This window comes from Zalophus californianus, chromosome 16 (assembly GCF_009762305.2).
Source record: "Zalophus californianus isolate mZalCal1 chromosome 16, mZalCal1.pri.v2, whole genome shotgun sequence".
Lineage (NCBI taxonomy): Eukaryota > Metazoa > Chordata > Mammalia > Carnivora > Otariidae > Zalophus > Zalophus californianus.
This window is the reverse complement of record NC_045610.1, coordinates 38,083,301-38,356,222: the sequence shown is the minus strand read 5'-3', so window position 1 is coordinate 38,356,222 and position 272,922 is coordinate 38,083,301. Positions and strand designations below refer to the sequence as shown.

The 272,922-nt window shown below is 54.2% G+C and overlaps 4 protein-coding genes and 1 pseudogene across 18 annotated transcripts; 2 read left to right on the top strand and 3 right to left on the bottom strand.

Annotated features, from left to right (window-relative positions):
- The first annotated feature begins 21,445 nt into the window (after positions 1–21,445).
- Positions 21,446–24,715, top strand: LOC113939202 (elongin BC and polycomb repressive complex 2 associated protein). Its single transcript, XM_027624881.2, has one exon. The coding sequence runs from the start codon at positions 21,906–21,908 to the stop codon at positions 23,043–23,045; it is 1,140 nt and encodes a 379-aa protein (XP_027480682.1). The 5' UTR covers positions 21,446–21,905; the 3' UTR covers positions 23,046–24,715.
- A 32,766-nt stretch (positions 24,716–57,481) lies between these two features.
- On the bottom strand, positions 57,482–57,919 carry LOC113907976 (annotated as a pseudogene).
- A 14,772-nt stretch (positions 57,920–72,691) lies between these two features.
- On the top strand, positions 72,692–141,049 carry SRCIN1 (SRC kinase signaling inhibitor 1). 9 transcript variants are annotated; one of them, XM_027567815.2, is made up of 22 exons: positions 73,618–73,978; positions 82,291–82,353; positions 98,092–98,393; positions 101,573–101,671; positions 108,273–108,296; positions 111,929–112,124; positions 112,733–112,931; positions 113,336–113,429; positions 113,938–114,800; positions 115,891–115,983; positions 116,236–116,279; positions 116,574–116,761; positions 117,958–118,133; positions 123,257–123,387; positions 123,553–123,700; positions 124,037–124,283; positions 124,715–124,949; positions 126,587–126,741; positions 127,019–127,168; positions 127,721–127,843; positions 131,622–131,768; positions 137,648–141,049. In XM_027567815.2, the coding sequence occupies exons 1-22, from the start codon at positions 73,855–73,857 to the stop codon at positions 137,780–137,782; spliced, it is 3,936 nt and encodes a 1,311-aa protein (XP_027423616.1). In that variant the 5' UTR covers positions 73,618–73,854; the 3' UTR covers positions 137,783–141,049. The 9 variants fall into 9 exon arrangements, with proteins under 9 accessions (XP_027423621.1, XP_027423616.1, XP_027423615.1 ...); XM_027567814.2 differs by having other exon boundaries at positions 73,619–73,978; positions 108,276–108,296; positions 127,016–127,168; XM_027567813.2 differs by having other exon boundaries at positions 73,619–73,978; positions 127,016–127,168.
- An 8,898-nt stretch (positions 141,050–149,947) lies between these two features.
- ARHGAP23 (Rho GTPase activating protein 23) lies at positions 149,948–228,317 on the bottom strand. Of its 5 annotated transcripts, none has more exons than XM_027625907.1 (24): positions 228,175–228,317; positions 194,928–195,089; positions 192,268–192,298; positions 190,991–191,089; positions 190,710–190,788; positions 190,490–190,544; positions 186,283–187,447; positions 184,419–184,574; positions 184,089–184,200; positions 183,864–183,921; positions 182,524–182,667; positions 176,884–177,201; positions 175,479–175,540; positions 175,093–175,223; positions 174,369–174,490; positions 173,833–173,988; positions 169,865–169,943; positions 167,935–168,008; positions 167,573–167,662; positions 166,460–166,585; positions 159,027–159,068; positions 158,358–158,454; positions 156,225–156,256; positions 149,948–152,444 (listed from the first exon to the last, which is right to left on the bottom strand). In XM_027625907.1, exons 1-24 carry the CDS (start codon positions 228,181–228,183, stop codon positions 151,401–151,403), a joined length of 4,443 nt encoding a protein of 1,480 aa, XP_027481708.1. In that variant the 5' UTR covers positions 228,184–228,317; the 3' UTR covers positions 149,948–151,400. The 5 variants fall into 5 exon arrangements, with proteins under 5 accessions (XP_027481708.1, XP_027481707.1, XP_027481711.1 ...); XM_027625906.1 differs by lacking the exon at positions 228,175–228,317 and adding an exon at positions 219,783–219,870; XM_027625910.1 differs by lacking the exon at positions 228,175–228,317 and adding an exon at positions 219,783–219,870 and having other exon boundaries at positions 176,884–176,952.
- An 8,436-nt stretch (positions 228,318–236,753) lies between these two features.
- Positions 236,754–267,720, bottom strand: SOCS7 (suppressor of cytokine signaling 7). Of its 3 annotated transcripts, XM_027625852.2 has the most exons (10): positions 266,561–267,720; positions 259,941–260,005; positions 256,945–257,049; positions 256,398–256,499; positions 255,400–255,530; positions 254,716–254,884; positions 252,278–252,406; positions 246,246–246,381; positions 245,664–245,814; positions 236,754–242,541 (listed from the first exon to the last, which is right to left on the bottom strand). In XM_027625852.2, the coding sequence occupies exons 1-9, from the start codon at positions 267,529–267,531 to the stop codon at positions 245,694–245,696; spliced, it is 1,929 nt and encodes a 642-aa protein (XP_027481653.1). In that variant the 5' UTR covers positions 267,532–267,720; the 3' UTR covers positions 236,754–242,541; positions 245,664–245,693. The 3 variants fall into 3 exon arrangements, with proteins under 3 accessions (XP_027481653.1, XP_027481654.1, XP_027481655.1); XM_027625853.2 differs by lacking the exon at positions 256,398–256,499 and having other exon boundaries at positions 266,561–267,718; XM_027625854.2 differs by lacking the exons at positions 256,398–256,499; positions 256,945–257,049 and having other exon boundaries at positions 266,561–267,718.
- Positions 267,721–272,922: the final 5,202 nt, after the last annotated feature.

The window sequence follows — 272,922 nt, the reverse complement described above, 5'->3', positions numbered from 1 at the left end:
CCAGCCACACCACCTGACTCTCCCAGAGAGACACAAACCCCAGGTCCGGCCCCGCAGGCACGCTTAGAGAACCACGCCAGTTAGAGACCCAAGATTACGGAAGTGCCCGCAAACAGCACAGTTACACTTGACCTCTAGGCACGCACACAAACACAGAACATAAACTCACACACAGCACCCCCAAAGGACTAAAGACCCTGAAATTGGGTCTGGGAAGAAGTGAGGGGCATCAGCCCGATGGCTTTATCCCAAGACCGGAGTGGGCCAGGGGAACGCAATCTGACCCCCTCTTCCTAAAGGGGGGCGGACGCCCTCAGGGACCAAAGGTCACACTCCCTCAGCAGGAGGTGGGGTGGCGGAGGGGAGAAGGCAGCCCTGAGGGCTTCAGCGACACTTCAAAGACCTCGCGCCCGGGAACGCTTCCTGCGGGGGAGGGGCAGAGGGAGAGGAGAGGGGAAGACCGGCAAGGGGACTATGAGGGTGGGAGGAGGCTGCCCCCCCCCCTCGGCGCACTGCCCCCCTGGCCGACTCTTCCGCCGGGACCGCCTCCTTTTCACCAGCACCTGTTCAACCGGAACATCAAGGGGCCGGGACCCGCCGCCACCCCTCCCTTCGCGTCTATTTAGTACCTTTCATCCGGGAAGGAGGGGGGGGTGAATCCCCGCCCAGCACGGGGCGGGGGGAGTAGGACGGGGGAGAACTTGTCCTTGACCTGGTCTTTGGCGTCAGGGATTTACTCCCTAATCCCAGCGACACTGGCGTTTGGGGAGGTCGGGGAAGCTGAGCTCTGGACTGCAGCCCTCCAGCTCCCCTCGCTCCGGCAAGGGACCAGAGAATCCCGGAGGGCTGCCAGGACGTAGAAGCTCTGTCTAAACGGGCGCGGCGGGGAGGAGGCCTGTCTCTGCGGCTTCCGTGCCTGGGGGAGGGGGCCGAGAGCCCGGGGATTGTCGGTGCCGGCCAGAGGACCGGGATCCCTGCGAGGACTGCCAAGTGCCCGTATCTTGGTCCGCTTTGTGAACTTCGCTCATACGAAAAGTTAAGAAACAGACGAGAAGTCTCAGGAGTTTCGAACGAATTACTTTTCCTGACAAGAATAAAACTTGAAGAAAATTAAATGCAAAAATGTCAGCCCTAGCCATGCACCAGTTTCGGAATATTTGAGTATTTGCTTTTGGGACAGACCGCGGCCGAAGTGGCCGAAGTTTTGGGTTTCGCCGGACGAGGGTCACTCGAAGGCCCATCGGTCCCTACATCCAGGGGTGGGCGACGTGGGACTGGGGCGGCGGAGGCTTTGTCTCCGGTTCTCAGCCGGTGCGGGTGTACTGCCCCAAGATTGTGAGGTGAACGCGCGATGATACTTGTGCGTTTAGTAAGTGTATTAGGAACACTGTTTCGTTTAATCCTTCCCATAACCCTTTGGGATGGGTGTCAATATCCCATTTTATAAATAGATTAGCTGAGGTTCTGGAGGATGAAGTGACTTGCCCAAAGTCACACAGCCTGAAAGCGGCAGAGCGGGGACTTAAACCCAGTCTGTCCTCCGCTAGGGCTGGGGCTCCGCCACCACGTGTTGGTCAAATGCCTGTGTTTAAGTGGGATGTCCGCCCAACGCAAACGCTCCCTTCAGAGGTTTGGGGAAACCCGGTGCCGCGCGGGTTGTGTGGGCTGGGTTCGCGGCGGGTACTCAGAGGGCTGAGCTGTAAAGCTTATTCTTGGTCTTCCAATATTTTCCTGAGAACCTACTATGTGCTATACACACACACACACACACACACACACACAAAAAGCAAGAGCGGGACTCAGCCAACAGGTGGTTCAAGTTCGTCTTGCGCTCCTTGGCGTAACTGAGCACAGATTTGGGGTGTCACGGTGATCTTGGCTGTGCAGTTTTCGGCGAGTGACTTCACCTCTCAGGCTCAGCTTGTCCCTCTTAAATGGGACGTTAACTCCCTCTGGCAAATGCCGTAGTGAAGATCTAACGAAAATCCTTTTGGAAAGCGCTAAGGCACACAGTAGGCGCTCAATCCCTGCTCTCCCCCGCTCCGCCCGCCCCTCTAAGCGTGCCAGGGCAGCGCGTTCCCGCTCCCGCTTCCCGCCTCTGGCATCCTTGTCCGACGCGCGCGTCCCGCGGCTAAGGGACTGGGGCAGAGAGGACCAAACAGAAAATTATTTCCGCCCGCTCGGCCCGCCCCGCCCCGCCCCGCCCCGCCCGTCCCCGGAGCCAGAAGGGGATTGTGGGGCCGCCGCGGCCGCCGCCGGAGCTGAGCGGGGCGGAAGCGCGCGTCGCGCTGCTGCTCGGGCCCGACCGCGCCGGCCCCCGCACCTCCCGGCCCGGGACTGCGGGCTGTGGTCCGGGCGGTCCCGGGTCCCGAGGCGGCTGCTGCCGCGCGCGTTTCCACGAAGTCTGGCTCGCTGGTTCCCAGAACCGAGCGGGGGAGGCTGAAGAGTGTTGAGGTTTCGCTTCTGCTAGCCGGCCGGGCGCTTGGTTTCGCGGGTCCCGGGGGCTGGGGGCGCGCCCTCCGGATTAGAAAGCCCCGGGCTCCTGGAAAGAACTGCGCCGGCGCCCGTGGGTTTGCCATTTGTTTGCGTCTCGCCTTCTCTCCCCAGAACAAAGCTTCTGACCTTGGGGCATTCAGAGAGGTTAAGTTACTTTCTCTAGGTAACCCAGGCTTCAGGTGGTTTCCTGCCGGGTAGGCGAGCCTGGCGTGGCGGAATAGGAAGAGAAACGCCAGAGTCAGAGAGACGTGGGTTCAAGACCCAGCCTAGCCACTTACTGGCTTTGACCATCGGTTAGTAATTCCTACTCTGCGACCCTCAATTCCCCCATCTCGGAATGTGGACGGTACTGCCAACCTTAGGGTTGATGTCAACAGTGACACTGTCAAGTGCCGGGCTCAGGGAAGGGTGATTTCCCCGTCAAAGGTTATGTCCCTGCGGTGGTCTCTCCAGCAGGCCTGCCTTGGGTGCGAGGGCGGGTGTACAGGTTCTTTCCTAAGTCAGACATCCTGTGCAAGAGGGAAAGAAGCTCGATTTAAAGGGGAACTGGTGGGAGTGAGGGGATTCCCCAGGCATTAGGAGGCCAGCCGTCATGATTATTGTAAATAGTGACTCTGCATGGTGGGATTTTTGGCTTTTCAGATCTTTCTGCGGGAACAGCACAGTACTTAGTGTCAAATCCAGCCTCTGCCAATAGCTGGCAGTGTGACGCACAGTCTGGCTACCTCAGTTTGCCAATCTGGAACGTGGGGATAATTGGATGCCCTCTTCGAATCGTCGGGGCTTTGGCAGCTCCAGCCAGCCAAGATCACCACGGGTGCTTTAAGAGCTGTGAGTGAGCCCAGGTAGTCCCTTTGATTACATTAAGGCATAAGGGAACTTCCTGTAGGGAGCTAAGATGAATAGGAAAGGAAGAGGTTCACGGGCTGAAGTAGCCATCTGCCCAGTCTTGTCCCAGAGCTACCTGGAATCTAGTCCCAGCCCTACCCCTAGCCAGCTGCGTGACCTTGGGCACAGCACTTGCCCTCTCTGGCGTTTGGCTGGGTGACCGGATCTTGAAAATCTTGCAGTTAACATTTTGTGGTTGATGACTTTGCTCCTGGGAAGTTTCCAGGCTGAGAGATGACAGATGAATAGCATTTTTGCCCTGCTATGTTCCCCTTTTCCACCAGTTCCTCCTGAAGTCTAATCTCCTCCATTCCTCCTGTTATAGTTGCTGTCACAGCAGAAGTTGAAAACGCTGTATTATTCAGTCTGTTAGCAAACACTTCATTGAATCTTCACGGATGGGCCATAGGAGAGACACAGATAGCACCCAGGATGGTGGGAGTGACATACATATAGAGAAATAACTTCAATTCAAGGATATAAGAGCCATGCTAGTGCTTAGAACAGTGCTAACACAGGCAGGAAGGAAGCAATTATGTTTAGGGAGTCAGAGAAGGTCTCAGCTGGGACCAAGTGGGTACAGGCAGATAAGAGACAGAAGAACATTCCAGGCAGGTGGACAGCATGTTCAAAGGCACAGAGGTAGGAACCAGCAAAGTGTGTACTGAAGTTGTGCCTTGTGGCAGCCACAGGGTCATAGGTGTGGCAAGAGAGCAGGGAGGAGGGTTAGAGTGGTAACCTTAAGGCAAACACTAGATTAAGGGGACCTTGGATATTTTGCTAAGGAGTTTGGACTTAATCCCAAGGGCAGTGGGGAGTCACAAAGGGCTTTTAAGAGGTGCAAACATTGCTTGTCAAGTCTGGGGTTGGTTAGGGTTGGGGGGAGGCTGAAGGTTGGGAGATTAGTTAGGATAGCAATTCTCAACCTTTAAAATGCATGGGAATCCCTGGGGGGTCTTGTTAAAATGCAGATTCTGATTCAGTAGGTCTGAGGTGGGGGTCTGAAATCCATCATTTTTAACAAGCTCCCAGGTGATGCTGTGTTGTTGATCCAAAGAGCACACTTGAATAGCAAGAGGTAGGAGACTTGTAAGGGCCCTGCTGAGAGAAGATGGTCTGACTCCGGCAGAGCAAAGGGGATGAGTGGAGCGCTAGGGATGTCAAGAAGGTCGGATGTTAAGACCAGGACTGGCAGGGCAAGAGCGAGGGGGTGATTCCCAGAGGGGCAGCTTGGGGACTTGGTGGATGGGGCTTATCTGTCTACCCACTGACAGACCCCAGGAGTGAGGGTGGGGTGGAGCTGGTAAGGAACCGCTTTGGACATGCTGACATTGGGTGCTTATGGCACACAGGGTGGCGATGCTCGGTAGGCAGTCGACTGTTTTGTGTCTGGATCAGCAGAGTCTGGGCTGGTGGGACCCAGAGTGAGAGGGCCAGAAGGCTGTCCAGAGAAGCTGGAGAGTTCACATGATGGAAGTCGGAGAGGGACTTTCAAGAAGCAGGAAGGGATGCCAGGGTCACATGCCATGGAGAGGTCCAGAGAGGAAAGGGTTCTGCAAGGAGGAGGTCCCCGGTGACCTCAGCCTGGAAAATTCCAGGCACTGGTGGGTGTGGGTCAAGCATGGATTGGGAGGCGAGAAGGGAGGGGATGGCGGAGAGCGCGCTAGGGGGATGGGAGGGTCAGGAGACACGGATGGACACCCATGGTGATTATGATGATAACAGCGACAACTCACTTTTGATGGAGCCGATGTGCCAGGCACCGTGCCAAACTTCTAATGTGCTCCTTGCAACGCCACTGAGATAGGTTCTATTCTTGTTCCCATTTTACAGGGAAGGGAACGAGCTCAGAGCACAAAAAGCACACAGCCAGGAGGTGCAGAAGCAGGACTTGAACCCTGCTTTTAACCATGGGGTGGGTCCAGTTGGTCAGTAAGAGGGCTGTTCTGGAGCTAGTTCAGAACTTACTCTCCCTTTCTCCCCAAATCTCTTCCTATCTGTGACACTAATTCATTGTCACGTATTTAATCCACCACCATTTGTTGACGGCTACTACGTGGGAGATAATGGGCCAGACTTTGGTGATGCGGGAAGGATCCAAGCACGTTGCAGCCCTGCAGGGGTTCAAGTTGGAGAGGAAGGGCTGGCTGGTGGGCAGGCAAACCACACCATACAGTATGATGTGTTATCATGGGGGCTGGAACTCCCTACAGAGAGCCCTGGAGAAGGAGTGCCAATGTCTGCCTAGGGAAGTCTGGCAAGGCTCTTTGGAAGAGACAGGGTTGGAGCTATGACTTGAAGGTGACCAGGAGTTTGCTGGGTCGCCAGGTGAGGGAAGCACTGAAGGCAGAGGACTAGCAGGTGTACATGCTAGCGCGAGAGCACTGCCGTGTTCAGGGGCGGGCGGGGGGGGACAAGTGTTCAGTGAAGGGGGAGTAGAAGGGGGGCGTGGTGGTGGGAGGAAAGGGGACATGATGGCAGATGGGAGGGGAGGGATCAGGTCACCTCCCACATGGACCAGACCTGACCCCAGGAGCAAGAGATCCTGTGGAAGATGCTGAGCAGATGCACATGTTGCAAAGTCTGGTGGCGTAGCAGAGTTGGAGGTCTGAGGGTGCAGGCAGAAGACGGAGTGACTTCTGAAATGATTGCAAGTGCTAGAATGTAAATTCCACAGAGCAGTGATTTTTATGTGTTGTGTTTGCTGATGTATCCCCAGCACCTGGATCAGCATCTGGCACATAATGGGTGCTCAGTTAATACTTGCTGAATGAATGAATGAATGAATGAATGAGTGAATGGATGGGTGAATGGCTGAATGGCTGAATGGATGAATGTTTGACCATCTCTGGGAGTTAGGAAGAGGACGTGTACTGGAGTGTTGGGAGAGAGAGACAGGATGTGTGGAGGGTGAACTAGAGAGAAGGGGGTGGGGGACAGTTGGTAGTCATGGAGTGGGAGGATGACTCCCGGGTTTCTGTCTTAAACAGCAGGGTTCCTGAAGAAGGGAGGAGGAGGAGCAGGATTGGGAGAGTTGATGAATTCAGATGGGGGCTTGTTGAACTTGAGGTCTAGTGGTCTGTCCCAGAAGAGGGTTGGATGTGTATGTCACTTTAAAAATTGTAAAATGCTTTTGAAGCGTATGTGCTATTCTGTCCACCTCTTCTGCCGTATCCTTGATACTCTGAAAAAGTATCAGAGATGTCTTTGAGCATTGTCAGCAATAGACGGTAACCGAAGCCCTGGTGTGGGTGAGATCGCCCTGGGAGGATGTGCAGGTGCAGAGAGCAGAAGGCCAAGGCCAGAGGTGTTTAAGAAGGGGCAGAGCGAGAGAAGCCAGGCAAAGAGCATGCGAAGTGTCCAGAGATGGAGGAGGACCCCAGAGAAAATGGTGTCATGGAAACCAGGGAAGAGGGAGTGTGGGAGTGGCCAGCAGGTAGGTGTCTCAGAGTGGGGCAACTGGTCCAGTGTGGTGGAGGGGGTGGCAGTGGATTGCATGAAGAGGGGGAGATGCTGTGAGCTTGGACAACCTTCCTAGGGGCTGGACTGTGAGCTGGCGGGAGACACAACAGCAGGGGAGGAGAGTGCAAGGTCTGGGAGGTGTGGCTGGCAGTTTTCCGGGACAGTCTACCGCACAAGGCTTGGGTGGACCAGAGGGCGCTCTGCTTCCCCCCTCTTGGGGGGAGGAAGTGAAGGATGGGACTGATGAATGTCTGTGTAGTACCGTTCTGCTTGTTAGCATGTTTCTTCTCATTTTAAAACATTTTTTAGTTCTCGATTTGTCCCCAGTTTTATTGAGATCTAATTGCTAACTGGGTATTACTTTCAGGTGTACAACATGATTTGACATCTGTATATATTATGAGATGATCACCACAATATGCTTAGTTAACATCCACCATTCTCTATTTCCTGAAATCAAGTTTTTGTGGAGTAATTTACATGTAATAAAATGCACACATCTTAACTGTACAAGTGATGACTTTTGACGAATATATACAGCCATGTAGCCACCACCCTGATAAAGATATAGAACACTTCCATCTCCCCAGAAAGTTCCTTCCTATCCCGTTGCATTCCTCCAGCCCCAGGCAAACGCTGATGTGATCTCTATCACTATGGATCATGGTGGATTCATTTTGCTGGTTCTAGAACTTCCTCAAAGTGGAATCTTACCATACGTACCCTTTTGTGTTTGGCTTCTCTTAGTCTGCGCTGTATTTCTTTTTCCCCCTCTGAAACAGAGAAGCAAGGCCATTGCTAGATAGGGGGCTCAGGTGGGGAACAGGAGAGGGAGCCCCTTGGGGCTGAGGGACATCCAGTGAGCAGTGTTCCTCAAGTGTGGCCCTCGGCAGAAGCAGAGAAAGCAGCCGTGTGGATGTGGGTTCAGGTATGAGTGTGCTTGGGGTGCTAAGCATTTCAGGTGCAGTTTACCTTGGTCATGGCAGGGGTGGGGTGAGGCCCCAGGGCTGACTGGTGTGATGAGGAGGAGGCCCGGACTCAGAAGTGGACACCAAAGGCCTTCAGGCTGGATGGTGGAGTTGGGACTGAAAATCCTGGAGTCACACCTGACTTCCCACTCTCTACCATTGGCCTGGCCACTTCTTCTGTTGAAATGTCTCTGGAAACCTTCTCTTTGTTCCTTGACCCTCAGCGCCTTGAGCTTAAACCTCTGCTTATCTCAGCTAAGCCTCTGCTGGGACCCATCTGTCCTCCCTCTTGGGGCGGGGTCTCTTTATCCTGATCTACCTTCCCCATATCTGCCTCTTTCCTCTCACCCTCCAAATGGGCTCCATCCAAAAGGCCACCTCTCTGCACTTGTCTCTTGGTCTCTCTCTCTCTCCCACCCCTGCTCTGCTTTATACAGCTTTATACAGTCGACTCTGGTCCCCCTCGCCCCTGCTGGAATTGCTCTGTCAGTGGTCACAGTCACCACCTGTCACAGGTGTTTTCTGGAGGTTGTCATCTCTCCAGTGCCCCCCTTCCTGTTTCAGGGGAATGTCCCACCGGGTGGTCTACCCTAGAACTCTCTATCTACCTTAATCTCCCCACCCCCAACTGCTTCACCCATGGCCATCTCCATCTCTAGGATGGCAGCTCCATCTTTCTAGCTGTTCGGGCCCCAAACCTGAATTTCTGATTTTGCTCCCACCTCTGCTCTGTCAGCAGATCCTGCCAGCCCCACCTTCACGATACACACAGAATCTGATGACTTTCCACCGTCTGCCCCATTGTCCTCTCCCCTGGGTTACTGTAGTGGCCTCCTAACTGCTCTCTCCGCCTCCACCCTCCCCGCTGACATCCGTTCCCTACACGGTGCCAGAGTGGTCCAATGAAACTGTAAGATGATCATGTTGCCCCTGGGCTCCAGAGAGTTCCCACTGTTCTCAGGGGGAAGCCCAACTCCTACCAGGGGCCTGTAAGGTCCTGTAGACCTGCCACCCCAGTCCCTCTGGCCTCATGTGCACTGTCCCCTCGTTCCTGTGCTGTGGTCACACCGGCTTCCTTGTTGTTTCCCGTGCACGCGGGCACACCCCTGCCTTCTCAGTTAGGCTCTCGTGGGCCACCTTACTTACAACCGCAACCTGTGCCCTTTCTGCCCGACCCCTAACCTTCCTTACACTTTTCCTTTGTCCTTAACGGCCTCATTATTCATATGTTTCTGTCTGTTGGGGGTGGTCAGTGTTTCCCCTCCAGTGGAAGTGCCATGAAGACAAGGACCTTTTTGGATTTGGTTGCTGTTTTCAAGGGCCTAGAACTGTGCCTGGCACATACTTGGTGCTCAATAAATATTTACTGGAAGAACTGAAGGAAGGAATTCTGACCATCTGTCTTTGTGCCCTGGACACTAGATGCAGGCCCAGGAACCAACCCTCGCTCATCTGATGCCTTCTTGCTCTGCTCTGAGGAGCCAAGTGACCAGAACAGAGGCTTGGGGGGGGGTGGTCACTCTTGATGGCTTTGCCCATGGTGCCTGGGGGTGCTGTGTCCAATGCCTATTCCTGCTGAGAGGTTGCTTCTTGGCCCGCAGGGCTCCAACTCTAGGTGATCCTTTCTATTGCTCTGTTTTTCCTAAGAAGCCAGAGTCAGTTTCCCAGACCTCTGGCTGGTTCATCTCCGAATCACTAAGGCCAGCAGCTCCTTGATCATGGTCCAGCTTAAGCTCTCCATGGCATTGATACCCATGACCACCCTGCATGTCTCTCATATTTCTCAGCCCCCTTTGTCGGGGTCCTTTGTCTCTGCCCATCCCAGAGGGGTCCTCTTCCGGATCCATATGACTTTGCCTGGAAGAGTGTACCCACACCTACAGTTTCTACCTGACCTGGGTGCCCATGGCTCAGTCCCGACACTCTCCACTCCCAGGCCCGGGTGCCCATGACTCAGTCCTGATACTGTCCAGTCCCAGGCCTGGGTGCCCATGATTCAGTCCCGATACTGTCCAGTCCCAGGCCCGGGTGCCCATGACTCACTCAGTCCCGATACTGTCCAGTCCCAGGCCCGGGTGCCCATGACCCACTCAGTCCCGACACTCTCCAGTCCCAGGCCCGGGTGCCCATGACTCAGTCCCGATACTGTCCAGTCCCAGGCCTGGGTGCCCATGACTCACTCAGTCCTGATACTCTCCAGTCCGAGGCCCAGGTGCCCATGACTCAGTCCCGATACTCTCCAGTCCAGGCCTGGGTGCCCATGACTCACTCAGTCCCGATACTGTCCAGTCCCAGGCCCAGGTGCCCATGACTCAGTCCCGATACTGTCCAGTCCGAGGCCCGGGTGCCCATGACTCAGTCCCGATACTGTCCAGTCCCAGGCCCGGGTGCCCATGACTCACTCAGTCCCGACACTCTCCAGTCCCAGGCCCGGGTGCCCATGACTCAGTCCTGATACTGTCCAGTCCCAGGCCTGGGTGCCCATGACTCACTCAGTCCCGACACTCTCCAGTCCCAGGCCCGGGTGCCCATGACTCACTCAGTCCCGATACTGTCCAGTCCCAGGCCCGGGTGCCCATGACTCACTCAGTCCCGATACTGTCCAGTCCCAGGCCCGGGTGCCCATGACTCACTCAGTCCCGATACTGTCCAGTCCCAGGCCCGGGTGCCCATGACTCACTCAGTCCCGATACTGTCCAGTCCCAGGCCCGGGTGCCCATGACTCACTCAGTCCCGACACTCTCCAGTCCCAGGCCCGGGTGCCCATGACTCAGTCCTGATACTGTCCAGTCCCAGGCCTGGGTGCCCATGACTCACTCAGTCCCGACACTCTCCAGTCCCAGGCCCGGGAGCCCATGACTCAGTCCCGATACTGTCCAGTCCCAGGCCTGGGTGCCCATGACTCACTCAGTCCCGATACTGTCCAGTCCCAGGCCTGGGTGCCCATGACTCACTCAGTCCCGACACTCTCCAGTCCCAGGCCCGGGTGCCCATGACTCAGTCCCGATACTGTCCAGTCCCAGGCCTGGGTGCCCATGACTCACTCAGTCCTGATACTCTCCAGTCCTTGACCTGGGTGCCCATGACTCACTCAGTCCCGATACTGTCCAGTCCGAGGCCCAGGTGCCCATGACTCAGTCCCGATACTCTCCAGTCCAGGCCTGGGTGCCCATGACTCACTCAGTCCCGATACTGTCCAGTCCGAGGCCCGGGTGCCCATGACTCAGTCCCGATACTCTCCAGTCCAGGCCTGGGTGCCCATGACTCACTCAGTCCCGATACTCTCCAGTCCAGGCCTGGGTGCCCATGACTCAGTCCCGATACTCTCCAGTCCAGGCCTGGGTGCCCATGACTCACTCAGTCCCGATACTCTCCAGTCCCAGGGCTTCCCCCTGGCTCCTCAGACCACACCCACTTATATTTGGTCTTTGGGAACTGAGACCAAAACTGAACTGACATCTCCTCATCCCTGGACCCGTCCCTCCTCTTTTCCTACCTCAGCTGACAGCCTCCTCTCTCTCCTGAGAAAGAAACCTGAGGGTCCTTCTAAATCTGTCTCTCTCTCCCTCCTCCTCTGAATCAGCCAGCAAGTCTCATAAAACCTATGTTATCAACCCCTCTTAAGTCCAACTTCCCCTAAACACAGCCCTCTTTCGGTCCTAAGCATTCCTGTGGCCAACCTCAGCAGGTGCATCCAGCTGACTTCTCTTAACTGTCTTCCTCCTCACCGCACCCCCCACATGGCCTTGGAACCAATCTCTGGGCTACACTTCTGCTGGGCACTGAATGTGCAGGTTCCAGAATCCTGCCCTCAGGCAGCTCCCTATCCGAGGGGGCGCCCACACCCCTAAGCCCCAGAGACAGACGGACACTAGCTGAGAGAACAGACAGCCCATCCACCAACTTCAGTCCCTGACCCACTTGAGCCGAGAGAGACGGGAGGGCTCTAGGTTCACACTCACCCCTGTACCGCTCACAGAAAACAGGTCTCATTGGAATGAATGGAAGAGTGTCCTTGCTTTGAATGAAATGCCAATGAAGGATAACTTAAGCTAATTATCGAGTCATGCCGGAAGCCAAATTATAGACATTGTCATGTTATAAACACCATTTCTCAAGAAAGCGGCTTGGAGACATCTGGGCAGCTAGAAGCCTGAGCTCATTATCTTCCCCTCCAACCTGCTCTGTCTCCTCCTGCATCCCACCCATGATGTGCGGGAAGCCTCAGCCTCCCCTCCTCTCCACTGCCAGTCGCTTACAAGTACTGCTGATTCTCCCTCAAATACCCATGCTTGTGGTCTCTGACTCCCATCGGGCCTTCACCATCTCTTGCTGCAACCGTGGGTGAAGTGACAGAGAATGATGCCTCCACTTTCCTCATCTGCAAAATAGGATTTTTGTTTTAAACACAGCGAAGGTTTCACTTTGATCACGTAAGCCAAACACGGAGCATAGAGTTGGGTTCAGGCTGAGCATTCAGGAAATTCTAGTTCTCTATTCCCTTCATGCTTCCCCACCCCTTTCCCTTGCCAAGTCTGATCACATGATTTCCTTTGCTTAAAAGTGGTCCTTAATTCCCAGTCCTACAGGATAAAATCCAAATTTCCTTTTTTAAAAAAGATTGTATTTATTTATTTAGAGAGAGAGAGAGAGCGTGAGCGGTGGGGAGAGGGAGAGTGACAATCTTAAGCCAACTCCATGCCTAGTGCAGAGCTCCACACGGGGCTTGATCTCAAGATCCTAAGATCACAACCTGAGCTGAAGTCAAGAGTCAGTCACCCAACCAACTGAGCCACTCAGGTGCCCCTAAAATCCAAATTTCTTATCAAGGCATTCAGCCCTTTGAGTCCCTGCCTATCGTCCTTACCACTGTTTGGCCACACTGACCTACTTTATTCACTGATTGAAAACACAGTCATTCATGGGGAGCCTGGCTGACTCAGTTGGTAGAGCATGCAACTCTTGATCTTGGGGTAATGAATTTGAGCCCCATGTTGGGTACAGAGCTTACTTTAAAAAAATAAATAAAAACATCGTCATTCCAAAATATCATCCCACGGATTACTTGCTAACCCTAAAGGAAGAAAATGCAACTTCTCAATAAAGAAATCGGCTCTCACCAATGGGACCTACTGGTCAGTGGTCCATCACTAAGGCTGGAACTGAGGCATTGAGGACACCAGACGTGGTGCAATATGAGGGAAGCATTACCCATGAGGTGTTTTTGCCAGTCTAGTCAACCTGAATCTAATCAAGCCTGTAGATCTAATTTCCAGTTTGCAGGAAATACAGGATAAACAACACCACGAGGAAGCAATCGGAGAAATCTAGAAGGTGGGACACAATGTCTGTAATTTACTTAAAATACTTCAGCAATTCAACAACTCAGTGGCATGGGGAAAAAAGTTATTCTAGATTCAAATGGGACTTAAGAGACATAACTAATTGCAATGTGTGGACCTGATTTAGATCCTGGTTGGAATAAACCAAATGCAAAAACATTTTGGGGGGACAAGGAAATTTGAATATAGGCTGGATATTGGACGATATTAAGGAATTAATGTTTTTTTAAGATTTTATTTATTTATTTGACAGAGAGACAGAGAGAGAAGGAACACAAGCAGGGGGAGTGTGAGAGGGAGAAGCAGGCTCCCGCTGAGCAGAGAGTCTGATGTGGGGCTCGATCCCAGGACCATGGGATCATGACCTGAGCCTAAGGCAGATGCTTAACTGACTGAGCCACCCAGGCACCCCTTAAGGAGTTATTGTTAATTTTGTAAGGTGTGCTCATAATATTGTATTTTTAAAAAGATTTAATTTATATATTTGAGGGGGGAGGGGCGGGGGGGAGAGGGAGAGAATCTCAAGCAGACTCTAAGCTGAGTGTAGAGCCTGATGCAGGGCTCTGTCTTAGCCCCTGAGATCATGACCTGAGCAGACACCAAGAGTCAGACGCTCAACCAACTGAGCCACAGGTGCCCCAATCATAATGTATATTAAGAAAATTTCCTATTTATGGGTGAACAGTCATGCAAACTCTAAATCACTTGAAAATATTTCAGCAAAAATGATAAATATGCAAAAATATTAATAATTATTAACATAGGGCGCCTGGGTGGCTCAGATGGTTAAGCGTCTGCCTTCGGCTCAGGTCATGATCCCAGGGTCCTGGGATCGAGTCCCGCATCCGGCTCCCTCCTCCTTGGGAGCCTGCTTCTCCCTCTCCTTCTCTCTCTCTCTCTCTCTCTCTCTCTCCCACTCTGTCTCTCATGAATAAATAAATAAAATCTTTTAAAAAAATAATTATTAACATAACTACCCATCTAGGTAATGGGTATGTAGGGGTTTATTTTACTATTCTCTGCCTCTCTCTAGTGTACAGATGTGCATAATAAAGAATTAAAATGTATTTGAGTGCCAACGATGTGCTAATCACTGGGCTAAGGCAAAATCTAATGTGCTTCTTGTCTACATGAACTAGGGTGTGGTAGGGGAGAGGTGAACAATCAGTTCATCTCACTAATGAATAAATAGTGACAAACGGATGAAAATGGTTTGAAGGAAGATACATTTTGAGGGGGGCAGGTAAAGATGGAAGCTGACGTGGTCAGAATCTGAAGGAGTGGGAGAGGTTTTCTCTGAGGAAGGAATGATTCCGTGAAACTGTGAATAGGAGCAGTATTGGACAGGTACAGGCGAAGGGAGGTGGGGGAAAAGTTTGCAGTTGGAAGGAACAGTATGTGCTAAGGGAGGTGGGGGGGGAGCTTGTTGCTTTAGGCACAAGGGGACGCCTGGGGGGCTGCAGGGAGAGACAATGGCACAGGGGACATGGGAGGTGGAAGGTGAGGGAATCCAGCCCCTCTCCCCAGGGGGACCTGGACCTGTGGGTAGGGTTGTCAGACTCAGGTAACCCTGCCTGTGAGCTGAATGAATGATTTCACTCTGCATCCAGAAAGCAGTGGGAAGCCATGGAAAGGTTTGGAGCAAGGGGTAACACAATCTAATTTGTGGCTTAGAAAGAGAACTGGTGGCTATGCAGAGGGCATGGCGGACTGTGGGGGTACTGCCTGGGCGGGCAGAAACAGACACGGCCGCATGACTTGCCTCAGAGGTGCCAGGATGACCCCTGCGTTTTCGGCTGTAAAAGTGGGTGGATAGAAGAGCCATCCCCCGGGACATGATTCCCTGGAAGTAGAATGTGTGGCAGAGGAGGCCGGTTGCTGATGATCTGGGACAGGTTGATTTTGCTGAGCTTTTGGAACATTCGAGCTAGAGGCTGGGTGGGCAGTGAAGTGTCTTGGTCAGAGCTGAGAGGAGAGGTGTCTTCTGACTACCCCCTTCCCCGCCCCGTGGATGGATGCTAATTGTGGAGTGGGAACAGAAGAAGGTCCAGAGGAAAAAAGAGAGGAATTCTGGACAGAGCCTTGAGGACCCCCTGAAGTTTGGGCTGAGGCGGGGAGAATGAGCCTGCGCCCATACCCCGAGGGAGCAACCAGTGAGGCAGGAGGGCACCAGGAAAACGGTGCCCAGGAGGTGAAGGACTGTAGACGGTTCCTAGAAAGAGGAAATGGCCAATCATGGGGGATGCTGTTGAGAGGTCAAGAAGAGAGGACTGACAAGAGCCTGCCAGTTTTGATGAGATGGGTGCCACTGGGACCTCAGCAAGAGCTATTTCGGTGGCGGGTGGGGGTGGAAGCAGATGGAAGTGGGTTGAGGAGCAAGTGGGAAGTGAGAAACGGAAGACAGTGTGTAGACAGCTCTTGGGGGGGGAAGTTTGGCTGTGAAGGGGAGGAGAGAGGGATGGGGACTAGAGACTGTGGGGTCAAGGGAAGATGGGGCTTTTAATGGGAGGGACACACTGACGGAGTTGGCTGTGTGAGAGAGATAAGGGATGACTCAAGAGGGCGGATGTGCCGGGACCAACGCCAGGGCGCCCCCTCTACTTAACAGGAGAAAGAGATGTTGATGGCTGCTGGTTGGCAGCACATGGGGCAGGCACTTGCTTTCCTCTGTTCCTTGCCCATGCTGTTTCCTCAGTTGGAGTTCTTCTCTCATGCTTCCTTTGGTATTCCTGTTCATCCTTTAGAACCTAAGTGGGAGATCACCTTCTCTGAAAAGACTTCCTTTCCGTATGGTTACCCTGACTTTAATGTTCCAAGAACCATGGTCATCCCTCTGTTGCTCCTTCTCAAATTAGCCTAGAATGTCCATCTCCCCCCACCAGCTGTGTCCCCATCATCTCTAAGTATCCAGGGCCTTGTCTGGGGCTTGCCTCAAGGGTAGGGGGTGCCCAGTGACTGTGGGGTGAATAGAGGAATGAACTAACTATAGATATGTGGAGGAAGTAGAGCGGGAGGAGGGCAAGCCTGGAATAATTCCCAGGGGGATGTGGAGCAGGGGTGGGGAAAAGGGAAGAAACAGAAGGGGGAAAGCCTAGACTATTGCCAAGAACACTCACATTTATCAAGGGCTTCTAATGGACCAGGCATTAAACTTAGGGGTTTCTCATTTAATCCTCAGAATCCCCAGGAGGAGTACTGTCTACTCGTATATTCCCTGGCTTCCCCTAGTTTGCTAGAATGCAAGCTCTCTGAGGGCAGGGGGTTGTCTGTCTTGCTCAGTGCTATGCCTTCAGCACCAGACACGCACACTGATAGGGTGGCCAGATGATAGGCACACAGGATGTCCAGTTAAGTTTGAATTGTTGAGAATAATTTTTCTAGTCTTAAGTATGTTCTGTATTTTTTTGTGCTATATTTGGCAATCCCGTACATAGTATACGTGTAGTAAATATTGTTGAATAAACGTTGCTTGATTGAATGACACAATGGGGATGCAATCAGTAAATTCCAGACCATGGGAATTCTAGATGACAGTCTAGGATCTTCAATGAATAAACTGTAAGGAGAAAATAAAAAGAGTTAAAGGACAGGCGGGGATACTCACCACTATGCTAACCAGGACGAGTCTTAGTTAAAGGAGGAATTTCTATATTAAAAGAGAGGTAAGAGACATATTATCCCCTTGAAATCCTTCTTTGGATCCTAATTCAAATAAGCCAAATTATAAAGAAAAAATATTATAAGATAATTAGAAATTTGAACACTGGCTGGTTATTTGATGATGTTAAAGGGAGAACATTAATTCTCTTTAGGTGTGATAATAGCATTGGGGTTACGTTTATTTCTAAAGAGCCCTGGGGCGCCTGGGTGGCTCAGTTGGTTAAGCGTCTGCCTTTGGCTTGAGTCATGATACCAGGGTCCTGGGGTCATGATACCAGGGTCCAGGGATCGAGTCCCACATGGGGCTCCCTGCTCAGTGGGGAGCCTGCTTCTCCCTCTCCCTCTTCCATTCCCCCTGCTTGTGCTCTCTCTCTCTCAAATAAATAAATAAAATCTTAAAAAAATAAAGAGTCCTTATGTTGTAGAAATATGTATTGAAGTATTTAGGAAAGAAATTGTATGATGTCCGGGATTTGCTTCGAGATAATACAGAGTATGTTCTATACTTTAACTGTGGTGGTTACATTCATTCATGAAAACTCTTTGAACTGTGCACTTAAAATGTGCATTTATTGTATGTAAATCATACCTCAGTAGATTTTTTAAAAATGGGAGTAGGGAAGGAAGAGGGTGGGAGTAAGGATGAAACAAGATTCGCTATGGGCTGGTAAGTGTTGAAGCTGGATGTTGGGTACACGGAGGTTTATTGTACTCCTCTATTTATTTTGTATGGGTTTGAAAATTTCCATAATAAAGGCATTTTTTTAAATTGCCTGAGGAAGATGCTATTTCTATTTTACAGATGAAGAAACTAAAGCGGGGGTTAAATAAGTTGCCCCCTGAATTACACAGCTGGTAAAATGATGAGTCAGGAATATGAACGGACCATCTGAGTCCAGAACTTCAGCTATTAATCATGGATACACATTTGCAATGGAGGTAGAGCAAAGTGTGCTTGTGGCTACGGCGGGGTGGGGGTGTGTGTGTGCAGCGCTGCTGGGTGGGAACAGAGTCTGACTTAGGGAATCCTGGAAGTAAGATGGGCATAAATGGTGGTGGCTACATTGCGGTGGGCCAAGAAGTGGGTCCCCCTCATAGATTCGTTATCGTGAGGGTAGACTTGTGGTTAGGAGCGTGGTCTTGGGACCCCCGCTGCCTGGGCTTGAGTTGTGGCTCTGACACCTGCTAGCAGTGTGACCTTGGGAAAGTCACTTAAAATCTCTGTCCCTTACTTTCTTTACTTATAACATGGATATTGATGGCAAAGTAAAATGGTGTGACCAGTTTGGAAAACAGTTTGGCAGTTTCTTAAAAAGTTAACATCAATTTACCATATGATCTGGCAATTCCACTCTTAACATGAAAACCTATGTCCACACAAAGACTTGTATGCCAGTGTCCATAACAGTACTATTCATGAAAACTGAGAAGTGGAAACCCAAATGTGATTTGCTACACAAAATATGGTATGTCCACACCGTGGGATACTACTCAGTGAGAAAAAGGAATGGACGTGCAACAGCATGGATAAACCTCCAAAACATTATGCTTTCGTGAAGAAGTCAGATGCAAAGACCACATATGCTATGATTCCATTTCTATGAAATGTCCAGAAAAGGCAGATCTATATGGACAGAAAGCAGATTAGTCACCCACTGCCGGGGGTGGGAATGGGGAGTTGCTGCAAGTGGAGATGAGGGATTTCTTAGGAAATGTTCTCGAATTGGATTCTGGTGATGGTTGTGTAACCCTGTAAATTTAATAACAATCATTGACTTGGATGCTTAAAATGGGTTATGTATGGAATGTAAAATTAAAAAAAAAATAGTGCCTATCTCCTAGAATTGTTACAGGAATTACATAACATAAAGTTCCTAGACAGAGACTGGAATGCAGTCAGTGCTCTAGAAGTGACCGTACTGGGCCGGAACTCTGGGGCCATTTCTCTGCTGTGCCTCCTTCCAGGGAAAAGGACAACTGAACAGGTGCTGCTCTCAAATCCTTCAACAGGGGCCTTTGGGTGAGACTCAGATGGGCCACGGAGGAGGGGAAGGCTGGTTTCCAGGTCTCTCTAGGCCCTTCCTATCCCTTATTCCGGAGGTGTCAGATGGGACCCGGCATCCAGGCTTGTCCCTCTTTTTCTCCTTATGGGGAAGAGGGGCTCCTGAGAACGGTGTCGCCTCCTCATCTTGCCAGCTGAGGACGGGGTCGAGTGTCCTCTACCGTAGGTAATGGGAATTGCAACAACTGGGCCAGCCGGCTCACATCGTGTTTCCACCCTCCTGACTGTTGTGAAGAAGCTACTGTTGTCCCCTTTTCACTGAGAGGGACACCGAGACGCAGAGTACTTAGGTGACCTGCCCTGGGTTGCAAAGCAAGGAACCTCCAGTCCAAGCCCTCTGAAAATGGAGGTTTGATGACTTCAGGTCCTTTCAGCTGGAGAGTTACTCACACTAACCCCTACCGTTGGTAAAGTGCTTCCATGCCCACAACAGGAGGGTGGTGGTGGGGTTCCCATCTGGGCTGTATTCTAGGGTGCCTGATTAAAGGAAGGGGAAGAAGGGAAAGTGGAGGTGGAGGGAATTCCTTCTCCAGGGCAGGACTCCCAACAGTAATGATCCCCAATAAAGCCCCTAAACTCAGATCTGAAGTGGGAGAAAGAGGAGGCCATTGATCTGCATGGTTAGGTAAAATTCATTCATTTATTCATACTGAAGAATATCTTGAGTGTTCTCTCCTATGTCAACACTGTGCTAGGCACAGGAATGCAAATATGAGTGAGACTGTAGGGGATAGGGGGAGTTTCCCATTTCAGGTTCCTATAGGTGGGGACCAAGCTCCCGCCCCCGGCATCTCAGTGGCAAAGAGGCTGGAGTACAGTGGGTTTGAAGCAAATGCCCTCTGCCCCACAAGCCAAAGAAATCTGTCACTGCTGTCTCAGCGTAAGAGTTCTCAGCATTGTCCCCCAGAAGAGACAGCTGCAAAGATCATCATCCTTCCAGAACTTTCCTCCTGTGTGTGGCAGGGGGAAGGAAGTTGCAGAAGGTGGGGAGGGAGCCGAGGCTCTTGGAGCACTCAGGAACCCTGGAGTGTAGACCTGGCAGGACCCCAGGATCTTCCCTCATGATAACTGCCCTGAAGACTTCTACAGAAGATGCTACGGGGTGAGAGCCTTTGAAGCAATAGAACACCATACTCTCTAGTTCCTCAAACCCTGGCTCCACCCCAGGGCCTTTGTGGCCTCTGCAGAAGGGAGGTGGGGAGGCAGACCTTCCTGATCCCTTTCCTCCCAAATATGATTTCATGACGTGTAGAAAAACAATTCTTCTGTTGTCACTGCCAGGAGGGCAGGGATGCAAGCTACATTATTTGCCCCCTTACAGAAACCCTGTCTTACTCCGGCCCCAGAATGAGATATTCTCTCTGTGACACTCTCCCCAACTTCTACATTCTTACTCCAAGCTATCATACCAATCTCTTTATATCTCTGGGGATAGGAAGCAGCCATAGCCCAATAACCTGATTTTTATCAAGAGAGAAATATTCCAGGGATTCATTCATTCACTCACAAATATTTATTGAGCACCTATTATGTCTGGGTACTGTTTTAGGCCGAAGGGATGCAGTAGTGATTAAGACAAAGTTCTCATAAGCTCCTTTTCAGACTAATCAGAAATAGACAATAAAGAATAAATACATTCACAGACTTTCATATAACAGTAAGCTATACAGAAACTAAAGAAAGTTAAAGGGGACAGTATGTGCTGTGTGTGGGGAGGTGGTCCTTCATTATCAGGATTTTTTAGGGGGGGTTTCACTTTTTCTTTGCTTCACTCTCCTTGGGAGAGAGAAGACGATCTGGTTGTCCCCTCCTCTGGACTCCTCAGCCCATTTTGGCGGCTCAGCTTCAGAGGGCAGCGTCTTGGTATTTAAGGGGACTGAAGAGCCAGCCCCTCGGAATTTGGTCAAGGGGCCATTAGAAACTGCATTAGAAAAATGGAAACAAGTCTACTTATCGTCTTCCATGGGTGTAATAACACTCTCCACCCCCCGGCTCCGAATTTATTTTTTCCTTTGTTCAACTTGCACACACTTAATTCCCAACTACATTTCAACATTTTTTGAATCCCGTATGGGCCAGGTACTGTCCTAGGGCACCAGAACAGAGAGGTAGGAAACATTCTCTGCCCGCAGGAGTCCCTGCCATGCAAAGCTTGTCAACAACCATTGCCTCATGTCATCTTTTCCCTCAACACTGTTTTTGTGATTCATCTGTTTATTCACGCAGCCCCAAGAGAGTGGATAGGTACATTCCCATTTTACAGATGTGAAAACCGTCACTGCTAAGGGAAAAACGACTTGTTTTGCGACAGCCCAATAGCCGGACGCCACCAGGCCACGTGCAGCGGCGCGTTTCGCCCCTCGCGATCCCACCCGCGCACGTTCCCTCTTTTCCTCCCTCCCAGCCGCCGCCGCGCCGGGTCCACGTGTGTGTGTCTGTGTGCGGAATGGGGACGGGGGCGGTGCCGCCGGAGGGGTGGGGTCCGGGCTAACGTCACAGGCCGTGCTGCCCAATCAGCGGCGGGCTCGCGGCCCCGGCGCTGGTATTGGGGCAGCGAGGGGGCAGTTCTCTATAACGCGGTCTCCGGGAGCCAGCGGGGAAGAAAGAAGCCGAGCGGGCGGAAGGCGCCCTCCCCGCCGCCTGGGCCCGGGCACCGGGTGCCGGGCCCGGGGTCCTTCCCGCCTCCCGCGGCCGCCGGCCGCTTTGTTTCCCCAGCCTCTGCGCCCTGGGCTACTCGAGAGGGGCTCCCGCCGGGGCTGCGCAGGGAACGCGGCGGCAGGAAGGGCGGCCGACCGCGCCGGGACTCGCAGGGACCCAGGAGTCCGGCCGCCGGGAGGGCCGCGTGACGAGATCGAGGAGGGAGCCAGAGCTCCGCGGCCCAGGGTTGCGGGCCGGGGGCGCCCGTGAGCAGAGACCTCCCCGTCGAGGGGGGGCGATGTTCCCCTCGCCCGTGGGCTCTTCGGGCAGCCAGGGCACACCGCCGCTGGGACCAGGGCCCCCGCAGTGGGCACCCCCCCGGACGGTTCCATGGAAACTCTGTGCCCCGCTCCCCGCCTCGCAGTGCCGGCGTCCCCGCGAGGGTCGCCCTGCTCCCCGACACCCCGGAAGCCGCGTCGGGGGACCCAGGAGTTCTCTCCGCTGTGCCTGCGTGCCCTTGCCTTCTGCGCCCTTGCCAAACCTCGGGCGTCCTCTCTGGGCCTGGGGCCTGGGGAGCTGGCGCCGCGGGCCCCGGTGCTGCTGGGCCCTCGCGCCCCCCTGTGCACCGGCGGCTGGGCCGCGGATGGCCTGAAGCACCTCGCGGAACCAGCCGGGCGGTCCAGCGATCCGAACGCCCCGGCCGGTCAGGATGCCGACGCCGCAGTGTGCCCGGGCCGTGGCGAGGAGGAAGAGGGCGGAGGCAGTTTCCCGCACTTCGGCTCTCGCTCCGGCTTACCTCCCGGCCGCTGCCCGGCGTCCCTGCGCCCTCGGGAATCTCCGACCAGCTCCGCCTCGGCTCCGCCTCGGCCCGCCTCGGGTCTCGACTCCCAGCCGGGCCCCGCCGCCAGCCCCCATCAGGAGCCCAGTTCCCGGCCTCCGCCTCCACCTGCGGGCCTCTCCACCGAGCCCGCGGGTCCCGGGGCCGCGCCGGAGCCGCCCGCGCCGGGCCAGACGGCCACAGTCGATGGAAACCCCCCGCAGGCCGCCCCCGAGGCACCAGCCGCTAGCCCCTCGACGGCCAGCGGAGCTCCGGCCGCGCCCGCCGATCTCCGCCAGGAACATTTCGATCGTCTGATCCGCCGGTCCAAACTTTGGTGTTATGCGAAGGGCTTTGCTCTCGACACTCCGAGTTTGCGCCGGGGGCCCGAGCGGCCGCCAGCAAAAGGGCCCGCCCGGGGAACAGCCAAGAAACGCCGACGGCCGCCGCCCCCCCATCGCAGCGCACAGCCCCGCCGCCCTGCACCGACGCTCCCCACCACGAGCACCTTCAGCCTCCTCGACGCCTTCCCCTGCCCCCCGGCCCTGGTGGTGGGGGAGGACGGAGACTTAGGGCCGGCATCCTCGCTTCGCCTCCAGGGAGACTCAAAGCCCCCGCCTGCTCACCCGCTGTGGAGGTGGCAGATAGGGGGTCCTGCTGTCCCTGAGCCCCCAGGCCTCAAATTCTGGGGGATCAACTTGGAGGAACTTTGAGCATGACACCACTTCTGCCAAGGGGGAAAAGTTGGGGCCACGGCCAAACTTTGGGCTCGAGGACAGGGCCTCATTTCTCACATTTGCCTGTTCCCTTTACGTTTTACGGGCTGCGGTCAGAGGGACCTCAAATGACAGTGATCTTCAAGCACCTAACTGGTTGGGGTGACACCCCCTCCCCCTCATCCTTTGGAGACGAACCAAGGGCTGGAGTCAGGAGAAGGCTTAACGGAAAAAGGCTTAATGACATAGATTCCAATCCCTCCCCTCTTCCATCTCGGATCTCTGGGGGCAGGGCCTTCACCCCAGGGGGAGCAAAGGAGGCTACCGCTCAAAGACAAGGAAAAAAAAAAAAAAAAAAAAAAAGGAGGGAGAGAGACCTTGGTGATGGACAAACCGGTTGTTTCTGTGGGCGAGCCAGGGGGATGAGGGGGCTGTGGTGGGGGTGGGGAGGTGATTGGCAGCTCCCTGGGGGCATCCCCCACCCCCACCATCCAGGCCTTTAACCCTTCACTCCCCTCAGGCCTTCCCCAGCACTCCACCCCAAGGGAGCCTTCATGGGGGAGGGGGCAGCTTGGGCAAGGGGGGGGAATCACCCCCTCCCTGTTCTTTTCCTAAGCCCCCTTTCCCCCCACCAAGGCAGGTGACCCCTAATTGGCGAGATCTTCAGTCTCAGCCACGAGCCTTTCCTTTTTGTCCAGTTTTGGAGTTTCCAATTTTTCTTGTTTGCTTTCAGTTTATAAGGTCTGACGGGTGAAAGAGGACCTCCCCCTGGATCCATCAACCCCCTCCCCAGTTTGCTTCTGCTATTAGGAGGGGCAGGGCGAAGGGACCTCTTCCTTTCCCAAAGCGCAGACTTTGCCTGGGGGAAAGGGCCAGAGACTGTCCCAGGGAAAGTAATGGAAGGTGGAAGAAATCAATAAAATCAGACCAAACAAGTTGCCTTTCGAGGCCCTCTCCACCGATTTATGGATGGGAGGGGGTGGAGGTAGAGGGCAGGCCTGGGTCCATTCTTTGGACACCCAAACGCACCCCCTCAAAAGCTAGAGAGGAGGCTAGCTGCCCTTATAGAGGGCTTAAATTACAGGGTGCTTGCCCTAACCTCAAGGGTCCCGCGGGGCTTGAAGGGGCAAAGTTTGGGTTTGAATGGGAGCTGGGCTGTGGCATCTTCAGCTTCCTCCCCTAACTAACTTCAGGCATTTCGGGAGTTGTCAGGGACCTGATGGATCCGATGGGGGCAGGGCCAGGGGATTAGTTTTGAGGTCAGAGGTTCTGTTTTCCAGGGGGGAGGGGAGAGGTAGGCCTGGACCACACCCGGCCGCTGAGAGGATCCCCCAGAGTCAGAGAGGGGTGGAATCGCTTTCCCCTTCACGCAGGTGAGATCAGGGGAGCTTAGCTCTTGGGGAGACTCCAAGTTTAGGTGTGAGGGGAAGCTGGGGGTGGTAGATCTGCCCGACAAATGAGGGACCCAGTGACCCTTCTGCCCACACTAGTGAATAGCACCCCCTTCTCCCCCAAAAACGGGGTGAGGGAGAAACAGTTCCCACATATGTTGCTGGGGAAGGACTTGTCTCCTTTTCTGTGAAAATGCTTTGTAAAAAGTTGTTATTGTTTGCATAGAGCAGATTCTTGAGAAAAACTGTTTTGCACCACAAAAGTTTTGTTTGTTTTAAAAACTGTCTCTTTCCATTTTTTTCTCCGATGGGGGTGAGGGTGAGGGTGGGGGTGGGGTGGGTGGGCGTGGGTTGGGCTTTGCTCTCTCTCTCCTTAACATCTGGCCTTTATGAACCCTGCTGACCTCCCCTCCCCCCCTCCAGCTGTGTTGTGGGGAGGAGGGGGGAGGGCAGGGAGAGCACCTCCCACTCCCGTGCTTCAGGGGTATCCCGCTTATTTTGCCCCCCAAGAATGGGGAAGGCAGAGGAAGAAGGCAGATGTGAGGGGTGGGAAGAGACTCGCTGTGAAGCGGGGGGTCTTGTGTGCAAGGAGAAATTCAGAAAGGCAGGCTCCTGTTTTTAAAAAGCTCCCTGCTTTTAGTCATGTGGTTCGGGGCAGCTTTGGCCCTTTCGGCCAGCCTGGGCGGGGTGGTACGCGCTTTGGGAGAAGGAGAAAGGTGGGTGGTAGAATATCCTTTGCCGACTCTACTTCTCTGAGCAGTGGGATGTGATGCAGTCCATTTTGTCTTCCCTCCTTCCTCCTTAAATGAAAGCATTAAGCATTAAACCTGAGCCTGGAAGGAGTCTGGGCGGTGAGTTAAAAAACACACCTTTTGGCCAGACCAGGAACTCCCCTTGCTTGCTGACTGGTTTAATTTGGAGAAACTCGGGACTGGGGGCTTCTCCAGAAGCTTTCTAGTCATTCAGCACCACAGGGGACTGTATTTGTTTTCCTGCGGCTGCCGTAACAATTTACCACAAACTTGGTGCCTTAAAACAACAGAAATCTTTTCTCTCACAGTTCTGGAGGCCAGAAGTCCAAAATTAAGGTGTCAGGAGGGCCATGCTCTCTCTCAAGGCTCTAGGGGAGAATCCCCTCCCTGCCTCTTCCAGCTCCTGGAGGATCTGGGTGCTCCTTGGGTTGTGGCTGCATCACTCCGGTCTGCCTCGGTCTACACGTGGCCCTCCCCTCTTCCGTCTCTTATAAGGACACTTAATGGATTTAGGGCCCACCCACATAATCCAGCATGATTTCATCTTGACAACTTTAATGTAGTTACACCTGCAAAGACCCTTGTTCCAAAGAAGGTCACATTCACAAGTTCCAGAGGGAGGGGAGTTAGGACACAGCCAGATCTTTTTGGGTGCCACCATTCAGCCCACCCCAGAAATGGAGTTCCTTAAAGAAGGAACTACCCAGATTTTCTGGGGAAAGGAAGCATGTGCTGCAGTGTGTCGGGCTGGTCTGGGGTGCTGCCCCTCTGGACGTGGGGTCGCAAGTCTCCCTGAATTGGAGCAGCTCGGTGAAGGGGTAGACTTGGTTTCCTTGCTTTTTCCAGGCTGACCCCAAGGATGCTAGGACTCCACCCCCCACAACACTCACTGAGGGGGCGGGGAGGGCAGCTCAGTCTCCCCAGGAGGGTCCCTGGAGGCTCTCCCTTCCTCCTGTCCTGTTTCCTCGCCCTTCCACCTCTGTGGGTATCTCCAGCCCCTGCTCCCAGATTGTCCCTGTGTGTCCTTCTTTCTACCTCTCCCCACCCAGACGTTGCGTCCTCTGAGGCTCTGCCAGTGGCCACCCTGGGTTTGGTGGGATGTGGAGATCAAGGGTCTTTCTTAGCTTCTACCTGGGTCTCTCTTACTGGGGTTTTTTCTTTTCCTTTAGTCTCAGAGGGTCTCTGTCTGTGGGCCCCTACCACTCAACAGTGCTGGGACTGGTTGTCTGCCCCTCCACATCAGGACCGCCTGCGCAACCCTGAAAGTGAGGGCCTCCTTAAATTCTGTTCCCCAGGCCCCTCGCCTGCCTCACCCTTAGTCCAACCCTGCTCACCATCACCTCCCTCCTCCTGGGAGCTGCCCCCACACCCTCTGCTTCTTGCCTCTTAAATCTTTGCAGCTTGACTTCTGCTCCCTGAAATGGCTCTTTCCGGGGTCACTCACGGCGACCCCCCAACCACAAATCCAATGGTTGCCTCCTGGCCATCCTGACCCCTGTATTTCTCCATGACCTCCCCTGGATGTTCGCCAGGGTCTCCTAGTTCTGTCCTGTAAGAAGTCCCTGCTCTGTCTTCTGTGCCTCCTCTTCTTTCTCTGACCTCAGGAAGCTTTAAAATACAGGGAGCCCCGTGATGTCCGGGTGGTGTCTACCCTCTGCCCCTACGTCTCCACACAGGGTGCCCTGCGGCTCTCCGTCTCGAGCCTTCACACACATAGGTATGTGAGTCGAAATTACTGTCCCAGCCTCCTCTTCCTCCAGCTCAGCCCCTCTCCTGAGCTGATCTCTGAGTGGATGCTGGCAACTCATACTTTCCCTATTGAAAATTCAGCTCGGTATCTCCACCCACGGCCCACATCATCCCCCCTGGTCAAGCCCACATTCTGGATATAGCTCTGCCTTTTTCCCCAAGGCTCAGCTCCTTGAATCCTCACCGGGTCCTCTCATTTGACTCACTGTTGTCTATTTCTGAACCTCTGTCTCCCACTGGCCTCTTCAGGGCCTCTCCTCTCCTCTCCATCAGGGTGCAGGGGGCACAATGCCTGGTCTGGACTGGTGCAGTAGCCACCTAACTAGTTTCTGTATCTCTGGTTTTCCTCTGATCTCCTCACATCCAATTACCTTCTTATTCAGCAGGTCCCCTGATTTAATTAGAGGCAGCCTCCTTGGCCTATCATTTGGGGCCTTCTAGGATTTGACCTTAACTCTCATGGCCCTGTTTCTTCACTTTATATACCATGTAGTCCATCACATTGGATTGCCCTTCCTTCCCCAGCCACCCACCTCTTTCTCTACCTCCCTTCTCCAAAGCCCATTTGAAATGGTGTCTCCTCCACAAAAGCCTTTTTTGACACCCCCCCTCCCCCATTGGATGTCATCCATGCCACCTTTAGACCCTCTTTACTCTTTTATGTCTGGGGCAGGGGTGGTGGAGTGTGGTGGAAGAATAAGGGCTTTGGAGCCAGATACTCCTGTTCCCCCTTTCCACAGAGAGCCTGGGAAGCTAAGTCAGGCCACGGTGGGGAGGGGAGCTGGAAATCACCTTTCTGACCTAAGCTTTCAGTTCCTTGCTTTGGCCTTAACTGAGAGTTATTAACATGAGAAGGACACTTAAAAATCACTCCTCTAATTGTAGAAACTTCCCAAGAAGACACTATCCAGTGTGCCAAATCCTCCTACAGGGTATTTATGCTTTCTTTAATTAAAGATAAAAAATTAAGATTACTGATGATAAGGTTGTAGTTGTGATTTTTTTCTTCATCTTTCTACAGTCATCTTGTACCTTTCTCTTCACTTTCTTTAGGTCTTGGATCTGTGTCCTGTACACCAAGCACCTAATGAGTACTTGTCCAATGCAGAGTGCGTATTTTAAAAGGCTTATTTAAAGGACTGTACAGCAGCGACTGGAGTGGCACTTGGCCAGGATGCAGTTCTAGAGCTGTCCACAAGATGCTGCTGTCTGCTAGCACCAGAGGATGATGCCTGGCTGCGGAAGGAAGTCTTCCACGCAATTGAGCACCTCCTAGTGCTGGGGCCTGGGGAGAGGGATGTGTTGGACATGGTCTCTGAATACAAGAAACTAAGCCAGGTGCTTTGCATACATTATCTTGCTTTCATAACAGTAGATGGGTATTATTATCTCTGTTTAGTAGATGAGGAAATGGAGGCTCAGAGAGGTTAATGAATTTTCCTGAGGTCACACAGCCAGTGGAGGAGCAGTTTAACTCCGGTCTGTCTGATTGGGTTTTCCCCTAATAGCGATTGTTTTAGCAAACATTTGCATGGCACTTGCCATGTGGAGCAGGGAGCCCAATGGGGGACTCAATCCCAGGACCCTGGGATCATGACCTGACCGAAGGCAGATGCTTAACCAACTGAGCCTCCCAGGCTCCCCTGTGCTTTTTTTTTTTTAATTTTTATTTTTTTATATTTTCTTTTTTTTAAGATTTTATTTATTTATTTGACACACAGAGAGAGAGAGAGAGAGAGAGAGAGCACAAGTAGGCAGAGCGGCAGGCAGAGAGAGAGGGAGAAGCAGGCTCTCCGCTGAGCAGGGAGCCCGATGCAGGGCTCGATCCCAGGACCCTGAAATCATGACCCGAGCCGAAGGCAAGACGCTCAACCGAATGAGCCACCAGGGCCCCTCTTTTTTTTTTTTTAAGAGTTTATATTTATTTAGAGAGAGAGGGAGTGTGCGCGTGCTGGGGGGAGGGGCAGAGGGAGAGAGAGAATCTAAAGCAGATTCCATGCTGAGCTTGGAGCCCGATGTGGGACCCGATCCCACTACCCTAAGACCATGACCAGAGCCGAAACCTAGAGTTGGACGCTTAACCGACTGAGCCACCCAGGGGCCCCCGAGTTTGTGCGTTCACTGACCATGCTGCTGCCATGTTTCACCACCTCAGCCGCAACCAGCTATAGACCAGAGGTAGCCTCTCACCAATATTTGGAAGTCACAGAGCTCTGTGCCAGAGACACAAAAACACAGAACCTGACCCTGAGGAGCCTAAAGCTGCATGGAAAAAGGAGGACATGCAGCCTCCTCCTTGGGGTGTGGGCTTTCCACAGACGTGCTGTCTACTCTAGCTGAGTGGTTTACCCTTTCTGGGCTTGGGGAGCGGGATGTGTCATATCACCACCTGAAACCAGGGAACTCTGTAGCAGGAAGTGACTCAGACACAGGAGGTTTGTGATCCATGATGATCGACTGCAAAATTATAGCACTTTAAAAAAAATAGAGGGAAAGTTATCTACTCTAAAATGCATGAAAATCCGGCCTGATGAACGTTTACATGTGTACACACCCGTGTGATTATTACCCGTTTCTAGTCTCGCCCTCTGGGAAGCTCTGTCAGGCTCACTCCCAGCCAGTCCCCTGACCTGGACGTAACCCCCTTGCTGACCTCTATCAGATTCATTTGGAATGGTTTTAACCTTCATCGAAGTGAAAGGTAGTTTTTTGGTTCTGGCTTCTTTTGTATAACATTCAGGATTCATCGTGCTGTTTCGCGTGGCAGTCATTTATTCTTTTCTTTGCCATGTAGTATTTCTATTGTATGAATATTCTACAATTTCCTTTTTTAATAAAGATTTTTATTTATTGAGAGAGAGAGAGAGAGAGAATGGTAGAGAGAGAGCATGAGAGGGAAGAAGGTCAGAGGGAGAAGCAGACTCCCTGCTGAGCAGGGAGCCCGATGCGGGACTCGATCCTGGGACTCCAGGATCATGACCTGAGCCGAAGGCAGTCGCTTAACCAACTGAGCCACCCAGGTACCCTATTCTACAATTTCTATACTCTGTTCATGGATCTTTGGGTCATTTCCCATTTTCAGCTTTGTGTATAAAGCTGTGTGGCCCAATTTTAAAGGAATTGGGAGGGGCAGCAAAGAAGCGAAGGGTACTCACACTGACTCAAGCATTAACTGGACAATGGGCTAAGGGCTGGAGATAAGAAATAGCTAAAACCCTATATTTCTCTCCCCAAAGCTTGCGGCTTAGTAAGGGAGAGAGACAAGTGGGCAAAGGGCCACAGTGCAGCAGAACAAGATGGAGATTAGTGAGGCTGAAGGAACACTGGAGCTTGTAGGAGCCCTGGGGGATCAGGGAGGACTTCCCAGATGAGGAGAAATCTGAGTTGTGTCTCAAAAGTAGATAGGAATTCATGAAGTGAAGAAGGCCAGGGAGGTGCTGAGGACAGAGCACAAAGTGGGCAGCTTGAGTGAATGGGACTCTTAAACAGATCATATTACCTGGAGCACAGGGTACAAATGACAAGAGATGAAGGAGACAGAGGTCAGATCACAAAAGATCTTGTGTATCAGGGTGAGGAGTTTATTCTGAAGGCAAAAAAGAGCCCCTGAAGGATGGTCCAATCAGACTGTGGTGGCCATAAACTCTCCTTTACTTACTTTTTGTTCCACAAATATTAATTGAGCCCTTACTTATGTGCGGGGCATTGTGCCAGGCATTGAGAGACAATGTGAGCAAAACAGGCAGGGTCCTGGCTTTCTGGAGCTTGGCGGGTGGGGGACAGACAGATTGTAGTCAACAATCACACAGCTGAGACAGTTGCTGTGAACGAGATGTGCATGGGGCCACGGGCTGTGCCAGGAGGGGAAGCAGTGCTTGTGATGAGCTTGGAAAGATGACTGGGAAAGATGGCAGGGAGAGGAGAGGGAAGTGTTCCAAGTGGCAGGGACAGCTGGATCAAAGTCTTGGGGCTCGGGGAGCTAGGTGAGCTAAGTGCATCCAAGAATGGAGTATGGCCGGGGCCTGGAGTAGGGGAGAGGCTGCACAGAGGCCTCTCTGTGCAGGGATAGGGCTGGATCTTGCAGGGCCTTGTGGGCTGAGATAAAGAGTTTGGCTTGTTCTCGGAGCACTGGGGAGCCAGAGGTCGGTGTAAGCAGGGCTGTGACAATCAGATTTGCGTTTGGAGAGGATCGCCATGTCCTCAGAGTGGATGATGGGAGCAAAGGTGGATGTGGGGAGGTTGCTGAGGAGACTGTTGTTGAAGTCCAGGCAAGAGGTGAGGGCGGGGATGCAGGCATGGAGCGAAGCAGACGCAGGTACCATTGGCCAGATGTGGGGAGGGTCAGATGGGGATGGGGAGAGGGCAGTGACAACAGCAAGTCTCAGGACTCTGGCTTTAGACACTGGGTTAACAATAAGACAGGGAACACTGTGCTGGAGTGGGACCTGGGGGAACATCCTGAGCTCGGATTTGAACACATAGAGTCCAAGATGCCTTTGAGACATCCAAGTGGGTGTTCGGGTCTGATGCTCAGGGAAGAGGGGTGGGCTAGAGATATACTCATGTGATCACGTGTGTGTCCGTGGGAATGGAGGTTGGGAGGCTGGATGTGGGGCTCAGGGGAAGACGGAAAAGGGAGAAGAGAAGAGGGCTTAGGGCCTTGGCCAATGCCCACGTTTCACTGGAGGATGGTGCGAAGTATTGGGGGGCGGGTAGAGGCAGGGAAACCAGCTTGGAAGCTGTGAGAAAGGAGAGGAGACAGCAGGGAGGAGGAGAGCAGAGTCCTCACTGGAGAGGCCTTTATACAGTAGAATTGCCAGCACTGAGTAGGGGGTGAGGGAGAGGAGGAGTCTGGGAGTCTGGCTTGGATCCCAGATTTTGGCCTTTGGTCCCCAGGTGGGTCTGCTGCCCAAGAGGGAAACCTGAACTGGAGATGGAAATGTTTGGGGTCATCCGCATATGACTGGAAAACAAGAATGACCAGCTAGGAGAAGAGGGCTCCCAGAAGAGAACCCTGAGGGACATTAACAAAGGTGAGAGGGATAGCCTGGAGGTAGGACGGAGGCTCTGGTGATCGTGGTTGGTTGGCCACCAGGATGTGTGCTCAATGACTGCCCCGCTAACTCACCACCTAGCTTACCTCAAGGTCAGGTGTGGCCGTGTGATTTCATTCCCTCCAGTGGGGTGCCAGGGGGAGGTGGTGTGGGCGCTTCTCCACCTGGGCTTTAAGCCCCTAGATACACTTTTCTACACTCCCTTTCCCCTTCCTGCCCCGGAGCCCAGCATGGCGGCCACCCAGCTCCACTCTTGAGTCACCGATAATGCCCTAGGGGGCAGTGCAACAACACCGCAGAAGGAGTCTGGGTTTCGGAATGCCTGCCCAGTGGTTCCCCACTGCCCTGGAATGTTCCCTCTGAATATGAGAAGGAAGAAACTTTACATTTTTAAGCCACTGTCTTTTTTGGATCTTTTTGTTATAGGAGTTTAACTGAACTAATACGACTTAGCCTAACCAAGCTACTACAAATTTAAGCATAACTCAACTAATACCATTAATTAGCCTAATAAAGAATTAGCTAGGCTACTGTTTTATTATATTGCAATTTATTTTATTTTATTTTTTTAAAGACTTGATTTATTTGCCAGAGAGAGAGAGAGAGAGAGCAAGACTACAAGCAGGGGGAGCAGCAGGCAGAGGGAGAGAGAGAAGCAGGCTCCCCGCTGAGCAGGGAGCCCGACGTGGGACTCGATCCCAGGACCTTGGGATCACGACCTGAGCTGAAGGCAGACGCTTAACCAACTGAGCCACCCAGGCGCCCCGTATCACACTGCATTTTAATTTATATTGTGTTAGGCTACTAATAACTATAACTTATCCTAATACAAGAACCAAGGGAGGACAGTGCATCGAGAAGGGGAAAGAGGGGAACAGTGTTGAATGTTGCACAACGATCAGATAAAAAGGACTGAAGAAGGTCCACTGGCTTTGGCAACGAAGAGGTCACTGATGACTCTAGTGAGCCCTTCCAGGGGCATGCTGGGGTGAAATGGGAGGTAAAGAAGTACATACAGCAAGTGCAGTCTTCTCTTTGAGGAACTTGGATGTGAAGGCAAGAGAGGAGAAGGATCTAGAAGGGGACTTGTATCAAGCATGGTTACCGTGGAGCTGGGGGAGATTGGGGGGTTGAAGATGCTGGAAAAAGGATGAGCTCACTCAGGAGTGAGGCCTCTCTGGAGGGGCAGAGGCTGAGACCATGAGCTCGGGTGGACGGGAGGGAAATGTGTGTTCCCAGTCGGGCTCGGACTCATGCACATAGGCACACAGATTCGCACGCACATGCAAGAGACAGAAGAGCAGACGAGTGTGAAGACAGGCAAGTTGACAGCTGTGGGAGCAGGGAGGCAAAAGAACTTTCTAGAGAGCTTCCATTTTCTCTGAGAAGTAGGAGAATAGATTGAGGGGTGCTGTGGGGGAGGGGAGAGACTTGGGCAGAGCTCAGTTGAGAGAAGGAATCTGCTAACAAGGCAGAGACAGTTGGAAACCCAGAGTTGGTGGAGCCACCAGATTTCCTGGGGGTGGGGGCTGTTTCCAGCTGAGCTTAGCCTCTGGGGTCTAGGAGTGCAGCAAGCAGGTGGATAGGCCCAGGGTGGGAATTCTTCCCATTATAGGCACAAGAATGAGCCTCTGAAGTGATGGATCCAGGGGTTGGGCAGGGAAGGAAGTTGAGCCAGGGGTGGGGGGCAGGAATTCAGCAGAAAATGGAGAAGCATGGAGGGAGTTGGGGAGGGCACAGAGCAGCTGCATGGAAAGAGGGAGGCCTGGGGGGCGCCTGGGTGGCTCAGTCATTAAGTGTCTGCCCTCGGCTCAGGTCATGGTCTCAGGGTCCTGGGATCGAGCCCCGTGTCGGGCTCCCTGCTCAGCGGGGAGTCTGCTTCTCACTCTCACTCTCCCTTTGTGCTCTCCGTCTCTCTCTCTCAAATAAATAAATAAAATCTTTAAAAAAAAAAAAAAAAAGGAAAGAGGGAGGCCTGGAACAGGGGGTGGGGTGGGGGCGGAGGTTGGCTAGTGGAGGCTGCTTACCTTTCCAGCTTTGCAGAGAGCCCCAAGGCCACGCTGGATGACAGCAGGACTTGGGTTGGAGAGGCGTTCTGGGAGTTAAGAGCCAGAGTCTTTAAAATATGGGGGTGAGGGTGGGGCAGACAGTGGCAGGAGCCTTCCCTCTGCCCCTAGCCTGGCTTCCCTGGGCCTCAGTCCCCATTTCCTCCTGGGCTGAGTGACTTCCTGTAGCACAGGACAGGGCTGTTGGGAGGCAGATGTGGGAGATCCCCTCTGCCCCCACACAGACACTGACAGGCAGAATAAGCAATGACCTCTTAGATTTATGTGGCAGAGCTTAGCCATTTACAAAGGCTTTCACATCCCCTACCTGTGCAATCAAGTTTTTGTTTTAGCAGAGGAACAACTGAGGGATTAAGATGCTCAAGGACCTGGGGCACCTGGGTGGCTCAGTTGTTAAGCATCTGCCTTTGGCTCAGGCCATGGTCCCGGGGTCCTGGCATCGAGCCCCGCATCGAGCCCCGCTGGGATCGAGCCCCGCATCAAGCCCCGCATCGGGCTCCCTGCTCGTTGGGAAGCCTGCTTCTCCCTCTCCCACTCCCCCTGCTTGTGTTCCCTCTCTCGCTGTGTCTCTCTCTGTCAAATAAATAAATAAATCTTAAAAAAAAAAAAGATGCTCAAGGACCTATCGTTGTTGGGGGTTGCTTTGCCCCACATCACATCATGTGATGTCCATAGACCATGGCCTCTCGACCTTGATTTTGTTGCCATGGAAAAGGAAGGGAAGTGTCCCCAGCCCTTGACCCCTTTCATGGAGGTACAGGTCTTGTCACGGGGAAATAAGGCACCTGCAGTTTCCCAGGGCGGGCACAGTGGAGGGAAGACGGGACACTGGGGATCCATTCCCGGGTTTGGGGGGGATTCCCGATCCCGTGGTTGTGGCCACAAGGCAGCAAGGCCGGTGTGGGGAGCCATGTGCCTCCTTTGGTGTTTTCCTGGCCTGGAGGATGAAGATCTATAAGCCGGAGCTGGAGAGGGAGTGGGGGAGCCCCCGTGGGGAATTGTGTCTATGGCTTATGAGGGCCTGTATGTCTGTTCACTTGTGTCCCTTGGTCCTGTGAACAAGGGAACCTTGTGTACGTGTCCATGAAGTGGTTCCTGACATGTTCCTGAATTGGGCAGGTGTCTCCGGCCATGCACACACATGTGCGTGAGCCTGAGTGTGTCTGGGGATGCACACCTGCATCTCTTGATCCCAAGCGCACTGAGCGTGCATCTGTCTCTTGGCTATGCAGGGCTCTGTGTCTAGGAACTTGTAAGGACATGTCCCCTCTGCACTGAGGCAGAAACTAGGTCAGCGTGTGGGCGGGAGTGAAGTTAGGGATCAATTCTCCAGCAGTAACAGGCAGAATGTGGGAAGATGGCCAGGGTGGAGGAGGGGGAGGGCACAGCGAAAGGTATTCTTGGGATCCTGGGAACCCCCAGCCTTTTCCTGACACCTGTCCTGGGGGGAGGGGGACAAAGAAAGGAGCAGAAGTAGGGGAGAACCTTCCCACACAGGGACTGGGAATGGGGGACGGGGGAGAAAGGCAGAGGCCCAGATGTTGGGGCTTGTGGGGTGGGGGAGCCCGATGTCACAGGAAATGGATGTCTGGGGCTTTGGTCAAGAAAAATGTCTCTTTTTCCCCGTGGAAAAAATGTTGGCGTCCCTCTTGCCTGATACCGCCAGACCTGCCACAGCAAGAATCCATAACGATACCCTTCCCTCCATCCCTTCCTGCTCTCCCTTTGCCTGGAGGCGAAGAGAAGCTGCAAGTAGGCCCCAAATAGCCTCTTGCCTCTTGGGTAGGGAAGAGGATCGAGGGCTTTCTGGTCAGATGGGGGGGGGGGGGGGGTGAGGGCTAGATTTAATTAAGAAAAAGATGGAGAGTGTCTGTGTCCAGATACTGATGGGGGGTCTTTGCCAGGGATCTGGGGAGGGGAAACCTCCATTAATTCTTTTCTTGTCCCTGGGGAAGGATGCAACAGGGTCAGGGCACCCTGCCCAGGAACCTGGCTGCATGGGAAGGGTCTCCTGTCCCAGGGAGTGAGAATCCTGACTCCTCTGGGCCCTAAGTCCCCCAACCAGAGAGACACTTGTTTGTCTCTCCCCCCCGCCCAGTGCTGGACACCCTTCAACCCAGGCCCCTAAGCCCTAACCCCACAACCCTGCATGTCCCTGTGTGAACTGGGAGCAGGGAATCAGATGCCAGGGGCCCCGGGTAGAGCAGGGGGCCCTCCCCAGTGGCTGGGCCTCCCTGGATAGGACATGCTGTCCCCGTGCCAGGGCCCCGTGCCGCCCTGGCCCTGCCTCCACCTTCCTGCTTCCTCCTCCATCTGAGCTGATGGGGCGGCAGCAGCACCTTCTCTCTCAACACCTTCCCCCTGGGGCCCAGCCAAGTACCACTCAGCCCGAGGCCAGCAGGCTCTCGGCAGCACCAGCGCAGGCTCCTCGGCTCCTACCCTTCCTCTCCCCTCTGACGCACCCCTCCCCTCCCTTCCTGGCTTCCGAGGCCCAGCAGTCCACCGAAAGCCCCTGCCCTGTCTGGGGCCCATGCTGCGGGCCTTTAAGTCAGGGGCTCTGTTTCAGGCACCCCATCAGTCCAAACCCTTGTGTGCTTCATGTCATTCGGCACCCATGTGGGTGTCAGGTTAGTCCTTTGTGGGCTCTAAGTCAGCCCAGACCCCGGTAGCCATGGCGGGCTCCACTTCAGTCTCGTTCCTCACAGGCTCCAGGATACTCCGAAGCCACCTTAGATGCCGTGTCACTCTCGGCCCTGTGAGCTCCGGTGGGTCTGGAGCCCTGTGGACTCCTCAGTGTGGGCTGCTGTGGGCTCCCTGACACTCCGGGCTGGGAGTTCCAGGTCAGCTTAGGTCCAGGTCAGCGCTGTATGGTCGTAATTCCTTGCATACCGCTGGACACCGTGGATAGACGCCATCTGCATCAGCACCCTGGACCCCTAGGGACTCCTGTGGGTTCTATGTCCATCTAAGCAAAGTCACCTTCATGTTGTTCTAATTCCTTGCAGACCCTTGCCGCTCAATTGGAATTTGAGGACCAGCAGCACTGGCATCATCTGGGACTTGCTGGAAACGCAGCATCTCAGATCCCACCCAGACCTTCTGAATGGGAGGCTGTGTGGGTCACCGGACCACTATGATTTGTAGAGTGAATAATGAACAGCATCACTGTCAACCTCACGTCAGCTTGGAACAAGGCGGAATCACACTGACCCAATGCCGTGGGAGCTCTGTGACGCCCAGACCAATGTGGGTGCCATATTACAGAGCCCCCAGGGCCCCCTGAGAGTTGAGGTGCTCTCCCTGTGACTCCTGTGTCTCCCGCCTTTCTCTTCTTCCCTCCTGAGGCCTCACCTCTAACCAATTCCCTTCTCCAAAACCAAATGCCCGCTCCCCTGCCCTGCAGCTCTGGTCCCCTCCACTCGGAGTCCAAGCACAAAGGGCTTTTGTCATCCCCACTCTGCGCTCGGCTTTGGGGATCCTCCTGACCCTCCCTCCCCACCAGCCGACCTCAGGCCACCCCAGCTGGAGGCTGCTGTGGTAGTTTTCCACGCCTTCTGTTCTCTGCCTCATACACACGTTGCACAGATAGATCCAAAGTCTATATCTATATATACTTCTCACTCCCCCACCCCCGGACGGCATGCGTCTCGTTTGCCAGGCTGTGGTCGTGCAGTCTGTCGCTCGTTAAGGCACTGTCTCAGATTTGCATGTTTAATATTTTATCCAGGAAGCGTTCCTGGCTGGGGCACTGGGAGGTGGTGTGAAGCCGACAGAATGTCAGGCCCTGGAACGATGGCTCATGGGTGGTGGCGGTGGGACGAGTGTCTGGGGGACTGGAGAATGGTGACGCCAGTTCCTGGCTGCTTGTCTGGCTTCGGCGTGGGGGTGGGGGTGGGGAAAACATCTCAGAGATCAGCACCCCTGGCCTGTGCAGGGAGCCTCCCTTCCTCGGGGCACTCAGCCGCTGGAAGGGTGAACTCCGATGTGAACTTGTTATTTTAGCTTCAACAGCTCCTCCAGGTCATTTCAGGGTCTGGGGATTTTCCAGTGGGAAGCAGCCCTTTGGTTCCATGGAGAAGTGTCGAGTTGCCCCTGAGCCAGGGCAAACCATGGAGGCGGACAGAGTGGGTAGGAGGAGGTAGGTGGGAGGGCAGTGAGTGTGGCCAGTGCTGTGCGACCTTCGGGTGTCATTGAGCTCTCTGGGCTCCTGTGAGTGACAGGGGAGGACCATCAGCATCTTCACTCCCTCCCGGGCATGTTGGAGACCTGAGTTAGTGGAAGGCAGTACAGGGTGTTCAGGGCGATCTTTTCTGTTCCCAGATATTTGTAAAGACCTGAGCGGGCAGGAGGGGGAGAGGCAGGGGAAGATGAGGCTGTACCCCAAGGGCAGATGGAAAAATCTGAAGATGGAAGGCGGGGGGGAGGGGAGCACAGACAGACACAGGCCTTTCATTCTGACCCTTGGGAGGCATGAAATGCCTGATTGTGCCTGTGTCCAGAGGCTCAGTGGGGCCTGGAGGTTGGGAGGAGAAGGGAGAGCCTGCTCCATCCCCCAAGACCCTTGGGAACAAGATCCCCACACATTCTGCTGTAGTCTGGCAAGGCTCCTACAGAAAGGCCTTCTTAGAGAGGGCAGGATGGGGCCTGGCCCCAGACCCTGCTCACCATCCCCCTTCTCTGCCCGGGCTCTGGAGGTTTATCAGTGCAGGGTTTAGCCCTGGTTGGGGGTAGGGGCCAGGAAGGGGTGTGGGGGAGGGTGTGTGTGATTAGCTCTCAGCCTGCCACTGGGACACCCTCCTGCCCCAGAGCTGCCTGCCCCACAGCTGTTTCCGTTGCTCCTCCCCCAGGTACCAAGTTGGGAAGTTCTTCCTGGTGTCTTGCCTCAGTTCTTTCTGCTGCCACTTCAGTGCAAAGACTCTCTGTTCTGCCACCTTCGGGGATTAGGGCCCCTCATGTCCTGGGGTTTGCTGCTTCCGCCACCCAGGAAAAGGCATCGTGGTTTGATATGGAAGCTTGGAAGCCCGGTCTGCTTCTCTGGTCCATTGCTCTGCCCACACACATGAGGGCTTGGCCTCTCTGTCAAGTGATACCCTCCTGTCTGCATCCCCACCATCCACCCGATAAGAAGGAGCTGGAGAGGAGGCTTCCGGGGCCTCCAAACAACTCCAACGGACTCCACCAAGCTGTGCACCAAAGCACAGACATAGCACATGCTGGCGAGTGCTCTGCTCCTCATAGTGCTCCCCTTCTAGGTCAGTGGTTTGCAAAAGCCTTTACACTTGGGACTTTTTGTCCAAAGCATATGATGCAGAAACAGAGAGAAACAAAGCCAGGAGAAGTCCAGCTGCTGTGATGGAACCACTGGTGGAGCTGGTGAGGCCTGCCTGCTCTATACCTCCTGCCTCCTGGAAGCCTCTCTGGCCCCTCCTGCCACCCCCTAGGGGCTCCTGAGAGCCTCCCCCCCCCACCCCCGCAGGAGTCCCAGGGCTTGGCAGGGCACAGCTAGAAAAACACTGATCTGCAAAATCTCGTTTCTTAACTCTTGGAAGCTGCCAATCAAAAGGAATGGGGCGCCTGGGTGGCTCAGTTGTTGGGCGTCTGCCTTCAGCTCAGGTCATGACCCCAGGGTCCTGGGATCGAGCCCCGCATCGGGCTCCTGCTTGGTGGGAAGGCTGCTTCTCCCTCTCCCACTCCCCCTGCTTGTGTTCCCTCTCTCAGTGTGTCTCTCTCTGTCAAATAAAGAAATAAGATCAAAAAAAAAAAAAAAAGAATGGGGGCCGGCAGAAATAGGAGTGTGACAGTCCCACCGGTAAAACTTGATGGCAAGGGAAGAAGAGGCAGAATGATGCTAAAAAGCAGACATGCACCCTGAAGGGCTCAAGGCTGGGTTTGGGGGTGACCTTGAATGCTCCTCAAGAATCCCTGGGGGCTGGACTGAGTAACAGCACCTGCTCAGAGTGGGGGCCCTGGGCTGTGAAGGGAGGGTCATGTTTGGTGGAAAGGAATGAGATGCGAAATTTAAGACTGCCCTCTACAATGGTTCAAGTACAAAAACATGGAACAAGCTGGGTCCTTGAAGGTGAACTCTAAGCTCACTGAATACGTCGACTCACCCAAGGAGCGCAAGACCTCAGCGTTTTGAGCGGTGGTTCTCAGCTGCTGGGATGGTCTTGGTTGCCCCCACCCCCACTCCAGGGGACATTTGGCAATGTCTGGAGACATTTTTGGTTGTCACAACTGGGAGAGGGCTGCTACTGGCATCTAATGGATAGAGAGTGACCAGGGATGCTGTTGAGCATCCTGGGAGGCACAGGAAAATCCCATTCAACAAAGCCCAGCCCCAAATGTCCATATGCTAAGTTGAGAAGCCTTGGTCTAGACACTAGATGATACCGAGGTCTTTGCTGTATCTGTTTATTTCCCCCACTAGAAGATATTCCTGTAAGTTAGAAATAATGAGTCTTCTACTTGTCTACAGCATCTGCCTCTGCACCCAGTAGGCACTTTACAGGTATTTGTCAGATGAATGTATGAACAAACAACTCACCTGGACAGGGTGGGCAGCCCTCTGCTTCAGGTCCAGAGCCCAGTTTGCCTTGGAGGAGGTGCCTACTAATTCTCCAGTTTAGTTCATAGACCCTGCAAGGGATCCTGACCCTGGACAACTCTGGGAGAAAGCTGGGGAGGGCTCACCCAAAAGTGCTTGAGCTGTTGATTCAAAAAGAACAGATGCTCATTCGAAAATTTAATTTACATATCATTTGCATATCACTTTGAATATCATTTGCATGCTGCTCCTTTAAAGTCAAAAGGCACAGATCTCCTGCCCTGTCCTGTCTTTCCTGCTTCTACAGAGGCCTCCGTCCCACCCCTCCTCACTTTCTTTGCACACTCTCTGGGGAACACCCACCTGTAGGGCTCACATTTGCTTAGGTTCCCCGGGGCCCAGCGCAAAAAACTTAGGAAATTTGCAATGTGAGATGCCAAAAAAAAAAAAAAAAAGGCAGGCCCCTTGCATTTTGCCCAAACCTTATGGTCAAGGTTGTGGCCTTTGGTGTCCTACGTGCTTGAGTTTCTATCTGGCCTCTGCCATTTCACAAACTGTGTGATCTTGAGCAAGTTATTCAACCTCTGCCCCTCAGTCCCTTCATCTGTGTAATGGGGGCAATAATATTCACCTCACAGACTTACAGTGTTGATTCAACAGGAAAATCCATCGAAGTACCAGGCATTTGGTAGACACTCCAGAGCCGGCAACTGCTGTGCTTGCTGTTAACCGTCTGGTTTCTTTGAAGTAGCTGTCACCAGGGACGAGCCGCTCTTCTGAACTTCTTGCTCTGCAGCCAGTCCCTTCTCTGATCTCTTTCCTTCTTGCAACTCTCTCTTCTCTTGGCTTTGAGTTGCTGCAGTCTTCCGGATTTCCTCCCACCCTGCTGGCCTCTCCTTCGTCTGATTCCTTCTCCTCTGTCCTACCCCTAAAGTTTGGAGGGCCCCAGGGCTTGGTCCAGGACCCCTCATCTTTTCTCCTTGGGTGTCCCTGGCTTTACCCATGAGCCCCATGCCAGGGGCCCTCAATGATCTCTTCAGCCTGGAGACTAATAGTCAACATCTACCTGGTACCTCTACTCCCGATGTCTAAAAGACATTTCAAGAGCCACATCGTGATTCCTCGTCCTTTTCTTCTTCCAGGCTTCCCTACTTTCAGTCAATGGCACTGTCCTCTGCTCAGTTGCTCAAGCCCCAAACTCAGAATAAGCCTTTGATTTCTCTCTCTCTCACCGCCTGTGTTAGTTAGTTATGTATTGCTGTGTAACAGATGACTTTCCAAAACACAGAGGCTTAAAATAATAAGCATTTATTATCTCACACAACATATGCTTTTTTTGGGTCAGGAATCCGGAAGTGACTTAGCGGGGCTTCCGAGTTTCTCGTGAGGCTGCAGTCAAGATGCCAGTGAGCGTGTAGACACGTAGAAGGCTTGCCTGGGCTGGAGGATCTGCTTCCAGAGGGGCTCATTCACGTGCCTGTTAAGTTAGTGCTGACAGTTGTCAGGAAACCTACGTTCCTTGTCATGTGGATGTTATAGCGCTCTTGAGTGTCCTTATAACATGGCAGCTGGTTTCCTCTGGAGTGAGTGATCTGAGAGAGAGAGAGACAGAGAGAGAGCAAAGAGGAAGCCACAATGTCTTTTCAGATCTTGTGTCCAAAGTCATACACTGTTAATTCTGCTGTAGTCTATTTGTTAGGATGAGTCACTAAGGCCAGCCTGCATTCCCCGGGGAGGAGAATGAAGTTCCATCTTGTAGAGGGAGGCATTGCAAAGAATTTGTGGATGTCTTTTAAAACCACTGTCTAAATATGTCTTGAATTATCTACTTCTCTTCATCTCCACAGCCCCCCATCCCAGGCCTACTTACGCTCATTGCTCACCTCTGCTGTGGCAATGGCCTCCTGACGGACAGACGTTCTTGCTTCCGGTCCATCTACAGTCCCTTCTCTGCGAAGCAGCCAAGAGAGCAGTGGGGCAATGTAAGTCAGATGTGGGGGCCTATTGGGAACAGTGATAAATTGTACCCCCTTTCCCTTTTAAGGGCTCACTCAAATGGTAGTGAAGAAAGAGGGAAGACATAAATCCACAAGGACAGAGAAAACAGTATCTCAGCAGATAGAGGATTTCAGCAAAGTTGTGGATGCTTTGAAGAGGGTTGAGGAAGAGTCACAGATGTAGTGACCAGGACAGAGGGAGACAGAAGATGAGAGGGGAAAGGGGCTCTGGAGGCCCCAGGCTGCACAGAGGGGCAGAGGTGGAAGAACCGTTGACCCCTCTACCGCTGCCCTGCACAGAAAGGCAGAAACAAGTTTCCCACGTTCAGACAGAATACCAGAAGTTTGTTATCTGGAGAAATGGAAGGCTCTAGAGAAAAATTCCCTATACTAACATTTGGAGCATTCCTGGTGAAACGGCTGGCTCTTTGCCCAACCACTAAAAAGCAAAATCACCAGTAAAAAAAAAAACAAAAAACAAAAACCAAAAAAACCTCACTCGTGCCCATGGAACGTCCAGTTTGCTTTTTAGTGCTCTTCCCTTAAATACACATCGCTGAACAAGGATCATTTGACAAATGAAGAAAACTCCTGTGTCAGTTTGGGTCCTTGGGGAAACAGACACCAAATAGAGCTAGAAGTGCACGGGATTTACTGAGATTTACTGAGATTTACCGGGCAAAATATTTGTGGAGAACACAGAGAGGAGGGAGCAGAAAGAAGTCAACGGGGAAAGTTTTTAGACTGCGATGCAGGACTGGCATGCGAGAAAGAGAGGGAAGGAAGGAGGACTGGGGAGAGAGAGAGTTTCAGCCCGTGGTGCAGCTGAGCGAGTCCCAGCCAGAGCTCCAGAGCAAAGACAGCCCGCTAGAGGAGCCCGCTGGGCAGAACCACCTCGGTGCTTGTACCCCCATCGTGCTCAGCAATTGGCTGGAGTTGCCTGAGGGCAGTGTGTCCTCAGTTCCAATGCTGCAGTTCATCCACAAGTTGTCCCAGCCAAAGTTTGTCAGTTGACCCCACTCCTCATGGCAAATGCTCTCTTGGAGTGAGAGCTGGGTGGTGCATTTCCATCCCCGCTCCACTCCCACCATGAAAGAGAAAGACAAAATGAAAAAAAAAAAAGAAAAAGAAAAGCTAAGGAAAGAGAAAAACAAAACCAACCAACCAACCAATTTAGGGGCGCCTGGCTGGCTCAGTGAGAAGTGCATGTGACTCTTGATCTTGGGGTTGTGAGTTCAAGCCCCACGTGGGTGTAGAGATTATTTAAGTAAGTTTAAAAAAATTCTTTAAAAAAAACAAAAACCCAAACAAAAACCAAAACCTTCCCGATAATTAATATCTTCTAGTAGTTATTTAAAAAAAAGAATAGAATGCAGTGAAAAAAGGAGCCATAGAGAATAGAAAAAGGTTCTTGGAAATTAAATATACAGTAGAGGGTTGGAAAGATAAAAGAAAAATAGTCATTCAGAGAGTAGCACAAAAAGAGAAAGAGATGAAATTTGTTGAGCACCTATTATATGTTGTTCTAGTGTCTGATGAAAAGCTGCAGACAAAATTCACAAAGCCTTTGCTTCTAAGGGTCTCCCAAGAAGAGAAATATGTGGGTGGACCAGTCCGGTAGGCACAACATTTGGCTAAAAGGAGTTCCAGAAAGAGAAGACAGCAACGAAGGGACAGGAAATTGATAAAAAATTAATACAAGAAACTTTTACAGGATTGAGGAGCATGCATCTCCAAAAGAAATGATCTGAACTTCTACTTTGGCCCAAGATGGAGTAACAGGGAATGGTTTTCCCCTCCCACCCGAAACAACTGAAAAAAAAACAGACAAAGCAGGAGACAGTGGGGTTCGGACTTTGGAAATCAGGCAGCGGAGGACGGTGATCCCTGAGAGAAGAGAAGCATAGCTGGAAGTTCTACAGTTGTCCCCACCTACTGCCTGGAATGAGTTTCCAGGCTATAGCACAAGGAGCGATAACTGGGGCAGAGCCTGGTGGTCTACTGGAGTTTTAGGAAATTTATACAGTTGTGGCAACCAAGATGGCAGACTTAAACCCAACCACATCAATAATCATGATCGATATACATGGTCTAGACAACCCAATTAAAAGGCAGATAAAAAAGGATGACCCAACTATGTGCTGTCTACAGGAAACCCACTTTATTTTTTATTTATATTTTTTAATTTAAATTCAATTAGCCAACATATAGTACATACTTAGTTTCAGATGTAGTGTTCAATAATTTATCAGTTGCGTATAACACCCAGTGCTCCTTGAATCACGTGCCCTCCTTAATGCCCATCACCCAGTTAGTTACCCCATCCCCTCACCCACCTGGAAACCCACTTCAAAAATGAAGACACAAGTAGGTGAAAAGTAAAAAATACACCATCCTAACACTAATCAAAATGATGCTGGAGTGGCTATATTAATATAGGGTATGCCATATAGACGCTAACTGAAAAGTCTATATTAAGGGGCACCTGGATGGTTCAGTGGGTTAATCGTCTGCCTTTGGCTCAGGTCATGATCTCAGGGTCCTGGGATTGAATTCCCAGCATTGCATCGGGCTCCCAGCTCAGTGGGGAGCCTACTCCTCCCTCTCTCTCTGCCCCTCCCTCCCACTTGGGCTCTCTCTCAAATAAATAAAATCTTTAAAAAACAATGAGAAAAATCTATAATAATATTGGACAAAATCCATGATAGAGCAAAGATTGTAACCAAACGATGAAGAAGGCCATTTCCTAATAAGAGGGTCGTTTCCACAAGAGGACACAATTCTAAAGGTTTATTCATCTAGCAACAAAGCTTCAAAATACATAAACCTGATAGAACTAACTATAAGGAGAAATGGACATTTTCTCAAGTATAGTCAGAAATGTTAATGCCCCCCTCAATAACTGATAAAACAAGTAGAAAATCAATAAGAATATAGAAGATTTCACCAATACTGTTAACTAATTTAGAATTCATATTTGTATCATATATATTTTTCCACATATGCTAGTATATTGTGTGTGAATAACAATGATTATATCTTCCTTTTTAATTCTTGTATAATTTTCTAGCACAGCGTTATAGAGGGGCAGTAGAGACATCCTTGTCTTGTTCCCTATCTCAGAGGAATGCTTCTGATATTTTGGCATTTATCAGATTAAGGAAATTTTCTTCTCACTTCGCTAAGAGTTTTCTTTTTTAAAAAAAATCATGTTGAATTTTTTCAAATTCTTCTGCCTCTATTGAGATAATCATATGGGTTTTGCATGTTTTTTGGTAAGGAGATGAACAACATTGGTTTCTAATATTAAATCAATCTTGCATTCCTAGAATAAACCCAATTGGTAGTTATGTATTATTCTTTTTATATATTACTGTATTAGGTTTGCTAATATTCTGTTTAGATTTTTCCCATTTCTGCTCATGAGAAAGGCTGACCTATAATTTTCTTTTCTTTGTAATATCTTTATGACATTTCAAAGTCAAGGTTACAGTGGCCTCATAAGTGAATCGGGAAGTTCTTCTTTTCTTTCTAATCACGGAAGAGTTTGTTGTAAGTTTTATATTTCTTCCTTAAACATTTAGAAGAATTCGCTGGCAAAGCCATCTGGGCCTGGAGCTTAATTTGTGACTAGGCTTTCAATTAGATTAAATTTTCTTAATGGCTATGGACTAGTCAGATTTTTTATTTATTCTTGTTTCAGTTTTTATAAACTGTGCTTTTTAAAGAATATTCCCACTTCTAAATTTACAAATTTAGTAGCATATAGTAATTAATAACATCTTACTATTACCTTTTTAAAAAAAGATTTTATTTATTTATTTGAGAGAGAGACAGAGACAGCACGAGCAGGGAGAAGGGGCAGAGGGAGAGGGAGAAGCAGGCTCCTTGCTGAGCAGGGAGCCCCATGTGGGGCTCCATCCCAGGACCCCGAGACCATGACCTGAGCCAAAGACAGACACTTAACCAACTGAACCACCTAGGCGCCCCCTTACTACTACCTTTTAAAAACTTTTATTTTAAAAAATTAAAAAAATGTATTTTATTTAGGGGCATCTGGGTGGCTCAGTTGATTAAGGGACTGCCTTAGGCTTGGGTCGTGGTCCCAGGGTCCTAGGGTTGAGTTCCCATCAGGCTCCCTGCTCTTCGGGGAGCCCGCTTCTACCTCTCCCACTCCCCCTGCTTGTGCTCTCTCTCTGTCAAATAAATATTTAAAGATTTTATTTATTTATTTGACAGAGAGAGAGAGCGGGAGCGAGCACAAGCGTGGGGGAGTGGCAGGCAGAGGGGGAAGCAGGGTCCCTGCTGAGCAAGAAGCCTGATGGGGACTCGATCTCAAGATCCTGGGATCATGACCCGATCCGAAGGCAGACGCTTAACCGACTGAGCCACCCAGGTGTCCCTAAAAACTTTTAAATGGAGGTATAACACGCACACAGTAAAGTGGACACATCTTATAGTAATTGAATCAGTAATTGATGTTTTTTTCCATAGGTATGTGGTGCAACCAATCCCATTCCAGATACAGAACATTTCGAATCCCCAGAAGAAGCATCCTCCAGAGGCTCCTCTTCACGTGTAGCCATGTTTCTGATTTTTATTACCATAGATTTGTCTCTTTTTGGGGAGCCTGTTATTGAACTTCATATTAATGGAATTATATGTCCATATTCCTTTTTTTTTTTTTTTTAGTAATCTCTATACCCAACGTGGGGCTTGAACCCACAACCCCGAGATCAAGAGTCACTTGATCTTCCGACTGAGCCAGGCAGGTGCCCTTGGTCCATAATCTTTTGTGTCTGTTTCTTTCACTCAACATTACGTCTGTGAGATGCACCCACACACACTGTTGTACTAGCAGTATTTCAATCATTTTCATGCATAGAATGCCACCGTATGACTCTAACACAATTTAGCTGTTCCACTATTGATGGATATCTGGTTTGTTCCCATTTTGGGCTGTACTGTTTTTTTGTGTTTTTTTTTTGCTGAAAATAAGCATTCATATTTCTTGTCTATGTACCTAGGAGTTGAGTTGCTAGATCATAAGATAGGCTGTCTGTCTTGCATAGAAGCTGTCAAAGAGTTTTCCAGAGTGATTACGCCAATTTATACCCCATCAAAAATTTTCAGTTTTTAAAATGTTAGCCATACTTATAGATGTGCCCTGGTATCTCACTGTGGTTATAATTTGCATTTTCCTGATGCCTAGCAATTCGAGCACTTTTTCATATGTGTATTCATTTGTATTCACCCATTTGTAATTGCTGGATATTTGGATATCCTTTTTTGAGAAGTGGGTTCCAGTGTTTTGTGTATTTTTAAAAACTTGGACTGTGTGATTTTTTTATTAATTAGTAGGCGTATTTTTATTATTCTTTGTTTTGCTTTTTTAACTTTCTTTTTTTTTATTAAGTTTTTAAATTTTAATTCCAGTTAGCACACAGTGTTATATTAGTTTCAGGTGTACGATATTGTGATTCAACACTTTCATACATCACCTGGTGCACATTGTGACAAGTACACTCCTTACTCTCCATCACCCATTTAACCCAAGCCCCCAACCACCTCCCCTCTGGTAACCATCAGTTTGTTCTCTATAGTTAAGAGTCTGTTTCTTGGTTTGCCTCTCTTTTTTCCCCCCATGTTCATTTGTTTCTTAAATTCCACATATGGGGGTGCCTAGGTGGCTCAGTTGTTAAGCGTCTGCCTTTGGCTCAGGTCATGATCCCAGGGTCCTGGGATCGAGCCCCGCATCGGGCTCCCTGCTCAGCGGGAAGCCTGCTCCTCCCTCTCACACTCCCCCTGCTTGTGTTCCCTCTCTCTCTGTCTCTCTGTCAAAATAAATAAATAAAATCTTCAAAAAATTCCACGTATGAGTGACATCATATAGTATTGGTCTTTCTCTGACCCATTTCACTTAGCATAATACTTTTCTTGCTCCATCCACATCATTGCAAATAGCAAGATTTCATTCTTTTTTATGGCTGAATAATATTCCATTGTGTGTGTGTATCACATCTTCTTTAACAACTTTCTTTATAGTGTCTTTTGATGAACAGAGTTTTATAATTTTAATGTCAAATACATTAATCCTTTATGTTTAGCAGTTATTATGTCCTGATTAAGACATCTTTGTCTACTCCAAGGCCATGAAAGTATCCATGATTTTTTTTCTATAAGCTTTATTACTTTCATTTTTCCCACTTAAGTCTGTGATCCATCTCAAATGAATTTTGGGAGTATGTTTGAGACAGGAGCTAAGATTCCCTTTTCTCTATGTGGCTATCCAATTACTCTAGCACCATTTATTGAAAAGCACCATCATTTCTCCACTGAATTGTAGTTCTGTCTTTCTTGTAAATTAGGTGATGATATATGTATAAGTCTGTTTCTTTTTTTTTTAGGATTTTATTTATTTATTTGACAGAGAGAGACAGCAAGAGAGGGAACACAAGCAGGGGGAGTGGAAGAAGCAGGCTTCCCACTGAGCAGGGAGACCAATGTGGGGCTCGATCCTAAGACCCTGGGATCATGACCTGAGCCGAAGGCAGATGCCTAACGACTGAGCCACCCAGGCGCCCCTAAGTCTGTTTCTGTTTAATTACCAAATTGTTTTCCAAAGTGGTTGTACTATTTTACATGTAGGAGTGTTCTTGTTGCCCACATGTTGCCAGTATGTAATATTTTCAAACTTCGATTGTAGTCATTCTGTTGTGCATTCTGTTGTGGTTTTAATTTGAATCTCACTGGTGACTGATGATATTGAACATCTTTTCATTTGCTTATTTCCTTTTTTTTTTTGGTAAAGATTTTTTTTTTAAGTAATCTCTACACCCAATGTTGGGCTCGAACCCACAGCCCTGAGATCAAGAGTCGCATGCTCTACTGACTGAGCCAGCCAGGCGCCCCTCATTTACTTATTTCCATTCCATTCCATTTGCTTATTTCCATTCCAATATCTTTTGTCTCTTCAAGTCTTCTGCCTGTTAAAAAACTGGATTGCTTGTTTTTCTATTATTGGATTATAGAAGTTATTCACTTATTCTTTGTATAGATTCTGTATCAGGTATAGTTTAGTTTTTCATTTTGTAAGGGCATTATTTGATGTGCAGAAATTTTAAATATCAATTAAGTCCACTTTATCACTTTTTTCTTTTTTTAAAGATTTTATTTATTTATTCATGAGAGACAGAGAGAGAGAGAGGCAGAGGCAGAAGGAGGAGCAGGCTCCCCGCCGAGCAGGGAGCCCGATGCGGGACTCGATCCCAGCACCCTGGGATCATGACCTGAGCCGAAGGCAGACGCTCAACCGACTGAGCCTCCCAGGCGTCCCTATCACTTTTTTCTTGTATAACTAGCACTTTTTTGTCCCAATATATTTTTGCCTACCCCAAGGCTGCAAGGATATTTGTGCCTAATATAGGGGGAAAGCACTCGATATTGCAGTATTAAATATGATGTCAACTATAGGTTTTTGTTTTTTAAGAGAGAAAGAGATGGGGGAAGGGGTAGAGGGAGAGTGAAAGAGAGAATCTTAAGCGGGCTCCATGCCCAATATGGAGCCCAGTGTGGGACTTGGTCTCATGACCCTGAAATCATGACCTGAGCTGAAATCAAGAGTCAGACGCTTAACTGACTGAGCTATCCAGGCATCCCAACTGTAAAGTTTTTTTTTTTTGAGAGATCCTTTATCAGATTCCCTTTTATTCTAGTTTTCTCATGAATGGGTATTCAATTTTATCAAAAGCTTTTTCTGTATCTATTAAAATGGTCAGATAGTTTGTCTACTTAATTTTGTTAATGTGGGTAGTTACATTGGTTGATTTTGAAGTTTTTTTTAAAAGATTTTTTATTTATTTATTTGAGAGAGAGAATGAGATAGAGAGAGAGAGATCATGAGAGGGGGGAGAGTCAGAGGGAGAAGCAGATTCCCCGCTGAGCAGGGAGCCCAATGCGGGACTCGATCCTGGGACTCCAGGATCATGACCTGAGCCGAAGGCAGTCGCTTAACCAACTGAGCCACCCAGGCACCCTACATTGGTTGATTTTGGAACATTAAATCAACCTTCATTGCTGGACAAAACTGCATCTGATCTTTACTATGAATTGCCTTTTCAAAAAATTACTAAATTTGATTTGGCATTTTTGTGTTGGATTTTGCATCTATGTTTATGAGAGATATTGGCTGTAATTCTCCTTTCTTGTAATATCCTTGCCAGGTTTTGGTATCAAGGTTAGTCAAGTCTCATAAAATGAGTTGGAAAATGTTCTCTTTTTTTCTCTATTTGCTGAATTTGTGTAAAATGGTATTATTTCTTCCTTAAATGTTTGGAAGAATTCCCCCTAGAAGCCATCTGGGTCTGGAGTTTTCTTTGTGGAAGATTTTAAATTAAAGATTCAATTTCTTTTAACAGATACATAGGCCTATTGTGATCTCAAAAATCAGAATATTTTTATGACATTTTTGGATGTTCCTGTGACATTTTTCGTGAGTTGTGTTTTTAAAGGAATTTCTCACATTATCTAAACATTCAAATGTTGACGTGAAGTTGTTTGTAATACCCTCCTATCATCTTTTTAACATCTATAGGATCTGTAGTAATGCTTCCATTTGTAGTCCTAATAGGAGTTATATGTTCTCTCTCTCTCTCTCATCTTTCTTGCTACATTTAAAAAATCAATTCTTTCCAAAGAACCAGTTTTTGGCTTTGTAGATTTTATTGAACATTTGTTTTCTATTTCTTTGGTCCTCATCTTCTCAGTTGTGTGCTTTTCTCTAGTGATACTCAGAAGCCAAGATGCAGGCACACTGAAAGCAGAATTGGATTAATTAAATTTTTAAAAGATTTTATTTATTTATTTAAGAGGTAGAGAGAAGGAGCATGAGCAGGGGGAGGAGCAGAAGGAGAGGGAGAAGTAGATTCCCCACTGAGCAGGGACCCCGATGCGGGGCTCAATCCCAGGACCCTGAGATCAGGACCTGAGCTGAAGGCAGATGCTTAACTGACTGAGCCACCCAGGCACCCCTGGATTAATTAATTTTTAAGATAATTTAAAAAAGATAATGATGCCTTGGGCACCTGGGTGGCTCAGTCGGTTAAGCGTCTGTCTGCCTTTGGCTCAAGTCATGATCCCAGGGTCATGGGATCGAGCTCCGCATCAGGGTCCCTGCTCAGCAGGGAGTCTACTTCTCCCTCACCCTCTGCTCCTCTCCCTGCTCATGCTCTTTCTCTCTACCTCTCAAATAAATAAAGAAAATCTTAAAAAAATAATGATGCCTCTCCCTACCAGAAAAGCAAGGGTTTTATTTGTTGTATTTAATGCTATGGCCCCAGCCTAGAACAGTGATTGGGCAGAATAGGTACTTAATAATTATTTGTTGATTGAATGATTCAATGCTCTTTGGAAAAATTCAAATCATAAAGCCCATGTGTAGGGTTAAAATTGTATTCCCTTGGCCTCCATTGCCACTCCCTTAGGGATTAAGACTGCTAATAATGTGTGTGTGTGTTTATGTGTCCTTCCAGACTTTTTTATATGCATAGACATATATTTAAAAAAAATTAAAAACAGAATAGGAGCACCTGGCAGGTTCAGTCAGTAGAGCATATGACTCTTGATCTCAGGGTCATGAGTTCAAGCCCCACATTGGGTGTGGAGCCTACTTAAAATCTAAAAAAAAATTAAAAACAGAATAACATTTATATATAGTTTTCTGAAATCTTTTTCACTTCAACAACAGTTGAGTAAATATTTTTAAGGATAGATTAAATATTAGAATTGCTCTGGTTTGCAAGGGACAGAAATAAAATTCAAATTGGCTTTCGTGAAAAAAGAAGGCGGGACGGCTTTATTGGCTCACATAACTAAATTCCTAGGGGCAGCTGACCTTAGGCACAGCTAGGTCCAGGTGCCCAGACTTTGTCTTCATAAATCTTTCAGCAGTACATGGCTTTGATTTCCTTTGTTTTGGTTTTATTCTCAGATAAGCTCTTCCATATGAAGTCAAGATGGTCATAGAAGGGGCGCGTGGGTGGCTCAGTTGTTAAGTGTCTGCCTTCAACTCAGGTCATGGTCCCAGGGTCCAGGGATCGAGCCCCACATCAGGCTCCCTGCTCGGCGGGAAGCCTGCTTCTCCCTCTCCCACTCCCCCTGCTTGTGTTCCCTCTCTGGCTGTGTCTCCCTCTGTCAAAGAAATAAATAAAATCTTAAAAAAAAGATGGCCATAGAAATTCCAGATACACTCCATCTGCTCTTCTTTTCTGAGAGATTAGAAAAGTCACAGTGTGGTCTCTAATTTTTTTTAAATTTTATTGTTATGTTAATCATACATTACATCATTAGTTCTTGATGTAGTGTTCCATGATTCATTGTTTGTGCATAACACCCAGTGCTCCACGCAGAATGTGCCCTCTTTAATACCCATCACCAGGCTAACCCATCCCCCCACCCTCCTCCCCTCTAGAACCCTCAGTTTGTTTTTCAGAGTCCATCGTCTCTCATGGTTTTTCTCCCCCTCCGACTTACTCCCCTTCATTCTTCCCCTCCTGATATCTTCTTCTTTTTCTTTTTTCTTAACATATGTTGCATTATTTGTTTCAGAAGTACAGATCTGTGATTCAACAGTCTTGCACAATTCACAGCACTCACCATAGCACATACCCTCTCCAATGTCTATCTCCCAGCCACCCCATCCCTCCCACCCCCCACCACTCCAGCAACACTCAGTTTATTTCCTGAGATTAAGAATTTCTCATATCAGTGAGGTCATATGATACATGTCTTTCTCTGATTGACTTATTTCACTCAGCATAACACCCTCCAGTTCCATCCACGTCGTTGCAAATGGCAAGATCTCATTCCTTTTGATGGCTGCATAATATTCCATTATATATATATATGGTCTCTAATTTGACCCTCACTTAGATCACACACTCCGCCCTAAACCAATCAATTTGCTTGAGGGAGGATGGAATATACTGACTGGTCAAGCCTAGGTCATATGCCTCATCCAGGAACTGGGAGGCGGGCCAGCCCCATCAAACCACATGCCATAGAGTAGGCGAGGAGTGGTTCTCCAGGGGACATGGGCTGGGGGAGGATGGTTGCTAGAAGAAAGGATAATGGATAATGGATAATGGGGATAGTAATTAACCTCATCTATGTCTTAAATGTTGCAAATACTCCCCATCTAGCATTCAGTTTTTAACTTGGTGGTGCTTCTCACTATAACCAAATCTGTTGCTGTTTTTCTTTGTGGTTTATGACTTCTATGTCTTATAAAAAGTCCTTCCCATCCCTAAATTATAAAGAGCATCCTTGTCTATTTCTTTCAAGTGTTTTCTTTTTTTAAGTAAAATCTACACAAAATATGGGGCTTGAATTCACAACCCTGAGATCAAGAGTCTCATGCTCCACCAACTGAACCAGCCAGGTGGCCCTTTCTTTCATGTGTTTTATAGTTTAACTCTTTATATACTTAGATATTTAATCCATCTGGAATTCATTTTTATATATGGATTTAACTTAGTATTTCTTTTCCATAGATAGCCACTTGTTCCAGCACTGTGTCCTTCCTTGCTGTTTTTATCATGTGCTAAATTCCTCTGTGGTAGGAGGTGGAGACCGATATCTTAGAAAGTAAAACTGAATGAGAGCGTGAGGGGGAGAAAGGGATCCAGGGTGACCACTTTTTCTATTTGAGTGATTTGGCAGAACTGTGAAGTAGGAAGAGGAGCAGGAATAGAGATGGGGAGCTTGGAGAGGGAGGAAATGTGGTTAGGTCAATCTAGGGCATGTTGACTTTGAGGTGCTCATGGATATCAAGGACATATTTAATAGAGATATATGATAAAGGTTTATATTACAATATTCACTATATGAAAAAGGGTTTTGATACTGCTTCTGGACTATTTGTTCTATTGATCTGTTAGCTTATTGATTTACTTGATCATTTTACAAATGTTTGTGAAGTACCTACTATGTGTGAAGACAAATCCTATTCTTACTATAATACCTACTATTTTATGGTACATTTGGATTAGTGGTAATGCAAGCAATTTCCACTCAGCCCATTTTCCTTATTTATCTTTTTTTTTTCTCTTGGTACTCATTTACCCTTCCAGATGAATTTTAGAATTATCTTTTGCAGTTTCAGTTAAAGAATTCTATTGGAATTTCAAACTCAAGTTGCATTGGATTTATAGAGTAATTTTGAGGAAACTGCCAGCCTTACCAAAGTATTCTTTCATTGTGAGAAAATGACATATATCTCTCCATTTACTCAAGTCTTCTAGTTTGTCCCTGGTAAAATTTATTTCTATGTATTTCATAGTTGTAATTGCTGTTATGAATAAAATCATTTTTTTAAACTTTTTAAAATTGGTTTTTGTTGGTAAGAAAGAAAACTATTGATTTTTCTATATTTTTCTTTTAACTGGCCATTTTACTGAACTTGCTGATAAGATTTATAAGGCTTCAGTGGAATCTTTGACTTTTCTAAGTAGATAATAATATAATCTGCATGTAGAGATGATTTTGCTTTTTCCCAATATCTATATCTCATTTCTTTTTTTTTTCGGACTAACTCTTTTGTTTTACCTGATTATTGCTTCTTTTTATTTACCCTTTTATAGCTCTATTGAAGAATAATTGACAATACAATAAGCTACGCATATTTAAAATGTACTGTTTAAGTTTTCACATATGAGTACACCTGTGAAATCATCACTAAGTCAAGATAATGAACATACCCATATCACCCCCAAAAGTTTCCCTGTGTCCCTTTTTAATCTGTTACTCCCATCCCTCTCCACCCCCTCCCCTCATCTCTAGGCAACCACTGATGTGTTTATCTGTCACTATAGATTAGTTAGTTTGCACTTTCTAGATTTGATATCTCTATTGGAATCAAACAGTGTAAATATACTCTTTTTTGTCTGTCTCCTTTGACTTAGCATAATCACTTTGGGATTCATCTATGTTATGTGTATCAGTTGTTCATTGCTTTTTATTGTTGGGTAGTATTCCTTTGTATGAACATCTTTTTTTTAAGATTTTATTTATTCACTTTAGAGATAGATGGAAAGAGAGAGAGAATGAGAAAGAGAGCATGAGCAGGGGGAGGAGCAGCGGGCAAGCAGACTCTGTACTGAGCACGGAGCCCCACATGGGACTCTATCCCAGGACCCTGCGATCATGACCTGAGCTGAAACCAAGAGTCGGACGCTTAACTGACTGAGCCACCCTGGCGCCCCATGTATGAACACGTTCTAATTTGTTTATTCAATCACTTTTATTTATTTTTTTAAAAGATTTTATTTATTTACTTGAGAGAGAGAATGAGAGAGAGAGAGAGCACATGAGAGGGGAGAGGGTCAGAGGGAGAAGCAGACTCCCCGCTGAGCAGGGAGCCAGATGCGGGACTCGATCCCGGGACTCCAGGATCATGACCTGAGCTGAAGGCAGTCGCTTAACCAACTGGGCCACCCAGGCGCCCTATTCATTCACTTTAAAAAAAATAAAGCTCATTTATTTATTTTTTAGTAATCTCTACACCCAACATGGGGCTCCAACTCAGGACCCCGAGATCAAGAGTCACATGTTCTGAGCCAGCCCAGTGCCCTTATTCATTCATTTTTTTGATGGACATTTGGGTTTCCAGCTCTTGGCTATTACAAATAAATCTTGCTACATACAAATCTTTGTATGATTATATGCTTTCATATCTCTTGGGTAAATAGTTTGTGGAGTACAATAGCTGGTCATAAGGTAATGTCTGTTTAACTTTTTAAGATCTTGGCAAACTGATTTCCAAAGTGGTTGTACCATTTTACCTTTCCCCTGGCAGTGTCGGAGAGCTCCACTTGCTCCACAGTCTCACCAACACTTAGTATTGTCATCAAAGAAAAATTTTTTAGCTGTTCTAATAGTGATATCTCATTGTAGTTTTAAGTTGTATTTCCCTAATGACTGATAGAGCATCTTCCTGTATGCTTGTTTACCATGTGTAGATCTCCTTGTTGTAGTGTCTATTCAAACCTTTTGCCCATTTAAAGTATTGGGCTGTGTGTTTTCTTGAGTTTTTTTTTTTTTAAGATTTTTTAAAATTTATTTGACAGAGAGGGACACAGCGAGAGAGGGAACACAAGCAGGGGGAGTGTGAGAGGGAGAAGCAGGCTTCCCGCCGAGCAGGGAGCCCGATGCGGGGCTTGATCCCAGGACCCTGGGATCATGACCTGAGCCGAAGGCAGATGCTTAATGACTGAGCCACCCAGGTGCCCCTCTTATTGAGTTTTGAGTGTTCTTTACATATTCTGGGTAAAAGTCTCTTGTTACCATATATGCTTTGCAAATACTCTCTCCCTGTCTGTAGCTTGTCTTTTTGTTCCTTTAACACAAAAATCCTTAGTTCTGATGAAGTCCAATTTTTCAATGTTTTTTATTTTATGCTGTTCTTATCTAAGAAATTTTTGCCTAACCCAAGATCTCTAAGATTTTCTCCTATATTTTGTTCTAGAAGTTTTATACTTTTAGGCTTATGTTTAGGTCTAGGATCCACTATGTGTTAATTTTTGTATACAGTGTGAGTTATTTTATTTTGAACATAAAAATTCATTTGTTCCAGGATATTTGTTGAAAGGACTATCTTTGTCCCATGAGACTGCCTTTGCATCTTTGTTGAAAATCAATTGCCCATATATGCGTGGGTCTATTTATAGACTTTCTATTCTCTTCCCCTAGGTTTGTCTATCTTGATGCCAACAGGATACTTACTACCTTGATTACTGTAGCTTTCTAATAATCTTGAAATTAAGTAGTGTAAGTTCTTCAACTTGTTTTTTCTTCCACAAACGAAGCAACCCAGCATTTGTTCTAATGCTTCTTGTTGGCAGTCGCCATCTGTCCAGAAATTCTGTCCAGACCTCGCTGTCCCTGAGGTGTCAGTTTGTGGTCCCCATCTTGGTTCTTGTCTGTAACTTTCAGCCTCTCCAGGGCTTGGAGGACCCTGTGGGGCACATTCTTGGAGCCTTGACTGAAGTGGCTAGGCGTGACGGTGTTTCTCCGATGTCTCCCATAGATCTTAGTCATGGAGCCAACCTGGTACAGCCCGAGAGATACAGGCACTGGTCTGTGGAAGTGGCTCATCTGTAGAACCACGTCTCATCACAGAGAACAAGCTCTTTATGCTCGGGCAGCTTGACTGTGTTCACCCATTTAGGAAACTTCAGCTTCCCAAGCTTTTTGAGGAAGACTGCCTGAGCTCTGATGAACCCCTGCTGGTTCACATTTTTTTACAGTAACTCCAGCCATGGGTCGCCTCGGGGCTGCCAGCCAGGGAAAAGCGCCCTTCAACTCCCCCCACCTTCTTTTTCAAAGTTGTTTTGGCTATCCTAAGTCCATTGTATTTCCATAAGAATTTTAGAATCAACTTTTCAATTTCTATAAAAAAAGGCTGCTGGGAATTTGACTGGGATTGTGTTGAATTTATACGTCAGTTTGGGAAGAACTGACATCTTGACAAGTATTGAGTCTTCTGATCCATGAGCATAGTATAGCTCCTCATTTACTGAGGTCTCTGAGCAAAGTTTTGTAGTTTCTAGTGTGTAGGTCTTGAATATTCTTTATCAGTCTTTTCCCTAAGTACTTAATATTTTCTGATGCTACTGTACATGATACTTTTTTTTAAATTTCAATTTCTAGTTGTTCATTGCTACTATATAGAAATACAATTGATTTTGGGGCCTCTGGGTGGCTCAGTTGTTAAGCGTCTGCCTTTGGCTCAGGTCATGATCCCAGGGTCCTGGGATTGAGCCCCACATCGGGCTCCCTGCTCAGCGGGAAGCCTGCTTCTCCCTTTCCCACTCCCCCTGCTTGTGTTCTCTCTCTCTGTCAAATAAATAAATAAAATCTTAAAAAAAAAGAAATACAATTGATTTTATATGTTGATCTTATACTTAAAATCTTGCTAAACACACATATTAGTTCCAACAGCTATGTTTTAGATTCCACTGGATTTCCCACATGGAAATCCGTGCCATCTTGGAAACAGTTTTACTTCTTCCTTTCAATTCTGGATGCCCTTTGACCCTTGCCTTAGAACACTGGCCAGAACCTCAGCACAATGTTGAACAGGGACGATGAGAGTGATATGCTTGCCTTGTTCCTGACATTAGTAGGAAATCTAGGGTTCTTTTATGGAAAATTCACACTTTTAGTGACTTTCTCTATGGGATCATGGATTCCTCTTCTCTGTTGGGTTTTGCTATTTGTATAGTCTAACCTGCTTTAAAACTCTAGTATATTTTTTCTCTGTCATTTTTTAAAAAGATTTCATTTATTTATTTGACAGAGAGAGAGAAAGCATGAGCAGGAACACAAGCAGGGGGAGTGGGAGAGGGAGAAGCAGGCTTCCCGCGGAGCAGGGCTCGATCCCAAGACTCTGGGATCATGACCTGAGCCGAAGGCAGACGCTTAACGACTGAGCCACCCAGGCGCCCCCACTGCTGTTTTTTTTTTTTTTTTTTTTAAGGGAGAGAGAATTTATTTATTTATTTTTTTAAGATTCTACTGATTTATTTGACAGAGACACAGCGAGAGAGGGAACACAAGCAAGGGTAGTGGGGAAGGGAGAAGCAGGCTTCCGCTAAGCAGGGAGCCCGACGCGGGACTCTATCTCAGGACCCTGGGATCATGACCTGAGCCGCAGGCAGACGCTTAAAGACTGAGTCACCCACGCGCCCCTTCTCTGTCATTTTAAAAGGATTTTTGAGTGGCAAACATATGTGCTAAGGTAGCCTTCTTTTTTTTTTAAGATTTTATTTATTTATTTGAGAGAGAGAGAGCAGAGCAAGAGAAAGCACAAGGAAGGGAGGGGCAAAAGGAGAGGGAGTAGCAAGCTTGATTTGGGGGTTCGATGATGTGTAGCTTGATGCAGGGCATGATGTGGGGCTGGATCCCAGGACCCTGAGATCATGACCTGAGCCGAAGGTGGACGCTTAACCAACTGAGCCACCCAGGAGTCCCTTAAGATAGCCTTCTTGCATCAGAGGTCCAGTGTTAGGGTTTTGCCAGGCAAGTGTAACCACAAAAGACAGAGGGTAAGAAGTTAAAACGATCTGATAAAGCAGAGACTCTGGGCTGAAAAGGGGAAGAGAATGAAGACACAAGGGGGCTGACAGATGGGAAAAACATCTCAGGGTCAGTTGACTGGGGATTGAAGAACAGTTGTCTGAGGAACAGTTTAACAAAGGGAGTGGAGGACAAGTTGGGAAAGGATAATGCGAGCCCTTAGGGGTGGTGATGGTGTTCAAGATGGGAACAAGGGTTCCGGCAGAGGAGAATGAGAGTTGACATGTGAAGGTTGTAGAATGGAGGGAGACGCTGGGACTTTCAGGGTTGTCCAGTGTGCACTAGGAATTGGGATGCCAAAAGGCCTCAACAAGTGAGAGGCAGTGCTGGGAGGTCAGTGGACAGCACTTATGAAGGGGGGGAGGGCAGCACAGGTGGATGGAGCAGGGGCTTTTGCAAAAAAGCGGCAGAGTGATGTTCTGGAAGCAGCAATGGGAAGCTAGGAAGGACCTGACCCCATCTCCTAACACACTGGCACTGCCCCAAGAAGGGGTGACAAAAGCAGCAATGACCCAGGAGAGGTGCAAGAAAGAGTCTCTTCCCTCAATTCCTCTGCCTGTGGTTACACTTGGGGATAGTGGTCCAGCCCTGGCTTAACAGCCCAGCGACTGTAGGTAGAGAAGAGGAGGGGCTCTGGATTCCTTGGACAAGTCACTTTGCTTTTCTGAGCCTCAGTTTTATCAACTCTAAAATGGGATTTTATACACACAGAGGATTAAATGAAATAAAATAAGGTCCTCACTGCTTAAGAAAGGCTCCAACTGGGATTATTTTGTATTCGTAGAGTTAGAACCTGATTTTCCTGTCCCTCTGTGAGGAACTCCCTGATTTTGACCAGAAGCCCACCCACTCCTGAGAAGCGAATCTGTCCCTCCTTTTGAAAGTGAAGAGCTGGGGCTTTACCCCTCAGGGCTGCGTCACGGCCTCCAAAGCCTTCTCTGAACCTCAGGCTCTTATGACCCCCGAGATTCTTGCATTAGATTCAGGGCTGTACCGGGACGGGAGGCTGGGCAGCTGTCAGTCGGCAAACAGAACAAGCAGCGTGGGCTGTAGTCCTGGGAAGAGAGGTAACGGAAGCGAAGTGTGCGCCCATCCACATCGGCAGGCGGTAGGGGTGGGGGGGAAGGAGCTGCGCTGCTGTCAGGGGAGAGGGAGCAGGGCTGCTCACCTGCGAGGCGGGCCGCTCTGTGAGGCAGCTCCCCTCTGGGTTCTTCCCGTTTTCTAGATCCAGGGGCAGAGAACACCAGAACCCACGCTCCTACAACCCGTAGGTAGGACTTAAGTGGGTGCGACTGTGAAGCGCTTTCTCTGTGCCTCTAGCCCATTCTCCTCCTGACCCTAGGCTCAGTATCCACGTCGGGAGCAGGGGCTGCTTTCTGTTACCTGTTGCCTCCCAAAGGCTAGAAGAGGGTCCTTTTCCTGGTAGGTGCTCAGCAAATATTTATTGAAGGTTGAACGAGTGTTGGTTCCTGGCCAAGTGGCTTTTATCTGTGCATTCTCTCGCTAATCCTCCTCCCCAGGGCCCGTTTTACAGATGAGGAAACCAGAGAAGAAGAAGCGAAGTGCTCAGGGAGGAAGGAATAAGGCAGAGTGATTAGGTGGGAGGAGGTATCTGGATCTGAATCCCACCTCTGTCACAAATTAGCTTTGTGTCCTTGGCAAGTCACTTAACTTCTCTGAGGCTCCGTTTGCTCGTCTGAGTGTGGCTCTCTCCCGGGGTTGCTGTGGGGTCCCTGAGGCCTGGTCCAGGCTGGAGACTGAGAGAGGGGTGAGGGTTGAGCCTGAGTTATTTCTTTGGGAGGGAGCCTTGGCTCTTATCTGGGAGGTGGTGAGAGAAGAAGGGGATGGGCTTTGGGGACAGACAGACCTGGATTCTTACCCCACTTATAAGCTGTGGGACCTTAGGGAAGGGACTTATACTTCCCTTTGCTTCTTCTCTCCTGAAACCCAAGCTTCAGTTTCCACATTGATAAAAAGGCGGAGAGCATACCTACGCTTGGCTTGTAAGGGTTTAGTGAAGCAGTGTTGCCAAGTGCCCATAGTAGGTGCTTAGTAAACACAGTGTCCAGGTGTCTGCTCTACCAGCCTTTCCAGGAGAATCGCTTGATATGTAATCCCCACCCGGACCTTGGCCCCTTTGAGCTACCAGATCTCTAACTTCTGCAAGGAATTCATTTCTCAGGTTGGTCTCCTCTCTCCCAATCAGGAGCCGTGCCCCTGCCAGCAAACCCAAGAATGACTTGGTCAGAGTGGCTAGTGGCTCAGAGAGAACTCTCACTCGTTCTGTGCACCTCTGCCCCTCCCACCGTGACTCCTCCCTGCCCACAGCTGCATGTTTTTTTCTGAATCCTGTTAACTTAAAAGCCTCCATGGGCACCTGCAGGTGTACCCAGAGCTTCCTCGCTGGGCATTCACCATAACAGCTCCTTCTCCAGGGCCACCCCACCCCTGGCCAGTCTCTCTTGCTGCACCTCCCTGGTCAGTCCTCTCCCCACAAGCTACAGTGGCTGCAGCACACCCCAAGCACACCCCTTGGCCGGGACCACCCTCTGCATCTTCTTCTTCTTCTTCTTCTTTTTTTTTTAAGATTTTATTCATTTATTTGAGATAGAGAGAGAGTGCACAAGCTGGGGGGAGGGGCAGAGGGAAAGGGAGAAGCAGGCTCCCCACTGAGCAAGGAGCCCAATGCAGGCCTTGATCCCAGGACCCTGGGATCATGACCTGACCCGAAGGCAGACGCTTAACCAACTGAGCCACCCAGGCGCCCCAACCCTCCGCATCTTCACCCAGCAAAGTTTTGCTCCCCTTTCAAGGCCCAACTCAAGTATCAGTCACCTCTCCCCTAAAGCTTTCCCAGCCCCCTTTCCCTGCAGGATTCATGGCTCCCTCCTCAGTGCTCCACCCCCAGGCTAGCCAGGCACAAGGCTCACAGGGCAGCCTGATAGTGCCCACATCGCACAGCTGTTCAGCTTCTGCTCCTGTGGGGAGAGCACAGATATAGGTGGCCTTTCGTCCTGCCCTGTCCAGGCTGCTGGACAGGTGCCCGGTGCCCTTCAGGGTCCCCTGTGCGTGTTCGCAGCCCCTGTCTGGGCTCTGAGCCCCAGAGGTAGCAGGTGTACCCCTCATCCAGCACGGAGGTTCTGGCTCCGCCCCACTTGGCTGTAGGCAAAGCTATAGTACAGATGGGGATGTCGAAAATATCTGTGACATATTCCAAACTGGCCTACTTTCCTATCACGAGAGAGTCTGGGACTGAGACGGGCGAGGACACGTGAGATGGGAGTTTGGGACCTGTTCCCACCTCTGTCTGCCTCTCTCAGCTCCGTTGTTAGACAGGAGAGGGATTTGCAGCCTCGTCCAACAGTCCCCACCCTGCCCTGCAGCTGCATGGTTGGGGTGTTGGTGGGGAGGGTGGCATGCAGGAGCGAGGGTGCAAAGGGCCTGGGGAATTTGGTGGAGGAACCAAGGCCGGAGACTAGGGCCTATCTTGGGAAGCTTCCAGCCCCAGGAAGGCAGTGGGAGGCTATGTCATTGGACTTGGGGGCGGAAAGCTTGGGTTCAAGTCCTGGTTCACCTGTGAAGCCTTGGGCAAGTGTCTTAGCCTCTCTGGGCTTTGGTTTTCTCATCAACAAAGTGGGCTTCTCATCAACAAAGTGGGCTCCTCATCACGCGTGCTTGCGCTCCTTGGAGGCTTGATTACAGGATGGTTGTGAAGGGACCCTGCCGTGCTAATCCAGTTCCCACACTGTTCACCTTGGCTAATTCGTGCCCTTGCGCAGCAGCTTAAATGGTCACCTGCTCCAGCCCTCTGCCTCCCAGCAGGCTTGGCCCGGCCACCACCCTTAATCCTGGCGTAATGCTCTCTGAGTAAGGAGTCCCCGCAGTCTTTGCTGGGGCCAGGCCCTTAGCACCCCTCCTGCACTGACAGGAAGTTTACCCTGGGAGCTAATCTCAGTCTCTCCTTGCTGTCATGGAACCCGTTCAGTGTTCCGGCCTAGCTCCTCATTCACACGAAAAGCGATCATTATTTTAGTTTCTCCCTTTTCAGGCTAGACACCTCATCCTTCCCTCTGCTTCTCAAGGTGCACAGGATCCTTGGGACATTTCCTAACTCTGATGAAGCTGGCTTTCTTTCTGTTTTCAGGTCCCTTGCCCAATTTGGGATTCTATGGGAGTGTATATGGGGGGGCGGGGGAAGAGTATCTGCCTCAGTTTCCCCAGCAGGCACAGAGCTAGAGAAATAAGTGGCCAAATTGGAAAAGATTGGTTGCTATGGATCCACACATCAGGGCAAAAACAGGAATAATGGTTTGTATCTAAAACACTTATTATGCGCATACCCTTTATCCAGCTATTCCACTTCTAGGAATTTGTTCTACAGATATGTTGGCATTGTGTGAACTAAAGTAATTACCAGGATATCTCTTGCCCTAGACATGGTCTAAATATCCACCCACGGGGTACCTTTATTTTATTTTTTAAAAGACTTTATTTTTAAATAATCTCTACACCCAATGCAGGGCTCGAACTTACAGCCCCGAAGTCAAGAGAGCATGCTCTACCGACTGAACCAGCCAGGCACCCCAGCAGGGTACCTTTATAGGTGCTGATGCAGAACAATGTCCAGTGTATAACTGTTGAGTGTGTATCCTATGCTGTCGTTTGGGTAAGAGAACACAGAGGAGATGCTCGTGAGCACACAGGCAAGACCCGAAAGGCCAAAGAAACTGGGGATGGTGTTTGCTTCTGGTGCTGGACCCTGGTGGCTGGGGCAGAGACCGTGGTGGGGAAACTGACTTTCCACTGTACTCCCCGTTTGCCCCTTTTGGATTTTGTATCACTTGTAAATAGGATTTCCTATTCAAAACATAGGTCAAATTCACTTTTTTCCAGTCCTGGAAATCTTGGATGTCACTGATTTTTGGCCCCCATCATACACCAGTGGTTATTGTCGCGGGCCGACCCCTGGAGAAGGAGGGTAAAGCCAGGGGTGGGACAGGGAGTGGTATGGAGGCCAGGGGCCTATCTTGGGAAGGACCTCGAGGCTCAGAAGGCCCAGCATGGAACCAGTGGAGAGGGGAGAGCAGCAACAGCAGAGACCCGGGAGGATCAGGGCAGCAGGATTCCCAGAATCCACACAGCATGGACACTCTGGGTGGTGGAGAAGACAGAGGGGGACGAAGGGGACCAAAGCTCTGCCCTGTGAGGAGGAGACAGACAGCCACAAAGAAAGCTGAGTGGGTGTTACAAAAGCCCAGGGGAGAGGGAATTGCAGCTAGAATGTGTTTGCATGTGCGGAGGGCCGGGGTAGAGTTTGGGAAGGCTTTATACTGAGGAAATGGGATTTGAGCCGTGCCTGGAATTGGGAGTCAGGTGTCAACAGGAGCAGAGGAAGGAAAGAATAACCCTCTGGTGGGGGAACAGAATCGGCAAAGGCTGAAGTGTGAAGGGAAGATACAGAGCAAGCATGCACACAAGCAGGCACACGCGTGTGTGTGTGTGTGTGTGTGTGTGTGTGTGTGTGTGTGTGTAGTATGTGGTATTGCCAGGAGGTGGCCAGGGATAAGGCTGGAAAGATTTAGGGGACAGATCTTGGAGGGCCTCTAATGCCAGGCTAAGAAATTTATTGAAATTCTCAGGCATGAGAATGAATGGAAGTGAATGGATGCTTAGGGCAGTGCTTCTCAAACTCTCTGGGGTGAGACACAATTTTATTGTTGTTGTTAAATTTCCCATTGACTGCGAACCCACATTTTTTTTTTAAGATTATTTATTTATTTATTTGACAGAGAGATAGCGAGCAGGAACACAAGCAGGGGGAGTAGGAGAGGGAGAAGCAGGCTTCCCGCCGAGCAGGGAGCCCGATGCGGGGCTCCATCCCACGACCCTGGGACCATGACCTGAGCCAAAGGCAGACGCTTAATGACTGAGCCACCCAGGCACCCCATTTTTACTATATTTTTTAAAATGTGATTCACGGGGCGCCTGGGTGGCTCAGTCGTTAAGCGTCTGCCTTCGGCTCAGGTCATGGTCCCAGGGTCGTGGGATGGAGCCCCACATAGGGCTCCCTGCTCGGCGGGAAGCCTGCTTCTCCCTCTCCTACTCCCCCTGCTTGTGTTCCTGCTCTCACTAGCTCTCTCTCTCTCTCTCTCTGTCAAATAAATAAATAAATAAATAAATAAAATCTTAAAAAAATATATATATATAGTAAAAATGATCATGTGCTCGGACGCTGTGGCAATGGCAAATCCCCTTAAAGGTTGCTTAACGCTTACTCTCCCTGTCTGCGCTCATCTGCGAACCAGTGGCTGCACTGGTCTGTGGTTTGAGTAACCCTGCCCCAGGGGTCCTTGAAGGGGCCGCAGAGGTCGGGAAGGGCCACAGGTTTGTTGTTGTTGTTGTTGTTTTGTGGTGGGCGTGGATGCTCATCTATCTAGAGAGAGGGTGCAGAACTTTTGTCAGGACCTCAAAGGGTGAAAGGTCCTCAAAGGACACAATCCCCTGTGTAGGAAGTTTTCACTGAAGGTCTTTGAGTGGAAGGATCTAGTGGCAGCTTTAGAGCAGTGGGAGCAGCAGATGTGCCTGATTCATCCTGGGACCCCGCCCTGCCTCGCCTGCACCCAGAGCAGCCTGTCCAGGGCCTAGCCGTGAAAAGGGGATTGGGAAGAGTGAGAGCAGGGGGCCCATTTAGAGGGTGATTAAAATCATCTATGGGAAAGAAAACCAGAGGGACTTTAAAGCTAGCTCTGGAGCAAGAAGATCAGGGAGGGATGGGTCTGCCTCTGGGACGGATGGCACAACGTTAGCTGAAGACAGGGGAAGCTAGCTCCTCAGCCCCAACCCAGCCATCCTGCATCTGCTGCATGCTCAGGAATCGAGGTGAAAGGGAGCCTCTCTCGGGGTGCGAAAGAGGCAGGGGGAGGCTTCAGGGCATCAGAAAGGCTGTGACTCATGTGGGCGAGCACTCCTGTTCCCAAAGCAGGTAGGCTCTGCAGATGGATCGATTTCATGATCTCCCTGGAAAACTCCTACTTTCATTGCTACTTTTTCTTTTTTGAGGTGAAATTCATGTAACATAAAATTAAAGTGAACAACTCTCATCCGTGTTGGAGCGAGTATTAATTAGTACCTGGGTCCTTTCTAGGGACAGATAATATTCCATTATATGCGGAGATCACCACTTGTTTATCCATTCACCTGCTGAAGGACATTTAGGCTGTTGGGTCTTGTGGTATTTCTGTGTTTAGCTTTTTGAGGAATTGCCAAACCGTTTTCCATAGTTGCTGAGCCATTTTTCATTCCCACCTGCAAAGTGTGAGAGGGTTCCTCCTGCTTTCCTTATTCAATAGGTAATTGCTGTCACCTGGGAAGGCAAGGCGATGGTTACCACCAGGTGCCAGCATGGGTAAAGTATGTCAGGATGATTTCCTGCTCCATTTGCCCTACCACCCACCACAGGCTTCTAAGGCGACTTGGCAGCCCTGGGAGGCTGCTGGCTGGCGTGGGGGTGTGGGAGGCTGCCTTTCCCTTTTTTACCAAGGCATGTAGGTCAGATGGTGAAATCCACAGCCTCAAAGCCATGCTGGGTGTGGTCCCTCAGGAGTTGGGCTTGTGGTCCACCTGGACCCTGTGGCTCGAAATATGTCCTCTCCAGGATAGATACAGACCCCGTTCCTCCTCCTCCTCCTCCCTGCTCTGGTCTCTCCTCATCTTTCTTCTCTCTCTCCTTTGCCTTTCCTGAGCTTCTCACCTCGCTCACTCTCTCTTCTACCTCCCTTCTCCACTCGCTCCCCTCTTCTGCTTTTGTCTATCATTTTCTCTTCACCCCACTTCCATCTGCCTTGCTCTTCCATCCTTACATTCCTGCTCTAATCTCCTCCTCCTCCCTGCACCCCAACCTGCAATTCTTATGCCTTAGGGACTGAGTGGGAAGAAAGGGGGTGGGGAGCTGCATGCACGTTCATGTCATCAGACTATATGAGCCCTTCTCCCCACTTAGGCCCTGGTGAGTCTCCCCAAAGTGAGATGCGGTGCTGGGAAGCCTCTCTTTCATTTCTATTCCTTCCTCCTCCTCCCGGGAGACCCACTGACATCAGGGGCACAGAGCATGGTGGCCTGCAGCTGGGGATCAAGAGATCCAGTTCTGGTCATCTCTGTCCCTCAGTACCAAAGGTCATGGTCTGGGGAGAAAGGAGTCTCCAGGGGTGCTTATGTGGCAGGAATTGGCCTTGGTTTGAGGGCAGGTGGTTTGGGAGGAGAAGAGCCATCATCCCTGCCACAAAGTTCTCCTGGACACTCCCCAGGGGCCAGGCTATGTGGTGACCTGTGCCAGTCAAGCTGCATCAGCAGGCAAAGCCGTAAGCTGGGAAAACAAGAAGAAAGTCCCCTCTGCCCCCCAACTGGTTCTCAAAGTGGGGCCCAGAGCAGCAGCGGTTAGAACCTTGTTAGAAATGCACATTCCCGGGCCCTTCTTCAAACTTAGAAGCTTCAGGAGAGGGCCCCAGCAACCCCTGTTCTGACAGGCCCTCCAGTGATTCTGATCCTCACTCTTGTGTAAGAACCATTGCATGACCCTGAGAGGGAGCCCTAATTAATGAGGGAAACTCAGCGCTCCCAGTCTGATGGCGGAAGTGGGACCCTTGCCTGCCATCTGACAGGGAAGATGGAGACTTATGCTCAGAAAACTGCCAATCAGAGGGACATCTAGGCTTCTCGCTGAAAGTCCCTCAACCCAGGGTCTCTCACTGCTGGAAGCACCAGGATGTATTTCTTTGGCTGGAGGTGGCTACAGTCAGGACCCCAGAGAACACCCCCTCCCGCATTCTCCCTCCATTCTTCAGAAAGTGGGTTTGATGTGCTAATGAGGGCATCAATTATGAAGCATCATTAGCATTCATTACAATAAGAAGCAGGAGCGGGAGGACCGCAGGGAATGAGGGACGGTCTTTTGAAACTCATGGCTATTCACTCCTCTCCTATAGGGTGGGAGGGGGAATGGGAGGGCCAGGAATGCAGGAGGGGACCGGGGAGGGACTCTGGGGTGCTAGTCTGTGGTCAGAAGGAAGAACCTCCTCCTCCTCACCTCCCCCACCCCTGCCAGTTTCTGTCCCAGATGCCAGGTCAGCACCCCTGCTCACTCTCTCTCCAGAACAGGGCCGAATCACAGCCCCTTCGCTGCCTGTGGGCCACCCTTGTTGGAGTGTGGATGGTCCTAAGGGGGCTCATGAAGTGCGCTGGCTGGACAATAGCCCCGCTGGCAGGGGGCTTTCTCTAGGACCTGGGGGGGTGGTTCCCACCATGGCAGAGTGAGCAGTTCAGCATATCCCATCCATCATTTCCGCGCCATCCTTTTTCCTGTGCCTTTCCCTAGAGGCCCCCGTGCCTCTCTGTGCCCACCCCTGGCCCCACGTCCCTCTTCCTGCCCAGATGTTTGTCCAGGTGCGCTCCCTGTTCTGACTGTACCTTGGGGAAGGAGAGGCTGAGACTTCTCACCTCTAGCGTGCTCCACCATAACCTCCCAACTGCAGGTGCCCAGGAACAGGCGGCGGGGGTGGGGGGGCAGTATGTGAGAAGCTCGGTTAAGCATTGTTGATTCCTCAAACAAGCCAGCTGCCCCCTCCCGACCAAGAGCGCCGCTCCAGAGAGGCCGGGGAGGAGGGCTGGAGGGAAGTTACCTGTTGAGGGATGAGAGTGGGGGTGGGGCGGCACCTGAGGCATTTCAGGGGGAGGCAGCTGGAACACTGGTTGTGCCAGGGCACCAGGCCAGCTTCCAGGAGCAATTCTCTCGCCTCTGAGCTGGAGAATTAATACCTGCGTTGCTCTGCCCCTCATCCGTGGCAATGGCTTCCCAGCCTTTTCCCTACCCCAGGAGACTCCGCTTTGGGCCTGGGACCTATCTTCCCTGGGGGGTGGGCCAGAGGATCTCGTGGGGTCAATGTCACCCGCCCCCTGGCTCACTGTGGGGTCTCAGTGTTTTGTTTCTGTTCCGAAGCTGTATCTCTTCTCACCCCCGGGTTGGGTAGGTGTGGATGAAGTAGTTGAGGGGAATAGGGGGTCAAATGAAATCGCGGCTATGCAGATGATGAGAAATATTAAGAGTTCATCTTCAGGAAGTGAGCTACAGCGGCGCCTGGGTGGCTCAGTGGTTAAGCGTCTGCCTTCGGCTCAGGTCAGGATCCTGGAGCCCTTCTGATGCAGGAGGTCGCCTCAGGGTGGGGAAAGATGGGTGCATTGCCCTGCTGACACCTTTGGAACTGTTCCCAGGTTCTGGGGGCTGGTTCACAGAACCTGTCCCCCCAGTCTCCGAACCAGTGGCTTCTTGGCATTTATCATAAAGGCAGAAATATCTCTATGTGACTGGGCAAGCATCTTTCCTGTCATCATCCAGGGCTAATGCCCAGTTCCTTAACCTTGACATAACCGTATGTCTTAACGCTCAGCCCTGTTCCTGAGCCCAGCTCTCTTCTATCCACAGAGGCTGGCCCTAGCTTCTGGCAGTGCACAGGGTTAAGAGGTGCTGCTGGTGATAGGAAAGAGGCTGGGAGGTCTGCAGTCAGGCAGATCTGGGTTTGAATTTCAGCTGTGCTCCTCTTAGAGTGGGCACATGGCTATTCCTGTCCGAGCCTCAACTCTTTATTTCTGAAATGGGAACAAGGACGCCCATTCTGCAGGATTCTTGAGAGGGTTAAATGAGAGAATATGAGGGCGCCTGGGTGGCTCAGTTGGTTAAGCGACTGCCTTCGGCTCAGGTCATGATCCTGGAGTCCCGGGATCAAGTCCCACATCGGGCTCCCTGCTCGGCGGGGAGTCTGCTTCTCCCTCTGACCCTCTTCCCTCTCATGCTCTCTATCTCTCATTCTCTCTCTCTAATAAATAAATAAAATCTTTAAAAAAAAAATGAGGGAATATGAGTAAAGCACTTGCTGATTCCCTTCTCCTTAGGTGGGCACAAAGTGGGGCAGGAAAGAGACCCCGTCTTAGGGGGACCCTGACAGGGAGAGGAAGGGTCAGAGTCTGTGTAGTTGAGTCAGACTTTTGAATGGAGGAGCAGAAGCTTGAGTCCCCAGCCTGTAGGCTGTGAGAAGCGTGGGAGGTGGTGTCCAAGCAGCTGGGGGGAAGCCACCCCTCCCTGCACCAGCCCCTCCCCTACACAGGGCCTGCTGCCTCCCCATGCCCATCCTGGGCAGACAGCCAGGCAGGGAGCTGGAAGAGTGCCCGCTGTGCGCTCAGAGGCCAAAAGATGGGCACCGTCCAGTTGGCAGAGGGAGAGGAAGCTGGCCCAGGACTGGAGAAGTCAGGGTGCCGACTGCTGGGGTCGTGTGCCCAGACGGTGTGTCCATGACACATCTCTTGGCTGCCCTCCGGAGCTATCCTGCTGGAGCTGGGAAGGGCCACCCCCGCCCTCCTGCCCTGGCCCTACCACCTAAGTTACTGCAAGTGGAGATTAATCTCGAGGGGCATCTGGGACTTGTCGCCAGCTGGGCATGTGGCTGGCTCAGGGGCAGGCCTGAGGGCGGGCAGGAAAATGGGAGAGCCTAGATTAAGGTTGCAACCTGGTACACTAGGAAGTGGGGAAACCGGTTTGTCATTTGGGCACTTGGGGTGGGGTCTTCTCTCCTGCCTCACTGCCTGCCTGCCACTCTGCCTGGTGTCCTTTATTGAAGAGAGGTCCTGTGCCCCTTTCCTGCTCCATCTAAAGTGTCTTTGGGGATGCCAGGAGTAAAGAAAAGCAGCAGGGGACTCAGTCCACCTTCTCCTCCCCAAGAGCATCTTGGGAGAGGAGACACAGGACAGAGAACCGAAGGGAGAGAGGAAGCAAGCAATCAGCACAGGAGGAAGGGTCATGGTCAGTGCTGGTCAGAGCCAGAGAAGTCTGTGGAGCCAACAGGTAGGCCAGGGTGGGACAGGGAGGAGGTGGGAATAAAGCGGGGCGGGGCAGAGCTAGCGCTCTGCATGCTGCCTTGGAGGTGGCCGGGCAGAGCCAGGTGAGGTGTGAGAAGGGGCTGGAGCGTGCCCCTTTGGGGTCCTACTTGACGGCGGAGCTGACTCCCCTCACTCCTAGCGCGGGCCTCTGCAGTTCCAGCAGACGCCTGCAGGAGGGGCCGCAACTGGAGCTGGGGGCAAGGAGACAGCCCAGCAGGGGGCGCCGGGGGACTGGATCTCTGCGGCTGAGCCGAGTCTAAGGAGCGGGGGAGGGGGGCGTCCCGGCAGAGGCTGAGGAGGGTTTAACTCTCCCCGCATAGGGCGGCTGTGGCTTTCGGAGGTCACCTTGGCTGAAAAGTGGCCCCCCGGTCCCGCCGCTCCGCTTGCCTCCCTGCGCGGTTCCTCCCCGAATGCTTCCCCATCCCCTAGTGCGCCAGGGCTTGGAGACCGAGAAGTCCCCCACCCTCGAGGTGCACCCCCCTCCTCCGAGGCCGGTCCCGGGCCTTAGGTATTTGTCTTGGTGGTGGTGGTGCTGCGACGATTGCTCGGGGTGGGAGAAGCAGGTGGAGTGGGGAGAGGAGCGGGAGCGCGCCCCGCACCCCTGGCCCGGCAGCGCACCGCGGGATCCCGCCGTGCAGCTGGAGGGCGCGAGGCGCAGCGCCCCCTCCGCTCCTCCGCTCCCCGCCACCCCGGGCGGCCCTTTGTACGTTCCGGCCACAGGCGGGTGCCCGCGCCGCGCGCGCTCCCGCCCGCAGTGACACACCCGCGCCGGCCCGCGCGCGCGCCCCCCCCACACATACACACACACACACAGACACACACACACACACACAGACACACACACTCGCTCTCGCACACTCGGTGACACGCCCGCGCGCGCGCGCACCCACACGCCCGGCCGCCGGCGCCCTCCCAGCTGGTCCACCCCGGCGGGGCCCGCGCCCCCGGCCCGCCCGCCTGGCACCGCGCCCCGGGGCTGGGGCCGAGCGAGGAGCCCGCGAGGCGGCGAGAGGGCGAGCGCCAGGCAGGCCGGCCCGGGGCCCCCGCCCCCCGCGCCCCCGCCCGATGGGGAACGCTCCGTCCCAAGGCATGTCCCTGTCTCTCTCCTCCCTAATGTGCCTCCATGCTTAAGTGGAAGGTATTTCTGTTTTCTTTGTGTGTTTTCCCCTCGGCCGGGGGCGGGGGCGGCGGCCGGGCCGGGGAGGCGGCGGCCGGTGGGGCGAGGGATGCTCAGGGCGCAGGTGTTGGGGGGTGGGCAGGGGACCGCTGCGTGCAGGCTTGGGAGAAGGACCGGGGCGACAGGAGTCCTGGGACCAGAGGGGGTCAGGAATTGGCGAGGCTGGAGACAGAGCGGGGAGGGCCTCGTGATGCCCGGGGGAAGGGGGCCCGAGGGGTGAAAATTTAAAGGGGTACGTGTGGAGGGAGGAGGGGTGGGGAGAAGAGGAAGGGGGATGGATGGTGAGGGGAGTGGGGGAGGGGAGTGGTCCATCCGTGGTGGAGGAAGAGGAGGATGCGGGGGTGGGGGAGGGAGGCGAGGGGGATGAAGTGTGTGTGTGTGTGGGGGAGCCTCAAAGGCCTCTCTTTCCCCCAGGTCCCAGGATGGGGTGAACGCACTTGGACGGTGGTGGTAGGCGCTTTGCGCCAGCCCCCCAGGGAAGGAAGGGGTTGAGTGCATTCTGGGGTTGGCTGTGTTGCCAGGATACGAGCCTGTATTCACCCCCCCGCCCCCCTCACCTCGAGGCCCTAGCCCTGGAGACCTCAGAGCCTAGGCAGCAGTTGCAGAAACTGGGGACCAGCTCCCCGCTCAGCTGGCGGGTAGGGAGGGGCCATAAGAGGGAGGGGCTGGGGGAGGGGCTATTTGATCTTAAGCCCTCCCCTTGCGGAGGCCGGAGGGCAGGGGAGGGCGCCCCCAGCTGGGGAGAGCATCCAGGGCGAGTGAGGAGGTAGCGACCGCTGGAGGCTGAGGGGCAGAGGGCGGGGCTGGGGAGGGGACGCGCCATAGCCCCCCCCTCCCCTCCCACGCACCCCCCTGCTACGTCAGAAGCTCCGGGGCCAGCTCCGAGTCCTGTCGGTGGGGGCAGCAGGATGCTGGTGGAAGCAGAGGGGGCCGGCCGGGTGCCTCCGCAGCTCGGCTGGCAGGGCCCGGCGGGGCGTGTGCTGCTGCTGGTGCTAACCCCCCCGCCCCACCCCTCCCCATGCAGCCCTGGCAGTGCCTCCGGCGCTTTGCCCTGGCCTGGTGGGAGAGGACAGCGGAGGGCAGCGCCCGATCTCCTAGGGAGGAGGCTGGACCGAGGGACCCCGGGGGCCGAGGGGAGCCAGGTGAGCAGGAACAAGGATTGTGCCAGGAGGAGATCCCGGACTGTTCTTCCCTCTCTCCAAATACTGTGGAAACAGGAGGTCCTGCAGCCCCCAACTTTAGGGGAAGTGTTTTCCCCCCTGGTGGCGCTGGTGGAGGGCTCCTGGATGAAGCCTTCTCAGGAGATGTCGGAGCTACTGTTGTTTTGGGGGAAGGGGAAACAGATGAGGACTGGGAGTGGGGGATAGCTGACCAGACTTCGGACTTGTAGGTCTGAACGTTCCTTGGTGTGGGGTTTGAGCACTTTGTGTGGGGAGGTTGGATACCTTCTTCCTGACTCTGGATATCTTGGTCTGGGTGACCTTGAGCCAACTGCTTTGCTGTCTAACTTCATGCCTCAGTTTCTCTCATTCCCTTCCCTATCCCTCTTGCTGGTTTTAAAGAACTGATGATGCATTTGATGGAGACTGTCACTATGAAAATGTGAAGCTCTGTCATTCTTAGTGGCAGCTGTCATGGTGGTTTCTCTGGTGTGGTTGTGCGTGTGTATGTATGTGGGGGACAGTTTGGGTTTATGCATGAGGGCTTTTGCCAGTTCTGGTTGGTGCTGGGGCCACGGCGAGCAAGTGTCAGGGCCTGGCATTCACACAGGAAGGAGGGCTCCAGGCGAGCTAAGAGTTGTCGGGGCAGAGACTTAGCTGGTGGCCTGCTGTAGAAGCAAGGCTTGGGGGTGAGGGCTCGGGGTGTAAGGGGAGGGGGTTACAAGAATAAGATCCCCCCCACCCTCCGCCCAGATTGCCTGGCACCCAGGCAACATTGGCAGCGAGTGCAGAGGCTTTGCCCTGGCTTCTTGCCACCAAGCCTTGGGGACAAGAGGGTCTTTGTCCAGTGCCCCCCCACCGCCGCCCTGTTCCTTCCGCCCTTACCATGATGGCTGATTCTCTATGATGACCCTCAGGGCTGGGATGGAGATATGGGTCCCCCATGTGCTCTGGGGATCTGGAAGAAGCAACTGTGGTCCTGAGGCAGGGCTGAGTGGAGAGGGGGAACTCTCCTAGGGGAAGGATCCCTGGGAATGAGCCATCAAGAGGCCTGCCCCCCCACCCCAAGCCTTCTGCTTGCCTCCTTGTCTAATGGGAGGGGAGTCTGGGGTCTTTGTGGCCTGATTCCTGCTGAGCTCCAGGTTTTTTAAAGATGTACAGGGTACAGCATTGGGTGCTGGGATGCAGAGCCTCAGACGCTCTCTCTTTCTCTCTGGCCAGGGACCCACCCTGGAAAAAGGGTTTAATTAGAACCATTGATTCCTTCTTTAGCCGCGGGCATCGATCTCAATGGTGTGGTCAGAGCTGGGGGGCGGGGGTGGCATGGCGACTGTCTGCACAGTGCCAACCTTGGCTTTCTCTGACAAAACCCAAGCTTAGGAGGGAGGGCGCTGGGCTCTTTAAAGTACCAGGTCTGTTTGAGCCCCACCCCCACTCCAGGTCAGGTCTTGGGGAAAGAAGGGATTGGGGGTTGAGGATCTGGATGGAGGGAGGGGTGTTTGGGGTTCAGGATCATACTGAATGGTGGGCCTGGGGCTCTGGAATGGAGGGGCAGCTGTGGTTGGGTGGGGTCCTGCGAAGGGGAGTCAGGAGGCAGCAGACGGGGCCTGTGGGTGTGGGGCAGGCCGAGAGTTCAGGGGAAAGACCTAGGGCTTGCCATAAAAGCTTCTCTTTCGAGGAATCCCAAGCACTTTATCTCCTCTAGCCCTGGCAAGGAGATCCAATTTCTTCCTTTGCTTGTGTCCTCAGGGCCCAGAGAGGGACAGAGACTACCTCGGAGGCCCAGCAGGCCTGGGTGTGGCCTTCGAGCCTGGCTGCCTGAGCCAGTGGCCCCTACCTAGGCACAGAGAGCTGAGGGTGAGGCTCCTGGAAGCCTCGATTCTGATTTCTAGGCTTGGTGGGAGGTGGGGGACAGCTTGTGCCCCCCAAGCCCTGACTGCCTGTCGTGGGTGGGCTGGTGCAGGTGTGGGCTTCAATGAGCCACTCAGATGCTCTTTGAAGAATCCCTTGCTGGCTTCCTAGGGCCCATTCGAGCAAAGATAATAAAAATCTGGCCGTCAGCGGGTTTGAGGGCTGCACTCGCTTCCCCTTCTTTCATTTCCAGCTCTGAAAAGCAGAGATGCAGGCTTTGGATTTGGCTGCTGCCCCAAGGGAGAGAGGGAGGGAGGGAGGCAGAGGAGGAGGGACCGATTTCCTGGCAGCCAGAGAATTGCTGGGGAGGTGGGCCGAGGGGCAGGGGCTTGGTCCCCACCTCCTTCCAGACAGTCTCAAGGCCTCTATGGGGCTCCTATGCCTGATACCCAGACTCCAGCTTTCCTTCAGTCCCACAGGCCGGCAGCTCTCTCTCTGCTCCCCTGCTCCTACCGTCCGTCCCCCCATGCCACCATCTCCCCCGCCTTGCTGCCCCCCCACTTCTTCCCCTGGTCTCCCCTCTCTCTGCCCCTCAGTTTCTCCTGCTCTGCACTTCATTCTCTCTCTTTCTTTCTCCCCCCACCTTGTCTCCCCTTTTCTCACTCTGTGTGCCCTCCTCCCATCTGTCTGTCTTCCTCCCCCCAGCATTGGTCCTGCTTTCTAGGACTGTCTGGAAGGTGGAGAAGCCAAGTTGAGGGGTGGAGGGCAGCCGCAGGCACTGAAGGGACGGGTCTGGGTTGACTATTCTGGTCTGTCAGGTGCCATAGTTATCAGAGTCCAAGCGGAAGGGGGCTGCTGAGCACTTGGAGAGGTGTGTGTAGCGAGGGCCCCATCCCCCTCCCCACACCCCACCGGGCACCTTGCCCTGACCTCAGGCTTCCGACACTCCAGTTCTGCTGCCTTCTGCTGCTTGGCTGCTGGAAACCAGCGCCTCTGGCCTCGGCCCGTCCGCCCCTCTGGTCACCCACAGTCCCAGGCGCCGCTGCCACCCTGTCCACTCTCCCCCTCACCCCCACACCGTTTCCAGACTCGGAGCTGGGGAGGGAGGGGCCCCGTCCCCGCCCCTCACCCCCGGTCTCGGTCTCCGGTAGGCCTTCCTGGAGCCCCATCCAGGCCCTGTGCCCTCTTTGCCATCTTGTCCATTTCCCATATAAAAGACAGGACCATTGTGGAAAGAGCACTAGACTCCGAGTAAAGGGACCTCGTTCCCATTCTTCCTCAGCACCCAAATGTCCGAATGACCTTGAGCAAGTCCCTGCCTGATGCAGGCCTCTTTCCTCACCTGTGAAATGAGGGGGCGTGGGCTGGATCATCTCCAAGGTCTCTTCTGACATTCCCTGGATGTTGTGTCTCTCTTCTGGGTGATTTGCATATGCTTTGCATATATTAATGGTGCCTGCTTGAAGGGGGAAGGTGCCACCCACAAGGACCAGAGTCCCACCCACCATTCCGACTTCCCTTGCCCATTGGCCCATGCTTTCACTGCTAGAATCTCCTAGGGGGGGTGGAAGCTGAGGCCGGAGCCGTTTCCTGGGGAGGTGGGTCTGGCCCCTCCGTTCCAGATGTGCTGGAGGCAGGATGCGGGGTAGCCCCAGGAAGCCAAGTGCTGTGTGAATTTACTGAGGTTGGCTGTGGCTACCATGGGGTGTAGGAAACCCTGCCAAGGCTGGCTTGGGGGTTTCCCTCCTCCATTCCCAGGGCCTGAGCACCCTCTAGATGCCAAGGAGCTTAGCCAGGTATAAGAGTCCCTCCTCTGGTGTCAGCTCCCCCCACACAGCCCAGGGCAGGTCACGCTGTCTTATAGCCCTGCCCACTTCTCCTCAGGCCCCTGGGCTCTGGGTATTTGTGAGTTGCAACTCGGACCTGAGAGCTTGTCACAGGACTAGCTCATTGCATCTCTGGGCCCTACCACTGAAGGTGAAGCCCCATGCTCCCTACAAGGGTCAGAGACATCATCAGGGAGAGAGGATCTGCTGCCCCTGGTTCTGTCCCCACCTCCATCAGCCCAGCCAGTCTCGGCGGGACTGCCCCCAGAGCCTCCTCCCGGGCCTCCTGGCCTGAGGTCTGTCTGGCACCGGCCAGTGTCATGGATCCCAGCCCCCAGTCCTGCCTATGTTGCTTTCACCCCTATAATGCCCATCCCTTGGGGCAAGGCTGGGATAAAGGTTGGCAGCCTGGAGAAGATGACGTGGGGCCACTGAGTCATGGCGAGAATATCTGAAGACAGAAGCAGAGATGGCCTCCACTACCAAGGAGGACTGGGCCAGAGGAAGCGGAGCAAGAGGGATCAAGGTTAGATTTAGTCTTAGAAGGGGACCGTCCCGGGGGGCAGATTCATTTCTGACCATGGGATTGCTGTGAAGAGAAATGCAATCATAGATGAAAATGTCCAGCACATCGCTTGATATATATTAAACACTCAATAAATGGTGTGGCGGAGAGAACAGATGTCTCTGAAACCGGAAAAGACCCTCCCCTAACCTCGAGACTTAGGATTTTGCAGGGGATGAGGAGTTGGAGGGACAGTTCCCAGAAGAGCTGTTTCTCCCAGTTTCTCCCACACTCAAACTGCCGCTCCCCCAGCGCACTCCTCATGCCTCCTGCACGCACTGGGCTCAGGGCCCAGCCACCCGGGGACACCCTGCCCTCATCCGCTCTGTTGCAGGTGGGCAGACGGTAGGGTTTGGGGGTGAGAAAATATTCTCCTCCCCTCCCCCCATCTTTGCCCAGGACAGCTTGGAAGGAAACAGGCCCACGCTGCAGTAGGAGGAATAGAGGTTAGATAGGAAAGTAAGCCTCCAGGGTGTGTGTGTGTGTGTGTGTGTGTGTGTGTGTGTGTGTGTGTGTGTGTGTGTGTGTGTAACACTCCAAGGTGGGGAGCTCTAGTGGGCTTTGACCTCAGTGATAGGTGTGTGTGAGCACGAGTAGGCTGGTGTTGTACCTAAGGGCAGGGGACTGGTTGGCATGACCTTTGAGATGACCTTTGGGCCATCCTGAGGAGCTTGATAGATCCACTTTCACTCTTGTGGTTGTTGTGGTTGGCTGAGTACAAGGTACCCGGGTCCATGAGAGAGAGGAGTCGCCCTGCTGGGGAGAAGAAGGGGCCTGGGGAGTCACTTTTCGATTCCCCAGGGCGGAGAGGTGGGAAGAGCAAGCACTGGACCAGGATCAGGTGTCCTGCCTTCCCTCCTGCTGTGTGACCTTGGGCAAGTTAGTTGCCCACTCTGGTCTTCAGTGTTCTTGGTATGAGAAAAGAGGGTGGAACTCGAGAATCTCTAAGGTCTCTTCCGGCTGTCACAAGTTCTACCTCCTTCCTCTCCCCTGAGATAAAACATGCCTCGCCACAGAGGGTGGGAAGAATATTTCCAAGCTCCAGCTAAACCTGGAAAAATGGAGATTTGGCCCAAGAGAATATTGGCACATGTATGCGAGGGCAGGCGCACGTGTGCATGCGTGCACACACACACACACACACACCCCTTACAAACATTCCAAAGGCACGCTTGCCTAAGTCTACCCTCTCAGCCCAGAGGATGGATAAGCGAGTGGCCAGGGGATTCAGCTGTCTGTATCATAAACTCGCTCTTTTCCCCCATCCTGGCAGAGCTGGCTTTGCTACATTCCATTCCATTCAGGGACTAGAATCCAGTCCGTATTTTCTTCCTCAGAGGCACTGCCCGAGGGTGGCTTCCTCTCCCCCACAACCCTTTTCTGGTTCCCGGTAGCCTCTGCCACCTGGCCCAGTTGACTGCATGTCCCGGCGTGGAGTTCCCTAAGACTGGGAAGGAGCTGGGTTTTTCACAAGCCTGCCTTCCCCACCTCGGCAAACGTCCCCATCCCAGCACACTGACTTCTCTTCCACCCCAGGCACAGAGCTTGCCAGAGACGCCAGACCCAGGGGCCCACAGGGAACCCTCAGACCCAGAGATCCCATAGAGCAGCCCAAGCCCAGAGACTGCTCTGGAGAGGCCTAGCTAGAGATGTTTCTGCAGAGCCTGGGAGGTGGTTGTGGGAGGGTATCCAGCCGGCTCCCCACACCCCTCGGGCATGAGGTAATTGCAGACACAGCGGGCATCTGCGGCGTCACCCTAGGCACCAGCATCTGCCTCATTGGGGAAGAATTAACGATTCCATCTCTTTGGGAAGGCATTCCACGGCTCACTGAAACCCTTTCAGAGAAAGACTCGGCCCTTCCGCCCGCTCTCCTGCGCTGCCCCCAGCCCACTCCGCCCCCACCCGGTGGCCGGGCTGGCCCCATGCATCCCCATTCCTGTCCCAGCCGCTTTCTAAGAGAGAAGGCTCTGAGGAAGAGTGAGGGCTGTTAGGATGGACACGGACTCTCACTTTGCTGGCCCCTGACTTTAAGACTCTCCCTAGCCTGGGTGCTCAGGGATTTCTGGAAGTTAAAAGGAGAAGGGGACTTCGAGTGGCTTCCTGGAGGAGGTGGGAGAGCAGGAAAGCAGCCCCCCGGAGGGGCCAGACCTCAAAGATAAAGCTCAGGAGATCCTAGTCCGGCTCCTCCTGAACCCAACGGCTCATCCCCTCCCCTGGCCCCTGGTCCCTCCGCAGCCCAGAGTTAGAATCTTCTGCCTCCCACCCCTAGGATGAGGCAGAAGGAGACAGAAGCAAAGCCTTCTCTTCCACTTACTGTCCTTCAGAAATTACATATCCGGGAGCATGGGCTGAAAAGAGGGGAGACAGCCAAGGCCTGGGGAGGCTAGATGGGAGGCAACTTAGCTCAAGGGTCAAGAGCTTGGGCTCTGGAGTCAAAGGTGTGTGGTTTGGGGCAAGTCACTTCGCCTCTGAAGCTTATTTTCCTCATCTGTAAATTGGGGCCAATAACAGTGTTTTCCTCGAAGGGTCGGGTACCGGGATTAAATGAGGCAATTTAGGTAGAGGTCCTAGCTCACTGGAAACCTTCAAGAAATAGTAACTTCTTTGTCTTTGTCCTACCCACTGTCCAAGGAATGACCGAACGGGGGAAGCTGTTCTGTCTTCCTGGAGGAAGGGGCATACATGAGAAAACCTCTTCAGTTTTTTTTTTTTTTTAAACCCAGATCCTCACCTCAGTTTATCTGGGGCTGGGTCCCTTGAGCTGCCACTCAAGGCTGGTGGTGGGCAGGAAGGTAGGCCTCCTGAGTCTTCACTCCCCTAGACTCTGTGCCCCTGTCCATCTGCCCTTTCTACGCCCCACCCCAAACAGCACTGCCTTGTCCGGGAAGCCCTCTAGGGCTAGATCCGTCAGTGAGCGTTCTTGATTTCTTCCCTCGGTCCATGTCCCCACATCTGGGTACAACAGCTGCTTCTCCCTGGGACGCCTGCATCTTGGGTAATCGGTGGGAAAATTGGAACCATGAGATTGGCAGGGGGCTCTGAGAACTCTTGCAGCCAGACGTGATGTGGGTATGGATGGGTCTGAGCCAGCCAAGTGAAGGAGAGGGGGGTCCGAGAGGGTCCCGGCCACACTGTCTCCGGGCCAGAAGGGGCTTCCTGCGCCTTCCCCAGGATGAAAGGCAGTAGACCGTACTGCAGCAGGAGGGGGAAAGAGTACAGTTAGAAGGACTTCCCTGCAGGGGAGGGAGGGCGGCAGGCAGCCGTGAGGGACAGCTGAGAGGGGCCCTGCCCCGGCACTCAGAGGATGGGGGGGGGTGTGGAGGCAGGAGTTAGGTATAGACCTTCAGGCAATTTGGGGCAGGGGTGCCATTTTCCTGTACAGCGTGAGTGTGGGAGTGCTTGTTGGGTGTGAAATGCCCCTGTTTCCTCCGTTACAGCACGGTGGGGGGGCTTCCTCAGGGTTAGGGGGTGAGTGGAGCAGTTGGGGGTCTCGGGCTGGGAGAGGACTGTTAGCGGAGCAATGAGGGCAGGCAACCTCTGACTCCGACCCCACGAGCCTTCCAATGTGGGGTGACCTTGGTTGGGCCACGCAGATGGGCCCTCCAAGGTGCTATCATTTGGAATCTTATGTGAGCACTCCAGTAAAGGGCCTGCCCCCGTTTCTGGGAGGAGAATCAGGCCTGGCTTGTTGGCTGTCTGTCCTGGGGAACTCATTCTGGGGATCCCATGTTTTCTGTTGTCGTCCTGCTGTCTGTCCTCCTGTCTGTCTCCCACCAGTGTCTCTGTCCCTTCAGCCCCTGCTCTTCCCCCGACACCCAGTCTCTATCCCTCCTGCCCCTGCCGAACCCCCCAGTGACCCCTAAAGGGACGGCTCCTAAGGCTCTGCCTTGCCCTGTCCCTGCCCCCCTCCAGCCCCATGGCCCAAGGCCCCTGCCCGGGGCCCATCCCACTTTGGGATCCCCACCCTGGACCCCTTGCTCTCTCCAACTCCTCTCCTCTGGCTCTGGGCATTCATTCACGACTTTCCTCCTTTCCTGTCCCTCACCCAGGGCTCCAGCGTGCAGCGGGAGGGAAGGCTCCAGGACTCTGTTCCCTCTGTTTAAAGTCTCCAGGTTAGTAAGCCAGGAGGGAGGCCTCCCCCCACTACCCTGCCTCGCACTGCTCTTTAGCCAAATGCCTCTCCCCAGCCTAGAGGGCCAGAAGTGGGGGAGGGGGGCTATCCCTGGTGGGCCCAGGCCTTTGCCAGGGGAGGGGACCGCAGAGACTTGACTCTGGGGAGGGCAACTTGCCTGGCAGAGAACGTGTCTATGTGTGCATGTGAGTTCGTGTGTGTGTGCATGTACATAGGACGGCTGGCTGCAAAGCCTCCATGTAGCTGGGGCTGGGAAGTGGGGGAGGAGGCAGGGGCCCTCTGCTGAGGGGCCTGCGGGCCTGGGGAGAGGGGATCAGGAGCAGGGGGCCCTTCTTACGGGGGGGAAACCCGCGTTCCTGTGGAGGCCAGAGGGTGGGAGATGGGACATGGGACCACATCCCACCTCAGTATAGCTCTGTTTAGTTTATAGGCACTTGCAAACCTGTGATCTTATTTCATTTATTCAATGATTCAATCATTCATTCATTCATTTGTCCATCCGTTCATTCATTCAATAAAGATTTATTGAATACCTTGTCTGTGCCAGGCCCTGGGCTAAGGTCTGAGTCCAACAGTGACCAAGACAGATAAGAGTTCTTCCATTGCTTAAGTGCTGAGCAGATGGAGGGCAAGGAGTTGGCTGAATTCCCCGGCTGTGGAGCCTGGACTTGTGGCTCGGCCAGCTGACTGTGACTCTGTGTCCCTAGCCGCCCTGTCTGCCCCTGCTGCCCTACCGGCCACTGCTCTGTACTTCATGTCCCTGTAGAGTGTCCCTTGACCTGAAGGCGCCCCTCACACAGTGTGCCCCCACCAAGTAAGCGGCGATCGAGGCCTCAAGTCCCTGGGGACTTGGGCAGCATTGTTGGACCAGTGCCGAGGACTCTTCAGAGGCCTTCAGGGAGCCGACCCCCTACTTCTGTGCCCGGGATCAGCAGCCTGGGGCACTGGACTTGAGAGGCAGCCTGACTTGGGTTCAAATCTTCACTTAAGCCATTTCCTAGCTCTGTGGGCCTGGACGAGCCACTTTTCCTCTCTGAGCCTCAGTGTTCCTGCCTGTAAAATGGCAGGGTTGGCAGGCGCCTGGCTGGCTCAGTCAGTAGAGCATGTGCTTCTTGATCTCGGGGTCATGAGTTCAGGCCCCACGTTAGGTGTGGAGCTTACTTAAAAAAAAAAAAAAAGAGGGTAAGTTAAAAAAAAAAACAAACCTGGCAGGGTGGATGAGAAGAGCACAGGAGAAGCAGCAGCTTGTCCGGAGCCTGGCCTACAGCCAGGACGGTCCTACTGCTGGTTCCCTTGCTGCCCGCGCCCCCCCCCCCCCCCCCTGGGCAGCCTGAGCCCCAGTAGTGTCTGCTTGCAGCTCTGTCCCCCCCCCCCCCGACACCCAGGGGAGCGGGCCTGCAGGATCTGGGTCTTGGCTATCTGCAGACTCACGTCCTCTGGTCCTTCATCTCTCTGAAGGATGCTGTGGCCCCAATCTGGGTGGGCAGCTGGGGGAGGCGGCCCTCCTTGCCACTGTGGCTGCTGCCGACGCCTTGATGGCTTTTTAATAACTTTGCTCCGAGACAATCTGCAGAGCGCTCGTTTGTCTGCCTCTTAATTAAAATTACCATTTTCCTAAAAGAGCAACGAGGCTGCTCCCTTCCCTCCCCCACCCATGGCTGCTGCCGGAAGGGAAGGAGGAGGCAGGAGCACTTGAGACTGCAACCCTTCCCCTCCCCCCAATGCCACCCCCCATCCCAGTCCCAGTCCCGGGGGCCACCAAGCCCCTTTCCCCACACCCACAGCAGAGGGGCCGAGGCTCAGCCTCCCCAGTGGGCTTGGGGGGCAGGGAACTAGGAGGAGGGCCTGAGTGCTCTCCTCTCTCACCCACCCTTTTCTGGAATACCTCCAGAAGCAGGGAGCTCAGTACCTTTCAAGACTTCCTACATCTGTAAAGAGAGGAAACAACCCGGAACTGCCTGCCCTCCCGGAGCGGAATAAGATGTGGATGGGTTTTGGAAAAGTGCTGTGAAGGATTATTAGGGGTGGGGAGGGGTGGGAGCTGTCTATGAAGGTGGACACAGTGGGGTCAGGGCCTCACCATTGACTCTGGTTTGGTTACAAGAGACCTCCGAGCTCCCTTTGTGGACTCCGAGTCAGGCCGCCTCAGGACTGGGGTGGGTCTGGCCAGGTGGGGGGCTCATTTAGTCCTTGCTGAGTTTGGGGGCAAAAATCATCCCCAGTAATAATGAAAATACTAGTGACCAATATTTATGGAATGTTTACTTGATAATACATGAGCCATACGCTGGGTTAAGCTCTGTTCGTTTTATCCTCACAACCCACCAGCCTGTGGCCTCAGTGCTGTTCTATGTTGTACGGGAGAGGAGAGAGACCAGAGAGGTTAAGTAACATGCCCAAGGTCACACAGATGATCCATTGTGGCATCCTCAGCCCCACTCCCCTTCTGCCTAAAGCGCCTCTTAGGTCTAGCCTCAGTGTCTCATGCTGTACGCGGAGCCCTTCACCCCTGCCTCTCTCTGCCGTCCTGCGAGCAGGGTTCCTCCAGAGTTCATGCCACTGAGAATTGACTCTGAGGTTCATCTGCACCTTCCTCCCCCTACCCCCTTCCTGGTTCCACCCCTGGGGCACCCCAGTGGCTCTGGACCCTGGAGTGGGGGAAGCTGGAGGAGGGGGACTGGAGGTTAGGGGGTTCCCATTTCCAGACCTTTCGTTTGGGGCAGAGTTCCTCTCCACGTGGGGAAAAGAGCCCGGGGCCAGGGAAGTGACTCGGTGACTTGGTTGTGACGGCAGCTGCTGCTTGGTTGGGAGCCAGGCTTACATCGTGGCTTCATTGCTGAGGCCCGCCTGACAAACCATTCTGGAGGAGGCGGCCATGTCTGGGGCCTCGAGATCCAGCATCAGGGAGGATCCTTAGATGTCTTGTGTCCCCAGCAGCGCCCACTGCGCCTGGCCTGTCTCCACTGTGAACCTTTGTTTCTGTGACTCCTCTTCCAGGAGGCCCCCTCCCCTTCAGGGAGATGACCACCTCCATTTCTGTTCCTCCCTGAAGTGCCCCTTCCCGACCACCTCCAGGCTTGCCCCTCTGAACTCCCGTGGCATTGTCAAATCTCTTACGGTCATTGGTTCTGGATCCAGAGTGGAACCTCCTAGTCCACTTTTGCTCTCGGGGACAGCAAATGCAGTGCCTTCAGGGGCAGGAAATGCGTGAAGCTGAGGACCATAGGAATGGTGGGAACTGTGGTGAGGGACAAGGCACGTGCTCCTTAAAAACAGGAAAATTCAAAGAAACAAAACAGGACACCACCAGCCAGACAAAATACCTATGCCCCAGTGTGGCCCCAGTGTGATCCTTGCCAAGCTGTGATTCATTTATCATGGTTAGGTGTGTACTGTTTGTTGAGTGAATACATGATCGCACATGGGCGAAGCATGGTGCCAGACACTTTACGTGTTTGATTCTTCCCATCTTCCCAAGGCAGGCACTGTTTCCCCACTTTATCATCGTGGAAACTGACAGCCAAAGAAGTAAAATGACTCCGTCAAGATCACACCTATGTGAAAGGGCCTCGGCAAGATCTGAGCCTTGGCTTCCTGTGTCATTCCTGCTGTTTGGCCGGGGGCATGTGGACACATGCGTTCAGTCCCTGCGCTGGGCGGCCAGTGGCCACCTGGTCGACACGCACCGCGTGCCCTGTGAGGAGGCAGGGCTGAAGGAGGTGAGGGCTGCAGAGGCTGGGAGGGAGCAGATGCCCCTCACCCCAGCACACCCCTCCTCCCTCAGCTTCCGGTCCCATCCCAGCAGCCTGGGGATGGTGGCGTGGTGACAGGTGCCGAGTTGCAGAGATGACAGCACTGCTGATTCCCCCATAATTACTGTCTGATGAGATGCCAGAATTAGCCACCGCACGAGCATGGGATGCAGATATGGGGCACGGTGCGGGGAAGCAGCTGGGGGTGAGGGGGCCTCTCCTTCTGAGCCTGGGACCCTCTGGCAGTAGGGCAGGGTCAGCACTGGGGAGGAGGAAGTAGAATAGAAAGGAGGAAGCACTGTGTGGTTAATATGCATCAGATATTATTATGTGGGCTGTGGTTTTCCAGTCCTCAAAGTGGTTAGGCGTACCCCTGAGATGGCTGGCTGCCGGACAGGGCATCAAGGGCCTCAGACCACTAACCAGAGACTCACAGGCAGAGCAGGCTGCCCAGGCAGACTCCCGAGTACACCCTTTGGTGCCTAAACCTTGGCTCTTCCTCGCTGGGGCCATGTGGGATATAGTTGCTGGGACGGGGTGAGCCCCAGAGCAGACTCCCACGTTAGCAAGGCCAGGCACCAGAGGACAGATGGAAGTGCCTGGAAGGAGTGGGCCGGTTCAGCTGACCTTGCCAGAAGAGTCATCCAGCCTAGGCAGGAGGAGTCAAGTTGGTCCCCAAAGTTTGAGGTCAGGGGAGGCCTGAGAGTTAACAGCTGGAGATAAGGGAGGTGCGTTCTGGTCCCAGAGCAGGGCTGGGTATGTCCTGGACACCTGTTACCCCGGCACACATGCTGGGGGCAGGGGGAGGGCTGGTGAAGGCAGAAGCAGAGAGGGGTCGTTTGGGCTGCTCAGACCTCGTCACACCATCAGAGCAGTTTTGAAGGCCACCGACTAGGAAGAGTGGTGACAACACGGGGCTCACCCAACAGAAGGCAGTGCAGATGGCTGGGGGGCTAAAACCAGGCCACCGAAGGAAGGACCTGAAATGTTGGGCTCAGAAGAGGAGATTCAGGTTCCGAAGCCCCCATCCTGCTCTGAAGGGAGAGGTCGTGACCTGCCCCTGGGTCCCTCTGAGGGCTGTGGGCATAGACACTGGCTCATTTTAGGGAAGGAGGAACCCCACATGATGATTGATGACTTTGGAGGTAATGAGTTCTCCATTCCTGGAGGTATCCAAGCCCTGGCTGGATGGCATTCCCAAGGTCGGGAGGGTTTCCAGTTCCCCGTGGCAGGCGTTGGAAGGACTTTGTACCCAGCTGAAGTGTGAGAAGGTAGGGCCCCTGGAGGTTCTTTCAAGACTGTGAGACCCCTGGCCAGCCTGGGCATCTGTGGTGCCCGAGCAGCTCTGCTCCCTGCCCCTCCTCCCTCCCTCCCTGCCCCGCCCTGGGGAAGAGCCCCCGTAGATGTAGATCTTTGGCTGTGAGGCCTCCCCTGGAGAGGATGGTGCCGAGGGGCTCTGTGCCTCATCCAGGCAGAGGGCTGTTCCAGTATTGCCCTCTCAGGGACTTGGGGAGCACAAAAGAGGCTCTGGCCCACAGACTCAGGGATGCCTTGGTGGCAGGGTCAGCATTCCCCTTGGGGCAGTGGGTGTACAGAAATGAAGGGGATCTGGGCTAAGAACCCCCACCGTCGAGATGAGGCTCCTCCACTTGTCAGCTCTGACCCCGGACAAGGTACTCTTCCCGAACCTCCTGTTCCTCGCCTGTAAAGCGCGAGAGAGCAGCCTCACAAGGGGACCCTGAGAACTGAGTGAGCACCAGTTGCAGAGCCCTTGCAGACTATCCTGAGTGTGCACGGTTATGGGGGTGGGGGGTCATTCAGGCGGCTCCGTGTCTCCCACAGCACCAAGCGGGCCTGGTGCTGAGCTTACCCCTCATCACTTCAGAGGGATGGGCCGTTTACTTGAGAAGAGAAGGTTGGAGACTTCGAGTCTTGCAGATGGAAGTCGGGGGGGGGGACTGTTGATTGCTTCCTTCCAGCCTGTGGTCCACCTTCCTGGATCTGCTCTGGTGGGGGGTTCGGGTAAGGCAACAGGGAAAACTTCCGAAAGATGTCCCTGGTATCTGATCTGGCTTCCCACGTCACGCAGGGAATCTGCTGAGTCTCCTGCCTTCTCCCGGAGGGGGCCTCCACCCTCCGGAGTCTCTTGGGCCCTAACCTGGTGTCCCCAGGGTGGGGGAGGGATGGGGTGCAGATTTGACTGTTTGTTCTCTGTTGGCTTGCAAGGCAGTGGAGTAATTAACCCATGAGGCGAGGGCTGAGCCTTGGAGCCCAGTGGCCCAGGCTTCACCTTGGGCAGCAGGTGGAAGGGGGTCAAAGGCACCCAGGCCCCTCCCCTTGGTGGAGGGGGCTGAGCACCTGCAGAGGTAGAGCGAAGGCAGAGGCTGCCCTGTTCTTGTCCTTGGCGTTGCCCTGTTGGTTCAACAACGGTTGGAGTAGAGCGGTCTTGAGGTTCTGGACCCATCCTTCTATTATGTGAACACTTTAGCAAGGAAGCCCTGAACTTGGCAAAGCAGGAGACGGGCCAAGTAAGTCGCTTCCTTGAGGTGTAGCTGGATCCAGGATAGGCAAATGGGGTCCCCACTGTCTTGCACTCCAGGCTGGGGATGGATTGATCTGGCAGTTGAGGGAGCCTCCGGATGCACTGCGGTCTCTCCGGGGGTCTTAAATGTACCGTAGGTACATGGGCACGGGGTGCTGCCTGTCCATACGGCATCTGAGATGACAGACCAGGCAGTCAGGGTGGTGTCTGTGTGCGGACCCCAGTCCTGGCCGGGCCTGGGTGTGCCCCTCTGCATGTGGATGCCTGTGTGGGGCACAGGTGAGGCAGGTTGTGACTGGGCCCATGTTGGTGAGCAGGCACTGGGTGCGTGGGCGTGCAGTGGGTATGAGGCCGGAAGGGTGAGAGAGCAAAAGTGTGTCCATGAGCAGCTGAGCGTGAGCTTGGCATCTGGAGGTACCAGGGCCCTGGTTGCTCTGGTGGCTGAGGGAGCTGTCTGGGTGCTGGCAGAGAAAGGGCCTCCTAAGGGGAGCCTGACCCCAAGAAGGATGGTGTGTCTGAGGAGGATCTGGAAGGATCTGGCCAGTCTGGGGCTCCTGCCCAACATCGATGAGGCGCTCACCGAACACTGGCTACTGACAACTTCCTGTGGGAAGATGGGAGTGATGGATGGAGCTTCTGCCCCTCACTTCCAACAGATTGGGGTCTCTCCCCCTGGGAACAGGAGGTCCCCCTCTGGGCATGCTTTCGGCCGGAGGCGACTTCGGGGGCGTGGTGCCCTTGTCCATGCTTGCTGGCCCTGGCCACAGCGCCCCGAGGCTCGAGCCCCCCTTGGGAGAGTGGGAGCTGTGGCAGCCACTTCAGAGTGTGGTCGGAGCTGGGGGACAGGTGCCTGCCTCCCTCTGGTCCCTCTGTCCCGTGTTCGCTCCTTCTTTTCCTCTCAGCCTGTGTTCCTCTCGGCTGCCTCTCCAAGGAGATGTAGAGCTGACAGGACACCTTCCCTGGGCGCGTGATGGTGGAGCTGCCTCGCAGGAATTAGCTTGTTCCCGTGGCGCCATGTGGGCCCACGCCAGGGCTGGTTCCAGCTTTTCCAGCAACAGCTTCAGACTGAGGGGGACACGCTCCCCTCTGCATCTACACCCCCTCCCTTCCCAGGGAAGTCAATTAGCCAGATCTTCATTAGTAGCTAAAATTCAAAACCGTGCAATGCTGGGTCTGATAAAACTCTGACAGTGGAATAAAAGGAAATCGGGCGATCGGGCAGATCAGGAAGGAACTGGCCCCCCTTTGCCCCCTAGGCTGGGGCCTTTGTTCAGTGCACAACCGGCACGCCTGTCTACTGGGTGTTATTACTTTTTTTGTTTTTTTTTTTTTTTAAACAATGAGAGGACTGAGACTCAGGGAGGCTGCTAACCTGCTCAAGGTCACACAACTAGTCAGTAGCAGAGCTGGGTTTGAACAGAGCTTTCTCGGTTTCTCCTCCCCAAATTCAGTGATTTTTGGTAATGTCACAGCTTTGCCTGCTTGGGGGTGGGTACAGGGAAAAGAGGGCAAGCAGCTGGCTTGTGGCCCTTTTGCAGGGAGAGAGCCTTGTTTGAGGAATGTGGTCAGAGTGCCATGTGGGGCTCCTGATTTCTTTGTGGTGAGCATCCCCCGGGGCTGGGGTGGGTGCCTGGCCGTGTGGCCGGCCATGACCCTCAGCTCTTCTCTCTGGGGCTCAGGGTGCTGGGCCATGTTTTCCACCTTGCTGCCGATTCCTCCTAAGGAGATGGTTAGTCTGTGTCCTCCTGGGGCCTACGGGCACCCCCCTGGCAATTGCTTTCTGGGAAGTGGCCTAGTAGAGTGGAAAAATCCTTGTCCCTGGGGGCCAGGAGGCCTGAGTTCCACTTCTGGTTCTGTCCCCAGCTCCGGTATGACTGGGTCAGGTCCACTCTCTGGGCCTTGGTTTCCTTCCTGTGAAAGGCATTTGGCTGGAGGAAGAGCAGAGAGTGGTTTTCAAGATGCAGGCAGGGGTATACAGAAGAGTCTGGAAATGTCACTCCTGCCTGCTATGGGGAGGGGACTCCACAGCCACACAGAGCCAAGGCATGAGTCAGTCACAGGCGCTGAGTGAGACCAAGCCTGGCGCCTTTGGTGCCCCCATCCCCCAACTGCTGAGGTGGCCTGAGGGTCTTCCCCAACCCCATCTGAAGGGAGTGGTAGCTCTACCACCAAGGAAGCCTCCAGTCTGAGGGAGGAAGCAAAGGCCTTGCACCGAGGCTTCTTCCAACCTAATGAAGCAAATAGGGCCCTACATTTAGGGCCTTCTGGGCGAGGAGGGGCAGGCTGTGCCCTGAGCCTGAGAAGCAGACAGAATCAGCAGAAAAGGGTCTAGAGAGGGCTGGGTGAGAAGGAAGAGCCGGCAGGGGAAGCATCTGGCTGAGGCGCGCCCTTCAGGGAGGCCAACACCCGTCCTCTCTCAAATTCTCTCTCCCTGGGGAATGCCCCAGAAGCTCTGCTGGGAGCACCCCGGACCCAGGCTCCCGTGCAAGGGCTCCTCCTAGGCAGGTGAGCTCTCCTTCCCCCAGCCCCGAGGAGGTCCTTTCATTCAATTCCAACTTGTTTACCAACTAAGTAGCCTTCAGTGGGTTTTAAATCTATGCAGATTGGTTTGTGTTTTTCTGTCTGCATGACGCTGTGACTGGCAGTGCCCAGCACCCTCCCCTGCCTCCCGGCTCCCTCTGGAGCTCCCTTGTTCCCTGCCCCACACCCCTCCTGAGTCTCCGTGCCCAGCTTCCCTGGGGGCCGGGGTAGCAGAGCTCCCTGGGCATGGGAGCGGAAGGGCTCTGTGGGCACGGGCATGGGCCACAGTCTTAGTGCCCCTCTTCCCTACCTCCCTACCCCCGCCCCAGCGCAGGGGAAGGGAGTCCGCCTGGTGACTCCGGTGAAATCACTCAACCTCCCTAATCCTCAGTTTCCCTGGCTGGACTGCAAGGAGAATCAACCTGCCCCAGGCCCTTCCCCATGTGGCTCTGGAGATCAGTGCTGGGGGTTGGGGAGGAGGCATTAGCCAAGGGCCGCCCTGCCTCTGACCCGTACTTGCCCTGCCCGCCTTCTCTGCACTACGGCAGAGTCCAAGCAGTGGTCCATCTAGGGGGGATGGGCTCCACCTGGCCTCCTCCACTTCTCTGTCCTCCCTCTGACACCTGGCAGTGGGAGTGGGGGAGGAGAGCCCACTTTCCCCAGGGACCCGGGGATGACAGCTTGCCTGGCCTTGCCCCTGCCTCCCTAGTGCCCCTGCTCCTAGGCACCAGGAAGTCGCCTTTTTTATTTTTTTAAGATTTTATTTATTTGGCAGAGAGACAGCGAGAGAGGGAACACAAGCAGGGGGAGTGGGAGAGGGAGAAGCATGCCTCCCGCTGAGCAGGGAGCCCGATGCGGGGCTCCATCCCAGGACCCTGGGATCATGACCTGAGCCGAAGGCAGACGCTTAATGACTGAGCCACCCAGGCGCCCCAGGAAGTCACCTTTATTGTCTAACCATTTGCCCCATGCTTTCCACATGGCTCCCTCCCCTCCCAGACCTCCTTCTCATGGGTTCCCTGCCCCCATCCTCTCTGACTAGAGGCTGTCCTGAGGTGTGGGGTTCCCGGCCCCCACTCTGGGCCATGAACTGGACATGAAGCCCTGTCCCTCATCCTTAGTCCAGCTCCCTCCTCCCCTCCAATCGCCCTTCTTCCCGTGGCTGCCCCCACCTCCGAGGCTCTGGCTGGAGTGACAGGGAGACTCAACAGGGCGCTGGGCATTAGCAATTTGGGGGGATATTACACAGGAATGTTTACAGAAAGGCAATTGCCCGGAAAATGACTTTGGTTGTTGTGGTATGGGGCGGAAAAGATGGTTTTTGGAAAACAGACACAGATGGGCTTCTGCTCCAGGGACCCACAGACAGACGGCGGGGGCTGAGGGCCACGGGCACGCGAGGAGCACAGAGCCAGGGGCGCCCAAAGACGGAGAGGCCGCCTCCTTCAAGGGGGGGCAGCAAGCAATGATCACCTCACCTGCGCAGGGTTCCTGGACCCTCTGCCAAGCTTGACCTTTGTCCTCTGGCCTCTGACCTCCCAGCACAGTGTTCTTCCTGACTGCGGCAAGCACCCAGCAGGATGGAGCTGTCAGGCACAAGTGAGGGTGGCAGTTGCCTCGGGGCTCCTCCTGGGTGACTTGGACTCCTCTTGTTTGGCTGCAGACGGGGCGGGGTGGGGGGAGCCTCGAGCTGCATGTGTGTGTGTGTGTGTGTGTGTGTGTGTAAAGCACTTAGGGTCTGAGCCAGGCCCTCCACTCTCCCAGCAATCTCCATGCACACCTTCTCTTGCCTTACCTGCTGGCCTCACGGGATCTAGCCCGGGGGAATCTATGAGCTCCCTGAGCTGGTGCCCAGCCCCCATCTCTGCCCAGGCGATGGATGGGGCACACCGGGAGCCCTCTCAGGCCTCATCCAGCCTTCTGATCTCTGTGGGGACAGGGAGACAGGGATCTAGACTCTGGGTATTGAGCTTGGGGTCTGCACAGCTGGGGCCCCAGAGAGAGACCTCTCTTTTCTGGATCTTGTAGCTTCCTTTTTCTTCCATCCACTTCCTCCCCTTCCTTGCTCTTCTTCCCTCTCCCCTCCTTCCTCTTCTCCACATTCCCTTCCTCTGAAGATGATGTCATGTGTGAATGTTGCCCAGTGGCAGCCAGAGGACAGAATAGTGACATCTGGGGTAAAGACATGAGGTGGGGTGGGCTTGGTCGCTAATGAGATGGTGTCACTAAAACTTGGGGATCTTCATTCTCATCATGAGTTACAGTGATCTCATGTAAAAAAATGCAGAGGAGGATAAAAATAAATCAGGCTCATAAATAAAGGTGGAATTTGGAACTGGTGGAACATTGTCGCCGTCTTCCCAAGCGCCTGCGCCTTTATCCTCGGCCGGCCGCTGGGGGGCGCCCACTTCCTCCTGTCTCCCCAGCCTCAGGTGTGTGTCTCTTCTCCTGGGCCCAGGCTGGGAAGGCTGAGTTGAGGGTGACAGAACCCCCTTCCCCACTTTTCCTCCCCCCTCATTCTGAGCTGGGTTGCACCAGTCTCGGGCATCTTCTCTGGGGCTTGGATCTCCGACAAGACAGTTGTGATCGGCCTTGCACACCTGGGTGACCTTGGACAGATGGCAACTCCTCTGACCCCAACCTCTCTCTCTGGCTCCCCCAGCCTCCATCCCTCAGGGGCCTTCGGTCCCAACCTCCCTTCCCCAGGGTACCCCAGCTCTGTTCCTCCTCCGCGGCCTCCCCACCCTTCCCCTTCCTTCAGAGCCCCCCTGCCCTTCTTTTGCACCTTCAGTCCCCATGTCCCTGCTTTTACCCCCTCAAGACCCCTGCCCATATGGACCCCTCGCCGCCCCTGCCACTGAACGGGAAGCATTGGTCTGCTCAGGGCCAGGGTGTCCAGAGCCTGCTGCTTGCTAGACTGGAATCGGTCTCCGGCACTTTTCACTGGGCTGCTCAGTCTGGGGAGGGGCAGGGCCACTCTGGGGACTCGGTGGTGGCTACAGCAGGTGCAGGGGTACCGGGAAGCCTGTCTTGCCGGGGCCCAGGAGCTGATGTGCCAGGAATGCCTTTAATTCAAAACAACACACTTTCTCCTCCATCGTTTTGCCAGCTTCTCAAGGCTGGCGAGACAGGGGCAGGGTTTAGAGGGGAACATCCCCATTTTACAGATTAGTGCCCTCAGGCTCCAAGAGGGAAGAGATTTGTTGACTGAATGAGTGACTAAATGAAAGGCTAATCCAGGGTCCCTTGGGGAAGGAGCTGACTTGAAACCCAGGGTGTCTCCGGCCTGGGGTTCTTTTCCTCCCAGTGCCCTGACCTCGAGTGCCTGTGACTCAAAGACAGAAGCTCATGCCTGAGTCCTCCGAGCCCCACGGGCCTCCTTCTCCTAAGGGTAATAGGATGGCCCTGCCGCCGAGAAGCCCAGGTCAGTCCTCCCAGTCCCCTGGGGCCCTGCAGAAAGGAGTGAAATGAGCACAGAGCAGGAGCCTCACCTCTTCCCCCCCACCCCCCCCCCCCCCCGCCAGCTAGTTTCTGTCTTTGGTAAATAAAGCTGAGGATCTCGAAGGTTCTTAAAGAGATGCTAGAGCTTTGCAAATCTCAACCCCTCCTTCCCACCACCCCTCAGAGTTAGCAGATTGTCTCTCCTGCCCCTTCCTGCCCCTCTCTCTGCCACCCCCCCAGAATCCACTTCCTGCCTCACCCCTGCCTCCTCCCTCCACCCATGCCTGGGCACCTGAGGGCTGAGCCCTGACCCCGAGAAGTCAGGGACAGTCCTGGCTCTACTCTCCCCAACTCCTGGCGCTGAGCCCGCAGTGGGATTTATGGGACTGCAGTCATAATAGGGCTGCAAGAACCCGTCCACTGTGCCCTCCACTGCGCGCTCTAGCAGCCCGCACCCCTCCTTGCCAGCCCCGCCTTGCCCTTTTAACCAACATGACCCCTGGATCTCCTCCAGTCCCTGCTGCTCTCTGCCCCAGCCCAAACTCACTGAGATCTCCTGCTAGGAGCCAGGGAAGGAGGTGCCGGCACGGAGGGTGGGGATGGGGATGAGCAGCTCTCTGGCTCCCAGAGGGCGGGGGGGCAGGGGGGAGATGAGAATTGGAGACCTGTCCCCTGCACCTGTGTGTGTTCCAGAGCCCTTAGAGGGCACTGTGAGCCTGGCTGCTGGGCACAAGGAAGGAGATCCCTCTGGCTCCGGCTGGACTGGGCCAGACTCAAGACCTGGGGTTCCAGCAGCAAAGCCGGTGGGCAGAATCCACTCCTGCCTGGGCAAAGAGAGGGCTATGGCCATGGAGGGTCTCCTCCTGTTCAGTTGTACCCTATGCAGATCTCCACAGGTGCTGAGAGTTAAGTGGAAGAGAGAGATTAAGGGTCATGGGAGACAGCCCCCTGACTCTGGTTGGGGCTATTTCTCTGGTGCCTAGAGCACCCCCATCTTAGCCTCTCCTCCTGGATGATTATTCAGGTGACTCCTTTCCAGCCACATTCACTGGGACCCTGGACTGCCACCGAGCTCCTCAAGGGCAGGGACTAGGCCTTCATGACGGTGGTCCCAGGGTTCCCAGCCCCACTCAATCAAGGGCCATCTTTGAGAATTTCCTCCAGATCAGGGACCCTCTGCACCATATTAACTCAATATGTTTTTCCTTAATTCCCTTTGAACCTAAATAAATTTACTTAAAAGGAAACCTTATCTCTTTACCTTCCCAAGGAATCATATCCATGAAATCAGTGGTTGGATCTTCTATTTGGGGTTTTCCTAATCCTTATGAAAATAAAGGTATAAGTATTAAACTGTGAAACAGTGTCCCTCCCAAGGTCCGTTCTTGTGTATCTGGAACCTCACTTTGGGGAGCATGCCGGAGGATGATGACTGCAGCGAGGACAGATGCCTGGGCGGTGGGGGCGGGGGGGGGGAGGCAGGAGGGACCCGAGACCCAGTGCCAGGCTGGGGAGGGGGCAGATGAACAGAGACGAGCACCTAGTGCCCTGTGGTGTTGCCATTGTTCTGTCAATAGACGTTGGTGAGAAAGTGTGGTGGGAGGGGATGAGGCCAACCTAATAAATATTGGGGTCAAATCTAGCCTCTACCCCTCACTGTGGCTTTGGGCAGGTCAGTGGACTTCCCTAACCTCGGCAGCCCCCTCTCTGAAATGGGGCCACAATGATAACCCTCCCCGCCCCCACCGCCCAGGGTGGGTGTTGATGGCCATGATGATGGCGGTCAGTCAGCCCTTTGGAAGCCATGGAACTCGGTGTCTGTGGAAGCCATTCTTCCCTTAGTTTTGGTGGGAGGTGCTGGGTCCTCAAAGGCTGTCCCTCAGATCTACGTGCCTCAGCCACAGGCTCGGGAGGCGTGTGTGTGTGTGTGTGTGTGTGTGTGTGTGTGTGTGTCGGGTGAGGGGTGGCTTTTCCTGAAATGTGGCTGAATCTCTTCTTTCCCCCTGTGGCTCACAGGAGGTGACTGAGGCCTGGCAGCAGGCCTAATGCACGGTGGAGGAAGGGGACCAATGAGGCATGGCAGCTGGATGGAACATGGCTGGGTCCCAGAATCCCCGGCCTCCTCTTCTTTGCCCCAGTTGGCCCTACGAGTCAGCCCCTGTGTGGGGATGCATTTGTCTGCTGCAGTGCCTGACAGCCCTGGACCTAGGCTATACTTGGGGGGTGCGGCTTTGAGACTGGTGGATGGTCAGGCTAGGGGTATGCCAGGGAGACTGTGTTTGTCTCCCAGTGGGGAGACACCTGGCACCTGCTGTGGGCAACACCATGCCTGGCATGGGTGGCACTCTGGAACCCCTGTCCCCTGCCGGGCTGTGGAAAAGTCAACTTTGAGGCTGGAGGGTGGGAGACAGCAGGGCTGGGCCTGGGGAGGCCAGGAGCTCAGGGATGGTGGGCATATGGGGAAAGGATTCAGAATTCTGCATGGGGACCTTAACCCCCGGCCTTCTCTTTTTTTCTGCTTCTGTACTGTCCTTTGTCACCTGTGCGTCCCTTAAAGGTCTTGAACTTGTGTGTGTGTGTGTGTGTGTGTGTGTGTGTTGGGAGGGGAGACTGAGGAGAGGGAGGGCAGGGGGAGGGGAGGGTTCTGGGGGGAGGGTTTGAGCTGTTCTGTCTGCTTTCTTTCTCCTTTGAGTTTGTCCCAAATCCATCTCTCTCTCACTGTCCTCTCTGTGCCCAGCCTCCCCTGTCTGTCCATCTGTCTGTCTCTAGGGAGGGAGGGAAAAGGGAGGGTCCCATGCCCCGGACCTTGGGCCTCCATCGCCTTGCCATCATTACTCCTGCCTCCAGTATCCTAGTTCTGGCCCCTTCCAAGCCAGTCCCAGCCTTTAGGACAAGTGTGTCCTGGACATTCTAGTCTGAGGGGGGAGGCTTGGGTCTCCCCCCCCCCCAACACGCATACACACCTCTCCTTAGAGGATGCTCACGAAAGGAACCCTGGGCAGGCTCCTTTCCACATCTTTCCGGAACCACCTAAAGGAAACGCCCCTTCCCTCACCTGTTCACACCAGCAGTAGGAAGGAGGAAGGGGACTCATGGCTAGAGATGTTCAGGACCCCTGCTTCCAACCTCTCCTTGGCTTCAAAAAACAGCACCTCACCTGCAGTCATTACCCTTCCAAACGAAGAAGAGCACGAAGCCAGAGGACGAAGCCGGACCCTGCCCTTGCCCCCCAACTTCCTTCGAGCCCCTCCCCCTGCTGCCTCTTCTGTCCCCTAGTTGGGGGGTGGGTAGCCCCTCTGATCTCAGCCTGGCGCCTCTTGGCCTGCCTTAGGCCTGCCCGTCCCCTGCCCCACCGTCCGTCCCCCCCCCCCCCCCCGCCCCGCTCAGTGACCCCCGGTGAGGGCTGGGCAGCCCCAGGCCTGGCGCCCCGTGACCCCGCCGTGCCCCCTCTCCCCTCTCGCAGATCCGGAGCGGAGCAGCCCCCCCATGCTGTCTGCGGACGATGCGGAGTACCCGCGGGAATACCGGACCCTGGGGGGCGGGGGCGGCACGGGCGGCGGGGGCCGGCGCTTCTCCAACGTGGGGCTGGTGCACACGTCCGAGCGCAGGCACACGGTGATCGCCGCCCAGAGCCTGGAGGCGCTCAGCGGGCTCCAGAAGGCCGACACTGACCGCAAGCGCGACGCCTTCATGGACCACCTGAAGAACAAGTACCCCCAGCACGCCCTGGCCCTGCGGAGCCAGCAGGACAGGGTGCGCGAGCAGGTGAGTGGGGGCCGGCTGTGGGCTGGGGAGGGGTGTGCCCCGTGCTCCCCTGCGCCCCCCCCCCGGGGCCCTGATTCGGTGGGGCGTCTGAGGAGAGAGCCCGACAGAGGGGCAGTCAGGGAGTCGCCCTGGTTGGCCTTTTCTGGAGTCTGGGGAGGAAGGGGATGGGGGCTCCGCCTCCGGACCTCTGCCTGCAGTCCCGGAGTTGGGAGCACTGGCTGGAGCAGAGAGGCAGAGGGGCGGGTGGACTGCGCTGACGGGCAGGAAGGTTGTCTTGGAGGCCAAAGCAGTGGCGGGGAGGAGGAGGGGACCATCTTGGGGACTGACTGTTCCCAGCCTGAAGGTCCATCCGGCCTAGAGCTGAGACTCCCGGGGTGGCCCCTCTGTGACATGGCCCTCTTGGGAGCCTCAGTAGGCTGGATCTGCTGTGCCCCCAGCCCCTGTAAGATAAGAACAGAGCCCAGAACTCCTGGGGCCTTTTACCTGCCCCCGCCAAAGACTCGCTGTGTGACTTTGACGTAGAGGCTGCCTTGGTTTCTCTCCTGCCATCAGTAAGGCTTACAGAGGAGTCAGGGTGCCTGCTTCTGGACCAGGGCCTGCCTCCTTCTATCTGGGGTGGGATGCTTCCCTTGGAAACCTCTCCCAGATCCTTAGGTTCCTGGATGTACCTCTCCATCCAAGTATGACTTTCTTGTCTGTAGGAAAGTTCTTTCTTGGGACAAGCCTTCCGCCTACAGTCCCACATTGGCGAGATGCCTTGATGGCCGAGGAGACCCAGGCCTCGTCCGCTCGGGTCAGAGGACGGGAGGGTGGTACATCCCATCCACACTATTTCAGTCGGGTCTGGGGGTGTCAGTCCCTGCTCCCACACCTGTCTTGCTCCGTCCCCCTTTCCAGGGGCTGCTGAGTGTGGCTGGGAAAGGGGAGGAGTGTCCCCACTCTTATTGTCACAGCAGGGAACAAGGACACATTGGCGCACCTCCCCCCTGATGTCACCTCCAGTTCTGTCTTGCTTTTGCCTTTTCCCAGCTTCCGAGTCCTCCTGGGAGCAGAGTTCTGATTGGAATAAGGGAGAGCTGCAGATGGAGATATGGCCCTCACCCTCAGGGAGCCCTTCTTTGTGGGTTCCTTCTGTGTGCTCTGGCTTGGGAGAGGGGGCAGGGACATTTGTGATCTGGAGGGGGTGAAAAGATGCTTACACTGAAGGAGAGGGGGCACGGTCAGTTGGGAGGGGGTTTAGGGAAGGGAAGACCTGGTAGGCAGGCCTGGTCAGGAAAGGCTTCCCGGAGGAAGAGGTACCTAAACTAGGCTTAGAAGGATGAAAAGGGTCTGAATGGGCATCGAGGACGAGAATGCTGTTTTAGAAGCTGGGAAGATGAGAGGTGAGCATGGTCCTGAGTCCGTTTGGGGGCGGGTACAGAGGCCCACCTGGCCGGTGCTGAAGGCTCACGGTGGGAAGCAGTGGGAGATGGGGGGGCAGACTGGAAAAGTGGGGCCAGATGGTGGTCGCTAGGAGGGCTGTGGTTGTTTTTGGGTGGTGAATAGGAGGGGGCAATGGGGGGGCCTGTCGGGAGACAGGACACTCTCCTTCCCCCCTTGCCCCCCCGCAGGAGGCAGAGGAGGAGAAGAGGAGAGGAGGAAGAGAGTGTGTTAGGGAGATGAAGGGAAAGGGATGGGGGACTGGAGAGAAGACTGAGCAAGGCTTGTTTACTGACCGGACCGAGGAGCCAAAGACAGAAAACCTCGGTAGCAGGGAGATGTCAGTGCCTCGGGGAGAAATAAGAGGGTGGGAAGGAAACGTTTGGAGGCTGGGAGACAGGAATAGGGGAGGTGAGTTTGCAGAGCAGGGAGAACGTTCACCGGGATGCCTATTAGGTGCGCCGTATGTACAGCCCAGGACTCTGAAGGGACAACAGCTTTGGGAGGAGAGTGAGCGTGCTGATCAAGGCAGGATGGCAGTGTGACCCAGGGCATCAGCAGGGCCACCAGGGCAGAAGGGAGTCTGACTGGGGAGAAGGCCATGACAGTGGGAAGGAGGAGCCAGGAACATTCTCTCCCATCATGAGGAAGAGGAGAAAGGCCCAGGAGGAGGGTGACCTGCACTTCAGAAGTCAGCCGGGGGTGAGGGAGAGAGAAGGAGCCATCGGGACTGGCTGGGATCTGTGGGTCCAGAGAATACCCCTCATCTCTCATGGTACGGTGAGGTAATGGCCAGTTTCAGGGGTTGAGGAGATTGGAGGTGGCGAGAGAGCACGACCTGGGGCGCAGATCGGTCTGGGAGGTTTGGCCATAAAAAGATGAAGACAGCCGGGTTGATGGCCTCAGGGGGCAGCAGGCCTGAGAGGGGAGGTTTGGGTGCGTTGGAGGGCCTCAGAAGTGTCTGGCACGGTCGCTGGCACAGATAGGCACTCAGCAAATACTTAGTAGATGAGTCAAAGCACAGCAACTCGCTCACAAATTCATTCCGTTGTTCATTCACTCATTCATTCCCTCCGGTAGAGTGTGAGTGGGTAGGACCTACAGCAGTTCCCTGGCCTGGGAGGGCCCGGCGCCTGAGGGTAGTGCCGGCTGGGTGAATGGCAGTGGAATGAATGAAGATGAATGAATTTGGGGATGCCGAGTTGGGGCGAGGGCCTCGGGGATGGGGGGGGGAAGGTCCTGGGGGAATCAGGAGGTGATGGGTTTCAAGCCTTATGTGTGGTGTGGCCCGGGGGGTGGGAGTTGACAGGGAAGAAGGAAGTGCTGTCACTGCAGAGGCACAGGGAGGTGAGGACCCCTGCGGAATGGTTCCCGTCTCTGTGAGGTAGGAGGTGACATCTTCAGTGCCGAGGGAATGAGGAGCTCGAAGAGCAGACAGGTGAGGAACGGCTCCCTGGCAAAGTGCACAGGGAGCCTGTCAAGAAGTGAAGAAAAGGAATTCAGGAGTATCTGATGGAGGAGGCCTTCTCCTGGGCTCAGGGAGCCCCCAGTCGGACAGAAGAGAAACATCCAGAAACAGACCAGGGGCTATCATTAGAGATCCAGCCCCGGGAAGGGACTAGCAAGTATTGCCGGTCCCTCTGGGGTGTGAGCTCTGTGCCAAAGCTTGTCCCAGGAATGTCCCTCCCTGCCCCGTCACAGTCCCCCAGCGGCTCCTGCCCGCTCCCCCTAATGGGGTGTCCCCCCCTTCGCACACACAGGTTGGCGGCTGGACCGTGGACCCCGTGTGCCTCCTCAGCTCCCTCTGCTCCCACCTCCATGGCGACTCCGCCCCCTCCGGGGCTGGCCAGCCGGCCCAGGTGAGTCACCCACTGCCCCCAGGCCCCCCAAGCCCCTGGCGGAGTTTGGCTTTGGGGAAGACTTTTTTTGGAGGGGGGGTATCTAGGATTTTAATTTTGCATCCTTTTCTCTTACGTAAGAGCCCCCCCGCCCCCCTTCCAGGAGACTCCTATGCCCTGTACTCTCCCCTGATTGTCTAATTCCTACCACTGCCTCCTCAAAGGTTTGGCTTTGGGGAAGGAATTTTTTGAGGAGGAATACTCAGGTTTTGAAAAAATTTTTTTTGGATTCTTTTCTCCTTCAAACAGGAGTACCTACCCCACCCTCATCCCATCGGTTTTCAGGAGACTCTTATGATCTGTGCTCCGTTCCCACCCCCACCGTAGGCCACCTCACTCCCATACCCCCCACCCCACACTACCTTTCCATCTCTGAGCGGACCCAGCCTTCCCCTGAGGTCTTACCATGAGGAAGTTCTTCACAATGTCTATCACCCTTCTTGGTATGTTCAAGGCTTAGTTTCCAATTTTTAGAGGACTTTGGCATCTAGCCATTTGTTCTGAATTTGTTCCTTGATTCCTCATCAAGCCTCAGTTTCCCCTGATGGGAAGACGGATCTCAGCTTAGACAGGGGCACACTTAGGCAGAGCTTGGGCTCCCAGCTCAGGCCTGGACATTGCCATGGGAGAAAAATAGGCATCTGGGGCCCCAACAGGGAGGAAGGAAAAGGGAGTCTGAATTGCAGCCGGGGAGGGGGCACACCCTGAGGGGGGCCTTGGCTTGAGGGTGTTCAGCTGTAGGAGGCAGACTGTAGAAACGGGGAATCCACAGGGTAGCATGGGTACCAGCTTCACTTCCTCACACAGCCCTGGCCCTGGAGACAGGCAGCAAGGCTTGACTTTTTCAAGGAGAATTAGAAGGAAAGACGTGACAGCTCAGGAGAGGACAAGGCTCCAGAGCACGGTCGTTTTAGAGGAGTGTAACTCAAGTCTGGCAACAGATTGGCACGCTTGGCATCACCACAGGGCATTCCGCCCGCTTCCCTTCCTGGCTTTCAGCCCCATCTTGACGGCACTTCAGGGAACAAAGATGTGTCTGCCCCCCAGGGCTGGACGGCAAATGGGACAGACTTGTCCTGAGTGGCCCAGTGCACGTGGAGACCAAAACAGGGCTGCGACGGGGATGGTGATGGGGCAGCAGACAGGTGTGATGTGCCTGGGGCATACGGAGATCCTCTCCGGATGATGTGTCTTGGCACTAGATATGGTTGGGGTGACGGAAAGGCGTGAGGATGAGCTTGGTGAGCTCAGTTGTCCCAGGTCATGGGGCTCTAGGCCTGTCTGCATCTGGGATTTGCCCTGAGGGAGGAAATTCCATACCAGACCCTGGCCCCGGGGCTTTGTGATTACAGAGGAAAGCTGCCATTCATAGGATTTTGTCATCACTCGCTGCTTGGTGTTTATCACACTTCTCCCTGGCTGAGTCTGAGGCTCCTTTATGTAAAGTGCAGGATCAGAGAGGGTCAGCAAATGCCAGAGTTGCACAGCAGAGCAGGATCAGAGGCCATCAGGGAAGCTCAGGCATCCTAGGCCTCCCAGACTTGGCTGGGATTGAGTCACAGGAGAGCAGAGGAGGGGGGCAGTGGCCCCTGAGACCCTGGTGGGGAGAGGCCATGATCTCGGAGGGTGACAGGTCGGGAGACAGGACACTTTCCTTCCCCCTTCCCCCCCTCCCCCCCCAGGCTAGACCTTTGGGAGTGGGAGGCTGAAGAGGACCCTGGGAGAGGACCAGAGGCTGGACTCCGAGCCACAGCCCCTCCCCCCGCTTCCACCAGGCGGCCTAACCTCCCCCCCTCCTTCTGCAACCCGAGTCCCGGGCGGCGGGCCGGCGTATCGGGTGACCGCGGCGACGCAGCCACCAGCCTCCGCTGATCCTCGGCGGGGCTGCGCCGGCGGGGCCGCGCCGGGGGAGGGGGCCGGAGAGGGGATGTGCTCGGCGGCGCGCCGCGCAGCGCCAGGTGGAGTCGCGGTTACCGGGGCGACCGGGGCCCGGGCCGGCTCGGTGGCGGCGGCTCTCGCACTGCAGCAAAGGGCACCGGCGGCGGCTGCGGAGGCGGCCGGGGGAGGGGAGAGCCCGGGCGGGTGGAAGTAGGGGGCCGCCCTCCCTCCCTCCCCCGCCCGACGCAGGACCTGGGGCTGGGGGGCCCCCCGCGCATACACCTGTGGCCGCAGGTAAGGAGGAGCGGCTGCGGGGGCCGGGGCCGCAGCCTGGGGTTCCGCGGGCGGTGGGGGCACGGAGTTGGGGGCCAGCTCCGCGGCTCGGAGGGGCGGTCCGGGGGTGGGAGGCGCGCAGGCCGTTGCGGTTCCCGGTCCCCGAGAAACGCCCCCTCCCCTCCCCCCACCGCGTTCGCCGCCTTCCGCGTGGGTCGCCCCCCCAAATGCGGCAGGAGCCCCCTCCCCAACCTCGGAAAGTCGTGACCTTCCTGGGGTGCGCCCTTGCCCCCCGGCGCCGCGCAGGTCCCGCAGCGCCCCCCCACCACGCGCTCTGCACTGGGGAGGGGTAGGAGGTGAGGGTGTCGCTGGGCACCCCTGAGGGGAGGGTTGTGCATGTGCGTCGTGGTGGGAGGCTGGCCACGCGGGGGCACGTTAGGTAGCCCCAGCCTGGGGGGGCGGCTGTTTACGTGGACGCGTGTTCACAGGAGTTGAGAGGTGGGTGTGTGCGGCGGTGCACTTGGAGCCGGGGGAGCAGCCGGAGCTGCGAACCATTTGGTGGTCCTCCCTCCCTGGAGGATGCGTCGTCGGGGCTTGAGGTCAAGGAGGGGTCACGCCACTCACCTAGCCAGCTGGGGACGTCTGCCCGAGGAGGGGAGAGACCTCGGCTGGCCTGCGCTCGGATTCCCGGGGCGGCGGGGGGGGGGGGGGGGGGGGCACGGCCCCGCCCCTCCCAGGGCTCGTCGGGGAGAAAAGGATCAGCTGCAGGGGGGAGGGAAGAACCCCACTAAGGGCGTTTAGGGTGGGGAAGGGCGGGGGTTAACTCCTCAGCCCCCAGAGGGAAGATGCTATTTCCTCTTCTCACCAGAGAGTTTGAGGACTCCCTGGCCTTGCTTTCTTGGGTCTCTGGGAAGCTCCCCCTCCCTCATTTCTGAAATCCTGGTCCCTAGAGAGTGAATGGTTGGCTTCCAAATTGAATCCTTTAGAACACCTCTCATTTTGTCCCCCTGCTCCTGTAAGACTTTCCTACAAGTGATTATCCTTAGCAAGGGCTCTCCCATTCAAACCTTTCTTCCACTTCACAGGGTCCTCTGGGAAGGGGAGACCCCTCCCTGAGTATGGGGGAGGGTACTGGAGGTGTTTGCTGGGGGTGAGGGGCCAGAACTCTCTTGGGCCCTTCCTGCCCTTTGCCCTCCTTCCAGGGGGTTTCTGGTGCTGCGAAACTCCCAGGGAAAAGGCCCAGAAGGCTGAGCGGTGCTGGGTGCCAGGGGATGGCGGGAGCCGTGCCAGAGAAGAGTATTCAGAGACATACCCCTCCTCCTATGGGCTGGGCCTATTTTTCTTCACATTCATTCATGGTCAAATATTTGTTGAGGGCCTACTACATACCCAGGCATTGCGTTAGGTTACACAGGAGGAACAGACAACCAGGAAAAGGGTGAGGAGGTTGGTTGGGGAGAACCTCGTCTTAGCAAACGGGGAGGAGCTCTCTGCTCTCAGTGACCCAAGGCTGTCCCTTGGGTTTAACACCCTGGAGAGAGACAGAGACAGAGGATGGACGGCATTCCTAATGACTTCTCCCGACACTGTCTTCTCCCCCTGCCCCAAGGACACGGAGTTGCCAGGAGACTATGTGTCTTATTCCTGGTGGGGCTAAGATAAAAGGAGATCTTTCCTCCCGCTTTCCAGAGAGGCCAGAGGGGCTAGGATCTACTCAGTGTGCTCTACGGGCCGGAGCCCAAAGTCTCAGAAGTCTGATCTCAGCCTCACCCCAAGTTTGTCAAGCACAAATGCAGCTACTCTTCCCTTGTTACCCTTTAGCGGGGTTTGCCTGGCTTTCCGGTGGCTCTGAGGCTACCCAGTCCCCTCCCCTGTCCCCAGCTAGTGACCCCTCTCTTCCGGGGCTGACCGTCCCATGGATGTGCCCAGGCTCGGAAGTCGGGAGGGAAGCCCAGGCTCAGGGCACAGCTAGCGTGGCTGTGGCCAGGCCCCCAAGGCCCAAGGTGGCTTCAGCCATCTGTACATCCTGAGTCCAATGTATTGACACTGGGGGCTGGGTGGGGTGGGGGACCTTCTGCCTCTTGAATCAGGAGTTAACCTATCCAACGCCTGATGTCTGGGGTATCATCGGCATGGGACAGTTGCTGCCGCTGAGATGTCCAGGGGCACTTTGACCTGGCTAGTGGAGGGAAGCAGGGATGAGACTTTCTCTTTGTGTGTATAGGGTGCGGGTACCGTTTTGTGTTTCTGCAGCTGGGGTGTGTGTGTGTGTGTGTGTGTGTGTGTGTACTGTGTGTGAATGGGACCTATGTCTCTGTGGGTTTCTGTGACTCTGGGGGAGGCTAGGGGGTGTGTGAATGGTACCTGTGTTTCTGTGAGCGGAGTCGGAGTGTATGTGAGCAAGTCAGGGTCCGGTGGGGGAGGTGTGTTTGTGCATGAGCGGGGCTGGTCTCTGTATGAAAATCTCTGTCTCTGAGTTTCTGGGGTTGTTTCTGACCCTGGAGGGCTTCTCTCCAAGTGCTTGGGTCCCTTTGTGAGTGTGTTTTTGTCGCTCTGGGTGGTTTCTCTGGCGATGTCCTTATCTGAGGACGTCTGAGAGTCTGTGCTCGGCTCGGTGAGGGCCTGGGTGCTCCGGGGCGCCGGGGCGCACTGTGTACACTGAGTAATGGTGGTGGTAGGTGAGGGACGGCGGCCTTCTCTGCAGAGCTGGCCGTCACTGCCGGGGCTGCAGACACGAGTCTCATCATAAACCTTCCCGTGCCCCCTGCCTGGCTCTGTCGGCTCCCCCCCACCCGCGTGTCCCCTCCTTCTGCTCCCCCTCCCCTTCCCAAGGCCACAGGCAGCTGTGGCTAGGGCCCGTTACTCCAGCCTCTTGCCTCCCCTCCCCTCGGACCCTGTGGGCATCTCCTGGCACCCATGGGGGTGGCATATGTCCATAGATCGTTCTAGGCATTGGTTGGGATACAGATGTTGTTGTCCCCTTCCCTTGCTTGGCATGTGACTATCTTTTGTGTCTTTTGGAGCCAATGCCGGGGGGAGCGGGGGCGGAGGGGAGGTGGGAATTATAGCTCAGATGGGGAAGGCCCTGGTGAGTGAACCTTTTCATCCCAGACCAAACCTGGCATCACCTCCACCCTAAAGGTCTAACTCAAGTAAAGCCTCCATCCCAGCAGGGCCCCTCGACTCAGCCCCTGTCCAACTCCTCTCTGCCATGAAAGCATTCAGGTGGCACAGGATACCCCTCTGTGATGTCCTTCCCCTATCAGGGACCCTCAGCGTCCCTCTTCTCTGCCAGTGGCTCTGAGGCCTGGGAATTTTGTCTGCTTGTGCCAGGCACCCTAGTGCCAGGCCATCTGCTGCCTCTGTCTTCCTGCTGAGGCTGGCACCGGTCAGCAGGGTGCCCTCAGCTTTGCCAAGAGCCAGCCCAGCCTCTGGGCCTCCTTCCTTGTCCTTAGCCATCTGCAAGGGCCTTCTGGTCTCTAGGGAAGACAGGGTGACCTTAGGTTATTGTGAATGAGGAGGAAACTGAGGTCCCCTACTCTGGGGGTACAAGGAGTCTTCCTCTCTCCCTATCTGGCTCTAGGACCCTGACCACACTCCCAGTCTCTACAGCTCCTCTTGCTTCCCCTGGCTCCCCATTCATTGCCCAGTACTGTGAAGCGACTGGTACCTGTCCACTTGGCTCTGTAATTCCGGTCCATTGTGGTACAGGCCTCCCTGCCTGGCCTTGGCCGCCAGCCTCCCTCTTCCACTCTCTGTCATATCAACCCCCCTGGACTCCAGTTCTGACCCCACTGTGCTCCACTCAGATGCTTTCTGCCTGTCCACCGAAGCCCACCCAGCTGGCCCCAGCCCCTCTTTGCAGCCCAATCTGCTACTTTCCCAGACCCTGCTCCCCAGCCAGACTGGACTAGCGACTATTCCCTCAACACACTCTCTGCCTGCCTGCCCCTGGGCACTTGTCCATACCGTCCCCCTGCTCAGCACACCTTTCCTCCCAATCTCCAGCTGCTCATTTTTCAAGGCCCAGCTCAAATGTCACCTCTTCCGGGAAGTTTCCCCTGGCCCATCGCAACCAGATGCCACTTCTCTGACCCCGCAGCTCCGATTCATTTCTGCCAGTGTCTCATGGGTTCCCTATATCATGGTCTTCGGCACCTTTCCTACCCGTGATTCTCTGAGTTACCGTGACTAGAATGCGTGGCTTGTGAACGTCTGGAAGGGCTCTCCCTTGTCCCCACCAGTGAGCCTGGAGCCTGCCCAGGGCTGGCCTGGGTCTCAGGAGGGACGGGATGTACCAGGCACTGTTTCTCTCCTGTTCCTGGGAGGGCAGAGGGCCTCTAACCCACCTCCGCCCCTACTCTCCCCTCCCAGCCCCCCGCGTAACCATGTCTTCTCTTGTTCCCATCAGCAGCCAAACTACTGGAGCTTCAAGGTCAGTGTGTGTGCTTCTGCTTCTGTGACAACTGCATGTGCTCTCCTGCCCCTGGCCCTCCCTGCACATGCTTTGCGCAGGGGTGTGCGTCTGCACGGAAACTTCTGGTGGGGGTGGCGGGCCTGGGGCTGCTGCTTTGAGAGAGTCTGGGCTCGCCTGCCAGGGGCTCGTGGATCCAGAGTGGGAGTTTGGGCCACCCCCACTGGGGGTCTGGGCTGGGGGTACTTAGGCTTTCCCATGCTGGGAGGGGCATTTTGGAAGGAGGGAAGCTGCCTGATATTTCCCCCCACCTGAGACACTGCTGGCTCTGAGGTGGGGACCTGAACCCCATGATCTGGTGGAGGGCCCTCTTCTCTGGACTCAGCCTTCATCTGCCAGCGAGGTCTTGTGCCTCTGATGGGCCCTTCATCCCTTTCTTACTTGTCACTGTGGGGTCAGTGCCAGACAAGAGGCTCACAGCCCTGCACTCCAGACCCGTTGCCCACGTGGAGGGCTAAGCTCAGGGACGAGCACCTTCCTGCCTCCCCTGGACAGTTTGGACTATCCACAGCGGGAGAGCTCTCTACCCCCTCCAAGGGCATCCTGCTGAGTCCTGGCGGAGCACCCTCAGGTGCCTCCTCCACCGTCTCTGGCACCCAGGCCCAGAACGGAGCCAAATTAGGCTGCCACTTGTGTCCCAGAGTCTCCAGCCCTCCAACTCCCAGGCATCGTGACAGGGGGTGGGAGGCATCCATCCCCAACTCCCCAGGTGTCGTCCTGCTCCAAGCATCTTATTTGCGAGCATGCTCCCAGAGAGAAGTCTTTGCATCAGAGAAATCACAGAATCATAAACTCATGATGTCAGGCACACAATATTTTTAGAGGAAGCAACAGAACGTAACGGTTCAATGCATGGGGCTGAGAGCCTGGTGGTGAATTCCAAGTCTGCTACTTACTAGCTGGGGGACCTGGGGCAAATTGCATAATCCCCTGGGCCTCAGTTTCTCCTCTGTAAAATGGAACAACAATATCTGCATCATAGAGTTGTTGTAAAGATAGAAGAGAGGAGATACTGCACATCCTAAACACAGTGCCTGGCTCATGGCAAGCCTTACCTGGTAGCTTACTTCAGTAGCTGTTAGAAGCCGCTGACTTGATTCCCAAATCAGAATCACCTTGGGAACTTGTCAGAAACCTTGAACCCCAGGCCCCAACCCCCCAGAGATTTGGATTCAGTGAATGTGGGGTCCTGGAAAGAATGTTTTTAAAAGCTCCCAAGTGATTCTGTCTCATTCTGTGGACTGCCTTTGGGAAGCTCAGATCCCTGCCTGACTGTCCCCACTCAAGGTTCCCTCTGCCTGATCTCTGGCCAGGAGTCATCGGCTCCTTGCTGGAATACCTCCGGGGCCAGGTGCGCCCTGCCTCCCCCAGCAACCCCCTCCTAGCTTTGGAGAGCTCTGCTTGGATTAACATTTTATGCTCTTGCAATCTCCCTCGTAGACAGGAAGTCCTGGGTGTCTCACTTTTTTCTGCCCTGTTGACTCAGCCCAGGACTGGAGAGAAGTGCTAATGGGCTTTCTCTCTTCTCAAGAGGGTTTTCTACAAAGGCTGTGAGAAGGGAAAGGTGCACAGAGGGCCAGGATGGAGAGCGGAACTATCGGGGCAGGGAATGTGGGCATCTCTTCTCCCCAGGGTGGCCTGGACAGGGTCTTGCCTTCTCTGCAGTCAGCAGCCCTGAGGATCCCTGCCCCCACTTCATTCTGGCCCCTGTTCCATCTTCTTCCTGGCACCTCACTTGTGTCCCCCAGCTCTGTGGCCACCCCCTTCATTTCCGGCTAGCGTGCCAGAATTCTGTAGCCCCTCATCCACATCAGCCTGGCAACCACTGGCCTTCCAGTTGCCTGGCAACCTCATTGACCACCAGACCAGACCTGGTTTGACACACTGCTCCGGGGCTGAGGGTGAGAGAGGCTGGCCCTGGTGATCAGCCTAGAGCGAGCCACAGGGTCCAAAGTCTGGGCACAGGCACCCCCATGTGGGTCTCGTTCCTATGCTGCCTCCCTCCTCCCCAGACCCATACCCACTCACTGGTCAAAGCATTGTGCTTGAGACTGGACGCCCCCTGAGGTCTCCAAATCTGACCTTCTGCATCCCCAAGCCTTGGAGACCACATTGGGAACAGCTGGGCACATTGCCCATCAGAGGAAGATGCTCTCTCTTTTCCAGAGTGCTCATCCAATTGGAACATTGAATTGAGTTAATATGAAGACGGAGAGTAATTAGGAGCTAATCAGGATTTGGGGAAGGAGGGAGCTGATTCCTTTACAGAGATACTTTTACTTTTTTTTTTAATTAGAAAAATGATATATTCTGATTGTGCAAAATTCCCCCAGAAGAGAAATGTATAAAAGAGAAAGCTCTGTCTCAACCCCGACTTAACCAATATTAATAGTTTTGAGTGATTTGTTGTTAAAAATAGGCAACTTATTTTATAGAAAAGTACAATTAGGCAACATGATTTTTTTTCTTGATAATATATGTATATATAATCCATATAAGTATCTATTGTCTACTGTACATAACATGGAATGTACATAACACAGATCTGACTTATTATCTTCTCCCTTGAATAAAAGAGTTTCTGATGCACCCGAGTTTAAGGGAAGGGGCTGGGGCAGAATGGCAGGAACTGTGGCGCTGAGTGACAGCCCCAGCCTTCAGCCAAAAGAGCCATGTAGGCTCTTACATGGCGACCCCTCCCTCAAGGAGAGAGTGATCAAGCTGTCCCTGGGGCAGGGGACAGTCACTGGGTGACACCCTTCCCTAGCCCCAGCCAGATACTACCCTCAGCTGTAGCTTCAGGGCAAGGGGGCTGCCATACTGGGTCCTGTGGGAGGCCTTTCTAGGAGGCAAGCCAGGCTGGTTGGCTGTGTGGCAGCATGTGCCTTGTGGGGAGGGGCTGAGGTCAGGCACATATGCTGTGTGCTCAGGTGGATCATACCAGGCTTAGCATGTGCATTGCATGTAGTAGGCAGAGTCTGTTTGAAACTAGTTTCGAGATGATTCTCCCAGGCACCCTAAGTCAAGGACATTGTGCTCCTCTCTGAGGGCCCATACCTCTCAGAACTGGGAACCTGGGGCCCCTAGTTCTCTCTGCTTCCTCCCTGGGCCTGCTTCCTGCCCCCACCCAAACCTCTGAACTCCAGGAAGGATAAATTCGCTGCTCACAAACCCGCCGCTTAATTAATGTCTGGAACTAATGCCCCAATTTGCTCAATGATTCTGCTGCTCACCTCAGTGACAAATTTGTGTTGTTGTTGTTCTTTGGAAGCTTAAAATAGCAGGCATGCCCTGGCTCCCGCTCAGATGGTTTCTTGTCTGGCTTCCCAGGGTGCCGGAGTCCTTTGCCCACTTGCTTACCTGCTGGGTGTCCCAGGGAGGCCAAGGCCCTAAGGGGTTGGGGAACTGTCCTGTAGCCACACAGCGAGTCTGGAATGCAGGAGACCGTTGTGTGTGTGTGTGTGTGTGTGTGTGTGTGTGTGTGTGTGTGTGTGTTTCACTGGCTGGCAGGGGCTCCCCGGGCCTGGATGGGGGACATGGGCAGAGCCAAGGGGCTCATGTTTGATTCCTCTCATCCTGCCCTGCCCCTGCAGACCCGCAGCTCGCGCCACCCTCAGGGAGCCCAGCCCGGGCTGGCAGACCAGGCAGCCAAGCTGTCATACGCCTCGGCTGAGTCGCTGGAGACCATGTCGGAGGCGGAGCTGCCCCTGGGCTTCAGTAGGATGAACCGCTTCCGACAGAGCCTGCCCCTCTCCCGCTCTGCCAGCCAGACCAAGCTGCGCTCGCCAGGTACTGCTGGCCCGGCCCATCCTCCTCCTGGCCACTGGCTCCTCCCTCTGCCCTGCTCACCCTACAACCCTTTTCAGCCCCTTCACCACTCCAGCTCTCCTTAACCAAACCCCTGGCTCCCTTCCCCACCTTCCCACCTCCCTGCCCCTCAGCAGTCTCCTCCCCTTGGGACCTTTCCCTCCTCGGCTTCTCCCCCACCCCTTCCCTCCCTCCCTTAGCAGCCCCTGCTCCATCCCTTTCTCTCCCAGCCTCCTCTCTCCCTCACCCCTTTCAGCAGCCCCCCCTTTCCTTCATCCCCCACTTGCTCACCTCTCTCCCCCTCAGCAACGACTCCCTCTGTGTCTGCCGGAGTCTGCCGCACCTGCTCCTGCCCCCAATTCCCTTTCCTCGTCCAGGCTCCTACCGGCCCGGGGTTGAGGAGGCGCCTTGAGGGGACGGCAGCATGAGGAGTGCATGGGTGCACCTGCACTCCGGGGCCGCGTCGGGCCTCAGACCCTGCCTCTGCAGGACCAGCGCGGCCCCCGAAGGCCCCCCTCGCTCTCCCAGCCGGCGTGGTGGTGGCGGTGGCGGCAGTGGTTCTGACAGCGGAGGTGGCCTCTCCTTCGCAGGGGTGCTGTTCCTGCAGTTCGGGGAGGAGACGCGGCGCGTGCACATCACGCACGAGGTCAGCAGCCTGGACACGCTGCACGCGCTCATCGCACACATGTTCCCGCAGAAGCTCACCATGGGCATGCTTAAGTCGCCCAACACCGCCATCCTCATCAAGGACGAGGCTCGCAACGTCTTCTACGAGCTGGAGGACGTCCGGTGGGCGTGGCCCCGGGGGGAGGGGTGGGCTTCCCCAGGCTCCTCCTCTGCCGGGGCCTCGACTCCGCGGCTCTTTCCCTCCCCAGCCCCGTCCTGACCCAACCTCAGCCCTTCTCTCCTTCCTCGGTCATCCAACCCCCTCCCCTCTAAATCATCCACCCCTGCTGGCTCATTTTGGCTTGAGCTAACCTGAGAAGGGTGCACGGGGCCGACTAGCTGGACGGGGTGCAGGGTGCGGAGTGTGTGTTGGTGGCAGGCAGTCTGAGGCACTGAGCAAGAAGCTAGGAAGCGGTTGGGGCTCTTGGCCCCTCTTGCCACCCCTCTTCCCTCTTCCTGTAGTAGCTAGCCGTCCTTATCGCAGGGCTGAGGCATGGTGACCCGTTCCACCTTCCCCTTCCCCCCAGGGACATCCAGGACCGAAGTATTATCAAGATCTATAGGAAGGAGCCTCTTTACGCCGCTTTCCCTGGCTCACACCTTACCAACGGGGACCTCCGGGTATGGCTGGGGATCCCCAGGGCACTGGGGAGGCTGGGCAGATGGGGTCCAGGAGCAGAGTCTAGTTACTTGTCAACAGGGATGACGGCCAGTTTTTGGAGAAGGGAACATAGAGGCTGAAGCAGAGGGTGGCTTCCACTAATTGTGGTCATGGAAGGGTCCTTCCCCTCATCTTCCATGCCTCCCCCTCCATTCAGGATTTTTCCAACAGGCCTCTAGGTATTGTAGGGGTCCTCTATCAGAAACTACTGCTTCCCTTCTTGCTTCCCCAACCCTCGCGACAGGGTGGGCCGCGGGTTGCCCCTCTAGTGCCTCTCCATCTGCCACTTCTTCCTCCATGTTGGGAGCCCTGATGGGAAAGGGGCCCAAATACAGCGGCAGCGAGGTAAGGCAGAGGACAGAAGGGACTTCCTAAGCATCAGGGGGAAGATGCTGTCTCCTTAAGCAAGGCGCAAGGGATCCCCTTTGTGACCAGCACTGTGGGGTTCTGGGACTGTCTTCTGCGCAGAGAGAGATGGTGTATGCCTCGCGGGAGTCGTCGCCCACACGGCGTCTCAACAACCTGTCGCCGGCGCCGCACCTGGCGTCCAGCTCTCCGCCCCCGGGGCTGCCGTCGGGGCTGCCTTCGGGGCTGCAGTCGGGCTCGCCGTCGCGTTCGCGCCTCTCCTACGCCGGGGGGCGCCCGCCCTCCTACGCTGGCAGCCCGGTGCACCACGCGGCGGAGCGGCTGGGGGGCGCCCCAGCCGCCCAGGGCGTCAGCCCCAGCCCCAGCGCCATCTTGGAGCGGCGCGACGTGAAGCCGGACGAGGACCTGGCAGGCAAGGCGGGCGGCATGGTGCTGGTGAAGGGCGAGGGCCTGTACGCCGACCCCTACGGGTTGCTCCACGAGGGTCGCCTGAGCCTGGCCGCGGCCGCCGGCGACCCGTTCGCCTACCCGGGGGCCAGCGGCCTCTACAAGCGCGGCTCGGTGCGCTCGCTCAGCACCTATTCGGCCGCGGCGCTGCAGTCCGACCTGGAGGACTCGCTGTACAAGGCGGCGGGCGGTGGCCCGCTCTACGGCGACGGCTACAGCTTCCGCCTGCCGCCCTCGTCGCCTCAGAAGCTGGCCGATGTGGCGGCGCCCCCCGGAGGCCCCCAGCCTCCGCACAGCCCCTACTCGGGGCCGCCCAGCCGCGGCTCGCCGGTGCGCCAGTCTTTCCGCAAAGACTCGGGCTCCTCGTCGGTCTTCGCAGAGAGCCCCGGAGGCAAGACCCGCAGCACGGGGGGCTCCTCGACGGCCGGGGCTCCCCCTCCGGAGCTCTTCCCCGGGCCTGGGGAGCGCCCGCTCGTTGGGTTTGGGCCGCCGGTGCCAGCCAAGGACACGGAGACCAGGTGAGGGACGCTCACGAGGCCTCGGGGCTCTTAGGGGTGGGGTGGAATGAGGGGACAACGGCAGAGCCTGTGGCAGGATTGTGTCCTGGACTGTGAGGCCCCAGGGTCCTTTGTAGACCTGGAGTCTTGAGGGTTCAGGGGAATTATTTGACTGTGGCAGGAAAGGCACTGGAGAGATGGACAGGCCATTTTCCTTCCTTCTGCAAGATCTGGGGGTTAGATGAGAGGGCCTCAGACAAGGTCTCTGGAAACCTGGGTTTGCATCTGTTCCCTGAACCTCAGTTTCCGCAACAAAAACAAGCTGAACCAGCATTCTAGTGCTTTTCTTGCTCAGAGTTTGCAGCCATGAGAGCTGTCCAGCACACGGTCGGCTGAAGTCCACTGGGGAGGGGGTGCTGCCCAGAAATAGGGATGGGCAGAGAGGTATACCGTTAGGTAGCCTCCAAGCTGGGGAACCCTTGCGCATTATTCAGCTCCATCCTAAGGGTGCAGGGCTGGAGGAGGTACCCAGAGCATTGACCCATCCCGTTCTGTCCTCAGGCAGTGTTGCCAAGAGATGAGAAGCAATTCACATTCACACAGCTATCTTGTGGCTTGTGTGCCAGGCACTGCACTGGGTACTGTGGATGCCGAGCTGGGCAAACCTGGTTCCTGCCTTGTCTAGTGGGGGTGACACATTAAAAAAATACTTGTAATTCCCTTGGGAGGGTATATATATATATGTGGTGTGGGAGGAGGGACTCCTTAAAGCTACTGGGGCTCTGGGATGGCTTCAGGGAGGACATAGGGAGGAGGGCATGTCAGGAAAGGGCACAAGAGGCCTGGTAATGGGGCCCATTAGGGAGCCAGTAGTGAGAGATGGGGCTGGCAAGGGAGGGGGGTGACTGTCAGATGGAAAGGGGCCTTACCAATGTTAGGTGGGGGACTGTGGGCTTGAACCTTTGGCATTGGGGCCCTCTGAATTGCCTGTGTGCTGGTGGCTGAGGAGGGAATGGTATTTCCTCTAATTACCAATCTTAAGAATGAGGGGCTGGGCAAGAGGGACCCCAAGCCCAGAGAAGGGATTGCTCAGAGCCACCACCCTCTCCAGGGAGCGCATGGAGGCCATGGAGAAGCAGATTGCCAGCCTCACAGGCCTGGTACAGAGCGCCCTACTACGAGGCTCGGAGCCTGAGACCCCCAGGTAAGGTTCTTCTTTAAACACCACTGCCAGGGCTTATGGTTGGGGCAAGAGGAAGGGAAAGTGGGCAGCAGCAGCACTAGGACCAGCTCTGCCAATGTCGCAGTGTGTGACTCTGGGTGAGCCCTTTTCCTTCTCTGGGATTCTATCCTGACATCAGGGAACTGGAGGCGATTATGTTAAAGTCTCACTCAGCTTTGACGGTCTGGGGTCAGCCTGGACCCTCTGATGGCCCTTTTTTTCCCTGTGCCACAGCGAGAAGATCGAAGGCTCCAATGGAGCAGGCACCCCCTCAGCACGTGAGTGTACTTGCCTTCTCCGAGCCTCACATTCCTATCTGTAAAGTGGGAATTAAACCATCAGCTACATCACTGGGCTTCGGTGGATCAATGAGCAGTCACCTTAGCCCAAGATGGCTTTGCCCTGGTGCTTTGCTCCTCACAGAAGGGCTGACCCACTAGTTGGGGCAGGGGGTCAGAGCCACGTGCTTCTCTGGCTACTGTGAGGATCAGGGGTGGGAAAGGCCTTGTCCTGGCCCCTTGCAGGCTCAAGGTTTGTTGTCTTTCTCCCATCCTCGTGGTCCCTCTCTGCAGCCTGTGGGTCAGGCAGCCGGAGCAGCGGCGCCACCCCAGTGTCCGGCCCTCCCCCGCCCTCGGCCGGCAGCACTCCTGCGGGGCAGCCCACGGCCCTCAGCCGTTTGCAGATGCAGCTGCACCTGCGTGGCCTACAGAACAGCACCAGCGACCTGCGCAGCCAACTTCAGCAATTGCGAAAGCTCCAGGTACTGCCGGCTGCGGGGCCTCGCCCCGTGCCCGCCCCCTCAAGCCCCTCCCCGACAGACCCCACCCACTCGCGCCGAAAACCCTTCCTACAGGTCGCCCCATGCCCTACGCTCTCATCGGAGTTCCTTGCGGGTCACTGGGCCGTTCTGCGAACCCTTTCTCCCCTTACCCTTCCTCACGCTCCCGCTCGCTCGCTGAATCTCTGCTCCCTCACTGAGCCCCACCGCTCGCCCTTGTTCCCCTCACTACGCCCTCTTTCCCCTTCCCTGAATACTCACCGTTCTCCTGGAGCCCCAGTCCACCCCACTGAGCCCCTTCCCCCTGTCAGTATCCCTCAGGGCAGTCCCAATTCCTTCTTTCCCAGCATTCTTTCTCCCCTCCACTCCCTTGGGCGGAAGCCCTCGCCCACCACCCCTTCCTGAGTCCGCACAGTCTTCCCCGCTCTGCCCCGCCTGGCAGATGGTCCCACCAGTCAGGAGCCTGGCATCGCTGTGCCCGCTCCTCGAGAGGGCCTTGGGGCCCGTCAGGTGAGAATAATGAGCAGAGACAGGCTGGAGAGGGGGCAGAGAGTTGCCATCTGGGCAGCGGGTAAGATCTCACCCACCCCGTCATTGCCCCAACTCGGCCTTAGAAGTTAAGTTGATCTTGCGCCAGCCACGGAAGTTCTGTCAAACCCCAGGGCTCAAGTCTTTCATCGAAGCCACGGCCCTGCAGCCGCAAGGTCGGCACGGTCCTACACAGGGCTACCTCTTGCCCCCGCGAATATGCCCATCCGGTTCTCCTGACTCTATTTCCGCGGCCCGTAACCTTGTCCTCCGCCCCCGTCCATCAGCCCTTTGCTGCCGCTCACGGCCACAGCCACGCAGCCGCATGTTCTGCATTCCCCAATTTAGCACTTCTCCCTCCACGATCCCCGTGCCGTTCTCCTCCTGCCTCTATTCTTCCCCAGGGTTTAGTCCTGGGCCTCCGCTTCTCCCATCCCGCCCTTTCGCTGCTGCTCACGGCCGCAGCCGAGCAGCCGCTTCTTCTGTGGAGCCGGCCCAGCATCGGGCTGTCCTCTGCCCGCCCCCCCCGCCCCCCCGCCCCCCCCCGCCCCCCCCCCGCCCCGGCTCTTCCCCTGCCGAACACTTCCATCATGCTGCGGGTCCATCCCGATGGACCCACCCGGGTCCATCGGTCCCTCTGCGTCCCGCAGCTACAAAACCTGGAGTCGCTGCGCGCGCTGCTGAAGGGCACAGAGGCGGAGCTGAGCATGCGCGTGTCGGAGGCGGCGCGGCGGCAGGAGGACCCGCTGCAGCGGCAGCGCACCCTGGTGGAGGAGGAGCGGCTGCGCTATCTCAACGATGAGGAGCTCATTACCCAGCAGCTCAAGTGAGGCTGGGCTCCCGGGCGGAGGAGGGAGGGCCGGGGGAGCGGCCCGGGCCGCAACCTGGTTTCCCTGGGAGGCGCAGCTCCCTTCCTTCTGAATCACAGGTGACGTTGGTCTGGTCTGAAGCCTGATTTCCTTCTCCTCTGTGGCTTGATTTCTCTGTGACCCACAAACCTTTGGCCATCTGGCACAATTCCCTGATTTCTTTTCTTTTTCTGGCTTGATGCCCTGTTTTTGCTATGTTTTTGCTTCCTCGTGGTCCACAGTCTGGCTTCCCCCTGACCTTACTTTCATGTGGCCAGCTGCAGGAATCCACTCTGTCCTCTGTCTGCTTTAATTCTGTCCCATGACCTATACAGAGTGACCCTTGGGTAGCTGCAACTGCCACCACTCCAATTCCCTGATCTTTGAGACCAGGTATTGCCAAGGAAAACCTTCCTCCCGACCTGGTGCTGCTAAAACAAGGCTCTATCTCTTTCAGAAAGAGTGAGGAATAGAGAACACCCAGCTCCCAAATGCTTAGACATGGAAGGGTTAACGGGAGACAGTCCTCTGATCCAAATTTAGCAAATGGCTGTCTGGCCAAGATCCCATTGTCTGGCACTGTTGAAGGGAGAAGCTGCCTTTTGCTGTCCATCCACTGAGTGGGCACCCCCACCCCACAGCAGCCTTCTCTTGTCAGTCACTGGGGTCTGCTCCTTTCTCTGGCCTCCCTCTTGGTGGCACAGGGCACAAAGGGACCCGAGGTCCAGCTCCAGCATTGAGAGACTATGTGATCAGGACAGTTTCTGCCCTCCTCTGCGCTTCAGCTTCCTTATCTGTGCCCAGTATTGAGATTTTTGCAGTTCTCTCCAGGCAAGGCTTGGGTTCTACTGGACAGTGACTTGGGGAGCCAGGAGAGGCTTCTCAGAAGAGCCCAGCTTGCAAAAGGGGCTCCTTGAGAAGGGTCCCTACTTCTCAGCCTTGGGCCCACACAGCCTGTGTACTTCAGGGGAGTGGAAAGCAAAGAGTCCTGTGACCCCTTGTGGCTGTGATGAAGTAAGGGACCCTATCACTTGGAAATAAGCTGGCAGCAGCCACCCCATCATTTCAGGTGTGAAAGCTTAGTGACAACCTCAGTCAGATCTCCAAGTAGACTGGCAGCTGTCACTGCCCCCCCACCCAGAGAATTCCATTTACCCAACTTTTCTGTCCTCTCCTTGCCCCTTTTCACTCAGCACAGAGGAGCTGGGTTGGGATTTTTAAAAGGAAGTTTACTGAGACATTAAAGGAAAATAAAAGAAAATATTAAAGCACAGAGGCAGAAGAGATGAAAGGACAGATTTAAGCTTTTGTCATAGGAGCGTCTGGTCCTCTGCCTCCCCGGGGCCTCAGTTCTCTGGAAGCACACAGACTCCCTACCCTCTGTCCTGTTATCAAACCCCCTGTTCAAGCTGCTCACTTGAGAGAGTTTGGGGGCTGATCCATTGCTTCTGGTAGGATTCTCCATGCACTTTGAAGGGGTTCCTGCCTTTTTGGGGGGTGGCCTGGGCTGGGCTGGACATCAGCCCTGCAGTGGCTCTGGCTTGGCTATGAGAGCCCTCCCTGCCAGCTCCCATAGCCTCCCTGGGCATTAGGTTGACCAGCAGGCCCATCCTTACCCCTGCTCTGGCTGCAGCTCCTGTATGCTTTGCTCTTGCTCTGCTTTGCTCTGCCCCTTCCTCTTGCCCCAGCATCTTGCTGGAAGTTAAAGCCAATTCCGTGCTTCATTCAGCGTGGCTCTCTCACCTGTTTTTCTAGCCAAGCACTTGAGCTCTGTCTAGACGTTGCTCTGAGGGGTACCCTTTGCTGACTTGAGACCTTTTGGCCTCTGGAGCCTAACTTGGACTAAGCCAGCACAGGCTTTGTAGGCCTGCCAACTGCACAGCCACATAGGGCCCCATGCTCCTAATGGCTCCATGCTCTGCTGTTGTTATCTTGAAATTCTATTTTTTTTAAGATTTTATTTATTTATTTGTCAGAGAGAGAGACAGACAGACAGAGAGCACAAGCAGAGGGAGTGACAGAGGGAGAAGGGAGAAGCAGACACCCAGCTGAGCAGGGAACCTGATTCGGGACTCCATCCCAGGCGCCTGGGATCATGACCTGAGCCGAAGGCAGACGCTTAACGACTGAGCCACCCAGGCATCCCTATCTTGAAATTCTTAATAATTTTTTAACTAGGAGCAAAAACTTCATTTTCCATTGGGCCCCATAAATTATAGAGCTGGCTCTCTCCTGCCCCTGTGCTCTCCACTCCTCCAGGACTGAACCTGGGAAGGGGAAAGCCCAGCCACTTTCTGCTAATGGTGGCTAGACTTGGACCAGTCTGGGGCTCATTTGCAGAGCCTGTCCAAATCAGCCCTTCCAAAATTTTGGCAGGTTTCTTGATCAGAAAATCGAGGTGCTAATTGAGCCTAAAGAGGACCTAGTCCTGCCCGAGAGTTGCAGTGCTGTGTCCTCCCAAAGGCTTACCTGAGTCCTCCTTTAAATGAGAGTCTCTCTCCCCCCTCGGAGTGATGTTCGGGGGTGACCATTTTACAAAACCAGGACACCCTGAGCCAGCCAGGTGTCACACACAGCAGGGAAGAACAGTGGTTCTTTCCCACGTGGCAGAGCATGGACTGGGCAGGACAGGGATGGGTATGGCGTGATCCAGTGGCTGAAGTCAGACCTGGGTAGATTCTGCTTTGCCACAAAATAGTTGCATAACCTTTGACAAGCCACTTCATCTCCCTGCGCCTTTTTTTTTTTTTTTTTTTTTTTTAATGCCAAAACTCATTGTATTAGTTAGGGTAACTGCTATAACAAATCACATAATGGTTCAAAAGTAACGGACCTATCCTTTTTTTTCTCACGGAACAATACTGGGTGGGTTAGTGAACGACCCTCCTCCATGCAACCATTCAGGGACCTGGGCTAATGGAGGTTTGGCCATCTTCAATATGTGCCTTCCAAGATCATGCACGGGGTCGTTGCCTTTCAACCCATAGGAAGGGGAAAGGAGCATGGAGGAGCTTCTGTAGGAGGTGTTTATGGGATGGCCTGGAGGCAGCATGTTCCTCTTCAACTCCTATTGCATTGGCTGGACCTGAGTCGTGGCCATTTCTAACCTCAAGGGAGGCTGGGAAATGTAGTCTGGTGTCTGAGCTCCGGTTTGTGTGTAAACGGGAGGCACTAATGGCTTCCACGCCCAGGATTGCTGGTGAGGATTAAATAAGGTAATGAAAGTGGAGGGCTGCCCATGGCACCTGGTGTACAGTAAGTGCTCAGAACAAGAGAGCGCTTCAGATGGCAGTGCTTGCTGAGTCACAGGATTTTGTCCTTGCTCCAGGGTGGTCTTTTCATCCACTAGTTGGATGGAGACGTATAGGCATGCTGATAAGGTTTGCTAGTGACACAGCGCTTTGAGGGGGAGCAAATCTGTTGGATGGTAGAACTGCTATTCGAAAGTTGTTTCCACCTGGATTGTTGAGCTTAAATCCGGCAGATGGGATGGGACAAGGATGTATGTAAAGTCCTGCATGTGGGTCAGGGATGTCAGTGACTCAAGTCACAGAATCGAGATGACCTGCCAGGGCTGCAGTCCCTTCTTTCACTTATCCATTCATTCCACAATTATTTACCAGACATCTACTCTGCTCCAGGCACCGGGCCAGGTCCTGGCACTTGGAGACGAATCCAGAAGACATGATCCTTGCCTGCCAGGAGCTACACAGCCCAGCTTGCAAGAGCTCTGAGGGTTTGTGAGGCAGGAAGCAGACCCCCAACCCCAAGTGTAGGGAGTGGGGGAGCAGTTCCCACTGAGACCTGAGGGAGGAGTGGGGATTAGTCACACTTGTGTGGGTATGTGTGCATGTGTGTGAGTGTGTGTGTGTGTGTGTGTGTGTGTGTGTGTGTGTGTGTGTGTGAATGGAGTGTTCTAGGCAGAGGAAATGGCATTATAAAGGCCCAGAGAGGGCAGCATATACAAGGACCTTGGAGAAGTTGTGGACAGTTCTAAACAAAAGCAAGCCAGATGATGACAGGGGATGTGGCTGGAGGGAAACTAAGAGCAGCCCCCAGGGACTGACCCTTTACCACCCTTTTCCCATTTGCATTGGCTCACTTATTTTGTTTTAAGATTTTATTTATTTATTTGAGAGAGAGAGAGCACGAACAGGGGGAGAGGCACAGGGAGGGAGAAGCAGGCTCCCAGCTGAGTAGGGAGCCCAACTCAGGGCTTGATCGCAGGACTCTGGGATCATGACCTGAGCCAAAGGCAGACGCTTAACCACTTAACCATCTGAGCCACCCAGGTGCCCCTGCATTGGCTCATTTAATCTTTGCAATGACCCCTGGAGGGAAGAACTCTTACTACCCCCATTTTTTGGATGAGGAGGTTGCAGCCCGAACATAGTAGGTAACTTGTCCGAGATCTCTCTGCTGGGTGGGGCAGAGCTGGATTGGCATTTGGATCTGTCTGACTCTAGAGCCAAGTCTTCACCTACTACCCTCATGCCCTTCTTCACTTGGTGTTTAGCCTCAGGATGACGGGATCCGTGTAGGGTTCAACACAGGGGGGAATGACGTGGTGTGACTTACATTTTAGAAAGATGTGGGGTTTAAAACGGTACAAGCTCAGCATAAAGCCTCTGACAGTTGAAAGCACTTTCGTCCTCAAGGAAAGAGGCTGAGCGTCTGGAGAGCTGGGAAAGGGTAAGGGGGCGTGGCTGTGCCTCTGCTCAGGAGAAGGGACCTCGGAGGGGCGCGTGCAGCCAGCGCCCTGCAGTTCCCTGAAAGGCCACCGGGTTCTCTGCTGCTTCCTCGGCAGAATGAGAACCAGAGGATGCAAGTTATAGGGAGAGAGATTTGGGTTGATGTTGCTAAGGACCGAACTTCGACGGCGCTGGGAGGGCACGGGCAGGGGGGACCCAGGGCACCTATTAGGGAACTCGTCTGAAGTCTTATCTCTGGGGTTTGGCATTTCTGATTTCATTTGGGCATGTAGCCTGGTGGATGGCTTTTAATTTTGATCTGACTGGTGGCCTCATTTCTTGCCATTTGCCCAATTTCAGGGGGCTGGGCTGGGGCCAGAGGGGCTGAGGGGGTCTCTCTTTGGTTGCAGTGACCTGGAGAAGTCGGTGGAGAAGATCCAGCGGGATGTGTCACACAACCACCGGCTGGTGCCGGGGCCGGAGCTGGAGGAGAAGGCCCTGGTGCTGAAGCAGCTCGGGGAGACGCTGACCGAGCTCAAGGGTGAGCCCAGAGGCGAGGAGGCGAGAGTGTGGCTTGCGGTCCAGGCTGGAAGTCCCTGCTGCGCCCCCACGCCCAGCCCCACCCCCAGGCACTGCCCTCCTGCTGCCCATCCTCCCTTGTCCTTGGAGCTGCTCCCTCCCCAGCTCACTCCTCTGGTCCCCTCAGCTCACTTCCCAGGCCTGCAGAGCAAGATGCGGGTTGTGCTGCGTGTGGAGGTGGAGGCCGTGAAGTTCCTGAAGGAGGAGCCACAGCGCCTGGACGGGCTTCTCAAACGCTGCCGTGGGATCACAGACATGCTGGCCCAGATCCGAAGGTCTTTCCCTCCCTGACCTCTTATCTCCGACCTCCGATTTCCCAGGAGGTCACACGCCGGGCATTGATAGATTAGCCTGACCCCTTACCCTGACTCCTCTAGAGGTCACTGGTGTGCCAACTGGATCTGTACCTCCCCGCTGACCTGTGACCCCTGGCACGGTGTAGGCTTTGCTCTCCCTGATGCTGGATGAGGTCACTCCTCTCCAGGCCCCTCCATCTGTCCTGCAAGCTCCCAGAGCCCTCCTCGCACCCTGCCTCCCCCAGGCCAGGCTTCGCTTGCATGGGGCCACCAACATGCGGGCCTCACAACTGCTCCTGACTCTCCCAACCCCAGGCAAGTGGACGAAGGTGTGTGGCCACCCCCCAACAACCTCCTGAATCAGTCCCCCAAGAAGGTGACGGCTGAGACAGACTTCAACAAGAGCTTGGACTTTGAAATGCCACCCCCCAGCCCTCCACTGAACCTCCACGAGCTGAGTGGACCGGCCGAGGGAGCCCCTCCTACTCCCAAGGGGAGCAACCCCACCAAAGGCCTGGATGCTGCTGGCAAGAGAAGCGTGGACAAGGCTGTGTCTGTTGAGGTGCTGGGCCCAGGACTGGGGGGTGCATGACCTCAGCTCACACATTCTTACCACCGTCCTAGACTGGGAAGTGCCAACACGTGGGTACTTTTTCCTGGGGGAGAAGGAAGTCTGAGAGACACGTTGATGGTGGCATGAGTTCTTCCAGACAGAAAAACATTTTCTAAAACGATAACAATCAAGGCAGTGTGGTGTTGGCCTAAGAATAGACTGTGTGGTCAATGAAACAGAGTAGAATGTTCCAAAATAGGGCTAAGTGTTATCAAGAGAGTAGTATATAATGGTGGTGGCATTCCAGACTTACAGGGAAAGCAGAGAATACTCAAGAAGTCTGAGGGTCCCCCAAATTTCCTTCTCCATTCCTGGCACGTGTGGCTGGGGGAAGGGGCTGCAGCCCCTGTTCAGGGCTGACCCCCGCTCCTCGTTTCCAGGCTGCTGAGCGAGACTGGGAGGAGAAGCGAGCAGCTCTCACCCAGTACAGCGCCAAGGACATCAACCGGCTGCTGGAAGAGACACAGGCAGAGCTGCTGAAGGCCATCCCTGACCTGGACTGTGCGAGCAAGGCCCACCCAGGCCTGGCCCCCACCCCTGACCACAAGCCCCCCAAGGTCCCCCATGGCCAGAAGGCAGCCCCGCGAACAGAGCCAAGTGGAAGGAGGGGCTCAGGTATGGGGGCCGGTAGGGGACTGGTGAAGAGCCCAGAAGAGGGGAACCCCATCTTCAGGAGCTCTCGGGTTGATGGGGGAGGCACCTGGGCGGGAGAATCTCTGGGGTCAGACTACCGGAGAGGGGAGGTGCTGGGGCCTCAGCAGCCTGACCCTCAGCTGGGGAGACCCAGAGGACAGGGGGGAGCTGGACTTCATCGGGGGCTTTCCCCACTGCCCTGACTGCGGCTGAGAGGCCCACACAGGGAGGAGAGCAAGTCCGGGCCAAGAGTGACCAAGCGTGTGCTCTGACCCTGCCGTGCCGAGACGGGCGTGGTGCTGGTCCTCGTGGACATGGTTTTGTGTCCCTCCCCCCACCAAAACACCAGCCTGCGAACTCACGGGGGAGGCAGAAATCCGACCAGAAATAGCAGTCATCATTCCTTCATTTATTCATTCTTGTTCTCTGTATTTGTCAAGCACCTGCTGGGTGCTGGGTACTGAGTGCTGGGTGCTGGGGATAAGGAGAAAAGACACTGCTTGTTTTCAAGGAGCTTAAAATTCAGTGGGGGTGTAATACTAGCATTTTTGCTTATCAAGCACATATTATGTGACAGGAACTACCCCAGATGCTTTCTATGTATTAATCCTTACAATTTTGCAGCAACCCCAGGAGACAGCTACAGTAATTATTCCCATTTTGCAGATGAGGACACTAAGGCTCAGTGTAGCAAAGGGATCTGTCCCAGGCCCTGCTCAGTGTGTAGACCAAACACGGGATGTGGGTGCTAACTGCAACAGTGGGGTGCAGTCCTACAGGAGGCCCTGGGAGGGTGGGGAGGGCTTCCCACTGCACATCACTGCACGTCATTTCCCCTTGAGTCTTGAAAACAAGTAGGCTTTTCCCTGGCCAGTGAGCGAGGGCATTTCAGCGAGAGGGAACAGCACGTGCAAATGCCCGGATGGGTGTGTTTGGTGTTACTGAGCGGGGTTCAGGCCAGGAAGGAGCAAGCAGAGCTGAAGCTGAAACATTGCCATGCATGGAAGATGCTGGGCCAAGGAGCATGGACATGGTTTGGGGTCATGGGAAGCCACTGGGGCTCAAAGGCAGAGGAGGGTCGGGTTTGAGTGACTTTTCTGTAGGTTGCCCTGGAAACCGCCCCCACCCCTGAAGAAACAGGGGCAGGGAGCCCCTGATGGGTGGCGTCGGGCTCTTGCAAGTATAACCGCTGTCTCTTGATGGAGAAGAGAGGAAGACTGGTGCAGAGCCGCAGCTGAAGGGCAGGGGGAAAGAGACGGATGGATTAGGACAGCGCTTCTCAAACTTGAATGTGTGCGTGAAATCACCGGAAGGTCCGTCAAAATGTGGATTCTGGTTCAGCAGCTGTGGGGGAGACCTGAGCTGCTGCATTTCTAACAAGCTCCCAGGTGCTGCAGGTGCTGCTGGTCGGTGGCCCAGCGGGCCACACTTTGAGTAAACTGAGAGGGGTGCCGGGCCTGGTTCCTTCAGGAGGTGAGAGAGAAGGAGGAGGAGCCCGTGTCTTCTCCCTGAGCTTCCCTCTCCCCTCCTCCCCAGAGGAGGAAGCAACGTTTCTCCCCTGGGTGCCCGGACTCCAAGGTTAAGGGTCCCCTGACCCCCAGCCCCTTGGCTGCCCGCAGATGAGCTGACAGTGCCTCGGTACCGCACAGAGAAGCCCTCCAAGTCGCCCCCGCCGCCCCCGCCCCGCCGGAGCTTCCCCTCCTCCCACGGCCTCACCACCACGCGCACGGGAGAGGTGGTGGTCACCAGCAAGAAGGATTCGGCCTTCATCAAGGTACCAACCCCACCTGGGGCGGCGGGATACCCGAGGGGACCTCTGAAGACCCTCTGGGGCGGAAGGAAAGAAGGGGGCTGGCCCAGGGCGACTCTGCCTCCAGCTCGGGCTTCCACGGCGGGAAGGGGGGGCCGCCTGGCAGGGGACAGGGGACAGCAGAGGCGGCAGATGAGGAGCTGGGGCAGGAAGTGGTCTGGCACTGATGGGGCCGAGGACGCGAGCTGGTGCTGGAGGGGGGCAGAGCCTGGTCTTGACGGGGGCCTGGGCCTCGCAGAAGGCCGAGTCCGAGGAGCTGGAGGTGCAGAAGCCCCAAGTGAAGCTGCGCCGAACCGTGTCCGAGGTGGCCCGCCCGGCCTCCACGCCGCCCATCATGGCGTCTGCCATCAAAGATGAGGACGATGAGGACCGCATCATCGCCGAGCTAGAGGTAGGTCGGGGCATACCTGGTCCCGAGGCCTCAGCCAGCCCCCTCCCTTTCCCCACCAAGCTGACCCCGGGGTATGGGGCTGGGGGCGGGGGTGACTGGGGTCCTGTGCTCTTGCCGAGGGCTGGCCTATACGGGAACCTGTCCTTCTTGCCTCGATTTCTCTGCCACTGTAAAATGGGGGGAGGGGGTCTTTGCAGGGTTGAGTGTTTCCATTGTAGTCTCTGAGATCCCCACAACTGCCCCGAGACCCCCTAGGCTCTGACACACCCAGCCCTGAATGTTCTGAGAACAGAGTGCTTTAACACACCGATCCCCAAGTACCTTGAGCTCCCTGCCCGTACTCAAGTGTTCTCAGCCCCCCTCCCCAAGTGGCTGGAGACCCTGACCACCTAGGCCTCCGGAGGAGGAGACAAGACAGAGGGCAGAGTGGCCAGTGAGCATGGTGAGGGGCCAAGGAATAAGGCTGGGGTCCCTCCCTGTGGGCCTTAGACCAGCACCCCTGTCCTCCCTGTGCCCCCTTCTCCAAACCTGCCCCCACCTTCTGCTCCCCAGGTGTTTGAGAGAAGCTCAGTGTCTTCCCTCCCCCCCACGCCCCGCCGCCAGCCGATCCCCACCTTGCTGGCACCCCAGGATCTGGGGCCCCCTGGGGGCTCAGCCCAGGGCCCCACATGGAAGGTAACGGGCTGCCCCCCACCTCTCACGGCTCTCTCTCTGCCTGTGCCTCCACACCTTCCTCTCCTCACCTCTCACGCTAACCCGCTAACACGCCAGTCACCTCCCCAAGTCCCGCTGCTCCCACAGCCCCGCCTGCCTGGACTCACCCCTCCACGTCTCCAAGGACAGGTGTGGAGACTCTAGCAGTCTGGTACCCGGCGCCCCCCCCCCCCACTCCCCGTGCCCCCTCCGCCCCCCGCCGTGGCCGCATTTTTCTTAGAGGCTTGATTCTGAGTTGGGTATTTTGTTCCAAGCTGCAGCCAGAGTTTAGGGCTGACCCAGAGCCTGGGTTTTGTCTTGGTCCAAGACTGGAGCTTGGATCCTGCTCACTACATGACTTTAGGTCCAACTCAAAATCTGACTTCATCCTGAGCCCTTGCCTAGCCCCTGCTCCAGAAGCCCCTCCTCAGCCACTGGTGCCTGGTGGGGCTCTCCCACTAGAACCTATGCCTTGCACTGGGGGTCAGGACACCCCAGGAGAAAGGCTCACTTACAGCCTCCCTCTCTTGCGTGGCCCCAGTGGTCAGGGAACTTGGAGTAGAAGAAAGTCATGCCCTTCCTTGGTGGCTGGCTCTTTCAGCACTGGGAAGTTCTTCCTTCTCTCTAACTTCAGTCCTTGCTGTTGTCCTGCTGCACTTATTTTCTCTTTATCTTTTCTTGGGAACGTTGGGGTGAACCTGCTGTCTGCACCCCCAGGGGACTGCACTCAGGGAGGGGGCACTGGAGGAAGTGGTCTGGGAATCCCTCCCTCTTCCCAGTCAGGTTGGGGCAGGAGAGCCTCTGCTCTGCGAAGGGCAGCCTCCCCCATACACGTACTCACCCACCTTGTCTGGTTCCCTTTGGGTCACTGTGGGCTCCATGCTGGCCACCACCTAATTTCTGGCCTGGCTTGAGACTTGTGGTGCTTTGACTCCTTGGCCAGGGGGAGCAGACAGGTGGACAAACCATCTGCTGGGCAAAGGATGAGCACAGAGCGGTCCAAGGAGCCATCCGGGGATGAGCAGTGTGCAGGGGGTGCCCCCTGGGCTGGCCGTGCCCTTGGCACTTTGACCCACTGCACCCAGCCCCTGCCTCTCTCTGGCCTCTGGGAGCCAGACCTGAAGGGGCCCAGGGGGCAAAGCCCCTCTGCTGGTTGAGCTCGCTTACCCTCTGCATCCTGAGGCACCAGTGGGCCGTGGAACCAGGCAGGCATGGGTCGCCTCTCTGCTTTCCCAGTCTCCATCCAGGTAAGCAGGTGGCAGGGCTGGGTGGGGTGCCTTGGGAGGGGGGCTTGAGGTCCCTGCTGCCGCCCCCCCCCAGAATCTCCCCCATGGCTCCTTTTAGTGGAAAGAGCACTGGACTTGGAGCCAGACTGCCTGGGTTCAAATCCTGGCTCTGCCACTAACTAGCTGTGGGTGAGTGACCTTGGGAGAATCACATGACACCCACCCCCGATTTCCTCATCTGTCAAGTGGGGACCATAGAAGCAGTCACCCTGTCGTGGGTTATAGTGAGAACTCAAGATGAAGACATATATGACAATGCCTGGCACAAGACTCTGCTGGTCTGAATTAGACCAGAATTCACTCAATTTGGGGGTTAGTGAGTGGGGGCCTCCCCCAGAGCCAGAGCAGGCGACGCTCACACAGAAGCAGTGCTGTAGCTTTGCGGAGCATTTGTGCAGCCGAGGGATGTGAGCCCTGCCCCTTGAGGCTATGAAGCCCTTGGGAAAGCTCCAGAAGTAAGGGGCGAGGGGGCCAGGAGTCTCTGGCCTGAGAAGAGCATGACAGCCCCAGCCTCTGAGGCCAGAGGCCACTCAGGTCAATTCGACAAAGAGCTAATATTGGCCGAGTGCTTACAACGGGCTGGGTACTGCTCCAAGCACACGCCCACGTGGGCGCACTGAATTCTCCACCAACTCCGTGCTACGGTTATTGCACAGATGGGCAGACTCCTGGCAGTGCCCGTGGGCCCTGCTCCCGGAGTTTAACATGGGCAGTGAGAGGTAGGCCTGCATCTGTGCTTCCGGGGAAACCGGCGTCCCTGCCAGAAAGTGGGGGACCCTAGTATGGGGTGGGAAGGGACCTGAGTTCCAGTCCCGGCTTTGCCTCTGACTTGCTGAGTAAACTCAGTCACCACCCTCCCCTGCGTCGGTTTTCCCATCTGTGCAAGGAAGGGGCTGGGCTCACCCGCATCTAACCCCCCATCCCAGCTCAGGGCGTTCCGTTTGCCGGGATCAGACCCTCCCTCATCTCTCCTCTCCCCGCAGGCTGCCCCAAGCCCCAGGGCCTTCTGCGTCCCCCGGATCATCTTGACGGAGTGTACCCCCAGGCCTCCCTCCCTACCAGAGGCCAGGCCTGAGGAAGCTGGTCCCAGGACAACCCCCACCCCGTGCCCCCGGACCCTGGCTGGCAGCGGGAGGGGCTGCAATGGTGCCCGGGCCCTGCCAGAGGTGGTGGCCAAGGCTTCCCAGCCCAGGAGCTGCTTGGCGCCTGAGATGGAAGGGGCAGCTCTGAAGAGACTGGGGATAGAGAGCTACAGCCCAGCGGAAGGAGGAGCCGGGGCCCCCTGCCCTTGGGCACCAGCCCCTGACGGCACTCAGGAGCCCTCCACTGCTGAGACCCAGCCAGAGAAGACCCCCAAGGACACCGGAGAGGATGCCCAACCCTGCAGTGGGGAGCCCAGGCCCCAGCCTGCTGCAGGCCTAGGCTGCACAGTGAGAGGTGCCACCACCCAGCAGATGGACAGCCTGGAGGAGACACTCCGGGAACTAGAAGCTGCCCTGAGCCAGATGGGCACAGCCCTCGCCGCGGGACCCCCCGGCAGCCCCCCACCCCTGCCACCCAGTCCCCAGGTGGCTGCCTCCTCCCCTAGCCTCTCCTCCTGCCTTGATGCTCTAGTCTCTTGGTCCTCAGAGCTGGAGGGAGTGGGGGGCTGCAGGAGCACCATGCCAGCCCCTTCCTGCCACTGGCCTTTTGTCAGCTCCTGCCAGCCTCCTGGGAGCCCAGCGCCGGGTGGGGTTTGCAGGGAGAGCCCCGGGAGGCTGGGAAGCTGGCCTACCCAGGGATCAGCCCTAGCAGCCCTGGCAGGGACCGGGTCCTCTCCCCTCTGCTCTGTACCTATAAACCAACAAATAAAGTTCTCTCCTCCTTTTCCATCCCCACGCTCCCCTCCCCCCTCTCCTGTCTGACTCTCTTTGCCTCTGTTGTTTCTCTGTCTGCGCCTCTTGAATCCCTGGAGTCCTGGACAGGGTGGTACCTGGGGTGGTTCAGAGGAGCTGGACTTGTCCATCTCTAGGGAGACTTCACCCCCATCCTCCCATTCAGAGGAAGATGTGGGTCCCACTCTGTCTGCCGTCATAAAGACCCCCCTCAAATCTCAGGCATGCTCTGGGAGACCCAGAAAAGGGTCTGGGTCCACCCTGAGGGCGGGTGATGGCAGCAACTCTCACTTTAGAAGTGGCTCCCCAGAAGGCACCTGCTGCCCCTGGGCTACTCAAGGAAACCACCAAAGAACTCTCACTGGGGAGCTGCTGGGAACCTGGCTGGGGGGGCCCCTGTCCCTCTTCTGCAGGGAGACCTTAACCCTGGCCTCGGAGAGTGGACCTGGGTCCTGGCCAGGGATGTGGAGGCAGGGAGGTCCAAAGGTCTCTAGCCCTCAAAGGGCCCACTGAAGAGGACCCAGCCCCAGAGACCCCACCCAGCACCTAGGATTCCTGTGTGATCCCACCTTCAACCCCACCTTGTTCATCTTCCTGCAGAGTGGTGGTGGCAGCGTGCCACCCATGAAGGTGGTTACTCCAGGGGCCTCTCGGCTGAAGGCAGTGCAGAGCCAGGCCGGCAGCCCCGACAAAGGCAAGCACGGCAAGCAGAGGGCGGAGTACATGAGGATCCAGGCCCAGCAGCAGGTAGGCGTGGCCCCGTGGGGGGCGGGGTTCGGCCCATCCTGGCCCCTCCCCTTCCCCTGCGGTGCTGTGCCCTCGGGCTGTGTGCCGGGCGGCTCCTGCCAGCACGCCTGTGGCCACCTTCCTGCCAAAAGCCCAGAGACCTCCTCCCTGCCAGGACGGCCCCACTGGTCCCCTGAGCCATCTTTTGCCTCCTCCTACCAACCCCAGCGCTCTGGGTCTGGTTTAGAACATGTATTTTCAACCAGGCCACTCCCCTTTCGGGAGACCCCCCCCCCCCCCCCCCGACCTGGCAGAGAAGACCCTCTCCCCAGCTGCTCCTGGAGGAGAGGGACCCAGCAGTCTTATGTCCCCGCTGGCCCGCGCCAAGGCCCAGCCTGCCCTGGGGTATGGGAGGGGGCTTCGATGTCCCTTTGTCTTCCTGCCTCTGCCTGGCTTCCTCTCCCTGCTCCCCACCCCCTGCTCTCTGGGGGGCACCTCGCTGTCATCAGTCCTCTCTTTTGGCTCTCAGGCCATCTCCCAGCTGAGGGAGAAACCAATTTTGCATCTGCTTTTCAGTGTTTGGGCTTTGGTGGGTTGCACTGATGTCAACGGGGAAAGGGAGAAGTACTGTGGCCCCCCCGGTGGGGTGGGGACGGCAGGGATGCTGTACCCTCTGTCAGATGTAGTCAGCGGGCTTGGGGCCAGTGTAGAAGTGACAGCCCCACCCGTGGGTGCTTCTGTCCTGTGGCCCACTGCGTGGCCTGGTCAGAAGGTGCAGGGTGGTCCCTGGACCTAGATATTGAGAGAGACCTTTCGTGCACTCATTTGGTTCAGTAAGTATTTCTGAGCAGCTCCTGCATGCCAGGCCTGTTGTGGGTGCCGGGTGGGAATGGGCGCTGTGAAATGTCCAGGTGCTGTGACCTGAAGAAGGTTCTAGGCTCTGAGGCAATAGGTTAGAAGTGGCAAGTCCAACTCCGTTCTTCACCGACGAGGGAGCAGTTCAGAGAAGGAAAGGGGCCTCCCGAGGGCACACAGCAAGGTGGCATCAGAACCAGGATGGGACCCAGGAATCACAAAGCCCTTCACACCCCACGGCCCTGTGACAGCCCTGGGCTGCTGGTTCCCTGGAGGGCCCTGCGGAGACGGCCATCCCAGCCCCACCCGCCCCTGACCAGCTCTCCTCCCCGGCCCCCCGCTGACCCACCATCTTCCTCCTGGGTCCCCGGACACACCGTGCAAATCCCACCCCAGCTCCTTGTCCTGCCGCCACACTGCCTGGGTCCCCCTCATCCCATGTCCATCCTTCGTGTCCAGAACAGCAGCTGACATGCGCGGGCTCTCCCTGTGCCAGACACACGGGTTCTCTCGTTTCCCGTTCGCCATACCACTCTGAGGAAGGTCCTTTTGATGCCCACTCGAGAGATGGGGAAACTGAGGCTCTAGCCACGGCCATGCAGCTGGCGAGGGTGCAGGAGGATTGGCACCCTGTGCCTGGTCCCCTCCCCCATACACACCTTGCCTTCAGCCTCTCTAGCTGTAACTGCTCGGCCATCTCTCACCCTGACTGCCTGTCCTGGGGCACCCAGAGCCTCTCTCCAGCCCCTCTGTCACCTCTGTCACCTCTGTGGCCTCCCATTCAGTCCCTAGCCCACTCGGCCTTCCCTCCAACCTCCCCCCAGGGCCCGGCTAGGCCTTCTGGGGCCGCAAGCATTCACACACACACACACACACACACACACACACACACACACACACACACTCATGGGGATGCTGTGTAGGCCCTCCATTCCCCTCCCCCCTGGCCAGCTCTCACCCTGACCCTCCTGGCTCCCTGCTGGGCGTCTCTCCTCTGCACACTCCTCACCTCGCTGGGCCCCGCTTCCTCCTGGGCCTCTTTGCTCCTCGTACCACACACTCCTCTCCCAGAGCGCCATCTATCCCTGCCCCGGGCTCCGTTCTGAGCCCAAGGCTGCCTCTCAGAAAATGTCACCCACCCCCGGGGCATCCTCCCACACTGGGGAGTCTCCCTCACCACCTACTGTACAGGTTGTCTCCCCCCCCCCCCCCCCCCGCCCCCAGGGCCACAGGCAGGGCCATGCCTCTCGCTTTCACTTTCTGGTTGCTTTTTGTTACAAAGCACCTTCTCCCTAACAAAGTAATATACGTTCTTTGTGGACATTTTTTAAAGAAGCAGGGATAAAAACCATCCTATGCCTCGTTACCTAAATGCATGCCCTTCTAGGGTCTCCCTGTCACTCTGTCACCTCTAATCTATTTTCCCAGACCTGCGGGCTGGGGATGGATGTGTGTAAATTGCAGATCTGCTTATGTCATCCCCCCAGCTTCAAACCCAGGCCCACTGCTCCCTGCCAGGTGAGAAAATCAAAAGTCCTTCACCGGCTGCCCAGAGCAATTCCATGACCAGCCTGGGTTCCTTCCTCCCGGTTCTCCTGGCGCCCTCCGCCCCACACCCTCAGTTTGCTCCAGCCACTCTGGGTCACCTGGCCCTCTGTCCTCTGGGCCTGGACAGCGCTCCCTATCAGCTCAGGCTGGGAACTTGGTCAAAGTCCTCTGCCTTCTGCTGGCTCTTCCCTCATCTGTACAATAGAGACGAAAACCCAGCAGCAGGCTTCTGAGGTCACATCATACCAGGTGTGGGAAGGAACTGGGAAAGCCCCCAAGTGCCCTGCGAAGGACAGTCCCCGTCGTCCTCAGTTGCACTTGGTCATGGTCTGCACGCTTGTCAGCGCCGAGCGCTGGGCAGAGGCCTTTCTCTCGTCACGTGGTTCTAACACCTGGGGCTCAAAGCTGCCTTTGATAATGACAAGGGAAAGGAAAATAAAAGTGTGAGGACCAGAAACACCAAAATGGGGGGAAGAGAGTTCCGAGATGGGGCTGCAACAGGGCCTTATACTACAAAGACACCAGAGGAAACAATTGAGAAAAAGCCCGAAGATGTCATGCTGGAGATCCAGGGGTGGGATGGTAGCCAGATTCGCAGGGGTGCAAGGAGCCCGGGCCTGCTGCAGATGGGAAACCATGGACCCCTCCTCTTCTACTAGGGCTCAGAAATCTGTTGCACCCCCTGGTGCATCTCCTCAGACGGTCCTGCTGTCCTGTCATCCTGCCTCCCCACCCCCCGTGTGGCTGCCTTCACTCCCAGGGTGGGAGGGTGGGTCCCAGGCCCACAGATCGGGTCAGGAGCAGGAGGACCTTTCCCAGAAGCCCCTAACTGATCTCCCCTCTCTTCCCGTTGTCCGTTCCCTAATCAGTCACTGGCAAGGAGAACGGAATTGCTCGAATTGGGTAGATTGCTCGGGACTCAACCCCCTTGGGCTGGGGGAAAGGCCCACCTCTCCTGATAGCCCAGGGCCTGATCCGGGCAAGATTTCATCAGGAAGGAGGGCGTGTGGGCAGCGGAGGAAGCGACACTGGGAGTGGCCCTGGAAGAGGCGCCAGCGGGGTCTGCCACAACAAGGTGACCTGTCCCTGTGCGGAGATCTGTGTCACAGGGCGGGGGGGGGGTGGTGGGGCAGTATGCTGACCTGCAGGAAGAGTAGGGGTGCGGGGCTCAGCCCGCTAGGCCCTGCTAACCGTTCCCGTCTCTCCCCGCCACCCCCCCCACCTCGGCTGGAAGTTGAAGGTGACAGCATTCTGCTTCTCTGGACGTGCTTGGAAGTGACAGCAGAGGGCTGGTGGGTGAAATGAAGTGACAGAAAGCTCCAGAGACAGCAGCTGTGTTACCGGAGAACCTCCGCAGCCCGGGAGAGGGCATGGGGCACGATGGGCATGTGCTCCCTCAGCTTCAGGGGAGGGGGCTCGATGCGTCCCTGCGGCCAGTCACCCGGGAGGGAAGGCGGCTGGGAGGGCAAACGGGTGCTCGCAGAGCAGTACAAGCCGCCCGGGTCTCCGCGAGGAAGGAGCGGGGGTGTCCACGCAGGCCACTGACCGCCCCTGCGGCTACTGCAGAAAGGCCTCGCGCTGGCGGCGGGAGAAAGGGGCCAGCGCCTGGGTGAGGACTGTCACCTGAGCGGTGCAGGAGTCAGGTGGCGGCCCAAGCTGGAAGGCGGGCGTTCCAAAGACCAAAGCGCAGAACAGACCCGGGCTCTCGACAAATGCTAAAGGGGAGGAAGAGAAAAAGCTTTCAACTAGAGAGATGGGTCGAGAACAAAGAGGCCAGCCGGGAAGGAATCAGCAGCCTGCTTGGGAGGCGGTGAGATGTGAGGAGACAAGCAGGGGGCTCCCCGCCCACTCGCCTTTGGGAGCAAGAACTTTGAATGGGAAAGGCTGGGATGGGAGGGGCAGGCCTGGAGCCCAGGGCTAGTGACCCGGAGTCAGACGGCGTGAGGCTGTCTCTGGGCCCAGGTACCGGGACCCCCCCCCCCGCCTCTCCCCCCGGAAGCAGGGGCCAGGCCTGGCACATGCCCCTCGGGCAAAAGCCCCAGTGAATCCAGGGATCTTGTGGCTGGGGCCCTGGAGCCTCTGTGAGTCCAGACGAACTGCGACAGGAAAGAGGGGGAGGGGTCAGAAGACCCAAACGGGGAGCCTCTTGCCTGGATTTTCAGCAAGAGAAAAGGTAGACTGCGCTGCGGGGCGAGGAGTACACCCCAGGGGAGCCACTGCGCGGGTGGAAGAGCCTGTGGGGGCCGCCAACAGCAAGGGCGAGTCCCCGGTCGGCCGGTCAGGCTGCCTGAGGCATCCTGGTTGCCCCTGCTGGGGTCTGATAGAGCCCGCCCAGCAGCGGGGGCTCCCCCGGGGGGGGGGCGCGGGGCGGTAGAGGCACCCTGCCCAGACCGCAGCTGCTGCGGGAGGGGGCCCGAGGAGCCTCAGCACAGTTTCCAGCCCTCCCCTCCTCCTTCCTCTTTTTTTTTTTTTTTTTTAATCAAAACCAGTCCGTTATCCCACTGGTAGCTATGCAAGGCGGGGAGGGGAGGGGCGGGGGGGCAGTGAATACGACAGAGAGAAACCCGGTCCGTGTAGCCCCAACCCAGTGGTGCTCAAAGTGAAGTGTGCAGCAGGGTCCCCTAGGGTGCCTGCCCAAAATGCAGGTTACTGAGCCTGAGCCAGAGAGAGATTCTGGAGCAGGGCCCCGGAATCTGCATTTGTGACACCTCCTCCTCTGGAGGTGATGCAAATGGCTCTGGAACCATACACAAACATCCAGAATTAGTCTAGACACAGGGAGTTTGCTGGGGTGGGAGGAGGTGCGGCTGTTTCTAACTAGCCGAGCACTGGGAAGCTGGGAGAACACTTGTAGGGGCTACAGCGGGGCTTCCTGCCTTGGGCCAGAGGCTGGAAGCAGTGAGTGCCTTTTCCTCCAGCTTGGGGGTGGGGTGGGGTTGGGGGTGGGTTCTTCAGAGTAGTGCTCCCCCGGGAGGACCCGCTTGTCCCACATTGTCCCCATAAGACCTTCTGGTTAGGATCAGCCTCCTGTAGAGGTCAGAAAAGGGTCTGGCTGGGGTGCTGGCCCCTTGAGACTAAGAGCCCACCTACTCCGAGCTGGGGCCGCTCCCCTCTCCGCCCCGCACCCCTGTGGCAGCTAACCTCTGGCTTCTCCCTCCTGTCCCTTGTCCTCCTCACTCCTATCTCCCTGTCCACCTGTCCTGGGTGTGGCCTCCCTTGTGCTTCTCTGGTCTCTCTCCTCCACCTGCTCTCTTTCCTGTCAGCAACCCCGGTCCCCAAGCCTTTGGGTCCAGCCCTATACTCACCCCCTCTATTCTGCACCCCCACTGTGGCGCCCTCCTCCCCATCTCAGGGGCTCACTCTCTCCAGAGGCCTTTTGCGGTTAATTTTCTCTTGGATTTGTGGAGGCTTTTCATTTTTTTTAAAACTTCAGCTGGGGGCCAGCATGAAGGAGCTCCCATCCTCTCTCTGACCCCTGACCCCTGTTTTTGTTCCAGGCCACTAAACCATCTAAAGAGATGAGCGGGTCAAATGAGACCTCGAGCCCAGTCTCAGAAAAGCCCTCGGCTTCCAGAACCTCTATCCCTGTATTGACTTCCTTTGGGGCGAGGAATTCTTCCATCTCCTTCTAGAAGCCCCCTTCCACCTCCACCTCAGCCTGTCCGCCCTCCTCACCCCTGCCATTTCTCTCCCTGCTCTTCTTCCTTCATCTCTACCCCGCCCCCACCCTAGTCTCTGGCTTGCCGTAGGTGTGGCCTTCCTCAGCTCTCTACACCCATCCCCTGTTGGTGTTTTTGGTTTTTTAAATTGATTCACTTTTAATTATCTTTTTTTTTTTTTAAAGCAGAACAGTAAAACTAAAAACCAAAACACACCACCTTCCCTCGATTTCCTGTTCCAAAATGGCCCACCTCCTGCCATCCTCTCTCCCTTTTTACCCACGCCTCCTCCCACGTCCATCCTAAAGCCCCCGCACCCTATGCTCCCTTCCTGAGAGCACTCCAAACAAACTCTGAGCCACGGAGACTTGGAGCGGCGACGCCCCTCTCCCCATCCTCGGAAACCTTCCTGGAGGAAACTCTGGACGTTGGAACAACCCCACTATCAGGCTGGCAGGGAGACTCTGGCCCTGGAGGTGCCCCAGCTGCCCAGTCTTGCTGTGACCGAACTCCGCTGCTCCACTCCCTTCCGCTCATGCCCCTGTGGGCCTGAGTCAAGATGGATGGGCTGGGCAGGGAGGCAGGGTTGAGGGGGCCTGGGGCGGGTGTGAGGCCTTCGAATCTGTGTGTGCTGGAGAGGAGTTGGCTTCCTGGGACTCCCTTCTTGTGGTGAGAAACCACCTAGCCTGTGCCGAGCAAGGAGCGGGCCCTTCCGGGTAGTGGGTTGTGGGCAGCCGGTTGAACAGCCAGCCTGACACTGGGGTCACTGCCCCAGAAGAGGGCAGCCCCGAGGAGGGCTATTTGGTACTTTTGGTTTCCTAATTTAGCACTTTAAATGACATTAACTTATTCAATGGGGGTGGGCAAGAATGAAGGGCCTAGAAAACTAGATTTGGGGGCGTGGAGGGTGGGAAGGGTCTCGTGGTGAGGGAAGTGGGGGGAATAGAGAGGGGCTGATGGGGGGGCAGTGAGGACAGCTCTGACCCAAAGGTTAAGCGACTTGACCTTTAACCATCCTCTTTGAGATTTGAGGGTTTTCAGGGGTGAGATGATTTTTAAATGGGGAGCTGGTGACCCCTGGTAAAATCTTTGAGGGTCCCTGAGGCCTGACCAGCCAGCCAGTGCCCCTAGACCCAACCTGTGGATGCCTGCCTTGCAGGGGCTGGGCCAACGAGGCTTTTGACCAGGTCCTGGGAAGGGGAGGAAGACCAGTTTTGGTTCTCAGCCCCGGGTCCCCCAGAGGGCACAGTGAGGGGCCGTTTGGGGGGGGGGCGGGGTGGTATGTGGGTGGGGGATGCGGAGGCAGATAGGGTAGGGCCCCTGGGGAGCAGGATTCCTATGTGGAGCACAAAGTGGGGTAAGCACAGGGGAGGGTTTGGGAGTAGTCTCCCTGAGTGAGCACAGAAAGAAGGAGCCATTGAAGGGGCAGAACCTCCTAGTCCCTGGGGCCTGGCTGGAAGGTCAGTGTTTGGGGAAAGCCAGGGGAGCTGTTGAGGGTTGGGGAGGGAAGGGAGACTGGGGTTGTGTTTCTTCATTTCTTTCTTTTTGTTTTGTTTTGTTTTTGTTGGTTCATCCTTGTTTTCTAGCTTTGGATCATTTTTGTACAAAGGCAAGCAGGCCTTTTTGAAAAATAACAAAAGAAGAGGAAAAAAAAAAATCCCTCCTAAAAAAAAAAAAAAAAAACCCTTGGAAAATAGGAAAAAAAAGGACCTCATAAATGATGCAATTACTTTTAATTGCAGGCAACTCTTTACATTTAAGTGAAGTGTCTTAACATTTTATATTGTTTTAAAAATATATTTACATATTATATATATATAATATACGTAATATAAATATATATAAATATTTAAAAAAGAAAAAAAATGAAAACCACGGCACCCTCTCCCTGGCCGCTGTTTTGGCGGGGGAGGGGGGCTGGAGGATGGGCACATCGGCCTGGCTTCCGTGGTCCAGTGAAACGGTTCGGTTTGATTTGGCTGTACAGAGAACCCCTGATCGGGAGGGGAGGGGGGAGTGGTGCCCCCTCCTCCCTCCACTCCATTACTCTTTGCTTGCCACTTTTCGCTTGCCCCCCCAGCCCTGTGACCTGAATGTGTGCCCCACCGTCTTTGTCCTGAGTTGAATGTCCCTTTGTGGGGGGAGGAGGAGGTGTCCGTCCTCGAGGGGCAGACGGAGGGAGCCGTGGGCCCCACCCCATCTGCCCACGTAGCGCCCAGTGGGATTTGCATCTTCCTTTCCCTTTGGCTCCTGCACATTTCCGGGCTGAGAGGCATTTGTGTGGAGTTGTGCGCAGCCTGTGTGTGTATGTGCGCCGGCCCAGGTCCTCTTGCCCGGGTGTGGAGGGAAGCGTGTGTGTGCACAGGCGTGACCTTCCACACATGTGTGCGGGGAGGCGAGTGCACTCGGTGCATGTTCCCTGCTGGGGCATCAGCACGTGCCCACCTGCATGTTGGTACGGAGGGGCTTTGCGCATGAGAGGGCGTGTAGTGTGTGTGTGTGTGTGTGTGTGTGTGTGTGTGTGTGTGTGTGTGCAGACGCACGTGGCTGCGAGAGACTTGTATGCGTGCGGGCCACATATGCGTGGACAGAGGGCTGCACGTGGAGGTGCATGTGACCTGCGTTGTGTGGGCCTGTGCGTGTGCACAGGTGTGTAGACCCAGGCGTGTGGGAGTGCCTGCGTGTGTGTTCCATCGACCCTGCACCCCTCGCTTTGGCTCCCCTCCTGAGCCCCCAGCCCCCCGCCCTCCCAAAGCCCGCTGCATGCGCCTCACTGCTCTGTCCACCAGTGTGTGCTTGACCAAGAGAAAACTAAGACGTCTGGGGGGATCCCTGTACCTGGTCCCCCGCCCCCGCCCACTGTGCTGTGTTACTCGCATGGGGGGTTCCTCTCCCGCCCCTTCCACAATACGCTGTTTCCCCAGGAGCCTCCGGGCCCGAGGCTCTGATTGGGGGCCCAGGTGGGGTCCCCCCCTCCCCGGGCTGAGCCCCGGCTCCGCACCCTGCCCCGTCCACCCCGTAGGGCCCGTGTTGCTGTAGCAGTGATGGCTTCTGTGGATATTCCGTGACCTCTGTCAGTGTAACTTGACAATTTCTAAATGGAAAAGGGTTGCTGTGTTTTCTCTGTCTCTCTTTTTTAATGTCCTTTTTCTTCTCACTTCCCTGCTCTCTTTCCTTTCCGGTTTTTCTAGCCGAGTGTTTGGGGCTTAAATAAAACTTGTTTCTTTTTCCTCTCCTGGATCTCCTTTCTATAGGCTGCTGTCTCATTATTTCTCACCTTCACCCTGGAAGGGGCTGGGATGGATGGGGCGGAGATGGGGGATCCCTGGCAGGTAACTGCCCTGCAGCTTCGCGGCAGGGCCTGAAAGAGGAGGGGCAGGAACGGGGGTCCCTCGGGCTGCTGCTGCCCCAAGGACCCAAGACAACCCACATCATCCAGGACACTGGAGAGGAACACCACTGACTCCGTGGGAGGCCAGCCCCCGCGCTAGGCGAGTCACTGCCACCATCGGCGAGGTAGCTGCGGGCACTGCTTACATTACGTTGGGTGTCTTGCTCAGTGTCCTACAACCAGTAAGATGCAGAGTGAGGATTTGAATCCAGCTCTGCCTGACCCCGAACCCAGTGCTTTTCCCCCAAACCCAAGGAGGGTCTGATTACCTCCCTGGGTCAGGTCTTGGCCTCCTGCCCTTCGGGTGGAATGATCCTTCATGGTATCACCCATCCTTTCAAGAGCAGCAGCTTTCAAACTTTTAAAAAGAAAATTACACACACACAAACAAAAAACCCAAACTAAGTAAGAAATACATTTTGTATCTCAATGGTTTATACGTGTACACACACACACAGTGAGAGAGCACTTACGACATACAATGCACTCTGCTATTTCCTGTTAAATTCTAAACATTTTGGTCACAACCCATCTAATTGACTTCATGACCCTCTAATGGGTCAAAACCCACAGTTTGAAAAATACTTGTCCAAAGATGTAGTTTCAGTCCCAATCATGCTGCGTTTTGGCTTTCTCCTTCTCAAAGGCCTAGCAGCCCCACTTACCTGATGGTGTCCCCCGAAATTGGAAGACCCCTGTGAGGAGATTTACCCTTGATTCTGGTTGGGTGGCAGTCCTAAACCCTGACCTTGTAGCCAGCAAGCTGCCCAAACCCTTCCAGGTCACCACATCAGAATCCCGTCTGCCCCACCGCTGAGTAGACCAGATGTCCTGAAGGGGTTTTCCTGGAATTCTGAAGGCTGTGCCACTGTTCCAGCATGTTCTAAGGGTCCTTGAGGCTGCTCTTCGAGGCATTCTCCTGCTTGACTGAGGCCTGTGGGTGTCCTGTCCCTCCTCCAGCAAACACCAGGCCTTCTGTCCCGTGAGGTAATGACACTGTCCTAGAGCAACACTCTTCCAGAACTCACGGGAGCCCCCGTCACAGTCTTTCCCCTAAAGGCCAATAACCTCTTTGGAGACAGAGGTTGAGGATGGCTCCCTGTCTGGGAGGAAGGCACACTCCATGGGCCCCCCATCCCCCCTGCCCGCTGAGCAGCCCTCAGACCCTCCAACAGTCAGGCCTCATCGCTTATGTCCTTTTTAAAATGTGGGCAGGTCTTGCCTTCTCTTCTGTGCCCTATTCCCAGAAAGCTGGGAAAGTGGCCCAAACCCCCTTCATCTCCGACAATCACCCCATTCACTGATAATTCAAGATCGAGTAACAAATGGGACCATCAACTGCATGCCAGGAATTACACCAGGCCCTTCATTTACCCTTCGAATGCCGACCGAATGTCTGCTTGAACTCATGGTACCTGGGGCTCAGCGTCTGGCGGGGGAGCCAAGCCAACACACCACCCGGATACCTGAGCAGGGTGCCCGATGGTGAGCTGCCCCAGGGAAGCAGGTTGTGACAGTCACGTGGACCACGCAGAGAGGGTGACCAGCCATGAGGTCACGTTCGGGTGGCTACGTGGCAGCTGGTGGCTGAGTGTCGCAGGCAGAAGGCCCTGAGGTGGGTCCTGGAAGATGGATGAAAGCCACGTAGAGTGAGGAGGGGAAGGGGTACAGGCCATGAGGCCAGATTGGTGGGCAGAAACCCCGTCAGAGGAGCCCCATCTTGCGGGATGTGGTAAAGCAGGTGGATTTCTTCTCGGAGCCGTGGAAGCCGATCGGAGGCTTTTTTAAGTAAGAGCGTGACGTGACCGGACACTATTTCGGAAGTTACGTCTGGCTGCGCTGCGGAGAAAAGATGGGGGGCGAGGGGCAGGAGCGAGTGCAGAGCCATCAGTTAGAGGCAGGGGCAGGCGATGCCTCCCTGGACTCACTCAAGCTAACAATCCTCTGGCTGAGGGAGGGGAAACTGAGCCTCAGCACCTTTGTGGCTATGAGGGGATGGAGCCAGAAGTCAAACCCAAGACTTAGCCCTTCCAATAGCCGTGCTTTCTTAATGCTTTATGATACTCCTCACTTCCACTAAGTGTCTCTTTAACCCTGACACCGTGGCCTGTGGGGCTCATTAGCTCCATTTTACTGACGGGGAAGGCTGATGGGGCAAAGCAGGGATCCGACCAGCTGGCCTCAGAGTCCGATCCTTATTGGGAAGAGAAAAGAGACTGCTTTCCCGACCGAAACCCAGGGGAGCCCTCATTTTCTCCATCAGTGTCTGCACGTCTCTGAGCCCCTAGGCATTTTCTTCCTCTTGGGTCACGGAGTGGCTTCAGCATTCCAGAGTTCCCAATTCTTGGTGCGGGGCCTTGGGCTCACGGCCACCATGCCCGTTAGCGGATGATAGGCTCCCTTGACACCCGCTGACTCGGACTGATTGTTGGATACTACTCATAATGACACCTGGCGGGAAGCTCCATCCCATACCCCTGGTCACCGTCCCACAAAATTAACTGAAATTTTGTACCTTTTGACCCCATTTATCCAGATTCTCTGCCTTAGCTCAGACCACTCTCATGGCCCTTCTACCTGCCCATGCCAGAATGGCAAGGAAAAATCCCCATTCCTCTTAGTTCAACTCAAATACATTGGGAGTTTTCCCAAAGAAATGTTTCTCACGTGGGGCACTTGTCTGGCTGTGAGTAGAGCATGTGACTCTTGATTTCGGGGTTGTAAGTTCGAGCCCCACATTGACCATAGAGATTACTTAAAAATAAAATCTTAAAAAAAAAAGACATGTTTCTCATGAAAGAAATGTAGCCTTATGCCAGCACCGCTCTGTTTTGACTGGTAGTAAGTTTTAAAATCAGCAAAATTCTTCAAAACTGTTTGGCTGTTCTGGGTTCCTTACATTTCCATAGGAAATTTTGGATAAGCTTGTCAATTTTTGCCAAAAAGACAAAAAATCAGATTTTAATAGGAATTGTGTTGAATCTGTCATTCAGCTTACAGAATATAGCCATCTTAACAATGTTAAATCCTCTTAAACATGGGTTATCTTTCCATTTATTTAGATCTTTAATCTTTCAGCAATGTTTTGTAGTTATCTCTCTACAAGCTTTGATGCTATCATAAACAGGATTATTTTCTTTTTTTAATTGAGGTATAATTGACATCCACTATTTTAGTTTCAGGTGTGCAACACGAGTCCACATTTGTGTCCATGGTGAAATGGTCGCCACAGTAGTTAACATCCGTCACCAAACATAGTTACAGAATCGTTTTCATAGGATGATAACTTTTTAAGATCTACTCTCTTAGCAACTTTCAAAGATGCAACACAATATTGTTAACTATAGTCATCAAGTCCTACATGATCCTCATGACTTATTTATTTTATAACTGGAATTTTGTACCTTTTGACCCCATTTACCCATTTTACCCATCCCTAATCCCCCACCTCTGGAAACCACCAGTCTGTGCTCTGTATCTATGAGCTTATTTTTTGTTTGTCTATTTGGTTGAGTTTTTTTTGTTGTTGAGATTCTATATATAAGTGCAATCATATGGTATTTGTCTTTCTCTGTCTAACTTATTTCACTTAACGCCCTCGAGATCCATCCATGTTGTTGCAAATGGCAAGATTTCATTCCTTTTCATTGCCATTCTATATTCCATTGTATATGTAATACCACATTTTCTTTGAAATTGGAATTGCTGCAGTGGGCATGGGGATGCATGTATCTTTCTGAGTCAGTGTTTTCATTTCCTTGGGATAAATACCCAGAAGTAGAATTACTGGGTCATATGGTATTTCTATTTCTAATTTTTTGAGAAACCTCCATATTGTTTTCCATAGTGGCCGCGCCAATTTACATTCCCACCAAGATTTTCTAATTCTTAAAAAAAAAAAAATTCTGGGGCACCTGGTTGGCTCAGTTGGACACTTAAGTGTCCAACTCTTGATTTTGGCTCAGGTCATGATCTCAGGGTCTTTGGATCGGGCTCAGTGGGAAGTCTGCTTGTCTCTCTCTCCCTCTGCCCCTCCCCCTGCTCACACTCTTTCTCTCAATAGATAAATAAGTCTTTTAAAAAAATCTTCCAGGGGCGCCTGGGTGGCTCAGTCGTTAAGCGTCTGCCTTCAGCTCAGGTCATGATCTCAGGGTCCTGGGATCGAGTCCCACATCGGGCTCCCTGCTCAGCTGGAAGCCTGCTTCTCCCTCTCCCACTCCCCCTGCTGTGTTCCTTCTCTCACGTCCCCTCTCTCTGTCGCTGTCTCTCTCTGTCATATTAAAAAAAAAAAACTTACAAAAAAATCTTCCAGGGGCGCCTGGGTGGCTCAGTCGGTTAAGCGTCTGCCTTCAGCTCAGGTCATGATTGCAGGGTCCTGCGATTGAGCCCCACATCGGGCTCTCTGCTCAGCAGGGAGCCTGCTTCTCCCTCCAACTGCCTGCCTCTCTACCTACTTGTGATCTTTGTCAAATAAATAAAATCTTTAAAAAAATAAAAAAAACTTCCAAAATTATTCTGAATTTAGTGTTTATCTCAATTTCTAATACAATCATATTTATGAGTATCCTTAATTTAAATTTAAAAGAGACTAAATTCACATTACATACAATTAACTTTTTTAAATGTACAATTCAGTGGTATTTAGTGTGTCCACAGTGTTGTCCAACCACCAGCTCTCTCTAGTTTCAAAACTTTTTTTATCACCCCATAAAACACCCTATACCCATTAAGCAGTCTCTCCCAATCCCCACTGCACCCCATTCCCTAGTAACCTCTAATCTGTCCCTATGGGTTTTTTTCACTCTAGATATATATCATACAAAAGAAATCATGGAATTTGTGAGCTTTTGTGTCTGTCTTCTCTTAGTATAATTTTTTCAAGGTTTATCCAAGTTATAACATGTACCAGTACTTTGTTCCTTTTATGGAACAAATAATATAGCATTTATAGTATGCATATACAATGATTTATTTATCTGTTTATCCATTTATGGACAATAGCCTTGTTTCCACCTTTTGGCTATTATGAATAATACTGCTATAGACATTCATGTACCAGTTTCTGTGTGGACGTATGTTTTCATTTCTCTTGAGGATATACCTAGGCGTGGGATTGCCAGGTCCTATGGTAATTCTAGGTTTAATTCTTTGAGGAACCACTGAACTATTTTCTACAGCAACTGTGCTAGTTTACATTCTCACAGTGTCCCTATTTCTCCATGGCCTTACCAACATGTGTTGTGTTCTATTTTCTCGATTTAAGCCATCCTAGTGGGTGTGAAGTGGTATCTCACTGTGGTTATAATTTGCATTTCCTTAATGAGCCACAAAAATAGAAAAATAAAGAAAATTAATTTAAAAATTATAAAATTAATAAAACTAAAATTTAGTTCTTGGAAAAGATGAAATTAGCAGAGATTTAGCTCTCTTTTTTTCTTGGCCAGTCTAGTTAAATATTTGTCAATTTTGGTGACCTTTCCAAGAATCAACTTGTAGTCTTATTTATTTTCTCCATTTTTTTCTACTTTCTATTTTATTTATTTCCACGCTTATCTTTATTATGTCCTTCCTTTGGCTTGCTTTAGGTTTAGTTTGCTCTTCTCTTTCTAGTATCTTAAGGTGAAAGGTTAGGTTATTGACTTGAAATCTTTCTTCTTTTTTTTTAAAGATTTTATTTATTTATTTGAGAGAGAGAGAGAGAGAGAGAGAGAGCACATGAGAGGGGGGAGGGTCAGAGGGAGAAGCAGACTCCCTGCTGAGCAGGGAGCCCGATGCGGGACTCAATCCTGGGACTCTGGGATCATGACCTGAGCCGAAGGCAGGTGCTTAACCAACTGAGCCACCCAGGCACCCTCTTTCTTCTTTTCTAATACAGATATTGACAGCTACAAATTTCCCTTGAAACACGGCTTTGGCTGCATCCCATACACTTATATGTTGTATTTTTGCTTTCATTCATTTTAAGGTATTTCTAATTTCCCTTGTGATTTCTCCTTTGATCCACTGATTATTTAGGAGTGAATTTTTCTATTTCTACATATTTGTGAACTTCTCACTATTTCTTCTGTACTAATTTTTTTAAAGATTTATTTATTTATTATTGGGGGGAGGGGGAGAGGGAGAGGGATAGAGAGAATCCCAAGCAGGCTCCCCCACTGAGCATGGAACCTGATGCAGGGCTCGATCTCACAACCCTGAGATCATGACCTGAGCTGAAATCAGGAGTCAGATGCTTAACCGACTGAGCCACCCAGGCACCCCTTCTGTTACTAATTTCTGATTTAATTCCACTGTGGTTGGAGAACAAACTTCATGTGATTTCAATCCTCTTAAATTTATTGACGCTTGTTTTATGGCCAACATATGGTCTATCCTGGAGAATGTTCCATGTGCACTTAAGAAAGATGTGTATTCTGCTGTTGTTGGATGGAGTTTTCTTCTTTTTAAAAATATTTTATTTACTTATTTGACAGAAAGAGAGAGAACACAAGCAGGGGGAGCAGCAGAGGGAGGGGGAGAAGCAGACTCCCCACTGAGCAGGGAGACCGATGCGGGGCTTGATCCCAGGACCCTGGGATCATGACCTGAGCCAAAGGCAGACCCTTAACGGACTGAGCCACCCAGGCTTTTGTTGTTAGAAGCATATATGTTTATAATAATTTTATCTTCTTGATAGACCCTCTTATCATTATAAATGTCCTTCTTGTCTCAAGTAATAGTTTTTGTCTCCTCAATATCTGTTTTGTCTCAAACTTGCACAGCTACTCTACCTCTCTGTTGGTAACTCTGTATGGCATCTATTTCCATCCTTTTAAACATTTTTGTGCCTTTGAACCTAAATTTCTTATAAACAGCATGTAGTTCGATCATGTGTTTAAATCTATTCTGCACTCCCTGCCTTTGATTGGGCTGTTTGCCCCATTTACATTCAATGTAACTACTGAGAAGATTTATGTCTGCCATTTTGCTATTTTTTTCATGTCTTATGGGTTTCTTTTTTTGTTTTCTGTTTCTTGATTCCTGCCTTCTTTTGTTAAGATAGATATTTTCTAGTGTATTTAAAAAAAAGATTTTATTTATTTACTTGAGAGTACAGAGGGTGAGGGAGAAGCAGATTCCCCGCTGAACAGGAAGCCTCATGCGGGACTCAATCCAAGGACCCCGAGATCATGACCTGAGCGGAAGGCAGCTATTTAACACACTGATACACCCCTAGTGTATATTTTTAATTCCCTGTTTCATTTACAGCGTTTTTTGGAATTATCTTCTTAGGTGTTGCCCTGGGCATTACAATTAGCAGCATCTTCACTTAACACAATATAGTTTGCATTTGGGGCGCCTGGCTGGTTCATTCAGAAGATGAATAGTGTGTGACTCTTGATCTCGGGGTCATGGGTTCGAGCCACACGTTGGGTGTAGTGGTTACTAAAATAAATAAATAAACAAATAAATAAACTAAAAAAATATAGTTTGGATAAATACTAAGTTAATTTTAATAGTGTATAAAAACTCTGCTTCAGTCTAGCCCCATTCCCTCCCCACACCTTTGTACGACTAATGTCATACAGATCTCATCCATAGAGGTTATAAGCAGATTATAAAACTGCCGACACAGTTTTATAATTATTGTTTTATGCAGTTGCCTTTTATTTATTTTTTTAAATAATGGGTCTGAAATTTCATTTTATTTTAAAGTAGGCTTCATGCCCAATGTGAGGCTTGAACTTATGACCCCGAGATCAAGAGATGCTTTACCAACTGAGCCAGCCAGGCACCCCTAGGCAGTTGCCTTTTACATCCAAAGCCTAATACAGCCTGGAGAAGGTATCCCAATGGGCAGGTAACCTTAAACTTATGTCCTTTCTCTGGGCTTAGATTTATCCCGGCTCCACCAGCTTATTAGCTGTGTGACCTTGGACAGGTCATGTCATTTCTCTGTGCCTTAGTTTCCTCCTGTATAAAATGGAGATAACAATGATGCGGAGCTCCAAAGTGTTGCAGGACTGAGTTGGGATTTGGGGCCTGTGTGAGCCCACAACACTAGCAGTGAGCTCATTTGCCAAACAAAAACAACCTGGGGGTAGGGGAGGGTAGAGAAAGGAAGGAGGATTCAGTGAGTGAGCTCTACCCAGCTCCAGGGCTCTCCCCTAGGTTCTCTTAGAGGAATGTCACCTGCTTTTCCTACAGGACGCTCATCAGAGGCAGCCTGGAAGCTGGCAATGGTACCTCTAGAACCATGACATTGAAGAAAGCCCATCCCATGTTGTAAACTTGCACGTGTGGGATAAGACAATGGACAAAACCCATTCTTGTTCTCTCTGGATACTGCATGGGCCTAGAGTGCCCCTGGTGACAGCCAGCCGGGATGGGCCTATCAGTGGCCTGGGCCTTGCCCAAGCCTCCTGTCTGCTGGGCAGCACCTCTGGACCTTTCCGAAGGTCTAGGCAGGCCTGAGAAGGAAGGTGCCTGTGCACCTACCTGGCCTCTAGAGGAATCCAGAAAGCCTCTAGAGGAATCCAGAAACGGCAACCTCTTGCAGCAATGAGGGTCTGCCACCCTTCCGGCTTGTATCCCGTGCCCATGTCATTGCTCATGCGAGTCCCCAAGGATACCTACAAAGCTAGCAGGAGGCAGAGGTGTGTCTCCACTCAGCCAGTACCCGGTCCAGCCCCTCCCACTTTTCCCCTCGCAGCTCCACTCCTGCCCTTCCCTCCTTCCGAAACAAGCGACACAGCTGACTCGTGCCTCAAGGAAGGCCATTTATTTCCAAGATAGAGACTATACTTTTAAGACAGGACTTTTCAGAAGCAGGAAATCTTAGTTGTCGCCTAGAGAGGTGTGTCAAGGACACAGTGAAAGGAGACATGCGCACGTGGGGCCAGAGGCTTATCCAACACTGTTACAACACTTTTTTAAATGAGCAAAACATCTTTAAAAATCCTTATAAATTCTTTATAATATGTTACACATTTAGAGACAATATTTACAATAAAAGGATCAGGGAGGGAGAAGAGAGAAATCTACTTTACAGCAAATCTTTGCATAAAACAAGAGGACCGACAGACGTGGCAGTGGGGTTCACAACCCCACCCGGGCTTCCCTGGAATAAGTGAGGGCATGTGTGGGGAGTCCTGGTGGTCTGAGGTCTATTTACAAAGTGTGGGAAGAAGAGGGGGCTGGGTCCCGCCCATCCTGAAGGAACAGCCCAGCTCAGACCCCATAAATCAGTGTGCGTGTGTGTGTGTGTGTGCGTGTGTGTGTGTGTGTGTGTGTGACAGAGAGAGGAGGGAGAGAGAAAGAGAGTGAGACACCAGGGATGTTTCCTACGCCCCCTCCTAAAGGAAGAAGGTGGGGTCTGTGTGCCTGAGGTGTGGAAGAAGCAGGCACAGCTGGAAGAAGGAAAAGACAGGCAAGGGAGGCCTGGGGAAGTGGTGGGGGGGGGAGGGGGACCCTGGACCCTCCCCTAAGTCTCTGGGGAACGGGCAGCTAGCTCCCCATGGTCAACACGCTTAGTGAGGGTGGTTTAAGGGTTGGCAAAAAGTTGGTGAGGGGAGTAACCTTGGTAAGAGTCTCAGTCCTGCCTCTGTGGAGCAGCCCTAACTTCCTTCCCTGGCTCTGACAAGCAGCAGGGGCAGGATCCCTGGAGGCAGCAAAGGCAGGGCGCCCTGGTGAGCGTGGTGGGGCAGGAGTGGCAGAAGTTGCTGCGGAAACACCTTCTGACAGTGACTCGCGCCCTGGCTACACAGGCCCCCTTTCCCCCAGGGACACCACCCTGCTCCGTCTCCTCTCCCCTGGCATACATTCACCCCCTTCCCCTCAGCGAGGAGCTGGGAGCTGGGAGCTAATGGACAGGGGCAGAGGAAAGAAGCCAAGAGCCAGCATCACCCTGTGTCTTTCCTTTAGTCTGAGACTTGGGGGTTCCCTACCCACACTCCATGGCCAACAAGGGTCTCTAAGTGCAGACACAGAAGGGCCCACTCTGTCACAGAGCCCCTAGCAGCCTGGCCCCTCTCGTCTCCCCCACTCCTGTTACCTCCGGGGTCCCCCCCCCAACTGCTCGTCCAGCCGGACCTTCTCGCCTGCCCACCTCCTGGCCGTCCCCGCACACAAACTAGGGAGGCGCGGCCTGCAGCGCCAGACGCACCGGGGGGCAAGAGGAGAGGGGGTGCAAGCCAGAGAAAACTGGGGGAGGGCGGCCGGTCACAGACACTGGTGGAGGCGGGAGGCGGCCGAGCGGCGCGGGGGCTGGCTCTGCAGGGCCGCCGGGTTCCCGGGCGGCAGCGAGGCCGCGGACGACGGGGCCCGCGCCTTGGTGGACTCCAGGCTGCTGAGGCCCGAGTCCTTGTTGTCGCTGTGCGCCCGAGGGCCCGCGGGCTCCGGGGGGCCGCCGCCGCCCAGCTCCTTCCACTCGTTGAAGTTGAGGTCGGTCAGCGGGCTCTGCACCACCACCGTGTGGCGCCGCCAGCTGCTCCGGCGCCGCCGCGTCTCGGGCGACAGCGGCCGCCGCAGCCGCACGGCCAGCATGTCGTCGGCGGTGCCGCGGAGGCGCAGCCGCAGCGCCTCGATGCGCGACGGCCGCGAGCCCAGCGCCGCCACCGCCGCGGCCGCCGAGGGGCGCAGCGACTCCTGGCTGCTGGACGAGGCCGAGCCCGGCGGCTCCGCGGCGCGGGGACCGCCCCGCCCGGCGCCCGCGCCCTCGGCGTCCGGGCGGCTGCGGGCCAGGCGGCGGCGCGCCAGGGTGTCGCAGGGCATGAGGCGGTGCGAGCTGAAGGACGGCCGGCGCGCCGGGCGCCCCCCGGGCCCCGCGCCGGCCTCCGTGTCCGTCTCCACGTGGCTCAGCTCGCTGCGCTCGTCGTCCGCCTCGTCCCCCGCGCCCGGCCGCCGGCCGCCCGCGCCCGAGCACACGCTGCGGTCCATGGTGGACAGGGTGGAGTAGCCCGAGACGATGGAGCGCGTGTCCGCGGCCGGCCGCTCGTCCGGCGCCGCCGGGGGGCTGAGGCGGCCGGGGGCCTCGGGGGCGGGGGCGGCGGCGGCGGCGCCGCCCGGCAGCGGCCCCTCCGGCTGGTCCCGCGCCCCCGGCGCCCCCGCCTCGGGCTTGTGCGCCTCCTGCTCCGAGTCGTCGTCGGTGCTGCTGCCCAGCCCCCGCGCCTCCCGCCGCTTCTTCCGCTTGCGGTTGACCGCCGAGATGAAGGAGATCGCCAGCATCTCCCGGGCGTACGGCTCCTTCTTGGGGGCCCACGAGCCCTGCGCGGGAGACAGGCCAGAATGCAGGAGGCGCCCCCGCACCGCGGCACCCGGCCGCAACGGGGTCCGGCCCCGCGCCCCCGCCGTTCCTCCCCGAGGGCTGTGCCCGCGGCAGCGTCACTACCCACCCGGTCCCCACCGAGGAGCCAGCCAACCCCGCAGCCCCCTCAGCACCCGCTCTGGCCTCAATCCAGAGACTCTCGGCTCTTTCCTGTGAGCTGGGCGCCGGTCCCTCACCTCCGCCCACCTTCCCCTCCATTCCCCATGCCCAGCGCTAGCGAAAGCCTTTAGACACGGCTCTGGTGATAAGAGTCTCTCAACAGGGAATACACTTGACAGTTTGAACCCATTTCACATAGACTGTCCCGGATGATAACCACCAGATCCTGGCGGGGACCTCCCTCCGACGGCGGCTTCTACCCCTTCCATCTCCACTCACCCCCACCTGGGAAACCTGCCTTTCCACCTACTCCGTATGTATGGGCCTCTCCAGGGCAATGGGCCCAAGTTCACTTCCCTTTCCCACTGCAGCCCACGGGCGGGCGTTTCAGCCAATCCACCAGCGCGCCACCCACAATCGGCATCCCCATATCAATGCAGCCCTCAGCTCTGCCGCCAGGAGAGGCCGCAGGATCCTGCACAATCCGAATCCGACGGTCTGGATGGATGCTGCTCCCAAACACTGATTTCCAACCCCACGCTGGGCACCTTCCCGCCCCGTTCTCACTGCTAAGCCCTGTGGGTGTTTTCTTGTCCTAGCCTTCCTGGATGCCCCAGCAGAGCCCATGCTGCCCATCACCGGCCAACACCAAACTATCCCTTGAACTCCAGAACTCTTCTTCCAACTGCAAGACCCCCTCAAACAAGGTTTCTGCAGGCACCCGAAATTCACCTATCTGCAACTGCACTATGCCCCCACGCCCTGCCCCAAACCACCTGCATTCACGTTCCCCACCTTAAGGTGAGATTCTCTGCCTCCTCCCTCTCCCCTGCTTCTTCTCAATTCTCCCGAAGTGACTCGCAAAGCCAGCCCATCCTCACCATCCTCTTTTCAGGCCCTCACACGGCCTTTTCTGGGCCTTTCTGCCCTCTCCTGATAGGACTCCCTGCCTCCACCTTTGCCTTACCCCAGTCCCTCCTCCCCTAGAGCAATCAGTCCTTCTAAGACTAGGTGGGAATCTGATCACCTCCAGACTCTGCAGGGCACCTCCACCCCCACCAGGATGAAGCTCAGACACAGGGCCCTTCACAATCTGGTCCCAACTTTCCCAGCCTAGGGCCCTCCCTACCTCAACCCCAACCCAGCCTACACTCCAGCCAGACTCACCTGCATGTTAACACTGGCAGCCCTTAGCCACCGCCCCCCAGCCCACCCTATGTGCTGGGTGTGCTCTAAATCCTCCTACTAGGCCCAGCTGAAACAGGGCAGCCTCCGTGCGGCCGCCTCTCAGCCCTTGCCTCGCCCTTTGAAAACACAGCTGCACCTGCTCTTCTCCCATCAGGATAGGTCTGTTTCCACGCCATCTGCATCAAACCCTGAGCTCCTTGAGAGCAAGGAGGCTTATTTGTGTTTGCATCCATGACCCCTAGCGCCATGCCTGGCACATAACAGATGCTCAATAAATGTTAAGTGAAGGACTCATGGGTGAATGCAGTCCCCTCAACACAGGAAGCCCTGAGGAAGCAGAGGCTGAAACTGCTCCCCCTGCTGGGCTGGAATGGCCTGCCCTGTGACCCGTCCTCACAGGCCACCTCCTGGTTCAGCCACAGCGCTAATACTGAATGGAGACCCAGAGAAGCCTCGCATGGCCCCCGCAATCTACCATACTCTCTCACATCAGCTAGTTCTGAAAAAGGTGACGCACGTCAGGGAGTCAGGATTCAGAGGCACGTGGCTCCCGGGCCGTGGCTGTCAACAGGGCTCCTGAAGGCAATCCCTGGAGTTGTGCAATATGGGGGCTCTGCTGTGATCTCCCCGAGGCACAGGGTGGCCAGTGCCACTTTCTCATCTGGCCAATGCTCTCGGAGAGACTTGAGAGGCCACTAGGACCATCTGATCAAATTATCCTCTCCTGCTAGTTACAGAAGCAGTGAGGTCATGATGGTCCCTTCCAGGAATGCAGAGGTCAGTACATGCACAGAAAGGTCAAGGGGTCAGCCCAGGAGAGGCTATGGGAAGCCAGGAGGCTAGCAGGAGCAAAGGGTGGAAGTAACATGGAGCTAGGCTCAGGTCACTGTGATGAACTTGCTCCCTGTCACAGCAATCTTCTGATGGAGTGAGCTCCCTGCCCCACAGGTGTGCAGTCAGAGGTTCTATGGAGAGGTTGCAAGGACCTCTGTCCCAGACTAAAGCGGCCTTCTTTCTTTCTGTCCAGTACACTCTTCTTCTTTTTTCTTTCTTTTCCTTTTCTTTCTTTCCTTTTTTTTTTTTTTTTTTTGAGAGAGACAGCGAGCGTGCAAGTAGGGAGGGGAGGGGCAGAGGGAGGGGGAGAGAGAGAATCCCAAGCAGGCTCCACGCCCAGCGCAGAGCCCGCCACGCGGCTCTGATGACCACGAGATCTTGACCTGAGCCGAAATCAAGAGTTGGACACTTAACTGACTGGGCCCCCCAGGCGCCCCGCCCCCCCCACTACATTCTTCTGATATATGATGAGCATCTAACTTGGTGTCGGGCACACTGGGCTCACTGGGACCTGGCCAATGCTTGGAGACCCAGACCGAAATGAGTCCAGTTCGATCGCCAATGTTTTGTGATTTCACCCACTACTACAGACAGAATTGTGTCCCCCTCCCCGAAGCCATCTGCTGAAGCAAGCCGGACCCCCCGTGTATTTGGAGATGGGGCCTTTGGCGGGTAATGCAGCCATGGCCTGATGGTGGCATTGGTACTGTTACACAGACACCAGAGAGCTGGTGCTGTTGCTCTCTGTCTCTGCTCTAGGAGGACAGAGCGAGAAGGCAGCCATCCACAAGAAAGGAAGAGAGCTCTCAGCAGAAACTGACCATGCTGACACCTTGATCTTGGACGTCTAGCCTCGAGAACTGTGAAGAAATAGATGTCTGTTGTGTAAGCCACCCAGTATGTGGCATTTAGTTACAGCAGCCCGAGCTGACCAAGACAACCCCCTTGGCCATCCAGCTCTAAGAGTTGGGCAGCCATGCTCGCCTAATGGCTCTGTCTCAGAAGGCAGGCTCTGAAGCAGCCAGGACTAGCTGGCTGTGAGGGCTGGTTCAAAGAACCAGCTCTGGTTTCATTGATTTTCTCGATTGTTTTCAATTCATTGATTGATGCTCTTGTCTTTATTCTTTGCTTCCTTCTGCTTGCTTTGGGCTCTCCAAAAAGCATAGTTACTGTAGCAAACATAGCTGTCGGTTCCCATATCCCCATAAATGGGGATAAATATCAGGCCTCATTTACAGATGAGGAAGCTGAGGGTCACAAAGAGGTTAAGCAACTTGCCCGATGTCCCGAAGCTACTGAGTGGTGGAGCCAGGACTCAGTCCCAGGACTGTGTGTGCTTCTGACCACTGGGCACGCTGCCCCCCGGGTGTCTAACTCCCAAGCGAGATCCTTCTCTTCCCCCAGACGCCTCCCGAAGCCCTGCCAAGGTGAGTAGCTTCTCTGCTAACCTCGTACACACAGTCCTTCCCACCTGCCTTCCTAGTGACCAGCAACCTTCCTCAGGGCCACGGGCACTTCTCCCAATTCCTTTGACCAAAAAGCAAAGAGCGGGCTGGCCTGGACAGGGATAAAGCCTTCAGAATGGCTTTGGCACTCACCTTGGACTTGGCTGAACTGCACGTGGTGGAATCTGTTGGGGAGAGCGAGAAGTAAAAATGAAAGTTAATTTGGGGCAGGAGGAGGCTGTCTTGTGAACACGATTCCCTCTCCTCGGAGGCTTCAGAAACCAGGGAGTTCAGACACCTGAGCTCTCCCCAGGTCCTGGGAGTGTGATGGGCTTCTGATGTCATTTCCTGTGGGACAGGGATGGAGGGGCTAATGATGTCAATCACCACTTCCTTTTGAGGCAGGAAATGACATCAGGCTGCCAGTCCCTAGACCCTCATTTGCCAGGGTCAAGGGCAAGCAGTGCGGGGTGGGGGGGGCTTTTCTTTGGGCCTAGTTCCTCTCCCCTCCCCTCCTGTCCCTGTTACTCTGAAGCACTGGAGAGAAAATACCAAATACCAGATGCAGTCCACAGAAACCACAATGAAACACGGCAAATCACAGATGCTCTGAAGGAATGGAGACCACACAGTGCATGGACAGGTGGGGGCCCTACATCTACCTCCACCCCACCCCAGCTCCAGGACAGGAGGAAGACGACGGGCCCTGTGTAGGATGGAGTATGGGGCAGACAGCAGGTGGGCGGGACGTAGGAGGTAGAGTGGGCTGGTGATTTGGGCTTTGCTAAGCTCCAGCTCCAGACTCCAGGTCAATCTGCCCTGATGGGGCAAGGCCCCTGTTTATTACCAGAGTTATGAAGAAGAATAAAACTGTTACATCCATGGGACTTGGGTCCCACTCCCTTCATATCATTGGGATGGAGAAGGAACCAGAAGCCAATCCTGGCGGGGTGTTCTCCAGGCTGCTCTAAGGACCTCCCGGGGTCTGATGGGACAGCGCACAGGCACGGTTAATCCACACTCTCTGGCAAGCAAGCGAGTCCTCCTCCCCAGCCCTCCCCTGCACACAGTGAGAAGGGCAGATGGCCGACCACACAGCGAGACACACGGGGCAGGGGTGCGGCAGCAGGTGATTAGAAGAAACGGGGGGCTCCTCTCTGCCACCCCCTCCCACCTTGTCCTCTGGCCCTTCCTCAGCCTGCCTCTGGGGACTAGGGGTGCTGTGGAATGCCTCCGTCAGAGACAGGAGCAGCTAAAACACTGAGGGGAGCTCCTCCATGGGGCAGGACAAGTTAGTGCCTTGAGCCAAGAAGGGACTGCTCTGGGCTACTCTGTTCGAGGCTCTACGCCCAGAAACAGGACTAAAGGGCTGAGTGACCAGGGGCTCTGGTTTCAGACACGGGAAGAGCCGGCCCTTGGAGGCAACTGAGGCAGGAGCTGCAGCTATAGAGGGGCTTCTGGGGGTGACGTCACCCGTGTCTAGACAGGCTGGGTCCTCCTTACAGCCAAGCCTCCTCCTGTCCGGATAACGCGAAGTGGCCGGGCTCGGCACAGAGAGAAGGCCAGGGTCTGGGGATTGTGGGGGGGCAACATGCGGTGCCCAGACTTCCTGGCAAGGGGATAGGATCTGCCTCCAACAAACCTCCTTCCTCCCGAGAAGGGGCTTTCAGATGGGAGGGTTAGGGTGGGGGTAAGTTGTTAACAAGCGTGGGGAGCTGGTATGTCACATCGAGGTGCTCACAGCCCGGGACCTTTCTGCGTGCCCCTCGGGCCTGCCCAGCCTTCTTATAATCACCCGCCACTGTTAGTGACCGAGGCCGCAATGCCACACTGTACCCTTTAAATCTCCAACAGGTCCGCTGGAGGAGGGGAAGGAGAGAAGAGAGGGGCAGGGTCCAGGGGTGGGAGGAGAGCACAGGGAGAAGAGACAGGAGGGTGGAGGGGTGCAAGGAGAAAAGGAAGAAAAATTAAAAAGAGGAAATATGCCCAGAAGGACACAGCCCGTGAGAAATAAAAAGCTCAGGAAGGAAACCAGTGAAGGAGGGTGAACAAAGCCCCTACCCAGCCCCGGGGGCCGCTGAGCAGACAAGGAGGCGGGCGCACAGGCAAGCCAGACCTCCCTAGAGCGGAGAAGACCCCGCCACAGCCCAGTCTCGGTGGTGGGGCGCAGGGAAGGGCCCCACTGGGGCAGAGCAGGGAAACTGGGCATCTGGCCAGGCATCTGGGACCCTGGGGAGTGCGGATCCCACCCCCACCCCCCACCCCTTCCCAAGCCCGGGCACTCACCTGAACCTGGGTCACCAGGGGGCACTGTCCTGCCAATGTTAGGCAGGAGGTACTCAATGTTGGGCACTGACTGAGGCTCCTTGTCATCCACAGGAGTCTGCAAACAGGAGGAGGGTCAGCCAGCATGCCCTCAGATGGCCAGACTGTGAATCCCGCAAAACTGGGGTAACCTGAAGGCAAGGCCCATGACTCTTCCATCAGACCGGGGCTCACCAGGGCAGCTGCTGTCTCTCTCATTGGTCAGGCACTCTTGAGGGCAGGTCCCACATGTCCCCCATTAGACTGTTTTGTGCCTTCTCCAACACCTTGATTGAACCCTCAAAGGCTGGAGCTGCTCCCTCAGCTGAAGGCAGGAGCTGTGTCTTCCCCATCAGACTGGACCTTCCTAAGACCTATATCCTCCAGATAAGACTTGGACTCAGTTTCCTTAGGGTAAGGCTTATATTTCCCCCCTTAGACTGGGGGCTCATGAAGGCAAGGATTGTGTCTCCCATTAGATTAGAGGCTCCTGAGGAGAGGGTCTATGTTTCCTCCATCAGACTGGGAAGCCCCAAAGACAGGGACCTTCCCCTGCTTGAGTCTTGCTGCCTGCCCCCTCCTGGCCCCCAGCCTGGGACGAGGGCCCACCTCAGCTCAGACCCAGCCCCGCCTTCCCTCTGCATCACTTACTCTCTCTCCCTTGTCCTCATCATCGCTGAAGAACCAGTCTGACTGCAGAGGAGACAAAAGGAAGTGAACTCAGTGTGGAAAGGGGCTGAGGGAAGACAGAGACACAGGCTCCTGACCTGCATAGTCCAGAAGACCCCACTCAGACGCCAGATGGAGCGGGGCAGGAGGGGGCACCAAGAGGTGAGGGTCCCCCCTCTTTTCAACAACCCCCATCTGCACCTGGTTACTAGAAGTCCCCAAGGGAGGTTGATGAATCCCAGGACCCAACTCCACAGGCTATGAGAAACCCGTGGGGAGAGAAAGGGCTGGACCCCAGTGTGGGAGGGAAACGCAGCCTGGACTGGGAGGGGGCTGAGGACTGATGGAGTGCAGGCTCAGGGAGAGCTTCTAGGCCTGGCTATCACTAGACTCTGTACAGTGTGCATCACGGTGACTCGCTCCCAACCCACAGGCCAGAAGTGGGAGGGTGGGGGAGCAGCAGCGCCATCTAGTGCCGGTTGGGGCCACTGCAGGGAGAAGACCAGTCGTGGCTGCCAGAGCCGTGTACCCCTCCCCAGCCCTGGGCACCACACTGCCCTGGGGCCGCACCCCCTCCCCTGGCCAGGAAAGAGAAGTGCCTGGAGGGAAGTGTTAGGAGGTTCCCTGAGGGGCAGGCAGGCAAGGGTTTTCACATAAATGTCAAACAGGATAGAAAATAAAGTGAAAATCCCATTCTTAAATACATTTTGTGACATTTGAGAATCTTGAAGATAAAACCCTAAAAGTTTTCTGAAAAACAAAAACAGATTGCTTGCAAATGAGCAAGTATCAGCTGTAACTAGAACTTTCAGCAGCAGCAGACACAAGAAGACAATATTTTCACTGTATTGCTGGACTGCAAACGCAAGAATTTGGAACCTCGGATTTTATACCCTGCTAAACTCTCACTTTTGAGTGTAAACTACAGCTATTCTAAGACATCAGAAAGCTTACTGCACAAAGACTCTCTTAATTGTTACATGAGCTCATAAAGAAATAACTCCAGGGTGGAGCAACAGGCTCTGAGAAGTAAGGATGGATAGTAGCATAGAAAAGTCCATTGTCGGGCGTCTGGGTGGCTCAGTTGGTTAAGTGACTGCCTTTGGCTCAGGTCATGATCCTGGAGTCCCAGGATCGAGTCCCGCATCGGGCTCCCTGCTCGGCAGGGAGTCTGCTTCTTCCTCTGACCCTCTTCCCTCTTGTGCTCTCTATCTCCCATTCTCTCTCTCTCAAATAAATACAATCTTAAAAAAAAAAAAGAAAAGTCCATTGTCGATCCAAGAAAGGATACTCACACACATGCACAAACACACACAAAGTATCTCCATGACGCCGTGGGTTTCGAACGCAGAGGGAGAAACCTCTCTGCGTATGAGTGAGAATACACTGAGGTACTTGGCTTTTAGATGTGGTGGAAGGAAGACAATGGATATTGATGAGTTTAGAAATTGTCAGTGAAAATGAAACGTAAGTATGGACTGTTATAACTGTATGATTAAACACAGTATGGACTTTATAAATTGTATAATTTTCACATCAGGAAAATAAAAGTCAATTCATCCAAAGCAAGGAAGGACATACTGAAGAGAGACAAAATGAAAATGGGGTAAAGAGAAAATTGACATTTAAGATAGCAAAGATAAGCCCTAACAGTACAGAAATTAGAATCAAGCAAATGAGCTAAGCTCACTGATTGAAAATTAAAACACGCAGAGGGGCGGCCTGGGTGGCTCGGTCAGTTAAGCATCTGTCTTCGGCTCAGGTCATGATCTCAGGATCTTGGGATCGAGCCCCATGTGGGGCTCCCTGCTCAGCGGGGAGCCTGCTTCTCCCTCTCCCTCTGCTGTTCCCCCCGTGCTCTCTCGCTCTGCCTCTCAAATAAATAAATCTCTTAAAAAAATAAAAATTAAAAATAAAAAATATTTGGGGTGCCTGGCCGGTTCAGTTGGTAGACTGTGCAACTCTTGATCTTGGGATCATGAGTTCAAGCCCCACGTTGGGCATAGAGATTACTTAATAAAATAAAATACCGTTTGTTTAAAAATAAATAAAATAAGCAGAGAGAAAGTTGGTTTGGAAGGACAGAGAATAAGAAATAATACAAGATCTAGGTGCCTGGGTGGCTCAGCCAGTTAAGCATTAACCTGCCTACACCTTAGATCCTGGGATCAAGCCCTGCATCGGGGCTCCCTGCTCAGCGGGGAGTCTGCTTCTCTCTCTCTCCCTCTGCCCCTCCCCCCAACTCCTGCACTCATGCGTTCATGCACACATGAGCTCTCTCTCTCCATCTCTCTCAAATAAAGAAATAAAATCTTAAAAAAAATAATGCAATGGGGCGCCTGGGTGGCTCAGTCATTGGGCATCTGCCTTCAGCTCAGGTCATGATCCCAGGGTCCTGGGATTGAGCCCCGCATTGGGGTCCCCGCTGTGCGGGAAGCCTGCTTCTCCCTCTTCTGCTCCCCCTGCTTGTGTTCCCTCTCTGACTGTCTCTCTCTCTGTCAAATAAATAAAAATAAAATCTTTAAAAAAAAATAAATAAATAATGCAAGATCTAAAGTCAGTCGTCTCAGGCTCAAGTTCACCTCAGGTAAATGACCTCTCTGAGTCTATTTACTTATCTGTAAAATGGACATAATAGGAGTATCTACTTCTAGAATTGTGGTGAGAATTAAAATGAAATCCCATATGGCTATTATAAAAAGGACTAGAAATACCAAGTATTGGAGAGGATGTGGGAGAAAAGGGAACCTTCACACAGTGTTGGTGCGGATGTAAAATGGCTTAGCCACTATGGAAACCAGTATGGAGGCTCTTCAAAAGTTAAAAATAGAACAACCCTAGGATCCAGCAATTCCACTTCTGGGTATTTATCTGAAGGAAAAAAAAAAAAAACAACAACAAGAAAAGATATCTGCACCCTGACGTTCATTGCAGCACATTATTTACAATAGCCAAGATATGGAAGTGACCTGAGTGTCTATCAGGGGAGTAATGGATCAAGAAGACGTGGTATGTATACGAAATGGAATACTCCTCAGCCATAAAAAGGAAATCTTGCCATTTGTGACCACATGGGTGGACCTCGAGGACACTATGCTAAATGAAATAAGTCAGACAGAGAAAGACAAATACCGTATGCTCTCACTTATATGTGGAATCGAAAACAAACAAACAGACAAACAAAATCCAAGCTCATAGGTAGAGAGGACAGGTCGGTGGTTGCCAGGAGTGGGGGGAGGACCAAGGGGATGAAGGGGGTCGAAAGGTACAAACTTCCAATTATAAAATAAATAAGTTATGGGGATGTAGTATAGAGCATGATGTCTATAGTTAATAACACTCTATTGTCTACTTGGAAGCTACTAAGAGAATAAATCTTTAAAATTCTTGGGCGCCTGGGTGGCTCAGTTGGTTAAGCGACTGCCTTCGGCTCAGGTCACGATCCTGGAGTCCCGGGATCGAGTCCCACATCGGGCTCCCTGCTCAGGGAGGAGTCTTCCTCTCCCTCTGACCCTCCCCCGTCTCATGCTCTCTCTCTCTCTCTCCCCTTCTCTCTCTCAAATAAATAAATAAAATCTTAACAAAAAAATTCTCTTAATTTCTGCTCAGGTCATGATCCCTGAGTCCTGGGATTGAGCCCCACGTCAGGGTCTGCGCTCGGGGGGAGTCTGCTTGAGATTCTCTCTCTCTCTTCCCCTCTGCCCCTCCCCCTGCTCTCTCTCACTTTCTCTCTCTAAAATAAATAAATAAATCTTAAAAAGAATTCTCATTACAAGAAAAACAACTGTAACTATGCATGGTGATGGGTGGTAACTAGACTTGGAGTGCTGATCATTTCACAACATATACAAATACCGAATCATTCTGTTGTACACCTGAAACTAATATAATGTTACATGTCAATTATAACTCCATTTTTTTTTTTTTTTTGAGAGAGAGAGAGAGAGAGCGCACGCGTGTGAGCAGGAGAGGGATGGGGCAGAGGGAGGGAGAGAATGTCAAGCATGCTCCACGCCCAGTTTGGAACCCAGCACGGGGCTCCATCTCACGACCCCGAGATCACAACCTGAGCCAAAATCAAGAGTTGGACGCTTAACCGACTGAGCCACCCAGGCACCCCCCTCCATTTAAATTTTTTAAAAATAACGCAATACAGTACGTAAAGCACTCAGGACAACACACTGTTAGTGTGTAATAGATGTTAGCTGTAATTACGAAAAGGTGCAGTTCCCAGAGACGGGCTGAGGACAGGAGCCCTGAGAAGCCAGTCTTTAACTCGGTTGGAGAGTGCCCGAAAGTGCTGTGGGAGCCCGGAAGTGTGAAGGAAGCTTCCAGGGACCCCCGAGTTCTCTGGAGGAATGCACGCTAGCTGGTGCACATCCAGTTCCCTCGGCCTGCAATGCTTTGTCCTGCCTCTGCCTGGCTAAATTCCTTGAGGCCTTTGATGACACTTCAAGGAGCCCCTGACTAGGGTCCCAGCCCTACACCTGGGGAAGGGTCGGCTCCTTCCACGGGGCTTCCCTGACCAGAGCCCAGAAAATGAAGTGAGGTCTTCACTGGGCAGTGCTCCTTTGGAGCAGGGCCTGGCTTCCGTTCACCTCCGGGGCCCAGCACGCACCCCGGCCTCTGGCGTGGAGTGATGCCTGTGAGGTCAGTCGTTCACCATCACTAATCCACACAGCACGTCCCAGCTGCTAGGTGGCGTCTGAGGGCCTTCACAGCTATTCACTCACGGAAGCCTCGCAACGACTTCGTGGGGTAATAAGCATTACTGTTCTCTCTGCTCTGCAGACGAGAGCGTCAGTCACTTGGTCAAGGCCACCCAGCCAGCAAGGAGCAGAGGCCGCGGTGAACTCGGGCAGGCTGGCTCCAGAGCCAGAGCCCTCAGCCCCCTGCCCCAGTGCTTCTGAGCCTCGGTGAGTTTGCCCCCCGCCCCCGGTCGCGGGGCATTCGGCAAAGTCTGCAGACATTTGCATTTGTCGCAACCGGAGGGATGCTCTTGGCTTCTAGCCAGAGATGCTAACCATCCTCCGATGCACAGAACAGCGCCCCACGAAGAATTATCTGGCCCCAAAGGTCACTAGTGCTGCGGTGGAGAACTCCCAGCATGCAGCGAGTAGGAATCACCGCGTTTGCCAGGTGAATCAAGGAACTAATGCCTTGAGGCGGTCTTGGTTTGGGTTTCAGGTGGCTTAGTGAACGTGGCCATGAGCTGGCTGGCGACTTGCCACCGGGAGGCTGAACACCTGGGTCTGTGCACCTCCATTCCACCACGATCGTGCTGTGTGACCCTGGGCACGTCCCTGCCTCTCCACACCAGTTTCTGCCCTCTGTACCACGCAAGGATGGGTCTCGGGACCTGACGGCCCCTTCCAGCTCTGCTGTCCAAGAGTTCCACAGGGGACAGGAGCCCCCAGCAGGGAGGCCAGGTGACAGCTGCGGCTGGAAATCGAGGTCATGTCACCCACGACTTTCAACCATCCACTGACTGGCCACAGGCTCCCAGCCAGAGTCAGAGTGCTCTCTGCCAAAGTCCTATCCTGCCTGGGCTCATGACTACGCTGACTCTGGACTAGACGGACACCGGCAAACTTGGGTGGGTGGACTCCAGGGGACTGCAGAGGGGTAGCTCATTCCCTTGACAACTGTCCAGGCTGATTATGTTCAAGTGCCAAGGACGCAGAGAATGGAGAGGCTCCAGCTCCATGGGTGCCCAGGAATGAATCCCTGAGTGTCAAAGCCCAGACAGGTAGAACCTCAAAAGCAACTCATTCATTCATTCATTCATTCAACAAACCCTGAGCGTTCACTATGTGCCAGGCACTAGGCTGGACGCTGGGAATACTCCTGTGAAGGAGACAGATATATTCCTCCTCCTGCCACCCCGCCCAAAGGAGGGGCCGCCACTGGCTGGGGACCCCCTCTTGGGGGTCTAGGGGAGGGTAAGTGGACACACTTTGGGCCTCCCTTCTCCCAGAGGCTGCTATTCCTGACACCCCAGCTGACCACAGGCCTCGGGCTTCCGGGGGCTTCTCTAGGAGCCATGGAGCCAGCCTCCCCTCTCTTCCGCACTGGCCCCCTCCCAAAGCACACACTCATGGGGGCTCCAGGGGCTATCTGTTGGGTTGGGGAGATGAACTTTTCCAAGGGAGATAAGCTGCCCCAGACTGAGGCCCCATCAGGATCCCTGACACTGCCCCATGGCCTGGGCTTCCCTCACAGCTCTGGAGTGGTGGTCCCAATGTTAGCACGAGAACAGGCCTTCGATGTTCCCTCCTGAGGCTCAGAGCCCTGACCACCCAGTAAAGGAAGGAAATAAGCAGGCAAGGCCATTCAGCATGACCAAAGTCTACCCCACCGCCTCACCTGGCCAGCCAAGTCAGCTCTAGGATGGACCCAGGAGTCCACCCTCCCAGCAGGGACAGAGGAAAGCACAAACTTTGGTCAGACAAGGTTGGCCTACAATCCTGGGGCTGTCACTTATTAGTATGTGACTTTGAGCCAAGTCCCTTTCCTCTCTGAGCACCAGTTTCCTCATCTATAAGATGGAAGTAGCATGACCTGGTTACCCTTCCCTAAAGCATCTGTGACATTGCAGAGGCCAAGGACCCCGTTCCCCTAGCTGGCTGCCAATCTTATTTCTCCTGGCAGGACGGGGTCTGTTCCACCTACAGGCCATAGGGAGATTTGGAAATGGAAAATCTAGGATTTCAAAAAACATCCCTGAGTGCCCAGAAGGGGGCGGTGCTGTCCTGGGTTTGGCTCCAGAGGACAAAGGCCTCCTGCGCCCTCTGTTGGCTGCCCTAGATTCTCATCCCATCATGGACAGTCAGTAGAATCCTTAGAGACCCGGGGCTGGAGGTGCCTTCAGGCAGCCCTGAGAAGTGAGGAGACCAGCCCAAGACGTAGGGAGCACAAGTGCAGGATCCGCCTCAGCCCTTGCTCTGCCCTGCCCCTCTCCCCTCCCCTCCCCTGGGCATCACCATTTGCTCCCCGAAGCCTCAGTGGGGCCGGCAAGGCAGAGCTCTGCCCCCACCCCTTACACCTGTCTGCCTGTTTCTGCCAGGACACTTCTCCTGGGGGCCCCTTTCTGAAGGTGCCCCTGCATCCACCCCTTGGCTCTCCAACCCAGCAGCGTCTTCCCTGACCTTCCTCCGCCCTCTGACCCTCACACATATCTTGGAAGCTCAAGGGCTTCCTGATTCTCCCGCTGGGGACGAAACATTCTAGAAAGAAAGGGATTCTAGGATCCATTCCTGTTTGGTAAGGAAACACAGCCCATCGCTTCTGAAGGGCATTCACCATCCCAGGGGCATTTGCTTAAGCTGCCTCCTCCTTCCCTGAGCACATCCACCCAGGCGCGCAGGAGGGAGATGCCCAGGGGCACATGGCTGCAGCCTGGCGTGGCTGCTTACGTGCTGGATCAGCGTCTCCACGATCTTATAGCGGTCCGGCATGTGGGTCACCATGTCCGCCATGTTGTCCTCAGACGTCCTCACCAGCGTCGGCCCGAAGACCAGGGCCAGGTTCCTGGGCTCCATCTGGGCCGGGGAGGAGAGCAGGTCAGCGTTCACACCCCCTGAGCTCTGACCTCCAGTCCCCCAGGCCTCCCTCACTGTGGGCCCCTCAGGCCCGAGACCCAACCACATTCCGAGCTGTGCCTGGCTTAGGGGATGGACACCTCCTTGCTGGGCATGGAGATGCCTGATAAGTACAGCACAGGCCAGATTTCAGCCTTACTCATCCCAAGCCTGGCAGCCAAGGGCAGTGCCCAACCTGCTCACCCATACTGTGCTAACAGTGAGAGATCCCAGAATAGGAACCTGCTGGAGGTTCTAAGGGTATTTTAAAACTGGGAGAATTCCTACAGCTCCATTCATTTTCCCTGCTGCAGAACCAGAAGATATAGAGGCTTGATTAGAAAAATGCAATGCGGGGCACCTGGCTGGCTCAGTCTGTAGAGTATGTGACTCTTGATCTTGGGGGTTGTGAGCTCGAGCCCCATGTTGGGTGTAGAGATTACTTAAAATCTTTTTAAAAAGAAAAGAAAAATGTGGGCGCCTGGGTGGCTCAGTCATTAAGCGTCTGCCTTCGTCTCAGGTCATGATGCCAGGGTCCTGGGATCGAGCCCCACATCAGGCTCCCTGCTCAGTAGGGAGTCTGCTTCTCCCTCTCCCCCTGCTTGTGTTCCTGTTCTCACTATCTCTCTCTCTCTGTCAAATACATAAATAAAATCTTTAAAAAAAAGAAAAGAAAAGAAAAATGCAATGCAAGGGATTCAAGCTAGATCCAAGGATAGATTTCCATCAGACAGCGGGACTGTGGCTCTCTGCCTCTGGGAGGCGCTCAGAAACTCAGGAGATGGCTCTCCAGGGGAGAAGCCCAGAGGGGTGGGGTGGGGACAGAATGACCTCTGAGGAGGGTATGCCTAGAGGGCCTTGGGATTATCTGACCTGGAGGAGCACAGAGTATGCTGAAAGGACCCTATATGCTTCCTTCCCCCACGCTCCACGCCAGCATCCCCCCACCTTGTTTTTCTCCGAGTGGTCAGCAATGGTCTTCAGATGGCCCACGAGGAATTTGAGCGTTTCATAGTAGTGTCCTGGGAGATCCCGGATCTGGGTAGCAGTGAGAAGGGGCATGGGTCTGTGATGGCTGCCCCACCTTCCCACCACGCCCCACAGGGGTTCCCACTGCCATATCTCGGGGGTCTGGAAGCCACCCTCTAACCAGCCCTGTTGGATAGATGGGGAAACTGAGGCCCAGAGAGGAGAAGGGCCTCTTCAAGGTCACAGAAGGAATTGGTGGCACTGGACTCCAGGCCTCCCAGGGCAGTGGTGCTCTCCCAGCCTCATCCGCTTTGTGCCTAAGGGTGTCTCTGTCTCCTTACCAGCTTCCGGAGCGTCTTCATCCGCTCCCTTGAGTCTTCAATGCGATTGGCCTCAATGAAGTCGTTGTATTTGTCTAGAACACAGTGAAGACTCTTTAGAGAGGCAGGAGGCGGTCCCTTTTCCCACTCTCGGGGTGAGCTGCTTCCAAGCTGAGGAGGCCCAGGCTGTTCCAGTTTGGGGGGGTGGGGGGGAGCTCCGTGGCCTTGTGTCCACGGGATCAAATCCACTACAGTGACACTCAGGCATGCGCCTGACCTGGGGTAGCCCAGGTGTGTTTGCTTGGGAAGAAATAAGACCCGAGCTGCATGTTGATACTGGAAGAGGGGCTCTTGCCCCAGCATCTGGGACAAGGACATCACAAGGTCAGAAGAGAAGGTTACCTAGAAAGAGGGAGGGGCCTTTCAGCCTCCAGATGCCCACCCCACTTGGGTCAAGATGCCCCCAACTCCCTTCAGAAGAAGCCCAAGGGGAACTTTAAAAAAATGGAACACGGTAAGTTCATTCTAAAATTCATCTGATGAATAAATGCATAAGGACAGCTGAGGCTATTTTGTAAAGGAAGAATGACGAGGGAGGATGTGCCCTCTCAGATACTGAAACGGACTAAAACCATAGCACCGCCACAGCAGTGTGGGACTCACAGGGACCACAGGGACAGTGGACCAAGATGAGGACACAGAAAGGAGCGGAAGAGGCCACATGGATGTTTACTATGTGACAAAAGCAGTATTTGAAATCAGCGGGGAAGAATGCAGGTGTCAATAAATGTCCCTGGGACAACTAGCTATCTTGTTGGAGGAACAAAAATCCATTTCCAGCTCACACAATATGCAAGCAAATTTAATTGCATTACAGAGCCAAAAGTAAAAGTCATTAAAATATTGGGAAAAACAAGAAAATATCTTCACAATCATGAGGCCTTCCTAAACGTGAGATGCAGAATCCATTAAAGACCAACAGCTTTGACTACACTTAAAATAATTGTTTCCAATTCCTTACAATGCAAAGTTAATAGGCAAATGACAGAGCAGGAGCAAACTACTGCCAAAATTAACAAAGGGTTAATACCTATACTACATAAGAGCTTGTGTCCTACAAATCAATACCAAAAAAAGACAACCCAATAGGAAAATGGGTACACAGTCGAACAGGAAATGAGAGGAAACAGAAAAGGCCAATAAATTAATGAAAAGATAGTGAATTTCCCTAGTAACGAAAGAAACAAAAATGAAAACAGTAATGAGATGACATTTCTCTTCCAATTAACAAAAATGTAAAGTATTGATGACATCCAGGGTTGATGGGGGTGCGCGGAAGCAAATTCCCTCCTATGCTGTTGGCCAGAGTGTGAAGTAGGGCCTTCTACTCAGAGGGCAACTGGACATTAGCTTCCAAAAATGGCGACCAGGACTTTGACCTAGAAATGCTACATCTAGGAATCTACCTCGAGGACACGTGATCCAGGCATGCAGGGACACATTAGGGAAAGTCGTTGCAACCATTTTTGTAAGAGCAAAAATCGAACACAGCCTAAATATCCATCCATAGGGGAGTGATTAGCTGGGTTCTGGAGCCAGCTGCCAGGGCCGAATGCTGGCTCCGACACTTACAACCTGGGTCACCTTGGGCAAATCACTTCACCTTCGTTTCCTCGTCTGTGCAGTGGAGATACAGGACCTCGTGGGGTTGTTGGAGGGAGCAGTGCTTGGCACAGAGCCAGTGCTCAGGAAGTGCTAGGATAACCTCTGGGGACAGGGACCTCTGAGCTTTCTTTACTTGTATCTATACTATGTGACAAGCACGCGTTTCTCTTGCATTAAAACAAAACCCCAAAGAGTAAAGCCAACAAACCCAATTTAAAAAACGATCGGAGTGCAGCGTAGACAGGCGTCCCTCCTCCTCCCATTCCCGCTGCCACCTGCTACTCACCATCGGTGAAAAGCGGCTCAGGCAGCTTTCGGAAGAAGGACTTGAGCAGGCTGCTGATCACATTGAGGTCTTGCCAGCGCTGGGGAGAAGGCAAGGACATCAGGCCCCAGGCAGGTCCAGCGGGGCACCCACACCTCCATGCTAGTCCAGCCCAGCCCAGCCCAGCCCAGGCCCTCTCTGGGGTACACTCACAGCTCCACCCAGACCAGGGGTCTCTGGGCTAAGAAGACTCATCAGGGTGGTGGTGGCAGAACAGTCCCCAGCTGGGTCCTGGCCCCTTGACCAACTGGCCCAACCCCTCCCTGCTCCAGCAAGCCCAGGGGGCTCCGACATTTGCCTACCCCCAGAAAGTACCAGCTACCTTCTTTAGTGCCAGCACTGTGGGACAGAAGTGAGCAAAACCTCCTTGGTGATTGGACCTCTTTGGGCCTTGCAGCGCCCCCTTCTGCCTCCCAGGGCTCCCCACTTAGCAGAGAGTCATCCTTGGACACCCCCCTCTCCTTATGCATGACACAGCAGTCGCTCACGCCTAGCACCCTCCTGTCTCAGGCTTTTTGCACTTGCCGATTCCCTCCACTACAACTTTCCTCCACCGCCTTCACAGGCCTGGCTCCTCACCCTGCCCAAATGGCACCGCTTCCAGGAGGCCTTCCCTGACAGTCCCAGCTAACACAGCCACCGCCGCCACCGCCCTGTGCAGCAGCCCTGACTTTGTTTCCTTCATGGCACTTGCCATACTTTGTCACTGTTGGTATACATTTGTCTCCTTGTCCCTGCCTATCTGTCTGGCGGGACTGCAGCTCCCTGAGGAGCAGGGATCCTGTCTGCCCCGTCCCCCACTGTGCTCCTACCACCTGGTGAGCTCAGTTAGCGCGGTACTTCAATGGTCTAAATCAGTAGTTCTCCCCAGGAGCAGAATCACCCCCCCCTCCCCAGGGACATTTGGTGATATTCTAGAACCACTTTGGTTTCCTCAACTGTGGGGGGGGTGCCACTGGCATCCAACGGGTAGAGTCCGGGGATGCCGTTAAACTTTCTGTGATGCACAGGACAACTTCCCATGACCAAGAACTATTCTGTCCCAAGTGTCAAGATTGAGAAACCCTGTTCTAAATAAATGGGTTTTTGAACGCAAGAACGAATGAGGCATGGCCGGGGCGTTGCCCCCTCTGACCACCAGGGGGCACCACCACCCTGCACAAAGTCAAGGGTAACAGCCTTGACAGGAACGGCTGAGTAACTCAGGCCCAGAACACAAGGTAAGGCTCTCCACAAAGACATACAGCTCCACAACATACAGGCTCTGTACAGTGGGTCCACAGCTTAATGCCACACCATCCCACAAACAGTACCCTCCCCTCAGGCTCAGAAGAAGTTACAGTCACCCTGCCCACAATACTTAACTGAGTGGCTCAGTTGGTTAAGCCTTTGCCTTCAGCTCAGGTCATGATCCCAGGGTCCTGAGCATCAGGCTCCCTGATCAGCGGGGGAGTCTGTTTCTCCCTCTGCCCCTCCCCCCTGATCATGCTTTCTCTCTCGCAAATAAATAAATAAATCCAATATTTTTTAAAAAATTAAAAAAAAAAATTTAACTTCCAGCAGTTCCCATGACAAAGGACAGGAGTGATGTCTGAGACAAAACCACACACCCAACACATTCGGCATGCCCACATTCTGGGCCCTGACTTGGGCCAGCTGCCCCCCAGCTCTGGCCATGCTTCTTTCCTGGCTGAGGCCCAGCAAATGTGCTTCAGAGCATACCCACCGCTTCCCACTGCAGCTCCTGCCCACCTGCCCCATCACTTCCTGGCCCGAGGCGTGGGCTCTTCTCATCTCCCAGCTGCCAAACCCAAGGCTTCTGGACCACTCCCATGTGCACGTATCTGTCCCTCATCCCCAGCCTTACCTGTACCCTCTCCTCTGTCCCATGCGGAGCCTGGCCTTTCACTCCTGCTGCCCACCCTCTGCCCGTCTAGCAGCTCCCTCCATCGTCCCACTCTGCCCCAGCATGACCACACCCATCCTCCAGTCAACTCTTGGGCAGTGCCAATGGTGCCATCACCCCAAATCCAGCGGGGCCCCTACCTGATACAACCTCCCTCTCCGGCCCTACTCCCCAGTTTCTGCCAGAGACACACCATCAGCCCCCAGCTCAAATGTGGGCTCTTCCCTGCCCCCCCTTCCTCCCTCTCATGTGGCCAACTCCTAGAGCGGCTCCTCTCTGCCTTATTCCCCTGGGACCACCATGTCCTCCTGGCCCCTCGCACTTTCCACATATCAGCAATTCTCCCATAGATGCCCGCTCTGGGCCCCCCTCCTTCATATCCATCAGGCATAAGCTAGAGCAGACCCCACTCTCATTTATGCCGCCCCAGCTGAAGAACAAGGGAAGGCTCCCTACTGTCTCCTGGATCAAGGTCAAAGGCTTCAGTGGAGCCATCAAAAGCCCTCTGCCTCCTGCCCTGGGCCTCACCCTCCCCACCGCCAAGCCCAGGAAGAAGGCAGGAGGTGGGTCTGTTCTCTCCCGACACTCAGACCCTCCTCTGGGATTTTGGAAAATGCCATCATTCCCAGCCGGGACTGCCTTCTTGTCCACCCGCCCCCTCCCATTCATCCTTCAAAGATTCCAACACTCAAGTTTCCCACCTGCTCCAGCCCTCAACATCTTCTCCTTCCTCATCACACAATCTGGTCCCTGGTGAGAGATCAGCCTTTTCTCTTGGCTACTAGCCTGCATGTCATCTCTCCCCATTTCCTCCCTAGAGGCAGGAAGACTGTCATGTATCACATAAAGCTTCACAATATGGGACTCATGGGACTTCATTGCCCAGATCTGCGGTTTTCCAAAATATCTTTCTCAGCAGAGCCCCTTTTGTCAAACATGAAAACCCAATATGAAAATATGACATTAAAAAAAAAACAAAAAACAGAACAAAGCAGATTAGTCTAGTTCAAGCAAGGATGGGGGCTCCTGACCTGTTCCCGGCCTCCCACAGCTCCTCTGGGGAACACAGTTTGAGAAACACTGGCCCTGCTGCATATACGTCTGTTATTTTTTCTTTTTCACACTGAAATACGTTTTTGGCTTTTATCCAGCTTCACGGAGCTATAACTGACATATAACCTGCTGCGAGCTCTGAAGTGTGGCTGTCAGATTCCTTCCCCAGCCGGCTTTGTCTCACCCGACCAGCCCCTCCTGACCCCGGCTGCAACCACGCAAAGTGCTGGCTGCCCCACAAAATGCCCCACGCCCCCCTCTAAGCCAGGGGGTCCGCAAACCACAGCCCGGAGCTCAAGTCCAGCCAGCGGCCTGGTTTCGTACGGCCCTGGAGCTAAGAAGGGTTTTATGTGTTTAAAAGGCTGAGGAGGGGCGCCTGGGTGGCTCAGTTGGTTGGGCGACTCCCTTTGGCTCAGGTCATGATCCTGGAGTCCCGGGATCGAGTCCCACATCAGGCTCCCTGCTCAGCAGGGAGTCTGCTTCTCCCTCTGACCCTCCCTCCTCTCATGTGCTCTCTCTCTCTCTCTCATTCTCTCTCAAATAAATAAATAAAATCTTTAAAAAAAATAAATAAAGGGCTGAGGAGGAGGAGGAAGAGGAGGAAGAGACCGCGTGGTGACCAAAGCCTAAGGCATTTGCCACCTGGCCCTTTAGAGGTGAGCTGGCTGCTGGCGACCCTTCAGACCCGCGCATTTGCCCCAGCCATTCCCTCAGCCTGGGATGTCCCTACACGGCTTTCACCGGCACTTAGTGAACGCTGTTCGTCCTCAAGGCCCCAGAAACTATCATCTGTGAGCCTTGGCCTCAGGGCTGCCCGGCCAGGAGCGTGTCTCTATCCGGCTTGCCAGGGCAGGTCTGCCTCGCCCATCTCGGCGCCCTGGCCCACTGCCAGGCACATCGAAGGGTCTGATGACCACAAGAGACACACACACAACACCTTGCTCCCCCGCCCCTCCCCCGCCGCGCCCACCTCATCCTGCAGGTTGATGTCACCGGGCCCACGGTTGAGCTGCTCCTGCAGGCTGGACACCACCGCATTGTTGCCCGGCACTCGGTAAATGCCCGTGGATTCCAGCCCCCGTGCCTCCACAATGCGACAGCACGCAGCCACAATCAGGGGGACCCGCTGGGGACACAGGCAGGGCAGGCACGTTAGAAAGGTGAAGGGCAGGAAATCCCCCCCACCCCCCCCCGCCCCGCAGTGGGCCAGAAGAGGCCGGAAGACCAAGACTGGAGCCGCACAAGCCCAGAGCTGCTGCGAGCCCCATGCGGGGACAGCCTCCAGTCTGGGGGCTAGACAGAACACCAGAGCCTCGCCCAGCTGCAGGCCAGCGATTCTGGGCTCTGCCTCAGCTCTGCTGTTTCCTCCCTGGGTGCTCCCCCACCCCTCCAACCGCTGCGTCTGCAAGATGAGATGGAGCGCTGGTTCCAGAGTCCCTCAGATCTGGCCTTCTGTGCCTTGGGCTCCCCCATTCCCCGTGCGGTCCAGAGTATAGCGCAACTCACCTGGTTCTCTATGGCCGGCTGGCACTCCTCCAGCCGGACCCCAAAAGCCCTAGGGGCTGCCTTCTTGTTCTTCTTGATGATGTTGATGCCCCAGGGGGTTTTGGGAGGGGAAGCACTGTCATCTGGGGTGGGGGAAGGCAGACAAAGCCAGGGTGAGCCGGGAGGCCTGGGGAGGGGCAGCAACCACACTTGGCCACACACACTCGCCCATGTTTGGACATATGGGGACTCCATCAGAGAAGCTACTCGAATGCAGAGGGCTGATGGAAAATTGTATCCTGTGGGAAGATCTAAGACATGAGGGTGTGTGCTCCTGGGGACACAGGCCTCAGAGGAACGTAAGGACTTCTATGTGGTCTCAAGGGCTAAAACAACAAGGTGGGAGCCCTAGATTCTGCAACCAAAGAAAGAACTTTCTAATAGCCCAAAGTGTATAAAGATGGAAAAGGCTGCCTCCAGAGAGGATGAGCCTCCCGCTCCTGAAGAGATACAAGCAGAGACTAGGGGGCTACCCAGCTGGGATGTCATGGAGGGAAATCAGGTTCCGGGCCCTTCCATCCCTGAGACTCTGAGAGCCCCCAGACCCTCACAGGCACCCCCCCACCCCCCCCCACACACACACATGCCCTCGGCTCCCATGCAGACCCACAGGGCTGACTCCCACCATCCCAAATGCACACGCGCACACACACACACATTACCCCCTTAGCAGCCACCTTCCTACCCTTGCTCCCCGCGGGCTGGTCCTGAGTCCTGAGGCCACGTGCAGTACTCTGTTTGAGGAACTCAGACTTGAGGCCCCCCAGGCCACGAGAGATTTTGGGGGAGGAATCAGCTTTGGGCCCAGAGCTATGGCTGTGTAGGAAAAGGGGGAGAGGAGAAGTCTTCATCTGGGGTGACCCAACATGCCACCTGCCCTAGCCTCCTACCACTCTGGACCTCCCTCTCCATCCCTGAAGCAATGGGTTCGATGCCCCTGCCATCCTGCCTGCCCCCAGCAGAGGGTGACTCAGGGGCTGCCCTCAGGCCTAGAGGTGGGCCAGGAGGATGGCCTCTGTCTGGAGTGCCCCTAGCCCCTGGCCAGGACTGTTTAGGAGAGGTGGGCCTCACCTTACTTTGCGATAATCATTAAGCTTCTTGCTGATCAGAGCTTGGTTGGCACAGCCGGGGTCCTGGAGGAGAGGAAAGAAAAAACAGACCCTATCAGTGCCCACAGCCAGCCAACTCAGGTCTCATCCCTGGCCCCAGCCTCTGCTTTGCCTCCCCTCTCTCCTCCAACTGTCAGCTGGAGGGCTCACACCCTGGAGCGAGAAAAACTGGGGCTGGACTCCTGAGCGCCCCCTCACCAGCTGTGCGACCTAGAGTAACCCACTGGCCTCTCTGAGCCTCAGTCTCTTCCATAGTAGCAAAGGAGATAAAATGGCAACCTCGGGGTTGGGGTGCAGAATTACGCATGTAGCACTGATCGGATTCCTGGCAAGACACAGAGGAGGTGCCCCATGATGGGCAGCTACTGCAATAACGAGGGTCGCTTGGGTCCCCCCCTGACTATGCCCTGCTGGGGACAGCCCAGCCAGGCCCCCCAGAGCAGGGGCCACAGATTCCAGGTACTTTCCTCCCCAGAGAAGGAAAGACAATGTTCTGAGGAGAGCAGAGCCTGGTTCAGCAAGAGGATGGGTCTCCCCTCAGTGAGGGGGTCTGTGGCCCAGGGGCTCTGTACTAGGGCCCCTCTCCCCATGGCCCGAGCAGGTGCACACGTGGACGGGGGCCCAGGCCCACCATCCTCAGGCAGAGACCAGCCCCTGAGCCCAGGACCCCCCACGTGAAATCTGTGCAGGTGTGCCGAGGCACCATTGTGCAGGCACCTGGCCAAGGGGGAGAGGGGTGGCGGACACCCCAGCCCAGGCTCCTGGTATGCAGGTGCAGCTGCCCAAGAGGGGGCGCCATTTAAAAATTACCCTGAAATTCCTGCCAAAGCCTCTGGCTCAACCAGTGCAGCCTGCTGCCAAAGGCCAATCCTCTTGGCCTCTTCCCAAGGTCAATGTGTTCGTGCCCCGCTGACAGGCCAGCCCTGTCAGCAGTGCCAGCCACGGTTCTGGCCCCAGGGCACCTCCTTCTGTAACACCCTCCAGAAGAAACCCCTGCTTCCTGAACCCCAACCTGAGGTTGGCCTGGAGCTGACCTCTCTGTGCCAGAGCCCGCCCAAGTCAGTAATAATAATAATTAATAATGATAATAATAATCATTAGTGTCATTCCTCCAGTTATTAGAGTTACTGCCAGCCAGGGAACACAGAGGATGCCAGGGGCTCTGGGAGCCACTGTCTGCGTGTTCTCTTCACACCAAAGCCCAGGTGGGTGGAACTCAAGGTGTGCTCCGGTTAGCCCACTTTACATAGGAAGGGACTGAGGCTCAGTGAGGTTGATGAGGCCCACGGTGGGTGAGGGGTGGCCCTGGGGCTCCTCCACCCCCTTCCCCGTCACCCCAGGCCCCGGGTGGGCGGCCGGACCCTCACCTCGCCCTCGGCCCTGCTGTTCTCTCGGATCGCTCTGATCCAGCCCAGCATGTCATCCCGGTCCTCAGCCTGAAAGAGATATTCACAGAAGTCAGCGGTGGTCAGCCGGAACACGTGCCTCCTCTTGGTCTCGCTGTAGGAGATGTCCACCAGGCAGGAGCCGATGCAGACGGGCGCCGCCTCGTCCTCACCTGCGACGGCCGCCGCCGCCCCCGCCGCCGCCGGCCCGGGCTCCCGCCGCTCCTTGCTCAGCGAGAGCGAGCGCGCCCGCAGCGCGGCGTACACCCGCTTCCACTGGCGCAGGCCGCCGCCCGCTTTCTGCAGGGAGACACGGGGAGGGGGAGAGACGGGAGGGGGGAGGGCGTAAGAGGCCAGGCCTGCCCTCCCCGCCCTCACAGCCCACGGGAGGGTGGGGGGCCTAGGAGAGCTGCGGGCGGCCACAGCGGTGGGGACCCCGCCCCACCTCCTGACCAGCCGCTCCGCTGCCTGAACGCCCCCACCCATCGTTCTGTGTCCCCACCCCCCAGGGTCCCTAATCTTCCTTTCAATACTAGCACCTTTCAATCCCGGCATCAAGGGCATCTGGATCCGCCACGCCCCACAGAAGCAGCTGCCCCCGCAGCATGGCCCACCTTACATAAAATTCTTGTAAAACCACTCCTAGTCCACACACTGCCCCCTGCACAGCAAAACTGGTCAAGAATCGTCCACTGCACCTGCTCTCCCTGCTCTTTGGCCTCTCGCTCAAGGCTCTACCCAGCATCCTGGGGGCGCAGGCCCCCCATGTTGCCAAAGCAGGGGGCAGCTTCTCCGTCCTTCCCGGCCCTTTCCTCAACCTCTCTGAGGCATGTGGCCCAGCCTGCCGCTCCTTCCTTCTCTAAACCCTCTCTTGGCACCCCAGGGTCCCTGTTTTTCCTCCTAATTCCACTGGCTCCTTCTCGGTCTCCTCCACTGGTTTCCTTCCCCACAACATCCTCTCACCAGTGGTTCTCAACCGGGGGCGAATGGTGCCCAGGGGGACATTTGTCTGGAGACATTTTCAGTTGTCACACCTGGGGATGTACTATGGCATCTAGAGGGGAGAGGCCAAGGATGTTGCTAAACATCCCCCTATGTCCAAGACAGCCATCCCCTGATGGCCAAGACAGCCCCCCACCACAAAGAATCATCTGGCCCCACATGTCACTAGAGCTGAGGTTAAGATCCTGCCCTAAAGGAGGGGGGAACTCCAGAACTTTGTCCTGGGCTCCCCTTTCCCTGCATGCCTCTCCCGTGATGTCATCCATGCCTGTGGCTTTAAATCCCATCTGCTGACAGTGATTCCCAAATGTATCCCTGGTCTGGCATCCCCCCCTACCCCCCCAGTCACAGTCCTGCACCTCCCACCCCTGGCTCAGTGTCCCCACTTGCATGTCCCGTAGGCACTCTGCACACTACCTGCTCCCCATGGGGCACTTGATTTTTGTCATCAGACTTATTCTCCACAGCAGCCCCCGCTCAACTTCTCCAGCTCAGTAAATCCACCCAGATGCCCAGAAACCTGAGAGTTGCCCTGACCCCTCCCTTTCCCTCACCCTTGACATCCAACCCATCAGAATGTCACAGCTGTTCTGCTTCCAAAATACCACCTGTCTCCATCTTTCCTGCTACCTAGCACCTTGTCCACACCACCAACACCTCTTACCTGGACAACTACACAAACCTTCCCAGTCCCCACCCTCGCCTCCTGTAATCCACTCTCCACCCAGCAGCTTTGGCCACCATGTTTTTTAAGTAATTACACCCAACGTGGGGCTCAAACTGATGACACTGAGACCAAGAGCTGCATCCTCTACCGACTGAGCCAGACAGCACCCCTGCAGCCCTCATTTTTTTTCTTTTTTAAGATTTTATTTATTTATTTGAGAGAGGGGGAGAGAGAGTGAGAGAACACAAGAGCAGGGAGGGTCAGAGGGAGAAGCAGACTCCCAGCTGAGCAGGGAGCCTGATGAGGGGCCCCATCCCAGCATCCCGAGATCATGACCTGAGCCGAAGGCAGACACTTAACCAACTGAGCCACCCAGGCGCCCCTGCAGTCACCATTTTGAAATGTAAATGAGATCATGTCTCTCCCCTGCTTAGCACCCTCTCGTGAGTTCCTGCCACCACTGGAATCAAATCTAAGAACTTTGTGGTGTGTCCCTCCCTCTCCAAACTCAACTTCTCCACCAACATCTTTCTCACTGTGTCAAGACACAGAGGCCTTCTCTAGTGAACAAGCCAACCCTTTCCTTTCCTGGGGCCTTTGCTCTTGCTGTTCCTTCTGCCAGGAGCCCCTTCTCTGGCTTCTCCATGTGGCCTCCTTCTTGCCCTTTAGGTCTGAGCTCAAATGTCACGAATATCACCTCCTCAGTGAGGCCTTCTCCGACCCTTTTTTTCTAAAGGCAGCTCCCTGCTACCTTACCTCCAAACTTCAAGGCAATCACATCACCCAGTTCATTTTCCCTGAGTGCTTACTGCAACCTCCAGTTGTGCTGGTTGTGGATCTCTCCAGGAAACGGTAAGCTCCTGGGGGCAGGGAGCTTGTCTCTCCTCTCATGTCCACATCCAAGAGCCTAGAGCGTCCACGGGCGCAGGGTAAGTGCTCATCAATATTCACTGAGTAAATGAATTAATCATCCCTGGAGCACACTGAAGGCAGGGGCTCCATCTCCCCCATCAGACCGAGGGCTCCCTTCCTTGGGCTGGTGGCCTACCTACTACTCCTCACCCACCATGGGCCTCTGCCCTCTGAACAAACCAGGTGAGGAGTTTCCACGGCTGGCAGGTAACACAGCTACATGGGGCCATGAGCCCTGCCCACCACCACAGACCTGCTGGACCAGACAGGATCGTCGGAGCAGGAGACAGCATGGCCCTCCAGGGGATTTTTTTTATATCAGAGTGAAGTGGTGGCAAGGGGCCCCTTGGAGACCAAACCAGCTAGGTGACCTTGGACAAGTCAAGCCCCCTCCCTTGGCATCAGTGTTCCTTACTGGCAAAACGAAAAGGGTACTAGCTGGTCTCCAAGGTTACATCCAGCTCAAATTCTAGGTCTGTGACCGCGGGGACCTGTCACACCCGCCCCTCCCCCCCCCCCGCCCGACAGCAAATGGCCTCTGAAAGAGGCTGGGGAGTGGGTGGGGGTCACCCAGGAGAGGCTAGACTTGCTGGAGCAGACAACATGTGGCTGGCAATCAGTTCTCCAGACAGACTAAGGGCTTGAAGCTGACTTGAGGACACCTCTCCTAACTCCCAGGCCACAGCACCGAGGGGACAAGTGAAATCGGGTCCTGGCTGAGTCTGGAGTGGAAGGTCCTGTCCTCCAGAACTGGTCAGTGAGCAGGAAGAGGCCAGCTCCCCTCCCTGCCCGGGAGACGCTGTGGTGGGGCTGCCGGGGGCCATCCAGAGCTGGGGGCCAGGCTACCTGGCAGGCAGGAGTCAGCTGTCCTCCCCAGTTCCTCAGAGGGGCTCCAACTTTGGGCTGGAAGGGTTTGCCACCCCGGCTCCCCTTCCTCAGCCCACACAGCTGGCCCCCGCTGGCCCTCCTAGGCAAGCCCTCTTGCCATCTTGCTGGCTTTCCTCCTTGGTCTGCATTCCCCATGTCCTCTCAAGGTACAGTCAGTCTCTCGCCTTCTCCTTCCATGCTCCCTGACGTGCCTGTGCACACCTTGATGGACTCCTTCCCAAGTGCCATGCCCCCGGAGCCTCTCTCCCCAGGACACCTCCATGTCCCAGGGCCCTTGGACTCTACAAGTCGCCAAAGGAACCCTTGGCTTCCTCTCACCAAACTTGCCCCTCCAGTGCCTTGTGGTTAAGGGGAAGGCCCCCTCACCCCCATAGCCATCATCTGCCTCCTCCGTCCTCTCTCACCTCCCAGCCGTCAGCAAGCCCAGGCCATCCCTCCCTTGATCTCTCCAAATTGTCCCTTCCCGTTGGCCCCATGCCAGGACCTCGGTCAGGGCCCCCACCCTCGCTCACCTGGACAACAGCAATGCCCTTGTCTTCTCCTATCACAGACCCTTGCCTCCTAGGCTTACACACCTCCCACCCCTATCGGAACCCCTGCAAAGGCTTGCCATGGGGGATGAGGCCCCGCGAGCCAGCGCCAGACTCCTCACCTCAGCTTCTCCCTCTCAGCCTGGCTTGAAGCCACCCAGCAGGCCCTCCGTACCCCCCAGACCATCCAGGAGGGCATCTCTGCTGTCAGAGCACTCGCCTCACTCCCTGCTGTGGATTCTCACACACCCTTCATGTCACAGCCTCCTGGACACCTTCCTGCACCCTGCCGAGATTGGGGTCACCTACCGCATGCCGCTCCGCTCCTCCCCTGTGACAGTCACGCCCTGGCAACTATTATGCACCATGTGCTTTCTCGGCTCGTCCTGAGCCCCAGCAGGGCAGGACTGGCCTGGCTCCCTCTCCACAAAATACCCAGAACCTCGACCACGAACCGGGAGCACGGCAGGCACTCGGTCATTACCATGGACTGGACGAGGGCACGGCTGAATGCCCACCCCCGCCTGGCCTACCCAGCTCACTTCACCTCACACCAGGGTGCAGGATAACCCTGTCCCCATCTTACAGATCAGAAAAGTGTGGCACAGAGTGGGAGGAGGCTGCCCAAAGCCTTACGCTGGCCATGAGTGGCCGGGCAGGAACTCCATGTCTGTCTGACTTCAAAGCTTATGTTCTCTCCCCAGGTACAAGACCCCTAGAAGGCAGGGCGGAAAATTCGAATCATAGCAGAAGAAGAGCTCCCTGGGCCAGGCTGGGCGTACACTTTTGCTCGGGTTAACTCGTTTAATCCCCAACAACAGGTGTATGTGCTAGGGGTTGTTGTTAGCTCTATTTACAGACAAGGAAACTGAGTCATAGACAGCTGAGTCACCCAAGCTCCCCCAGCAAGGCATGATGCAGTCAAGGGCCAAGCCCAGGTTTATGCTAACCACTCTGCTCAGCTCTGCCTGGGCGGCGTCTCCTTCTTCCTCCTCAGCCTCAGCACAGCCTGGAAAGGCCTTCCTACTCCGTGGACCCAGGGGCCCCACCCTCTCACGCTGGGATCCTGTTTGTCACCCACGGCCCAGCCATTTCCACCGCTCACCTGGATCGCTGTGGTGGCTCTTCATCGGTCTTCTTGCCTCAGGTCGGCCCCTCTCTAATTCATTCCCCAGGAACCCGAATGAAAGAGGCCCCAGGGCTTTCAGTTGCCCTCGGGATAGAGACTAAAATCTCTCCTCCTCCGTCCTGCAAGACCCTGAAAAGGCTGACTTCTGCCTTCTTTTGGGGTCTCAGCTCCCCTAAAAGAATCACCCTGGCCTTGCTCCCTTATTTTCCATGAGCCCCCGTCTTTGGGGTCACTGTGGGGTGGTTCCGTCCAGATTTCAGGCACACTGACCGGACCCATGGCACAACAGAGCCCATCTCTCTGGTTAACCTCTTTTCCCTGAGTTCTTTAGGTTCCCCCAGGAAGTTCTTCCTGACATCTAACCTCCACCCCTCGCACTACAGCCTCGGCTGGTTCTCTCTGGCTCCAGAGGCTGTGGGGTGGGTGCAGAAGCTGGAGAGTTCTGCCGGAGACGGCTACCATCCACCTCCACCTCATTCCAGCAAGCACCTTACCTTCCCCTTCTTGGTGAGGACCTGCTTATAATACAACCAGCCTTCTCTCCTGATATCGCTGAAGGTTGCATCCGAGAGGTCAGAGGTCGAGTGGCGCTTAGAGGGAGCCTCCGCATCTTCGGAAGTGCCCCAGCTATCCAAGGACTGCAGTGAGACAACAGATGGCAACTTAGGGTGGCTCCCATGGTGCCAGCATGCCAGGAGCCCCATGGGCCTCGCGCAGCCTCCTAGGCTGCTGTGCTGTGTGGCCTCATGGGCCCCGCCTGCCCTCTCTGGACCACGGCGCTGAGGTCATGGGACGCATGTGCTGAGGAAGCCAGAAAGGAGGAAAGGCCATGACCTGCCAAGCACATGCCTCACCACGCTAGAAAAGCCAATCTGGAACCTCCCATCACTTTATAGACTTGAAGAAACTAAGGAAACAGAGGAAGCGATTGTGTTGACTTGGAGTTAAATAAACAGAGGAAGTAGAAACATCAACAGAGGCTGAGTTAGTGGAGCAGGTAGTCCAGCCCACAAGGAGTTAAACAGAGGAAGTGATAGTGTCAACAAGGTGACAGGTCAAGGGAGAGTTAAGTAAGCAGAGAAAGTGATAAGGAGCGAGCCAGGTGACAATGTCTTCAAGGTGTCAAATGAACCAAAGATACCGAGGGTTTGAAATCAAATGGCTTCTCCAGGGTGTCCATAATCACAAAGAGTGAAGGCCATCTCAGAACGGAGCCCAGGGCGTGCCCAGGTGTGGAGCCTGGGAACCCTGGCCTGTCCATCACTCTCAATCCTGTGTCCCCCTCCTGTCCCGTGTCCCCCGCCCCCTAAAGACGCCACGCACATATTGCCGGGTGCCAGCCAGCGCGGGCAGTTTTGGATACCCCCCGGGGAGCAGGCTGGCTGCGGGAGATCCCTGTCCTTGCGGAGCTTACATTCTAGCTGGGACACGGGCAAGAGAGGAGACGGATGCATAAACCCTATCACAGGAGGAGTGCTGAGGAGAAAAAGCTAGGTGCCGCAGGGAGACATGACATGTCAGGGATGAAGGCTAACATCTCAGAAAAGTTCGAGAAAACCTGAAGAAAGTAACCAAGGGAGTCCTGTGGCTGTGGAGGGGAGTTCCGGATGGGGGACCGGCAAGGGCCACGGCCTGGGGCGGGAGGGTGCAGATGTCTTTAAGTGATGACGGAGCCCACGTGGCCAACGCCAGGGGGATCGGGCATGGGGGGGAGGGGAGACAGGAGCCGGAGGAGACCACCCGGTCATGGCTCCACAGCTGAGGCACCGGTCACTCTCCAGCCCCCCCCCCCCCCCGATGCTCGCGCGCACGCGCACACACACTCACCACTCACCCCGTCAGTGAAGAAGCTTCGCAGCATCCGCAGGCTGGGTACTCGGTTTGGCAGGCGCCTGGGGAGTGAGAACGGAGTGTGAGGAATGTGGGAAGCACAGCGAGGATTTCCCCCCAAATCCCAAGGCTCAGGAGCCTTCCAGGGAGTGGGGGAGCTCACTGCCCTGGTGTGTAGAGGACACCCAGTTGGGGTGGCCGTGCTGTGATGGCCGCATCCCGTCCTCACCTCAGAGCCCTGCCCTCTTCCCGGAAGGTGTTGAGCCCGTCGTCACAGGACTTGGAGCGCTCTGTGGTGATGGCCAGCAGGTAGGAGGAACGGCGGCCAGCCTTGATGCTGCCTGCAAAGCCGCCCACATTGGGCCACAGAGTCAGCAGGGTGGTGGCGGGGGCGGGGGGGGGCCGGCTCCCCGGGCCAGGAGGTGGCTCTACACATGGGGCCGCAGGGGTAGCAGAAGCCAGCAGGGAGAGGCCAGACATCAGGCAGCAGGCCCAGCAGAGACCCCCAAGGACCAGGCAGCAAGGGAGAGGATGGGGCTGGGGTTCAAGGAGCACTCACTGCAGTCCTGGGAGTAATGGCGGCCGAGGGCAAAGGTGAAGGTTGGGGAGGATGGGCTGGTACCCAGGATGGGGGCTGAATTCATGGCGCTGGAGACCACAGCAGAGGCAGGGACATGCTTGGCTTGGAGGTCAATGCTGGGGCTGGTGGGTTCATCTGCAAGCAGAGCGGGTGGTGGATAAAGGTGGCCGAAAGCTAAACCTGCCTGCCCCCACCCCCAGCCCCACCTCCAGGCCCAGACCACATCCCCAAGGCTCAAGTCCTCCAAGGCCCTGCTGGTAATATGCCCATGGCCAAGGGGCCCCCACCCCCCAGACTGTGAGCATGGAGGCTCAGCCCCTGCCTCCCCTTCACACCAAGGTGACCCAGGCATGAGGTTGAGCCACCCTCTCTAGACTGGGCTCCTAGACTGGCAGTCTCTTAAAGATAAAGACTGACTCCCTCCATCACTTGGGGGCTCCTTGAGGGCAGTGCTATGTGTCTCCCTCAGACTGGGAGTAGTTTGAAAATAAAGGCTTCACCTCTCCCCCCAGACCAGGAACTTAATAAGGCTGTGTCTGCCTACTCAGACCAAAGGCCGGCCAGGGGAGGCCAGGGCTGGGTCTCCTCTCCCTGGTCTGGCCTCTTCTCCCTCACTCCCATGACAGCACAGAGGGTGAGCTCACCATGCTCAGCTCCAGGTACCATCTCTCAGCTCTTGGCTCCCAGTCTCATGATCTTGCCTCTGGTCTTTCTCTCAAGCCCCTAGACCCAGCCCATCCTGCACCCTCATGGATACAGTGAGCAAACCCTAAACCTTGTCCGGCCCCACTCTCATTCCCAATATGGAGGCGAGGCACAACCCTCTAACTAGGCCAGAAACCTGGGAATCACCTGGCCTCTCCACTCTCTTGCCTCTCCCTTACCCAATATCTGTTCCCTGGGCAGCAAACCTTCAGTGTCCCCTCTGCTCTCAGGGTAAAGTCCAAATTCCCCAGAGACTGATGGCCCCTCTGGATCCATTCTGGTGACCTGCAAGGGCACCCTGCCTCTCTCACTTCAGGGACTTGGCATATTCTATTCGCTCCCTCAACATTCTCCCCCTGGCTAACTCCTTCTCATCCTTCAAGTCTTAGCCCTAATCCCCTTTCTCCAAGATTCTCTCCTTGGCTACCACACCCCAATCTAGGCCATGTCACTCTTCTCTGTCTCCGAGAGCTCCCTGTACTCCCATCACACACACACACACACACACACACACACACACACACACCCCATGGGGTTGTTCTTTCCCATCATCTGTCCCCGCCGCTGGACCACACACTCCAGGAGAGCACGGAGCCTTGCACAGTGCCTGACACAAATATTTGCTGGACGAATGGATGGGTGGAGGGTGGATGGAGGGAACGAAGAGTGGAAGGAACAAAGAAGGGTAGAACAAAGAAAGGATGGAGGGATGGAAGGGAGAAATAAATGAACAAAGGGAAGAAGGAGAAAGAAAGGGAGGAGGAAAGAAGAAAAATGATGAATAGGTGGGCAAGTGGGTGGGTGGGTGGGTGGGCAGATGAAAGGAAGGAGGGAAGGAGAGAAGAAAGGAAAGACAGAAGGAAGTAAAAACAGAGCTGAATAGAAAGGGAGAGAAGGAAGACTGTGAGGGAGGGAGGGAGGGAGGAAAGATGGCTGGAGGAGAAATGAACAGAAGAAAGGATGACAGAAGGATGCAAGAGAGCACAGAAGGATGGAAGGATGGATGGATGGACAGAGAGAAACAGACTAATCCCATCAGCACTCAACACAGAGTTCCACCCATGGTGACAGGTGGGTGGGGTACAGCAGGGCACAGATGACCAAGTCTCCCAAGACAGCCACCTGTACCATCACTCACCAATGAAGGGGATGGAAGCCAGAGAGTCTTCAGTAGTGGCCAAAGGGGCCACCTTCCTGCCCAGGCGTTCTACTCGCCCACTGGTCTCTGGCTCTGGGGACTCTTCTCCAAACCCAAGGTTCATCTGTCTTGCAGGGGGCAGCTGGACCTTGCGGCCCGTGGGAGGCTTCTGCCTCAGGACCACCTCGTCGCGACGATCCTCAGTGGGAGGCTCCAGAGCCCGGGTGCTGGGTTCTGGGCGGACAACCCTGGGCGGTTCGGAGGCCTCCGGTGGGAACGATGCCGGGGACTGAGCCAAGTTGAAGGTGGGCAGCCCCCCAAAGGGTGTGTCCCGGAAGGAGAGTGCGTGGAGGAGGCCAGTCCGGCGCTGGAATGATGGACTGTAGCTCCGGTATCCAATGTACCCAATGTCGTCCAGGCCTTGGAGACCAGGTGGGGGTGGGGCCTGGGGCGCGGGGAGGTCCCTGGGGGAGCAGGCAGAGGTGCGGGCAGACGGACGCTGGGAAGCCCAGCCGCAGCGCTCAAAACGGGGTGACACCAGTGCTCCTGGCCCCAGTGCCTCGGCGGAGCGGGTGGCCCGGCTCAAGTAGTCGTCTGAGCGAGCTCGGTGCCAGCCTTCCTGACCCAATTGGCTCAAGGCACCCTGGGAGGTGGAACAGGGCCATGGGCGGTGGGCAGTCACGTCTTCCAACCGGTCCTGGGAGGCACTGCGGGCCCGGGGGGGCATGGCAGGGCACCGTCTCTCCCCCGCCCTGCGGGGTACCTGGTTTGACAGCCAGTGTGACAAGGCCTGCTGGCACTCCAGTCTGCTGGGGGGCACCCGGCCGCCAGGCTCAGGGAAGGCACGGGGCGTCCGGGGCTCCGAGGGGAGGCGGGGGAAGGCACCAGGGCTGGAGCGGGGCTGGCTCATCCCCAAGGAAGAGTTGTCCAGATGGGTGCGGGCGGCAGAAGGGACGCGGGGCCCCGGGTCACTCCAGGCGGCAGGACTCCGGGGGTCACTGGGCAGTGCTGAGAGGGGCTCAGGCACCATAGTGGCCCAGGTGGAGACCCGGGCTGGCGGGGCATAAGTCTTGCGAGGGTAGCAGATTGGGGGTGGCTCTGGGATGCTCCGGGCCTCTCCAGAATACGGCTCGTTCCCCTTCAGGTAGGCATCCTGGGAGTAGGCCTGGCCGGGGACACAGAGGCAGGTGAGCAGGGCAGGATGAATCCCACAAGGAAGATCTACAGCAACCCTGGGAGATCAGGACCCCAGAGAAGGGGACTGAGGGAAAGGACCAAGCAGGGGGAGCCCTGAGTGGGTGGGGGAGGGAGGGCATGCTCCAAAGAGAGTCGGGGGGAAGGGAGGGAGAGAACAAAGAAATTAGAGGCCTTTGAGAGTCACACACACACACACACACTCTCTCTCTCTCTCTCTCTCTCCCCACCACCCCCCCCCCCCCACTGGAGAAATAGCCAGGATTTCTCTAAGACTTATGACAAGGACTGCCTTTAGCCACAAACATTCCAACATCTGTTTTCTCTGGTCCTCCCCCCACGCTGGCCTCAGCCGCCTCCCTGCTTCCTTATATCCAACAGTGCCCACAGCCCCTCTGGCAGAGCTGGGAAACCCCACCAGAGACCAGTCAAGGTGGCCGGAGACAGAGGGAAGTCGATGAAGGGGTGTGTCCACGGTGGGCTGGGCTGGGGCTGGGAAAACCCAGCTGTCCCTCCATCACCCTGGACGGGGAGCTGGCGTGAGGAGAAACTTGCCCACCTCTTGCTCCCTCCGGGCCAGGCTTGGGGGAGGGGCCAGACTGCCTGAGGGGCCTTGGGCCACCTTCTGCCACCCCAGGCCTGGAATCTGGCACTGGGAGCTGAGGCTGACGCTGCATTGCTGAGGAGTGACAGGGCCGGTGCCCAGGCCCAGCCAAAAAAGGAGGCAGCCCCCAGGGACAGCGGCCTTGTGGCCCTGGCCTAGCCTGGCCCTTGATGGGTGCCAGGGGGCCTATCGCAGGGCGAGGTATCAAAGGCTGGGAGGGTGAAATATACAGAGTTGTACATGGGCGCGCGCGAGCGTGCCTGTGCCACACCACAAGGAGATACCGGAAAACACACACCCAAAGACACACACACACAGAGCGAAACACAATGAGACACAGACACACACAAATAACTATACCTCCGGTCCCAGGCACACACATCATGTGATGAGGACAAGTTAGACCACACCCCCCCACATACACACTCAGCCCCCTTCGGACCCACACACCCAGCCGGCGACACTCACATACCTCTCCCTCCTGCCATCCTGCCAGCTCCCCAGGCTCCCTGCATCAGGGCGGCGGCAGCATCTCGGCCAGCCTCCGCCCTCGCCCAGCTCCGGGCTAATCCCCACTGACCACCGTGCTGGCCCAGCCTCCGATCCCCCCCACCCCCAGTCTGCCCTCCCTGTGGCTGCCCTCGGCCCCCACCGGCGCTCTCTCGAGCGTGCGCTCGCTCGCGCTCTCTCTCTCTCTCTCTCTCTCAGGAGGAGGAGGGAGGGGAAGATGGGTGTGGAGGGGCCTCGCCGCGTCGGCGGTGGCGTCAGCAGCTGCCGAGGCCCCATTGGCCTCCAGCCTTGGCTCCCAACCACAGGAATGCCTGGGCCCCACCCTCTGGCTGGCCCAGGATGGTGGGGGGCCGGTGCAGGGCCCCAGATGCTGACATCTGGGGCTGCCTGCCCACCCGAACCTCGGACCTCTCTGGGTAACAGAGCTCAAGGCTGCTGCTCTCCCCACCCCTGCCGTCGTCCTCCGAGAAGGCCGGAGGGATCCTGGGAAGCCCGAGATGCCGCCTTGTCACTCCCTCATTGCTGGCCTCGCCTCAGCCTGGGGGAAGTGTACCCGCAGGGCCTTTGAGACTTGTGGGGAGCCCATCCACCTCTCTGGGCCTCCAGCCTTACCTCCCCCTCCCCAGGAGGGACAAGGGGACAATCCAGGTCAGAGGGTGGAGGTTCCCAGAGGGGCATGGTGCCAAGCATGGCACTGTGATTACAGTGATTATGCGAGCACATCCGGGGCAGAAGCCAGCCCGGCGGCTCCCAGGGCCTCCTGGGTTTGGCCCTCAGCCTTCCCCCAGGGGGCAGTGACCTTGGGGGCAAGCAAGCTGGCATCTGGCTGAGACCCATGAGATCAGGAAACTGGACACTGGCCAGAGAGGACTGGCCTGAGCTCTGGGCCAGGACTGGGATCGGGGTGCACAGAGAGGGTGCAAGTGTGTGTGTGCATGTGTGCACAGAGTGTGTCGGGCAGGGTACTGTGTGTGCAGTCTGGGTGCCTGCCCTGTGTGTGGCGGCCCAGGGCCAGGTTCTGGGTGTTGCTGATGTGCCCACAGAGGGAGGGGCACCTGGCCCATGCATCCGAGAGTGTAAGCTTGGGTGTTGGGCCGGTGCCGGGCCTGCAGCATGCTGTGATGTCTGTGGGCACACATGCTGTGACCACAGCGAGCCTCTGTCACGGCAGTGAGTGTTCACGTGGTGATGAGAAGTCAGGGTACGTGTGCTGTGACACCCACTGGTGTGTTGTGCTGTTTTGATGTTTGTGTACTGGGAGGCTTCAGGATGTGTGGGGATGTGCCTGTGTGTTTCACCGCACAGGCCTGGGGCGGTGTATCTGGGATACTGCGTGTGTGTTACCACATCGTGCGGTGTATGGTGAGCTGGATGACAGGTAGGTGCCGTGGGGCTCTGTTGTGTGGCTGTGTATCTAGTACATTCTGCTTGTATATCGAGTGGTGCATGGGGTGTTGTGTGAACGGGAGCACTCGAAGGTGGGGTGGAGTGTGTGTGTGTGTGTGTGTGTGTGTGGACACATCTACAGGAGACACGCTCACTCGGGGCCAGGCAGGGAGGGGGTGTGGAGAAAAGGCTCCTGGGAGCCGACAAGAACATGCCAGTCTGGCAGGGCCTGCTGGGCCACCCTCCTTCCAGATACCCTGGCAGGAATCCTGCCTGCCAAGGCCACCTCCCCCTCCCCCAGCACAGAGAGCAGCCCCGATTGAAGCAACAACCAGCCTCAGCACAGGGATGGGCCTGGTAGCCCCGATTGGGCAATGCCGGGCTGGTGCTGCCCCCGACACTCTTCTTTGCCTCCCAAAGTGTCCAATGCAGAAGGGAGGCCCGAGGGGAAGGGATGTATCGTGCCCCCAGGCCCCAGTGGCCCTCCACCTCAGACAGCAGGGCAGGACTCACCAGCTGGAGGATGTCTTCGTCCTTGGGCATGATGGAGAGCTCCAGAGTATCATCGCTACAGAGACAGGGCAGGGGGTCAGGCCAGGCTGAGGCAACAGGGTCTGGGAGAACAGGGATCCTGGTCGCCAGGGCACCCCCCCAGGGTCAAGGGGGTGGGGTGCAGGGACTCGGTGAATGGGCTGGGAGCTATTACAGGAGAAGGGAGGCAGGGGGCGCTCACCTATTCTGGATCAGAGCTATGACCTGGGAGTAGGTCTTCCCAATGACGCTCTCCCCATTCACCTTCACCAGCCGGTCTCCTGGAGAAAAGGGGCAGGGTCGCAATGTGAGCAGGCCAAGGGGTGGCAAAGGCCCTTCCTAAGAACCCCTGTCCCGGGTATGGATGAGAGCACCAGAACAGGAGCTTCCCCCACACCCAGATCTGAGAATCCCATCCTAACCAGAGGGTAAGGAGAAGAGATCCAGGGAAGCACAAGGAGCTGGGTACCCAGGACAGCTCACCTGTGCGCAGGCCCGCTCTGTGGGCGGGGCCATCATCCTTCACATTCTTGACAAAGATGGTATCCATGGGCTCCAGGCGGTGGTGCCGGGGGGAGGGTCCTGGTGGGCATCAGCCAGGTTAGCTGGGGGTGGCTGCTGAAGGCCACACCCATGCACAGCTACACACACAGGGGACACACGCTCAGAGAAGGATCACACTCACAAGGACATAAATATGGACCTGAACGTTCACAGAGACACAGATGCATGGGGGGGGGGGGGCGCACAAGAGGACACACCCCTGGCAGAACAAAAACCCATGTGGAAGAAAACCTACACGGACACACAGGGTCACTCCTTAAATGCCTCTCACGCCCCAGCACTGTGCCAGAAAGCAGACTAATACAGATGGATGGACAGACGTGGGCCTTGCCTTCCTGGAGCTCCCCGGCCGGCGGGGCAGAACGTCTGCACCCACAGATCTGGGGAGAGCCACAGAAAGGCCCCGCAGCTCACAGACGCTCAATGTCCCCACCTCCCCCCCAACCCTTCCCCAGAGTCGGGGGGGGGGTCTAAGCAGAGGCCTCCAGATCCCGAGATGGACACTCACCCCCTTGTGACATCACATTACACCCCAACAATTATCCTCTGCAGCTAACTGTCTCCATCAGAGTAATGGCCTGTTCTAAGTCAGCTGGCTCTTGCCCTCACCCCCATGGGCCTCCTTGACGGCTGCCCAGCAGAAGCCCCTGTGGCAGAGAAAGAAGGCTGCCCATCTTGAATACCCTGGGTGGCAGAAAGGGGCATCCTGGGCTAGCAAGGGTGACAGCCAGGGGAGTTAGGCCCACATCTGAAAAGATAAAGACCTCAGGGCTCCCCTTACACCCAATAGAACCCCAGTGTCTCTATCCCTGAGACAGCCATTGGTCAGCTGCACCCTATCACCAGCCCCCAGGCTCTGCAGCCCTGTCTGTGCCTCAGTCTAGGCTGGGAGTACTCCCAGGGGCCAAAGGCCAGGTCTTAGAGAGCCATCTGCTCCCCAGAGCACCCCCTGCTCCCAGTGTGGAATGGACAGGTCCAGAGGGAGAGAAATGTGAGAAAAGAAAAGAAGGATTGAGAGAGAGAGAGAGAGAGAGCAGATATCCAGAGTGGACACAGAGAAGAGCAAAGACTGGAACAACAGTGGCGGGGGGTGGGGGTAGCAAAATCCAGGCCGACTTGGGGCAGAGGGGGGAGAATAGAAGCTGTAGGACGGGTACTCAGCCCCAGCCCTGGCACCCACCCCCACCACTCCTTACCTCCTCCTCCTCGGCCTCCATTCTCTTCCTCCTGCAGGGGACAGAGAGGTGGGTGTGGACCCTCCATCCAGCCCTCAGCAGCTCCACCTGGGCGGGCCCCCCAAGCTCCCCACCCAGCAGCCTCCCTCTTATCTTCCTGCAACCAGCCCAATGCCCAGAGGGGGCCGGGGGGGGGTGTCAGTGGGGACATCAAGTCCCAGGCATATTCCCCAGTAATATGAACACTCTCTCGTGACTGCTGATCCCACAGCCTTGTATCTCAGCCATCTGAAAGTCCCCAGTCCGATGGCGGACCCACGACCCCTTTCCTTGGGGAGCTCAAAGCCAGATGGAGGCCGTTCCAAACGTGCTAACCCGCAGAGAGGATCCAGGCAGACACTGATAAGCAGGCAGGACAAGTGCAAACAGTGGCTATCAGCTCTTAGAGAATGGAAGGGAAGGCCTGATTAGCACCCCTCTGGGGGAGGGGATTTAAGGCAAGTTTGAGGAGGGAGGGGAAAGGGCGCTCTGGGGCAGGGGAGGGGTGTATGAAGGCGGGCGCTGGGTGGCAGAAAGAAGCAAGCATTTGTAGGACTGGATCAGCTGAGCTGAAGGATAAAGAAAGCAACACCAACAAGTGCCAGAAATCAAACTAAGGCGTTGGGGGTAGAAAGGAGAGAAAGAGGGAGACAGTGAAGGTTCCTGGGTGGGAGAGAGTGGATGTGAAATACCAGTTAGGAAGAGGATTCTAACATCTAGCAAGGCTAAGAAATGGAGTCCAGGAGACCCACTAGGGAGACCTCTGGATCATCCTCGTAGTGAGGGGGAGAGTACCGGATTTGGGGAGGAAACAGAAATGAGGCAAAGGCGAAGGTCAGGGAGACAGGACAGAGCAGCAGGACGTGGCACATCAGAGCTGGATGCGATGCTGGGTGTCATCTGATCTACCATGCTCCACAGACCATCCATCCCACAGCAGATGACAGGGTGTGACTTGTCCAAGGCCACTCAGAGGTAGTGGCAGAAGCAAGGCTGAAACCCAGGACTCTCTGGCACCCCAGCCAGGACACGAAGGCACTGGGCACGGCTGGAGAGCAGTCCCTCTGCCCCTGCCCCTCCCCACGTGGAGTGTGCATGCCAGCTGATGTGACCTGACAGCAGAGTGAGCTGGTGGCAGAGGCAGACGGATGCATTTAGACGGCTGAGCTCCCGGCGGGCTGCCACCCCTGGGCAGGTTCTGGAAATGGGATGGAGCCTGTCCGTGGCCTGCCCTGCCTGGGGTCTTCCAGCGCCCCACATGCACGAGGTCTCTCTGAGACAGGCCTACCACCCAGCCTCGACCACTCAGGCTGCTTCTGTTCCGGTCACCCCTCAGCAGGGTCCCCTGAGAGAAGGTGGCAGGAGCCAGGCAGGAGGGACATTCTGGGGAAAAAGGACCGGAAGGACTGGACGTTCCAGGGACCTAGGAGGCTGAGGTCCTTGGGTGTCAAGGGGGCGCTGAGCCCTTCTCACACACCATCACCCTCCGCTTACACTCTTAAGCACAGCTGCAGACAATGGGAATCATTTATGCAGGTGCTCCCAGATTCACACACGGTTGAGGGACGAGATGCATACTTACAGATACCCGTATGCACATATCTAGACAGACAAACACACATGCACATGACCAGTATACTGCGCACGCAACCGCACACAGAGAGCCATGCAAGTCCACAGACACAGACAGTGAAACCCAAGGCCTTGGTTCTCTGGCAGGTGGGATTGAGCTCCCCAAGGGAGAGCCCCCAACAGCTCTCCCCAGCCCTGAGGCAAGGGGAGAATGGGGTTCATTGACTCCAAAATAAATCTGTTTCCTCTCCTGCTGGGAGAGAGGTGGGGGAGGGAGCAGGGCCCTCCTGGGGAGCCCTGGTTCCTGCCTAGGGCCCCCTCACATCTTCCTGCCTGCCTGCTTCACCGGCAGGGAGGCCGTCCCCGCTCAGCCCACACTGTATGCTGGGCGCAGCTACCCTGGTTCCTGGACTCAGAGAACCTGACATTTATATTAGGGCCGGAAGGGCTCTTGGGGGTCAAGTAGATAAATGCCCTCACATTACAGCAGGAGAAATGGAGCCCAGAGAGGAGCGACTCTACCTCAAGATCCACAGTGAGGTAGGAGCTGCAGCAGGATTAGAACCCAGGGCACCCTCCTCCCAGCCTGGTGCTCTCCAGAGCACAGAGTCTAGGCCAGTGAGGGCCGGGGCACTCCAGGAGTCCCAGAGGTGGGTTAAAACAGACTCCCCAAGAGCTCAGGCCAGGGAGGGGACAACAAACCCAGCTCAGAAGTGGCCAAAGAGGACAGAGTCCCCAGAACTCCATGTCTCAGAGAAGGTTTTTCACTTTCCAGAGGCCAAGAGTCTTGGGGTGGGTGTGAGCATCCTGGCTCCCCCGACAAGTTCCTTGCCCAGAACCATCCACCCTGCCCCTTCTCCTGGGAAGACCAAACCCAGAGCAGTTAGGGAGCTTGTCCACACTCACACAATGCTAATGACCCAGCCAGGGCTGTCCCTGCCCCTCAGTGACCCTCCACCCAGGCCATAGAAGAAGGGCTGTGGAGGGCGCGGGGCAAAGGGATCTCCCCTCCCCGCCCCCCATTAAAGCTTCCTCAGGCAGGCCAGGGCAGCGGGGCCAGGCAGGTGTACCTTCAGGCTGCAGTGCACGGCGGACTCGGGCGGGTACACGATGAAGTGGCGCAGGGTGAAGCCAAAGCCATCCTGGAGACTTTTGTGCAGCAGCAGGGTCCGCGGCCCCTGCCAGGGGAGGGGGCGTCCAGGCGAGCACCCATCTCTCGGGCCCAGGGGCAGCTGTGGGAGCACAGGGAGACAGCGTTGAGTGGCCACGTGGCCCACGCTCCCAAGTCTGCACACTGCCTCCCGCGGCCAGGAGGAGGGACTGGGGCAGGGGGTGGGGGGCGTGTGCCCCCGGGGGGAGTTCCAGGCCCCCTCCCCTGCTCCTGACCTCCTCCTCGCCCCCTTCCTTCCTCTGCCACCCTCATCAGCCCAAAGCTGCTGCTTGCTTTCTTTCCCCTCCATCCCCTCACAATGGCTTTGCCTCCAGGGAACCAGCTCCCCCCAGCCAGCCAGGTATTCATTCAGGTCAATTGGGCAAATGTTCACTGAGCACCTACTATGCTCCAGGAACTGGACACACAGCCTTCTCGCCTGGGAAGTGCCTGCAGCCATCTGCGCTCACTGCCGCTGCTGTACCATCACACACACACACACACACACACACACACACACACACACACACACGCACACTATGCAGACAGACACATCCACACGCACTCCTGCAGACGGAACACACCACACACCCAGAGAAGCACACTCTCGTGCCAAGGTGCACACGGATGGACCCACAGAGGAGTATACACAAGCACACCTAGCTTAGACAAACACGTGCACACACAGTCGCACATAATCAGGGTCTCACACATGCACGTGCATACAGACCCAGGCACACGGCACATGCCACAGACATACAGACACATTCGCGCACACGCATCCTTCAGGAGCAGCAACAGCAACAGGTGGGGGGCTGGAGCCACGAGGGAGCGGCCTGGACAACTGAAGGGACTTCCTGAGGCTCCGGAGCCCAGCCAGAGGCCTGGCTATTCCCTGGATCTAAGAGGGGAACTGGGTGGGGGTGGGAGGGACACTCCGCTGCCCTCTGGCTGGCCCGATGGAATACTTGGGATTCCCCAAGATGGCATGGCAGAGGATGTCTGAAGACCAGGGTTTGGGGGTACCCAGGTCCGCTTCTGGGGCAAGCGGGAGAAGAGGACGGACATTGCCTGAGAGGCAGCTCTGACTTCAGGTTCCCTGCTCAGACGCAGAGAGGGATAGTGGGCGGGCGGCAGAAGGGTGTCAGACAGATGCATGCCCAGGGCAGCGGACAGCAGATTGGAGAAGATGGTGAAAAGCCAGGATGCCTCCCTCGGGGCTCTTTAACTTCCAACCACAGGCATCCTAACCTGAGGGCCCTCATCCAAACCTCAGAGGGCAAGAAGCCCCTTCACCCCCACCCTTGACAGTCCTCAACCCCACACTCCTCCTTGGCACCAGGCCGGAGTCATCAGGGGAACAAAGGCAACTGGGTGTAGAGGGAAGAAGTCCACCAGCTTTGGGGTGAGGACTCCCTCTGCTCCACTAAGTCCCCTTAAGACGGGGGTCTTAACAGCTGGAAAAAATTCACTTTTGCGACTCGGATGAACTGATACTAAGACACGCCTTCATGAATCCATCCCCTAGCCTGTTCACACTTGTGGTGGAAGGCAGCCCTGGGCCCAGCCCTTTTGCTAGGGATTTCTTTTTTTTCTTTTCCCCTTTTTTAAGATTTTATTTGTTTGAGAGAGGGCGCACGAGCAGGGGGTAGGGGGAGAGGGAGAGGGAGAAGCAGGCTCCCAGCTGAGCAGGGAGCCCGATGTGGGGCTCGACCCCAGGACCCTGGGATCATGACCCGAGCCAAAGGCAGACGCTTAACCACTGAGCCACCCAGGCGCCCTTGCTAGGGATTTCTGTGTGGGGTGGGAAGTGGGACTGTAGTCAGACAGGCTTGGGAGAGGGGGTGGAACCTTAAGTCTCAGAAGATGAAAGAAAAACATGACAGCGGCAGTAGACTTGCTTCATGCAGTCCCACCGAACACAGCCAGGTGGAAGGTACAGGGGGCCCAAGCGAGGTTCCAGGCCAGGGAGACCATTCTAATCATGCCCATCTGGAAAGCTACCAGATGAGGTTGTGAGTGCTCATTCCCCTGAAGGGCCGGAGCAAAAGCTGGGTGCCCCCCCCCCCCAGTCCGGGAGGCCGTGGCTGAGATTCCAGCTTGGGACAGGAGGCCCAGAGATGACCCTTCGGCTCCTCCCACTTGTAGCAATACCCCCTCCAGTTCCACTGAGCCCCACACCCCCATGCGGGGTCTGAAGAGTCCAGAGGAGAAAATTCTCTGGGAGTTCTGTTGAGATCTGAAATCCCCTGGATTTCCTATCTCTGCTGACCTGGCAAGGAACTGATCAGGGAGAGAAGAGAGCCTGGGGGACCCTCCCTGCCTGCTCCTACCAGAAGCCCCTGCTCCTCCCCAGTGTGGGCTGCCTCCCCTGCACGCCCTCTACCCGGGCTCAGAACGCAGGGCCCATTGTTTTGCCGGTGTCCCGGATTAAGGTTTAAGCCACCAGCTGCCCCAGTGATGAGAAGTGGCTGGGACAGGTCCCCACACGCCCCCCACCCCTCCTCCAACACACATCCTGCCTGGGGCTGCCAGGTGCCTGGGGGTGCCCGTCTCTGGGGGCCTGGCTGTAACCCAGGGCAGGGGGCAGGCCTTCTTCTCTCAGGTCCCCTCTTGGCCCAAACACCACTGGCACCCCCTCCCTTATCTCTGCCTCTCCCTTTCCTCTTTTCCTTCCTCCCAGTCTCCCTTCCCCCCATCCCTTCCACTCACTGAGAATGTCAGTGTGTAATCCCCCTGCCGCAGCTACTATACCCCTGCCTGAAGAGGAGACACCACAGCCCCCGTCTGTAGCTAGATCTGGCGGCTCCCCTGTGGGAAGTTCTTCCTTGGATTTAACCACAATCCTTCATGCTATGATGCACACATTTCCTCTCCTCCCCTCCAACCTGGGACAACGCTGGGTCTGGCTCTCATCTTGACAGGGAGGGAGGGGGTAGACACAGAAAAAGAGAAGGAGCCAGCAACGGGAACAGAAAGGCGACTAGACTGGGAAGGGGTTCAGCTCACACACATCCCCACTTCTGCCTCTCTGGGAGAGGCACAGAGACAAGGGAATGGAGAGGGAGAGGCTCGGGGGGACACAGGGGCATCACTGATTACCGCTTTCCTGGCCCAGATCTATCTCCAAATGTTATCAGCCTCGTGTCAGGAAAGAGACATCCAGAAAGGCCAGCTGATGGTGGGAAGAGGGCAGATGGCCCCAGGGCCACAAGTTAGACAGAACTGGACACGTGGCGGGTTAGCAACACCGGGAACCAGAACCCAGGAGTCCTGCTCCTCCCCGCTAGGAGCATAAAGAGGTCATTGCGGGGAGCACAGCGTTCATGCTGGGCATGGCGCCCACTGTGACTCACGCCCTACCAGCCCCGTCGATCCCGGACATCAGACACATTGTCCCCACCCCCTATCTCCAGCCCTGTCAGTTCTCCCCCTGAGATCACTCATTACCTGCCACCTCAGCCTCCTTTGCCCACTAGGAAGCCCTGCTGTGCCTGTGCCCACCGCCCCTACCAGGGAGCGGGCCGAGTGGTGCCCTCCACTCCACTTACTAACACCCTTGCCCGCCTCTGACTCGGCTCCCTGCCCCAGCAGACCCCCCAGGACTCCGTGCCCCAACATCTCTTCAAACAACCCTGGTCCCTTCCATCCTTCCACGGCGTATAAACCAAGGGGCTTGAGCCACTGCAGGCCACCACCCAGGCTGGGGGTCCACATCCAGCACTCCCGGAAAAGCTCCCAGCCACAACCTGCCACCCTCGCCCGCATCTCTCCGGCTCCTCACTCACTCCCCACTCCGGGGCACGGTCCCAGAATGCAGAGCGCACTCGGCTCAAGGATCCAGAGCAGTTGGTGGCCCGATCCCACCCGCCCCGACAAGGCCCGACCCCTGCTCTCCGCGCCCCCCCACCCCCCCGCCGGCCCGGCAGCCCGGTTGCGCTCACCCTGGCGCGGCGCGGCCCCGGCGCGCGGCGGTCGCTGTGGGCGAGGCAGGGCAGCCAGAGGCAGCGCGGCTCCGGGGCGCTGCAGTCCACGCCGACGGCGCGCTCCCAGCGCCAGCCCCGCGCCCCCGCGCGCTCCACGCGCCACACGGCGCTACCCACGAGCGCCGCGGCCGGCGGGGGCCCCAGGGCCCGGCCTCCGCCCCGGCCCCAGTGCGCCGCGGGCCGGGCTTCCGGAGCGGGGCGCGCCGCGCGGGGGCCCCTGGCTGCTCCACGGTGCCCGGCCGGCGGCGTCCTCGGTCCCCCGGGTGGTGGCAGGTGGGCCCCGGGGGTCCCCGCCCGCCCCCCGGAGCCGCGGGCCCGGGACCCAGGGGCCCCGAGGGGACGGACGGCCCGAGCGGACGGCGGCAGGACGGCTGGAGCAGCGCCGCGCCTCCCGCGCCTCCCGCGCCTCCCGCGCCTCCCGCGCCTCCCGGCTGAAGGCGCCTGAGCCCGGACACGCCGGCGAGTCGCGCAGGGCAGACACCTCCCCCTCCGGGGCGGCCCCTGTGCGCGGCCGCCCCGATCGCACACACACACACCCACACACACACGCGGGAGGCACTATACAGCGCCCCCGCGCAGCCACTCGCTGCACACCCCGTATACCGGCACGCACGTACACCCCCCCACTCTCCCACTCACGACGAAAACTCACCCTGTGCCCCGGTCCACACACGTTGTACTCTAGGGCACACAAGCGCATCCAGCTTCACGTGCCCGAGAAACACACATTCACTCAGCACACATGTTCCTCACGGATGCACACATGTAAACACACACCCTACCCACCCTGTACAGGCCCACACCACACACACACACACATCTATACACCCGATACTCTCCCATCCACACACACACACACACACACACACACACTCACACTCCCCCTCGGCCCACAGACCCCACATAAGCACACTGTTCCCCCTCACAAATACATTGTGTGTAGACACCTTTCCATATGCATACATACTTTGGACACCCTCCCATGCATCTATGCTCCACACACCCCACAGAGACACTTTTGCAAGCATACCCACTGCGTCCCTAAAAGCACACCAGATCCCCCTAGGTACCCACCCATACACTCCCCACATACCCAACAGAGATGCCCCACAAAGGCAGCTAGATGACATGCACACATTGCCCAGAGACACACATTCCATGCATAGATGCTGTACCCCCTCAGTTCACACACACACACACACACACACACACACACACACACACACAACCCAGCACTGAGAGCAGACTATCATAACACCCCCCACCAGAGTTATGATATCCCCTGTTGCTGCAGGTGGAGGCCCCACCACCTCTGGTAGGGAATTGTGACCAACCCTCTTCCCCAGGACCCCCTGCCCATTAGTTCCACGCAGAGGGGCCACGACCAAGCTGACAATGGACTCCAAGCTGGCCACCCCCGCACCCCAGCTTGTGAGTCAGACAGGAAGCCCATGTAGATAGCAGACCCTGCCTGCCTCCCCTTCCTGGCTCTCTCTTCCCAGGCCCCTTCCCGGGTGGGGCCGGCAGAGGCCTTGGCTAGTGGGTGTGTATTCGCCACCACCATTTCTGTCTCATTTGACGGTTCACAGCGTGTTTTCGCCACAGCCACTCACTGTGGCCCAGGGCCCCTGCCATGACCCAATATTCAGGGAAGGCAATGAAGGCCCAAGAGCAGTCCGCTTGTCATGGAGGCATGGAACTCCAAGCCCAGGGCCCCTCACTCCAACTTTGGATCTTATACCCAAATTGTAGCCCGCAGCCAAGGAAGGGAGGCTGCAGTGGGGGAGCAACTCCAGCCCAACCCTGATCCCAAATCTGGGAGTTCAGGGAGGGAGAGCCGTAGGGCTGGGCCCTTGAGGGGCAGCCACCAGAAGGGAGAAGCCTGCAGAAGGGGTACCTCCCCCTGCCCGCCCCCATCCCGTCACCTGCGTCCTCTACAAGGACAGCCACGGTGGGGTGGGTGGGTCATGGTGGATCATCGGGTGGGAGGCAGTAGGGGAGGGAGATGGAGGGGCAGGAGGGGAGAGGGGCCAGGGCAGAGGGAGGAGAACTAGAGGACTACAGGGCTGGGCAGGAGTGAGGGAGGGAGAAGGAAGGCAGGAGGAAGGGTGAGGGTGAGGCAGGCGAGCGGGGGCCAGGGAGCGGTTTTGTTCTCCTGTTTCCTGTTTGCCGCTTGCTGGGCCCCCAGTGCAGGAGCTGGACCCCCACCCCCACCCTGGCGGAAGCCGGACGGGAAGAGCAAGGCTGCCACCAGCGCTGAGTCAGGAGGGCTTAGGGGCAGAGTGGGAAAGAACCACAGTCAGGAGGAGCATTGAGCTGGCAGCTCCATTTGCACCCTCCCCCACCCCTCCATCACTAGAAAACCAAGGATTCTGGGTCAGGCCCACTCTTGCCCTTGGCTGCCCTGTGCCTCCCTATGCGGCCCCCACCAAAGTCAGGCCTTCAGAGACCAGCTGGGAGCCCCACCAAGCTGTCCTCGGCTCTGTCAGACTCTGTGGCCCCGAGCAGAGTGCAAGAGCCACAGGGAGGTCCTCCTTCAGAGTCTGGCCTGCTCTCCCAGCAAGCAGCCAGAAAGTCCTTCCAGCTGCCTGACTTCCTTTCCTCTTGCTGCAAGCCCAGTCCCTGGTTTTGAAGAAACGGAGTGACTCTCCCCCCTAGTGCCCCACGGAGCCTCTCATGGCCAACAGGTGCTGCTGTGGGTCTGGATCAAGAATCCACTTCCCTCGAAACTGCTGAGGTTTCTGAGGGCTACAGGGAGGGGCGAGGCAGAGAAGCAGCATGGGGTTCCTGTGTTCAGAGACCTAGGAAATGATAAACCATATAGGATGTCCACTTCCTGCCCTCTAACCTGGCTGGACAGCAAGGGGATACCAGTCTCTTCCAACCCAAACGTGCACTTTCCCCACCCCACCCCTTCTGCCCAGCTGCCTCGACAGGGATGTCAGGAGAGGGGTGCACACAGTAGGGCCTGGAAGGTTGTACAGAGTCTGAATAGATGACTCTACAGGCCTGGGGAGCCTCTCAGCCCCCTCCCCCATTTCCTCTGGGAAAGGAATGTGGGGTGGGTCCCAGAGGGTGGGGGGGGATGGGGCCCAGGGCTGGGAAATACCAGGCGTTGCTGAGATTCTATTCCAAGCCTTCCTGCCTGGTGTGAGTCCTCCTCCCCGGCACCCTCCCCAGCTTCCTCCCCCCAAATCAGGAATTACCCCGCTGAGCAGTCCCTCCCCTCATCCTCTAGTTTGACCAGCTTGCAAAATCCATTCAACTTTATCTTGCTGAGGGTCCCTGGGACAGGACTTGGGGGCTGTGCCTCCAAGGCGAGGGCATCCAGTCTTCCTCTCTCCAAATTAGATAATCATTCTTTACTGTTTGAAAGCACTTTCACTGGATTTCATATGGCATTTACCCTAAGAATTGGCTATCCAGGGATTGTGTTACACCCATTCTTCAGATGCAGAAACTGAGGCTCAAAGAGGGCAAGTAGCCCGGCTCAAGATGTCACTTTTACTAAGCTGAACCCCGATCCCAGACTAACTCAGATCCATTTCTATTACCCTCTTGTTTATCCATTCAACAACCACGTCTTGAATGCCTGTCGTGGGCCAGGAGCCAGCCAAGGGCAGGGACACCTTGGAGAGTAAGTACACACCTTGACCTCAGGGTGCTTATATTTCTACTAGCATCCCAGCTTCTGAACCCTTTAGGAGCCCCCAAGTTCCAGATCCAGGCCCGAGCCAGCTGTCTTCATCCCCACCAAGGGAGACCCCCACATACCAAGGGTGCCCCTGTGTCAGAGCCGCATCTCTCTATGAGGGGACAGTTTGCTTGAGGGCAGGATCGGGCGCCTTCCAGGTTAGACCTCCAAAAAGACGGTGGCCTGGGCTATAGAAGCAGAAGACTGCAGGGCCAGCCTGACAAGCAGGAAGTGGGAAAGAGGAGGAGAGCATCCTGGGGCCCAAGGGTCAAGGCATATAAGAAGAGAAGCAGGGGAGCCTGGGTGGCTCAGTCGGTTAGGCGTCTGACTCTTGATCTCAGCTCAGGTCTTGATCTCAGAGTCATAGGTTCAGGCCCTGTGATGGGCTTCACATTGGGCATGGAGTCTACTCACAGAGAAAAAAAAAAAAAGAAGAAGCAAAGAGAGAGAGAGAGAAGCATACCACTAAAGGCCTATGGTTCAGGAAGTGAGAGAGAGGGCTCAGGGTCAATTTGCCTGCTTTTCCTTTCTCTGGCTCACTTAGTGCCTCCTCCCAGAATGTAGATCCCCAAACCATATGACAAACAATGCCCCTACCCAGAGAGAATCATCCTACATTTGTGACTCTCTGACACCACTATAACCACCCCACAATCTCATATGCAGACAGAGCAAATCCACCGCCAGTCCCCGTCCATCCCAGGCATGCAGGCAATGTGATACCCAAGGCATGCCCGCCCAGCCCACGCCTGGGCCTCTGACCCCTGCCCCAGTCTCCCCGCTCAAGGGCAGCCTCCCCCGGTCCTCCTCCACCCCTTTGCCCCATTGAGATGCCTGGTTCCCAGCACCACTTGTGTGCAGTCCTGGCATGCCCTAACAGGCCAAGCCGATGAGCCGGCCCAGCAAGCCTGCGTCTCCAACAAGCTCAGTGTGCCATAACCCTGCGTCACTGGGAGCCTGGGGACCCCACTGGGTCTGGCCTATGGGGCAGAGGGTGGTCCAAAGAGTCTCTCCAGACCCCATGTTCTCCCCATCCAGAGCCAGGCTTGCCCTGAGCCCTGAGTTGGGGTGTTTGTGACATCCGCCTCTCCCACCCTCATACTGGGCCAGAGCCGAGGAAGGCTGGAGGAGGAAAGGGGGGAGGGGGCACCTGCCCTCCCAGGAGTCCTCCTGCCACCTCAAGGAGGGATCGACACAATCCCAGCAGCCAGAATCCCCTGGTTATTCCAGAGGCAGCATGGCTCAGGGGCTGGCATATGGGCTCTGGAGTCCTCTGGAGTCCTCGACCCCTGGGTCCGAGTTCGATCTCTACCACTTCCTGGCTGTGAGACCTTGGGCAAGTTATTTCACTTCTTTGAGCCTCTGATCCTCACCAATAAAATGGGAATGACACTCATTTCCCCTTCATAGGTTGTTGGGAAAACTAAGTAATTTAAAGAAAGTCCTTAGCACAGGTCCTGAGCACATAGTAGGGGCCCAAGAAATGCAAGCTGGTTCTGGCTGGGTTTTTGTCCTTTAAAGCATTTTTTTATTGAGGTATAATTGACACATATATTAGTTTCAGGTGTGCAATCTAATGATTCACTATTTGTATATGTTGCGAAACAATCACCACAATACGTCCACTTAACATCCATCACCACGAGTAGTTACAGAAGTTTCTTTCTTGTGATAAAAACTTTTAAGATCTTACTCTCTTAGCAACTTTCAAATATGCAATTCTGTATTATTAACTATAGTCATCATGCCCTACATTACATCCCCATGACTTATTTATTTTGTAACTGGAAGTTTGTACCTTTTTTTTTAAGATTTTTTTTTTTTTTTTCCCAAGAGAAAGAGAGCACGAGCAGGGGTGGGAGGGGCAGAGGGAGAAACAGACTCCCCACTGAGCAGGGAGCCCGATGCAGGGACTGGATCCCGGGACCCTGGGATCATGACCTGAGCCAAAGGCAGATGCTTAACCGACTGCAACACTCAGGCGCCCCAAGTTTGTACCTTTGGACTCCCTTCACCCATTTTGCCCTCCCCAAGCCCCTGCCTCTGGCAACCCCAATTTGTTTTCTGTACCTTGGAGCTTGGTTTTTGTTATTGTCCTTGTTTTCAGGTTCCACATATAAGTGAGACCATACAGTTTGTGTTTCTCTCTGTTTGACTTATTTCACTTAGCATGATGCCCTCCAGCACAATGCAAGCTCTTTTGAGTGTCTTCTGGTTATTCACACTCTCTCACACCCAGCCGCACTCACAGTCAGACGTGCAGACAACTCAGCCACGTGTACACAAGGACCCAGTGACACGTGTGCACACTCAAGGAGGTCTGCACAGACCCAGGTGAATCCATTCACACGGGCATCACCACCCCCTCCCACTGCCAGCCCCTGACAGGCTCCCACATGCCCCAATCCCCCCCCTTCCCAGGCAGGGAGGTGTCATCAGAAGTCCCCACTGCCATAACAGAACTTTGGCCCTTTGGGAGTGGGGAAGGAGGAAACGTGAGACCCCAGTAGGCAAGGGACACGGCGAGGGTGCCAGGCTGGCAGGGCCTCTGCCCGGCAGGAGAGCCAGTGCCCTCCTCAGGGATAGCGGAGAGAGGGGAGACTAAAGAGCATCTTTCCTAAGGGTGGGAAATGAGCACTTGCAGAAAAGGGTAAGTCTCGAGCCAGCCACAAAGTAAACAGTAGGGCCATTGCCCGGGCAACCACAGGCTGGCGTGGGATGGGGCCCACCACAAGCCCTTTCCACCCCCTGATTTACTCCACTCAGCGGCCCTTGACTGTCTCAGTGCATGCCCTCCATGTACCCACTCTGGTGTCTGGGCCCATCTGGGACTCCCCAGAGGTCATGGCCTGGGTCTTTCCCCTCAGACTGGAGACTACTCAAGGGCATGGCCTGAGTCTCCCTCTCCCTCATTAGCCTGAGAGCTTCCTAAGGACAACTTTTCAGAAGTGGATTTGTACTACAAGAATGCTTTGTATACCGTAGGCTCTCAAAAATTATTTGTTCATGGGGAGGCTGTGGAGAAATTGGAACCCGTAGGCTTTGCTGGTGGAATGCAAAATGGCACCATTGCTGTGGAAAACAGTATGGCAGTTCCTCCTAAAGTTACACAGAATCACCATATGATCCAGCAATTCTGGCTACGTCTCCAAAAGAAGTGAAATCAGGGACTCAAAGCAGTGTGTGCCCACCCACATTCGTGATTGCTTATTCGCAATAGCCAAAAGGTGGAAACAACCCGACCATCCATTGATGCATGAATGGATAAACAAAAAAATGTGGTATATCCATACAATAGAATTTATTTGTTCCCAAAAAGGAAGGAAATTACAACATGGATGAACCTTGAAGACGTTATGCTTAGTGAAATAGGTGGGAACGAAAGGGCAGACGTTACATGATTCTGCTTATATGAGCCACCTAGATTCACAGAGACAGAAAATAGAATGGTGGCTGCCAAAAGGAAAGGGGGAAGTCCGTGACTGTTTCGTGGACACAGAGTTTCCGTTTCAGAAGACGACAAGCTTCTAGAGATGGATGGTGGTGAGGGTGATGGTTGCACAACAATGGGAATGTATTTAATGCCACTGAACTATCCACTGAAAATGGCAAATTTCATAGTATATGTGTTTTACCACAATAAAAAAAAATGGCAAAGTCATATTCAAACTCACATTTGAAGAGCATTGTTGAGAGAAGATGGAATACATGAACAGGTCTCCCCGTGGGGCCTAGGAGCAGGCCCTGCCCACAGAGTTTACCCAGGATAGCTGGGCACCTCCTGTCTGTCTGGAGGACCTTTCCCTCCCACCCCTCTCCATTATCCCTATTGTCATCCTTGGGGGTCTAGTCATCCCTGAATAGGAGGAGGTCTCGGGCTGCCAGGGGAGTCTGAACCTTGCACACAGTAAGTCCTTGGCATTGATGGACCGATGGATGCCCAAACTCTTGGGATGTCACATCACCCCAAGGCGTCGGGACCTTGGAAGAATTTCCCTAGCAAAAGCCCTGCTAATTGTGGTGTTCCCTCCCCCTGAGGCTTCGCTCCCTCAGCATGCACGTCTGTTCCAAGCCTACATATGCTTACCCACCACCTGTAACACATACACACACAAGGGTGTGCACGCAGAGGTAAGTCCCTGTTCTCAAATGCTTTCTCATGCACACACTCCAAGAAAAATATGCCTACACACTGAAGGGTGCACATTCTTGTCAGAGGCAAGCAGGTCCCATGTGCAGCAGAGCCCCCTGCTGGCCCAGGTCTGGCACACTTATCTTCCTCACAGCCCAGAGTAGGCAGGGTGCCCTCATTCTCTCCCCCCAACCTGTCCCCCACTGCATTCTCCAGGCCCCTCACTCCCCTACCATGCCCCGGGATCACCCCTCCCCATCTCCTACAGAAGACCAGGGTTCCCTGCAGAAGGTCAGAGTGACTGTGAGACCTTAGGCAGGGTCTCCTTTGGTCAAGGGGTACTGGAGAGAGGCCAGGGCCCCTTTTCAGATGAGATCATATTCAGGGCACTCATTCACGAAGGCAGGAGAATACTTGCAATGACTCTGCTCCAAAGTGATACCCATTCCCCTACTCCACACTGGACAGATCATTTCAGAAGAGACTAGAGGAGAGAGAACTCTGGGAGGGACTCTCCCTGTGGCCCCACACAACTCTCTCTGGAAGTTCTTCCTGTTATCCGACCACCTGGGCAGAGACAACAGGTGCACCCACTGGTCTCTTTCCGGGGAGAGCTCAGTCCTAGTCAAGCTGAGACCACATCCCCTCCCAGGGCAGGTCTCGGCAGATCCCGAAAGTCTCCCCCAGGGTACTTGGGGCTCCTGGCAGGGAGAGGCTCTCAGCCCCACCCCTGAAACCACCCACCCCCTCACCCCAGGCCCTGCCCAACCTGTCCAGGTCATCCCTTCACCCAGCCTATGAGCTGAACCTCTCTCTAATCCAGCCCATGATGCCCCAGAGGCAGCTGGAAGGGTGGAGGGATGGTGGCTCTGCAGGAACAAACAACCTCCCTTGGCTCCTGCCCATGAGGGAGCTGCGATGGTTTCTGGGCTGGGCTCTGTGGTCAGAAGACAGATGGCATCGTCTTTGGCCCCCAACCCCAGATCCTACCCCTCACCTGCTTGCCTGGCCCCGAATTTGGGACATGGTAACCGTCACAGCAGTAATTAAGTCACTGCACATGCATTCCCTCATTTAACAGCAGAGCAGCCTCTCGGGACAAGTGTGACACACACCCACTCACCATCCCAGCACCTTGGACTGCCCACCCTGTCTGGTACTAGGTAGGGAATGCTTGGTGTAGGGGCACCGAGGGTGGGAGACAGGAGGCTAGTGAGAGAGAGACTGCTGTCCTAGCATGAAGGCTGATAAGGAGAGAGCATCACACTTGCCATTGGTACTGGCCCTTGCCCTTTTCTGGTTGTGTGACCTCCAGGGTCCCTCAGGCTTTCTTACTTCTTCAGCTGCAAAATGAAGGTAGGGATAGCAGCCTGACAAAGTTGCTGGGAGAGCATTCTGGGAACCAACAAATGGGAGGTTTTATGGCCTGTAAAGCCCCATATCCCACCCATCAGAGGGACCCTGCTTCCCAAATGTCTCCTGAGTCTACCCACGTCACCACTTCACCATGTCCATCACTCTGTTCCAAGCTGCAACCACTCCTCTGGTCCAGACTCATTGTTTTAAAGTTGTGACCAATAGGCCCTGGTGCCTCTGAGCTCCGTGCCCACTACACCCCCTCCCTCTGTATTCTGCTACCCTGGTCTACTTCTAGTTCCTTCAGGGACCATGCACCCTTCCAGCCCCAGGCCCTTTGCACATGCTGTTTCTGGAATGCTGCTCTCTCTTCCCCAGCTCCCTCCCCGCTTCACCAAACCACACCCTAATTAATTCCTATCCACCCTGTAGTTCTCAGCAAAAAAGTGACTTCCCCAGAGACACCTCCTCTGGACCCCAGACTGGGTCAGGTCCCTGTATACCATTTCACATCACTCTTGAGTTAGTGTGTATGTATTTATGAGTGTGCTCGGCACACTGTTTCTGAATGGGAAGGAATAAATGAGCCTCTCTTCAGAGAGAGTCCACATTGGCCAGAACCCTGTCTCCAGAAGGAGTCTATCTGGGGCAGGGGCTGCTTCGGATATTTGGCCATCTTTTTGTACCCCTACCCCTTCCTCAGGGGGAACCGTCCAGAAAGTGGGTGTGTTGGAATAAGGAAGTAAGGGGTGGGGAGAAAAGGGAAAGTGCTCCAATCCCCTTTTCAGTGTCCTCTGTCCCCCCCAGCCCAGCTGGCCAGGCCCTTGTCCACCCAGGCAGGGCTGGCCCTCCACATCGACAGATTGCTCTCCCCCTTCTCCAGGTCTCAGCTTGACTGTTTCCGAAAAATTTCCTGAACACAAGCTAAAGAACTAGCCAGGGTCCCGCAGCTAGTGGCAGCTCTGACTCAAGCCCTGGTCTGTCTGCGGACAGAGCCCAGGCTCTTAGCCACCTCATTACACGCCTCATTACTACCAGTTTCTCCCTCGAGGCCAGGCCGAAAGACACGCCCCCTCTCTGGGCCTCAGTTTCCTCCTGTGGGCTGGGCCACCTCTAGATTTCTGGAAGACTGGCAGAGAGGTCGAAGGCGGGGGGGGGGGGGAGAGGGGGGAGAGGGGGGGAGGAGGGGGAGGAGGGGGAGGAGGGGGAGGTGGCAGGGAAAGGAGGGGGTGAGGAGGTAAGGGGAGAGGAGAGAAGGGAGGGAGGACCGCGGAGGGGCGGCCGCCTCAGGCCAGCCAGACGTGAGAAACGCCAAGTATGCGAACTACGCCAGCCCGAGCTATGAATAGTGCGGCCAGGCTGGCAGCCCAGGTCAGCCCATCCCGCCCCGCAGCCCCCCGCCCGCCCGCCCTGCACCGGGGGCCAGAAACGCGGCGGGGGCCTGGGAGGCGCGCTGGGGAGCCGAAGCGGAGCGGCGGGAACGAAGGGGCGTGGTCATGCAAATAACAATACAAATAGAGAGCAGCGCGCCTGTCTGATTGGCTGGTCTCGGCAGGTCCGGGAACCAGCGCCGAAGGGGCACTCCGCAGGAGGCGGTGCCCAGTCCCAGCGCCGAGCCCCGCCCCTGCTTCCACGCGCTTCCACCCCGGCGGCTGGAGGTTCTTCGGGTCACCCTGTGGCTGATATCCCACTGATGCCGTGCGCCCAGTGGAGGCCTCTCACCCTCTTCCGTCAAGGCCCTGTAAGGCTCTGCCGCCTTAAGACACCGACCCTCCCACCCCAGCGCCAGGTCAGCCCCGCCCCCTTGGAGCTCACCTGTCTGACAGATGGCTGGCATTTGGGAAATTACAAGGGCCCCCAGGCCTGCCTCTGGACTCCCTTTGCTCATCAGTGAGGGAGCACACTGGCCTAGGGGCAGGAGACTCAGTCCCTGGTCTAGTCCTGCCCCTTGTGTGTCCCTAAACAAGTCAGTCAACCTCAGAGCCCAGCCCCTAGTCCCATTCTGGGACTACTGAGGAGGTGTCACTGAGGGTGAGGAGTCAGAGACATCAGATCAGGTCCCAGCTCTGTGACCCCGGTCAAGTCTCTTCCCTCTCCAAGCCTCTGGGGCCCTTGAGAGGACTCAGTGTTGAGTGCTTGACACATAACGAGTTGTTGAACAAATCTGAGCTCAGTAGTCCACAAAGGATTTTTTTAAATTAATGAAACAATCCCTGATTTTATGAAGAGACAGGCATGCAACAAATAAAGAGGCTGTAAAGCATAGTGTCTAAACATTCCTAAACAGGGGCGCCTGGGTGGCTTAGTCAGTTGGGCATCTGCCTTCAGTTCAGGTCATGATCCTGGCATCCTGGGATGGAGCCCTGAGTTGGGCTCTCTGCTCAGTGGGGTGTCTGCTTCTCCCTCTTTCTCCCCCTGCTCGTGTTCTCTCTCAAATAAATAAATAAAATCTTTAAAAAAAGTAAATGTTAGTTGTCACCAATATTCCTATTATTATGTGGTTCTCACAATGCATACCAAGTGCTATGGAAATGTTTGTGCATCAGTCAACAATATTCAGTCAACAGATCCTGGTCTAGAAGCTGGAGATAAAGCAGTGAACAAGACTAAGTCCCTACCCTCATGGGGCTTAAGATCTACTGCCCAGAGGAGGAAGTCCCCATATATTTGAGGAAATGGGGTAGGGGTGGGGGCTTACAGAGAAGGATATCCGAACTGGGCACTGAAAGGATGAATAGGAGTTTAAAAAAAAAAACAGAGAAGGCAGGAAAGGCTTTTTCAGACAAGGGGAAGAGATGGTTTGACAAGTTTCTGGAAAAGGGAGAAGGGTGAGACATCCCACTCCTACCCTGTCGTCTCCATCCCTACCCCCAGTTTCAGCCCTCATCATCTCTCATTTGGTCTGCTGCCTCCACTGCCTGACACCCTTCCACGGCTCCAAAGTATCTATGGGAGCAAGTCAAGTTCCTTAGTATGGCATGAGGGGTCTTCCATGACGCTGGAGGGGAGGGGTAGGATCTGGCCTTCATTGACCACGACAATCTCATCTCGACTCTTGGTCTTGCACTCACTGATGCCACACGAGGCCAGGCTATTTCACACCTCCTTGCCTTTGCTCATGCTGGGTTCCTTCTGTCTAGAATGCCACTCTCACTCCTCCACAAGCCCCCACCCCCACCCCCGACATCTTTCAAGGCCTGGCGAGCCTCACCTCCTTAGTGAAGTCTTCTTCCACTCAGAGCTGGAGCATCTTTAGAAGAGGCAATGGGCTTTGCCCATATGTATCAATGGATTCCTGGGTACCCTTATATGACTCAAGAGCAAACCCAGATTCCAGGCAGATACAGAGAGAACCCTTGTGCTCAGCAGAGTCATGGAGAAACAGAACATAATTGTGTTGTCGGCATCCACCACCAGATTATGTCTGCCCTCCCCTCTCCTTCACTATATCAACCCCTACTTGGATTTCAAGGCTCAGCTGGGGCTAAGGGGAAGGATCCACCTTCCCAGAGTAGAGTGGGTGTCCTCCGGGCTTTTTTTTTGTCGAGGAATGTAGTAGTGATCACAAGACAGGCTTAGGACTCAGAAAGACACAGATTTAAATGCAGATGCTAGCTGACCTTTGGTGAAGTTGTCTACCCTCTCCGGGTCTCAGTTCTAGTATCTGTAAATATACAACCACCACATGGTGGCCCTTGAAAATGATCAAAAGGAGTTTCATAAAAGAATCTTCAACTTAAAGACAGGTTTGGAAACAGGAGATGAGAGAAAGGAGATTAATCTTATCATCAACTGTTTTTTTACTAACCCCTGTGGCAATTCTACACACCGACACTCTTTCCACCTTGAAACCCTTCCTCCCACCTTTGTGACCACATTCACACTCAGATGAAGTCACAGTGAAGACATTCCCTTGTGCCTGCTTCTGTCTGACTCCCCAGTTAGGCCAGGCCATGTTCATGTTAATAATTTTGGCAGGGGGTTAGCAAAGGATGTTCTGGCCTGGCAGACAGTATAGAGATAAATCTCAGATTCCATGGTTATGAAATCTTAGTGAAACTTTTGGGTGGTAGGAAAAGCAGACATTGAACCCCTTGAGGGCAGGGCTGTGTCATACTCATCCAGATCCCAAGACCCATGGAGAGAGCTGGGAACACAGACCCTATATAGGAAATGGTCACGAGATGAACGAAGGCGGGTTTGCATTAAGACCTGGCCACTGCCTGATTTTCCAATTCCTGGAGTCAAGTCCTCCTCCTGCCCTCCACCCGAGAAATTAGGAAGCGGAGGGACACTCTATGTATACGCCAGCCCTGGGAATGTCCTCACTGTCCCGGGCCACACCCAGTCTCTCAGATAACATTTCATCTAGCACAGTGGGGACCAAAGCATCTGGGAGCCACTGGACGAGGAAAGGGTCCCATTGGGGAAGGAACGGGGGCTGTTTTCTCGTCCCAATAGCAGTCTCAGCCTTGTTGCTTGGCCCCCACTTCCTGCCTCCCACTCCCCTCTTGCAGACATCCCACCACCTCCTGGGCTCTAAGTTCAATCTCACCTGCCCCCTCACCCCCACCAGAAGCTTCAGGGCAGAGGGACGGAACGGTGCCAAGGATTCATTAGAGTTAATGAAGGTTCAGCTCTGCAGATGCCGGTGCAAGATACAGGAGAGTATCAGAACCGCCCACAGCCCCCCGTCAGGACCTAGGGTGCTCAGCTCCCTCCTCCCCCTCTCTTGGGGAGGAAGCAGGGGCCACACCCTCAGAAGAAGAAAGGAGATTTAGAAGGATCTTCTCAAGTACAGAGAGTGCCATGATGCCGAGAGGTCAGGGCGTGGGGCCATGAACTAGAAAAGAGCCTCAGGGTGGGGTAGGGTTCTCACCTTGGGCTGTCAAGGTGCTACTGTCCACTGCTCAGTCCAAAAAAAATCCCACCAACAACAACCCACTCCTTCCTTTGCCTCCTTTCATGGAATTACAGCAGAGCAGAGCTGAAGAGACTCTGGGAACTTCTCCACTACCCTGGGATTACATATAACTCAGCTGCCTGAACCCCCTTCCTACCTGGCTTCCATCCTCCATCCTCCATCTTCCTCCCACTTCAGCCTGTCCCTTCCCCTCTGCCTCTGGACTTTGGCCTTGGCCTTTCTCTAGGCCTCAGCTCCCCCACGAGTCAAATGTGGAGGCAGGGGCCGGGGGGGGCCGGGGGGCGCGGTGCCCCCAACATCCCTCCAGTTGAAATTTTCAAAGATGTCCCCTCTCTGGTCGGCTCCCCTCTCCCTCCCTCCCTCCCTTTCTCTTGGAGAACAGTACAGAGTTTCCTCCACACAGAGAATGAAGGAAACTGGTGGAAGGTGGGGGTCTCCACTCCAGCCTTTTGGGGGGTTCTCAGGAGCAGGAAAAGCTCCAATAGGCCAGACCGCCACCGTCCCTCCTACTGGGGGCTCTAAGTCCTGTGCCGGCACCAGATTCTCTCCAAGGAGTGTTCTCATGCTCCTTGAGGAAGTTAAAAAGGAAGACACAGTTGTGGACTTAGGAGCCGAGAATCAGACAGAAATCAATCTGGAGACTGATAGAAAGCAGGCACAGGGCCAAAGTGAACTCTGCCCTTCCCTATATTAACCCACACTCGGGGGCCAAGCCTCTGGAGTGGCTGTCCTCCTATTTAAATGGCTCCCAGATGTCCCCCCCCCCCCCCGCCACATTCCTCCAGCCCACACCCCTTCTGTCAGCCTGCCTTCGCAAAGAGGCTGGCACTGGGTCCGTTTCCATCCTTGGCTTGTGGGTCTCAGTCATCCCTAGGCCCCGCCCTGAGCTTGCCTCTCCTCCCAGGGATTCAGGCTGAGCTTTGAAAGGGTCACTTCAAAGAGGACCTGCCTGCTGAGGGCCCAGCCAGACCCAGGGACGGCTCCTCCTCGGCCAGATTCCCGGAGGCTGGGGACAAAGGCCCCACTGTTCCCCCCGACCCCCAGACGCCCCCAAATGCACTGGGCATAAGAAGTCTTTCTTTCTCCCCAGTTCCGCTCTTTACAGGCCGCAGCTCTGCCACTGGGAGTAGCCCTGGCCCCTCCTTCAGGAGAGGCTGGGGCGTGAGGGGACAGGGAGCTAGCAGTCCCCCCTCTACCACCACCATACCCCCTTGGGCAGCCAGGAGCGTTGGAGCTGACTTCAGGACTGGCGGCCCAGGGGCCTCCCTGCCCTTCAACCACCAAGCCCTGCCCAGGCCTGCGATGGCCTCCGCCTTCTTCCATCCTTCAGAACCACAGCCGCCCTTCCACGCCTCCTCCAGGCAGCCTCCCAGGACTCCCTCTCCTTAGAGGAGCCTCCCAGCCCCCCAACCACAACAGCCAACCTCTCATGTTCCCAGGAGGCTGGGGCTCTGCCCCCTCTGTCCGGTACCCTGCAGCAGGAACCAGGTCTCACCTGCTCCCCTAACTTCCTACCACACGGTGCTGATCCCAAAGCAGAGCCCTTAAAAGTTTCTGTTTCAACCCTTCACCCAATGCCTGAATTCTTTCTAGTCCAGCTTGTGCCTGCTCACCTCCACAGGAGCCTCATCACCTCCAGGGGCAGCTCGTTTGTTCTGACTTCTTACTGCGCCAAAAGGATGTCGTTCTTGTTTCTATCCATTGATTCTCATCTGTTTAACAATTGTTGCTACTAATGGTTGAGATTACCAAATGTCAGCCCCTCTACCTATATCCCCTCATTTAATCCTTTCAACGATTTTGAGGGATTATTTCAGGGATAAGAAAATGGAGGCTAAAAACAAAGAGCCCAGTCGCCAGGGCCACATCACACAGTGAGTAAGGGATAGAGCTGAAATTTGAACCTCAGCAGGCTGAAGGCAGGGCCCAAACAACCTGCCCCCCAGCATGCCAAGGGGCCACGCCAGGCCCAGGCCTCTTGCCTGCCATGGTTGCCTGTATATTAGAAGGACATCGCCATACTGAGTCTTCTTTTTTCTTAGCCAGCTCCCTGCCAGGCTTTGTCAGCAGATGAAGTGTGACCTAACCATGCAGATGACTGATGTGATTTCAGACCAGCAATGGGGGGCAGAGGGGTAGTCAGAGGGAAAGAGGTCCCCTGCCCAGGGGCACATGGGTTTCAGGAGGTTGGAGGAGATGACCCTGGGCCTAAGGTTTAGGACTGGAGGTAGCTGGAAATTCAACCACTTCCCATGGAGGAAAGGTGCATGAGCGGCCATGACAAGCCCTGCCTTAAACCAGACACTCTGTCTACCCTCCAACTTGAAAGGGGCAGAATCTTCCACCAAGGTGATGCACTGGGCTGAAGATCTCAGGGCCAGAGAGATGAAAAAGGAACAGGACTTGTTAATCCTGCCTGTAGTCTTTCCCCATGTGCCCATTGCTCAGCACCATCCCCTTAGAATTCTGGGGGAAGAAGGAGGGAGTGAAAGGGGCCCCAGCAGCCCCTGTTAAACCTTTGAAGGCAGTCATGACAGGGTGTGAGCTTTCCTTTCCTTTCTGGGTTTAGATCAGGCACTCCTGACACACAGACAACACAGCGGTGCACCTCTAGGCTGCCTTCCCAAGACTCCAACTCCAGCTACTTCCAAAGGGTTAGATTACAGCCTTCTGTGGTTTCTCCATGTTCTGTCAACCAGTCAGTCAACAAACATTCTCTGAGTACTGGTTGTGGGCCTGGTCCTGTGGACACCAAGACAAACACCACACCTTTAGGGCTGCTTGGAATGAGGTTAAGAGCACAGTCAACTCAGCTCTGCCACTTACTACTACTGTGTCACCTTAGGAAGCCACAGAATCTCTTTGGGTCAGTTTCTTCATCAGTGAAGTGGGATAATGATAAGGTACCTTCCTACCCAGTGGTAACCACTATGGAAGTAGTTCCTATTATTACTTTCCTTGTCCTCAAATAACTCCAGGACGATGGAGGAGACTGATGTGCAGACCAGCTGTCACAACGCCAGGGGGAGAGCGGGGCGCGGGGCACCCTGGGAGGCCAGGGGCAGGGCTGCTCCTCCTGGCCTCCACTTCACAAACATTTATAGAGAGCCGCCCTGTGCCAGGCGCTGTGCTGGTCACTGGGGACACAGAGATGAACGGGGCACATTGTCCACTCATCCCTGCTCCTCCCTTCTGTCCCAAGGCCCAATCCCAGAACCCCGCACTGAGGGTGGGGGGCACCATGGACAGAACTGTGTGGAGAAAAGCAAGGCCTGGGAGCCTGGAAATTGGGACACCTGGGTTCGTGTCCACCACTCACGGGCCACCTGACCTTGGGCACTGTCTAGCCTCAGTTTCCCCATTTTAGCATGAAGGAGTTGGACAAGATAACCCCTCCGGTCCTGGCCCACTCTGACAGGTAACAAATAATCCCACTCCCACAGAGCTTTAAACTCACCCCAGTGCGGTCCCTAGGCCATCTCAGCCTGCTGTCCCACTGAGGCAGGAGGGAAGAGACACCCGCCTGGCACTGACTGGCACTGTCCTGCTAAAGAGCTGGCACAATTTCGCATGAAATAGGGGGGCCTGGATCTAAAGGCGGGTTGTTTGAAGGGGGTGGGGGGTGCTGGGGAAAGGCAGAGCCAGCTCCCACAGGCCCTATTCATGGCTGTCTCTGGGGAGGGAGAGAGAGAGAGTGGGATAATTAAAACTGGGCTTTGTCCAAATCCCTGACCAAGCCAATATCTCACCTTTGAACCCCTGCAGCCAACAGAGCAGGGCTGATGCCCCTTTGGAAGGAAAACACCAATGAACCGAGCCACAGTCCAAGGGCTATGGGTTAGCCCGAGGTGAGGTGCGGGTGTTGGGGGAGTCAATGAGCTGAGTCCACACCCACCAATGTTGGATGGCCACCTAAGGCTTTGCCACCCTGAGGCCTCCAGTCCTCTGCCCTGTCCCAGCCTGACGACAAGCAACCAAGCTCCCATCCAGCGAGAGGTTAACCTTGTTGTTGAGCTGTGGCCCAGATGGACCCAGATCCAGGGTGAGAGTGACAGTGGGGCCAGGGAAGGCCCAAGAAACAGGATGGCAGGGTGAGAGCGTGGATTCTGTGGCCAGATCACCACGTTCCTTCCCCGGCTCTGCCACTCGTTAGTGATGTGACTCTGGCCAAGCTATTAGCTCTCTAGGCCTCAGTGTCCTCAACTGTAAAATGGGGACAATAATGGTACCCACATCACAGTGGTGGTGTGAGGATTAAATGAAGTAATTTTCATAAATCCTGGCCCGGAGTCATTGCTACCTACGTCTTAACTATCGGGTGTTTTATTAAAGCAATCCCCGCCTCCTTAAAAACACATTTTTTTCTTAGGCACTAATGTATGCACTTATTTGCATATATTTGTATCCCCTCTGAATCTCTCCAGATTCCTACACTTGGAATCCAGTGTCAAGGGATCTACCTAACCCAGTGTCCTGGAGGAACCTTCCCTGTGGGATGTTCCAGGCCAGACTGGGATGCTGCAGCTCCGCAAGCCTCTCCCTATAAGTCCCCTTGCAGAGCTAACTGCAGTCCCTCACACTATAACCTAGTCCATTCTCCTTCTTTGTGGTCTCTTTTAACCTTATATACCAGGCAGTCCTTCTGCAATGAAGGATGAAGTGACGCATGCCCCTGCCCACCCCAGCCCTGCCCTATTCTGCAACCAGCACCATCCCTCATCCCCACTCCCATCCCTGGCAAAACTGCTGCACCCCTGGGGGACCAGAGGGGCTTCCTGTCTCTCTTCACCATGGGCTCAGGGCAAGCCTGATGAGGGGGCAGAGAGGTCCCCATCCAGGTAGCCCAGCACGAGGCCTACTCCCTGCGTCCAGTCCCTCTCTGCTTGGGCTGAGATCCTTGTAAGCCTGCCCCATTGCCCATGGTGTACCAAAGCCATCTTCCTAACAGCACACCCCTCTCAAAGTTTCACCTTATGCCAGGATCTCATCAGGGTACCCAGGTTCTAGCCCTAGCGCTCTCACTGTGTGGTCTCAGACCTGAATACCCACCCTGCCCGCTCACAGGGCTTTTGAGGTCCTGGAATCCAGCATCGGAGGTAAAAGGGATTTATTGCTCTTATCATTCCCAAGGGGAAGGTAAGGCCTCAGATGCTGGAAAAGGAGTTCCCAGCCACCTAAGGGTAGACCCAGCCACCTTGTGAGCAAGTGGCCAAGGCTGGGGCTGGGGGCCTTTGAGTTGTGTTTGGAGGCGAAATGACTGGTTATATAATGGAGATTCAAATCGCATGCCAATGAGCACATCTCAGTGAGAGCAGCCACTCTGGGGAGTAAGGCTGTTGCCCTGGCAGAGGGGCAGAACCACATGGAATCAAACCCCATCCACCCCTAGCTGGGCCTGGGGTGGGGGTGGACATGGTAGGGGGGTGGAGATGAAGCCATGTGTTGTTGGGGGTTGGGGGGGTGAATCCATGGGACTCGGGCCTAATGACCTCCACCCCCACCCCCTGTCCATCCTGATTTTCAAGTTTGTAATTAGGAAACACTTTGGCTGAAAGGTGCAGGGAGAGTCCGGGAAGAGAGATGCAGGTTGAGAAAGAACTGAGCATACATCCAGCGTCTGAGAAACACACCAGTCTCAGAAAGAGTTTGCAAAGCACCAGACCCCAGCTCCATCATGGGATGGGGGGCGAGCAGGGGAGGCAGCTGAGGAAGAGCATCACTAAGTCCTCCAGCCTCGTCAGAAGAGGAAGAGGCCTTGGCCCAGACCTTGACGGCAACCTAGACCCCAAGGGAACTTCTTTTCCAACCGGGGAAACGACTGTCCCCAGAGCGTCCAACGCTTCCACTTGGGAAGGAGGGTGGTGCAGTGTTGGGGTACTGCAGCACTGGGCAACCAGGCTCAGAGGTAGGGGGCTGGCTCCAAAGGGGCCCAGAGGCCCTTACTGGCCCCTCCCCAGCTTCAGCAGCTGGCAGATGAAAGAACCCAAGCAAAGCAGCCCAGCGCTGAGTAATGCCCCTGGCACCCCGCGCCCAGACCCACCCACAGCCAGCCCGAGGGGGCGGAGGGGAGCGCAGCGGAGCCTTCGGGACCCGGGGTTCCCGGGCCTGTTTCTTTTCCCCAGGAGCCAGTGGAGCCGCAGACCCGCTCCCTGAAGCTCATCGTGTGGTCCGGCCCGGCAGGGGGCGAGTGTGGCGCGGGGAGGGGGGTGTCCGGCCGCAGTGGCCAAGGACATCCCGCTCCGGGAACCCCCTCCCCCACTCCCTCTCCCTCCAGCTGTGCCGGGGCCTCGCCAACGGAAAACGAAAACTCGGGCAGAGGAAACGGCGGCAGGCGCCCCGCCTGAAAAACCCGGACAAAAGGCGCGGGCCTCCCGCCCCTGCTGCCCGGCCGCGGAGGGCCTGACACCACCGCCCTGGTCCGTGCCCTCTGCCCAGGCAGCCCCGTACGCGTCCCGGCCCCCTGCCTGCCTTCCTCCGTCCCGCCCCCCCTGCCCAGGGCACCTCTCGCTCCGGCCCCCTCCCCGGCCTGCCACCAGCCCAAGTTCCCTGCAGCCGTGCCCGCGGTGTCCGCGCCGTGTGCCCCAGGCCGTGCCCGCCAAGCGGGGGCGCCGCGACCCCGGCCCTGTGGCCAGCTCCCCGGCAGCGCCTGGATCCGCCCCCCTCCCCTGGCCCAGCGCCCTCACCTGAGGGGGCCGGGGCTCCGGGCGGGGCGGGATCCCGACCAGGCAGAAGGCGACTCCATTCATCGGGCGGCAGCGGCGGCTCTGCGGCCAGGGCACTGCTGGGGGCGCGGGCAGGGACCCGGGAGGGGCGGGGCCGGAGGGGGCGGGGCCGAGCGCGGAGTGCCCCCTCCCCGGGGGGCCAGCCCCTTCGCTCCTCCCCCTGCGCTCCCGACGGGGCGCACCCGCAGCCTCTCCCCAGGGCGGCTGACTTGGCAAAGGGGGCTCAGGTAGGGGTTAGCGCCCGGCAGCGGAGCTACGGGGCAGTGCAGCCTGGGGAACAGAGGTGGTCTCAGGGAGACAATTTGGGCTGGCCTCCCGAGAACCGGCCCAAATAGGTGGTGATCCTGGCTGACCGAGGAAAGAGGCCAAGGGCACCCAACCCAGAGCTAGCACAGGGAGAGGGAAGGAGGAAGGAAGGGAGAGGGAAGCAAGCAAGAGAGAAACATAGCCAGACAGAGATGGTCAGAAACAAAGACTGAGAGACACAGAAAGCATGACAGAGACAAGATAGAGACAGTGTAGAGAGCAGGAGAAGACAGACAAAGATAAAGAGACCCAAGACTGAAGAGAGGGAAAGACGGAAAAAGGCTTAGGGAGCCTTCCGTCCAGAGATTTACGGAGACAAGGAGAGAGATGGTGATGCCCGTGGGAGTGGGGGCGGGAGGGAGCTTTCAGGGGCTCCAGCCCCTCTATCTAGGGTCTCCCTCCTAGGCGGAGTCTCAGTCCAGGACCCCAAGGGGGCAGAGGAGTGGAGGCTGGAAAAGAAAGGCTGGCAGGTGACCCAGCCCTTCAGACCCCCAGCCAGCCAGCTGGGGCTCAGGCCTCTGGACCAGCTCATAGGTCTGCTCTACAGTGGACACCAGAGAGGGCAGAGATGGCCCCAGGCCTCCCAGTCACAAGCTCCCCACAGCCTTCCTTCGGGGCTTCATTCCTGGGTGGGCCCAAAGAGCCACTGGGGTCCTGAGCCAGTTCTTCATTTCCCTGCCCCCAAGCAGGACCCCTCCAGGCCATCTCCTGATGATCCGAGAAGAGATAGTCCCACAGTCCTTCGTTTCTGACAGCAAGTTCTTTCTGCTGTCTAACTGACATCCTTCTTACTTCCTATATTTCCTACAGCCTATGCTTACCTCTTTCCTGTGCCTTCTTGCAGTCTTTTTTATATTGATTCTTTTATTTAAGACTTTATTTATTCATTTGACAGAGAGAGAGACAGCGAGAGAGGGAACGCAAGCGGGGGGAGTGGGGATGGGAGAGAGAGAGACAGCGAGAGAGGAACACAAGCGGAGCAGGGAGCCCGATGCGGGGCTCGATGCGGGGCTCGATGCGGGGCTCGATGCGGGGCTCGATGCGGGGCTTGATGCGGGGCTCGATCCCAGGACCCTGGGGTCATGACCTGAGCTGAAGGCAGACGCTTAACGACTGAGCCACCCAGGCGCCCCTGCCTTCTTGCAGTTTTGACGGGCTCCTGTATTCCTACACCCAGATTATGAAGAAAAGGCGGGAGAGGCCACGGAGAGGTAGGGATAGGATTGGGATAAGGCAGCCAATGAAAGTGGAAGGCTGACTCTGCCCACTGGAATCACCCACCCCTCTGGGCAAGGAGACCTCATAAAACCTGCCTACCTCACCACCATCACCAGCCCCAAGTCCCCCCAGGACCAGGGACTCAGGTCCCAGAGCAGGTTGAGAGTGGCCCAGACACCAGCTAGGCCATCCCTACTCCTGTTAGCCTGGGGAAGGACATACTGACTTGGTTTTAAATCTTATGTTTTATTTAATTTCTTTGAAATTCCCTGGCAGTCCATGGAGAGGGAGGCTCTCATAATGATGGAAGGGCACTTCATGACTCCTCGTCCTTCCCCACCTCTCTTCATCAAGGTCGTGAATGCAGCTGGACTTGCCCCCCTCTTCTGAGAAGTCCTTCCTGCCATCTAACTGTGACCCATCATACTGCCTGTATTGCCTTGCATGGTTTTCAACAAGGTTCCTGTTTCTACCTCTGTCTGTCCCATAGCTCCAGTGGTCCAAGGCTTGCTGCCACCCTGGCTCAGGGGTCTCTCCTCTCAGGACAAAGGGGCTGTCTCTGTAAGGGGGAAGCAGTGACACCTGGGATGCAAACTGAACTGCGGCTGTGGGGGAGGGGCGGAGGGTGGTGACTGCTGGTGTGCCCCTGGCTCACTTTTTCCAGAGCCTGATGCCCTCAGACACTGCGGGAGGCAGCGAGAGGAAATGAGCTCACGCCCGGCCAGCAGATGAATTCCTCCCTCCACAATGCACTGCGCTCACCTCCCCCACCCTCTCCCACTTCCCAGAAAGTGCGCTCTTCCCCCACCCTGCTGCCCTTCCCACCTCTTCCTGCACCTTGACCCGCACCCCCACCCTGTCCTGGCTCCCCCCCCATCAATCTTCTCCAAACCCTCTTCCTCCCATCCTTTCCCTCAGCCTCCCTGGGTCTCACTCCCTAGTCCTACCACCCAACCCCAAATCCACTTCTATTCCTGGCACACTCTTTCTCTGGGGGTCCTGGAAGCAGAGCCCAACATGGGTGGAGGGGGTCCTTCACTGAGGACCCTCCTTATATTCCCCCTTTCTAAGCCCCTCCCCCAGCCCAGTCACCTTTCTCGGTTCACAGATGCTTTTTGGGAATCCTAATATCTGAAGGGGTGGGGGACTGGAGGTTGCCCCCCGGGAAATGGAGGTAAGACCTAGCTCCTTCCCTTGAGGGGTCCTAGTCTTAGCCACCCTGACTCTATAGTAAGATCTCCGAAAAGGAACAATGGAAGGCCAGAGAAGCCGAGGAAAGCTTTGAGAACGAGAAACGAGGTGGCCTTGAGCTTTTAGGGGCTTCATGGGTGAGGTCGGGGGGGGGCGGGGAATGGGGGTTAAAAGCATTCCGGGGAAAAGAACCATCAATAGGCAAAGGCAGGAGAAAGCGGACTCTAGTGATCCGGCTGGAGCCAAGTGGAGGGTAAGGAGGGTACAACGTAGGCAGGAAGCATGGAGGGATGAGGAAGGAAACGTGGGCGGGGATATGCCGATGGAGTGACTGGGCCTGAGGCACTTAGATTCTAGCCTGTCCAGGGGCAGGGATTTAGGAGGAGATGTGCCACAGTGCAGGAAAGAAGGAGAGCAGCAAGGAGATGCGGATGGCGGGGGGGGGGGGGGGGGATGGTGGGGGGAGACACTGCATTAGGGCAGGGGCAAGAAACATCAGAGGCCCCCCCAGACCAACTGGCTGTTGCGGGAAGGAGATGGAAAAATCTGGAGTGTTCTCAGGGAGACGGGGCATGCCAGGCACTGTGAGTCCTTTGTATGTATTATTTCAATTCAGCCTTACAAGGGAGCTTTGAAATAGATATTATAATCCTCATTTTATGGATAAGGAAACTGAGGCCCAGAGAGCTTGAGTATCTTACCCAAGTCCACCCAGACTTTGAATCCAGGCATTTGGGTTCTGGAGTCCACACACTTAACCCATAGGCTGTATTGCCAAGCGGAGTAGTGACGAGCAGCTTAAACTCTGGGTCCATCTCTCAGAAGAGAGGCCTGAACTGGAGACAGGGCGTTGGAAGTCATCAGTAGAGCAGGGGTGTGGTTCGGGTTCTCCAAGGACAATACAGAGAGGAGACTGGACACCAGACAGGATCTGAGGAGCACCACCTTTAGGGGCCGGTGAGGAAGACAGGGAGGACTGAGAGGAAGCAGGTAGCCCAAGGAACTGTGTTGGGCAAAGAGGACACTTTCAGAGGGCCGGTGGAACCAGAGGCCAGATTATACAGTGAGGAAGAGCATCGGGGATGAGGAAGTGGAGTCAGGCCTGTTAAGAAAGTGAGCAGCACAGGTGAGCCGTGGGCAAGTCTTGGGCAGGAGAGAGACGGAAGGGCTGATGAGTGGAGCGAAGGAAGAAGCAGCAGAGCCTGGGGCTCCAGAGGAAGAACCCGTGTTCCCCAGCTCCAGCTAGGCCAAGGGGAGGAGCGTGGGGGCAGGTCAGGGAGGGGTCCTCAGACCAGAGCTGCCCTCCACGGCCAGGATGAGGCCTGGCCCAGGAGCCAGCTTGGAGTTGCATGGTGTCATCAAGGAGCACTGACCCCAGAGTCCAAAGGCCTGGGTTCAGGTTCCCATCCTGCCCACCTGGTTGCTGTATGTTTTTGAGGAAAAGGACATTCTCTGAGCCTATTTCACCCTCTGTAAGATGAGAACAATAAGGCCTTCTCTGCCTGCCTCTCATTGGGGGCTCACACTTGAGAATGGATTCAAAGCACCCCCGGAGCTGTAAAGGAGAAACAGTGGGTGGAAGGTGGGTTATAGGAACCGTGGCCATGGCCATGGCGGTAACCCTAACCCTGGACAACAGCTTCGGCCCTTCCACCGAAGGGGAAAGAGCACCCCCTGGTGGAAAAGTGTGGGAGGGCAGGACTAGAGGGGATGGCTGAGGAGAGGCTTGCTCCTGTGCCTCTGGCTTTCAATCCCCCAGCTTGTCCTCTGCTTGTCCCCTGAAAGCAACCCACCCCCACCTAAATGTTCACCTCTAAAGCAGGTGTGGGCCCAGTTCATTCAAGTCAAAAGATATTTATTAAGCTCTGACTACATGCAAACTGCCGTGTGCAGTGGTGGGGACCGTTGATGTTCCTGCCCTCTTTGGGCTCAAATTCTAGGACAGCAAGAAACAGCCAGGGATGGCTGGGATGGTGCTGCAATGTGGTGGAAGCAGTGCACTGAGGAAAACAAGAGGGGCCTCCCAAAATGAGGGCAGAAGTCAGGGGTGGAACCAGAACCTTCCAGAACCTGGAAGGCCCTGTATGGCCTAGACCTTGAAGGCTCTCAGGGGGCAAGTGGCAGAGGAAGGAGGCCTGAAGCTGAAAGCTGGGGAGGGCGTGGGGCCCAGGTTCTGGCAGAAGCTCCAGGCATCCCACAGAGTGGATCTTGCTGAGCATCTTTATTGGTGTAGGGTGGGGCAAGGGGCCACTCAAGAAGACACCAGTCCCCACCCTCCTCCCTGCCGCCAGGTCCCTCAGGAATCCCACCTGAACACCCCTCAGGGAGGGAGGCTACATACCCCCTAGGCTGGTTGGGGCCAAGGGGCATTGGTAACCTGCCAAGCAGCTGGGAACCCAGCCCAGCTGGCTTGGGGGTGGGAGCAAGAGGCTGCAGCTTCTCCGGCTGGCAGCTGGGCAAACAAGCCACACCCAGTAAAACCCTGGTGTCAGGGCAGGGGATGGGTGAAAAGATGCCCAGCCCTGCCATTCTCCACTCACAGCCCCTCCGCAGAGCCATGTTTGTCATGATACGGGGAGAAGAAGAGGCCCTGGGCTGGGGTCTCCACCCTTGCAGGCTCCCAACTGTGTGATACTGGGTCATGGGGGACCCCGTGGCCTGAACTATGTGTACAAGGCTAACAGACGACTGCTAAGCACCATGACATCACCTAACACATCACCAAGATGTGTTCAAATGTGCTGAGTACCTACTGTGTGCCAAGCTCTTTACAAACATGATTTCATTTATTCCCCATGACAACCCTGTAAGGTAGGTATTAGTAGCCCCACTCTATAAATGAGGAAACAAGCTCCGAAAAGTTAAGTAACTTGGCGAAGTCGGATGCCAAGCCACTGCTCCATGAAGCAGGATCCCTCTGGGAGGAGCTAGGCCAGGTAGTGTCTTCCCAGCTCCAGGATGCTAAATTCTGAGGTTCTATGTGAGGGTGTTTAAATTCTTGCAGCAACTGGCCTGCAGTCCTGCTTTTGCCACAGGCCCCCAGAGCTTGCCCAGCTGTACCGAAGCCCTGCACACAAGAGGCCCCTGGCCCACTCTCCTCCCTGTCTCCATTTTGCCCTTCTAGGAGCAGGGGGAGCAGGGGGGAGAGGAGGAAAAGAGAGAGGAGGGGAGAGGAGGGAAACATGGAGGGAAGGAAGAGAAGAGGCCGGGAAGGGGGGAGGAGGAGGGGAGGGGTAGCTCCCACCTTCCCCTGGAAGCTCTGGAAATCCCCCCTGCAGCTGCTCCCTCTCCTCTGTCTGGCTCTGAGCCAGCCCCTGGAGGGAAAGGGGAGTAGATGGGGAGAAAAGAGAGGCAGGGCACTGACCACAGGGGGCAAGCCCCTCCATCCTGGCACCCACCCCACCTGGCAATTCCAGCCCCTATGAGAGATTCCAGGCATGCTCCCCTTTAAGAGACCCTACGTGCCAAAATCCACGCATACCACACAGACACATTGGGGCGGTTCTTGCACTATAAAAGGATTCTTCGCTTTACAAGAGGGCTCAGCACATGGGAAACTTAAAATAGGAGCTTCCCCTGGTTGCGGTGAAAGAAGCTCTGATTTCAGAAGCACCCCATACACACCATACTTCTGGCACATCCAGAAAGCCGGTGACACCCACAGGGGCCCCAGGGCTGGGGCTGCCTTAAGACATTAACATCGGCCTGGGCACCTCCCTGGTTGTGCTGAACATCAGAGTCCCCATGGGGTGGGGGGGAACGTGTCTCACAGTCCAACAGACGGGTTGACTGCTGGGCTGCTTGGCAGGGTGTCCTAGGACACCTAGAAAGGACCCGGGAAACCACTGCTCAGCACAGCTGCCAGGGATTTCACAGCAGCCGAGAGAGAGGACAGATACCCAAGACCTCCCCGTGTCCCTTTGATGGGGGTGGGCAGGAGCCCAGTGTCTTACTCTCTTCCAGCTCTCTCCTCCCCTCTGCAATGCCAGGGTACAGGGGAGCCAGGCTCTGTCCCCTGGGAAAGCGGAAACAGCTGACCCCCAGAAGAGGTCCGGAAGGCTGATGGGGGGGGGGCAACTGCGGGCTGCTTTGAGGAGCAATTCAGGCCCAGCTGCACTCCCAGTGAGATGCCTTTAGGGTCCTCTAGGCAGAAAGTCGTGATGGTCCCTAGCCCAACCTCTCCCTTTTTTTTTTTAATTGAGGTGAAATTCACATAACATAACATTAACTGTTTTAACGTAAGCAATTCAGTGGCATTTAGTACTGTCCCCCAACCCCTACTTTTTGCACTCAGCGTGGAGTCGCGGGTAGAGCCGGTAAGGACGACAACAGCACATAATGACGAATGGGTCCCCTTCCCCCTGCGAGGCCTGGTGCTGCCACCGGCCATTTAAATTAACAACCAAGATGCCAAACAGGCCAGGAGACTAGACCAGCCCACAACTCCACCCCAAACATCACACCCAGCCCAGGGAAGATGCCCAGAGCACTTCATGCCTCCCCAGAACTTAGGATCACCCCCTCCCCTGACTCCTCACCCTCCATCCCTCCTCTGGCCCCTCCTCATCACCATCATAGACAACCCAAGAACCCCTCTGCCAGAGGTAGGGGGCCTGCGCTCAGTCTGGAGAGGAGGGGTCTCAGAGCCCAGGAGCCCAGGACCCCAGGCCACTGCTTTAGGCAGAGCAGCCCCAAAGAGCCCAGGAGTGTGGATAAGCCCTGCACTTAAAGGCACGCCCAAGAACAGAAAATCCCACCACTCCAGACCCCACCCCAAGACCTCCTACCAAGTCAGGATTATGAAGGGAGTAAGACAATCTCAAGAGCAGCCCCCTCATTCCTGCCCAGTCTGCTGCCCCTCTTAGAGGAAGAGACTGATTGCCAGTCAGAATAGAGGCCCCCTCACTCACATAAGGAGACCGGCCCCTCTTCTCCACTTGAGCACCCTGGAGGGGGTGAGGAGCTCCAACCTGAGGGAGACTTCACCCCTGCCCCTTTCTGATGGAGACCATTTAAAGGAAAGACAGCGCCCAGGGCCTGGCTGGGGCTGCAGGTCTGTACTTGGGGGGCATATGGAGAAGCTGCCCAGCCCACCCCATCTTTTCACTGCCATGAAATGGTGGTAGCAGCTGCTGCAGCTGCTGTAACTGGGGGGAGGAGGGGGAGCCTGGCTGGGAGAAGACCCTCCATGTGTAGGTGGGGGAGGGAACCGGTTGTGTTGGTCGTGTCCTGAGGTCTCACTAGGGGGTCCACGGTAGTTGGCGTGGGAGAGCTACCTCCGCCTCCTGTCACTCGTTCATCCCGCAGGGCCTGCAGCCCCCTCAGGCCCAGGATCCTAGCAGGGGCTGAGACCTTACCGAGTGAGGAGGGGGGCTTCTGATGCGGGTGCTCCCCTGGGTGGGGAGAGAGGCAGCGTGCGCGCCCTCTGCGCGCCTCCCTGTGTGTCAGCGTGTGTGTGCGTGTGTGTGTACCCACCAGCTCAGGGTCACAGCAGCCCCGTCCCTCCCCCAGAGCTCCCGCGGGGCTCCGAGCCCTAGCGCCCCAACCCCCCTCCCCCGCGGCGCGCCCACCCTCAGCCCCTGCTGACGGCCCCCTCCCTCCCCTCCCAGACACGCACCCGCGCCCCGCGCCCGCCGACCTGCTCCATGCTACTGCCCGCTATGCCGTCCTCGCCTCGCCGGCCCCGGGGGGCGCCGGGGGCGGTGGCCCCTCCATGCGCCCTGTAGGTGCGGCAACCCGGCGACCGCCCAGCGCGAGGAGCGCCGGTTGTCAGCCGCCCGGACCCCCGCCCCGCCCCGCCCCGCAGGCCCCGCCCCCTTCCGTCCCACCCGCGGTGGGAGGCGCGGCGCTCACACCCGCGCGCGCGCGCGCGCGCGCGCGCACACACGGTCACACACGCACGTTAATGCACAGCCACTCACATCCAGGGGCTCATCCCTGCCAGCACACCTGGTCCTCCCTGCCCTGGGGACACTGTTAGTCCAAAGAGGACACCCTCCGAGCGAAGCCCCTCTCTTCCATCTCCGAGATTTATGAGTTAGAAGGGCCCCCCTCATTTTACAGGGGCCACAGAAATGTTTGCCTGAGGTCACCCGGCAACTTGGTGACAGAGCTGACACTGTCTCCCAGGCTGATGCCCCTCCTCAGGGGTTGCCTGAGAGCAGGTCAGAGACACCCACAGAGCCCGGGACGCAGGGAGATGCGGCACTGGCCCCCACCCTGCGAGCAGGGGTCTGGATCCTGTGACCTTGTGAGGACAGGAGATGGTGGGGAGGCGCCACTCCCGGCTGCCAGGATCCAGCCTCTGTTCAAATGTGTTCTGAGGTCCTTGGCTGGGTGTGGGGAGCAGAGATGGAGATTCCTGTCGCCTACCGTGTGCCATGCCCCACGCATATGCCAAGCAGGAGGAGGGGCTGAACTGTTGGCCCACTGCCAGAGAAGGGTCATCTGAAGCCCTCGATGCTAGCCAGGCCCCTGACTGCTGGTAGTGGCGCCACCCACCCTGGTAAAGACCAAAGAGGTGGCAAAGAGACTGCCCCCCAACCCCCCACCCCCACCCCCCCTCCCCGCATCAGAGGCGGCTCCTGACTGCGCACTGCCCCTCTGTCCTGCCCCTCACCGGGCAGGGCCGAGCTGAGGGCGAGATCACATGAGCAGGCATGTGAGAGGCAGGCATGCTGCCCAGGAGCGTGGAGTCCAGAGTGGACAGGGGTGGGAATTAACCTGCCCTGAGGTTGACGCCCCCCGCCCCGGGGCCAGTGCCCAGCCTGGCATGAAGGGGGTTTCACCCCTTCTCACTGCACCCTGGCCTCTGTTGGGCACCAGAGGGTGAAGGGGCAGAGGGCGGGAAGCTGAGATGGGGCGAGATAAGATCTTCAGTGGGCCCAGACAAAGGGGGCTTTATAGACTGGGTGTGGGGGACATGCTGGGGGGAGGGAGGCAGGAATGCAGGCTGGGGAGGCCCTGAGCTCATGGGGAGCCCGGCTTGGGGCTGAGGTTGGACTCCCCCAGCCCTCCCACGCTTGGGCCCTGTGTGCTATTTGCTGCTTTGCTCCTGGGACGGCAGCCAGGAGTCCTGGCAGCCCCTCATCCCGAGCCTCCCGAGCCACCCGAGCCACCCGTCTTCTCAGGGGTCTGGTGGGCACTCCCCACGCTCTCCCAGTCTTCCCCGCCCAGCTGGCCGCAGCCTCTCTTGGCTTCCCTGCCATGCCCTCTCAGCGGCCTCGTGGCCCCTGTCTGCTACCCAAGTGAGTGACTGCCCTGCCGGCTGCCTGGGGAAGGGGAGGGACAGAGTTGGGTAGGGTCACAAGGCTAAGGGGTCAATGGGGCCCTTTGTCTCTTCAGACGGGATCTGTCCTGGGCTAAAGAGACGGGAGACTGAGAAGAGTGCTAGCCAGCAAGCAGACCCTGACCCCGCCTCTCCCAGGCCCCGGTGGAGCTGAGCCCTGGGCTGTGAAGGCGGGCTCCGTTCTTCCCAGTTGTTTCCCTCTGATTCTCTTTCAGGGATGAAGCAGCCACTGGGAAGTGAAGACAAGAAGGAGGAGGTGGCTGTAGCGGCAGCAGACACCCACCGTGGGCTTCTGGAACAGCTGCTGCTTGGCTAGACCTAAAGTCTGGGGTTGGGCTTTGCAAAGTTGAGAACTGTCTATCCCCAAAGAAGTTGAGCTGGCCCTAACAAATAGACTCCTACTAGCCAAAGTCACGGTGGCTAGACTGCTAAACCCCAAAGCAATTTTCAACACACCTGAGCACTGCAGGAAGCTCCACAAGCACAGTCCCTGTGAAGGACCGCAAGATGCATGTGTGCAGCCCCCCAGTCCTCCCTCTTCCCTGGCAGCCTGGATCCTTGACAAGCTCTGGCTCTCTAGTTCCTATTGCTCCTCTCCACATGGGCCAGAATCTTCAGCCACAGCCTTACCTCAGAGGGGCAGCAGTAGGAGGCCCAGCCCAGGTCACTTGACATACATCTTATTGAATCTCCTTCATAAGATTAAGGGGACACTAGTCTTGTCTCTTAATAAGTGTCTTGGGCAAAAACCTCTTTTTAGGGGGTAAAAAAAAAAAAAAGTCCCAGTCTGGTCAGCACCGAACTTTCCAACCTTCTCTTTGAGAAGCTTTGAGCCCCCAGTGGAGGGAGACTGACCAAGATTCAAGTCCCATGTCTGCCATTCAGGAGCCGTGTGGTATATGCACCTCTGAGTTCTGGCTTCCTCATCCATAAGCCAAGAGTGATAATAGTACCACCTCACAGGGTCAATGGAAGATTGGGATGAGGGTGTAATATTCTTGGTCCACGGACAGACACATAAGCCGTCAATAAAAGCTAAGTGCTTTCTACACAGAGCTGATTTAATTCATCTTATGTTGATTATTTATTAGCTTTAGTGTATCAGGTGACAGTTTCTAACCTTGTTCCCAAATTCTGGGAGACCATACCCTGGCTACAACCAGGTTTTTCTTTGAGGGTGGCATCTGCCTTCCACCGGGTGGGAAGGGAAATGAGGAGGGCAGTTTCCAGCCTTGTGCTGATTTCTGCTTCTCCCCCACCTTCCCCCACCAGCCCCCTTCCCTTCACCTAGGAGCCTCACGGGCTCCCCGGGGAGCAGGAGAAGGTGGAAAGAGATCTAAGAGCCACCTTAAGGCAGACGACTCCTGGGGTGGGGGTGCCATGAGCCTGAGAAGGGAGGAAGGAGAAGGATTACCCAGGAGGGAGTGGAAGGAGATGAGCGGGAAGGGGGGGCATGGACCGCGGGGCCCCACTCCTCCACCTGCTGCTTTGTGAACAAAGCCAAGAATGATGCAATTCTGGCCTGGTTGCAGCTGAGGCTCTAACCAGGCCCTGAGAGGAAAAGTGGGCGTCGAGGGTGGGGGGCGGTGCGGATGCAGGAGGCCTGTGGAAGCCCGGCCCTGGATGCCCAGCCCAGCATGTAGCTCCCAGCCTCCTCCCGAAGCCCCTCACCCAAGGTCAGAGCCCTCACCAAACAGGCCCAGCTGCCTTTGAAGCAGGAGCCAGACATGATGCAAGGAGGACATCATTCCAGGCAGCCTCCTCGGAGGGGTTGGCACCTCCCACAGGGGAGGGAGATGACGGAGCCCCAGAGGCGGAGCTGGCTCAGAACACCCCCCCATTGGGCCCTTCACGTGGGGGGTGGGGGGTGCTCAGTCTGCAGCTCTCTTTCCCCTTCCTCTCATCTTGGAGACAAAGGCAAAATTCCCTGGAGAAGGTGGGATGGGAAAGCTCAGGAGAACCCTGACCCAGGCTCTGCACACGGTTGCACATATTTATAGAATTCAATAAAACCCAAGGCAGACACGGAGATGGGTCTGGGCCCCCGGTGCCTGGGGGAGGCCTGGCATTCCCCTGGGGCGGTCATCAAGCCAGTGGGGGCAGGGTGGGGCCCGGGGGTGGTCTCCACCAGCTCCTGGGGTGTCTGCCCCATCTCTCCATTCTGCCCCGGGGCCGAGAGAACAAAGCCTTCCCCCTCTCCCTCCACTTGGAGAAAGGAGTCTTGTCCCGCATGCCAGGATCATGTGGAGGATGTGTCACAGGCCAGGGGCTCCCAGGGGACAGGGCATTAAATGGGGGCAGCAGAAGAGAACTGAAGATACTGTGTTCAGGGATATTAAACCCAGCCTCGCCCCACTGCTGCCCAGCCAGACCTGAGGGGACAGCTGGGTGGCATAGCCCAGAGACGCCGCTAGGTGGCAGGAAAAGCCCAACAACTCACCCGGTCCCACCTGTTCCCACCACCCGCTGCCCCACCCCACCCCCCAGCCTTATCCTCCAGCAACCTTCCCCCCTCCTCCCTCCAACCCACCCCTCGCTGCAGGCTCCGGTGACAGCCCCGAAGTCTTTTCATTTTTCCTTCCGCTTTAGAGAAGGCAAAAAGCTCTCAGTCCTTCTCTTCCAAATGCCACTAATAATGATAATAATTAGTGCCTGTGGCTATTTATTGAGTGCTGAAGAAGCACGAGGCATTTTACGTGCATTATCTCATTTACTCACTCATGGGGTAAGTAAAAATACTCTCCCTCTTTGCAAGAGGAGACAGACTAAGAAAGCATAAATAGATTGTCCAAGATCACACGACTGCAAGTCGTGCAGCCAATGTTCAGATCAGGTCTACACATGCTGGGTGGGGGCCTCCCTAAGCCTGTGAACGAGTGGGTGTCGGCATGGAGAGGGGGCGAAGCACCCATCAGATGCATCTGAGACCTTCCGTCCACTCTTCTCACCAACCCCCGCCCCCCCACACCCGACCCCTTGAGATTCTAGGAGGGTGTCTTAGTCTCAGAGTGAGTATGAAGTTTAAAAAGTTTGCCTGGGGTGCCTGGGTGGCTCAGTCAGTAAAGCATCCGACTCTTGGTTTCGGCTCAGGTCGTGATCTCAGGGTCATGAGATCGAGCTCCGTTGTCGGGCTCTGAGCTCAGCGGGGAATCTGCTTGGGACTCTCTCTCCCTCTCCTTCTGCCCCTCCTTCCTGCTCTCTCTCTCTCCCCCCCTAAAATGAATAAATAAATCTTTTTTTTTTTTTTTTTTAAAGTTCGCCTGAGTGATTCGGGCTCACAAACCCCTGCTCTGGCTGAGAGCCACTGCGCCCTCCCCTGACGCCTCTTCTACGGACTGCACAAGGCATTCTGGGTTCTCTCCTTGCCCACATTGCTTCCCGTGTGAATCCCCATTCGGCACCAAAGGTGATTCCAGCACAGAGGACCTTCCCCCAGGGCCATCTCCACGTCTGGCCTGGCTGTCTTTGCCAACATCCAGGGGGCATCCGTCCGTGTGCTGGCACAGCCCCGGGTGGTGGGGGCGGGGGACAGAGCAGACGAGGAACAAGACACAGAACCCACTATCCCCAAGCAATAAGAGTTCGTGTCTAAAGCTGGGCCTGTACTGCCTTCTACATACGGTGTCCACTCGGAGAAAGAGCCCGCCATTCAGAAGAAAAGGAGATGGATCCCTACTGCCCTGTTCTTCACTGACACCAGAGCATGCGTGAGGGCGGCAGCTGCAGGGAAGGGGCACGAGGAGATGACACCCAGTGCAGAGCAACTTCTTGAAATTTTCTTTGACTCCACCGGTCTCCCACACAGGGTGGTTGCTGCCGGGCTGTCCTGTCCCATTTCAAGCCTTCCACACTCCCCCCAAGATCAGCTGTGACCAGCCACACTTATTTTTCCCTCCCGCTAGAAAGCTAGCCAGCCTCTCCTATTCTCCGCCTGTCTAATCACCCCTGGATTTGCAGAATAAAGGCCCAGAAACAAAACCAAGTTCTCAGAAGTGGACGCGGAAAGCCAGGCCCTGACACCACACGGGATGAGACCAGCAGCCCAGGAGGTGAAGAAGGGCGCCTGAATTGAGCTCTTGATTTTTCTTTTCTAAAGATTTTATTTATTTGACACACACACACAGAGAGAGAGAGAGCACAAGCAGGGGGAGAGGGAGAGGGAGAAGCAGGCTCCCCGCTGAGCAGAGAGCCCGATGTGGGACTCGATCCCAGGACCCCGGGATCATGACCTGAGGTGCCCCCCCCCACCCCCGCCCCGAGCTGAGCTCTTTAAATGCAGACTTTCTGCTGGGGGAGAATTCAGCAGGGGGCGGTGGGTGGTTCAGTGCAACCTCGGGTCCCTGGACGAAGCCTGCTGACCCTACGTGGGGAGCATCTCCCACCAGAGGGCAGCTCTGGTACTCAGGCACCTTTGGCGGCTGGAGGAAGCGGGCCACACCCCACCTTTGGGCTACCTTGAGTTGCAGTCCTGTTGCATCCTTCACACTCTTACTTCAACCACCAAAACTCCAATCCCTTGAGAAATTCTGAAGAAGACTGACATTTAGTAGTTAAGAACCTCTACTTCATAGGATTGAGCTGTCCTGTGTAAAAGGTGAAAATCCAGGCTCAAGGCTGGCTGACTGGGAAAGCAAGCAGCACTCCCGGGAAGGGGACAGATGTCGCCTTTCCTCAACCACCACCACCTTGGCGCGTGTACTCAACTGTGTCAGCCCCGGAGGCAGGGAGAGAGCTGAGCGGGACGCAGGCTCTGTCCCTCCCAGACCAGAGGTCAGGACAAGCCAGCAGGCAGACACATGAGAGATAGCCGAGGAAGGAGCATTGGTTTGGCCCCAAGTGGCTGGTGACAGTTCCAGAGGTGGCCCCGGAGCAAACCCTGGAAGGCCGAGTTTCCAGGCAGGGAGAGTGACAGGAAAGGGTCCCCCAGCATGAGGGAAGGTGGGAGTGGCAGGAGAAGGGATGTCGTCCTAGGGGGACACCGGGTGTGTCACGACCAGAGTGCAGCCTGTGTGGCAGGAGGAGAAACAGCCTTGATGCCAAGTTGAGGAGGGAAGATATTCTTCTCTAGGCGGAGTCATCGTTGATCTTCAACTAAGGAAGCGACTTGAGCATGTCTTTTCTGGGGAAGGACTTTTTAGAAGGACTGGAGAGGGGAGCCAGGACGCAGAAAGACCAGCTGGGGAGTTGCTGGAATTGCCCAGGTGAGAAAAGGGGAATGTCTAAATTAGGACGTGGCAACGGAGACCAGATGAAGTCGCGGCTTCAACAGGGATCAGTGCATAGGATTAACCTGGTCAAAATTCCTCCTGAAAAGGCTCTCGGAAGGGGCTCCACTAGAGGCCAGCGGTAACTTGGCTAATGCCTCTTCAGAGCTGGCGCCAACTCCCGAGCCTTTGGCTGAGCGCCAGACGGAACGGGTTGTTCTCCAGAACCCACGTGGCACCAGCAGGCACTCGAATCATTACGCACAAGATGCTCACACCACGAGAGGCGGGAGGGAACCCAGACAGACCGAAAATTCCCTCTCCCCCGCTCACCCTCATCCCCAGGGACACACACACACGGTGGGGGAGGGGAGGAGATCTCCTGCGCCCGCACACCGCCTGCCGCACGCTCGCTCGCAACCGAACCCTCATCAGGGAGCTGCGCAGCCAGGCACCACCGACAGGTGACGCGGAACAGCCTTGGTGACAGAATCGAAGTGCTGGCTGAAGAGAATGGCCAAGGAACACAGGGGGTGATGTAGGTGGTGTCAGGTGTTGGGGGTGATGAGGATGGCAGGGGGCCGTTTTATTTATTTATTTGGGGCTTACTGTTACCAAAAGAATGCCTCTCCTTCTGTGGGCTTTATCACCCAAGTCAGAGGCTCCAGGACCTGTCTTTCCTGACGAACCTAACAAATAAGTCATCACGACTGTGAGGGATGCTGGTCTGAAATGATGAAAACCTGCGCCTCTACTTTGAAGACATGCACACTAACACTCTTGACTGACAGGTGCGAGCAGAGAGTCCTTATGACTGACAACTGCGTGTGCCGACGGCGGCCATTAGGGCATTGGAATTGCTGGTTCTGAGTTAAACATTGTCCCTCATCGTGTTGTTCACCCTTCGTAGCTTGGCACACCCTTCCCTCTAAAAGGGAAGAAAACTTCGGTCTGGAATTCACAGTCACAGAACAGCTATCCGAACTGCTAGACCGACTCGACCATGAGCCGACTGGACCGAGTGGGGACTCCCAGACTCCCCCGGGCGCCACTTCCAGCCAGTCCTGTGAAAACGCAACTCCCCCAAACTGGGCGTTCGCTCACGCGGCATGCTTCCTGCTCTGAGGATGCAGAGAAAGTGCAGGAAATTCCCCCCGATGTGCCAACGTGGTACTGTGGCCCCCTAAGTAGGGGACTTGGAGGGGGATTAGGTGGGGAAGTGAAGAGAGGAGTTTCCAGTGGCTCCGAGGACACATGGCTGTCAATGAGAGAAACAGTCTGTTCCTCTTCTCCCCAAAGAGCACCGCTCAAGAGGGACTGGGCCAGCACGGCAGGAGGGATGCCCGTTAAACTTACGAGAAACCTCGCCTGCCAGCAGGGGGAGACACGGGGACTGACCGCTGTGGGGACACGCGCACTCTCCCTATAGCCACAGCCCAACACCGCCACTCCCCCACCCAAAGGCCACGGGCACTGGAATTCTCCTGCACTTGCCGGGGAAGGAGAAAGCTGCGCTGAGCAATGGCCATTGGCCTGGGGAACCCTGCAACACCTCTAATTCTGACAAGACCAGTTCTGGGTGCATCTGGCTTGGCTCCCATCACGGAGATGCCCCAGTCACCAGGGCTGGATCCTCTGCCCCTACGGGGCTGGTGGTGGTGCGAGGAGTCACAGGAGATGGAGGAAGGGTTGACAGACACGAACCCAAATCACATGAAGTAATTTCTAAACATTTTTATTTCAAATCTCTTTTCACCCCTCCCCAAAAAGACATGAGTCAGTACAGCAATCATAAAAAGGAGATACAAACACAAGAGTCAAATGTCTCCCGCACTGACACTTACAAAAAACTGGGAGTTGTACATGGGGTTTCCAAACAGGACCTGCAGCAGCTACTAATGTCCCTTGTGAGAGTCACACATGCCTATTAGTACAGTATATACAAACACCCGGTTCTGGAACTAATCTACAGGGACATCCCAACACCCGCCCATCTATCCCCAGAAAAATACCAAAACACACCCAAAGTGCATTTGTTTTGTTTATATCAAAACATCTTTCCCTTCTCCCACCCCACCCGCAGACCCTCCCACACCCCATTTAAGATTGGCCTGCAAGTCTATTTTAACCATTTAGTAATTTTTTATAGTTTATGAAAATAAATTATACAGCAACTATTTTAATAAATTAAGCACAAAAAGGGGGAGGAGAGGAGAAAAACTAAACGGGAAGACAAAAGCCAGGCCACGCTTTGGCTTGGAGGAGGGCGGGGGGGGGGGGTAGCACACAAGGACAGAAGTGGTTGCAGGGGTGCGGCTCCCCTTCTGGTGAAGGACTGGCAGCCACCCTGAGCCCGGAATGACACCCCTCTTCATGGAGTTTCTTAAAAACAACCAAAAAAATGTACAGCAGCGGCTGCGCCACAGGCAGCACCGGTGTGGGCGCCGGACGGCCGGCCTACCCACCGAGTGGCACCGGGGTCATGCCTGTCCCTTGGAAAAGGCTCTGGGCCCAACGGTGAGGGGCAGGCCCCCGTTCAGGGGAGCACCAGGGATGGAGGAGCCAGACCAGCCCGCCCGCCCCACCTGAGCTGGGCGGAGCAGTGTGTGATGCCCTGGGTTCCCATCAAGAGTGTCCTCCGTTTTCTTCACACTGTCTCTCCAGGAGCAAAGATTGCAGTCCAGCTGCAACCAGACACTCATGTCCTCCCTGCCTGGGACCTGCTCCTTCGTGCCTCTTGGCACTTCGGAGGGAGGAGGGGGGGAGCAGTTCCAGGTACCCTCTCACCGGGATGAGATGAGCGTGAAGGCAGGTCGCAGACTCAGCATGCAGGACTGGCTTCCCAGAGGTAGATGGGAGTGGGAAGGGACGGGAGAAGAAGTACAGAAGACAGGATGGGAAGCAGGAAGACACTGGGCCGGCACCTACCAGGAGGGTCAAGAAGCGATGAAAAGGACAACAACAGTATGGAATTTGTATGTAAAGAAAGGTCTTTCCCTGGCAGATTAGAGAATCAGTATTTTAAATACAGTTCCTTACTCTTGTCTTTCTAACTGCAGCACCTGAGTCGCCAGTGTCTCCGTCTCTACGGTTCAAACCCCACCCCACTCCTCCCGGGGCTTTGCTCTCCATCTTCTCAGGGCCTCCTGTCCTTTCGTGCTGAGCACGAAGGCTCCGATGTCAAAACAGGAGAGGTCACGGGGACTGGCAGACTCAACTTTGCCTTCTGGAGCTTTGAGGCCCACTAACCCTACAGCTATCATGGGGGGAGGGAGCCACGCTTTGCTTGCTTTCTTCTTTTTTTTTTCTTTTTCTTTTTTAATAAAAAAGATTTTACTCCCCAGGAGCAAATAAATCACTTTGAACTACTGATAAACACTGTTGCAGTGAAAAGGAAAGACGGCTACATGTATGCAACAGCACGAGTCGGTGTAAGAACAGCTGTGCCGACAATTAGAGATAAAAATCACTTATCCCCCCACCACCCGAAACCAAACCAAGAGGATTCCCATAGGGAAAATGTCTAACTCAAAAGCTCCTCCCTTAGGGACAGGGGGCATGTCATTCTCTTAAACGTGGAAAACAAATGGCAGGTCTCCCCACAATGGAGATGCTTTCAACACCCCAACTGGGGGCAAGACCTCTGCAAATGAAGACGTGCATGCGGACACACAGACACACACGCGTACACGCGCACGCACACGCTGACTTTCAGCTCTCCTTCCCACAGCACAGAGCTATATCCCAGGGCCTCGCCCTCCATTTTCAGGGCTCAGAGCCAAGGGAGAGCGGCAGCGAGGCAGGGAAGGGCCTAACCTAAGGGGGAAGTCCCACCTGTCCCCGCTTCCTGCTGGGACCCAGGGGCTTCAAGCAGCCTGGCTCTTCTGCGGGCCTAGGGTGAGGGCCAAAAAGGTGGGCACCCCAGGGCATCCAGCTCTACTCTAGGCTCTCATACCCGGACGTGCAAGCACTCAGCACCTTCCCGGCTCCCCACTTCTTCCCGGATATACACTGGAGGGGGGTTTGCAGCCGCCTCCACGGCATTCCCAGCCTCAGGGAGGGCCGACCCTGTCAGCCCCTGGGAAAGGAAGGAGAGGAGTAGAAACCGTGACGGTGAGCTCCCCACCGAGCCTCTCCTCTCAGAAGCCGGCATGCTGCAGTCCGCGGCTCACACTCACTACGTCTAGGCACAGGCTGGCCACCGGGCCAAGGCCCTCGCCAACAGCCCCAAAGTGCCAGCTGCTGCCCCCTTACCCAGTCCTCACAGCAAGGCCCCACCCCCTTACTCTGCGCTCCTGCCACAGCCGCGATTTCAAGTAACAGCCCATTGTAGCAGCAGTTGTCACCTAGCTCACAGTGGTCCACACCTGTCCTGAGGAAGGTTACAGCAGATCAATTATGAACGAGTAAGGGTCACAGGCAAGAACCCATTACCAACTCTGAAATCAATGATGGGTCCCGGGAGGTGAGAACCTTTTCCAGTTTGTGACTTTAAAATACAACCACCGAAAAGGAATGAGTTCCCTCTGTGGACTGCATCTCGACTAGCACAACACAGAACTGGCGAAGGAGGAGTGGGCCCAGCCTGGAGAGAGGCCAGCCGCCCCTGTCCCCTCTCTGCTCTCTGACCAGGCGGGCCCCTCAGCCAGCTGCCCCACTCCCGCCTCTTCCTCCCCGTCACCCCCCCAACCGAGCCGGTCTCTCCCTGCACATCTCTGTCTCACAGCCCACTCTACTGAGGAAGGGCTAGGCGACAGCCTGGGCCATGACTAGCACACAGACAGATCGTGCACACGGGTGCACACCGCCCTTTCCCAGGAGGAGAAAGAAGGATGGTGGTGAGGTTGGGTCATGCCTCCTCAGCTGGTTTGGTCCTGGACCTGACCGCAGGAATTCTCCAGTGGAAACCCCTGGTACCACAAGGGGTACAAGGGCTCTGCCTTCCTCCCCCCAGGACTGCGCTGAGAGCAGTGAGGTCCCTGGCCATGGGCAGGAACCAGGTGACTTCTGGCTCTGGGCTCCACTTCACCATCATAAGCCCTCAGTGCTGAGACTTGCCTGATGACTAGGAAGTTTCCATCTAAACCGCAGGCTCTGGGAAAGAAGTGACTGATGCTGCCACTCTAACCTGGGGCTGTGTCCTGGTCAGTACACCCTGCTGATTTCGGCTTCCATGCTTCTGTTCGTGTGTTTCTTGTCTGTCTTACCCTCACCTAGGACCCAAAGCCTCACTGCCACAGAGCTCTCCCAGACCATCTGGTCTACCCTGATCTCGCCCACGTGAATTTCTTTAAAGACAGCCTTTGGTTCTTGCTGCCACAGAGTCATTGTCCAACTGCTGCATGTGCAGCAGTCACTTAAAAGCTCCCTTAGGCCAGACATCATGTCTTTCCCCTCCTGTGTTTCCCACAGTATCTAGCCCAGTGCCAGGCAAACACACTAAGACATACTATAAAAAAGAATTTTAAAAGTATGGGTGGCTGAAATGGTAAAAAAGAAAAAAGGCCCAAAAAACCCAAATAGCTGCACATCAGCCACTCAAGGATCCCGATGGATTGCAGACTGCAGGCTCTAGAGCTGGGTGGCACTTTCTGCAAAATGGCAAGTTAATCTGCACCCTCAAGAGGCAAGACTCACAGGTTAAGCCAATTTCTGGGATCACTATCTTCATTGGTTGGTAACACACCCACGGGATCCAAGGAGAAAAGAGGTACCTCGTGACAAATCAGAGGTGGGCTGTGTTTATGTCACAAAGCTCATTTTGTGGACCCCCTCTTTCCAGGCAGATAACAATGCAAGTCTCCTCCCTATTCCACTACAAGGAGGAAGACTGGTCATTCCATGCAAGACATAAGGCAGAAGGCCAATGCTTCCAGATGAGGCAGTCCTATAAATTACCAAGACACTGGGGCCTCACCCCAAACCATCAGGAAACCACAAACCTGATGATATTATTTATCTCATGAGATGAGGCAGACAGAAGCACAGGGGAACCAAAAGAGGCAGTCTAATGGAACATTTACTACAAAAGAGCAATAAAGACCCAAACAGCTCAATTTTCATATCTTAATAGCAAACCTCTGCCCAGAGTAACTCTATAGAAAAGCAAACTCATAATATCTTATGACTTGACAACGGCCCACTTCAGAAAAACTCAAGGACCACTGAAACACACTGGAGTTTCTCCCCCTCCTCTTCCACCGCCACCTGGAAGGTGGGCAACTCCCAAATCAGCATCGGACAGACTTCCCAATGAAAGGGGGGCAGACAGGATCTGACTCAGGAAAATGTTTGGGTTGCTAGAAAAAACACCATTTAAATTAAAAAGCCCTTGCTACCTCCTGCCCCAGAAGTGGGATAACAGGGGTAAACCTAAAAACACGAGATGCAATGCTCTCCTCCTCTCTGATCCAGACACTCCATTAAGGCTGCGACACTGGAGAGCTGCTTCTCGGAAGAGCGCTACCACGACAGCTTCGTTTCTCACCGTCCTCCATATTCCCTCTCACTAGCTGGCAGACATATGGAGGTAAGTAACACTGACTCCTAAGTCATGGGTACAGTTTGCCATTAAGAATCTGGAAGCATGCGCCATTAACTTTAGCAGCTCGTGATTAGGGCTCTCAACTGCTCAGGTGATGAGAAAATCGACTGCCTTGACAGCTGGCAGAAGCAACAGGAACGGTGTTGCCATGATCAGAGTGAAATGTACAGTTATCTCGGGGGAGGGGTGGAGGGTGGAGGAAGAACGGGACGGACTTGAGGTCACAGAACTCAGGAATTCAGTACGACAAAACTAACACAGCTTCTATGAGAGGTGATTCTGAAACCAGGTTCCTAAACCTTCAAAGGAAAGGATGTGAGGAGTCACTACTTTCCCCAGCAGAGGCCCTTTGCCAGTTTTTGTTCAGCAATCTTCTATTCGAGACTACCCACCCTCCTTTCTTTCTCCCTCCGACTGAAGCTGTCCAGGCTTAAGGAGATGAGGATCCTCATCCCTCAGAGACTCCCAGCTCAATTTGCACTTCTGACTCCTTCTCTCTTCCCTTCTTTGAGGTCAATGGTGAACACTCGCACTCTGCCTTTGGCACCAGCTGAATGACCGTCACTGGCAATCCCCTCCCTCCCCTCCCCCCCTTTGGACCTGGCTCACCCTTGGCACCACTTCCAGTCCAATGGGCACGAACCCCAGCTGCCTTTAAAGGAAGTTTTCCATACCGAGAAATGCAAATATCCAAAACAAAACTTCTAAAAAAGGAACAGTGTTGAGACTTATTCCAGTTTTCCAAGGAGCTCGTCCAGTTCCAGGATACCGCGGGGGATGGATGTGGAGAGGTGGAGCCCCCACGCAGAGAGTGTGGTTGTGTGCTTCTTCCAAGCCCCAGGACTGCAAGGGGGACCGAAGTCTTTGCACGGAGGAACTCAGCCCTTCCAATTCCCTCATTTCTCCTCACTCCCCCTTCCACAGTAGCTTCATTTGGTTCTTCAGAACTGGAGCTTGGCAACCAAATGCCTAGGTGAAAAAGGAAAAAAATGAGAGCAGCTCAATGGAGTGGAGCCAAATGGAGAAGAGCTCAGCCTTTGGAGGTGGAAAAGTACAGCTCAAAAGGAGAGCTGGAATCTGGATAGCCAAAGACTTCCACAAACACTGGTGCTGGCTCAGGATGTAGCAACAGCATTTGCTGGGGGACCTGAGCAGCCCAGGACTTGGACACCAAAAAAGGTCCTAAAATAACTGACAAATATATTGTGTCATATCACCTCACTTCTCTTTCCCTTTCCCTTACCCCTTAGTTTTCCACCCACTTTTCTCCCCACTTCTTTCCCGAGGCTCACCTGCTCCAGGGACTAAAAAAGAAAGAAAAAAGGGGCACCTAGGTGGCTCAGTTGGTTGAGCGTCTGATTTTTTTTTTTTAATTAATTAATTTATTTAAGAGAGAGCAAGAACGAGACAGAGAGAGCACGAGCGAGGTGAGGGGCTGGGGGGAAGCTGAGCAGGGAGCCCGATGTGGGGCTCGATCCCGGGACTCCAGGATCAAGACCCAAGCCAAAGGCAGACACCCAATCAACTGAGCCACCCAGGTGCCCTGAGTGTCTGACTCGATTTCAGCTCTGGTCACAGTCTGAGGGTCGTGAGATCGAGCTGAGCACAGAGTCTGCTTGAGATTCTCTCTCTCGCTTCCTCTCCCTGCTCGCTCTCTCTCTCTTTAAATAAAATCTCTCTTTTTTTAAGATTTTATTTGTTTGAGAGAGAGGGAGCACAAGTTGGGGGGTAGAAGGAAAGAGAGAAGTAGACTCCCCACTAGCAGGGAGCCGGACGTGGGATGGGGCCCTAAGGTCTAAATCAGGAGTGAGGATAGCATGATGCTTATTCTTTGCCATAGACAACAATCCTGGTGTCACACACAGCAAAGAGACCCTGGGAGTTTAGTTCAATCCTTTGCCCCCCATACTCATGACAAATGGCTACCCCTGGCCTATACCTCATCAGATCAAGTCCCTTCCTATCTCAGGGCCTTTATGCTTACTGGACTCCTTGCCCAGAATGCTCTGCTCTCAGATCCTCTCATGGGTGACTCTTTGATAATTCCGATCTCAGCTGAAATGACACCTCCTCACAAGGGCCTTCCCTGATCATCCAAACTTGAGTAGCACTATCCCACCACTAGTCATTAAACTTCACCAGGTTTTACTCCTCCTAACATGTATGGTCAACTGAAAGTAGCCTATTCACTTCTTTATATGTTTGCTGTCCATCTCTCCTTATGAGAACTGCAGCTCAGCGAGGTCAGGGCCACAAATCACCTCGCTCAGCACACTCTTCCCAATCCACACTGGGTACTTAACAAGCAGGCAGAGCTGCTAAAGGCAAAGCCAAATGGGGAGCTCCCTAAGACCTGTGGAAAACCACTCTGCTTTTGGACCTCTCTGTTAAAACAGTTCTTCTGAAGTGGGACTGAGGTCGAACTCCTCCTATCTTACATCAATCGTGACCCTTGGCCTGCCCCTGGCGCCACACAGAGTAAGTTTAACCACTCCTCCTTTGCATTTCTTTCAGCTAGCAAGCCCCTCTCATCCTGAAACTTCTCTGCTCCGTGTTAGTCATTTATTCCCCATATGCTGAAGCTGGGAACCCTCCACCATACTAAGTCCACCTCTGAATGTGCTGTTTGGGAGGGTTCCTCCTAAGCACCCACCGAGGTGGTGCTCTAACTAATGGGTCCTAATTACTCCACAACGGTGCGTTTGTGTAGGCGCGCCTCCCTGGTTCCCTCCTACCTAATTCCCATCCTAATTTCAGCTGCAAAGCCACCAAGCAGAGAAATCCTCCTAGACATCAGAACATTTGGATGTTTTAGGTGTCGCTTCCAAGGGCATACAACTTGCATGTAATTGAAGATATGACAAGAGATTGTACACCCCGTCCAGGATGCTTTAAGTTAAAGCTCTGTAGCCTCCCAGAGTTATGACTTCTTGATCTCTCCTTTCATTCCTTCTCCCCTTGTTAATCCTTATTAGCCCAGCTCACGTACTTTCCCCCAAGCATAGGATCAGGGACTTCCAGAGCTAAGAAGGGAGGCACCCAGCTGGGTTCACCTTAGCCACGGCCCAGGAAAACCCGTGGGGCATAAACGCCAGTCAACACACTCTCCAGTTATGAAGAGAGCAGAGAGCGTGGAGAGATGGAAGACTCCCTTCATTCTCAGACCGTCACTCTGCGGGTTTTTTTCCCTTAGTTTGTATCATGTGGGAGACAGCACTGGGGAACAGAGAAGGTTGGAGGAGAAGCAGACATATTCAGTGCTTCAGGAAGGCAGTCCACACAAAGAGGAGAGATGGGGGTCACCACACCTGGCAGATCACGAGAATGTTACACGTGATCACACGTATAACCCACACTACCAAAATTACAACTCTCTGGCAATTCTGTTCCCTACTCACCTCTATCTTTCAATGCCTACATGAAGGCAGTTTAAAAGACCAATTAGAATCAATCTGCACAAACCAGTATTCCAAGATATTTTATGGGGAAAATAAATGAGTAGAATTCAGTTAATGTAGCGACAGGAGAAGAGCCTCTCAGATAAATGAATTCCTTAGCTAATTCACTTATCCTTTTCAATAATTTACTCTACAGTGGTCCAGATGGAACTCTAACCAGAAGAGTGAGCTTATTTTCCTCACCCCCACGTTCCACGCCACTGGCCTTGGAAGTTCTCACTCAAGTGCACACCTGTTGCAAATGAAAGGGGGCCTGCACTCCCTTTGATGACCTTTTCCTCCTTTTTGGTTTCCTGTTTTACATGTCATTTGTGCAACAGCAGGGAGAGGGGCCAGAGTATGAGAGAAGGCCCCACACTAAGCTACACTTGTGTGTTCTCCTCATTTATATTCGGTGCTTAGCTTGCATGTTGCTTGGCAAATACTTTTTAAGCCCCTCCTGTCTGTCTGCTCTTCTCCCATTTGGTGTATGTGCCCCCTTGGGGACCCCGTTATCAGATTTGGTGACTCTCTGGGCAGACATCTGGATCCGGAGTATACACATGGGGTGTGGGGGAGGAGGGTGAGGCCCAGCACATGACGGTAACTGTTCAGGGAGACACTTGGCTGGACAGTAAGGCAGAGAGCTCATACCCTTGGTGGCGATCAGCAGGGGGCCCCTCGCTACGTGGAGGGTTCGACCTCTTGCTTCTGTTTGGAAATGAGCTGCGCTTCCTTTAGAGACAGGTACACCTCTTCCTGAGGATCATAGTAGTAGAACTTTCGGATATAAGAGATCAGAGGTCTGTGAAAAACACAAGAGGGATACACATAAAGTGTTATTTACAAAGACCATAAACAAAAGACCACCTTTGTTCAAGCCTTCCTTCTTCTTCAACCCCTGTATGGCTGTGACTACACAAAAAAACTTGGCTGACCAAAGAAACTTGCCACATTCTCACTTGTTATAGCTCTGTCTCCCTCCCTCTTACCACCTCCATTCCACTCTTCGTAGAGACTGCAGAAGGGAGGCTTATGCACACACACACACACACACCTTCCTCCCTTCTAGCTGCCATGTGACACTTCTAGAGTTAGGTGCTAAGACACGCGAGAAGTGAAAGGAGGATGCCTGTGAAGAGCGCCAGGCTCTGCCTGTGCTATCAGCTGGCAGGCCTCACTCACGTTTCTAACTAAGCCTCCATTCCTGCCCCGACCCGAAAGACCCCATTGTACTTAGGCAGTGGGAGATCCGGGATGTGATCTATCCGGACGAGCTGTCGGATTCGGAATCTGCAAAGGTGCTGCAGGGATTTGACATTGCTGAATCTAGACACTGGATAGAGCAGCTGGACTGGAGTTGGTGGCAGTCCTTCAAGAATGAAAACCAAGGACATATTCAGAAGGAATGCAGCTAACTACAATTCCCCTTATGAAGCGAATCCAGGGAAGGGAAATAGGGCTTCTTTATAGTTCACATGTGCGTTCTGTGCAAAAGCTCCCTTCCACAAAGAACTGCTGATTTCCATTTGCAGAAGCATTACCACTGTATTTCACTCAAGACACTCGATTCTGCTCTGCCAAGGGCCTCCCTAGCACTATTCTTCACAGCTAAGAGTCTCGCTCTTCAGAATAGCCCAATGAAAACCACCAAGCTAGAGACTTTACTTGGAGCCACGTGGCCAATCCCAGGCCTGAGGCTCTCCGTGAAGAGCAGGAATCAAAGCACCCCTGCTAAGAATGGGGGATACTGCGAGAGCACATCTAGCAGCATCCTGAAGGGGAGAACTCAGAAAGGCTGCTTAGAGGAGTCCCCAACCAATCCCAACTAAGAGGCTGGTAAGCAGAAGGCAATGGCTGGGATCAAGGCTACAAGCCTATCACTCCTGCCATTTACTTCAAGCCAGGACCAGCGGGTTTAACCACCTCTTATTTCCCATAACCCTCCCCCACCCCCCACTTCTCCTCCTCCAACCCCTCCTTGCTCCTGAAGTTTTAGGCTGGGTCTAGGAACAGAAAAAAAGATGATGCTTTTAAAAGAAAAGCAATGACACTAGCTTGGGGAAGCTGGAATTAGTACCACTCAGTGCCAAAGTGCCTTCTGACTGATGCCAACCAGGCCCAACGGGAGCCCCACACCCTGCTTTCATCAACTTCAGCGGGCTTGATGCTGGGAAATTCCAGCCCCCACCCCGCCCACGCCAGGGGTCAGTGCCACAGAACAGAAACATCCACAATAGCAGGGACACTGAAACTGGTCCGAGGGAACAAAGAATATTCTGGTTTCAATAAACAAAAGGGCTACAGCACGTAAATAAGCAAACTGCTCTAAGAAAGAATCTGAGCTACACAATCTTTTAAAGAATTCTTTTCTCAGTCGCTGTCCTATCAAAAGAAATTCTGTAGGCACAACTTATCGGTCTACTACTGTTTTAGGAGTTTAATTTCAAACATTTTTAAGTTTTGTTTGAAGGCGTGAGAAGAAAAAAATTAAAGCTTGCAGATTGTCTCCCAGAGCCTTTGCATGGTCATTGATAACAGACTTTCTAAAAAAGAAAAAAGTCAACATACATATTATACTGTTACTAAGCAAGCAGGCTTGACTTAAAAACATTTAACTCATTTAGTCTTCAAAACTGTACTTTGAGGTAGGTATCACAATTATCCCCATTTCACATATGAAGAAACTGAGGTCTACTGGGGGCTCAGAGAACTTGCTCGCAGTACAGAACCAACAAAGCCAGCCTGCCATGAGCACCTGCTCTGTCTGAGGAAGAGCTGAGCTCACAGAACTTCAAAGGAGGGTTCTTCAGTTCTGTCTCCCCAGAGCACCTGCCCCTCTGCTGTCTGCTGAGGGCGCTATCCAGGAGAGCCCCAGCACTTTGATTCATGACTGGCCTCTCTCACTCCTCTCCTTGCTCCTATCCCTTCAATCCTCGGGCTTATCCTTGGAAGCACAGTAGCCTCCTCCACTCACATGACTGGTCCTCTCCACTCATACACTATTTAAAAAAAAAAAAAAAAATCACACATGAATTACTCTCTTGAATATATTTAAACTCAAGTGGTTTTAAAATGGTACTGGGTTCAAAGGCCTCTTTGAATTTACCCTCTCTCTCATATGTTTTAAAAAATATTCTTTAGTAAATTAAACTATGGCAAACAAAAAAGCTTTTGGGGGTGGGTTGTAATAATGCTAAGTTCAACATGATGTTTCAGAGATAAAGGTAATTTATGTATCTAATTATTTATTCCCAAAGACACAGTACTATCGGACTTGTGCTTAAAGAGATCAGGATAATAAGCAGCATAAAATTATCTGACAGTTTGCCTACTTGAATTTTAATGACCATATATACTTGCCTATTTAATTGTGTTAGTTTTAGCCTTAGGCTCACAAATAGCAATTTGAAACCTGTTAATTCTCTGATATTTCCTGCTGTCAACCTGACCATTTACTGTTTGCCCCCAAACACAGCAAACAACTGGAGCTCTCACATCCAGAGCATGTTAACAGAAGAGGTCAGAAATGGAAATAAATCTGAAATAAGACACCAGGACAGCAAAAAGGGAAAGGGCGAGGTGGACAGTGATCATCAGGAACCTTCTTCTGGTCCTTCATACCACGGGTCCTGGGCACCAATCCAGTTTCCAGCCACTTCACTGTTTTTTTCTCCCCCCAACAAGGACTAGGTTAGGGGTGACACATGTCTTCCAAGTCTGAGCAGCCCCACACATAGATCTTTCTGCCAAACCAAACTGTTCCCTGAAGACCAGAATTTTCCAGGCCAAAATGTCAATAGTGCAGAATTAAGATTCTGTATCCTGGGATACAGAGAAGTTTTTGTCACTGAACAAAACAAATAATTATAAGATTAATGATGGTTACAAAAGAGAGACCAATTTTCCTTAGAGTTGTGCAATTCAAAGTACAATTAAAAAACAAAAGGTATTGGAGGCACTTGGCTGGCTCAGTTGGTGGAGCACGAAACTCAATCTCAGGGTTGTGAGTTCAAGCCCTGTGTTGGGTATAGAGATTAGTTAAAAATAAAATCTTTTAAAAAAGTATTTTCTCTTCATGCACTTCACAGATGATGAAGATCCCCCCCCAGCTAAGAAGGATATGCTCACTGAGTTTTGGCTCGAACAGCATCAAGGGTTCTGTGCCAATCCCATCATATTCTCTTTTTGAGACTGCTGCCTGGTGGTGTTAGGAGTTTAGTTTGTAACTGTGGAATGGCCCAGACTGAGATGCAAACAGTGACCTCGGATTTGTTATGACTATGTTCCACTACTAAAAAGAGATAAGGGGGAAACTAAGATCAGGTGCCATCATTTTTATTTTTACTCGGGGTCCCTCCTTTGATGCCAACTACTCCATTTATTCTAACTCATGTCCTTCCTTCTGCTTCTTACTTGCCACCATCCAGAACTTTTCCATTAGCCCTAACTTTATGATTCCTATGAGCCCTGGCATCCCTTTAACACAAGTCTGCAGGCCCTGTTAGTGCAGTCAGCTCTAGTACTGAGCTGGAAAGAAAACCTGACTTTGAATCCTGGCTCTGCAACTCACTGTACTTCAGTTGGTGGGTGGGTGGGTGTGTGTGCGTGTGTGTGTGTGTTTTAAGCAGGCTCCATGCTGGCCTCCAATGTGGGACTCAAACTCAAAACCCTGAAATCAAGACCTGAGCTGAGATCAAGAGTAGGACATTTAACCGACTGAGCCACCCCGGCACCCCACTGTACCTCAGTTTCTTAATCTGTATCAAAAAAAGAACGAAAGAAAAGAAAGAAGAGAGACTGTAGTATCCCTTTAAAGGATTTTGTAAGGGCTAAATCAAATAATCCGTGGCCCCTTGTAGGCATTCAGTTATCATCCCAAAGTCTCAACAAACAGGCTCCTTTTGGAATCTACTGAGTTAAAATCCCTGGTGTAGGTTGAGAAAGCTCAACTCAAATGCTAATCCCTACCTCTTCTTCACACCAAGTCCCTCACAGAATCAACCTCACAGAACGCCTAGACTTTTATGACAAGCAAAGGAGGACAGCAAACCACGGTAAGGGAGAACACTGACGTTGCCTTTTGTCCCAGTCCTTCAAAGAGAGGTCACATAGGGTCTAGGAGCAAATACTAACTCTGCTTTGCCTTCTCAGTTTGATTACAATTTTAAGTGCAGGGGCGCCTGGGTGGCTCAGATGGTTAAGCGTCTGCCTTTGGCTCAGGTCATGATCCCAGGGTCCCTGGGATCGAGTCCCGCATCGGGCTCCCTGCTCCTTGGGAGCCTGCTTCTCCCTCTGCTTCTCTCTCTCTCTCTCTCTCTCTCTCTGTCTCTCATGAATAAATAAATAAAATCTTTAAAAAAAAAAACAAAAAACAAAAAAACAATTTTAAGTGCAAGTAGATATCCCCTCTGTAGCATTCCTCATAGGTCCTAAAAAGACACCCTCCATTAATAACACTTCTGACTTCCTTATGTAGTCTCCACAAGTCTCAGCAAACTCAGCTTTCAATTTGCTTGCTGTTACTTTTCCCCAGTAACAGACTGGTAGCAAATAAAGCACAGGATTTGGAGTCAGCTGAGCCTGGGTTTGAACTCTGACTTCAGCACTGATCAGCTAAGCGACTTCACATTTGAGCCTCAGCCTCAGTTTCTTCACTGTCAAATGAAAATGGTCTTATCTATAAATAGACCAATCTATTTGCTAACTTTGGGTTGTTGTAAGAAATGAGAGCTGTTTATTTTTTTAAATTTTTTTTGAAATGAGAGCTGTTTAAATAAAGAACCTGACAAAGTAACTGGCACAGGATACACAGTCAATAAATAGTAGCAACTGTTACAAGTTCTAACCCTTACCAATGTTAAGAATCTTAGTTAAAATTTCTGCAGGCAGGGCACATTTGTAGAATGAAATGAGCTAATAGCAGAGTCCAAGTCTCTCAAATACTCTACAAGTAGATATATGCTTCAGACTCCAGAATCCTCTGAGAGGATTTCCCTGGTTCACCCACAAACAGAGCTGCTTCCCCGCCCTTGTCAATCACCCACCACTGACCGCCCTGCCTTGTACTGAGTTCTACATGTGCTCTTGCCTTTATCTTCCTACCTGTCCTCTTTCTGAGGCCATGAGATCTCTGAGGGTAGAAATACGGCTTATTTTTGATACCGAGTTACAGAATAAGTGCTTGCTAAATAAATAACCTCCAAAAGCCACAAACTTTAAAAATTACTAAAGAGTCAATTCCTATAAGAAAGGATTCTAACTTTTCCCTTTAACCAAGTCAACTGCATGAGACCCAACTGTGTTGACAGCGCTGAAGCAAATATGAAATGAAGTGAGAATTAATACAGTTTTCACCCATCATGCCTTATTTAAATCACCAAGATTATAAAACACATTCCTGTAACCTGGTTCAATCCTGTTACTGATGTTCTGCCTGGGGCTCCCCTGGAACTTCTTTTTAAAGCAATTTCTTGGCACACAGTTTGTTTAAGAATCTCAATTTGATTCACTGGGAACGCATGAAGTTCTCATTTTAATCTGTTTGTATCTTACAAATTCCTCAATTAATATGCTTGTCATTTTGCTTTTCCCCAACCCTATAAAAGCAGACAGACTCCTCCAAACCATCCCTTCCCTCCCTTCGGGAGAGATTAGATAGCTAGCTCCCTACTTAGTGGGCAGAAAGACTATATAACCACGCCAGCAAGGATGGGAACGGAACTTCCCAAAGCTCCCAAATGGAGAAATGTCTTTATATTTAATGCTAGTAGAGATATAAGAATCAACAAGAACCATCTACTCTTTAACAGCAAGTTCAGTACGAATGGACAAAATCCACAGCAGACTGTCATTGAATTCAGCCTCCTTGACACTCACCGTGGCCTTTCTAGTGAATACTTTTTTACCTTCCCTGTTCCCGTAGAAATGACCTGAGCAAGTTCTCACCTCTCTGCTTCACATGGAAGCGTGAGATGCCTGGATCAGGGACAAGGAGACACCTCTGAATGTTAAATATTCACATGACGCCCGGGCAGCGAGATGGGATCCATTTTCTCATTCGTGTGTTCAGAAAAGCAAAGATTCCTTCTCAGTATGTTGAAGGATTAATGTACAAGAGCAGGAGATTAACCACTGGACTCCAGGAAGAGCCAGGAAAAAGGACTTCAAGTAAGTGTGGCTTTTTCTGGGAGGCAGGGGGACACATTTTGATACTATAATGCATCATACCCAAGTAAGTTATATAATTAATGTAACTCTAGCCTTACCTGGAACCCTGGATCTCAAGAAATAGAGGAACTTCCCATTCTTGGAGTGCATGATGGCTCTCTTAATGAACTCCACCACTGACTGACAGCGATCCTCAAACTTGGGGTGACACCACAGGCTGAAAGTTCCTGCCATGGAAAATCAGGGAGAGGTAAAGATGTAAAAACTTACTTTTAAAACATCTGGGAAGCTCACTTAAACATTGAAACGATTCACAATTCTGGGAGGGTCATTTGTGGGCAAGCTGTCAGACAGAGGTCCCTGAAGACGCCTGTTCCTGTTTGCTCCACAATGAATGGAAAGGAAGAAATCACCTTTAATAAGACATTAGTATGAACACTAATCCTTAAATCACAGACCATAAAAAAAGACTGCCATAGCAAAAGCCAGTTGAAATGCCATCCCTTCAAGAAACTCTGTGTTCAAGCATTCATGGAATAGTCGAGGCAAGAAAGGAAGAGTGGTTTTGCAAGTCTCACTCATTCAGGTGTTACGCACAAAACATCAAATTCTAAGTCTTTTCTTCTTTAACTTCTCAATTCACACCCCCCCCAGTATGTTGCAAAGATCCCACCCCAAAATTTTAGAGTCCCAAAAGCAAAAGGGAAACTGAACTCCATGACTAAAAACAAACCAAAAACTCAAGCACTAAATGCAAAGCAATCACCCACAAAAGGGACGGAATCCAAGAGAACTACAGATTTGAGTCTCTCTAGCTACTCTTACAATATCACTCAAAAAGATAAAGACAAATGCTCCATTAAACTGGCAACTGAAAGACCCACAAGGCTTCTATTAAAAATTCCATTTATTCGAGGAAGAAAAGCCCCTTTGAACAAAAAGTAACTGGAGCACCATTTGAAGGTTCTCTCCTTACCGGCCTCTTGCCTATCAGGGACCTTAGAGGTCAGGCATTTATTCCTCATTCTCATGGCCCAGTCATTCATCATTTTCATAGATTTATAAAAATACTTCATTTGAGGGGTGCCTGGGTGGCTCAGTCGTTAAGCGTCTGCCTTCAGCTAAGGTCATGGTCCCAGGGTCCTGGGATCGAGGCCGCATCAGGCTCCCTGATCAGTGGGAAGCTTGCTTCTCCCTCTCCCACTCCCCCTGCTTGTGTTCCCTCTCTCACTGTGCCTCTGTCAAATAAATAAATAAAATCTTTAAAAAAAAATACTTCATTTGAAAATGCTTTTCTTTGCATGGTGTTTTTCTGGTTTGATTTTGGCCTTTGGAAATAGCAGGAGAGGGGGCAAGCAGGCTAGGCCACAGCTATCTAACTAATTCTCAGGTCTGTGGACTGAAGGGCCTCTCTCTTCATGCACCTTTAAGGCAGGGGTGGGGACAGAGGAAACCATGGACAAAGCTATGCTGGCGTAACACGCTACTTCCTGCCCCACGTGAGAAGCAAACCAGATACATACAGCACAACATGGCTGACAGCAGAAAAGACATGGTGGGGGCTGAGAAGAGCCTGCAAGAGACTCTTGCTTGTGAGGCTGTGGCTAACACAGCTCCTTTAAGGCTGATCCCTGAAATTCCCCAAAGTTCTCTCCACTTTTCAAATTTGTAACACAGGCAGTTACTCGGAGACAAAGGATGTAGTACTCAGCCCTGCCACTGCTGACCGTCACGAGTTTCTGGCCCAGGTCAAACACAGAATGCCACGATGCAAAGTCAATCCAGACAGCAGGGTTGAACAAATCAGCTCTATACACGACCACAGCATTCAGCACCAGCTGACCACAGAGGAGGAGGGACCCCCCAGGAAGGAAGGCAGATAGTCTAAAGCATGTTGATCCCACAAAGTCTCTGAGTTCTGGTGACTATTTCCTAAGAGACCACAGAGGTGACCTAAAGAAATTATCACCATGCTGTCTGGCAGGAAGAGCCGATGCGACTCTCAGGCAAAGAAATTCACTTACAGGACAGTCACAGGATGAAAACTAAATTCTCCTCTTTGTGTACAGGATTTAATAGAAGTCTCTCTAGATGTTAAGTCTAATTATTTTTTCTTTATGAGATACAGATACAGAAATTACCTACATAGCGGTGAAAGTTGAAGCGACATCACGCGTTAAGTCTAATTACGAACGGAGCTTGGGAGAATTTGTGGAAAGGTCCTAGGTTATTTCTTCCTTCTATCAAGAGAATTCTACCGGCTTTGCTCTGTTTGACAGTCTTGTTCAGGCCCTCGTCTTTTGGAGAGAAATGCTGAGAATACTTTTCAACAGAACCCTCACCTTCCTCCCTACCCCTGCCAACATTCCTTCTAGGACTGAAACCAGTACCCATAACAACATTCAACGGAGTATGAGGTTTTCCTCCCTATCCATAGTTCCACTTCTAAAAAACCTTCCCGCAAAAAGGCCAGATAGCAAGAGTAGAGACCCGCAAAGGGGGAAGAAGGCTTTCCCCAAACAGCAGCATCTCTTACCTCTGTAGTGCTCCATTCTCGTGTGGTGGGTGATACCCTGTGACCGGAAACTGAGGCTCAGGATGTAACGAGGATCAGAGCTATCTCGTACCAGGAAAGAGCCATCTGGCTTCCCTTTCAGCTTCATCTCTGCATCTTCCCAGTTCATTGGTCCCCAGTACCAACCACACTATCAAAGACAAGAAGTGGTCAAGTACTTCACAGCATGGGGGAAAGGTGCACGTTTTCAGCACTATCGATTTTACCGCAGGAGAATCCCCACCCTCCCATCACTTCTAAAACATTTCACTAGGCAAGAGCTGCTAAGAGTGTCTTAACCATTAGCAATGAACAGCAGGCTCATTCATTTTACCCCTCCAGAGTAACAGAAGAATAAGCTTACAGTCCCATTACCAGGGCCCGACAAAGAAAGGAGAGGGAACTGGGTCAGTTAATCTGTCAAAGTCAGCTTCCACTAAGTAAACAGTTCTCCATAACCGTTCTTCACCACATTCAAATGTTTTTCTCCAAGATTCCATTTTACAACGTCCCTTATGGAATTGATCATAGCAGCATATTGCTTTGGCACTGTAAATATAGAGGCAAGAGAACTACTCTTCCTCTAAAAATAAGACAAGGAGAGCCCAGGACAGAAGAAGGAGAGTGGGAGAGGAGGCCAGCCGCCAGTCTCCGGGCACCGCCTACCTTCTCCAACTCTCGAAGGCTGGCGGCAAAGCTGCTTGAGTCGGGCCGGTAGAGCGGACACTGGAGATGCTGGGGGGGCTGGCTGTGCAGGGATTCAGCTGCTCGGATGGGAGCAATCCGGGGAAATGCATCTGCCGGGCAAGAGAGTGGCGGTCACTTGTTCACCCTCCCGGCTCCCAAGCACAAGCAGACCCTCCCCACAAAACAGAGATGCTAACTGAAGAGGCGCAAGGCATTAGAAGCTAAGCTGGAAAGGGTGGACGCCAAAGCAGTGGAAAGGAGCTGGATGGGCTGTAACAAAAAGCTGTGTGGGCTCGTGTAAGCTGTGAAGGATGGGTGGGGGCGTTTGACCCCAAGAGAGGGCTAGAGGAGCTGCTCACTAACCTGACTAAGGTGACTACTTCAGGGGCTTCACCAGCCTAGAGCGATTCCAGCTTCTCCCACCTCGAGGTGAAGCGCCGGTAAAGCAGCCTTGGAAATAGTGACTCGCTTACTTGCCCAGGAAGAGGAACGATTTTGCCAGGCAAGTGGAAAAGAATGCTGATTTCATTCATTTTACTCCTGGGGGACTGGAGGCTGGCAAAGCAGGTATGGGCTACTAAATGCTTGGTACTTATTTACAAGGCTGCAGTAAATACTAAAAGCTTAGAAACACCAGAGAACTTTGAAAACTTTAAACCTCTTCACCATTAGGAAATTAAGGCAGTCTCCTAAGTGAGATCTACTCAGAGACCGCAAAGCAGGTTCGGCAGCAAAGACGTGAGAAATTCAATAGTCTTTTATCCCTAACAAAAGTCAGATTCACCTCCACAGGGAAAATGGGTTAGAAAAACCACTTCTTGGCCTCAATTCCAAGGAGTTCTGGCCCAGCCAAGGGGATAAGATTTAAGCTTTCTCATAAGTCCTATTATTTCCATAAATAGACGTCTCCCATCCTTCAAGAGTATATTACTTTGTACTCCCAACTTTTACAAGGCTTGCCTCTAAACTAAGCTAACCTGGGGCATGGGGTGGAGGAGGCGGAGGTAGGGGGAAAGACTGCAGGGAAGACCCCATCGGAGCCACAAGGACAGATGTAGGCAGCGTCCCACTGATATCATCTAGAAGAGAGAACAGAAGCAAGAGGTTCAGAAATATGAGCACAGATGAGTGAGGTGAAGCAGAGGAGAGGGAGAAGGATCATCAGGCTGCCCTCTGGAGCAAGATGGCCTGACCTTCACCCTGTCTTTTTGCACAGAGGCAACAATCATCTTAACCTGGTTTCCTTTGTTGAAAGCAGAAATGTAAGGATATTCCTAAAGCAGTCTACTACCGGTAGATTCAGGGCAAGATAAATACAGGTCTAATCAACATATGGACAGTAAACGTTACAGCATGCAGGTAAGAGACCCATTTAACTGCTTAGGGAGATGACAAGTGTGCTGAGAAAGGGACAGGGAATAATTGGGTCATTATTAGAAACCCAGTCCTGGAAAAGAACAACAGGTTTCTAGAGCTCACCCCCTCCCACTAGGGCAAGAAGGCAGAGAGGGGCAGAGACTATACCTAGGAGGCTGAGGCTTCTCCTCGGAGGAGGAGGGGGAGTTGGAGGGTGTGGAGAGGTCAGGCCCCGCTGAGAGATGTCCACGTCCACAAGTGACACAGTTTCACCTGAGGGATTCACAGACCAAGCATGTTACGGAAGCACCTTGCCCACAGCTGAAGTCGAAAGCAAAGGAAAGCAAAGGGCAAGCAAGGGAGGCTAGAGGTCTCCGGCTCTCAAAAATCTCAAAACCTAATGCTTCCCAGAGCTGGAATCACCCCCAAACACCTGGCAAGTCAATTTTAAATTCTATCCTTTCTCGGTCCTGTTAAAGGTCAAGGATTCTTTAGGACAGAAACATAGGATTAACAGTGGAAAGGCCAATTAATTGTGGTTGTGCCACTGACTACGTAACCTTAACAAGGGGTCTTTATTCAAATGGAACTCATAGCATTTATGTTTACAGATGTGTGTACCAATTTCTGCCTTAGGGAGCAAGGCAAGCAGCTTGTTACAAGTCCAAATGGACATGGAAAGCAAGTGCCAGAAAAATGTAAGAATTGCATGGTAACCTGAATGCAGATAAAGGTCCCAAGGTGAGCCCCAACTTCTTCCTAAATAGCTTTCTACATCTAAATTTTCCAGAATATTCACCCATAAGAGAACCAACCATTTCGCATATCAACTGATTCCTAATAGCTAAGGCTACAAAGGCCAAAAAGTGCATTTATAATCCTAATAATGAACTACTTCCACAGTCAGCCAAATCAGGTAAGCTCCAGAGGAGCCTGATGGGGGATGGCACATGGTTTCTCCTATTTCCGGCCTATCATGCAGTTCTGTTCTCTGCATATACCCCCCTTCTTGCCATCCAAGCCCATCTACCCTCTCTCCACTTCAGTCACCAGAGGGTAACGGGTATTATAAAACAAAGGCTGACTCACAAGTTTTGGTAGGCCTGACCCACAGGGGGAGGACTCTCAAGATTTCTCTAATTTGGCCCTTAGGGTGTTACTTCCAACAACTTTTTCTCATTCAGGAAGCTGAATTAGCTCCTCAGCTAGAATTTTATTATTTCCCAGTTAAAAAAATGAGGTAACCAGTATCTCTAAAAGGCCAAGAGTTGGGCTTTCACAATCTAATACACAGTTTTTTACAAAGGTCTTGAGCACTAATTAAGATAAGCAGAAAAGCTCTGCCAGGGGGCCCTGGCTGGCATAGTCAGTAGAGCATGTGACTCTTGATCTCAGGGTTATGAGTTCGATCCCCATGTAGGGCGCAGAGTTTACTGAAAGAAAGAGGGGCGCCTGGGTGGCTCAGTTGTTAAGTGTCTGCCTTCAGCTCAGGTCATGATCCCAGGGTCCTGGGATCAAGCCCCACACTGGGCTCCCTGCTCAGCGGAGAGCCTGCTTCTCCCTCTCCCACTCCCTCTGCTTGTGTTCCCTCTCTAACTGTGTCTCTCTCTGTCAAAATAAAATAAAAAATAAAATCTTAAAAAAAAAGAGAGAGAGAGAAAAAGAAAAAAAAGAAAGCTCTACTAAAAGTCATCAGTGGAAGCTCTGGGAAGCTGGGCCCAGACTCAACACATAGCTTAGTAACTGAGAGCCTAGCAGCCCAGAGCAATGCAGTGAGCTCAGACAAGTGTGTTTCCTGAAGGGTCAGAGATCTGGACGATAGGTATAGCACTTATTTATTTTTTTTTTAAGATTTTATTATTTGAGAGAGAGAGAGAGCATGAGCGGGTGTAGGGGCAGAGGGAGAAGGAGAAGCAGACTCCCCGCTGCGCAGGGAGCCCAATGTGGGGCTCGATCTGGGATCATGGGACCATGACCTGGGATCACGACCTGAGCTGAAGGCAGACGCTTAACTGACTGAACCAGCAACGCGCCCCTAGGTATAGCACTCAAGTAAAACATGTAATTAAGAAAAAAAAAAATGTAATTCAAGAGAGCTGAGGCTGTCTGAAACAGGAACACCAAACCTGAAAGTACAAATGTGGGTGAGCGTTCCTTACTTTAAAGAGGAAACAATTATTAACGAGAAAGACATGCTGCTACAGGACAGGATTCTTTAATTCTGGGCTTCGGGTAAGAACAGAGGCCTCCCTCTCCATCTGTGCCTATTACAGACACCAACTCACTTCTTCTGACACCTCACAGCAGTCTATGCAGTAACAGGGGTCCCAATAGCCTGCTGAACATCTTCTGGACATGTTCATTCCTAAATCATAATTCTTCCTGTCATCTTTTCGAGGGATACAATCTCCAAAGGAGTTTGAAGTTAGGATTTTTTGGTTGGACCACAATGAGGAGTACTCCGTTCCTGAGACTGGAGGCAGCATGCTAAAGACCTTCTCTATCACTTACTTAAGCAGGAGCTCTATATATGACTGACTAACAAAAAGGCTCCCTATCTGAACAAGATCCCCATTAAGGAGAAGGCAGTTGCCCAAAGGATATTCAACCACTTTCCTACTTGAGCAACTGTGTTCCCTGCTGCAATAGGAAAGACTTAAATTAGACACAGTGAAGAACTCTTAACAGCTGCAAGAACTCCTGGCCCCTAAAATGGGTAAGACAAGAGTTCACATAATCCCCTTTGCCCAAAGTCTTTAAAAATAGACCAGACAATCATGGATCATGTTTATTAGATCATCCATGAACTCCCTTGAAAGCAAGGACAGGAATTGTATGACTTCTAGAGAGTCCTTTATGAGCCTATAAATTTGTAATTCCTACTTTTAATTTATACATGATGGCCCTGAACGAAGCACTGTGTACCTGCCAGGGCTACCTAATTACCAGCAGTCTCTATCTCCAACTATAAAGACTCCAAAGTCAAGAACACATTCCACACCATAAAAATAGCCTCACCCCAACCCCAGCGGGCATGGAATGAAGGAAGTGGCTGCAGGCCCACCAGAAGCTTGCTCTGCGGTGCATCTGCAAGTGTCCCCGGACAGGTCTCAGAACACTCCTGCTTTCAGAGGTCAGAAGAAAAAGAGAGCAATCACCCTTACCTGTGAACAGGGGGCTGAAGGAGACCGGAGAAAAGGCACTTTGAGTTCTTGTCAACCTGGGTTTCCTAGGGGGTGAGAGAGCACACAGAGAATATAAGGGAGGATGGGGGAATGAACACATACACATTTAAGTCACTACGACACTCAATTCTAGATGCACTGAAAAACCAAGCAAATCCTAGTCACTGTCAACAACACTTTTGTAATAAAGCCTAAAATTTAAAGGGGGAGAATGAAATAATTCAGGCAATTTCTTAACTAGATTTGCCTACAAAGTTCAGCCTACAAAGCCATGAGAAATCCCTTTGGATCTCTCCACACCCAGCATAACGGAAAAGTAAAACACCTTGAGTGGTAATTAGCAAGTCCATTTCTAGAGGAAGGAAGTCAGATGCAAGGCTGATTTTCATAAGGGAGCCAAGAAAATGGCTCTTGACCTGAGCAGGTGTCATATCGGAGCAAACACTTTCCCTATGGCCCTGCCCCAAGGTGCAAGAGGTCCCAAAGGGAACCAGGGAATAGATTTGGTCTTGAGAATGGCACAAGAAGCACAGGCAATGTTCAACCACTAAGATCCCTGATTTCTACACAAATGCCCCGAGCCATGGTACAAAGCCATCAGCTAACAAGGGGGCCCCCTCAGGTTAAGGGCTCTGCCTGGCTCCCAAAGAAAATGGCCCTTCCCCTCTCTGAGTGGCCAGTCACATGGCTCTCCCCATGACTTCTTGATCCTGCTCTGGGGAGCCAGCTGGAAAACCCAGATCTCCTGTGAAAAGATACACCAAAGGTAACTTCACTTTGTACCAATTTCAACTGGCTTTTCAGTGAGAAATGAAAGAAATCCAAAAGACTGACAAAGACTTTCTGGCCAGAAATGTGCTAAGCTCAAAAACCTCACCTCAGGAAGACTGAATTGACTACAAGGGAAAGAACTTGCAGAAGTGATAAAAATATGCTCTATCTGGCCTGTGGCAGAGCTTATATGACTGTATATCCTTGCCAAAATTAACAGAACTGGACACATAAAAAAAAAAAAAGGTGAATTTTAGGCGGTCATAAATTATACCTCAACAAACCAGACTTAAAAAAGGAAAAGGAAAAAACCCACGAATTGAGTGCCTGACTCTAGGCCTTATACCTGGCTCACCTTCCAAAATTACTCTCACCCAAAGGACTAAATAAAACTTCAAAGGCACCAACAGAGAAGCCGCACAGAAAATCCAAAATGAAACCCTATTTAAATTACTTGACTTTGGAAGATCTTTACGCATTTGTTTTAACACAGACATCTAAGCTTCTCGAGACTCCCTTCAAACAGAATTTCAAAACCATATTGTGAAGACCTTACTCAGAAACAGCCAAGACGCTGGATTCCTCTCACACTCCCTCTGCAACTTCTTCGATGCTGAGACTTCTCATCTAATGATGGCGCTCCCTGTACCTGCCCCACCCAAGGCACACACAGGAGACATGGCTGCATCAAAACACGACACAACCACACAGACTCCTCTGTTTATAAAAGTTGACCCTGACCATCTGCACCTTAGTTCCAACACTCCAGAGGGCTGGAATGGAAAGTTAATTCTGCTGGACATGAACTTTAAGACTGAAGAGCTTCCAAGCTGATTTTTATTTGATAACTTGTTGGGTACAACATTAAACCCAGCAAGTAGAAACCTAAAGCACTGGCCTCTCAAAGGGTTCACACCTCAGCCATTTGGCCGTTTGCCTCTTTTCAAAGGAAGCTGCATTACTCTGCCATCTGCCCATGCTGGGGACGAGGCTCTTCAGTGCCAAGCACTGAAGAACGGCAGTACCCAAATGCACACATCTTGTGGGGACCCATCTTCTCCCCCACCCCCGGCATTCTGCAGAAGAAAATCATAGTTTCTAGGATCTAGAAAAAGAAATACATCAGAATCTGAACACAGGCAGAGCCATTTGAGAGCCCTGGGATGGCTTTTTCTGGCAAATAAGGGGGCCTCGGGGCTGGAAGCTTGAAGAGTAGAAGGTCTAGGGGGCTGATAGGCTAATAATAAAAATAAGTGCTTCCTTCTCTCTTCAGGTAGACACTGTCTAACTAAAAATCCAAAGCAGTTTCTGTCTCAAGGATCCTGAGAGCATTCTAATGGCAGCCATTCATGAAAAGACCAATCTAGACAACTATAAAAAACAAAGCAAGGGAACAATTAACATAAAACTGAGGACGGTGGTTACGTGGGGGAGGGAAGAGATGTAATCAGGAAGCAACACACAGGGGTCTTCAAAGATACTGATAACATTCTATTTGCTAAGCTTAGTGGTGGGTACCCAAGTATGCAATTCATTATTATTATAGTACATACACTTTATGTATCTCCTTTTGTAGACATGAAGCATTTAAAACGATAAAAGCCCATCTAAGCTGGATGTGCCGTTTTGGGAAAACAACATGAATGATTCAGCTCCAGTAACATTTTTAACTAACCCTTCCATACTACATTCCCATGTTATTTTATTCCTCCCCAGATCATCCTGACAAGCATTAGGGTGCAAAGTTAAGTCATTTTAACTCTGCCAGTGTGCCACTTGCATCTTAGCAGCAGAAAGACTTGAGAGGTAGGGTGGGGTAGGATCTGGTGGGCTATACCTCAGGTGGCAGAAAAGGACAGAGGCAGCAGAAGACCTGAGGCAAAGGTCTTCTTTGGGGCTAGCAGTGCTTTGTGTCAGCTACACCACTGCTTCTGCTACAGATGACAAACAGAATGCCTCAGTAAATTACTAACTGGACGGCAAGAGATCCATGGGATAAAATTTACAAGCATTAGACTAGATGGGCCAACAACACATTGATAAAACCACTGGCCACTTTTCAAATTCCTTGAAACCTAAAATATAAACCATGAAATAACGATGTCCTCCCTCTCCCTTGTCCATAAACCCCATCTACTGATGTCCTAAGACTTGAACATGTCCTTTTCTACAGTAACTCCCAAACTCAGATGTCCAAATGCCAGGTTTGATGGCCACAATTTACCTCTGAGCCTGCTAGAGCACACAGTGCCAAGTCAGCTAGCCTTGCCATTTCCAACACGTCATAAGCCAGTGTCTGTTCATGTGCTGCAGGCACAAAAACCATGTGTTCATTTGTAGTTCCAATACACAGACATCTGTGCAGCAAGGTCAGATCCAAAACTCCATCATTCGCCAACTGAAGAACCTATGGAGGGAACTTCCAGGGAAAAGCCAAGAGGCGTGGTCCAACGTCTAAAACCTTGGAATGATTTTAGCAGGGAAAATGTTAAGGAGTGAAAGACACAGGCTCAAATGGACAGAGATTTCTGAAGTTAGGTTGCTCATTCCAAAAGATAAGATGCCAACCACAACCACTTTGTGGCACGAGAGTTGAAAAGATCCATGGAGTATGGACCCAAAACCCAAACCCAAAGTCAGAACTTCCTCAGCACACACCACAAAATCATCTTGTCCTCAGCATGTCAGGCTATTTCTCAAAAAGACTCCCTGAGACCTGAAGACCCGAGGAAACAGAAAAGGCTTTCTCATGTCTGCCGGGTCTGTCCACGACAGCAGGGCCCCAGGCTAATGGCAGCCTGCCTCTCTTTCCAGAATTCTATCTTTTTTCCAAACAAATAGGAAACCACTACAGAACTGTTCTCCATTTTCCCACCTCACAATTACGAAGACAGCCAGTAATAATCTCAACTGTTAACTCGGAAAAACCAAACCTTGAAAAATGAACAAGGTACCCATTTCCAACCATGTGTGTATTAGGTGATGGTTTTAAAAGGTTAGATCAAATGCTATTTCTCAGCAAATACAAAGGAAGACAATCATTTCAACATATGTGAAAAAGACAAGGGAACTTCACTGGTTTTCCTGAAATAGCAATTCTATATCACACCGAGGCCCCCAGGCATCAAGCCCAGCTCTTTGAATTCCAACATATGTGTGTTACAAGGCCTAGCCCAGTTCTCCAGAACAGAAACCTGATTAGTCGATGGGCCCATTTCTTCCTTCACTTGAAAAGGGTTCTCTAAGCTAATTCGCACAAGACTTAAGACTCAGTATATCCAGGTAGGTCCATCTAGGACTCTAAAGCATCTAAAAGGAACTAAAGGTTTGCTTCATGTTAAAATATGGAGACTATTAAGCCTTTTAAAATGACGGCAGGAAGTACTTTCTAGTGATAGCTGTGGGAAAGGCAGATGTGGAAAAGGGCAAAGAGAACCATACCCAGAGGTTACTGAAAAGCCCCAAATTATACAGCAAAGATTGCAGAGACTCGTAATTAACTCCAACCAACAATAAGAAGGGGGGTCATATACCTTCTGGCAAAAGACTGACATTTCTCACAGCCTCCAGGTCCCTACCAATCAAAACAAGAGAACAACCTAAAATTCCAAACTCATCCTTCTTCCCAACAGGGCAGACTTAGAAGGTGCAGATCCATAGAAATCACAACTACCCTAGCCAGACTTACCAAGTTTCTCACAGCTGCGAGACTGCCAACAAGACTGGCACATAGTAAGCTGTGGAAAAGCTAACAAGCAAATCTAGCAGCACCAAATCCTAAGCATTAAAAAAAAAAAAATTACCAGTTCAATCTTATTCCAAAAGCACAAAATATTCCATCTCAATTTCTCTTGTCTTCATTCAATTCCTACAAGGACAGGAACAAGACAATAATCACTCCCATTTTACAGATGAAAAAAAAAGGAAGCACGAAGAAGACAAAATTGGCCTACATTCCACAGATGTTGGAGTTGTAAACGGAATCTAGATGTTCATGTCCTCTGTGCAACACACTGCCTCCTAATAGCAGTCAGCCAAACGTTCATACACAAATACCTAGCTCTTCTCCAATTCATCAGAAAAAGCCCTTGGACCAAAAAATGTAATTCTCCAGTGCCCTGAACTAAGCTTCCTTGCAGAGCTACAGCCCAATTTGCTCTGCAGCAGAAATCTGTATTGTGCTTAGTGTGAGGGTTGGTAAAAGAGCAGCCAATGACCATTAAATTCTGCTTCCAAAGGCAAAAAACCGTATAACATTATATGCCTTTTCCCTTCCTAATCCATTAGACGTAGCAGCTAATTTCACGCCACACCTCATATTCAGCGTCTCTGGAATCTTAGACCAAGTCCTGGTCAATATGGAACAAAGGCAAGACAAACCACAAGAAAATTAGCAGTCTATCCTATGTCATTACCCACAGATTCAATCCTGCCCTCCCCCCATCTGATGAAAATTTCATCTATACTGGTAAGTGGAGCATTGAATGCAGAGCCTACAACAAAAAAGCTGTTTCGGCAGCCACACGTTTTAAGACCTGAGCTCCCAGCATAAGTTCACTGGGAAGCAAAGGCAGAAACATAGGTCTACCTGCAGGGGCAACACACATCAACCTACTGATTTCTTTAGGGAATTTGCGTTGGGTCTGATTCCCAAGATGATGCTCTGGCACAACTCTTCAGAAAGGGCAGCTAAGTCATAATTGACCCCACACTTTCCTCTTGGGGGCATGCAAACTCCCCTGAAAGGAGAAGTCCAAGGATGAGTGGTTCCCAGTCGAGGTCATACTTCAGGGTCATGTGGGAAGCTTTGTAGAAATTTAAACTCTTGGGCCCTCAGGCATACTGATCTTTTCCCAAAGCTCCCCACATGATTCTGGTACACAGTAAAGTTCTCAAATCTATTGGTCTACCCGTTCTTCAGCCTTGGGTTGTGGTTGCCAGTGTGTCTCAAGAATCCACCATATGAGCTGCACCAAAACCAATTCCAATCTTTGCTCAGAATCCACTCAGCGGTGCAAACCACAATGGCAGTTACCACAAGGGAAGTCTCACTTCTTGACACAAAAGTTGACAGCTTTTTAAACTAATATACAGACCTAATACTGGATGCCAGAGTGCTGTCCACCCTTCAGAAATGCAGAGGAAAAAAAATCGACGTCCAAGTTTGGAATATTCATCAACTGGCCTAGAACTCACGGACCCATGTCTATACCTCACACTTAGAATACTCACATGGGCTTGAGAGCAAACTATTTTCTATTCTCCCAGACGGTGGTCAGCACACAGGCTTGAGATACCAAGTATATCTAAGAAACCAACCAGGAAAACATTAACATGTTGAACAGAGATACCCAAACAATTGCTGGCCTACAACTGCACGTGTGTCACATCATTTGTAGGCATGAGTGTGAAAGGGGTGGGGTAAACAGAAAGAATAATAAGCTAAATGGTTACAACACCAACTTTTTGCCCCAAAGACCAAACATTTCCAGCAACCGCCCTACCAGATATAATGGTAGACAGACACCTTGGAAAACTTTAAAAGCCAGGCCAGGGTTGGGGGTGGGAGGATGGTTTCAAATCATCTCCCAACTGGAGGGATGCTAACCAGCTGAGAAACGTCACCGGAGTGAACTTCCTAAGAGTGAAAACTGTTCCCCCACTTAGCTCTGACCTAATGGGCGATGTCACCACCTTTACCCCTAAGTCTCTGTGCCTCCTTATGAAAGGCACATCCTAAGAATTGTCAGAAGCATGTTCGCAGCAGAATAAAAGGGAAATGAAACAAGAAAAGAAGTTTTGTCAGTCAGCCCCTCGGCCAGTCTCACCTCCCCGCGTCCAGCTCCCGGCCCGCAGAGCCTCCCATGTCTGTCAGGCTCGCAGCAGAAGTAGCCAGCTCTCCAGAAGGCCTCTTGCCGGCCCCATCCCCACCGCCGGAGCCGCCGTTGCAGCTCTTCGTGCGAAAGAGGCGACTGAGGCGGATTTTGAGGGAGCCCTTCCGAGAAGGGCCCGCCAGTGGCCGGAGGGGCCCGGGAGGAGGCGGGGGCGGGGGCGGGGGCTGCGGATCCCCTCTACCCAAGCGCCCTGGGGGGACCAAGTCCTGCATCGGGAAGGGCACCGGGGGTAATTCAGGACCCGGGGGCTGCAGCAGAAGCCGGCCGCCCCCTCCTCCTCCGCGACCCGGGCTGCTGAGCTCCTCTTCCGAGCAGCTGTTAGTCTCCAGGCTCTCGGCCTCCGACTCCAAGCCCTCCAGGACCAGTAGCGCGTCGCTCGTTTCCGTGGGGTCCTCCCCGGCCTGCGGGGCGGCAGCAGGCGGCTGGGGCTGCGGAGGGGGCGGCTGCGGGGGGCACGGGCACGGGCACGGGCAGCAACCCCCACCGACCGTCTTGACCCCCGGCGCCGCCGGCTGCCCGAGCCCCAGAGCCGCCAACTGCGCCTCCAGTCCAGCCGCCGGGCCCCAGGTTCGCTCAAGCGCCAACCCCGGCGGCAGGGCCTTGGGGTCCAGGGCACAGCGGTGCCGGGGACACAGCAGTTCCGAGGGTCCCGGCTCCGGGGCCGCCTCCGCGTCCTCCTCCTCCGGCGGCCGACCCACGTTGCGGAACACCATCAGCTGCGGCGGCCGGGAGCCCCGCGGACCGGGCCGCGCGAGGAAGGGTGGCGGCGGGGGGCCATGGCCCGGGGGCGGCGGCGGCGGGCCTGGCTCGGGGGCCGCCTCTCCATAGCCGAGCAGGCGGCTCAGGACGCGGTACGAAGCGGCCGCCGCCGCCGCCTCGCCATCCCGGAGCTCGGCCCCCTGCATCGGGGAGAGGGAGGGAGGGCGGGCGGCTGGGAGCCGGGCTGGGGTGGGGACTAGGCCGGGCCCCGCCGGAGCCCCGCCCGCCGCGGCCCCCGGAGCGACAGCGCTAACGGCCGCCGCGGCCTCTGCCTCATAGAGGGGGGCGGGGGGCGCGCGGAGCCCAGCGCTAGCCCAGGCCGCGCGCCGCCGCCGCCGCCGCCGCCGCCGCCGAGGAACGCCCCCGGATGGCGTCATTTCCGGAAGGCTGTGACCACGCCCCCTCCCCAGGGCGCGCTCGCGCTGGCCTCGGCGGAGCGTGACGTTGAGTGCAGCCCGGGCCGCTATTGGCGGTGGGCGGCTTCTCGCCTAGCCGTTGGTCCCCTGCCCCGACCTTTGCTTTTCACTTCCCGGGCGCTGAGGCCGAAGCCGCCCCTTCCCGGTGCGGGGGGAGCGGCCCTGGAAAACCTGGTTTGGTCCTGGCCGAGAGACCGGCTGGCCTCTGGGAGTACCTGTGATGTGGTCCCGCCTGGGCCGCTTGCGAGGTGTGACCGTGACCGAGTCATTTCTTCATTGACTAACTGTATCCCCTCTGGCTTCCAGTGAATGTTTGTGGAATGACACATGAATAATGTGTGTTCTAGAGCCAGTGGTGTGCTGATAAATGTTTAACATCTGGCTCTCGGGGGAAGAGGGCATTACATGTATATATATATATATGTATATATATAGGTACATAAGTTTATCATGAATTTTACTGATGTAAAGGTTGTATAGCACACAACTTACGAATGGTAACAATAGTATACGATTGCAAATTCTATATAACCAATTGATTCTCAAGAATCCTTTCATTGGCTTTGGTCAAACCCTTGTATGGGTAGCCAACTTGTGGTTTCAGTTGACCAAGGAATTGCAGCATGAATGTTGGTTGATGTTTTCCTCAATGTCAGTGTAAGAGGAAAATGAAAAAAATAAAGACGGTCTTAACTGGCAATTATGGGAGTGACTTGCTTGCTGAATCAGAAAACAGTTTTCAAATACTGAAAGAATATTCCCTTAATTTTGGGGGCGCCTGGGTGGCTCAGTCGGTTAAGCATCTGCCTTCCGCTCAGGTGATGATCCCAGGGTCCTGAGATGGAGCCCACCTTGGGCCTCTTTGCTGGGGGTGGGGAGTCTGTTTCACCCTCCCCACCTCCCCACCCCCGCTTGTGTGCTCTCTCTCCCTCCCCCTCTCTCTCTCTCAAATAAATGAATAAAATCTTTATTAAAAAAAAGATTTCCTTAATTTTTGTGCTATTCACAATGCAATGGCTACAGGCATAACACATTAAATTTAAATCTGAATTACTAACTTCCCCTCCATCACTTTCTTAAATCTAGATAATCGACAAAACACTAAATGAAGGCCCTGATTTGTAGCATTTGCTGATATCCATGGTGTAGATACTCCCACCATGGCTGATTTCAATTTTCAGAACACAGAGTTACTGAACACGGAGTTAGAAAGAGATGAGCAGTAGCATACCCTTATGTAATAGTTTCATCGTGCGGCTACAACCCCAGGAACATAGGTAAACAGTAATAGTAAAATTATTAGAAAGTGATGAGTTTTGAAAATATATTACCTTTATTTTAAACATTTAATTATAAGTGTGCATTATTTAATTTTGAATAGTAGCTGTGTTTCACAACTGGCTTGCAAAATTCTTGAAATTTTAACAGTTGGCTTTCACAGTCCTGTATGAGCCAGCTCCACAGCATCTTCGTACCTCAGTTTTCTCATCTGCAAAATAGGAATAAACATGACTGCTTCACTTACTTGCAGACATGCTGTGAAGATCAAATAAGAGAATGCTGTGTAGAGGATACTGGACTGGAGGGGAGGGAGAGGACTGGACTGGAGACAGCAGTCCGGGAGATCAGTTAGGAAACTATTGCAATTGTCCCCTGAGAGATATCCAGGGATGCAAGAGATAAGGAGGAAGGATCAGCCAGCAGAACTTAGCAACTTTGTATCTGTGGGTGCACTGGAGCGAGGAGGGTATGAGCCCTGAAGCCAGAGAGAGCTTTTTTTTTTTTTAAGATTTCATTTATTTATTTGGCAGAGAGATACAGAGAGAGAACAAGTAGGCAGAGAGGCAGGCAGAGGGAGAGGGAGAAGCAGGCTCCCCGCTGAGCAGGGAGCCCGATGCCAGGCTCGATCCCAGGACCCCGGGATTATGACCTGAGCCGAAGGCAGCCACTTAACCAACTGAGCCACCCAGGCGCCCCCAGAGAGAGCTTTTTAAAATGAAAATTTGTCGGGGCACCTGGCTGGCTCAGTCCAAAGAGCTTGCGACTCTATCTCAGGGTCATGAGTTCAAACCCCATGTTGTGTGTAGAGATTACTTAAAAATAAAATTAAAATTGGGGCGCCTGGCCTGGGTGGCTCAGTTGGTTAAGCGACTGCCTTCGGCTCAGGTCATGATCCTGGAGTCCCGGGATCGAGTCCCGCATCGGGCTCCCTGCTCAGCGGGGAGTCTGCTTCTCCCTCTGACCTTCTTCCCTCTCATGCTCTCTCTCTACCATTCTCTCTCTGTCTCAATAAATAAATAAAAATCTTTAAAAAAAAAAATTGGGGCGCCTGGGTGGCTCAGATGGTTAAGCGTCTGCCTTCAGCTCAGGTCCAGATCCCAGGGTCCTGGGATCGAGCCCCATGTTGGGCTCCTGGCTCAGCGGGGAGCCTGCTTCTCCCTCTCCCTCTGCCTCTTCCCCTGCTTATGCTCTCTCTCTCTCTCTCTCTGTATCTCTGTGTCTCAAATGAATAAATAAAATCTTTTAAAAAATTAAAATAAAAAAATAATAACATGGAAATTTGTCTATAACCCGTGATTATAACTCTTCGTGGTTTCCCATTGTTCTTAGGCTGAAGAGAAAACCCCTTAAGGAGGCCTATGGGGTCCTGTGTGATCTGAATCCTGCTTCTGTCTGACCTCATCTCCCACCAACCTTCACTTTGTTCTCCCGCCCCTGTAGTTCCGCTAGCCCTGTGTGAGGCTCACACACATATGGCCATTACATAAGCTATTCCCTTTTCTTGAAAGGCTTTTTCCTTCTCTTTTTGCTTAGTAAACTCCTACTCATCCTTAAGTTGAACTCACTCCTCACTACCTCAGGGAAATCTCTCTGCCTGGGTCCTTACTTCTCCCTACCCAGCTCCCAGACCACTCTTTTGTCACACTGACGAAACAGCTGTGATTTTTCATCTCCCCTTGGGGTTATTTGATTAAAATCTGTCTTCCCTACTAAGCTGTAAACTCCACAAGGGCAGGAGCCAGGTTGGCTTTTTGCCCATCATGGACTCTTCCCCGTACTAGAGACGCTGCAGGGCACAGAGTGGACCATGGAAATATAAGTGTGGGATGGTTGTTCAACCTCATGCTTTGCAAGGGGCTCCTGATACAAACTCATGTCTAATTCTGCACAGCACACCATCTTTCTTTGCCCATGAAGAAACGGAAGCTCAGAGAGTTATTTACCTAAGGTCACACAATTTGGAAAGGTACAGTGGAATTCAAAACCACCCACCCTCCTTCAGCAACCTGGCAGGTGTCACTCAGATTTCTGGAGAAAAGAAGAGAAATTGCTATAGGATCACAGAACACCGGAGGCTTTAGAAGACCCCCCAAGATGCCTGGTTGTCTCTGGAAAACCTCCCTAGCCCCCGAAAACAAGGTCTGTAGCTCTGCAGCGCCCTCTGCTGTCCAGCTACTTTCTTGGCCTGGGAGGGAAGCTATGTCCCCACCTGGCGTGTCCCCATCTGGGGTATCTCCACTGCTCCAGAGCACACAGAGGCACAGGACAACACACACAAGCTCTTTCTAAGGCAGGGCAAGGAATATTGCCTTTCTCCATTTCCTTAAATGTTCAGGCCTGTAGCCCAGGTCCTGGGAAAAAGCACTGAAAATTCAGCTTCAAGCAAAGGAAGTGTTATCTTGGGATTTGTGTGTATTTGTTGAACAGGTTTTGTGTCTACTCATATCTCTCTCACTGAGGCCCATCTAGGTGGTCCCTCAAGTGGTAGGACCCTAGTTTCAAAGGTTTGAGAAGAAAAACCCAGAGAACTGAAACTGGTCCTGAGGTCACTTAGTCATTCAGCAATGGGCTAGGCCTCGGGACTGCAGTGTTGAGGGAGACTGAGACCGTCCCTGCCCCTCTGGAGCTCGCCAGCTACTTTGAGTCCTAATCACACCATTTCCCGGATGGATGACCAAGAACAAATAATCTAGTATCTTTGCACCTGTGTTTTATTGGCAAAAAATAGTTCAGTAATAATCCCCCCCCAGGGGTTTTTGTGGAACACTTACACAGAAATGCTAAAACATGACACAAACATTAGTAGTTGTTATTATGAAAAGCTTCTTGGGGGACCAAAACAATTATTATTGTGCCTTCATACAATGTGTTTATGGCCCTCCACTAACAGTGACCAGTAAGGCCAACACCTTGGAATGGGTATCTTTTCCCCTCCATCCCTCTCTCTTAGCACACAGAATCACAGAAGCTGAGGAGAGCTATGCATGCGTCATACAGGTCTGACTCCACTCACTGGCTCCGAGGCTTTGAGAAGGTCAGCTGCGCCGGCCTGCAGTTTTAGTTTTAGTTTCCTTTTCTATCGGAGAAAGGCCCTGGGCTAGAGGCCCTTCCAGTTCTGCCATCACAGGGGTTCTGCTGGGGGGCTGCCCTCAAGCCCCTCCTCTCCCTCCCACTCTGACGTCCCCACTTAGGATCCAACGCAGAACTGTTTGCAGAGCCCAACGGTAAAGCAAGGGGAGTTTCTAGAAACCACCACCCATCCCTTCCTGCATACAGTCAGTGCTCTGGGACATCAAAGGTTTACGGGAGTGGGCAGAGCGAGAGAGGAAGAAGCCAAGAGACAGCTTGTGTATGTGGGGCCGGATCTGTGGGGGGTGGGGAGCACAGCCGTGATGGGAGACGGCAGGAAGAGGAAGGCAGGAGCGCTGTTCCATGGCTACACCTGCAAGAATCCACACCCTCCTGGGGCGCCTGGGTGGCTTGGTCCGTTAGGCATCTGCCTTCGCCTCCAGTTGTGATCCCAGAGTCCTGGGATGGAGCCCCGTGTCGGGGCGGGCTCCCTGCTCGGCGGGAGTTTGCTTCTCCCTCTGCCTCTGCCCCAACCTGCTGCTTATACCTCTCTTTTTGTCCCCAGTGATAAATGGAATCTTAAAAAAAAAAAAAAAGAATCCACACCTTCTGGATCCAAGGAAGGGCTAACTCGATTCCGCCCCCCCCCCCCCCCCCCCCCCCCCCGGCCACCAGTTATCATGTCCAACTAAGGGAAGGATGTGGGAGTAAGAAAACCAGGAAGAGCAGGAGAGATTAGGCACCTTTTCATGAAGAAAGGAAGACAGGATT

Excerpts from the sequence above, each read along its gene's own strand:
- SOCS7 (XM_027625852.2), bottom strand. The coding sequence starts at position 267,531 with ATGCAGGGGGCCGAGCTCCGGGATGGCGAGGCGGCGGCGGCGGCCGCT. Across the intron at positions 255,531-256,397 it reads TCCTCCACCCCATGCCCCAG|ATGCATTTCCCCGGATTGCT; the intron begins GTTAGCTTAGTT and ends CTTGCCCGGCAG. Across the intron at positions 245,815-246,245 it reads CCGGATCTCCCACTGCCTAA|ACCTCTGATCTCTTATATCC; the intron begins GTACAATGGGGT and ends TGTTTTTCACAG.
- SRCIN1 (XM_027567813.2), top strand. The coding sequence starts at position 73,855 with ATGCAGCCCTGGCAGTGCCTCCGGCGCTTTGCCCTGGCCTGGTGGGAG. Across the intron at positions 73,979-82,290 it reads CGGGGGCCGAGGGGAGCCAG|GGCTCCAGCGTGCAGCGGGA; the intron begins GTGAGCAGGAAC and ends TCCCTCACCCAG. Across the intron at positions 113,430-113,937 it reads TTACCAACGGGGACCTCCGG|AGAGAGATGGTGTATGCCTC; the intron begins GTATGGCTGGGG and ends TCTTCTGCGCAG.
- LOC113939202 (XM_027624881.2), top strand. The coding sequence starts at position 21,906 with ATGGAAACTCTGTGCCCCGCTCCCCGCCTCGCAGTGCCGGCGTCCCCG.
- ARHGAP23 (XM_027625906.1), bottom strand. The coding sequence starts at position 219,845 with ATGAATGGAGTCGCCTTCTGCCTGGTCGGGATCCCGCCCCGCCCGGAG. Across the intron at positions 190,545-190,709 it reads ATAGCTCTGATCCAGAATAG|CGATGATACTCTGGAGCTCT; the intron begins GTGAGCGCCCCC and ends CTGTCTCTGTAG. Across the intron at positions 184,575-186,282 it reads GGCTTCCATCCCCTTCATTG|ATGAACCCACCAGCCCCAGC; the intron begins GTGAGTGATGGT and ends CTCTGCTTGCAG.